The sequence below is a fragment of the Phodopus roborovskii genome, unplaced genomic scaffold (assembly GCF_943737965.1).
Source record: "Phodopus roborovskii unplaced genomic scaffold, PHOROB, whole genome shotgun sequence".
NCBI classification, from domain to species: Eukaryota; Metazoa; Chordata; class Mammalia; order Rodentia; family Cricetidae; genus Phodopus; species Phodopus roborovskii.
The window spans coordinates 15,247,047-15,535,404 of NW_026126433.1; the positions used below are offsets into that span (position 1 = coordinate 15,247,047).

The window sequence follows — 288,358 nt, forward strand, 5'->3', positions numbered from 1 at the left end:
CAATCCTAAGACTGTTGCTATGCAACTAATGGACCTGCAGACACTCCCCTTGCTCTACCCCAATATACTCCCAACTTCACTATTGCATGGGTTCCTCTGCCTGGTCCTTCTTGTTCTACCCACTGTGTCAGATAGATGGGGGACCTGAATTAATACAGTTAATTCATTAATTAATTAAAGACAACTTGCTTTTGCACTGGATAGGGTCTCTTGGTGATTTGGGGGTTCAGAGTTTGGGAATAACGGGGTCACAATATTAGGAAGGTTGAGTCAAAAAGGCAGCCCTGCAAAATTATCAGTACAGCTTTTGATTTACAACTGTAGAATGTAATGAAAGTCCAAGAAGAAACTATATTTTGGGAATTAGTTGATTTTGACACTTAGTGGACCATAATATCCCAGTCTGGTCTTGATTGGTATTCTATCAGGGCATATACTAGGTCTTTAGCAGTGTATCCCATACCTGGTTGACTTAGCTTGATACCAAAACAAAACTAAAAACAAAATAAGGCATCACAGCAAGCACAAAGGGATATTTAAAAATTAAAGAACAGAACCTTATAAACATGGAACAAAACAAAAGTAACCCAAAAACAATTCTAGGAATGTAAAGTTAGTTGAACTTTTAAGACCCCAATCTATGTGAAGACATCAATAGACTAAGGAGAGGAAAACCTAGTATCTGAATGCACAGAGAAAAGCATTTGTAACTCAATATTTATTCACAATGAAATTTTCAACAAACTAGAAAGAGAACAGTGATTTCCAATTAAATAAAAGGCACCTGGAAAAAGTTTATTGAATCAAACATTTTGGAAAAGGAATGAACGTTGATCTCTCCATAGTCAGACAAAAAAATATCAGCTACTCCTACTCAAGACTGCTCTATTTCTTAGAGCAGTAAGGATATAAGTGTGTATGTGTATACATATATAATGCTTGCATTATATATGCAAATAGACCATCTACCATGCAAGATACAAAGCCAGCATAGACATATACACTTAGATATACCATACACCTAATAGGAATAGCTTCTAAACTCTCCCTCCATCCCCTCCTTCTCCCCCCGCCCCGTGTGTGTGTGTGTGTGTGTGTGTGTGTGTCTGTGTGTATATAAAATATTTCAGTTATGACACCTGGAAACTGAAAACTACATTGAAACACACCATTAAAAGAGAATTGAAACCAGAAAGCAGAATTGACTCCACTGTCGGGCCATAGGAACCTTTCAGTGATTTGTGTTCCTCTACAGTGTTTTGGTGGTTGGTACATAAATGGCTCTATTTGCCAAAATAGAGTTGAACGAGTATAGACTGATATTTATGACATACATGCTTAGAAACGACTCTTTACTGATGTCTCGAAGGATGCTGACTGATGGTAGTCTCCAGCGCACATTCACAGACTAAAGTGCTGTTAACACTATGCCAAATTTGCAATTGTACTGATTATGTCTCAGGAGATAACAATACACTATGTTTCTAAGAGTTTTAATCATTAGTTACCCTTCTGGTGACCTTTTGCTTTTATCATTACTTCTCATTAATCCCCCAATCATCTATTTTCCAGGCCCGGAGCTAAGCTCCAGGGATCCAGAGAGAAGTAGATGGTCTTTGCACTAGAGTGAGTTGGTCTCCAGTATTTCTCAGTCTTAAGAATGAGGAACTATGCTACAAACAGCCAAGGCAGAAACACTGAGGCACCTAATTCAGAACTAAGACAAAGAAGTGAACAATGAACAAGAAGATGACTAGCCACAGCCCACTGTTTGATTTTATCTCACAAGAATTTCACTCAGCTACATGCACACACACACACACACACACACACACACACACACACACACAAACGGAGAGAGAGAGCATGCACAAAAAGACATCAAAGTAGGCCAGGGTTTTGTTAGGATGAAGGGGTTACTAGGAGTAATGAGGGAAGAAAGATGAAGGGGCAGATATAATCATAATACATCTTATATCAATGTATAAAATTACCAAAATAGGCTCCCGCTGCTTATTCCTAGCTGGGGTCATGCTGATCTTCCGATTATCTCTGACAGAGCTGTCTACACCGCCTTTTTCGCAACTTTTTGGTCTTCCACATTTTTTTTTTCTTTCTTTCTTTTTATTCTCGCTGCCCCCAAGCTTCCACGCCCACACTGTTCTTGCCTTATGGGCTCTGGCCTCTCCACCACCTGGCTGGTCCTGGGTCACTGCCGGATGCTCCTACCTAGGCCTCCTCGGGCGGGCAGCAGCTTGGGCCTGGGAGCCTGTTTGTGGGCAGCGCCGCTAGGCCCTCCTCTGATCTTTGGCGTGAACACCAGAAGAAGAATACATGTTCACCTTCAGTGAAGAAGAGCATGTTCCCAAACTCAACTTTGGGTCATCCACCATTCACTGCAAACCACCAACAGCATAATAATATCTTTCCTCTCTCAACAACTCTTTATTCACACCAGCAACTTAATGATGTACAATACAATTTTCAAAATGTAGACTTATCTAGAGCTGTGACCTTATAGCCCCTAGCATATGGGACTGTCAGTCCAATAGAGACCTTGACATCCCTATTATTTCAAGGAAGGAAGAGAATAAGCCATGAGAAAAACTTTCCTTTTGATGGTAAACGGCAGCGTTTCCATTCACCCCACCAAGAGCCAACTATAATTAACCAGATAATGCCTTTTATCAGGTGACTGAAGATACTCCTTGCCATCATTGTTTCTCACATACTGTGTACCAGATATAGTAAGATGTGTTCCACCTATTCGAGAAATTCCACTATTGGAACCTAGAGAAATCACACTGCCCGAAGTCCAAAGATCAGTTGAGTCAGCAAATAGCTAGATTTGTTTGAAACTTGTCAGCAGCAGATGAGTGACTTGAAGAACTCTGTAGAGCCCAGCTGCAGAGAGAAAGCCAGCTGTTATTCCCACAAAACAGACCTTTTTTTGGTTGGATTGTCTTTAAATGGATTTGATGCCCGGAGCAGTGATGGTGATTTATGCTTAGTTGTTAAAGAAGAACCAGTCAGTCAGGAGACTGAAGCATGCCATATACTCACCTTAATCTATAAGCACTTCTGTACCTGACTGGCTACATTGAAAGACCTTGGCTGATTCGTGCAGAAGTGCTCATTGTAAAGTTCAGGGAGAAAGTCAGTTGTGTGGAATTTGACTTAAATGTCAACAATACTGTTAGAGTTAGAAACACATTCCTTCTCAGAACTTAGGCATACCTTGAAAATCAAGTTCGTCCATTAGTGCTGGTGATTAAGAAATGGGCAAGTCACCATGAAATAAATTGTACCAGTCATGGTACTTTGAGCAGCTACAGTCTTGTATCGACGGTTTTGCACTAATTACCAACCCTGGCTGAGGATTTCAAGATGTAGGACCAAGTGAGAAGAATGCTGAGCCCACTCTCCAGTAAGATAAGACCACATGAAAATACTTAGATTAATAAAAATGGGTTAATATTTAAGCCAATAAGAAATGTTAGTAACAGGCTAACAGCTTTATATCTAATACAGTGTCTCTGTGTTATTTGGGGCTGGCGTGGTGGTGGGACCAGACGGGTAAGGAAAAACAACTCTTAACAAAATGGTGCCGGAAACATGGCTAATAAGAACTTCCACTTAAAACTTAACAAAAGCTTAAGAAAGGGTTTTAGAAAAAAAGAACAGAGACAAGCAAGGCTTCTTGGTAGGAGAATTACTCTCATTTGGTCTCTGTTTTGCTAGAAACAAGCAGAGATTTGCGTGGCTCCTTTAAGAGAGGTTTCCTGACTCAGCATAAGTGTCAACCCCACCCCTCCTCCCAAAAAAACAGCAAGGCTTTTAAAGAGCTCTGCTAACAACTGAATGGCATGTACATGAGAGCTGACAATGGCAGTGATCAAATCTCCAAGCCAGCAACATGTTGCTGGATGGCATCTTAGACAAAGGCAGTAAGCACAGCTCTCAGTTCTGGTGGTAAAAGTATCTGCTGCCATCGTGGATAGACCGGGGCTAATGCAGCTATGGCTTTCATTTTAGCAATGTTGTTTACCAGATAAAAGGCTCGTGGCCAGAAAAAGATAAAGATTTACCGTAAAGATAGATTCAGATTAAGAAATACCTCTAAAGGTTTACAGTGTGTTTTAAAATATACCTAGGCTTGAAAGAGTTTAAAAAAAAAAAAAACAGGATATAATGGTTCAAAAAAGGATAATAAAAAGAAAGAGAGTAGCTGAGTATGGTGGCACACACCTTTAATTCCAGCACTCATGAGACAGAGGCAAGCAGATCTCTGTGATTTCAAAGTAAACCTGGTACATAAATTTAATTCCAGAACAGATAAAAGTTACACAGAGAAACACTGTCTCAAAAAAATGAAAAAATAGAATTAGAAGAAATAGAATAATTTTAAAAAGCCACACAAAGATAGAAAGCACAAAAAGAGTCTGGATACTCTATGCTGTTCTCTTATCTTTAAATTGTTAGACTGCTGAGAAAATAACAACTGTTAAAAGAAATACTGCTGGATTAAATCAATTTATATGTTTTAAAAATGCTTTGACTTCCAAATTTAAATCTAAGGACAGGTTAGTGGGGAAAAGAATTTCTATTCTTGTTTCCACAGAAAATGAAAAGCTGTGGATTCCTTCCACACTAACATGGTTTGATCAAGCCAGACCCCTTGAAATAGCATACCGGGTGATCCAACTTCAAAACAGTTGGGACAAGGCAGCCTTACAGACTACTGCCAAGATTTCTGCCTCTTCTTAGGATCCCCATGAGAGCGCCCCCTACCAGCAGGAAGAAGTTTGGAAAGAAAGATGCGCAAATTCCCAAATATTGTTTATAAATGTTTGTTTTCATTTAAATGGGATGGGTTATAAATGGTTAACTATCACAATCAATCTCTTTTTAAAGGTAAAAGGGGGATTATGGTATAGATAACTATACTTTGTTTTGGAATGGATTTTCATTTATTGATAAAAATTTAAGGTCAATTTTGTGATATGTATATTTCTCCTCTTGTTTAGGTATTGTGTTTATATAGCTCATTTAAAAATGTAAAGTATATTCTCCATGGAGCCCTCAACTAATGCCTGTTGAAAATACGAGCAAACACCCCTACATAAACACTAAGTCGAACTAGAACCCAGAAGCAGATGGAGAAGACAAGACCATGCAGCAGAAGCACATAGAGACAGCTTACCTGAACAAGGAGGAGCTAACGGCCACTAGACTGATAGCTGGGAAGCCAGCATGGGACTGACTCGGGCTCCCCTGAATATGGGTCTCAGCCAGAAGGACTGAGCTGTCTAAGAGACCTCAGACAGTGGAGCCAGGATGTATCCCTGGTGCACAAAAGGACTTTGCAAACATATCCCCCATGGAGGGATAATTGCCTTAATCTAGAGACAGGAGAGGAGCCCTAGTACCTACTTCACAGGACCTGTCAGATCTACATGACCCAAACTGGATGGCATTCCCCTACCTATGGAATTGGGGTGAGGGGATGGGAGGGGAGGGTGGTTAGAGTGCATGTGAGAGGGCAGAGAGGGTAAAAGGGAGGGAAGGGGTGAGGGAGGGCTGGAGGGGAGGGAGGGAGGGAGAGGGAACTGGGATCGACATGTAAAATAATAAATTAAAAAAAAAATAAAAATGTAAAGTATAGGGGGAACTTCCTGGAGCTGCTCTGAGCACACTAGACCTGCCTATCCATGTGGGACCACCCGTAATTTCAACCTGCCCAGTCTCTGACCACTACCGCCAGTCCTCTACTGGGGTTCCAGGCCCCTCCCAGAGATCCAACTATCTCCACAGGACCACGCTGAGTTCCTGCACGATGGATCCTTGACCCCCATCACAGAGGCCTCAGCTGGAGAATGCCAGGTACCAGCTAGGTCCGCCTATCAGTGCAGAAACATCCTGAGCATCCACCCAGTATTTGTCCCCCATCACTAGGCCTTGGTTAGAGGCCTTGGCTAGAGCTTAAGGAACATCCTGAATCCCAGCCTTCGAGATCTTTGACTCCCATCACCAGTCTTCTGCTGGAGCCTGATCTTTGACCCCCATTGCCAGGCCCCTGCCTGTGGAGAGACCTCCTAGAAAGCTTGGACCACCCAGAGCTACAGACATCGAACTTCTGACCCACCTAAGCCCACTGGGGAAGTACCATAGAGAGAAGGAGAGACCCCACCTACACCTACTGGAAGAAGCTATGGGAAAAAGGCAATACAAGAAAACACCTAACAATGGAAAGACAAGCATAATACCACCAGAATCTAGGGAATCTACACCAACTAGACCGGAACACACCAAAGCAGATGAAGCAGAAGAGAAGGACTTATAAATTATCATCATCAAAATGATAGAGACCCTCAAAGAAGATGGGAGAAAATCACTTACAGAAAGAAAAATCCCTTACAGGAAGAAAAAACAAACGAAAAATTGGAAGAAATTCACAAATTTCTTAAAGAAAGTAAAAAAGCCAAGAAAAAACAATTAAAGAGGTGAAGGAAACGGTTCAAGATTTGAAAATTGAAATAGAGACAATAAACAAAACACAAACTATCAGGAACTACAGACAAAAGCATAACCAACAGAATTCAAGAGATGGAAGAGAGAATATCAAACAAAAAAGATAAACTAGAGGAAATAGATTCATTGACCAAAGAAAATAGTAAATCCACCAAATCCTGAACACAAAACAGCAAGGAAATGTGGGACACCGTGAAAAGGCCAAACCTAAGAATAATAGGCATAGTGGAAGGTGAGGAACCCCCAAACTCAAAGGTACTGAAAACATATTCAAGAAAATCATTGAGGAAAACTTTCCCAATCTGAAGAAGGATATGCCCATAAAAGTACAAGAAGCATACCGAATACCAAATAGACTGGACCAAAGAAAAAAGACCCCCCAACACATTATAATCAAAATACCTATCATACAGAATAAAGAAAGAATATTAGGAACAGTGAAGGAAAAAGGACAGTTAACATATAAAGGCAGACCTATCAAAATTACACCTGACTTCTCCATGGAAACCCTCAAGGACAGAATGTCCTGGATAGATGTTCTACAAACACTAAGAGTCCACATCTAAGCTTCAAAGATAGAAATTACCTCAGGATAAAGGGCTGGGAAAAGAACTTCCAATGAAATGGGCCCAAGAAGCAAGCAGGCATGGCTATCCTAATATCTAACAAGTTAGATTTCAAACCAAAATTAATCAAAGGAGATGAAGATGGTCATTTGGTATTCATCACAGGAGAAATCCATCAACACAAAGTCTCAATTGTGAACACCTATGCCCCAAATACAAAGGCACCCGCATTCATAAAAGAAATGCTAGTAAAACTCAAACCTCACATAAGACCTCACACACTTATAGTGAGAGACTTCAACACACCACTCTCAACAATAGATAGGACCACAAATCAGAAACTCAACCAAGAAACAAAAGAACTGAAGTTATATCTCAACTGGGTTTAACAGACATCTATAGAGCATTCCATCCAAACACAAAAGAATATACATTCTTCTCTGCTCCGCATGGAACTTTCCGTAAATCAACCACATATGAGCTGACATAACAAACCTCAAAAGATACAAAAGAATTGGAATAGTTCCCTGTATCTTATCAGACCACCATGCTTTAAAATTGGAATTCATCAAAAACACAAATCGCAGAAACCATACAAACTCATGGAAACTGAACAATGTGCAATTGCACCATACCTGGGTCAAAGAAGAAATAAGAAAGAAATTAACGACTTCTGAAAATTCAAAAAGAATGAGGACTCAACATACACAAACTTATGGGACACCTTGAAAACAGTGTTACAAGGGAAGTTCATTGCACTAAGTGCCCATATGAAGAAAACAGAGGATAATCATATTAGAGAATTAACAGCACAACTGAAAGCCTTAGAACAAAAAGAAGCAAACTCACCATGGAGGAATAGATGGCAGGAAGTAATCAATTTGAGGGCTGAAATCAACAAAATAGAAATCAGGAAAACAATACAAAAAAATCAATGCAACTAAGAATTGGTTTTTTGAGAAAATCAACAAGATAGACAAACCTTTATCCATATTAACGAAAAAGCAGAGACAGAACATGCAAATTAACAAAATCAGAAACGAAATGGGGAACATAACAACAGACACAGAGGAAATCCAGACAATTTCCAGGTCATACTTTGAAAACCTGTATTCCACAAAAATTGAAAATTCAAAGGAAATGGACAAGTTTCTGGATAACTATACTTACCAAAATTAAATCAAGAACAAACAACTTAAATAGACCTATAACCCGCAATGAAATAGAAGCAGTCATCAAAAGCCTTCCAACCAAAAAAAGTCCAGGGCCAGATGGATTCAGCGCAGAATTCTACCAGACATTCAAGGAAGAACTAATACCACTACTCCTCAAACCGTTTCACAAAATAGAAACAGAAGGTTCATTGCCAAACTCTTTTTATGAGGCCACAATAACTTTGGTACCCAAACCTCACAAAGACACAACTAAGAAAGAAAACTACAGACCAATATCCCTGATAAACATCAATGCAAAAGTACTCAATACTGGCAAACCGAATTCAAGAATACATCAGAGAAATCATCCACCATGACCAAGTAGGCTTCATTCCTGGATTGCAGGGAAGTTTTAACATAGGAAAATCTATCAACATGATCTACCATATAAACAAACTAAAAAAGAAAAACCATATGATTATCTCCCTAGATGTGGAAAAAGCCTTCGACAAAATTCAACACCCTTTAATGATAAAGGTCTTGGAGAGGTCAGGGATAACAGGAACATACCTAAACATAATAAGGGCAATATACAGCAAACCAACTGCCAACATCAAACTGAATGGAGAGAAACTTAAGCCAATTCCTCTAAAATCAGGAAGAAGACAAGGGTGTCCTCTCTCTCCATATCTCTTCAATATCGTACTAGAAGTTCTAGCTCATGCTATAAGACAACAAAAGGAGATCAAGGGGATCCAAATTGGAAAGGAAGAAGTCAAACTGTCTCTATTTGCAGATGATATGATAGTTTACATAAGCGACCCAATAAACTCTACCAGGGAACTCCTACAGCTGATAAACACCTTCAGCAAACTAGCAGGATACAAGATAAACTCAAAAAAAAAATCAGTAGCCCTAGTTTTTTCAGACGACAAAGAGGCAGAGAAAGAAATCAGAGAAACATCACCCTTTACAATAGCCATAAACAACATGAAGTATCGTGTGGTAACGCTTAAAAAACAAGTGAAAGACCCATACAATAAGAATTTTGTGGCTTTAAAGAAAGAAATTAAAGAAGATATCAGAAAATGGAAAGATCTCCCATGCTCTTGGATAGATAGGATGAATATAGTAAAAATAGCAATCTTGCCAAAAGCAATCTACAGATTCAATGCAGTCTCCATTAAAATCCCAGCACGATTCTTCACTGACCTTGAAGGGATAATAATCAACTTTATATGGAAAAACAAAAGACCCAGGGTAGCCAAACAACCATGTAGAGTAAAAGAACTTCAGGAGGCATCACCATTCCTGACTTTAAGCTCTACTACAGAGTATAGTTCTGAAATCAGCCTGGTATTGGCACAAAAATAGACAGGTAGACCAAAGGAAATGAATCGAAAATCCTGATATTAACCCACACACCTATTAAACACCTGTTTTTTAACAAAATCTAAAAGAATACAATAGTGGGAGGACAGCATCTTCAACAAATGGTGCTGGCACAATTGGATGATGGTTTGTAGAAGACTGCAGATAGACCCATGTCTGCCGCCACATACAAAACTCAAGTCCAAATGTATCAAAGACCTCAACAGAAATCCAGCCACACTGAACCTCCTAGAAGAGAAAGTGGGAAGTACCCTTGAACAAATTGGTATAGGAGCCTGCTTCCTAAACAAAATTCCAATAGCACAGACACTGAGATCAACAATTAATTGATGGGAACTCCTCAAACTTAGAAACTTCTATACGGCAAAGGACACAGTGGACAAGACCAAACAGCAGCCCACAGACTGGGAAAAGATTTTCACAGAACCTACATCTGACAATGGGCTGATCTCCAAAATCTACAAAGAACTCAAGAAACTCCCCCTGGGTTGGCGCCTGATCCTGCTGCTCCTGTCTCCAGTCCCCATCGAGAGCACCCTTAGAGCTCTGATACACCCCCACCCATCCCCACCCCCAGCTTACCCCCCCCCTACCCTGTGCCCTACCGTACCCATGGTCCTGCAGCTCTGGTTGAGCACGGGGTACTTCGGAGACTTCTCGGAGCAACTCTGAACAAAGGAGACCTGACTATCCAAGCAGGACCACCCGTAATTCCCACCTGCTTGGTCTCTGACCCTGCCTCCAATCCTCTGCTGGAGTCCCGTGCCCCTCCCAGAGATCCGCCTATCTTTGGAGGTCCACTCTGAGTTTCTGCGGGGAAGATCCTTGACCCCCAAATCCGGGCCTCTGCCAAAGAAAGAGGTCTCAGCAGGAGAGCTCCAGTTTCCAGTGAGGTCCCACTACCCTGCAAAACCTTCTCAAGTTCCAGCTCAGCCCTTGTCCTCTTCCACTAGCTATTGGCCAGAGCTATTGGCCAGAGGACCACTGTGAGTACCTGCTGGCATCTTCTTCTGGAGCCTCATCCTTGACCCCATCCCTGGATCCCTGTCTGCGGAGAAACCTCCTAGAGAGCTTGGACCACACAGAGCTACAGATATTGAATCTCAGACCCACATAAGCCCATCGGGGAAGTACCATAGAGAGAGGGGCAGACCCCACCAACACCTACTAGAAGAAGCTATGGGAAGAAGGCAATACAAGAGGACACCTAACAACAGAAATACAAGCATGACACCATCAGAATCTAGGAAATCTACACAAACTAGAATGGAACGCAACAACAAAGCAGAGGAAGTAGACGGGTACGACTTAAAAATTACCCTCATAAAAATGATAGAGGCCCTCAAAGAAGATGTGAGAAAATCCCTTAAAGAAATGGAGGAAAAAACAAACAAAAAAGTGGAAGAAATGAACAAATTCCTTAAGGAAAGTACAGAAAGCCAAGAAAAAAAACAATTAAGCAGGTAAAGGAAACGGTTCAAGACTTGAAAACTGAAATAGAGAAAATAAAGGCAACACAAACTGAAGGAATGCTGGAAATAGAAAAGCTGGGCAAAATATCGGCAACGACGGACACAAGCATAACCAACAGAATTCAAGAGATAGAAGAGAGAATCTCAGGTGCAGAAGATAAACTAGAAGAAATAGATTCATCGACCAAAGAAAATCATAAATCCAACAAATCGTTAACACAAAACATCCAGGAAATGTGGGACACCATGAAAAGACCAAACCTAAGAATATATTTTGATATATATATATATATATATATATATATATATATATGTATGTATGTATGTATATATATTGCTATTTTAAGGTTAAAACCCTTGTTTTTATTTAGACAGAAAAGAGGAGATGATGGGAGATGCCGTTATGTATATATGTTTCTGATACTGGTTAATAATAAAGCACTGTTGGCCAATAGGAAAGGAAGATAGGAGGGACTAGGAGACAAGGAGGAAAGAGGAAGTAGGAAGGAGGAGTCAAGATGGAGAATCTGGAGAGAATAGAACCGCCAGCAGCCTCTAGCTGGTAAGACCACATGGAAATACACAGAAATGGGTTAATAATTAAGGCAGAGCTAGCCGATAAGAAACAAGTAAACGTGCCAACAGCATTGTATCAAATACAGAGTCTCTGTGCATTATTTGGGGCTGGCGGCATGGAGGCAAGACAAGACCAGGCGGCGGGCAGAAAAACCATACGCGTTACAGGTGTAGCTATCCTAATATCTAACAAGTTAGTTCAAACCAAAATTAGTCAAAAAAGATGAAGATGGTCATTTCATATTCATTGCAGAAGAAATCCATCAACACAAAGTCTCAGTTCTGAACATCTATGCCCCTAATACAAAGTCACCCACATTCGTAAAAGAAACACTACTAAAACTCAAAGCTCATATAAAACCTCACACACTTATAGTGGGAGACTTCAATACAACACTCTCAACACTAGACAGGACCCCAAATCAGAAACTCAACAAAGAAACAAAAGAATTAACAGAAGTTATGTCTCAACTGGGGTTAACAGACATCTATAGAACATTCTATCCAAAGACAAAAGAATATACCTTCTTCTCGGCTCCACATGGAACCTTCTCTAAAATCGACCACATACTAGGTGACATAACAAACCTCAACAGATACAAGAGAATAGGAATAGTCCCCTGTATCTTATCGGACCACCATGCTTTAAAATTGGAATTCAACAACAACACAAATAGCAGAAAACCTGCAAACTCATGGAAACTGAACAATGTGCAATTTCACCACTCCTGGGTCAAAGAAGAAATAAAGAAAGAAATTAAGGACTTTCTAATATTCAATGAGAATGAGGATACAACATACCCGAACTTATGGGACACCTTGAAAGCAGTGCTACAGGGGAAGTTCATTGCACTAAGTGCCCATATGAAGAAAACAGAGGATAGTCACATAAAGAAATAACAGCCCAAATGAAAACCATAGAACAGAGAGAAGCAAATTCACCACGCAGGAGTAGACGCCAGGAAATAATCAACTTGAGGGCTGAAATCAACAAAATAGAAATCAGGAAAACAATACAAAAAAATCAATGCAACAAAGAGTTGGACCCGGCAATCCCCCTCTTAGGCATATACCCAAAGGATTCACATCCATGCAACAAAGACATCTGTTCAACTATGTTCATAGCAGCACTATTTGTAATAGCAAGAACCTGGAAGCAACCTAGATGCCCCTCAATTGAAGAATGGTTAATGAAGATGTGGCACATCTACACAATGGAATACTACTCTGCAGAAAAAAAAAAATAATGGTATCTTGACATTCGCAGGCAAGTGGATGGCACTTGAAGAAACCATCCTGAATGAGGTAACCCAGTCACAAAAAGAGAAACACAGTATGTACTCACTCATATATGGATTTTAGAACTAGATCAAATGATCACCAGCCTATAATTCACACCACCAGAGGAACTAGGATACAAGGTGTATTCTAAGAGATTCATATAAAGTGCCTCACAGAACTGGGAAGGGACAAGTCCCCCAGAGCTCAGGTGAAGTGGGGGGGGGGCAGCGAATGGAGAGAGAAGTAGGAGAAAATGAGGGGGAGGAAAGGAAAACTTTGAGCCTGGTTAGGAATAGAAGATAGGAAAGAGAGAGAGACAGAGACAGATAGAACATAAAAGAGGGAGCCAATATTGGTTTGAAGATAAAACTGAACACAAAGAAAGGTCTAGAGAACTACAAGATTGCTCCCAACTAACAATTTGAGCTTCCGTGGAAAGGCTATCATAAATGCCCTTCCCGGATAGTGAGATCAACAACTAACTTCTCCATGGAGCCCTCAACTAATGCCTGTTGGAAACAGGATCAAACACCCATACATAAACACTGAATCGAACTAGAACCCAGATGCAGATGGAGAGGACAAGACCATGTGGCTGAAACACATACAGACAGCTTACCTGAACAAGGAGGAGCTAAAGGCCACCAGACTGATAGCTGGGAAGCCAGCATGGGACTGACTCAGGCCCCCCTGAATATGGGTCTCAGCCAGAAGGACTGAGCAGTCCAAGAGACCTCAGACAGTGGAGCCAGGATGTATCCCTGATGCACAAAAGGACTTTGCGAACATATCCCCCATGGAGGGATAGCTGCCTTAATCTAGAGACAGGAGAGAAGCCCTAGTCCCTACTTCACATGACCTGTCAGATCTACATGACCCCAACTGGATGGCATTCCCCTACATATGGAATTGGGGTGGGGGGATGGGAAGGGAGGGTGGTTAGAGTGCATGTGAGAGGTCAGAGAGGGTAAAAGGGAGGGAAGGAGGGAGGGAGGGGGGGAGAGAAGGAGGGAAGGAGGGAAGGAGGGAGGAAGAGGGAACTGGGATCGACATGTAAAATAATAAATTAAATTAAAAAAAAAATGCTTTGACTCCAAAATTTAAGTTGAAGGACAAGTCACTGGGGAAAAGGATTTCTATTTTTTTTTTCCCACAGAAAAGGAAAAGATGTGGATTCCTTCCAGACTAATGTGGTTCGATTATGCCAGACCGCCTGAAACAGAGTACCAGGTGATCCTACATTCAAAAGAGCTGGACAAAGCAGCCTTACAGACTATAGCCAGGATTTCTGAATCTTCTTCGAATCCCCCATGACAGTGCCCCTTACCAGCAGGAAGTAGTTTGGAAAGAACAACGCCCAAATTTCCAAATATTGTGTATAAATGTTTGTTTTCATTTAATTGGACTTTGTTATATAAAATAAATTAAAAGAAATAACTAAATAAAACCAGGTTATCTTAAAAAAAAAAAAAAAAGAAAAGAAACTAGTCAACAAAACACCAAATAACCCTATTAAAAATGGGGTACAGAATTGAAGAGAGAATTCTCAATAGAGGAAATCAAAAAGGCTGAAAGACACTTAAGAAAGTGCTCCACATTCTTAGCTATCAGGGAAATGCAAATCAAAACAACTTTGAGATACCATCTTACTCCTGCCAGAATGGCTAAAATTAGAAACATCAATGAAAACTTATGCTGGAGATGATGTGGACAAAGGGGATCACTCCTCCACTGCTGTGAGAGTGCAAACTCATACAGCCATTTTGGGGATCAATATGGTAGTTCCTCTGGAAAATGCGAATTAATTTACAACAAGAACTGACAATCCCCCTCTTAGGCATATACCCAAATTATCCACATCCATGCAACAAAGACATGTGCTCAACTATGTTCATAGCAGCATTATTTGTAATAGCAAGAACCTGGAAGCAACCTAGATGCCCCTCAAGTGAAAAATGGATAAAGAAGATGTAGTACATCCACACAATGGAATACTACTCTGTAGAAATAAATAATAGAATCTTGAAATTCGCAGACAAGTGGATGGAACTTGAAGAAACCATGCTGAATGAGGTAACCCAGTCACAAAAAGAAGAACATGGTATGTACTTGCTCATATATGGATTTAGAGCAAAGGATCTCGAGCCTATAATTCACATCACCAGAGGAAGTAGGATACAAGGTGTATTCTAAGAGATTCATATAAGGTCCCTCACAGAAGGGGGAAGGGACAAGTCCCCCAGAGCACATAGGAAGTGGGGGGGGCAGTGATTGGAGGGGGAACTAGGAGAAAGAGAAGGGGAGAAGAGGAAAGCACATAGGACTGGGAAGATTGAGTCAGGGTAGGAATAGAAGAGAGGAGAGAGAGAGAGAGAACATAAAGGAGTGAGCCATTATTGGTTTGAAGTGAAACTAAAAAATGTCTAGAGACCTACAAAACTGACTCCAACTAACAATCTGAGCAACAGTGTAAAGGCTACCATAAATGCCCTTCCCTGATAATGAGATTAACAGCTAACTTATCCACCATCATGGAGCCCTAATCTAGTACCTATTGGAAACAGAAGCAAACACCTATAACCAAACAATGAGCGGATCTAGAATCCATATACAGAGCGAGAGGACAAGACCAGGTTTCAGAAACACATAGAGATAGTTGACCTGGACATGGAGGAGCTAACAGGCCCCTCAGACTTATAGCTGGGAAACCAGCATGGGACTGACTCAGACCCCCTGAACATGGGTCTCAGCTAGAATGACTGAGCAGTCTAAGGGACGTCAGACAGTGGAACTAGGATGTATTCCTGGTACACAAAAGGACCTTGCAGACACATCCCCCATGGAGGGATACTCCCTTAACTTAGAGACAGGAGAGTAGTCCTAGCCCAAACTTCAAAAGACTTGACAGATTTACATGACCCCCCTGGATGGCATAGCCCTACATGTGGAGTGGGGTGGGGGATGGGAGGGAAGGATGATCAGGGTGCATGTGAGGGAGGGAGAGAGTGTAAGAGAGAGGGAGGGAGAGAGGGAGAGGGAACTGGGATTGACATGTAAAATAAAAAAAGAAAAAAGAAAAAATGTAAAGTATAATTTAGTACATATTATTATTACCTATCATAGTCAAAACTTAGAGTTAAGTTACTTCGGTTTTCAAGATACACAGAGAAATATTTGAGATGGATAGGCATTCTCCAAACCTTTCAAAAACCTACAGAATATGGCATTTAAAATGGTTTAGGGTTTTTCTTGACAGTGAGACATATTTGCTCCTAGCAACAACACCTGCTTCAGAAAGTAGATAGACATTGAAGAAAGGTGATATGGAGTTTGCCTCCAATATGGCAAGACCAGTCATTTGGGAAAGATACTGCTCTTGTCTAGACCTTTTAACTTTATGCTGTATAAAGTAGACATGTAGGACACACAGGAAAATGATTGCTGATACAAGATGGACATTGATACTGGATTCCTGCTTCATGGAAGAGTCTGCCAGACATTCTGCAGGACATAAAGAAAAGTGACTGACAAACTGCCAATACAGATGGACAGTTTAAAATTTCCTGCTTTGCTGAGGAGTATGCCAGACACACTATGGCCTATAGGCTGAAGATGAAATATTACAAAAGAACTTTGAGTGACTATCCAGGCAAGATGTCTCTGTCATTTCTAGATTTTATACATTATCTTTTTGTGGACTTTGAGGGAGTTGAAGACAGATAGTTATGGTTATAGTTTTCCTTAGTTAGGATCAAAGATAAGTTACATATAGGACTTTAGACTCAAAAGATAGGATAGATGATAAAATATTTTCTTTAAATCTTGCTAAATGTTAATGGACTAAACATTGTTGACTATGGTTCTTATTTGATAACTGTTGTGTGATATATTTTGCTATGCTAAGGTTAAAACCAGTCTTTTTAATTTATACAGAAAAGAGGAGATGGTGGGAGATGCTATTCTGTAAATATATTTCTTGTATTGGTTAATGAATAAAGCACTGTTGGCCAATAGGAAAGCAAGGTAGGCAGGAATAGGAGACGAGAGGATGAGATTCAAGATGGAGAATAGAGAGAGCAGAGCTCTGGCCTCTCTTTCTGGTAAGATGAGACCATGTGGCATTGCTTAGATTAATAGAAATTGGTTGATATTTGAGACAGAGGTAGCCAATAAGAGATACTGGTAACAGGCCAACAGCATTGTGTCTAAAAAACAAACAAGCAAACCCTGCCTGAAACCGTCCTTCCATCCCTCTAAAATATTTACCCTGAATTTAGTACTTCTGTATAGCTGCACTTTGTACATCATGCTCCATGTAGTGTTCCTCTTTACCTCTCAAAGAATGAGTCTTGGGGACCTCTTACTGGGCTTTCTGAAATATAATGCTTCAGAATTTGACTGGAACACTCCGATGATTTCAGTGCGTAAAGCCAAAGTTATCCCCAAGGCCTGATGCATTGAATGGAGAAAAAAATATGTCTGTGTTGAAGAACCTTTTGATGGAACTAATACCTCCAGAGCTGTGCATGAAAAGCAGAAATTTGATATGATCAAGGATCAATTTTTAAAGTCATGGCACAAATTGAAAAACAAGAGAGATCTGAACAATGTTCTGCCTTTGAGGGCTGCTACCCTGAAGAGATAGCTGGTCTCTAATTGTTAAACTCTTCCAAGAAATAAAGAACAATAATTACATCATAATGTATTTGTTGTAATCCATCATGGTTTATTTTTAACGTTGTTACTGTATTGCAGTTTAATAAGGATCAGGATAAACAAATAGGCCGAATAGATGTCTATTCAGGGAGAAATAACTTACAACCTGGACAGATGAACACCAGCAAGTTCCACCGGATGCTCTCCTCTATTCTTCCCATCAGCAAGACAGCATTCCCCGCCTCCTCCTCAGACCTAGTTCCACAGGTCACTTCTGCCCCTGGCTCCACCTCCCCAATGGGCATGGTCAGTGCCACAGAAGGAGACAAAGTGAATATCCCACTACAATTCCCCTTTTAGTCTAAAGAAAAGGTTTAGGCTTGATACAAAACTATATACAAAACAGTGAATAACAATTGTGCTCTAAGAAAAGGAAAATTGAGAACAAAATGACCTACATATCTAGTCCTAGGGTAAAGGCATAACAGAGTTTTTACAATAGAGTTGTCCTAAGCTGGAAAACTTAAGTCTACTACCTAATATATCTAATTAGGAAGACAGAATAATAGTTCTGATAGTTTAATCTTCAACCTCACCAAGACTTGAGAAGGAAAATAATGATACTAGGGTAGACAGGAAGTGTGGATGGGCAACTTCCAAAAGGTGCAATGAGGACAGAAACAGCAAGCTACCTGGACAGTCACCCAAGATCTCACAGCAACATTGGTACACCCAGTTTTGGCTAAGGCCAAGAGAACTTGACAGACCACAACAGCACCAAGGAGGTAGAAAGGCTGTCTTACCCTGACTTGGCAAGGTGCAGCAGTCCTCTATATTTGTCTCGTGCAAGCACATAGGAGTACATGTCCAAATCAGTGGTCAAGGTGGGGGCAGTTCTTTGCCCAAGATAGCTAGGTGAGTTAGGTTTTCTAGATATGTAGAGATGTATTTGAGATGAATAGGCATTCTTAAAACCTTTCAAAGACCTACAGAATATGACATTTAAAATGGTTTAGGGTTTTTCTTGACTGTGAGACATAAATGCTCCTGGCAACACCACCTGCACCAGAAAGGAAGATATAAGATGGAAATCGAAGAAACGCGTTATGAAATTTACTTCCAATATGGCAAGACTAGCCATTTGGACAAGATACTGCTCTTGTCTTGACTGTTTGACTTTATGCTGTATAAACTGGACATGCAGGACCCACAGAAAAGTGACTGCTGATTCAAGATGGCCATTGCTACGGAGTTCCTGCTTCATGTAAGAGTCTGCCAGACAGTCTGCAGGACACAAAGTAAAGTGACTGACAAACTGCCAATACAGGAAGACAGTATAAAGTTTCCTGCTTTGCTGAAGAGTCTGCCAGACACACTATGGCCTATAGGCTGAAGATAAAGCATTACAGAAGAACTTCAGGTGACTGACCAGGCAGTGAGTTGTCTCTGTCATTTCTAGAGTTTATATACTATCCTTCTGTTGTCTTTGATGGAGTTGAAGACAGTTATGGTTATAGTTTTCCTTAGTTAGGATTAAAGATAAGTTACATATAGGACTTTAGACTCACAAAGATAGGATAGATGATAGAATAGTTTCTTTTAATCTTGCTAAATGTTAATGGACTAAATATTGTTAATTGTGATTCTTATTTGATAACTATTGTGTGATATATTTTGCTATGTTAAGGTTAAAACCCTTCTTTTTATTTAGACAGAAAAGAGGAAATGATGGGAGATGTCATTCTGTAAATATATTTCTCATACTGGTTAATGAATAAATCACTGTTGGCCAATAGGAAAGCAAGATAAGTGGGACCAGGAGACAAGGAGGATTTGTGGAAGTAGTGGGGAGGAGTCAACATGGATGGAAGACGGAGAGAGCAGAACACCAGCAGCCTCTCTCTCCGGTAAGATCAGACCATGTGGAAGTACTTAGATTAATAGAAATGGGTAAATAATTAAGACAGAGCTAGCCGATAAGAAATTAGTACCTGGTCAACAGCATTATATCAAATATGTGTCTCTATGTGTTATTTGGGGCTGGCGCCACTGTGGGTCCGACTGGCGGGAAAAACCTTACTCCTAACATTACTGTTTATGTTTTAAAAGGACATACATATATAAAGATTGCATATTTTATTATGACATTTTTCTGATAAATTTTTTGATTTAAAAATCTATTTTTGATAATGTTTACATTGGTGATTAGTAGCATTATGGCATGACTTTTCAGCATGAAATATATTTTGAGAAATTATCTGAACTAATAAGGTTTTGATATAAATTGAAGGAATTGTACCACATGCTAATACTGAAGAACCATGTGGAACTTCACAAAGGATGTAAGTAGTGCATATTCACAGTGTAACTGGCAGTAGACACTTCTAGTCAAGGAAAAATTCAAGTCAGTTATTCAGTTACTTGAAGCAAATGAAAATTTTCATTCAGTGACGTCACTATGGAGACAATTGCCTTAAGTCTTCACTTGAGTCCCTCGGCCAGCCTGGCTTTGACATGTGTCTGTATTGGTGTTTCTTTAGCACTTCACACCTTGCTTTGATAGACTCTGGAGGTTGCTTTAGATTTTGTGTTGAAACAATACATTTTACACTGTTGTAACAGGAGCACTAACAGCAGTTAGTGACTTGCTTACTGGACTGTTTGAAAGTCTCTGATTTAGACACTTTGGAAAAATGCATAGTGCCGTATGCACTGTTCCTGATTTTATTTTCCTCATGATAGAAAAAAATAGCAGAAAACTGAAATATTAGATTTAAGATTATATCCTATTTGTAGAATCAGATTTCTGTGGATTATAATTTAAACTGAAATTTTTAGGCAGTAAGCCAATTGTTTTAGATAAGACAATAAAATTATAAATAAAAGTTTAGTGTTTATACAAAAATCATTTTCAGTATTTCTTTTCCACATAAAATAGTAGCTTCAGATACAAGCTATTCTTTTTATTAAGACTGTCTTTAGTTTATATAAATATTTGTAAATTGGTCAATACCTGTAAATTTACATAAAAGTAATCTTGAAGGCAGTTTTAACTTTTTTCAAAATTTGCAAACTTCTTGTAGGCCTGTAGTGGTAAAATTTGTACCATTGAATCATATTTTGCAGACCAATTAAAAAACTAAAACTTTCACTTTCTTTGACTTATAAAAGGTGTGTGTTTTGTTTTTTAAGTTTAAATTTTTGTATAATATCAAATAAAGTTTATATCTGGAAATTGTTGGGGTGTAATTTTTCTGTGAAAGTCATTGGTTTTGTAATGAAATTGGGGCTGTGCCAGTTCAGATTGAATTGGTCTGAATCCAACTCTGTGTTTAAGCCTGCTAACTCCCATATTTCTCTGGCTTTCCATAAGGGTCAGTTTTTTAGATGGCTGATCTGTAGTACTTTTGATGCAGTTAAGTGTTTTACATATGAATTTTTTTCTTGGAAATATTTGGATCTACTCCATGCTGTGCAGCTCTTTCTCATGTATTGAATATGATAGTTTAATGGTGACCCAGATACTATTTGTAAATAGTGGTCATTTAGGGATGGTGCTCTGCTCTGCAGCTTTATGACTAATAAAGTCTCAGAATTAAAAAAGAGGGGGTGTGGGGAGTAGGCAGAACAGGGAATGTAGGGTACTTTTTGTTGTTGTCTATTTGTTTTAAGATTAGTTATATGTATGCATTTGTTACCTGCTCATGGAGTTCAGAAGAGGGAATCAGATCTCCCCAGGCCCTGGGGATGGAGTGCACTGATAGAACCCTTGCCTAGCATGTGCCTGATCCTGACAGGAGGTTGGGAAGAGGAGGGGGAGGAATTGCATGCAAAAGAGGAGGAAAGGCAGAAGCAACTTTAAGAATATAGGGAAAGATACTATCCAGGAAGGACCTGGTTTGCTAAGAATAGCTAAACTCCAAGTTACAACAGGCCATTCCTCAGTCTCTGTCACTCAGCTTCCACCCCAACACAACACACAATCCTCCCCTTAACACCTTAACTCATTGCCCTCTAAAGGAGCCCTCTTTATAGTACCAGGGCTTCTGATTTTCTCGAGAACTCCTACTCTATATACTTAAGTGATGCCTATGACTAGTGCCCTTGCCTCATTAGGCAGGCCACAGACCACTGCTTCATCTCCACCCTCCACCCCCATCTCCCAACCCTGAGACAGAGGAGCCTTCACAGATACCAGCAACAATTCACAAGTGTGGGCCACATCTTGGCCAGGCATATCCTGACTAGAAGTCCTCATTCCCTATATGTAGAACTGTGCCATGTAAAATGTGGCTGCTGAACTCTCCACACCCAGGGGCTCTGCAGGTCTTCATCACTGCTAAGTCAACCACTTCCCCAATTGTGGAGAAAAATAAAAACCTCAAGTGTTGAAAAATAGTGGTATTATATACTCCTGGTGACTCATTGTAGCTAGGCATGTGGCAAGTATCATAAAAAGGACTCAACTACAAGGTATTTGATTGTTTTGGTGTTTCCAGACAGGGCTTCTCAGTACCTATGGAGCCTGTCCTGGAACTCTATGTGTACACCAGGCTGGCCTCAAACTTAGAGATCCGCCTACCTCTGCCTCCCAAGTGCTGGGACAACAGGTGTGCACCACCACCGCCTGGCCAAACTTTGTTTTTGTCATTATTTTTAGGTAAAAGGAAATGTGAATGGGGAGTGGACAGGATTTACAATGGTGATCATTTACCCTAAAACAAAACAAACAAACAAAAATTTCAATGTGACACAATCTTCTGGAGTCTAAACACTAAAACCAATCTACTGAAAGAAAGTCTATGCTGACCTCACACATTGACACGGAAGATGAGCATGAGGCTGTAGTGTGCCCCTGTAGGGATTCTGTAGATTTAACAAGTTTGCACACACATCTGGAGAGCAGAATGTTGCTCATTCTATAACCATCCCACTGAAGTGGGCCTAAGAAGAAATACCACTTCTCACACTGGGACTCTAGATGAAGAAAATGTGACATGAATAGGGTACATAGTATCAAGTTATATATCACACAAATTATATATAACACAAGACTCAGACAGATCACTTGGCAAGGAACCGAATTCACCATTCTGAAAACAACAAGAAATCCACAGGATGGTTGCAAAAGCAGAGTTTAGGAATAAAGCCAGTTTCCAAATGAGCACTAAACTCAGCATATGCAGTGATATTGTGTATCAGCTGCCATTATGAATACAAAACACAACTTAACTCTCAACAAAAGGGGCTAAGACTCCCACTTGTCAGTCTAGCATCTTCCAGAAACAGGGCCAAGGGAAGAAAACAGTTGCACTTCTGGAGTCTTCCTACACACTGAGCACTGTGCTTAAAATATGCTAATCCTTACAACCAGATGCAGTAGTCACTGCTAGGTAACAGAACAAGATGAGCAGAAACTGTATGTTGACCAGTCTGTACAGTTAACCTGGGCTTGCCTTTCATGACAATCCTTTAAAGCAGCTTAGCTAGTGTTTATACGCTGACAAGCTGTGACAAGATTCCTTTAGGGGAATTTCTTCCTTTTCCATGCATTCCTATCAGCAACCATATCACAGCAGTCTCAAGATTTGTCACCATTCTTTAGGCATTTAGGATAGACATGAATAGGGATGTCTGTATTTTGTTTTTAAAATTTTCCTATGTGCATAGTAATAATCATAGCAGATTTATTAGGTTCTTAGTTGTCAGATATTAGGATATAATAGCCAAGTCACTAGTTCCAAAGTAGCCTCCTGAGAGCTGAACTGAGTGGCAAAAGGCACAAAGACAACTGAAATGTCTGAAATGTAAGTTTATTTCTTTTGAAGTCTGGGGGTATGAAGAACATGAGATTGATTGGCACAGGATTCCAAAACCTCCAAGTTATTTCTCTTAGCAGTTAACTGCTCTATTGGGCTCAACTTTATGAGTACTAAGATAGACACTTGATTCCTTTGCCTTTTGTCATTAACAAAACAGGGAGAACTATTTAATAGAGATGCTGCAAAGTGTACTGAGAGCTAGAGGGATACTCAGTGTCTGTGGTGGATTGAGTGAGAATGGCCTCCCATAGGATCACATATTCAAACTTTGGTGCCCAGCTAGTGCAACTGTTTGGGAAGGATTGTGAGGTGTAGCCTCATTGCAAGCTGTCACTGGAGATGGGCTTTGAGATGTCAAAAGTCCACATCATTCCAGTGGGCTCTCCTCCTGTCCTGTGCACATGGATCAGACATAAGCTGTCAGCTACTGTTCCAGTACCATGCCCCACCATGGTCATGGATCACCTTTGACAGTTTAAGCCCCTAGTAAATGCTTTCTTTTGTAAGTTGTCTTCATCGTGGTCTCTTCACAGCAACAGAAAAGTGACCAAGACAGTGTCCCAGGACAGACTCATGCCACTCTACATACAGTTCAAGGACTCAGAGCCTCAGCCTCTTACAGATCATTTCCCTTTACCAGTCGCCTCCAATCAGGCTGCATTCTTTGAATCTACCAGTCGGCTCAGTTTCAGTCAACAGGAATTTTAGGTAGGTAGTTGTAATGTCTTATAGGACATTGTAAACTACCTTCTCCTGAAATCCCACTTCACAAAAACACCATCTGTTTCTTGTTTTTTTTTTTTTTTTTTTTTTTTTTTTTTTTAAACTGGATCATTACTACATTTCCAGTACCAGGAGGAAATGATGAAGAAAGGAAGACCACTTACAAGGAAGGGAAAAATGAGTTCAAAATGCCTTTAAAAGGATCACAGAAAATAATCCCAAATGTCTGCTAAGACAGTACATGAACCAGAAGCCTGGTTTCCAAAAGATGTAGCAAAGGTGTCCAAAATGGAGGTATAGGCCAGTAATTTAGGATATGGAAGTAAAATTACAAAACTGAGCCCAACTTGGACTATGCGGTCAGATTCCATCCCCAAAAGGAAACCCCATGGAACTTGAATTTTAAACACACACGCGCGCACACACACACACCCACACACACACACACACACACGAGCACTGAACAAAATTTAATTGTATTTTTAGCATTATTAAATGACTTTTTAATAAAAGACTGAGTCTTTGGACTGTCATCTTGGCCTCTCTTCTGTATCTGCATGGAGATGAAAACCCTTCCCAGGATTTCCCCTTCCATGAGTTCCTAAATGGTTTCCTTTAAAAATGAAGTACAGTAAATGGCCTTTATGGACTCTCTGAAATGGCTCAAAGCCAAGCTATGCACCAGAACAAACTGATAAATCTGTTTTAACCATGGGTTCTCTTCTCTTTCTGTGTATGTAGCAGTTTGTAGTAAGTCAATGGAATGTCCATGGAGGTGGCTGAACTTCAGTGACAATGTGGCTAGAGAAAGTTAAAGGGGCAAGGTGTGGGCCAGGGAGATGGGTCAGCATGTAAAACCACAGCTAGACTGGAGTATTCTGCACAGTGACAGCAACAATGGAGACACCCCAGTTCAAAACAGAAAACAACAGGTGGAGGAAAATCAACTCCCCAACTTTGACCTCCACATACACCGAGGCACTTGTACTCATATACAAAGTAAACAAACCTATTTAAAAATAGCAGTATGCTGTCCTTTACACACACCAAGTGCTGTTCTCTAAGGATTTCAGACAGACTATAAAGTTAATCTTCAATTATGAAGTTGCTAACTCTAGCACCATTTTATAGAGGAAACAAGTCAAGACAGTCATGAAGGTCAAGCTGAGCAGATAGTCAGACATGCTACATCTACATGCTGCAGAAAGGACACCGAAGTCCCCAAGGGTCTTACATTGGGCCACTTGAAAATGTACCCTGAACCTATTTTGAAGAATGCATCAAATTGCTAACAATGTATATGAATGAGGAACTTGCTACAGCCTAGGACCAGATCTGTTGTTATACTTTGTATTTGACTTTCTTCCTATGAATGAGCTACAATTAAATCCATGCCAATGGCAGATTCAATCACCAGTTAACCCTTGCACAAACAGGCTCACAAAGGCATACATACTGTCATACTATACCATATTAAGTCAGAGGTGAGCCAGGTACTTTATTTTTTTACAAGAATTCTAATGCACATTCCAGGTATTGATGGGAGATGCCCTTCTATATATATGTTTCTCTTATTGGTTGGTGAATAAAACACTGATTGGCCAATAGCCAGGAAGGAAGTATAGGCATGGCTAACCGGATGAGAATTCTGGGGAGAGGAAACCAGGGAGAGACTGCCAAGAGATGTCAAGCTGCCCAAGGAGTAACATGCCTGATTACGGGTAAGCCACAGCCTCATGACAATACATAGGTTAATAGAAATGAGTTAATAATTAAGACAGAGCTAGTCAGTAAGAAGCCTGACCAATCAGCCAAACATTTTATACTTAATGTAAGTCTTTGTGTGTTTGAGGCAAAGCAGCAGTGGGACTAGGCAGGACAGAAGTTTCTATCTACAAGGTATATAATTTTTTAAGTTAAAATTAATCTGTTACTATTCGTATCTGAAGACTTACATTAGTTCAGCACATGGCCAGCACCCATACTTATCACCACACATTGAAATAGTTCAGCCAACCCAGCTAGAAATATCTAATGTACACAGGTAGGTTTTCTTTTATGGGGACAGAGGGGTGGAAATGGAGCCTCATGTAAGCTAGGCTTGTCTCAGACTGGATATGTGACCTTGAACTCTTGACCTTCCTGACTCCACCTCCCCAGTGCTAGAATTACAGGTGTATGGCCTCTTTGCTCACAAACACGTTCATGAAAGCTACTTTTGCTCTGATACCTTTGTGGTCTGTGTCATCTCCACTAATCATGTAATCATTTATTTGTTCTTCCCCACCTGCAAATCTCCTCATGTGACCAAGATTGTAAATAGGTAAGGCAAAAGCCAAGTTTCCAGCAGTGCAAGATGTTTTACTTTCCTGAATTATGTAGACTCCAAAGCTGGAGTCTCCAGGTTTGGCGTTTGCAAAGGTTGGGTTCCCCATCCTTGTTCTGGCCAGCAGACCATTATGGCAGACCATTCCGACATTGTATCATGTTAAACTAAATTGTAATTGTTTTCCAGAGCTAATTGCATCCCACCGGTCCTAGTTCTTAAAATAAGAATTTCCCTTCCCACCTGGATCAGACAAACCCAACAACCAAGAAACATTAGTAATTGTCAGCTGGACTTTACTAAACACTTTGTGTTTAATATATTTAAATTATAAAGAAATTACAAGGAACTCCTAAAAAATTTAATACAAAAATATTACAAGTTAGGACAATTAAGCATTGGTAGATGACATTTAAAGGAGCATGCAGGGAAAGGCATCATAGGATTAACATTTTCACTGTTGACAGAGCCTTGGGACAGCAGAGAAAAGCACCACAAAACCAAGTGTCCATATGGCTTTTCCTCTACTGCAGTTTTCAAATGAATATATAGGGAAAAAAAAAAAAAAACCCGAAACCAAACAAACAAAAAGTACCAAAACAGCTACATTTAACCTAATCAGCTACATTATTATAGTAGGCAAGAGATCTAATTCATGGTAAAGTATAAGAATTAGAAAATTAAAAGTAATTCCCTGCAATAGTGGCTTGATAAATTTCTGTTAACTTCAGGCTCACATGGACTCTAATCCTTGGCAGCCCAATGCTTTCTGGAAAAGTATAAAAACAGAGTGCCATTAACAACCTATGTCATGCAATAGAAGTTAACCCCTTGAAAACTAAAGGCTGTTAGCTTTAGCAACTGCAGTGACAGTATGACAAGGCTATCTCTACCTGTTGCTATCAAGGAAACTGAAGAAGGACATGGAGAAGGCAACTTGACCTAGAAAATGAAGAACATGTCCAATAATTCTATTCTGAAAAAGTCTCTGGTAACTACAAAAGTATTGAGAGTAATGGCAGATAGTTGGGTGCCTTGAGACTTTCTTAATATAGGTTTGTAGTGACATAAGTAATTAGCTAACCACTGCAGTATGCTTGCTTTATGTGGAGGGAGAAGCTCCTGCCCTGAAAGCCTTCAGTCACATACTTCGTGTGTCTTGTGTCACTGCATGCAAAGCTAACAGTGAATCTGACGTCTTAGCTCACGTGAGAAATCCTCTAAATTATCAATTTTTCAAAATCACTCAGGAATCATCATTATTCTTTAGCTGATTACATGCTATTATTTAACAAATATAGAAAATAATCCCTTCATTTTAAAAAATCTTATCCCCTGCAAGAAGTAATAAAATAGCAAAAACTTTAATTTCATCTATGGGCTTCTTTAAAGTATACATCTTGGAAACAATGTTTATGAAAACAGTGATTCCCATGGCAGTTATATTCACTGGAGATAGTAAGAGTGAGGACAGATAGGTTGTAGTAGGGAAGACTCTTGGAGCAAAATCATTTATTCTACACTTAACAGTGGGAGATAAAAGCAATCGAGATGTAAACAGGAAATTGTAAACAAATGCCATCCCTCTCTTCCCATGACTAGACAGTCTATACAAACCACTTAGGTATCAAAGGTTTCATATATGTACACAGCCAACATAATATCAAAATATACTTTATTCTGGACCTCTTTCAGATCTGATTCAAATTACAGTTTTCAAAGCAATACAATGCAAAGGGGAAACTGCAACAACACACATAAAAAAAATGTGCCTGGAAAGGGTCAAAGGGTCATTGGGGACAAATCATCGTGATGTGGAACCAAAATACATAGTAAGTGTCATTGACATGGTCCAGGAGAGACAGACGTCTGTATCAGTCTTCCTTACACAATCATCATGAAAACTGAACAATAAAGTTCCTTAACATGTACAAAAACTGTCATAGGCTGGTTTACACTTTATAACAGCTTTAAGGTAACTGGGAAACTAAAGAAAGGATGCAGACATCATCACCCACTGCTAAGGTATGCTCACAGAATTAGACCCAAAGGATTTGCCAAAATCCAAATGAAAACATTCTATATAGTGACAATGTCAAAGTCGGGAGAGAAAACCATTTCTGAATTTAAGGATGGAGTCTACCTGTCTGTAATGAGATGAAAAAGTACACCAGATACAACATGCAGAATTTTTCCTCTCCAACTTATCCAGAAATTCCAAAGAAAACATGATAAACAGCTTGCTAGGTTTAAAAAAAAAAAAAAAAAAGCCTTCACCCTTCTTCAACACTGTCACAGAGGGCAGAAATAAAGAATGCTATATGCTATGAACACCTCAGAACTGCTAGAGAAGAGATCACATTCTGAATGAGTGGATTAAAAATGTGAGCACTTCCTTTTTTTTCTCCCTTCTACATTCAACTAGAATCATGTATTAAACAACTGGTATTAAATGTGACAGACACTTCAGAGCTATTACTGGAAGGAGTAGTTCATACCTTCCGTCCTTGCTGATTTCAAACAAAAGGAGGGTATCAAAACAAACAAAACCACCCCCAGGGTCTCTGTAGGCTAGCTGCGAGCCCCTAAATGCTGGCTTTTGCTGGTGTGCCACGATGTTGGTCCACGGAGGCAGGATTTTTGCAGCAACTGTGCAAGTACCACTCTTAGCTCGTGGGAATCCAGCTTTTGTGGAAATGTGCAATGCACTTACAAAAACATAAATGGTCTTTTAAAGAGCAAGACAGCACTGTCTGAGATGGTTTTCCTATGCATCTGGTCAAACTGATCATGTCTGCTTGCAGAAGCCTGGTCATCTATGATTCCTTTCACCAGCAGAATGCCCAGTCCTCCATGGGCCTCTGCTCCTCATTCATAGTCTACATTACTCTTTTTAAACAAAATCATTCTACATAAACAGATAGCTCCTTAAAAATAGTACTCTCTCATTAAATCTGATTTGACAGAAATAATCTTAAGGAAAAAAGGAGTGCTTTATAAGTGAAAAGTACAAATCTTTGGCCTGTCTCTTGACATTTTTATGTCAAAAAGCAAAAAACCTTCATGTGATTCAATCTATTACTTTTTGCACCATAATTTGTTGGTTTTTTTTTTTTAAATACCATAAAAGGAGGCACTTTCAGTATCTGTAAAAGGTGTTTAATCCTAAAACATACTCACCTAGAGGATAACTTATGAAAACAGAATTTGCTATACTCTAAGATCTATTATTCCACTTACCACTCCTAAAGACATTTGAAAGTGAATAATATTACCTGATCACAGAAAATGGGAATGGGGCAAAACTACTTCTCCAGGGGTCTCCCACATGGAGAGCAGATCCCTTCATGCCTTTTATGGGTGGCAGCTTGCTCCCTCTATTCTACTTTAATCAAAAAGTATTCATTTAAAGTCTCCTTATTCTCTTTCCTTATGATTAGGTTGCTTACAGTAGAATATAAAACAATGATCTAAATGAACACCATATAAAGACTACTACACTCCATGACTCTTCAGAGTAAGCTCTCAGAGAAAGACAAGAGGGAAAGTAAGAACAAGACAGAATTTCATATGCTGTGAAACATGGTCTCCCGCGATCAACTGACTGCTCTGGTGGACACACCGGGCGGTGTCTGTGGAGCAGCATTGTGGCACGTCAGCAGGCTACAGTGACAGTGAGAACAGCAGCAAAGCACACAGTTCTATGCTCATGAAGAACCAGCCTAAAGATGGACACCTTCAGACAAGCCTGCACAGGAAAACCTGAGGCCTTAGAATAGCAAAGCTCTGCACTCACACTCTGTTAGAAATCACAGCTAGGTGCTAAAGTAAAATAGCCAAAAAATTAGGAAAAGAAACCAACAAACACACCCAACAGGAAGCAAGACAATATCATAAAAACTGTTATTATGGCAGCTGTATTGCAGGTTTGTGACTGTCTTTGAATCAGCTGGGAAGAATGTCAATGACTGTATGCAAATGAATAAAATGTCCATATCAAAATACAAAAGCACTATCAGCAATCACCTCTGACTAGGTTAGATTCAGTGCAACTGACAAATGCATCGCTGAAGGAAATGCAGCTTAGGCATACTGAAAACTTTTGTGTCTATTCCTGGGAGCACATTTATAAATTATTGCACAGATTTTTTATTTTTATATATATTTTTTTTAAACAGCAACAACAGAGGCCAACAGATGTGACCCCCTGGCAGTAAAAGCAGAATCTCAAGTGCCAGACACTCAGCATTGTAGATTTCCTACAGAATACCAGAGCAGTGAGCTCTAAATCTCTCAGTGTGATCCAACCTTAAAAAAACCACCTGGCACAAACCATAAATGACTGCCTCTCTGGATGCAAATTTTAAAAATATTATTACAGTATCATAGTCCCCACTAACAACAATGGGGGAGATATAACAATGCAGAGTAAAATTTAAGTGTATTCATCTTCTTTACCAAAAGCAAATGCCACCCTACCTTAGTGAAGCCAAGACTTCCATCAATCAATGCTGTTTTATAAAGAGCAAAGCAGCAGATACCAAGCATTGCAGCTGCAGAGCTGGGTTTGACAAAGGGTGGGACTTAGGAGTCAAAGGCCGCAAAATAACTACGGACACAAATAGTGTTATAAATCTGCTAAGCACTTTCTTAATAAAAATTTAAAGATATAAATTTGACAACTATTTTCTTCAGAACCAACATGCCTTGGTTCTGTTAATCTCAACTGTCCTGTTTAACCACCTTCACAAACAGCCTCTGGTGAATATTTGTAGGTTTTACTTTTAGCTGATTGGGTACCTATATCTTTAAAAACTTGATATGAACAGAGTAAAAGACATGATGTAGTAGTGATTACTGGAAAGCAGCAGCTTAGATCTACATTGCTTTGACAAAGTGCAGCCTTGACGCCACAGACTAGGGCAGAGTGGCACAGCAGCCACACTTCTCCCTAAATCCTCAGTCATTGCTACTCAAAAACACCTGGAAGCAAGCCTTTAAGAGTTATTTTTAAAACTAAGGTAGCAAGCATTTTGCCATGTGATGGCAGTGTTATATGCTGTAATCTTGTAATCTTGCTTTGTAAAAAGAAAACTAACAGATTTTTTTTTTTTTTTAATACTGGAATCTGGTTACATTACGTATTTAAGCTTCTATACAGAATGATGGACACTTTGAGAAGCTAATCCTTATCCAGAAACATTTTAATCTCTTAAGAAACAAGTAAAAACAGACAAGTGGTTAATTAAAAAAAAAAAAAAAAAAAAAAAAAAGCCCCAAACTACATTGCCCCTTCTCACAATAGTGCACATTTTGACCATAATTTAGCTATGGCTACGAAACATTGGAAAGTTTTTGTTTTTTTAATCTCTCTTCTTTATGTTATTAAGAAAAAAAAAATTGTGCCCTTCTATTCTTAAATTGGCAGAAATATGTCCCCAAGAAGAAACTATTTTAATTAAGCCATTTCACACACACACACAAAGAAAATCAAAACAAAAGATAACGTAATACCCTTTGCTGATGTGTCTTAGAGTGACATGACAGATGTCATGTGGTTTCCTTTAATGTCAACTTCCCCAAAATATGCACCAACTGAATATATGCTCTGGGAGCCATAAAATGTACCAAACATCTACCTTTTCCAAAGAATGCAGTAAAATATTTTTTAAGATTTCTTTGTTTAAAAGATGAGGAAAAGTAAAAGAATATGATTCACTCCCTTATTTCATGCATCCATAATCTAAACCAAAACAAACTTGAAAGCAAGAACAAACTACTGCCGCGAGTTTTTTGATAAGTCCACGTTCTCTGTACATACAAACTGCGCACTACTGAAGGGGGAAAAGAATATAATCCATGGTGTCTGATGATTTAAAGGGGAGAAACAAGGCTGTCATTAATATCCAAAACTGGTACATGTGTGGTTTGCTCTTATAACGCATTGTCCATCTCTTCTGCTTTCCATATCCAGACTTCTAAACGCTACTTAGGGGCACAGCAGGTTAGATCCCAGCACATGGTGAGCAGAATTCACAGGCTGGGATGAGACTGTCATCTTCAGGGTGCAGCTGTGTTCATATACACTGCATGTATATACTTCTCTTACATTTGGCTGTAGTGGACTGGCCATGGTTCAAGTGGGACTATAGCAGTATGTGGGTCAGGGATAGTCTTGTGGCTATGTACACATTCATAGTCGGTCCATGGCTTCCAACTAGTAACGCTATTTCCGAAGGTCTAAGACACAAACCTGGAAGAGATTGCAACAAATACATTTCAAACTTATCTTGTATATAGATCACAATGTAATTTACAATCTGTTTCTAAGCTGAATATTCATAAAATCAAAGCAACAAATCATAGAAAAAGACTTAACTGAGCCACCACAAGCTACAGTAACTAAAGCAATGGTGCTGTAATTTTTTAGGAATTAATCTTTATAGTCAGTAAAAGGGGGTAGGAAGCATACAAAACACTGTTCTCAGATCTTAATAAAAGCCCAACTCACTCAACAGCCCTGGGACTCTGTAGCTTCTCTTGCTTTATAATAGTGGAGGCCACTCTACCATTTTTTAAAAACCTACTAAACAGCACCCCAAAGGTCTCAGTGTCAAATATCTCCATGAAGAAGTCAGTCTCAATTCCACAATTTCAACAATCCCTCCATAAAAAAGGAGATCTAGGGAAGGAGTTTTAAAAATGTTAATCACTGACACATGATACTTCACTACATTTAATTATACAAATGAAGATTTATTTACACTGAAAATCGCTCATTACTTGGTTATGAAGACTCTGGCAAAAATCACCCTGTTTTATTTTAGTCAAAGGCAATGACATATCCAGCACATGTAGCCCAGGGAACAGGGTTGGGATGATGTCAACATCTTTAAAATTTTTATTTTGCAAAGAATATGACGGTATACCCCATATGTGTTCTTCTCTCTAAAAATTCATGAGTGTACTCACTGAACCATCTGATGCACTGGCTCCAACTTTGTCTCCTGCTGCATTCCAGCAAACTTCAAAAATCCCACCTGTTCCCCTGTAACTGTGAACTAAAGCACCTGTCTGAAAATATGAAAAACAGACACAAAGAATCGTTACAGAAGTCAAAACATCAGGATAAGAAAATGATAATGTGGCAGAGTGATGCATGAGACCCCCACCCCCTCAGGGGTCTATAAGCAGCTAATGATTGCTTAGAGAGGAAGAGCCATTGTGTGATCAGAGAAATTTGTTTGAAACTTGACTAATTTCCCTCTTTCCTAAACGTTTTCATAGTTTAAGACTGATGAAAAAGCTGAATGCAGTAGCCATAAATATCTATGGTTACTCAGAAAACAAAGGAGCAGCCACAAAGGCAGAAAGTGACTGAGGCATAAAAGGCAAACCCTGTAGACCTGCTGACCTACAGCAGATGGATGAATGCAAGGTTAAAATAAATAGCCATCCACATGCCCAAACTACCTACCCACCTACCTACATAAAGAACGTCTACCAATCTGTCTCGAAACTGAAGCAAGACAATAATGAATCCAAATATGGTCACAGGCAGAACTGTGATGGTGAGGGTTAGTATGTCACATCATCTCACCTGTATGCTGAAACAAGACCCAGGCCCCACGTGTCATACACTCAGGAAACACTGACCACATACCTTAAATGAGCTACATTTCACTGAAATTATTGTGGATTCTAATCGGAAAATCTTCCAAACATTTAGCAACTAAATGAACAACTAAACAGAAGAACTAAAAAGGACATATACTTTAAAAGACAGCATTCACACACACATGTAAAAATCACAAGGCACTCCAGAGTAATCATAAACATTTACTGAAGAAATAAAAGACAAACAAATGAATACAGCGTACTCTTGGGTAACTAATGCAAAACAACCTATAGACTTATTGGGCACCCCCCCAAAAATCCATAAATACACATCTATTTTGTGAAGTGCTGAAGACCAAAGTGCAAAGAACAGAAAATGTGAAGGATCACAAGGACCAAGACACATGCCATGGAGAGTGGTTAGTTAGGCCTGCAATGTGGATTCAGCTATGCACAAATGTACCAAAGGAACAAAAGATAGCTGGGAACTAGAAATGCATCTCAATGCAGGGTGCCACCTGGCTCCACTAAGGTCCTAGTATAATCCTCTAACTATGAGGCAAGGGGCAAGCAACAAAACAACCAGGTACATGCTTTACAGACATGGTATATGTGGTAACAGCAAGGGGACAATGAATGATGACAAGACAACTGCTTATCCATCTGTAAAGATGACTTTCTTTCTGGACCTCATACCATACAAATCAACACCAGAGGGACCACAAACAAAATCAAGCTTAAACACTGTAGGGGAGAAAAATTCAGAGACCCCAGTGACATTAACAAATATATATTTGTTTATATACAAAGCTATAAGAAGCACCAGTCTGAATACTCTTTTAAAAGAGTGATATGGTAAATTCTCCATGAAGAAGACAGAAAGGAAGACCAGTTCATTCACACCCAGGACAGAAGTGTGCCCAGAACATACAAAGACCACCAACTACCAATAATGAAAAAAAAAAAACAGAGTTGTACTGTCTACTTTAAACATACTATACAACTCAATGTGTAAATAAATATGATTACATTTACCAAATCAAAATAAATATTTAGGGGACTGAGAATTTAGGATATAGGAAATATGGAAGTACAAAGTGCTATGGATTCTCTTGGTAGCAATTGAGAATGGGTAAATCATGAACCCAGAGTTCCCTTTGTGAGCATACAAACATGTACACACACAGATATGCAGAAACTCAACATAAAGTTCATATAAACACCAGAAAAGGTTTGATTCATTTGCATATCAATAACAAAATGAAACAAACCATTATGTTATATCTCCATGAACTTGTATTATAAACCATAAAATGTTAGTGCAAATCACAAGCTTTAAAAAATATGTAGCACATCATAACATTTATTTACAATTTCACCAAACAGTATATATAATTTCTATGGGAATGGCTGACAGCTCTTCATGACTGATGCAGACAGGAGTTAAACATTTTAGCTGTGTCAAAAAAAAAATTTAGTTGAAAATCTTTAAAAACCAGAAGAAAGATATCTACAAGAAACATGGCAAACTATCCTTATAAAGTAATTCTGAAGATGATGCTGTGTTGCTCACTCATGCTAATTCCCACATGCATCACTGTTCAGTAAACCTGAAGATGAACTTAACCATTTTGCTCACATTCATGCCCATTCCCACACATATCATTACTCGGTATTCAGGAGTTGGTCTGGGTGCTCTCTTAGGAACACAAAGTTAAAATGTGGAAATGGTGGTTTTAAACATGTCAGCCTACACACCCTGAAGTGTGTTAAGGAGACACAGTTTCATTCCACTCTGAGATGTCATCCTCTACCTACAAGCTGGACCTATGCTGAGTGTGACCTACAATAGCCACGGTGCTCTGTACAATAAGCAGCTCAGAAAGGATAAAGAAGAAGCCACTAACAATACTGTGGGGCAGGAGGGCAGACCGGCCAAAGTTCCTGAGTGCAGACCTTCCAAAGCCACAGGATTTAGAACTTAATGGAAAACACTCAAATGTGATGGTTTATAGCAAGTAACTCAACTAACTACAATGGAAATCTACTACAGAAAGGGTTGCCAACTGTATGTTAGTATGTCAAACACCAACAAACACTTGAGGAACAGAGAGGGCAGAGTACAGGGCATAAAAGCTTATACACTGAAAAGCTGTAAGTGTGAAAGCAAAAGCAACATGCTGGCTTCTATTCTGGGGGAGTCTCTTTACAGTACCATCCCTGAAAAGGAAGCAGAATGTTAAACCTGGTTTAGTAATGCAATCTTGTCTGTTAACCTCATCAAATGTCAAGTGCCTCATAAGCTTCTCTTCATATCTACTATACTATTCAAGAATAAAATAACAGGACAATACATTTAATTCTAAATTCTGACTTGCACATAAAAATGCAACTCTCAGTGTTAATTTAGCTATCAAGTGCTCCAAAGTACTCTTAGGTTTTTAAAACTAAGCATTAAACTGATGTCACAGGAGAAATAACCAAAATGTAAGTAAATACGTAAATGCTTCTAGCTGTATGAATTACTGGGACATACCTGTGTGTTCCAGATGTGCACACATTTGTCAAAAGAACCACTTGCCAGATACCTCCCATCAGGACTGAAAGCCACACTGTAAACAGGCTCTTGGTGTTTTGTTAAAGTATGAATGCAAATCCCTCGGTCTACGTCCCATAACCTAACTGTAGAATCAAAGGATGCACTGAAAACAGAAGGGAAAATAGTTTTATAAGTAATCAAATATTCTCTTGGCCTTGACACCAGCCTCCCACATCTTGTCAATCCTAAAGGGCTAGCAAATTTCACTGTTAAAAATCCAGGTATTACAGTAACTGGAAGGGAAACAGGAAAAAGCTGAAAGCACCTGGCTCCTGACCAGTCACTGTACTTCCAATAGTCCTAGTTACCGATCCATGGTTTTGAATATCAAACTGACTGTATATTGGGATTCACCTATCTCTTTAAAAAACAAAAAAGCTATGGATTTAAAAAAAATTATTATCCTATGCCCCCAATGATCTGTATGCTTTGGTGAAATAGAGTCTCACTTTAAAACACAAATTGATTACTATGTTAGGCACACAAGCCTAAGTGCTAGATTAAAAACACAAGCAAAGCCTAATTATTGGGTTTTATTCAACAGATTAAAAAAAAAAGAGGGCATTGAATCCTGAAATATTAATGTTAAAAATCCCATGTTTAAAGGTTCCCATTGAAATATATTCCCCTCAAGATATGTTCCATGCTTTCTGTCATATTTTCCCAAAATTTTATTCTTGAGAGATTCAATAGGAAAAGTGAAACAGACACATCACCTTGCTAGCATAAGGTTGGCATTTGGATTATTTGTTCCTGGTCCTGTTGGACTCCATTTAATGGTATAAATTTCTTTATTATGTGCTTGCAAATCATGGACACAGTTATCTTGCTTCATACTCCAAATCTACCAAAAGGGGAAAAAAAAAAGGGGGGGGGATAATTTTTCCATACAACACATTTAAAAGTACCACCTTTCCAGTACAAAATAAGTCAAACATCAAGGAAATGACTTCAAAGAAATTTCAAAGTAGTTGTTAATACATTTTATATTACTCCATAAAAATGTATTAAATTCTTCAAAAACTCCTTTATTGTAAAACTTGAAGGCTGAATTAAAAACTGCAGTTGTTCTCAACAGTTGTAAACTGCACAAATCCTAACACTAGAAATACTTGAATTAAGGTTATAGTAACTCAGAGATAGAGAACTTGTGAGCAGTTGAGCAGGCGTGTCTCTCTCACACACACATACACACACAGGAATTCACAAAAACTGCAATAAACAGCTAAGAGAACAGTACTTTGCAGATTAAATGTATACAATCAGTATATTTCTACATTTTTCTTTGGTCTTTTGAACAGCACTGACAACCTTGACATATCCCTAGCAATCCTCTTTACATTTTCTATATACTTTGGTCATCTTCTTGATCTAAGGATTCTGTTCTTGAGGTTTATCATCACATCACCTGCTATTCATTACACACCACCCATTCATTCTACTTCTGCATTGAAATCCTCCATGACCCAAAATTCTTTGTAGTGTTTAAAAAAAAAAAAAGCTCCAATCCTGAGGTGTCTAATTCCACACTGTTCAGCTTGCAAACTCAATCAATGATACGGAGCTTCTCTGGATATTGACCTTCTTTCATATTCCAAGCTTTAATGCATATGCATGAGTAAAATACCAAAAGACGAAGCAATAAATGCAGTGGCATAGGCCTACACATAGTACTTGGGAGGATGTAAAGGATCTCAAATTCAAGACCAGCATAGACTATACAGTAAGATTCTGACTTAAAAAAAAAATAATAATAATAAGGGTAATATGCAGCTTAGCATACCCAAATCTTCCATATGACCCTTGAGGTGAAGGGAGGAAAAGGAACACTTAGCGTGTACAATAGTGAAAGAAGTGATTTTTCCCTATATGACTATCATATGTGTAAGGGTTGCCACTACAGTCTCTGATAGTGCAAGACTGAGGATAAAATGTTTACAGGAAAGCATGTGTAGCATGAGGAGGTACATTCTATTCCAGAGATTAGCATGAGGGTAGTCTTTTCCTCACAATTACGTTTTCACTACCTGTCATATGAAAGGTATTATGCTTTGCTTTTGGTCACGTCAGATTGTGTTCTTGGAAAGCTAACACCCTGTCTCAACTTGATTGGGTCAAGGAGAATTCAGATATTTGGCTAAGTATTATTTACCCATGTTGGTCAATTAGAAAGAACAGAGCAGACAGCACTCTCTATGTAGATAGCAACCAGTCTTCTATAGCTTCACGACTTATCCGAAATATGGCCCTGGCACTCCAGATTCTCAGGCCTTCAGCTTTAAGTTTGGACCCACATGGCTGCCTACTGGGATCTAAACAAGAACAGCTCCCATAGGCTTATATATTTAAAAACACTTGGTCCCTAGTTGATGGGATTACTTGGGAAGGATTAGGAAGTGGGGCTTTGATGGACAATGTATTATCACTGAGGAAGGGCTTTTTGATTTAAAAAACCCACACCATTCACATTTAGCTCTCTCCCTGTGTCATGGTTGTTGATATAAGCCAGTGTCATGCCTGCCTGCCACATGCTCCTTGCCATAACAGTCAAAGACACATCCTCTGAAACTGTTAAGACCAATAAACTACTTCTATAGATTGCCATTATCATGGTGTCTTGACACAGCAATAGAAAAGTAATTAACACATACACTTTCCTGGCCATCCAGTTTAAAAGACAGCAAAGAATAAAAATCTCACCCTCCATGATTGTGTGTATAGATTTTCATAAGTCTCTTACATAGTAATGTATGCTCCTAATTACCTCCTTACTAGTGAGAACTGTGACAAGTACAGCAGCATAATACACTGGTATGCCTTTTTAGTAGAATTTACTATACTGAAGTATGTATTTCGGGGGGGGGGGGAGAAATAACCATTTAAGCTAGAAAAGTCTTCATTTAGGTTTTAGACATCAAAAGGACACTTTAAAAAGCCTTAAGCCAGATGTGGTATGTAGTACACACTTTTGATCCTAGCATTCAGGAGTTCAAGGCCAGCTTGGTTTAAATAGTTGAGTTCCAAGACAACCAGAGCTACATAAACAGTGAGACCTTGACAAAAAAAGCAAAACAAAACAAAACAAAAAAAAAAAGAAAAAACAAACGAACAGCAACAACAATAACAAAAACCTAAAAATGCCCAGCCACACATGGGATATCACCCTAAAGCATCCACTACTTGAATTACCTTCAAGGTCATGTCATCTGAACACGAGGCGAGGAGATTGCCAGTTGGGTCCCATTTGATAGCGTTTACTTCATTCTAAAAATAGCAGTAAACATTTTTATTTTCACTTTACAGAACAGGAGCTACTTGGTATTTAATATGTACATTCAAAAACTATTCTATAATATTACTAGCTCAAAATAACCATGTTACAGGAGGGGGGAAAAAAACTTACCGTGTGTCCCTGGAATGTTTTGATAGGTCTGTCTTGTCCTAATTTGCAGACATGAATGCACATGTCTGTACTACAAGACGCAAAGGTGTTGTTGCTCTGCCAGTCAACATCCAGTGCTGGGGCTAGAAAAGAACACAGGTTAGGCTTACAATGTGCACATGTGTGTCACATAGAAGCCTTACCTCTGAAGCATGGCTAAGCATTAAGAATGCTAAGCAGTAAACATTTTTTGACACTTTTTTCATTTTTAATGTGCACTGGTGTTTTGTCTGCACATCTGTCTGTTTGTGTGAGGATGTTAGATCCCCTGGAACTGGAGATAAACAATTGTGATTCGTCATGTGGGTGCTTGGAATTAAACCGAGATTCCCTGGAAGATTGGCCAATAATCTAAACCGCAGAGCCATCTCTCAGTCTACTTTACACATTTTAAGATACAAAGAAAAAATTGTATCTTAATGGAGAACACTGTCTTCACACTTCTGACAGCTATGGTGAAGGGGTTTCCATGTGAAATAATAGACTCAGATTGATACAGTTTGTATGGTCTGCCAAACTACTAAAACTACTTTCTGAACCCTGATAGTCACCAACCCCACTTAGAGACAAGATGAAACAGGAAGGTAAAGGATGTTTCCATTTGCATTGCACTGAAATTTCCTAAGCCCATCTTTCACTTCAGTCTCACACTTGGCTAGGTATGACTTCCAGGGGATGCAACCTGCATCAGCCAGTGGCTTTGGTCACCTTGCTCAGCAGCATGTGACTGCTGGCATACTAGGAATCCTATTCTCTTCAGTTTGCCCTCAGGTTCACCCTGACCACAAGGCTAACTCTCACAAGCTGCACTCCAGTGCCCTGAGCATGTCCTCCTCTTCACCGAAGAGCAGAGGGGCCAGGAGGAGATACACTGCTGTTTCTACTCACTCAGCCTGTGTTTCTCAATGGCCCCTGCTGTTACCGGGCAGCAGCTTCTCGGTGGTTCAGATTCCCACTGGACTGGCAGCACTTTCCACCTCCCTGCAGTCTCTTTCTTGCTCTTCTCTTAGAGACCTCACTGCCCCTAATGGTCCCTCTTTCCAACACTGCTCCAAATCATTTCCTTCTCCTGAAGTCTTCTTGGATCCCCAAGTATAGACTGCCTTCCTGCCAACATCCTGATTCAGTAAACATTATAATATTAACATGAAATACATTTTTAAAGATGCTACTTAAATTTATTTCTTTAATTAAAAATAATTGTAAATTAAGAAGTAGAAAAAAAGGTAGGAGGCTGTAATTTTAAATTATTTTTTAAAAATACATAATTATACAAAAAAAAAAAGGTATGAAGGTGACCAAATAACTGAAGTGACTTATGAGAGCCTGAGTGGCCTGCAAACATGAGAGAAGGCTCACAAATAGTAAGCTGCACCAGGATAGACATACCTTGGATTTGGGGACAAAAAGCAAATATAACTGTGAAATTCAGCTAGGAACGCTGAACTGAGAGTTGTGAGGAAAGTGCCTGCAATGTACCTAGCTCTGAAACTCCACAGATCCAGGCAACCCAGGGAAACACTAGGGAATAGGCATTCCTAACGTGAGCCAAGGAAGTGTAAGTATTTTAGGACTACAAACCTAACCCAAAAGAAACCCAGTAAGTAAAAGATCTGTTTATTATTATGGTTACATTTTACACAATAAGAGGAAGCTAAGAAAGGTTAAGTAATTTTCCCAGTATGATACTTTTATAATACAGTTTTTAAAATTTTAGAGTTAAAATAAAAAATCCTCTCTTCTGTTGTGATTTATTTTCAGTAATCCACATATATTCCATGATTATTTTTTTTGAAAATAACAAGCCTATGAAGAAATAGGTACATTTATTTCTTACTAGTATTTTTTTTTTTTTTTAACATTTGTTCTTTAACAACTTACTGGCATTTTTAATTGCCTTACTGAAATGTAATTCCCCAATTTTAAATGTTTCAACAAATGGCACTCAAAGTATCTCATTATTTTTAAAATTTGTGACCAAATATATTGTGGTGGTTTAAATAAGATGACCCCATAGGCTCAAATATATGAATGCTAAGTAACCAGGAAGTGGAACTCTTTGAAAGGATTAGAAGGATTGGGAAGTGTAGCCTTGTTGGAGGAAGTGTGCACCGGGGGTGGGCTTTGAGGTGTCAGAAGCCAATGCCAGAGTCTCTCTCTTGGCCTACAGATCTGGATATAGCTCTAAACTATTTCTTCAGCACCACAATCTGCCTGATACCATTCTCCCGACCATAACAAAAACTAACTAAACCTCTGAACCGCAAGCAAGACCCCAATTCAATGATTTATTTTTTTAAAATGCCTTGTTCAAGGTCTTTGCAGCAATAAAACACTAGGACATACATACAAGATTTAACTAGTCCTAAATGTACAGTTTTGTGGTATTACTTATATTCACTGTTATGCAACTATCTCCCTATTTCTAAAACTTCCTGAATACTATCACTGAACACTAACTCCTCATCTTGACACCTGATGCCAGTTTCAGGTAACCTCTTAGAAAAGGATCTGATTCTGATCCCAGGACTCATATGAGAAACCAGGTGTGGCCTTGCCTGTGTTGGCAACTCTAACACTTCATCGATGGTATAATCAGAAAAATCGATGGGAGTCTGCTGGCCACCAGTATCTCAAAGAAATAAAGTTGGACAGTGTGAGGCGTAAGGAGGCAACAACACCCGGCATCCTCCTCTGGCCTATAAAAGCACACACACCCTCATAGGCATATGTACAAATGCACATGAACACAGACACAATGAAGAGGAGGTGGGGGTGGTTGTGTGTTTTCTAATAGGTTGCAGTTATCTGTCTCTCAAAACTGGATTGCCTAACAGACAGAAAACCAAAACACTAATGTTAATGCTAAACACTAACAAACTGGCCTAAATGTTTATAAGAACAATGAAATGAATAATAATAATTGGTAGTTGACAGATCTCTAGAAAAGCCCCAAATACATAGGAACTAAGCAACATAATTTAAATAGCCCACAGATTAAAAGAAATAAAAATTCAGTCAGAAAGTTATTCGGGGGGAGGGGGGAAAGCACATTTTGAAAAATATAGGACGCATGGAGCAAGTCTTGAATTCTAGCATTCAGAAAGCTAAGGACTAGCCTGTGCTACATGGTGATAGCCTATCTAAAAAGTAACAATCAGGAAACATACTGATTACGGAAGTCATCAACATTAAGAACACCCAGCTAGGTGTGGAAGCACATGCCTGTAAGCTAGGGATGCTGAGTCAGAGATCAGTGCAGTCACCTTAACTGCACAGTGAGTCCCTGATTCTAGAACAAAACAACAGAAAGCAAAGACAAGCCACAGACCAAGAGAAAGTGTTTGCTATACGCTTAACAGGTGACCTGTGAGAAGAAATAGAAATAACAAAGGCAGCAGATGGGGGAATGTGGTGGCTCAGAAGATCAAGTCCCTTTTATCTGAGAAAATATGAAGAGTTTGTATGTCCAGAACCTACAGAGAAAGTCAGACATGGCAGTGTGCACCTGCAATCCTAACACTGGGGAGATGGACACATGAAGGGTCCTGGAGCTTGCTGGCCAGCCAATGATGAAACCTTACCTCAAAAAATAACATGCAGTATGATAGAGGAAAACTACTGACCACCTGCTATTGACCTTGGGCCTCCATATACAACTGTACCCCATACCCCCCCCCACACTTTAGTTTCTTAGAAATACAGGCAAACTAAAACCAAAGTAAGATGTCATCACAAACAATCAAACTGGATAAAATTAAAAAGTATGATCAATTATGAAATGTGAAAGAGGCCAGAGACCTCCAAATAAAATATACCTGTGATTCCATAACATAAACTTATCTTTGGTGACAAAGACTATCAGTGATTACCTGGAAAATGACATCACAGAGGGGCAGGAAGGAAGCCTGATGATAATGGGCATACATATATCTTCATGTGATTATGATTTCATTGGTATATACATATATAATAATTTCAAGGCAAATACATCCAGTCCATTCATTATATGTCAGTTATTTCTCAGCAGAACTTGGCTTAAGTACAAAGTTCTTCTTTGAAAAAATTCAGTTCCTTATCCTCTCTTCATCTCTTGATCCCTCTCAGGTTCCTGTTCCCTTGTGTTTGGTTCCTATCTAAAAGGTCATCATATCCCTTAGCCCAGTATCTCATACACACATGTGGTACATACACACATGGGGAAGGAACAAATGGACAGAGGCTTATTCTATCCCTCAAAATGCTCTGGTCAGAAGTCCAAGAGAATATACTGAGAAACACCTCTAATGGGTGGCATTCATTACACTGTGGCTAAGCACACATGTGCTCCCTGACCTCCAATTTCTCCTAGTACATATTAGGAAACATGAAATAGCCAGAGACCAAAGAATAGTCTACCTGGGGAAGGTCTAGAAGCTAGGGTCAAAAATAAGCAGAACAGGTAAACAGGGGGTGCTGTATAAACATGTACTGGAATGTGGTAAGCTCTGACAGAGTTAAAATGCCTGGTGCTTAACACAGTGTCTGCAAACCACTCTACTCAGATCATACTGAAAAATCATTTTGCTCCTAGTTGGTGTGTTTGGCTATAGCTATACTTCTAGCTCTTTATAAGTAACTGTTCATTACTAAAGACATGAGGATGATAACCACAACCACCTGCTCAGCTTCCAGTAGAGAATCTCAGAGTACAAGTCTCAAAGCAGCAACCATTATCAAGTAATGCTAAAACTACTGCTCTGATTGTCTTCATGCATCTTGTTGCTGTCAATATTACTTAGTTACTGAAATCAAGAAATGAACTGAGAAGCCAGACTTAATGGCACACATCTATAACCCCAATACCCTAGAGGCTGAAGAAGGAAGACTGTTTTGAGTCTGTAGCCAGTCAGGGATATATAACAAGATTTTGTTCCTCCCTGACTTCTCAAATGACAGAGCTAGTCAGTTGAGAACAGGTTCAGTGGCTCCAGGCTGAAGGCATTGACCACACTGAGGTAAATGCCCATACATGGCTGTACATCACAGAGGAAAAAACCCACAAGTGACACTGAGAAAGCCTATCCTTCATTGCACACACATAGGAGAACATAGACACATTAATCTAAAATGCACAAGATGATGACATGTAAACCTGTAACAGGTAAATTCATATATGAAAGAAGGCTCAAAAGGATAAGTGACCTGAGAGCTTATCAAATGGAGAATGTTCATTCAGTCATGGCAGACCATCCAATTCTATAGCACCACCCCAACCATACCACATGGCTGCTTCCTTAACAGTACATTTCACAGAAAACCTGTTGATCCTAAGGAAAAGAACTATCTGAAAGCTGTGGAATACCTCTAGAGAGGAGGACTGGTCCCCAGAATGCTGTTTGACACTTAAGGTCCATGAGGCCAACACTCTAATTAGAGAAACAGAAAAGAGCTTCAGCTTCCATGTGTATTGTCAAGATTTACCTGAATGGAAAGGAAACTGCTGCTTGGCTTCACCAGTGTGTGCGTCCCAAATAATGGTAGTCTGAGATTAAAAGGAAAAGAAAAATTAATTTCTCTGACCTTAAAGAGTATGTGAATGAAAGAATGGAAGCCTGACTGTATTAAGGCAGAAGGAAACTGGACAGTGAACTTCATCTTCAATGTTTTTATTCCTCACAGCAGAAGGGCATCCATACTCAGGTCAGGGGAAAATGATCATGATGCAGTTTAACTTTTTTGTGGTAATTTTTCACCAACTTACTTCCAGTAACAACTATTGTTTGTCAACAAAGTCCTGGCACTGTATTAGACAGTGTAACAAGTTCCACTGAAATAATGTAGTCAATATATGTTTTTACAGTTCTGGAGTTAGAAGGTTGCAGTGAAATCACCTATCCTAAAATACTGAAACACTTCTCCTTTCTTGAAGCTTACATGTACAAAAAAGAAAGAAAATGGTTGTTTCCATTTCTGATACCACTTAAGGCAGGTTCTGAAGCTGCTTCTGAGAAAGACAATACTCTGGCTCTTCTCCTTTCCAGATGCCTTCATCCCTCTGTGAAAACTACTCAACAAACTGTGATTTTAGCCAGTTTATGTCCTCTTCCCCAACACCACCCAACTGATTAATAGCCTATTCTCTGCTAGATCAAAAAAATCTTAAACCTTTGATTATTTATGAAGGTGTGGTAGAAGAGTCCTGAAGGAGGAAGAGCCAGTTCCAAACAGTTTCTATTCACTTCCCAGAGCATGGGGGTACATGGATAGCCCACTGAGATAAACTGGGAAGCACAAAGTGCTTCAAATCCCAGCAAAAATGAAGAGAGGTCATAAAAATAAAGGTATGATGGGTAGATTAATGAAAATAAGAAATTATTTCTATTACTGATGAAAAGTCATACTTGCATGCACTAAAATCTGTCAAAGTGATTATCAGCAAAAAAAAAAAAAAAGATTTCTTTTAAATACAGTGTTACAGAGCTTAGCAAAGTATTCATTTACCTTATCTACTCCAGCACTTAGAATGAAATTTCCTTTCTTATTCCATTTTAATGCAAATATAGGGCCTTTATGCTGTCCCAAGGTACTGGCAAGATTACCTAAAGTTAAAAAAAAAAAAAAAAAAAAACCTTTAAAATTACTAAAATTACTTCAAACTTTCTAACTTAGAGCATCAATAAAGTTAGAAAAAATACATACCATCTTTAGTCCATATTCTGGCGAATCCATCATATGACCCAGTTGCTAGAAGTGTACCTTCACTCTGCCAGAGAAATACATTTTGTTCATTACACAATTAAGGCTACTTAATTATCATGAACATGTTCCAGGCACAAGAGACTCTTTTCTATGTGTGAGTGCCAACAGAGGCCAGCAAAACACCTTTCCCTGATAGAGTCAATGATCTTTGAAAGGCCCACCCCAAATGTGAGCACTGGGCCTAACCACTGTGGAGTAGGACTGACAGCAACCCTCTGCAGAACATTTTCACAGATGCCCATGAATGAGGATGGACGCAGGTTGTAGACTGGAAGTCCTCAAATGCCTTCATTCACAGACCTCTTAAGCAAGAGAGCACTCACATTCCAATCTAGAGAAGTGACATCCTTGTTGCTGGGAACGTCCTGTCCTCCTTCCCGTATGCAATGCCTAAGCACCAGCTGTGTGGGACCACTCGTGCTGTTTTCACTAAGATTCCATATTCTTGCTGTGGAGTCTCCAGACCTTCAAAGTTGAAATATAGATTTAAGTCCTCATGACATTCTCCAGGCCACACATTTAGCATCTGAGTTAGAAGCAGACTACCACACATAAAAATTTCTAATATTTTTCTTATTTTACTCCTAACAAGTAATTCTAAAGTTACTTCACAAAGAAATACTGATTTACTAAGGTAACATGACCATAAGCACGCAACAAGCATCTGGAAAGTGAAATATATATAAAATACATAGCAGTCCATTCAGTAAGGTAGCCTTAAATGACATTGTATAGCTGGGTTTGGTACAGCAGGCCTATTAATCACAGACTCAGGAGGGCCAACAGTTCAAAACTACTCTTACCTAAACAGTAAATACTGTTTAAAACCAAACAAAATACCCAATATCTAGAAGATCCTTTCAAAAACCTACCCTGATGCCAGGAGATCACTAACAGGGTTCCAGGCACAGATGAAAACCTCAGATTCATGGCCCCGTAGCACAACTGCTTTGTTGGGAGGAATTTCAACATCCCCATCTACTTCCATCATATCAGTGTGATTATCTGCATCATGAGAAGAAACAATTTCTGTAAGAGGTAATCACAATCCTAGTACTAGTCCTAAGCGTGTGAATGTTTATGTACACAGACGTGGACATGGAAGGTGGCAAGGGAGAAAAGGAGTGAAAAGGGAGTGAACCTCAGCTAACGTGGCTGAATTACACTGTCTATAACAGTATTATTCTGAGTTTCTGCCAGTAGGGGTTGCTGATATCGTTCATATAACACAAGAGTCATCTTTATTCTTCAATGTCATAGCCTTACTGTATGTTTAACAGAGAATATCACAAATTTTACTTAGAAATCAAATGCAGATTCAGAATTCTAAGAGTAGAAAAAGGGCTCTGAAACACCTGAAAGGAATATACAGTGACTTTAGATTTTTGGAACATTAGGTATAAAATCTGAGCTGTGTGACCTAAGGAAGGGATAGAGGTATTATTTCAGCTCTAAGAATGGGACAGGCCAAGTGTTTTCTGTGAATCTCTAAACATGATTAGCTTACTTGTGATGGTGTGTGCTCCATTCTCCTCCCCATTTGCTGTGTTCTCTCCATTCTTTGCAGACCCTTGCTGGTTAGTGGCTGCAGCAGCAGCTGCAGCGGCGGCTGCATGCTGCTGTGCAAGCTTGTCTCTGTAGGCTTGTTGTCTTGTTTGGACTACATCGGGCATAACAGCATCTATCAGGGACAGAGACTCAATGGGTCGACCATCAAATAAGGTGCCATCCTGAGGTTGAAAAAGCAGGAAAGAAGAAAGAGATGTAGCCTTGAGGGTGACATGCATTCCACTAATGAAGGGCTTCACTCTGAGGAAAACCTAGTAATTTTCTGAATTTGAACAAGAGGGAGAGATGGGAATAAGAATGACCCTGAATGAGGCAGATTCAAATGGCCCTCTACTCTTAACTTAGGTCCTGCTAAACTCTGAACAAAGACAGACGCAATGCAAGAGGCTACTCATAAAAGCTCAGATAATAACATGAAAATATATCAAATTCAGGTAATAAAGGCTGTTAGTAAAAAAAAAAAAAAAACATTAGTCAGTAGAGTAGTAGCTCATACAACAAGGAGGCATCAGTACTCTGAATCCAAGTCTTGGAGGAAAAAAAAAAATGCACCTGTACTGAACTGGGGCAGATCTTTTTCTTACAGGTTTTTCTTAAACATTACAGGGTAACAATCACATCATATATGTGATCTAGATGTGTGCTGTTTGGTATAAGTATACAGCACAGTAAATGGTGATAACTGTGGCAATGAGGGATCCATCCTTGAGGATACCAACAGGAGACTAGACACTTTAAAACAGCTAAAATCCTTCTACTTACTTTTTTAGGGGGAGGGACAGGGAAGGAGTGTATTCACCTATCAAGTAAAAAATAAAGGGAACCCCTCAATATATTCTGAGTCCTAGAAATACATTAAACTTTCTGGCTACAACAAGGTTCTGCAGACTTCTAGGAAAGATCAGGCAGTGTGTGCTTTGAAGATCATAAGATCCTTGTCATGACACTTCATGTTCCCAGAATGCACCCATACAGTCCAAATGTGAATGAGTCTGGCTGTGTTATAAAGCTGGTCTATAGAATCAGGGAGCAAGTAAGATTGCCCCAGGCCTAGCATCATGTTAGCTCCTGAAACAAACCCTCTTCTTACACATGAACCTCACACATGCAGCTCTGAGCATCAAGAGTGGCCATCCATTATAAATAACTGGCTTTCATAATCAGGTAACATGACACTAACAATGGCTTTCCAACTGCTTGCCATGAATTTGTTCCCAGTACTATATAGCCAAACTCTTATATGTTAAAAATTATTTCCCTGTGCTTACTTAAAGCACAAACACATACATATACTGTCCTACCCCCGCCACTCCCACACCCTCTAAAGGAATTATCTAGGGACATTGGCCACTGTATAGAAGCTCACATGCACAGCTAGCACAACCTGACTGGTACATTAGGAATCCAGGAATCCATTAGAACTTTATTCTATCTCAACCCAGTGAAGTTGAGTCAGATATTGAATAAACAACAAATTCAAGAGGAATCAGTGTCTGAAAAGAAACTCATGCGCCTTACCTCATTTATGCTAACTTCTGCCTCTACATACTGTAGGCCTTTCTGGATGATAGAGATCAATGCGGCAGGTGGGACAAGGGCACCATTTATATTGGATTGACTTATATGGCTCTCTATACCAAAGGTAAATGCAGAATGAGAAAATCCTAAAAGTAAAAGAGAAGATGTGAAAATTTACTTTCCTAGTAACTTCACATTAAATTACAAATGGGGGAAGAAAAAAAAAAAAAAAAAAAAAACCCTTAGGACTTTTCACAACCATACACCACCACTTGAAATTGTAAAAGGAAAGCTAAAGTAAAATATGAGTTTAAGCCAATCTCGCTGTAGTGCTAATAATAGTCTGGCATCTACTGGGTTACATGGCTCCAGTTTTTCTTTTCTTTTCTACTTTTTCTCGCTTTTTAATTTAAAAAAAAAATTATTTTTAAGATACCAACCTCCGTTTCCTCTCCTTCCCCTCCCCCTCACCTCCTCCCTTCCCAACCCTCCCCATCTACTCATCAGTGGGGACAAGGCCTTCCTTGGGGAGTCAAAAAACTCTGGCATACCAAATTGAGGCAGGACCAAGCTCCTCCCCCCTGTATCAGGGCTGAGCAAGGCATCTGAACATAGGGAATGGCTCCAGTTTTTCTAACAGTAACACAGCTTTCCTGAAGAAGATGCAGCAAATGTAAACACTGAAAAGCACTGAGAAACAATGGACCTAACCTGCCTCATGAGAGAAACTGAAATCACAATTTATGTGGCAGGTCTTATTTCTATGGTATATTTAAAATTTTAGACACAAACTGTCAAACACCTTCATTGTTTTGTGGCTTTAAAAAAAACTTAGTAAAGTGCAAACTGTAAGATAATACAAATAAAGCAAATGCTAACAGACTTGGGCTAGAGATGCGGTTCAGTGCTTGCCTAGCATGCAAGAAGTCCTAGACTCCAACCCAGCACCAATAAAACTGTGCACAGTGGTGAACACCTGTTCTGAGAGCCTGCAGAGGACAGAGGCAGGGAGAGCAGAGTTCAAGGTTATCTTTAGCTAACCTCGACCGTGTGAGCTATCTCCAAAAGAAATAAAAAGCCAAATTATAACATTTGAACTTTTTATATAAGATTATTTTTATATCCACTAACTGTTTTAAAAAACACTCATTTTGTGATTTAGTAATAACTCATCTAAATAAGCACTTAAGAACTACAAAATGAAAATCCAGTTTCTAGGTCTCCTTTGACATCAATCCCAGCACTCAGGAAGCAGAAGATCATTACATAACAGATTCCAGGATAGCCAGGGACTAGCTATACAGAAAAGCCATCTCATAAATTCAGGTAATATATATATATATATTTTCAAAGCATGAAACTCATATAGCCAGCCTCTGTACATTAACTTCATATTATGATGAAAGTCTAGTTCAGATAACAAAGGGAAGTTCTAGTAATGGACAGAATGGCTGCGCTCTGTGAAATCCCATCACAGTTTACTAAGTTTAAAGGCTGTATACTTCCCAACAGCATGTAGCTGGGAAAGGCTCATGGGTGACCAATGTACACCTGGTTGGTTCTCCTCGAAGCTTTTACTTCTGCTAGCCACTCCTACCTTAAAGGCCCATGGTGGGAGAGGGACACAGACTAGCTTGTGATTAGGCACATTTAAGAGTTTTGTGTTTAATCTGAGGTCACGAAGATGGCTGAAGCAAATGTGGCTCTGAGACAGGGGAGGAAGGCACCATTCTGAAGTTATCCTTCAGGAATCCCAAGTTCCATAATCTGGGTAGGTAGATTCCAGATCACCAGCATTAAAAGGCAAGCCTAAGTCTTGGAAGTACTAGGAGAGAATACTGGAGATGAGGCAATGAAGTTGGAGGTTGGGGGATTTGATTTCTATGTAAATAACATGACAGTCCCCAAATAAGTTCTTCAACAAATCAAAATGGGGTAGGGATTACCATTTAGAAGACTTTGAAACAGAAGACGCCATTATGGAAAACACATTAGATCTTTATTGCATTGTATTATGAATTAAGGCTGAGGACACAGTAAGGACTCAAATTTATTCTGCAACCTACTTCTCTTGAAAAGTCAAAATATGGCAGCAAGATAACACTTGAGAACAGCAGTTATCATTGCTCAGTTGTTCTGTAGGGGCTTCGAAAGAGGAACAGTCACATTATAAAACACCAGGGCACCTCACTAGTCTTACCTCCAGGATTGAGAAGTTGATATGCATGATCATAAATTGAATAAAACCGGTTTTCTCTACATTCTCCTTGACTACAACATTACTCAGAACTACCAGATTCCAGAACCTATCTGTTAGTATTCAAGCATCTGTACTGGCCTGTCCTTGGGGTATTGACAGGATGCATCCTCAAATGCAGCCACTAAGAGCACCACCTAAGCATAGTCACTATGTTCCCTTTTAAAAGGGCCCTACCCACCTCCCATCCTTCTCTTTCTCTATTTCTTCCTCTCCTTCTCTCTGTCTGCTACCCCCTCCCTTCCTGCTGCTCCTATCCACAAAGGCAGGTCTGTCCCTCCCTCTTTCCTTTTTTTACAACCCTTTTTCTCACGAGCCACTTTTTTTTTTTTTTTTAACAACACTATCCAACTTTCTTCCACTTTAAGCTTAATGATGTGCTCATTTAAACAGGAAAGCTGAGCATGGCTAGCACTTGTTTCCCCAGACCTGGAGAGAGGCTCATGGGCATACTAAGTCACTGCAAATGTGCTGAGTGATCTCAAGCAGTAAGGGGACAAACTTGAGCAGCTGATGGCTGGATCTCCTTCCTCTCCATCCCACTATCCACAGGGAACACCCATGTGTACACATCTCTGATCAGACAGACACTCAAATGGAATGGTTTCTCTAGCTCTACTCACACATGGTAGTCAGTGTTGGGCCTCATTTCCCAGCACCATGAGGCCAGTACACTTAACTGCCACTTCCCCTTCAGCCTCTCATATTCAATCATCAAGTCAAACCATTCTACCTGCACATTCTTGAAATGTTCTGCATCTGTCCTCGTCTTCTAGGACCGCACCCTCTGCTTGGACTGTTCTTACCCTAAATCCCTTCCTCCCTCCTCCTTTCAGCTAGCTGACTAATCAACTTAAAATCATCAGCACCACTTCACAACTGCTTTTGGTAACGCCCTTGGCCATCATGATAAAGAATTGTATATAGTATTGCTAGAACTTAATCCTACATTTCTCCCCAGCTCTGACCTCCCAACTATACTGGGCAGCTCCCCTCCCAGTATGCACACTAAATCTGTAAGATGTCAAATGGTAGGCAGCATCTTCATCATGCTCTACTACACACCCCTTGCCTCTGAGCCTGAGAGTCTTTACTACCCTCACCTATTTGTTTCTCCTGTGATCTTACAACTTACACATGTACACAAATACCAAACTGAACAGTCTACTGTTCTACTGACTACTCCATGAGCAAATCAAGGAAAGGGTTTAAATAGAGTAATCCGTTAACTCTGGGAAACTAGTACGTTACCTGTTTAATCATCTGCTACTATACCATAACACATTTTTATATTTAAAAATCTCTCACTCCAGAAAAGCCAGTCTTTATTAAAAGACAACTAAAACTTGAACCAGGTTTATGTTCCCCTTAAATTCCCCTTCATTTGCTGAAAATGCTCTCTCAGGGACAACCTTAGATTCACACAGGGGCAAAGGGAACCACTCCAATCGGCATGGTTTATTAAAAACCAGCAGCCTTTCTCTTCACAAGTAACCCTGAGTATGACATAGGCAACAGTCATAATGCATGTTAGGGTACCTAAAAGTGGAGCAGCAGAGCTCCTCAGGAGGGCTGAGGAAGAAACCAGGAAGTCACAGGGACAACAGTGGCAGGGGACATACATGTTTATGTGAGTGTCTCAGTCACACAGGCAATCACAACAGTGGAAGTGTGTGTGTGTGTGTGTGTGTGTGTGTGTGTGTGTGTGTGTGTGTGTGTGTGTTCACTTGCTAAGAGAGGGAAGAGAAAGAGAAATTTAAAGGTGTTCCTTATGACCATCATTCTGCTTTCCAAAGAACAATGCAAATACATAAAGCCACTATTGATGTATAAATACTTCTTTATATTTCTGCCACACTGTGTCAAAAGTAACAAACACACAGAAAAAAAAAAAATGGTAAGATTAACAATGTCCAAGTACACTGACAACTATCCGAGTAGAGTTTTATCTTTAAAAGTATCATAAATGAGAAATAGAAACTTCCAATTCTATACAAAATAGTCATTCCACTTACAAAATAAGAAAAACTGATTTTATTTTATTACACATTTTATTATGAAGAAACAAATGCTGACTTGCATTCTGTGCTGTGGCTAGTCATCTTCTCATTTAAAAGCAGACAAACAAAACAAAATTTTTAAAAAACAATAATAAAAATAAATAAACGAACGAAGGAACGAAGGAAGGAAGGAAGGAAGGAAAACAGGCTAGACACATCCTGAGCTCTCTTCCTGTCCTGTTCTTCATGGAGAGAGCTGAATTACTGATTGCCAGTTTAACCTGAAGAGTGATGTTTGATTCGGGGAAAGGAAGCTAACCTATCTAATTACTATATATAAGTCACCAGAAACTGCATTATCATTTGATGACTGACATTTTACTAACACTATCGAGGTTAACAGCAAGGGTCAAAGGAGCTAAGTGAAGTCATTCTATACCTATTATAATCACTATGCCTATTATAATCACTAAGTTGAAAACACTAATATAGGGCTGACTTCAGATTACAGTATGTCTGTAATGAGACTGTCTCATGAGAATGAGACCCATATTTAAACAAATTCATTAGTGATACATAGCACCCATTACAGAAAATCTAGATGTATTCTTTATAACATTATTGTTAGTGTGACCTGTATTTTAACTGAGTCCCGTCAACAAAAACTCAGATGAGAAATTTTCTACTCGTATTAAATTAGTTATTACCTGATAGTGGCTTTTGAAGCATTTTGGATTTCAAATTCTTGGATAAGCACTGTATCACAAAGTGGTATGGCCTATATCTAGGAGACTTCATACCTTTTGAAGAAATTATAAAAGAGATGAGGTACAGAAGTAATGTCAGGGAGACTGTGCACCATGAGTCTCTGCTCTAACCCTGTGGGGTTTTCCTCCTAAGACTTTCCAATATTATAATCTAGTGCTTCCACACTGCTTTCAGTAATACTAAGTGCATTTGGATTTTTGAGATTTCTACTTAGTCAATTGTAAAATGTATCTGTTTCATGACTTTTAAGAGCTAAGATCATCATCAACAAAGATGTGTGGATCTCTTAAACATGTGTGATGACAATAAAATCTGTGAAGAGTTCTCCAATCAAACACACAGAAATTTTATTTTGTCCCTTACCCGAGACAGGGTTTCTCTGTGTAGCCTTGGCTGTCCCAGAACTAGCTCTCTAGACAAGGCTGGCCTCGAACTCAGAGATGTACCTGCCTCTGCCTCCTGAGTAGTGTTGGGTTTAAAAGTGTGTGCCACCACCACCCAGCTGAAATTTTATCTTCTTAAAGCAGCTAGAAGAACAAATACCAGAAAGTTCCTAAGAAATTACCTGGGAAAACTTATTTAACACCCTCACCCAACAAAAAAGACTGAATGTATGTAGGTGGTAGGAAAGACCCAACCAGGTTAGCTCTAGTGAACACTGTGACTGGCTTAATTACATGACTCATGGACCACTGGGCAGCTAGTGTACAGGGTTACCAGTTAAGTCAATAGGGCAATCAAATTCACACCCTGGGGCAAACACAAACCAGAAAAGGCACACTGATTCAAATCAACCCTTACTTACATGTAACAAATACTTCACATTTTTTAAGTTATCTCAAAAAGAAGAAGAAATGATTTCTTAAGTGGTGCTTGTTGCATTGGGTTGGCTTCCTAAAAATGCTAAATGGTAAGAATCCCAGCAACTTTCTTATGAACTTAACTGAGACATACAAAGTTACAACACTTAATAGAAACCCAATGATAAGTAATACTTTTGTCTTCATCTTGACATGTCAGGGACAGCCAGTTTGGAAAGGCAAGCCCGACTGAATATTTAAAGCTATCACAATGTCATCCCTTTCAAAAAGCAACCCATCTCTGAAGTTAGTCATCTGGAGGCAAATGTTTTCCAATGTTAATAATAGTATAAAATATTTTAAGACTAAAAATAGCTTCATTTCTTGTAGATATGGAATCAGAGTCTAGTCAACATTAAACACGGTATTCAGGGAACAGATGTTACAAGTTCTTACTGAAAAATGTTACTTCTAAGCCAATTATTTATCAAAACAAATCCAAAACTTCCTAAGGCATTTCTAGCCTGAGAGCCAGAACGAGACATTTTACTATAGTCTAGTCACTTCAGACTAGTTCTCTATATACCTCTGCCATGGCCTCACGTATTTCAAAGTGGACACAGTAAGGAGTAAAAAGGCTTTGTGCATGTGTGTGTGTGTGGGGGGGGGGGGAGCTAAGACTAGATATTTCAAGAGAAAAAGTTATGACTCAAGCAACTTATATTGCTTAAATATTTAACTAACTGCCACAAGCACCCCTGAAATTAATGATGCAGATACAACTGAATCCCATGGTTCCAGAGGTGATCACAATTATGTAACATTAAATGACAGAACCAAAACTGAGCTCTGAACACAAGGTGAGTGTGTCCAGTCTATACCCAGTAGAGTTTGTTGTGGCTGGGATCGTCAGTTACAGTGGTTTGACCTAAACAGCTGCCTTCAACATACCAAGTCTGTCTGTCTGTCTGTCTGTCTGTCTCTCTCTCTCTCTCTCACACACACACACACACACACACACACACCCATCCACCAGCCCTACACAATGATTTCTGTCTATCTGTGCAAAGGCTTCAAAACTCAGCCTGAAAGGCAAATCACTCACTCTCTTTCACACACACACACACACACACACACGCACGCACGCACGCACGCACACGCCCTATACAATGCTTTCTGTCTATTTGTGCAAAGGCTTCAAAACTCAGCCTGACAGGAAACAGTCAGGTTTAAGAGGAGAAAGTCATGGTGTCCCACAACAAACCCTTTTCATGATGGGCAAGGATTGTATAACAATTGTAAACACGTTCATAGGCTACATGGAACAGTTGTAAGGGCTTCTATTTGGTCACTTTATTAGTCATTTTAAACAATTTCTGGAGATCTATTGGATCTAACTTCCAACAAATCCCAAAGCTTCCCAACAGGTTATTCTCTGTTGGATGGTTACTCTAGTCTCTGAGCTCTTTCCCTCCCTGCTCTTTCTGATCAGATTATCTTCTCAGCTGCTCAAAGAGGAACAGTAGTAATTTCTTTGCCCATTCCAGCAACATCTTCACTTGCAGTATTACTTCTATCTTATGATTAGATCTCTTTATCTAGAAAACTTGATCAATAACATCAATATAACTGCAAGCTACATTCAATATCTATATTAATAAGTGTGCCAATAATGAATCAAATTCAGGTCAGAATATAATAAATTTGGATTAATATTTACAAAAATATTCTGAAAAATATTGTGAATCCAGATTTTAGGATTCAAAGTTAAGTAGAAAAATTAACTGTGTACATGCGATATATATTACCGAGGTGATGGCATCTTTAAGTTCTTACTAAACATAAACAAAATCACTTCATAATACCTTGCTTATTAAAAATGACCTGTGAACATTGAAAGACAAACTGATAGTTATATGTATTTGCCTAAAATGATCCCAACATATTTGAAAGAGTCAGAGAGTTAAACCATGCAGCAAACACAGCTTTAAAGAGGCAGTCCAGACATCAAAAAAACAGACAAAGCTCAACAGTTTGGACTGGTACAAATTTCAAACACATAAAAAATTATTTTGAGAATATTAAAAGAATTTGAGGCCTATTACTTTACAGAAGTACTCACCTGACTCTTGCAAGTACCTATATACCAAGAAGTTGACCTCATCACTGCTTATACTCATCTTTATTCCCACTTAAACCATGAGGTCACAACACAGGATATAACCCTAAAAATAAAACAAAGTTAATTATTTTCTCAGTAAAATTACATTAAGACAAAATGTAAACAATGCTATAAAAACATTTGATTTTAATAATGTTAAACAAAGGTTCTTCATTGCCTTGCAGTATTAACATAGTTACTTACATTGGTAATAAAATGATTTACAAAATCAAAACATAGCTAGTGTTATTTTTAAATAGAGTAACATCGTGTCAAAAAAGGAATAGATTCACAAAGGCCTTTAACATTGCATGTAATAATATAAAACTTACTCCCTTTAGACTCCTTAACTAAAAAAAGGGGTGGAGGCAAGATTTAAGGATCAAGAACATGAGTCACTTTTGAAAAAAGGCACAATTTTAAAGCACAGAGCTCAGCCATCTCCTCCAACTCTGTCTGTGATGTCTACACACCTGGTAGACTTGCTCTCTATTTCTTAGAATCCCCAAACAAAGTGTTCAAGTCTTAAGATCTGTGTATGTGTACAAGCTTGAGTCTGGGACACTCTTAGAATTCTTAGAATGCCATGTTTTCTTACTGGATAGGGTGGGATAGGGCAAGAAGCAAACTAGGACATGACTTAAGTATATATAATAATTAATCTATGCTCACAATTTAAGAAGTGGTCAGAAAAGTTTTCGTAAGAGCCAGAGGGTAAATATTTGAGGTTCTGCCAGCCATACAGTCTGTCACAACTACTCAGTGTTACCAGGTGGTGCAAAAACAGCAAATGCAAACAAAAGGACATGGCTGTGCTCCAATAAAACTTTATTTGTGGATACTAAAGTTTACATTTTACAGTAATTATTATGTGTTAAATATTAGTCTTCTCCCCACCCCCTGCCCCAAACACACTTTTTAAAGTTAAAATAAGGGGGGGGGACACCTGTCTTTTATTTTGGTTGTTTTGAGAAAGGTGGTGGGTTGGATTTGACCCACTGTGTACTGATCTGTCTTAAAAACCTATGCTGGCATTTACTCAGAATAAAAGTGCATCAAAACGTGGTTTATGATAACTGCTACACAATGGCTCTTGTGTATGCATGGCTCTTGCCTATCACACTTGGTGGATATGGAAGGGACACCCTGGCAGGCAGGCATGTTCCACAGTAACTGCACTACAACCATCATGCTTCACAGAAGGAAGTCTTCTTGGTTGAGGAGAACTGGGATTTCCATTTACTGGTGGTACTATGGGTAGATTAGACATGCTAACAGAAACAGTACTGCAAAGGCTGTTGTAGCACTCAGGTGAACATGCTGAAGGTGCCAGTAACTTCAGCAGGCCTCATAGACCTGACAAACACAGGTGGCTACACTCCACAACCTTCCTGGTTTGTGGGAGAAAGACACTTAATTCATTGCAACTTGAACACCACTGGGTGCATACAAGTTAGGGCAGTGTGCCTAAGCAGGCAAAGGATGTAAAATATGGTTGACTCACAGGTGCCATCTATAGCACAGAGAGGAGAATCTAGTCCTTTAACTCCAATCTTTTGAGTATAGGTAATTACATTTGTTACAATGGCATACATACTTCTTTCCATTAGTTTGGAATAGTAAGGAAAATGGGGGGAGAGGGCAGGGATGGGTAATTTCCATTTACAGAGCACTTGCTGGACAATAAATAGGTAAAGTACCTGGTTAACTATATGTTGATTTTCCTTTTCAATATTATCTTCCTCATTTCAATATGGCAGGACCATTCCTGTGGACAGGGCTATGTACTCAAATACTCAAACACTAATTTCTGATGACTAGTAGAAGTATAGGACACTGTGTCACCTGGTACTAGGAGGTCCCTCTGCTAATCTCAAACTCAGACCCATGTCACCAATCTATATGAATAGTGGAAGCTATCACAACAGTTGTTCATACACACAATGTTATCTTAACAAATGGCATCACATCCTCAATGGTACCCAGAACATGTCATACACAGACAATGAAAGCCCCACTGAACAAGAGTTCAGAATACACAGGACCTTCTACTAGCACAATCCTGATTGGCGTGAGCTCTTAAACCCGTAAGCAGTCAGCATTCATCCATGGCCATGTTTGCTCACTAGGGCCACATGACATGCTATGCCAAGTTGACTTTATGAATCAAAGATAAACTGTGGCAACCAACAGAGCCTCTTTAACATGGTGGGCTTCCCATACCTTTCAACTCCAAACTCAAAATAGAGTTAGGAACAACAGTCTGTGTACAAGTGCAAAGAAAGTGAGCCACCTGAGATGTGACTGTAATGGAGACAGTGTTTCTCAAGGTATCTAAGTTCAAATAAAGCTATGTGGGTTTTACTTGGTTGGTTTGCTTGTAAGAGACACGGGAGGGATACTTGGGCACAAAGGAGCCACAGAAGACACTGACCATAATGGTCCCTTATCTTTTCATCACCTAGGATCCAGGACAGGTTTCTTTTCACCCCTCAGTCAGTGGGATGTGTGACAGTAGCTCTAGCTAATATAAAATTACTATTGTTTGGATTTGTTGTTGGGGGGGGGGAAGGCTTAGCTATGGTATCCTATTATCAACCTCCTGAACTTGTGACCTTTTTCCTATATCTCAAGTGTCAATGGCACTTGATGGATGAAGGACCACATGTGGTTTAATCAGCAAAGTCTGAAACTCTTATGTAATCACTGTTTTGATACCTGTAAATTTAACATCTGAATTCACAGTGCTCTGTGAATATACCATGCCCTCCAAGAATTACTCAAGAGGAACAGATGAACTCACTCCTTTAGCACCTACTATCTTCTGGCAACTAATGCCTTACTCATCCCCCAATAAAACAGCAGCAAACACTGGGAACAGCACTGGAAGTACTCTACTCTCAATTTCCCATCTCATTGAAAATAATGAAAACCTCTAAGGTTAATGTAATAATACCTTTTTGTGGAAATAAAGTACAGAAAAGACATTTTTTTCACATCTTCTAAAACATATCTTAAAAGACAACTAATTTCTAGTATTTTAAGGCTAAATAACATCCTGTTTATAAAAGTCCATTTTAAACTATAAAGCAAAGAAAGCATGAAAATCTTAATGTGATTAGATAATCTTAGAAACCCCCTGAATGAAATGCATGCTCCAGGTTGTTTGATAACTGATCAAAAATAAATTTAAACCCCAATCTAACAAAATCAACTCAATTCTTTTACTTCCAGTTTTTTTGACACAGAGTCTATGTAGCCCCTGCTAGCCTCTTAACTCACAGAGAGCCACCTGCCTCTGCCTCCCTCCCAAATTCCAGGATTATTTGTTTGTTTTTTGAGACATGTTTCTTTGTAGCTTTGGAGCCTGTTTTGGAAATCTCTCTGTAGACCAAGCTGGCCTTGAACTCACAGAAATCTGACTGCCTCTGCCCGCTGAGTGCTGGGATCAAAGGCATGCACCACCAACATCTCAAATCCCAGGATTAAAGGTGTAATGCACCATGCCTGGCAAAATCCATTAAATTCTTAAAGCACCAATCGATAATAATGCACTTGCATTTTTGTGTGTATCAACACTATGGTTTATGTACATATACTGTAAGGATGGTTAGTGGCAACCTATCTAATATATCAAAACAACTCCTAAATTAGGGAGATAGGTCAGTGGTCAAAAGCACTTGTCCCAGGAGCAGGATCCAGATCCCCAGCGACCACATGCCACATGAAAGCTGGCCATTACAGCCTGAGTTCCCAATTCAGCATCTCAGAAACTGGAAGCAAATTCACAGTCAACAACAGCAAGGGTGGAGGTGAGGACTGGTCTACATGTAAATTGGTGCACTGTGCCTAACATACACAAGTACATACTGGTACCATCTAGGGGGTTCTTCAACTAAGGATAAATGTTATTTAAATTGTATTTTCAAACATAAGACTCATCCTATGAAATTCACACTAAAATGGAAAAATAATCTTTTAAAATAAAAGTCTCATATTTTTTACAAGGCTTATTTAATACTTTAAATATAATCATCCACCTAGCATAACAGAAACAAATGCATGGAATCAGAGGAAAAGCAGAAAGCAATTATGAATGAAAGTCCCCACTCTCTTCTGAAATTCAATTTCTTCAGGTAAGTCTCCAACGAGAACACTTGGCAAGATGTTCACTTACACAAAAGGGTACTTTTTTTTTTCTTTTTGTGTTTATAGTCAATTTTGTGTTGTTCTATAAACAGTATAGTCACCATTGTTTGATGCTAGAGAATACTAGATTGGAATCCCAAATTAGCTACTTCAAAGAGTCTTAGTAATGTATCTAACAGAATTGACAGCCAGAATTTACATGGGTCAGCTTCATCAATTCATATTGACTATACTCCTCTAGAAAAGACCTGTGGTGAACTACCTCATAATTCAGATGTTGTCTGTAACTTCCAAAACATACAAAAAGGAAAAAGTGACTGTTTATAGAAGTATCTAAAAATCCCTTTGAAGTGGACAATATACAAGAACTCATTATGTGTTGAATAACTGAGTCGACTCTAGTTCAAACACACAGATGAAGGCACTGAAAGGTGAGGCATGAAATCTCAGTAGAAAGAGAGCAGGTCCCATGATACATTTTTCTCAGGAAACCAAGTATAGGATTCAAGGTAAATAAAACCACTTTCTCCCTGAAAAAGAACATTGAGACAGTCCAGTATAGTTAGTAAAACCAGGACTAGCATGTGAAAGCTCATGGCATAGAGACCTTAACACAACAACCTAAAATTAAACCAATCCAATCTATTATTGCAGTTTGGTCTGATGAGAAAGTTAAGACTGAATACAGCCCACACTCTTCAAAGACTGGCCAACCAGCAAAACAGGTAAGCACTGTGCTTAATGCAGGCACTGCAGGAAGAGTAAAGAAAACCATGCTTGAACAAACCAAGATTATAATGATGTTTTTGAAACCATTTCCAGAATAAGGAGGTACGCCAGCAAAATTAAGACTACCAAACCATAAATAAGTTGAAAAAAAGTGTTCACACATTGTTGTACTTAAAATTATTCAAAGAGCAAGCGTGAAAATCTGTACCAGGTGGCCCTGGTAGCAAACAGGTAATAGAGAGACTAGTGTCCAGTTCTTCCAAAAAGAAAACTACAATGAAGGAATCAGCATTGACCCTGACAATGTGAGCTCATTCAAGTCAAATGATGAGGGCTTAGCTGAAGTTAGTGTTCAGCAAGAGACAATACACAAACCTTGAAAAGAGGGGAAAAGCAAAAAGGATGACAGCACTTCCTCCAGGACTTTCTGACAGCACTTCCTCCAGGACTTTCTGCTCTAAAAATAGGCAGCTAAAATTAAACAAACAGGAAGGAAGGAAGGGAGGGAGGGAGGAAGGAAGGAAGGTAGGTAGGAAGAAAGGAAGGAAGGAAGGAAGGAAGGAAGGAAGGAAGGAAGGAAGGAAGGAAGGAAAAGAAAAAGGCCCACAGAAGAATCAAGGCAAACACACAAAACAAAATCTACTCCATAACCACCCCAGGCAAGACTACCAGGTTCAGCCCTAGTAGTATGCTGCCAGAGAAGTTACATAATCTCTAACAGGAATGAGCAAACGGCAAGTATCCTGTTGGAAGATGCATCCTCCTCACTCATACCATGTTTGACTGTTTCAGTTGTTCCAGGTACTCACAGCTTCAAGTCAAATACAATAAACACACAGTGTGTGCATGGAAAATGTGACCAACTTTTACAACTCAGTGTGGTACTGGGTCACAAGAGGAGGCCCAAGAATTAGCATCATGTGGGCAAACTTCCTATTATACAATGTTAGTTTTTCTCACTGAGCTGTCATTTGGACATTATCTAGCAATGACACTAGTTGGAATATATGTTATGATTTTCCATTACTATGCATGACAACAAAACCAAATGAAAAGTTTTCCTTAAAGAGTTATACATATTAATATCTTAACACCAGTAGGACTTTTAATATCCCAGGTAACAAAACACCAAGCCCACATAGGCCTTTGCTTCTGGGATTGATTTGGATGTACCCTCACTAATTTACACTTCAAAAAACAGAATGGCTTTTCAATTGGTAGCATCCCACATATAATTCATACAAATGAATGAGGCAAACTCTCACTTCTAAGAAAATATCAATGATTTGTTGGCAAAGAGTAAGCTTACGCTTTTAAATGAAAAGCTTATGATTTTAGAAACAGTTTTATAAGTTTGCTATTGACCCAGTGCCTAATCTTAGTGAGGAAACTGGTAAATCAATTAATGGCTTTAATATTTTGGTAATGTATCACAGGCTTATGAAAGGTTTTCTTAACTTAATCTTTTTCAAATGGCCAGTACAAAATTTACAAAATTATGCATGAATACAGGGTATATTTAAAAAGTTTGAGAAAGGCCCAAGTGTGGAGGTATGTATTATTAATCCAGCACTTGAAAAGAATAGGCAGGTGGATCTCTGTATTTGAGGCCATCCTGATCTATACAGCAAGTTCTAGGCAAGCCAGGCTGCATAGTGAGACCCTGTCTTTGGGGGGGAGGGGAGTTTTGAGAAAGGCTGTTATATTTCAACATTAAAGAAATACAAAAGGGGGCAAAGAGCTCAGTATTCCCTAGAACTTTACCAGAGGACCCAGCCCGGATATGGGAGAACTTTCAGAGGCTCACATGCTCTGGCCTCTTCAGAAACATACCTCCAACACACATTAATTAAAAATAACACCAAATCAAAAATTTACAAGTTTCACTGATATAATTTCAGAGACAATATCACAATAAACCCTTAAAAAAAGAGCTGTTTAGCAATACAAGAAGACTATGAAATTTATCCCAAAAATAAATTCTGGTTTTAATTTGGAAACTTTCCACATCTCATTGCATAGTCAGGGCCCCCACTATGTTTCAACTGCAGCAACACATCTTCATACCCCAATTCAGAACAGATGTGAGTACCCAGCTGTGCATCAAGCCAGAGATTAAGGATTTACAAAAACATAAAACAATGCCAATGTAAATGCTTTTCTTAGAAAACACTTTTATTTTATAAAACACATGATTTGTGTGTGTTACTATGTTATGCATGGAGTTTTATTAAAATGTGAATTATAAACTTTTACATGTTAAGCATCTGAGGCAGTAAATACCAATAGTACATATAACCCACCCACCCACCCCCCCAAAAAAAGAGAGAGAAAAGAAAAGGAAAATAAAAAAAGGAAAAAGAAAAGAAAAAAGCCCTTTTCAGTTAATAAACTGGTTGTAACAGGACTGTGGACTACTCGAGTAAAACTCCATTTCTTCAAAGTCAGTTTTCTGGGGACAAGAGAAACTACCTCACTAGGCCACACGAACTGCTCAGATTATATATAATCTGACCTAAATCTTTAATTTTTTCTCATGTAAGATTATGTATTAGGTAGCTCCCTGAAAATGTACTTAATAGATACTAAACTAAAAACCGTAAATGTCAGTATGCAAAAGATTTAGTTTTTATTAAACATATGCCATGTAACTGAACCATCAGAGAAGTAAAAATAATAAATTTTTCTATGGCCACACCTCTGCATATGGAGTTCTCTACAGACAATTCACATTAATAATTGAGTTATATTGAAAACTGATGTTTTAAGTCATCCTGCATTCCACAAATGCTTTACTGATTTATGTATTATATGCCTGTCATGGTCCTATATTAATACAGAGACTCAGTAATAATAAAAATAAAGAGGGAAGCGAGAGAGATAGCTCAGCAGTTAAGAGGTTTTCTTACTCTTACAGGGGACTGGGATTCAATTCCAAGTATCCACATGGCAACTTACAAACAAACATCCATAATGCCAGTCCCAGGGGATCTGGCACCCTCCTCTGAACTCCATGTACAAGACCAACACACAATGCACATACAAATTTTCATGCAAAGTACTCATACATGTAAAACAAAAAATAAATTTGAGGTCAGTCATGGTGACACACACCTTTAACTCCAGCAATCAAGTGACCAAGGCAGAGTGACCTCTGAGTCTGAGGCCAGCTTGGTCTACATAGTGAGTTCCAGGATAGCCAGGGATATGTAGAGACCCTGGCCCTAAATAAATACATTTTAAAGTGTTTTTTACTAACAGGAAAAACATCTAACAAAAAAACATGAACAAATCACAATATGTTCACAATCATGCCACTGCAAACTATTATTCTATGTGTTAACTAAAAATTAATCAAAAAGGGCATACATTAGAAAAACGCAGCAGCAGAAGTCACAAAGAAGACATAGGCCTTGTAGCCTCATTCTAGACTGTACCCCATCCCACAATGAGCTGAGTGGAGAACCACAGTTTCTCTGCTGCTGAGGTGCCATTACCCACACTCATTAGCTATCTCTCTGCAGCTGCAACTTAAAGCTGATCTCTCTCCAATAGGCTTTTCTTCCCAGAGATCATATACAAGGCTACGAAGGACTGCAGCGCGCATATATATATATATATATATATATATATATATATATATATATATATCAGAATCACATTTACTGTATACCACATCTGACAGTGGCACAGAAATAAAGGGAAAGGTACTGGCTGAACAACAATTTTGAAATTCTTTTCAGCCAATTCTAACAAATTTCATACAGGTGATACAATCTCTGTATGTGCCATTGTATACTCTAAAAGTGTCAGCAAAGAGGTAAAGAAAACAGGCATAAGTGTCTGACAAGGTCAAAAACAGAGTCTACACAAGCACTCTACTAGTGGTAACTATGAAAAGTGGGGATGAATTAGGAAATACTAATTAAAATTCCCTATGTAAAAATTATTACCATCCATAAACCATTGGGAAGCCTCAGCAGAGAAAGGATTGTAAACTGAGCTCGCTTATCTCTATCCAAACTAGTAACCCAACTTCCAGTACTGAGACTGGTCCAGTAAAGAAACTTTCTACCTTAAGAACTTCTCCACTTTAACTCCCCAGAACCTGCTATTCTAAGAACATTGAGTACGCGCGCGCACGCACGCACACGCACACACACACACGCACACACACACACAGAGAGAGAGAGAGAGAGAGAGAGAGAGAGAGAGAGAGAGAGAGAGAGAGAGAGTTTGGTATCTGTAATTTACCCCCTTAAGAACTGATTCAAGAGAAGCAGTCTTTCAATCAAGAAGTATTCAATCGGCTGCAGCTTCTGAATGGCTAGAACCAAGTAAACAGAACTCATCTCATAGTTACAGTGACTACAACTCAAAATTCAAGTACAAAGGTGGGCTGTGTCTGTCAGGAGTCATCACCATCCCCCAGATGCTCCCCTCCACTCAGAGCAGAAAGCTTCCATCTCTGTAATCTCCAAGTCACCAGCATCCACTCTTCTCTATGTGTCTGCCCAAACCTTGGGGTTTTCTCAAAACTCTACCCTGAAGCAACCTTAAAGATTCTGTTCCTAACAAGATGTCATTCATAGTCTTGAAGGAATGACGGAGGGGGCTTGTATAACAGGACTTGTTAGTAACATATTTTAACCTTCAATTTTTCTGCTAATCAATGAGCTTGGTATAATGGGGTTTAGTTCAGATTTCCAACTTGGAAAGCACTAAGCCCAGTAAGTTATGAAGGTATGCTCTCCACCTGAGCAGACAGACTACTGAGCCTTGGTCCTAGTGGTTCCTGTTCAGCAACTAAAACTTTCCACTGTCACTCAACAATATAAATTACCCTGAAGCCTACTACTAATTGAATTAAAAAGACAACCTATGCTCAGGAGTCCATGAAGGAACACACCCCATTTCCAGATTTCTAAATTACTTAGCATTTTTAAATTAAATATTTTCCTTAAAAACAAACAAACAAACAAAAAACACTGTTGTCTGCCACTTTACAAAACCAGCATAATCCCTAACAACAAATTTATTTTATGCTGGCTGATAAGTGTACCACATAAACACACTTACTTACTTGCAACAACAATTAATGAAACAGGAGCCTTGAATGTGAAAGACAGCAAAGAGGCATATATTTTAGGGTTGGGGGAGTAAAAAGAAGTTAAGAAATAATGAGATTACAATCTCAAAAAGTAAACAAAATCATTAAAAATAAAATAAATAAGATGTCTTATCTCTCTAACACACACAGTGACTACCCATTATCAAGTGTGCAGCTGCTGCTGAGCCCACAACAAATGTCAGAGCAGGTCTACAGGAAGAGGGTATCAACAGGCCTTGGGGAGGTAACTATCTGCCTAACTCTATGGTGGTGGAAGTAACACTGGAGTGTGTACTGTCATGTGACATGAAGACAGATAAAAGAAAAGGCTAGTTTTGAAATAAAATTCCATGCCTAATGTGTGGCTACAACTCAGTTTTTTAAATGGTTGATAAATACCAGGTGCTTTAAAATAGATGTACTAGCAAGTACTGGCAAGGACTAGTGATGACTTTAATCCCAGCACCCAGGAGGAAGAGGCCAGGTAGGATGACATAGCAAGACTTGGTCTCTAACAACAACAACAACAATAGAAACAGAACCCAAGTATGTATGTATGTGTATATATATATATATATATATATATATATATATATATGGTGTCAGATATGGTAACATACTAACACTTGGGAAGGCAGAGGCAAGATGATCAGGAATCCAAGGCCAGTCCCTTCTACATCCTGAGCTTGAGGCTAAGCTTGGATAACATGAACCCTATCTCCAAAAGCCTAAAACAAAAACCTGACTTCAACTAACCAAAAATGAGACAGACTGGTTGAATTAACTACAGTAGGCCTCCTTTTCTCCAAGACTCACACTGTATGATTAAAGACACTCAAAGACTGAGAGCCAAAAGATAGGAACAATCTATTAAGAGAACAAAACTACAAACCGGCCAAATAGCTACTACAAACTGGCCACATAGCTACTCTGACAACTGATAAAGTTGGTTTGTCCAAAATTAGCCAGAGAGAAAGAAGCTCACTTGTGCTTAATAAAAGGAACAATTATCAAAATGTAACAACTGTAAACGAACATCCACGAACATTACAGCTCCCAATCTCATAAAAAACAAAAACAAAACCAGTGAACAGAAAAGTTAAGTCCTAATAAGAAAAGTAGGCGGGAGATGTCATGACCCAAATTCATCTTAGATGGGGGAAAACCAAACTGAAAATCAGTAGTTAAACTACAGCTCATAGTGGGCACAACTGCCACCTACAGCATAGTGATCCAACAGAAACAAAACATACATTCAACAGCCAAGAAAAACTCCTAAAACTGACCACATTCTAGGCCACAATCCAAATATTACCAAATGTAAAGAGATCCAAAATAACCTCTTATCCACCAGATCAACATGCAACAAAATTAGAAATCAAATGCTAGAAAGCTGAAGGAACTACAAGAATACATGGAGACTAAACAATATACCCTTAAACCTCAACAATGAAAAAGTTCCTAGAGCCTCATAAGCCAGGATATTTGGAGCACAGCTAAGGCAATTCTAAGAGAAAAGTTTATAGCTCTGAGTGCTTACATAAAGAAAGGATAGGGGAAAGAGGAAAAGGAATACAGACAGACAGACCACAAATAATCTAATAATGCACTCTTACTATCCTGGAAAAATAAGAGTAATAAAACAAGGCAAAAATTAGTGAAGTCGAAACTAAAAATAACAGTGCATACAATCAGTCAGTTAGTTCTTCAAACAATAAGTCAGAAAAACAAACCCTAGCCTAACCGGTTGAAAGAAAAAAGAGAAGACTCAAATTAATAAGATTAGCAGTGAAAGGGGAAGGTTACTACAGACTTCAATTTAATAAGTCAATCATTAAGGGATTCTATAAAATCTATGCTCCAAAAAAAGATCTACCCAGAGTGGACATATTCCTAGGCCACGCATGACCTATCAGACTTAAGATAAAAGCAGCCCGCTATCAGTGCCATTAAAGCAATAATTTAAAATCTTCTAAATAAAGTCCACATTCAGGTGGATTCATTGGTAAATTCTACCAAGCTTTTAATACATTTATACTTGCTTTCTTGTGGACAGAAGGGGTTGTCACATCTTACATATGAAATGCAAACACTTGGAGTAGTTCTCTCCTTCCTACCATGTAGACTCCTCAAACTCATTCTACTACAACAGCATTACATTGATACCCACACTGGATAAGGACACAAAGAAAGCAAGGTAGAGACAATTTCCCTGATGAATACATATGTAAAAACTCTTATAAAATTCTTATGAATCAAATTCAAGAATACATTAAGATCACAAACCATGACCAAATCCTAGAAACAAAAGGTTGGTTAAACACACACAGAACTGTACCTCAGCATGTAAAGAGTTAAGGACAACACCCCTTCCTAATAAAAAACCCAGAAGCAGAGGAACATAAATAACAATGGTTATGTGCAACAAACCTATGGCCAACTATACTATGGGAGAAAAACTGTTTCCTTTAAAATTTGGGATGAGATAAGGAACCCTATTTTCTCTACTCTTATTCACCATGGTACTAGAGAGAAAGACACAGACACAAGCTCATTGAGGTCTTACCTAGGTTATTCTTTTGGGATGACCAATCTTGGTGTGCAGTACCTGGACATGTCATATGCCTGTACAGAGAAGCTGGGCAATTCAGCATGAACCATGGGTGTGGTGGCTACAACAGGGGTTTCTCTGTCACCAGTCAGTAGGCAATGCTGAACAGAACTGGCCTACCTTCATTGATGGGCTGATATGCACCACCACGACCCCCCCCAAAAAAAAAAAACTACTCTTGAAAAGACAACCCAGTATTGGAAAACTATTCTTTCCTTTCTGACTCATCTGTATCTGCCCACCAGAACTTTCTGGATGTATTTGAAAACAAATGGCTTTGATTAAGGGTTCAATTCTACAGGGATCTAATAGAGGCACCCTCATGGTTGTGCCTTGTAGTCTTCTTAAATGAAATTAGATTTTGCACTATGTGGGATGACTGCAGAATGGGTCACAAACTTATCTGTGAAGCAAGAATTGTTCTTCAAATACTTAGAGAAAAAGATGTGTAGTCTTAATATCTTGACATCTGGCAGAGATGCCAATAAGAAGCACAGTGACAGTCTCATCTGATTAAAAGGTATACTCCAAAGTGCCCATTGTACATGTATCTGGCAGAGATGCCAATAAGAAGCACAGTGACAGTCTCATCTGATTAAAAGGTATACTCCAAAGTGCCAATTGTACATATATATATACCTACTTAATAGTTTATTTACTTATGTATATGAGTGGTCTATGTGGCAAGTGTTTGCCCAGTATCCAAGGAAGCCAGAAGAGGTTGTAAGATCCCCCCAGAACTGTTGTGAGTCCCCTTGTGGATACTGGGAACTGAACCCAAGTCCTCTGGAAGAAAAGCAAGGACTTTTAATCACTTAACTATCTCTATAGGTAGGCCCTAACCTACAGTTTAAAAACAAGACAGAAAAGTGCTTTATGTTGTTTGTTTTCTTTTTAAAGCATGTATAGGGAAAAAAGCAAGAGTATAATACCATGAAATGGTATCCACTCTTAACTTTAAAAAAAAAAATCAAAATTTTGAATTAATATACTAGAAGTAAAGCAAATGTAGCCAACCAAATGCCAAGTCAGAGCATAGGGCTCATACAAGGATTGCCTAAATACTTCAACCAAGTGTGAACATCACATCTGTCATTCCAGAACTAAGCCCAGGAAGCTCCTCATCAGTGTCAGGTCAGGCTGGTGACAGGGTGAGGCCAAGACCACCAACATGAATCTCAAAGTGAGACAGCCCCCCCCACACACAATTTCAAAACACATTAAACATAATGATAAAATAGTAGGGTGTAAGGGAGGAGAAAAATAAACACAGTACTCAACTGTTTCTAGATCTGAGGAGCACTGGCCCAGATGTGCATAAGAAAATACCAAGATGAACAGCCAGGAGGGGCAGGGTGGCACAGTGTAACCTCAGCAGTTAAGAAACCGAGAAAAGAAAACTGAATTGAAGGCCAGCCTGGGCTACATAAATACACACATGAGACTGTGACAAAGAACCAAGTTCTATGTTAACTATATTTAATTACATGTCATTTTATTATAGAATTATCTTATTATTCACTATTAAATATTAAAATACTGGTTAAAAATTAATATGGTCCTTAACAATAATTATATAGTTATATTATTAATATGCAAACAGTATACCAATTATTATAGTTAACATTAGATATGATTAATATGACTACTACTGTGCAATATATTGATGAATTTCTTTCCCTTACGATGTGATTATTTTTAAGTATTTTGTAACTTATTACATATATTACATGCATAAGCACAAAAATAATCAAGTTTATGTAAACATCATTAACAGGTGTTTCTTCATCATGAAAATACTGGCAAAGGATTTGTATTTTAAAATACATACACACACACACACACTCACACACCTTCTCTTAACCAGAATCAACCCACATAATCAGCCAAATACTGTGGTCTCAGTTCAGTTTTGTGCTTAAAACAAGCAATTAGGAATTCTTAGAAACACAGTTGACTTGGGGAAGATGGACAGAAGATGATTTTAGGAAAATCTTATCAGATAGCACTATCAAAGTCTACTATAGTCACTTCAAAGACTGCAAACTCAACTGGAAAAAGGCTTTCACCAAGAAAATCTCACATCAATAAGAATAAAACCACAAAGCAAGAAGTATGTTAAATGTTCAAATTCACAAGCTCACAAAAACATTTCAACAAACTCTACCTTCTAGGAACACTGAAAACCAGTAAGAAAAGAAAGAACCTAACTCTGAATCTGTCTTTCAAACCTAGGCCAGTGAGTGCCTGGGAGAGGTTTTCTTTACAGAAACACTGAAGGCTAGAACATTAGTATTTGTGCACACTCATGGAATCTAGACCATGATCATCAATGATTATTCTCAACTTCTAGTTGTTTTTTCAGAGATAAACTAGTAAAGTTTACAGATAATTCTGTTTCCCTAGCGTTACAGATAATGAGAAGTGACAGAAAAATTAGATTAAATCCTTAGGCCTGGCTGTTGATTTGCAGAAAATACAAGGGAAAAATATGAGTAGTTCCTTGAAGAGATACAAGTAACAAAACAGGGAAACTTTACAGACAGATAGAAAGGGATAGTTAAGCTGCACAGCAACTCAGTATCTTGTTCCTGTTCTATGAAAACATACTTGAGAAGTTCAAGAAACTTAAATGGCTACTAAAGATTGTCAATATCTAGTTATCTATTAGATAAATAACATCTGCAACACAGTATGGAAATTCTCAAAAAAGTAAAACTAAAATACCCAAGGCCTGCTCTGAATTCCAAAAAGAATTTATCTCAGATAACTCTACCAAGGGGGAAAAAAAAAAAAAAGAGAGAGAGAAGCAATCCAAATAAATGTCCACAGAGCAAAGCTATAAGCAGAGAAAGTTAATACACTATGTGCATAAAGCCGTAAAAGGAAGGAAGGAAGGAAGGAAGGAAGGAAGGAAGGAAGGAAGGAAGGAAGGAAGGAAGGAAGGGAAAAAGGGTAGAAGGGAGAAAGGGAGGGAGGGGATAGTGCCATCAGCTACAATATGATGGACTTTAAGATACCATATATGGAAACTAAAAGAGGACAATCAGCAAGAGCCAAGTATTGTTAGAATGTTGCATCCAGGAGGGCTCTAAAGTACTCAAACCCAGACAAAAAGGAAATGTAGAAGCTACACTACAGATAGACTGTTATGAACAATCAGCCACTGTTGACACATTAACAATGGTGAAGAAAAAACCTGTTATGTGGTTTCAAATTTAAATATATGCTTATATTTCTTCTCCAACCCAAAGAAATCACCACCAGTTTAAGGTAGAATAATGGTATTGTAATTATATAGTAGTCTTTATCTTCTAATATTGAAATATTTAGGAATAAAACTCTTGTGTTAATGACCACAATAATCAGGGGATGGGGAACAGCAGGGAGCAATTGGTCAGAGGTTAGGCCTGTAACAAAGGCCATGGGTAGGAAAGTGAGCTATGACCTTTCTCTCTAATACGTGCTTGAAACTTTTTTTAAAAAGTCAAAATAATCATATAGCCTGTTGACCAATGAGTCCTGATGATAACTTGATGAGAATTCCAGAAAGAATATAAAACAACTATGCCCATGAAAATACTATAGGTCCTGGTCATGTGAAATGCATTTTAAGAGACTAGACAATTCAAACACAAAAGCAGTAATACAGTCTGCATGGTGACAGACTTCACAGGGAGGAGGGTCTTAGCACAGAACAGCAGCCTACTGCCACAAGTGAAGACCCCAATTCCCAGAATAAGAGATTCAAATAAAACAAGCAGGTCTCCTCCAAGCAAAAGCTTAAGGCCTAGGCAGAGAGCAGAAGAGACAGAAGGACAGGAAGGAAAGGACCAGGTTCTTTCTCTAGTAAAAATCTAGAAGATGAGGTAGCCCAGAAGGTAAGGGCACTTGCCACACTTCAGGAAACCATAGAGAAAGAAAACTGGTTCCTTGGTCACCCTGTGGAGGAAAATGTTTAGAAGTTGTAAATGATAGAAGGATGGTAAATGGCTACGGGGGTAGGGGAGTTCTTCTCTTCAGAAGTGTAGCCACTGCTAAGCTGTCTCTGCTCCAGCAAAAGCCCTACAACTACTCACCAAGATTTACCATGATTAAGCCCATGGTTAATATGGTAGCACACACCTTCAGTCCCAGGACTCGGCAGAGGCAGAGGGGCAGAGGGGCAGAGGCAGGCTGAGCTCTCTGAGTTCTAGGACAGCCAAGGCCAAAGAGTAAGACCCTGTCTTCAAAAAAGAAAAGGAAGAAAAGCACCCCCCATGGCCCTGCTCCAAAAAGGGGTGGGAGTAATTAGGGGAGTGGAAGAGAGTTAAGGGAGGGATATGGAAAGTATGTCAATATGCACTACACACACAAAATAAATTGTCAAAGAATTTTTTATAATTAAAAAAAAAAAAAAAAGAAATCTAAGCTAAATATATGAGGCAAGAGAACCCTTGCTTTTAGCCAGCATGCAAGCATCTTGGGGAATCCCTGTTGTCACTATTTTTAGTCACCCTATTCTGCTATTCTGGTTCTTAATAACTTCTAATCCCTTTTACTTCCAGCTGATACAACTGACAATTCGTATCCAACTCTATAAACCTTGATTTCTATAGATCCATGACTTAATATTGAAACTGAAATTTGATAAAGCAAAAAATTAATGATAATGCTTAGTGATGTGCTATGAAACTGTCTTTATGAAGAAAATTCACACAGAAACCACAGTTGTTCAGCTGAGTTCAGGGAGTGTCCAGTATAAACGGAGTTCAAAATCCTGGGTTCAGTGTCAAAGACCAGGGAAAACATTCACTCCATTATTTACTTATCTCCCAAACACAAAACAGTATTAAAGTAGGAGAATAATCATTCTGAATTCTAGTTTGTGCCATTGCTTAGCCTATAATTTGAATAAGTCTTAGGAGTATAATATAACTCTACTACCAATTTTTCCCAAGTCACCGAATACTGCCAAAAGTCAGAAAGGCCTGGTACATTCAGAAGTGTAGCCATTACATGCAGCTGAGGTTCATAATTCAAAATGAAAGACTTCTAAACCTTTCTAAAGAGGTAAAAATGAGTGAGCACCTAGGTCCTGCCCCAAATATGTGACAGACTTTTGATGACCCCCCACTAGAGGCCTCACCCTCTGTGGGGGAGGGGATGGAGTATTGATGGGGGGGCATGAGAGGACAGGCATTTGTTTGTAAAATAATAAAATTGTTTCTTATTTAAATTTTAAAAATAGGTAAAAAGTCTCTCCCTAAAGTCATCAACAAAATAAAAATGTAAAGTCTTATATATTTAACTGCATGTTAACTAGCAACATCAGGATAAGCAAAGTACCCTAAAACTAAGCAAAATGATGAAAATAAAAGAACTGTTACTAACAATACCAAATTTTTAACAAGGTGTGACCTTGTTGGAAAAGATGCATCACTGGGGGTGGACTCTGAGGTTTCACAAGACCACACCATTCCCAGTACTCTTTCTGCCTTATGATTGTTGTTTCCACACATAAGCTCTTGACCATTCCTCCAGCCCTGTGCCTGCCCGCCTGCCTGCCTGCATGGTTATGGACTCTAACCCTGTGAAATTGTAAGTTCCCACACATGCTTTCTTCTTGTAATTTGTCTTGGTCATGGTATCTAATCACATCAATTAAAAAAAAAAACTACACACACACACACACACACACACACACACACACACACACACACGACAGCCATAAAATTACAGAAAAACGAGAATATTCAAAATAGGGTTTCTTTTGCTAAAAATTCTAAGTCATCTCAGATTGTTGAGAAATTTCTATTTCTCAAAAGTCTCTTTAAAACAAGAATAAACACAGCTATAAATGACTGACATGGGACAGAAAGAAAAGGGAGGCATCTTACCATTGGCAGTGCATTGATGTGAGGATGTACAACTGGGTATCTGACCACCAAACACAAGTCGCTGAGGCTAAGAAAAGGAAAACAGTTTTAGTGTCCCCAAATTCAACTTAAGATTTCCCATACAAAACTTTGCATGTTCAAAGCACTCACTTTGGCATCCATCACAGAGACTCTCCCCAATGTAGCTATGTCACGAACAGCAGCAAATGCTGAGTACCTGAATTACTGAGAGGCTAATGCAGTTAGCATCCAAAGAAGGTCATGCATGACCCTCAATTCAGCTCAATCTTCTCGGGAGAGCACAAAACTGCATTATGGTTCATCAGACTTGACCATTAGCCAAGAAAATCATGTGAACTTGAATTCCATCTATTTTAATTCATGAGAAACATATTTAACTGATTTTCAAATTATTTTAATCACAACATGGCAGGTATTAAACTAATACTTTAGACAAAAAAGGGCTCTACCTCTACTCTTCTCAATGAGTGAATCACAGATCATACCCATGGAACTTCTGTAATATGAAAGTGATGTTTCATATGACACATTTAAGAGATGACACTCAGGATCTAAAACCTGACATTGATCACCAGTGCATAGTAGTTTAACAGCAGCAAGTTGAAGCCACCAGGAGAAAGGTAGCCACAGTGGTATTAGACTGTGTCCTATAACAGAAATTCAAGTTTGAGCACATCAATAATAAAGAACACTAATCAATACCCTGAATAACCATAAAATCCTCAAGTCCCTGTAGGTCTGCTCCTCTGGTTTTACTTCTCACTGAGCACCCACCCTTCCTAGAGACATTACACACCACACACTGAGTTACAGAAGATATGCCCACATACATCACTCCACTGCCCTCCAGTTCTCTAAGCTATATTATGGAAATAAAGCTAGAAATGCTTTCACATGAAACACTGGGTTTAGGTGTGACAAGCTAGGACACACTGGGAAGCATTCCTATACACGAACAACTGAGTCCCAACAAACCTAGATACCCCTAAACTCTGATTACCTTAAGGTTATTCACAACTAACATTGGTAACTTTACTATAGAGTGTAGACTTTTTAAATAAATTATTTATGTATGCAGGTATAAGTTTGTGTGTCTGTTATATATGTGTTAGTGCCTTCAGGGACCAGAAGAGGGCACTGGATTCCCTGGAGCTGAAGTTACATGAAGCTTTCCTTGAGTTGCCAATGTGGGTGGTAGGAACAGAAAGCCTCTTAAAGGCTGAGCTATCTCCCTCACTCAGTTTTTTATTAATCCTGAACTATCTATCAGCAGAGTGCTGCTCTTATCGGGGGGGGGGGGGGGGGGGGAGGGGGGGAACACACACACACACATAGTTTTTGCTTTGCCATACAGTCTTTCTATTTGTTTTTATGAAATTAGCATATTGCTAAATTTCGTGTATTTCAAAATACACAGAAGTAAAAGAGATTAGATAAATTGCATACAATTGGGACCTTTTTATAGGTCTTCTTAATGATCAATGACTTTTTTGTTTTTTGTTATTGTTGTTTGTGTGCTGTTTTGTTTTGTTTTTGTCATCATTAAGAAATATTTTAAGCAAGGCACTGGTGGTACATGCCTAGAATCCCAGCACTTGGGAGGCAGAAGCAAGGTTATCTCTGTAAGTTTGAGGCCAGTTTAGGCTACAGAGTGAGTTCCAGGACAGCCAGAGTTATGTATTATTGATACCCTGTCTCAATAGTATCAAAGGAGTCAGTATCAAAAGGAACGTATCTGTGTCAGGCTTCCTTAAAAATCTTTAAGATATCTATACTGATTATATCATAGGAGGTGTATGTTCATTTTAGTTTCTTGTTCTTATTTCAATATGTGGTTTCTTTTTTTTTTTTTTTTTAAGAATCTTCTTGCAAAGGTTAGCTAAAAAGTAGATACTATCATCCAAAAATTCACCTAAGCAAACAAATGATGTCCAGATGATCACTGAAATTCAGGGAGATTCTGAAAAATATAATGACAAAAAGGGAGAGTAGCATATTCTCCAAGCGACCACCCCTGTGGTGGTCTATTATAAATTATTCTTCCATCAGAGCCAGCTGCAGTACAGACCAGAGCCCTTTTTCAAGTATCAGAAACAAATGTTGTCTTGTCACCTAAGATGAGCATCAATAAGCTAATAACAAGGATTTCTACATACTAACATCTCGCTCTTGTGCACCTAGCCACACACATGAAATACCACACATTACTTGGGGTAAATATTGAACCAGCTCATTCCAGTTAGTTTCCTTCCCTCTAGGGCTCTTTTCCTTTCTTGAAGTAAGTGAGAATTTTCCTCAACACCCCTCCCACCAATTGATGTATGTAGTAGAGGGTCTACTAATTATCTTTCCTCAATATCCTTTTGTTTTTTACTTAACTTTTCCTTATGCTATAGCTCTTTAAGGTAAATACCACTTAAATGGTTAAGTAAATATCTAGTTCTACAACATCAAGCACAGGCTATCTTTACTAAACATTAGGGTGTGAGAGACAGCTGTGTGCAGACAATTCAACCTAAACACAGTAATCTTAGAAACACTCGGAGCGTCACACTACTTTCCAGTTCAGGTGTTTTCTGAGACAAGTCAACACACTTACCTGTGGCCACTCAGATACTATACAGCACATTTAAAAAGCAGATCACAGGAAAGGAAAATTCAACCTTGTAAGACACAGATACAAACCTGCAGGGAAACTATGGCCACTACAAGTGTGCTTTAATCACAGGACAATGAAATTAAACCAAGACAAGTAATTCAAGTTGTAAAGATGCAGCACCCTATATACGTCTGCCTTTTAATTTCTATTTGTTTTCTGGAGGAGAGAAATGGTCTTACTTTGCGGCCCAGATGGCTTCTAATGTGCAATTTTCCAGGTCTATGCACTATGACCTTCTTTACAACTGTGCTTCTAATAAAAACTTCTTTCCCTTGGCCTTCAGATCTCTGCAGTCTGTAATCACCATGACACTACCATTCTAATACTGGGATTCCCTCTGCAAAGGTTCTGCCCTTACACCAAGCCCCATCTTTCCTTTCCTCCAGTATTCAACTCCCATCATACTGGGGGAAGAGGGCACTCTTTCAGCAAACCTCTCCTTCCTCGGCTGTTCTAGCATGTGTTCCCAGCAGTTTAGGGTCCATTTGCTCATCTTGCTGTCCTTCTATAAAACTAAGAACAACACCTGGAAAATATGTAGTTCTTGGGATCAAAGGTTACAGTAGCACAGACCACCAATGAGTGCTCCTGAGTAAGAGAACTGAAGCACTGATCAGACACAACGTGTGAAGAGGAAATGACTGCCTGCTACTCTGATGAAGACAGACTTTTCACACCACTTCCAGGAGGTGGCAGGGATAGACTGACATTCCACTAACAGAAAACTCAAATACACCTCATGAATATTATTACAAAGCTAGCGTTGTGAACAGTTAAATTTAAGCTCATTCAGTCTCTAAACAAAATATTTTTTCCTTTTAAAAAGCTACTATCAACATCTTACCTAAAGTGAAAAAAAGCATTAGTGTTAGCAAAAGCCTTTAGCATAGACATTGGACTAAGCGAACATTGTTCAAGCAATTCCCCCAGCACATAATTAAGCTTTTCTTACATGTTTAAAAGAAAAAAAAAAATCTGTGAATCTGTGACAAACTGTATCTTGATTTGGTTTCTAACAATAAATTCATTGGACTCATCAACATCTCTGAAAAGCAGTAGAAAATCTGGCTTCTCCCCCAGAAAAAGTACAAACACAGCAAACATTTACTTTACCAGGAGCAACATAATCTAAAGTCCAGTTGCCTGTGACAAGTACAAAAAAGGCATCTGTGCACTAAGAGAACAATAAATTTCCATTTTGTATAGAGAATTTTGGAAGTAACATTTATAACTGATGGAAAATTAAAACCTTACCAGAGCTGATTGTATTAAGTAAGATTTTTTTATTACATGGATATAGCCTAGCATATACAGCTGGGACTCAATGTCAAGCCATAAAAGGGGAAGACTTTCTTATAAACACCTGGGAGAGAATGTCCCAGAATTCCAAGTGAATCCTCTAGTGCATGATTAGCAACATAATAAATGTACTAACTCCAAATGGGGTGACTTTTAAAGGTAGCTATGTATGTAAATCAGTTTCAATTGGACTTTCCTCATTTCTTGATTTTACAAGAAAATGTATCCATTACCTTTCTCTGCATGCCAACCCCTGACAACCCTACAGGTGTAGATGTAAGCCTCAGAAACACTGTATACTGTGCCTGAGTTGATAGTCATGCACAATTGCAAATGCCTGTGCTTGGCAGACACCAGAGGATGATAGCTGTCCCCTGCAGGAAGGTCTTGATGAAGCAGCCTGGACCCAGCTGCAGTCAAGGGGCCACCATGAAGCACTAGTGCTTGCTTTTGCATTCCATTGTTTTTCAAGTTGCTTGATACTGGAGCCAAAGAGCTGTGTATTATGACCTTAAATTTTCTTACACTGAGTAATTCTCAAGACCACATATCCATACAAAGATGCCTAACCACCCAATTCTACCTTCAGCTGAGTTAGTCTTGCAGGTACATGAAAAGATGAACTTTTCATTAAACATAAAAATAAACCACTGAGCAAGGATAAAGAAAAGCGATACCAAATATTTTAAAATTTGCCTGCTCAAATTCAACTACAGTAAAGTTCCTAAAAGTGTAGTCTACTGTGAGTCAAATTTGTATTAGCTACCTCCCAGCTTTTGGGAGGTGGGGAGCAGAAGGATCGGGAGTTCAAGGCTGATCTAAGCTACATGAAACTCTGTTAAAACCAAAATCAACCTCAAACTTACTTTAAGCTTAGGTTTTACAAATTTTCGGTTTTAGCCAGGAATGCTAGCACAAACCCACAACCCCAATGTTTAGCTCAAGGACATCCTCAGCTACATAGTGAGTTTGAACTAGTCAGATCATACCTCAAAAAGCAGGAAAAGTTCATTAACTGTCATCAACAGAGAATTTCAACAAACTTTACCTGTTACTCAAAAAATGACATAAAAGTTTCTTTTTTATGTGTGAGTACATCATTATTGTTCCTCTCCTCTCAAATTAAATTAATGACACAGCTTATAATGCCTAAGAAATACCACAGATCTGATACAGTTTCTTGGTGACACAAAGTCAATATGGACTAAGCCTTCAAAACAAACCAATAAACAAACAAACAATAGTTTAGGGAGTACACAGACAGAAAGGGTAAGCTACAAAGACTGTACAAGTATCTAAAAGCTGACAGGAGAAAGGACACCTCTGCTGCTTAAAAAAACTTCAGGGACACTGGCTTGGAAAAGAAGTAGAGGAGCTGACAACTTCCCTTGGTCCTACTACATCACACTCTTCCAAAGTATTGGGTAGCATCAAGACTCTAAACAGCTACAGAAACTACAACAGTGGAACACAGGTGAGCAACTTACAAGAGCACAATCATGGATGCTCTATGACTGATAATTGGTATCAAAATGCCTCCCCAGACTTAAACCTACACCTCCCTGGGTCCTCACCTGTGGTGATATCTTACATGTACAAATAAAGCCTGTGGGGGGGGGGGGAGTCAGAGAATGGAGCTTGCCACTAGCTAACCATAGAGATCTGAAGGTTTGTACAGACAAACAGGAAGTGACATAGTTGGGCAGAAACAGGATATAAGCAGGGAGAAATAGGAAATTGCTCTTGTCTACTGAGACACTAAGGAGGTAAGGTGTGATGTGGCTTGCTCCTCTCTGATCTCTCAGCAGTTCCCTCTATATCTGACTCTGACTTTTTATTATCTAGACCAATTAAGAACTCCATTTACACTCACTAGGAAATGTCTCTAGTGCAGTAGTCCTCAACCTGTGAGTTGCAACTCCCTTGGGAGTTGAATATCATAGTAGCAAAATTAGTTATGAAGTAGCAACAAAATAACTTTATGCTTGGAGTCACCACAACATGAAAATTATTCAAAGGGTTGCAGCATGAGGAAGGTTGAGAACCACTGCTCTGGAGTAAGTCTTGTATATCACTTGAAGTTCAGAGTCTCTCTGACTGACACTGGAGGAATGGTGAACCACTGGCTGTAAGGCTGGGGTGGGGGAGGAGAACGACCCTGTTACTCTAATTATTATCCTGCTGGAAGTGGTGCAGAGGGATGGCTTCTTTCAGGGTTAGACTGCACAGTAAGTGATGCTGAGTACTAGAGAGAACTACACCAAGACTGATATATTCATCTCATTTCAAGACTAATGATGAGAAACCAGAAAATCTCAGTGTTTTTCCAAAAATCAACTACAAAGGAAATATAATGAGGACCTGACAGGGAGACCACAGAAGAGCACAAAACAAGCTACCATGGAGATTTTTTTAACAAGAAGAATAAAGGGAAACATAACATGAACTGTTTTAATCTGCATTTAGAACCACAGAAAACCTGAGCTTCTGTATTGAGTACATTCTTTAGCAGAAGTTAAGAGAAGGTTTCCCTTCCCTTACTCAATGGAGCAGAAAGTGCTCCACAGTGAATGGGGTGGCAAGCACAGGGCTTCCCCATCTGTCTAGGAGGCTCAGAGAGATGCACTTAGCATCATAACGGTGCAGGACATGCAAGAGATAGGAAGAAGTTAGTCAATGGGGCTTTTTAAGGACTGTTTTTAAGGACTGTTCTAAAGATAGGGAACAGAAGAATCTCTGCCTTAACATTAACAGCACTGGCCTCTGATGAGCACCAAGGCCCTGGGAAGTGGCTTCACTCTGCCCTGCATGCAGGCAATCTGGCCTGGAGTTCGTGTTAACACCCTGGGCTCCACACTGAAAACCATACCAGAAAAACAAACGTACACAAAATGGGTTATTTCTGTTTCAAGCACTCTAATTTCTTTCTCGGAAATGTCTGTTGAAACCTATTTCTTACATACCATAAAGCTACAATTCCTAAGAGAGATACTAGGCATTAAAGAAAAAGACCTACCTACCTAGTAGTATATATTATGGAGTATGGTAGACATTATCAATTGCTAACAAGAAACACAAAGCAGAACTGATTTTTGTTAATTGTTCATAGTATGTTTAATTTTAAATTTTATTATTAGTGTGCATATGATATGGGTGTGTTGTGGGCATATGCCCACTTATGCTATGTGGAGGTTAAAATAACAACTTTTAGGAGATGGTTCCCCCTTCCAGTGTGGGCTCCCAGAACTCAACACAGGCTGTCAGAAATCCCATTTACTACCTGAGTCATTTATATAGTTCATAAAGATTTCCAATTTTTTTTGTTTTTGTTTTTGAGACAGGGTTTTCTCTGTATGTAGGGCCCTACATGGACCCCTGAGGCACCTTGAGCTAGCCTGAAGCTGTTGGCCAGAACTCTTTGCCCCAAGGCTTTTGTTGGTACTCCTGCCGTGACAACACACCTTGTGACAACACACCTCCTGACACACACCCCATGACAACCATACCTCGTGACAACACCGGGAGGAGCTAAGCCAAAAAATTCCTGTAATTTTCCTCTGTGCTATAAGTCAGTATTTAAGCCCGTTCTTGCCCCTCAATAAATGGCATTTGGCATTCCAACATTGCTGTTGAACAAATGACCCGATGTCTTGTCTTTATTTCAATCTCTAGGCCTTCGCCCAATTTGTGGAAGAAATGGTTGCTGGGGCACTACAAGTGGAGGTCCCACCGAGACCGGGAAAGAAATGAGGGTGTATTGAAGGATGGGTGCCAGTAACTGTAAGGAAATGTTCTGTGGGCAATTAATGGCCCTATTGAAAAGGCAGGGCACCAGGATTAAAACAAGACAGCTAAAGAATTTATTGCCATAAAGTAAATGAAATGGCATAGATTAATAGGACTTTTGAGGAAGTACAAGATTTAGAACAAGGTAGAAGCAGTAGAAAAGGAAAGACAGGTGTTTCTAGTGATTGAGACAGTGGATCCTCAGATAACAGGGTTAGGGAGCACAGCCCATTAAATTTTAAGGATATAAAACAGCTTAAAGAGTCTGTCACTGCTTATGGGCCTCGTGCTCTTTTACCCAATTTTTGTTTTTCGTAGCATTAATGCACCCCTAGTGATTGTATGCAGCTCTGTAGAGCCATCCTGAGTGGGGGTGACTATTTGCTCTGGAGAGGCGAATTTCAAGAATTTTGCAAGGAAACCTCGCAAAGTAATGCTGCTGCCGGATTTCCTGCTAGGAATTTAGATATGCTCACGAGTGCTACAAGTGGAAGTCAATATGCTACCATTGCAGCTCAAATTCTTTTTGACCCATCGGTCTATGCACAAATTGCTGCTGCTGCTACTAGAGCTTGGAAAGCCCTGCCAAATAAGGCTGCAGGAGATCAACTATCTAAGGTATTACAGGGATCATCTGAGCCCTATTCAGAATTTGCAGACCACCTCCTACAGCTGGCAGGCTGAATTTTTGGTAATGTTGAAAATGCCATGCCCATAGTTAAACAATTGGCATTCGAAAATGCAAACAAGTATTGTAAAGGGGCTTTACATCCCCATAAGGCCAAAAGTCTTAATGACTATATACGTATGTCGGGACATAGATCGTCATAACATTATGGTCCAGGTTATAGCTTCAGTTATTTAAAGAGGTGGGGAAAATGGAGGAGCCAGGCCAAAGACTTGCTTTGGCTGTAGACAACCAGAACATTTCAAAAGGAACTGCTGTGGCTCCAGAATGTAGTACTCAGTTTCTTAAATGGTCAGATGATGAAGGACATACAGGACTTTTTCAGCCTTTTGTGTTAAGACATAACCCTGTTAATCTTTGGGGGAGAGATGTGCTTCAGGCCATGGGAACGGTCCTTACTACTGAACCTGTTAAAAATATTCTGGCTGACCAAGGTTATGTACAAGGAAAAGGACTGGGTAAATTCCTACATGGTGACCCTCAGTCTGTTGCATCTAAAAATTTAATTATCAAAAGAGCCGGAGATCGCTCTGGGCTGGAAAATTTTCCCTAGGGGCTATTGCTATGCAGCCTGTTCCCATTCCTATTATCTGGAAAACTGATAACCCAGTATGGGTGGAGCAATGGCCCTTATCTATTGAGAAATTACAGGCTGCACATCAACTTGTAAAGGAACAATTAGAGGCAGGACATACTGTTCCTTCCACTTCCCCATGGAATACCCCAATCTTTGTTATAAAGAAAAAATCTGGAAAACGGAGACTCCTACAAGATCTCTGAGCTGTTAATGATTGTATGCAAATTATGGGAGCAATACAACCTGGCTTGCCTATCCCTGTGGGTATTCCTCAAGGCTATCATTTATTAGTTATAGACCTAAAAGATTGCTTTTTTAGCATTCCTTTGCATCATCAGGATAGTGGGTGATTTGCATTTAGCATTCCTTCTATTAACTTTAAAGAGCCCTATAAGAGATATCAATGGGTGATGTTGCCTCAAGGAATGGCCAATAGTCCCACTATTTGTCAGCTCGATCTGCGGCTGAAGGCATTGGCGCCCTCGGTCATCTGACTATGGCTCAGTTATGTGGAAGAATGTCACTACTGGAAAATGTTGCAGCCCTGACCCAGTTCTAATATGGTCCCGAGGGTCACTTTGTGTCTTTCCACGAGACACAGAGGATAAACCTGTTTGGGTGCTTGAGAGGCTGATTGGCCATATGCAGAGGGACGGTGATTGTAACAGCCAGAAAGAAGGTCCAATGGGTCTTCAAGAATCTACCCAACCTGATGCCTGTGGGTCTAAGTAGCCATATTTGGCCTATTTTCCTGGCCATTAATTATAGTTTGGATCAAGCAGCTATAAATTTACACTTTGATCCAAAGGACAAGAATTTCACCTTAGTGACAGTCTTAGGCACTGTATTCTGGTTCCATTCTTTTTGTTGTAACTAATGCTACTAATTTTGGAGAAAGTTTCAACTGTTCTCAGCAGGTCTGACGACTGTAACAGCTGTCCTGTCCTACGTACCCCAGGTGTGCAGCAGAGAAGAAAGGAGATTTTGGGATCACGGCTGCCAGTGCCGCCTCCACCACTAAAGCAACAGTTCCTACCATAGCCCTCTCCCAATCTGTAAATACTGCAAGCACAGTGGATCAACTAGCAGGTGATTTGGCTTAAGTCTTAGCTACCCAAAGCACATTTGATTATCTAGTATAAACTGGCATTTTTATATTAAATTTACAAACTTACCTCCTATAGAAACACTTGAATTTTTGTGAGCTCAGATGGCTTCTTGTTCTCTGTCTTTCACACATATCTGTGTTAATTCATCATTTTTCTCCAGAAATCCTGGAGTGATCAGTTTTTAAGTTATACACATGCTTTAGCCATGCAGACCATTAACATCTATGAGACCTGAGTGCCACTTGCCAATGCAGAAGGCCTTTTACAAGGACTTCAACTTGTGGGCAGATCATGGGGGTTTGTAGCCCTTGCACTTGGTGCTACTTTGCCACAGCACTAAACAGGCCCAGGCCAACTTTCTAACAAGACAGATACTGTCTTTGGCTCAAGAGAAAATGCCACTGCCCACGTGTGGCTGACAAACTACTTACCAGTGAAGGGTAAGGCAGAGGGGGCAAATATCCAACCTAAGACAGGAAGGTTACGGGCCTGGGTGACCTCTCCAATGACCGGTAAGGAATTATGCTGACGTCCTCTGCCACCTAAGGCAGGTATTAGTTTATATTAAAAGAAAGGGGGACCTGTAGGGTCCTGCATGTACCCCTGAGGCGCCTTGAGCTAGCCTAAAGCTGTTGGCCAGAACTCTTTGCCACAAGGCTTTTGTTGGTACTCTTCCCGTGACAACACACCTCATGACACACACCCCATGACAACCATACCTCAATTCCTGTAATTTTCCACTGTGCTATAAGTCGGTATTTAAGCCCGTTCTTGCCCCTCAATAAACGGCATTTGGCATTCCAACATTGCTGTTGAACAAATGACCCGCTGTCTTGTCTTTATTTCAATCTCTAGGCCTTCGCCCAATTCGTGGAAGAGATGGTAGCGCGGGGGCTACATCTGTATTGCTTTGGAGCCTATCCGTGAACTAGCTCTGCAGACCAGGCTAGCCTCAAACTCATAGAGATCCACCTGCCTCTGCCTTCTTCCCAAGAGGTGCTACTGTGAATCAGGAAAAGGTAACCGAATGAGACTAAATATATAGTCACATAAACCCTAATACATTTTAGACAGTAAACTTTTTTCATAGCTACAGATGCTTGTAGCATCCATAGACTGACATTTATATCTGTCATCATTACTTTAAAAATATTTCACTGGTAAAATTAAGACAACCAAAGTTCTTTTGAATGTGGAACAGCCCTTCCATGACCCCTGGCCACCTTCGGTGGGGTTCCCCCAAACTGTGTCCCAATATTCATTAGAAGATAATGAAAAAAGGAAAGGAAGACCTGCTTGAGAAGTGTGAAGCTCTGGGATCCCAGGCAGACTAGCTGGACTTCTTTCAATGGTAAATTCTCTGTAATAAGTAAGAATCTCAGTCATTCCTACAACACAACTGGGAGATGGGGGCAGATGTACCCCCCCCAAAAGAGATTCTGGAAATGAGCCACTCTAACAAAATCATCCTTGAGAGAAAGGGTCTCAGCTAGGAACTGTCTAAGAAATATTGTCCCAGGTGGTGTATACATACACACATACACACACACAGGCACGCACGCACACACTCTTACTTTCCACAGGTGTGATGAAGGTCTGTGAACTATCAGGTTTAAAGAACTACTCCACTGACTTGGAATCAACTACCAGAACACACATACTGCAAAAGCCGCAGCTAGCACTGACTGCAGGGAAATGCATAGGCAGGAAAGACTGCCAGAGCAGCCTCAGATGTGAGCTCCAGGGTTACTGTCCTTACACCCATTCCTACAGCCACTGTGAACTTGTGAACTTAGCCTTTAATGGCTGAGCCATCGCTCTAGCCAACCACTGTGAACTTATAACCTCATGGGTTCAATAAAAGATCAGAAACTTACAGGAGGTGTAGATGTTACCATGGTTGACCATGGTTGAGCAACCATAAACTTTTGGCTAGAGAGACTGTTCATTGTTAAGGACATTTGCTCTTACAAAGCACCAGAGTTCAATTCCCAGTACCTACACTGGGCATATGACAATGCTTGTAAATCTAGCTACATAATGATCTGGTGTACATGCGTTACACATGCATGCATGTATATACACATATACATACACATATACATACATACAAACATACACACACATACACACACACACACACACACAAACACCAACACCAACCAAGCTTACAAACACCTTGACTCATCTAGTGAAGATACTTACTCAATTTGATCCCTGAACCCATAATATATGGAAAGACTGAGGACTGTTCTTCCTAGGATGACAAAATGAATACTCTATACTGGAGTTTGTGCCATTTAAATATCAGGCAATTATTACAATATCTGTGCACCAGTTTCCAAACCAAGTTCAATGAGGCTCAAAGAAGTGGGTAGGCAGTGGGAGGTAAGAGCATCCACTCTGACCTACTCATCCCTAGATCTGCCTTATGGATCTCCTCAAATGCTTGGCTTCCTAAAAATCATTGCACATGGGAAGGAGAGATGTGACCTTACTTTCCCAAGCAGAACTGAGTCAGAGAGGATCTTGCACACTCTTCAGCAGAAATCATGGGACTGACTCACTTTCTACAAGTAACATAGTCAGCATTTGCCATTCATCTTTTCCAGCCTTCTGCATACTTCTGAGCTTCTATTTATTTTACATAGCATTTCATTACATAGCATAACTACCTTAACTGTTTAAAAACAAGAACCAAAAACTAACACAGATAGAAATCAGGGAATCCATATCAAAGATTAGTTTAATTTATACGATCTGAATTGCTAAAGAAATTGGGATTTTAGAATAGATAATCCTTTCTTTTCAAGTATACCAATAAGACTTGAAAAAGTGGCTACCTATTGCTTAACATTCCACTTTGCTATAACCCATCCCCGTTTAATGTTTCTACCAATATATTTGAAAGGTGCCTTGATTTAAAACTGCCTTTGTTCTGTTACTATAAAAACTTCCTGCAACTGTTACCATATTGGAACAGGGTAACTCATATTTGTCTCTAGAGTAATGAATCTCTCACCTTCTTAGGGTGAGAACTGTGTTTCTGTGCAGTTAGTTACCCAGCCCAAGATTGAGAAACATATCCAACTTTACCTGTCTGCTAGACCACCAAACAACCTTTGTCAACTCCCTACCAAACATCTCACTTCTGGAGCCCTGATGAAATCCAAAGGCCAAATTATTTGTAAGAGGCATTCCTCCAAAAATATGTAATGGGATATCACTGGTATATGAAAATCAAGTATTTTAAATTTTGAAGCAAAACAGTCGACAGTGGGTTTCTTGATTATGATAATGCTTAAGCACTCATTTAGTTAGAACAATTAAGGTGCCATTATTAATATAATCTCAATTTTGTTCAAACCAAAAGCAAAGTATAGTTCCCCTGATCTTCCTTGCTGATACAAGTTCAGGCACACTGTCAGCACTACTCCTTAAACTGTGTGCTTCCAGAAACAATAGTCAATTTTTAACCAACAGAACCACACTAAGAATCAAAAACTTAAAACTGCCTCTCAACTTGCTTCAAAGTGTCATTACTTGAAGTAAGATATCTTCCCCCCTTTAGTTATTTCCCAAAGCATCTCACACTTACCAGTGTATAAATTTAATTCACCTCTCACTCCAGACTTATACTAACTGTAAATACAGCTTTTCCCTCCCCTGCCCTCTACAGCTATGCAAGCCCCAATCTCCTTGTTACTACTTCTGGGTACTTCTTCGTGTATTCTAGTTGGACATGTTGTATCCCTTGGTGACCCACACTATATCTAAGCTTTCCCCCATTGTAGCTATCATCTCCTCAGGTGTAAAAAGAAAGGGGGGGCAGGGAGAGAGGGAGGGAGGCTGGTTAAAGGTGACAATAACAGTATCTAAATAAAGCTAGAGGTATATTTTGTGCTAAAAGTAAGGATTGATAACTATGCCCATTTAATAAATAACCACCCTTATCTCTGAAATATTGTATCACCTGAACTTCCATTATTATAACAGGCCTCCACATCTTAAAAGCACCATATCGTACAAGTTCATGCTACAAGCACACACATAACCATTATTCTTCAAAGGCATTTCCCATATTTTGCTGTGGTTCTATTAATTAATTCTTACTTCAGGTCAGAGCAGAACTGTTAAGTCAGTGGAGAGCTAAAACAAGTAACACCAACAGCCTCAGGGAAGGCAAGGTCCTGCTGGGCCCCTAGAGCTCTGCAATCTTATTTTTAGAACCAGGCTTTCTAATCAACTGAATTTCACTGCTGTTGGTTGTTTTTTGTTTTTAGGGTTGGGAGAGGGTACTATGCATGAAGGTCAGAGAAAACTTGTAGCAGCTTTGCCCTTCTACCTACCATGTGGTTGTAAGGATCAGTCTGAGCCATTGTGCCACAATCTGTGCAGGCCCCCAAGTAGGCCAGAGTGCTCAATTCCTGGCACTGGAGTAAGTCATTATAAGCTATTCATTCTGAGTGGTAAGAACCGAACCCAAGCATCCTGACCCCCACTGTAAAAGAGGCTTGAAAATCCACTTCCGAAAATCAGACAGCTGAGAGCAAGTGGGTCTTCCTTCAATGTGAACTTCTAGTCCCAAAATCCCAGAAAGACAGGCATTCTTGCTGGACAATATGATGCACCTCAGGAGCTTACACCAAAGCTCATCTCCACTTTCACTGTCAGCCAGAATCCCTGGTGATGACTATGACAGAGAGTCCACATGAAGACTCCAGTTCCTCCCCCTCTGCATCACTGGGTATCTCAACATTTTATATCTTTGTGCTAATACCAGATTGTTCACCTGTAAAGCTTCTAAAATACAATGCTAAACATGTGCCTTTCTTGAGATTCATCTAATCTTTTTTTGTATACTTTTAGTTTTAACTTGTTTGTGTGCACAGGTAGGTATATGAGGGAAGGGTGTGATAAAACAACTTTCAGGAGTCAGTTCTCTCCTTCTCCCCTGGGCACTGGTATGAAAGTCATGTCATCAAGCTTGCATAGGAAGCCCAAGTACTTGCTGAACCATATCATCTGCCCAAGTCCACCATTCTTTGCAAACTAGAGAATCAATTGTTCTCTCACAATGCAGAACAGAAATTCAAAGCTCTGTGCGTGGTGGAGGGTCAAATTGGCTGACAGCTCCACCTGGTCAGTGTAAGTGTACTGCGTACTTTCAGAGGTTCACAGTGAGATCCAAATATCTGAGCAAGTATGCACTAAGACCCAGAAACAGATGTGCTTAATACATGCCAGCCATGTCTTTACCCTAGATTTTGTGTGTGGTGGAACACTGGTTAGTCCATCCTTTCTAGAACCACTAATTGGATGTGGTAAAACACCAACCACACACACTAATGTGAATGTACAGGTTACTAAAAACAAAAGTGGGACTGTGTTCATAAACAGGTAAGTATCCTGAAAAAATATAAATAGCAAGATGGGTCACTACAATGGCCCCAAAATTAAGGAGGTTCACCTGACTCTGGAGTTCCAAACCAGCTTGACAATACACTGAGACATCTTTAAAACAAACAAACAAACAAAAAAAAAAAACAAAAAAAAAAAAACAAACTTAAGCCTTTTTTTTTTAAATGGTCATGGGTACTAAATTAACCAAACAACCTTTAAAACAAAACAAAATAAATCCTTCAGTCTAACATTATTCAACAGTATTCCCATTTCCTGGCTTCCGAACACTAATAAGCAAACAAAACTTCTGTATAGACCCTGGAAAGAGAACACAAAGGATTAGAGCATTTGTTGCTCTTGTGGAAGACCCAAGTTTGATTTGAAGCACCCGCACAGTAGTTCACAACCATTCAAAACTCGAGTTTTAGGGGATCCAATGCCTTCTTCTAGCCTCTGACGTACCAGGTATGCATGCATGTGATAGAACTACAAACATGCAGGCAAACACACACACACACACACACACACACACAAAGTAAAACAAGTTAAAAAAAAAAAAAAAAAAAAAGAGAAAAAAAAAAAAACCTATTTTTAAATTCCTAGCTGAAACAGCAAGACTGAATTCATGGCAGTTTATTCTCATGTTAACAAAAAACAGGTAAACCGAATAGGCTTCTACAATGTCTTTTTCATAGTCACACAGAACTTTTCAATGATGATTTTATTTTAGTCTAGATAGTCACCCAGAGCATTCTGAATACTGCCTATTCCTTCATCGACACCTAACATCAAAATAATTTTAAAACATTAACAGGAACCAACTTTCAGATTGTCACTTAAGGCAGCGCCTTCCATCTGTAAGCACTCACTAGTCCCCAGGCAAACTAAATGTACAACCAAGCTGTGAGTGTGTATATTCACCAGTAACAAAGGTGTTAACTCATCCAGTCTGACTTCAAATTCCTCCAGTAGAGACACTACTCAAATATGAAAGAAAGCTAAAATTCCCACCTAGCAAGCTAATAAACTCCACTTTACACACCACTGGGAAAGAAGCATAGGGCAAAACTGGCTGTTTTTTTCACAAGACAAAGGAAAGACAGAAGAAGTTCAACACCAAGAAGCATGCCAACCAAGAGCCAGTAGGCATCCTGACCCATCAACTTGATGCATGCCTTTGCTATGCAAGATAACAAGCAAACTGAAACCTGATAGCCTAGGACCAATGGCCATCTATATACTTCTTAAGACTGTATGAACTGTGGCTTGCCCCCAATCTCTTACTAGCTCATACATTATTACCAGCCAGAAAATCAGGGCTTGTTTGTAGAAGAGTAAAGTAATGACTGTCCTAACTCGGGCAGTAAGAAAGGAGTTGCATTCCAGCCAATAAATATTTAAGAGCCCAGCTTCTGAGACTTCAAAACTACTTCATTTCTTCAGAGTCTGTGTACAACACTCAACAGCCATTCATTCATTTGGCAAAAGGTCACTGAAATGCTAGAGCAGTGGGTACATGCATATAATCCCAGCTTTTAGCAGGCTGAGCAGGAGGACCAGGAATTCAGAACAGCTTTGAACACGGCAAGACCCAGCCTCAAAAAACGGGAAAAGAAGTGGGAAGAGAAGGGTTCATTACTTGTATAGTCCTGGGTACTGAATTTTTTCCGGATCACCCTGTACCACCAAATTCTGTTCTTTTCCCTAACTACAAAATTTAATAACTCAAATTGATCTAATGAGGTATTTTCTCTACTTTTATCAAAACTATATACCTAGACAAAATTAAAACATTAAAAATAATTTCATTATTTAAAAAGAAAAGCCTTTAAAGAGAATGCTCAAGAACAAATTGGAAGACAGGCTCTGGGTCTCCAAAAGGAATCTTTCTACAATTCATCTTCTCAAGCTATCACATTATGCTGTGAAATACCACAGTGGCTTGTTCACTCACCAAGTAACTAGCTGTTTATTGAGTGAGGACAAGAGGCCATACAAGATTCTGGCTGCTAACAACAGAAGTGAGAAAAACTGGAGGTCTCTTTTAGTGAAAGACAACTGAATGTACACACAACACAGCGCATGTACAGTGTCTCTGGGTGCACTGCCAGCAGGGAGAGCAACTCCAAATACAGCTTGAAAAAATAAGGACAACTCAGTAGCATCCAAATAATGAAGTTGGATTTTTGCTTGTTTAGTTGGTTGCCTGGCTGGTTTACTCTATAAACCTGACTGGCCTTGAACTATGTAGCTCAATGTGACCTTGAACTCATGACAATGCTCCTGTCTTGGCCATCCAAGTGCTGGGATTACAGGTTGTAAATGAACAATCAAGTTTTGAAAGAGAGAAAGAAACCAGCAGTTCCACATGTGAATCGTCCCTCAACAGTAAGACATTTTTAATGAAAAATATTTCCTATAGTCTCAGGCATTATTCCAACATCTGCTCCCCAGCTGTGGTGCTGTCTGGAAAAGCTATGGAGAGGTGAAGCCTTTCCAGAATCTCATCAATGTAGAGCAGGCTTTGGAAGTTTAATGCCTTACCCTGCTTCCAGTTCACTCTGTTTCCAGTATATGGTTGAGATGTGACCTCTCAGCTTTCCTGTGGACTACATTGGCATGTCACCCTGATTTATTTCCTTCAAGGTTGTTTACTAGTGCTGTCACAAGCTTTGGGATTTATTATATCAAATACCACAAATAAGAGAACAAGAATGTAGCTTCTTAAACAGATAGCCCCTTGGGGTGTCCTAAGCCAACAGTCTACAAACTATCTCCCCACAGCACTATATATACAGTCAATATAAAGCAAGACCCATCTCATCAACATTTATGAAATACCTGAGGAACAGGGTTTACTAACCCTAAGTGCCAGGCCAAATAATAAGATCCTGGTGCAAAGCACAGAACAGATAGCCTTAATGTGTTGCTGCTTGTTGTGGAACAGAATATTTTACTATGTATAGATGTGTTACTGTTTTACCTTGGCTGCTTAAAAGGCACACGGGGTACAGGGTTAGAACTAGCTAGAAACAAGGCTAAGCTAAGCTTTGGTGGCTGGTGATCCAAAAAAAGCCTGCTAAAATTACCAATTTCCAATATGCACCACCTCTAACCTGGCTTCCATATCCATTGAATGTTGCCTTCTTCCTTTCAATATTCCTGGTTTGATGACATTTCCCTTTCTATCTACTTTCTGGACTTTGTATACCTCCAAGGTCAATTTTCAAAACTCAGGTAACTCAGTTAAGTGCTACAGACTATGTCCTGCTGGTAGTACTTCTCCTCTTAAATAAATGTTCCAATCTAACAAGCACTATCCAGAGCTGAACAGCAAGGTCCAAAAGCGTACAAAAGGGCTTCATGTTCCACATTCTAACTGTTCTTCTAACTTCTACAATTGTCTCCCTTATTAATCTGACCCTAACTCTCTACATCAAGCTTATCTAAATGAACACACACTTCAAATCACAGGTCACAAGCCAACTTCCCTACCCACACTCTTTTCTAGTGATGCTAGATTTCCTGTTTATTTTCACCAACATCATATAGCAAAGCACCTTTGTACACTGTACTATCTCAAGAGGAGAAATTTAGTCATCTTTTACAAACTCATCTAAGATATTATGTCATCTGACCTACATCAATACAATTATTTATAACAGTTACCTACCCCTAAGAGCTAAGATACTCAATCATGATCCTAACAAATACAAGATTTCAAGACTTCTGGCCCAGAATTCTTTGCATTCTAACTTATGGTTTCAGTCATGGGTTCCCATTTAATTTATGTTAATTAAATCCACTAAGATGAAACCAACTCTAAGTAACAACCAGTCAAATATTCTTCACAAGTAAGAGTCTTCCCAACCACCAAAGTCATAATAATCAAAACAGTTGAGAAGCTGATCAACTACAGACTGTATGCAGAGCTGTAGGTATAGTTCAGTGATACCCAGCACCAGAGAAAGAGAAAGAAGGGGAGAGACAGGGAAAGGGAATGGAGGGATAAAAAGGGGGTATATTTAGTCACAAAAAGAGGAACATGGTATGTACTCGCTCATATATGGATTTTAGACCTAAAGCAAAGGATCACCAGCCTATAGTTCACACTACCAGAGGAACTAGGTTACAAGGTGTATTCTAAGAGATTCATATAAAGTCCCTCACAGAACCGGGAAGGGACAAGTCCCCCAGAGCACATAGGAAGTGGTGGGTGGGGGGGGGGGCAATGAATGGAGAGAGAAGTAGGAGAAAGAGAAGGGGAGGAAAGGAAAGCACGTGCAACTAGGAAGATTGAATCAGGGTAGGAATAGGAGAGAGAGAGAGAGAGAAGAGAGAGAGAGAGAGAGAGAGAGAACACATAAAAGAGGGAGCCATTATTGGTTTGAAGAGAAAACTGAACCTAAAGAAAGGTCTAGAGACCTACAAGACTACCGCCAACTAACAATTTGAGCAACCCTGGAAAGGCTATCATAAATGCCCTTCCCGGATAGTGAGATCAACAACTAACTTATCCACCATCATAGAGCCCTCATCTAGTACCTGTTGGAAACAGAAGCAAACACCCATAGCTAAACACTGAGTCGAACTAGAATCCAGATGCAGAAGGTCGCAGAAACACATAGAGATAGTTGACCTGAACAAGGAGCAGCTAACGGGCCACCAGACTGATAGCTGGGAATCCAGCATGGGACTGACTCAGGCCCCCCTGAATAAGGGTCTCAGCCAGAAGGACTGAGCAGTATAAGGGACCTCAGACAGTAGAACCAGGATGTATCCCTGGTGCACAAAAGGACCTGGCAGACACATCCCCCATGGAGGGATATGTGCCTTAATCTAGAGACAGGAGAGAAGCCCTAGTCCCTACTTCACATGACCTGTCAGATCTACATGACCTCACCTGGATGGCATTGCCCTACATGTGGAATTGAGGTGAAGGGGGTGGGGAAGGAGGGTGGTCATGGTGCATGTAAGGGGGCAGAGAGGGTAAAAGGGAGGGAGGGAGGGGGAACTGGGATCGACATGTAAAATAATAAAATAAATAAAGCGTATCAAAAAAAAAAAAAAGAAGGGGGATATTGAGTAAGAAGGAAAGGAGGGAGGAAGAAAGGGAGGATTTTATATATTTGGTAACTGCTAGTGCTAAGCAATAGATATATGAAAATGTTTTCTCTTACATACTTTCAAATTTTGTATACTAAATATTTCCCGATAAAACCATACCATGAAGAAAATTGCTAAAAGTCAATCTATCTCTTCCTTCTGTTTCAGAGTCATCCTCCAGAATCAGCCCAATTTAAATTCATGCATCTTTCAAGTACTGGCTCCATTTGAAAGTGCACTTACTACCTTTTTAGTCAGATACACACATTAATGAGGGAAAGGGTCTGTCTTATCTGGTGATTAACATAAGCTGCACGGTCCAAAAGATCAAGTAGCACCTTCCATGCACCTGAAAAAAACAAACTTTCACAACAGGTGTGGGAGAACTACATGAAAAGCAAGGCTGATGTAGCTAAATACCTTAGTGTGGATTTGTATTGCTGTGAAGAGACACTCACTATGATCACAGCAATTCATAAAGAAAAATATTTAATTGGGGCTGGTTTACAATTCAGAAGTTTAGTCCATTATTGTCATGTTGGGAAGCAGGGTAGCATGCAGACATGGTGGTGGAGAGGAGTTGAGAGTTCTTCACCCACATTGGCAGGCAGCAGGAAGAATGAGACACTGGACCTGGCTTGAGCATATGAAACCTGAAAGCCCATCCCCAGTGACACACTTCCTCCAACAAGGCTACACCTACTCCAACAAGGTCACTTTCATTCAAACCACCACATCAAGCAACCTTTATATCTAACACGCCTCTTGCTTTACTGAGTGGTTTACAGTGTTTGTATTGAAATTGCAAAATCCATGGAAGCAACAACTAACAAAGAGGCATCAATCACCAGAAACCTGAAATTACAAGTCCCAGAGATCAGGAACTTGAAAGCTCTCATCCCAACCTCAACTCTACAATGTGTAGAAATGGAGGATAATCCCAGTGTTTTAACTAAAGGGAAGTTAAAATCATGGAGTGTTTAGAAATCTAGCATGCTAATAAGAAAACACACTTTCTGCTAATGAAGGTATACTTCAAGGTTTTTACTGTACTGAGATCAGCATACCAAAACAGCCTGGATACCACAGCCAGAGTGGTTCACTGCTATGACCATGCTCAGTAAGGGAATACATTATACCAGATACAGCCAACAGAGGTACAAAAAATTAAAGTATTTCCTTTTGATGGTGTAAGACTGATATAAATACTAAGCCTGTGTCAAGATATCTAGGAATACAGATAAAATTTCACCCCTGGCTGAAATAACAGGGACACTGACACTGCTGAGCTAAGAAGGTTCAAGGTCAGCAAAGCAGCACTCAAACCCCCAGCATATGATGAGAGTTACTGGCCTAGTGTCAAGTTTGGTCTTGTACTCACTCATCTTAACTCTGATGTACTTGAACAAGATCTCTTATCTAAAATACTGATTAGCAACCAGTGTGGCCACAATGAAGTCATGGGTGGAAATTCAACTTCTCTGGAGTATCTTTTCAGGTATGGAAAAAACAGCTATTTGATCAATGGCTTATGGCAGAAAGGGCTTACAAGGAAGTGGCAAGAGGCAAGTCATTCTTTTGTTTATTTTTGTTTTTCAAGTTAGAGTTTCTCTGTATAACAGTCCTAGCTGTCCTGGAACTCACTCTGTAGACCAACTGGCCTTAAACTCACAGAGATCCACCTGCCTCTGCCTCCCAAGCCCTGGGATTTAAGGCATGTAACACCACCATCTCGCTACAAGCCATTCTTTTAAACAGTGGTCACAGCTGCTAACTCAAGAACAGATCACAGGTGTGCAGAAAGGCTTAATTAGTCAACTGTTAAGTCTTCCCAATCTTATCCACTGAGGTCAAGCAATTGGCACCAACAACTAAACCTTCCAAAGTCAATGGCATTTTAAAATGAAAACAGAGCTTACTGCCCTGGGGTACTCTTTAACACAAATTCAATTAACAATATAGCTAAAACATTATAAGCAAGAGTAAAGCCACAGAACAATAGCATATGCATTACCCTACACTGTGTGGCTTATTTTGCAAATGGTGATGGGGGGGGGGGGACCGGGGGATTGACGTTCTGACTAACTCCAAGTAGGATCCAGAAGGAAAAAAATCAAAAGAGCACAATTTATAAATGGATCTTTGTGGTGGTCTGAATGAAAATGCCCCCCTTAGGCTCACAGGGACTGGCACTATTGGGAGAAGTAGCCTTGCTGGAGGAAGTATGTCACTGGGGATGGGTTTTCAGGTTTCAGATGCTCAAGCCAGGTCCAGTATCTCATCCTCTCTTCCTGCTGGCTTCCAATCCAGATGCAGAACTCTTAGGCTCCTTCTCCAGCACCATCTTTGCCTGCATGCCACACTCTTCCCACCATGACAATAATGAACTAAACTTCTGAACTGTATGTAAGCCAGCCCCAATTAAATGTTTTACTTTATATAAGAATTGCCATGATCACGGTGTCTCTTCACAATATTAATCCTAAAGCATTCTTTTCTTAAAAGGGGAAAATCATTATTAATACATTTTAATAACTTAAATGTACCTCAAAGAGCTTATCACCAAAAAAAAAAAAAAAAAAAACAGTATTTTACTTTTTTTTATACCCCTGAACTGAAGCTAGGTCCTTCTACATGCTGGGCAGAAGATTACCACTGTGATACCATTCTGTCCACCCTTCACTTTCACTTTGAGACAGGGTCTCAGTATCCCAGGATGGATGTGGGTACCTCTGTGTTGGACAGGCTGAACTTGAACTTGTGATTCTCCTACAACAGCCTCCCAAGTTGCATGGATTATGGATTACAGGCTGTACCACTAGATATGACTTTTTTTTTTTTAAAACTTTTTAATCACAAGTATACATTACACAAATATATAAATTCAAGTCTTTAAAAGTGCACACATTGTCCACTTGTGCATACCAACAAAAAAGAGGGAATAGTTATGAAAACTGTTCCTATCCCAAGAGATTTAAGGCTTTGCTCAAAATAAGAATCTAGAAAAACCTATGACAAGGGAACAATACATAAAACACAACACAGACTTTAACCAACACATGAAAGACTACTCCACAAAGCTTTCCCTACTTAAAAGGGTTAGGGATACGGCTCAACAGTAGACTGCTTGCCAAACTTGTGGAAAGTCTTGGGTTCAATCATCAGCAAAAATAGCCACAAACAAAAAACAAAGGAGGGAATGACTATTCAAAAACTACCACTTTGAATTAATGTGTTTGAACACATGTGTGGGTGAGTGAGTGGATGTGTGGGTGAGGGATGGAAGGAGGGTAGGAGGGAGGGACGGAGAGACGGAGAGACGGAGAGACAGAGAGACAGAGAGAGAGACAGAGAGAGAGAGAGAGAGATCCCAAACATTTTGAGAAATACAGTACTCTGAAATTCAAGTCTTACAGCTAATCAGATTCTCAACTACTATGCCTGATAGATGAGCATTTACACTCAGTCCACTCAACCAGCATCATCAAAAGAACAACAGGGCTGAGAAGATAGATGGCTCAGGTTGGACAGTGCTTGCCATGCAAGCATCATCAAGACCTGTATTCATCTGAATCCCATAGAAACCTGGCAAAAAGTAGGATATGATGCTGCATGCCTACAGTTCCAGGAATTGCAAGGTAGAAGGTAGATGTCAGGGGCAGCTGGCCAGCAGTACCTGGGAAACAAGATTACTTTGATCAGGGAAAGGTGTGGGCTCTAACACCAACCTCCAGGATGCCATGTAACAAAGCTAAACAAAATACTGTGTCCTACCACAGTTCAGTCACTTGAGACAAAACCTCTCACTTTCCCTGATCTCATTTTACAAGGAGGCACACCTTAGGAAAGGATGAGCCTTGAGGGGAAAATGCTCAACAAATGTTGGTGTCACCTAGAAGGGAAACAGAAACCCTAATACACACCCTAGAGAATAAGCCAGCAATGTAGGGCTGGGCCACTGGACTAATACACAACCCTTTCTGTGCTTACCAAAAGTTACTTGAGTCTGCCTTACTAGACAGCTACAATCAGCTGTCTATCTCTTCTCTGGGATTACCCAATAGCTTCTAATTGGAGGTTCAGGAACTACATAAAGCAAGCTTGCCTCTCCTGAAACTCCTGGGAAGCCTATCTTTTTCTCAGTTTTACTCCTGAGATGAGTGCTTCAGTTCTGAAGTATGCATTAACAACTATAAAAACCTACTTTCTCCAAGAGAGAGAAAAAAAAAAAAAAAATCAGAAACCCAATGGATTCCAGCCTGTTTCCTTTTCAATGATTGCCCACACAATAGGTGGTTAGTAAGCTTCCCTCAGTATTTACTGCTGACCCTCTTCATTTGGACAATGAGATGGTAGGAAACCTTAAGATCCATTTAAGTGTTGTTATATTGTTTAAGTCATTAGATAATTTGTGAAAATGTTGAACTAAAGGCAGTGAGGAAGTGTTAGCTGGTACCTATACTCCCAGTCTCAGGAATCTGAAGTACAAAGATGCACTTCAAAACAGCCTGAGCTAGAAAGCAAGATCTGGTCTCAAATGACCAGAGAGCCTGTGATAAAGGTGACTGAAAGACAACCCTGTGGAATAACCCAACTTCATATGTATAAACAATCATCACAACCTGAGCTGGAGGCAAAAAATTCAAAATAGAGGTGACAAGAGATCTTTATGAACTTCAACAGTGTTTTTTAAATACGGTTAAACACAACAACAACAAAAGGAAAGATGGCATCCTGAGTTTTCAACCTTCTAATTCAAAGGACACAAGAAGGCAACTCTATCTCAAAAATAAATAAAATAAATTCTAGGTGTGAAAGAAAGTATAGATAATGTGGAAAGGAGAAGTGCTGTCATTTTGCATGATAATTAAAATAGCTCCTTAAAGTAACTCAACTCTTAGTCTTCCAAATTTCAAATTTCAAGCTAGTGATGCAGCTCAGCAGTTGCTCACCTTTAAGCCTGATGACCAAACTCTGACCTTGGAGCCCTGACTTCCTTGAGTTGACCCTTACTGGTGGGATGCTGTAACATTTATGTGAACATTTACATATAGTACATGCACACACAGTATACACAATACAGTACGTGTACACACACACACACGTAGTTTGAAAAAAAATTTTTTCAAAATTACTCTTCAAAGTATTAAGATTTTATACTTACATAATCGGTTCAAAAAGTATAGAGTGTGGAGCAGTTACATTATACTGGCCTGATAAAACTGGTAACAGAAAACATATTTGAATAGAATATCAGAGCTGAAAATGCCTGTTCCTCTACAGAGTGGACCTGCTGAAGCACAGCTGGGTCCTACCTACACCATTTCTAACAAGTTACCAGGAGCTCTGAATGCTGCCAGGACCACCCTCAGAGCTATTAAACTTCTTCATGTCAGAGTATCCTTTGGAGAATGTAACATGTAATATTAAGGACAAAGTAATCACTTGTCAGACCTCACTTATCAAACAGGTGTTCAGCTATAGAATTAAGATTCAATGGAAGCAGACCAGTGGCTATGTAGATTAACAACCAAAAAGCAGCATGCTAAACCAAAGGTTGAGACTACTGCAACTTCAAAACCCAGATGTCCTTCCTTTGCACCCTTGTGCACAACCAACCCCAGGACCAAAAAGTACCCATTATGAGAATGGGGGTTGACCAACCTGAGGACATTTATAGTGAATCATCATTAAACACTGAGCATGCACATGAGTGCATGTTGTGGTAAATAAAACATGAGCAGGCCTAAAATAGCAAAGCTGTGTGTACACCTTGAAAGAAATTACCATTCCTACTAGAACCTATGATGTTGGCTTATTGCCCTTGATGCAGGTAAAACTATCACCTCAGAAACATTCTGGACACAAGAGCCCACCATGAAAAGTGAAGTGAGTACACGGTGTTTAGGGACAGCAACATTGCCGCATTACACTGGAAACAATTTATCCAATTGAACTGACCCACCAGCTTATGTGGACTTCTGAATGCTACCTGAAATAAAGGATGGCAAGCGATACCCCAGTGCTCAGATAAAGTCCACATTCACCCCAAATATGTTTATACAAGACCAACAAAACTTAAGTAAGCTTGAAGTATGCAGCTGAGAACCCAGAGAAGCCCTGTCTTCTAGCCTCTGAACAGTAGAGGAAGTAACAGTGGAGCAGCCATGAAGAGAAGCTCTCAAGTTCTAATTCAGAAGGAGAAGGCTCACAGAAAACCCTCCTGGAAAAGGGAGCAAGGAACACTGTAACTCAACATCCTGCAGATTTGTGAATGTCTGACCTGGGTTTTAGGAGAAATTAGTAAAAACTCTGACAGGCTTCCACCAGCCAGGAATATATAGTTTAAGAATGTTTAAGAATCTCCAAAAACTTCCGGCTGCAATACAGAATTTAGAATGGCTTGGCCACAGCATGAAGCTGTGTTGATATAATATGGCCAGCAGTGCTGGGACCATATTGATATAAATGGTCTGCACTGACACCTGAGGTCATGTTGATGTCCATGGTCCTGGCTGTCTCTGAGGGCCTTGTTTGGATCTTACTGTAGCCAGGGACCATGTTCATGGTCTGTGTTGTTGCCAGAAACCATGTAGAAGCCCAGGAATGTAAAAAGCAAAGATGCTAACTACCTTTGCAGTGTTATCGATGATTGCAGACACAGAGTTGGCAATGAGAGACATGAAAGGTTTCTGTGACAACCCTATTCCTACCCCTCCCCCCAAAAAAGGTAGCCACCTAAACAGGGAGCCATGCAGAAAACTCTTAAGAAGTGTAAGAATGCTCAAGTGTAGCTCTCTAAAACTGATGGCTCTAGCAGGAATATAGGAGGGGAAAGATTCAGCTCTATTTACAGGGCAGACCACTGAGTTTGACCATGCTTTCAGTGATGGATTTTGGGATTATCACAAGGGGAGGTGGACATGGAAGGAATGAGGGGGGGGGGACCACCTTCACTTTAGTTAGGTTAATATGGATATAGGCAGTGACCACACTATGACTTAAGCAGGTATGCCTAATAAAGGGGGAAAAAAGGAATGGCTTGGCCAACAATGCCTACATTTTATAGAAGTTCCTGAAAACTAAATGCTACCAATAAGGACTCAGCTTAACCTGAGTAACTTCTGCTGTGGTGGGAGTCTTAACACTCCACAACCAGCAGTGGGTACACTGCTTTCATGTTCACTTGTTCAGGACAGTGAAGCCCCAGGTGGCCTTCCATGGGAAACCTTTTACGTGGTGACTGCTGGTAATACTGCTTTGACACTGGGCTTAGGCATATAACCACTGGAGACACAGCTGTCTCACTCAAGTTAAGGTACTGGCTGCAGCTCAACCAGCCAATGGGAACTGAAATTATTCATAATCTGATCAAAGGGAGTTCTTCCAAGGACAAATCTAGGGCCCTTCTAGGCACAAATGACCACATGCATGGCTACTTAATGAAACTTTGAAAGATGACAGCTAGACACTGTAGAACTGGAAATAGACAATGACTTAGCACCCCAACATGCCAGCAAATGAGGATGTTATGAGTCACTGAAGAACTTCTGAAGTTCTCACAAGGGGCTACAGAAGACAGAATTCAGTGTATACCTCCAGGGACCACTGTATGGATCTCCCAGTCACCATCTGGTGACTAGACTCACATACAACTCATCCTATGGACACACATCTGTATCTCCACCTGAACAAGAAGTTTGAAAAGGGCTGCCCCACCAGCCAAGTATCAGAACCTCTGGTGATAGCAACCAGGGACTACTCAGCTTGGCTCTGATAGATCGGAGCACAAGAGATCCAGTCTCACCAAGACAGCAAAGTTGTTATGGATTTGCTCCTTAAATACAAATCACCAGTCTCTCAACTGTGCACTGAGCATTCACATTGGGCTCAGCTACACTTTAGAATTCTCTACTCAGTTCATTCCTGAGTCAAGACCAAATACTCATCAACCAGAGAAAGAAAGGAAGAATGCTAGTTCCTACTACTACCTGCTTCATCTATAGTAAGAAGAGGTTTCTGTTTTATTTATTTAAGAAACAAGTTAACTGCTTCAGTATATAAGAACCAAGTGGAAGATGAAACCTAATGGGCTGTCCACTAACATGAGAAATTGCTGCTTTATTCACAGTAATGTCATGAACCCCAGGAAGGTATTAGCAGCAAGACTGCATCTTTTCCAGTATTTTAATGTTAGCAGAAGGCTCATCTTTGGTTTTTAAGTAAACGTCTCTAATAAGAAAGATGTCATTCCTTTGTAATAAGAGAGAATTTCTTTAAAAAAAAAAAAACAAAAAAAAAACAAAAAGTTTATACTATAAAGAGTTTTCCCAATGCCATCTACTTCAACTGGCATGTTACTACTAATATTCCCAAGAGATGCCTTGGGCCCATCTTTCATGATTCCCACAGCTAGAAATACCCTCCTACTCCTTTGAGCTTCACTAAACTTCTTACCTCTAAGCAATCTGTTTCATATCCTCAAGGCCAGACTGAGTTAGTTTATTTTCAGGCCAGCCAGGCTACAGCCCAGGCTCAAAACACAAACCTTTCTGCTGTGCTGTGTCTCAACATACTGCTGCCAGAGTACTACAGAGGTTCAGTCTGTGTGCCCCAGACCCCACAAATTCCCTTCAGAACCAGAGTCATCCTTCCATGGTATAGCCAATATCAGAGAAAGCACAAAAGATTTAAGAGCCCTGAATGTTTAAGTCTTATCTCATTTGCAGTACCGTGTACTATAATCACTCTGTGACATTGTAGGTACCTTTAATACCTTATCCTCCTGTCTGCCCATTGTAGATTGTGAAAGGACATTAAGTAAACAGCCTATTTATTATTTACAGTTTTAAAACATTTTTATTATTGTATATTTTTCGTGTGTGTGTGTGTGTGTGTGTGTGTGTGTGTGTGTGTGTGTGTGTGTAGTTAATGACACAGTGTGAGCATGGAGATCAGAGGGCAACTTATGGGAATCAGTTCTCTCCTTTCACTATGTAGGTTCCAAGGATCGAACTCAGGTCATCAGGCTTGCCAGAAGGCACCTTCACCTACTCAGCCATCTCAACAACCCTTATTATCTATTCATGCTCCAATTCCAAAAATGAAGAAATAGATGTGTAAAACTCAGCTGAAACTGACTCCATAAAATCAATTGGAGGAGCTTGGAAAGTATGGTTTAGTGATATCTCAGATGGTAATATGACCAAGATTAAAATCAAGCCAATTGTCCTAAATTAATGGCAATTGTTCACGACATCTATAAGGTATCAAAACACTGAAAATTGTTACAAATATACAAACAAAGATTATGAAATGAATACTGATTTAATATTACTTAAAATAGATGATTGTAAATTAGTCTTTAATTCAATCAAGTACTTTGAAAAGCCATGTGCCCATGATGTAGATTCACTATCGTCTCAAACTTAGGCAGAGTACACACTTTCTGCAATCGACTCCACATACTTTCTCCTTTTCACTCCTAGTGCTTTCTGTACCTTTGAGCCATCACTCTGTGTGTGCGTGAATGCGTGCATGTGTGGTGCCAGCCTGGTTATTTAAGATGACAATTTCCAGACTAACCAAAGTTGCATGGTGAAGCCCTATCTTTTTATTTGTTTGTTTGTTTGTTTTTCCCTTTTAAAAGGAGGGGAAAGTGGGTGATTAAATGAAGGAAATCATTACAACTTGTACCTTTTTATATATAAACAGAGAGCCATAAGAGGGTGTAGCAAATAAAGCATTTTCAAAACATAAGAATGGTAAAAGGTTAAACATAAATGGTATTTAATCTTCCTGGTAAGAGAAAGCAAACAGAGTTTTCACTAAGGGAATGGGTATATAGCTCAGTTGGCAGTAGTTACCTGGTGTGCAATGCATTGAGTTTAATCTTAAGGACGATATAAACAAAGCAGGCCTATAATCCCAACACTCAGACTGTGGAGGCAGGAGAACCAAAAATTCACTGTCTTCCTTGGCTGTATAAAGAATTCCAGACAAGCCCAAGCCAAAGACCTCATCTTAAAAGGGGAAGGTGGGGGGGGGGGGGAAGAAACAGATTTCATTAAGAACTTTTGATATAATTTATATCATTCTTGGGTGCAGAACTGAGCAAAATAAGTCACAGGTCAAGCCTTCAAGCTTCAGGGTCATTGCAAGTAAGAAACAGAACAAGGATGTAAGCCAGAGGCCGGAGATGGGACTGGATTATCAATTGTGTGAAAACCATCTTCTTTTGTGTATGATCCAAGCTTCACCTTCAGTTTGATAAATATCAGGGTTACAAGTACACTCAACTTGCAAATCTGGCACTAGGGAAATATCCATATCTATAAAGATGACCCAAACTAACAATCTAAGTAATAGTGGAGAGGCTACCTTAAATGCCCTTCCCAGATAATGAGATTGATGACTATCTTATATGCCATCCTAGAGCCTTCATCTAGTAGCTGATGGAAGCAGAAACAGACACCCACAACTAAACACTAAGCTGAACTCTTGGAATCCAGTTGCAGAGAGGGAGGAGTGATGAGCAAAGGGGTCAAGACTAGGCTGAAGAAATCCACTGCTGACCTGAACAATCTGACAGCTGGGAAACCAGCACAGGACAGACCCAGATTCCCTGAATATGGTGTTAGTTGGGAGGACTGGGCAGTCTAGTCTATATGGCCTCTGGTAGTGGATCTGTATTTATCCCTAGTATAAGAATAGATTTTGGGAGTCCATTCCACATAGAGGGATACTCCCTCAGCCTAGACACATGGGGAAGGGTCTGGGCCCTGCTGCAAATGATATGACAGACTTTGAAGACTCCCCATAGAAGCCCTCACCCTCTCTGGAGAGCAGAAAGGGGATGGGATGTGGGTTCCTGGTGGGGAACAGGGAAAGAGGGGAGGGTAACTGAACTTGGATTGATATGTTAAACATGCTTGTTTCAAATTTAAATTAAAAAAAAAAAAAGTACACTGTACTTACATGTGGAGTGCCAATCACAGAACCTCCAACTCAAAAGCACACACACACACACACACACACACACATATATATATTTCACTGAATGTATCCTCCTAAACGTGCTCACACTCATCAAAATAATTTGTTCCCAATGACAAGCATGGCAATATTATCAAAATGAAGGAAATAACTTGCATAATAATATGTACCTGGCAATATAACATAGCTAGTCAAAAAATAAATAAAAATACATTTTCAGTTATACTAATAAGCTTGATTCTAACAAACTGTTAACCTAAAGGGGGGGGGAAGGTTGATGGGGAAAACTGTGCATAATAAAGTATTTTTTTAAGACTACAAGTCATGAAAGACATAAAGCTAATTGTCTTCTAGTCTGAACCCTGTCACACACTATTTTTGTTTCTGTTGTGCACAAGTGTGTAAAAACATCTGTGATAGCAAATGTATAAAATCCAGTGTGAAATTCCACAGTTTCAAGGTGGCTGTTCTAACTGTATAGAAACTCACTGAGACATATAGACTGTCTGGGTAATCTCTTGCTGTGTTTTTGTTTGCTTGCTTGCTTGCTTATTTTTCTTCCCCCCATAAGTTCCTTACAATTAAGCTTAAACTTGGGGGGGGGTGATGAGTTGAATAGCATTTGTACACTCCTGTATGTGATACCATCAACCTGCAAGGACTCTCAAGAACTACGAGCACTGCTGGCTGCAGGAAGAAAACCCAAGTCCCTGGGAACCAGTATGAAAGCCCCCTTTGCTTCAGATACTATTTTGCATTTTTAATTTGAATCATAGAAAAATACTCAAATGTTCTACACAGCTAAGCTTAACCCTAGTGACCTACAAGAGATGCAAGAACAGACACACTGAGAAATGGTCAAAGCCTCAGCTCATCAGAAGGGTGTCTAGAAGCCATCTGAATTAAAGGCTACAGAGAACATGTTGCTCAGAAGAACACTTCAGTCCATGAGGGTCCCCCATGCAAGAAATCTTAAGACCACTTGATGTGAGTACCATAAATAGATGGCAGAGCTTAAAGCATGAGTATAAAACGAAACAAACAACAGACATGCACCGCCTTTGTTACTCCAGAATCACCAAGTACATGGGGGGGGGGGGGGGGGGAACCGACTATTTCCACGGGTGCTCAAAACTAGAGTAGCTAACTGACATCATTCCTTCTAAAGGGTACAAAAGTGCAAGAACAACTTGCAACAGTCAAAGCTGCCTTTGCCAGTAATTACTAACCATGGCCTTAAGCACAGTGCTTCCCCAACACAGTACTTCACATGCACAATAACGCTCAGTCTCAAACTGCATTCATACAAAAGAGGGACATGATTATCAGTCCTGGTGTCTGGGAGGGTGCAAGGCACAAACGCAGGCAGGCAAAGCTCTCCTGTGTGGTGGGAAAGGAGCACTCAAAGAGTAGTTGCTATTTTTAAATGGTACCCAACCTGATGATAAATAAACAATTTATTTGGTGGTATTTTTCTTTTTGTTTTTTGATGGAAATTGATGAGCTCTAACTAACTATGCAATATAGGTTGTGTTCAACCTTGCATTTAGCCCCCTTGGTGTTAGAATTACAGAAAGGCACAAAACATTCTTTTTGTGGCAGCCACTTTGGAGAATATCTTGTATGTATAACTCTTCAGCAACACACATAAGTGAAACTACATTTGTCTAAATACAAAAACTCTGAAGGAAGAAACAAAGACAAAGCTACCATGAGGATACAGATTCTCCCTCCCCCAATAATGAGCCACTCTTCACTACTGTACCTGCTGCTGCATGGAGTGTCAGGCACTGAGTGAGGTACCATAACTACCACCCTAAAAAAGGATACTTTCAGTTCTTCTGAATAGCTGTGATCAAATTTTAAGATATCTGAATTCCTGGAATGTTCCAATATAGGCAAGATTCCTTGTCTACTAGCATGCATAGTCTAGTAGAATAGGAAATTACTTAAACAACATATGCATAAAAGTATTCAAGGAGTTAACTTCCACAAGGACAGCACTGATAATCCAAAAGCAGTAGAGCCTCCAATTGCAGGCCAGTGCTATTTACTATGAACAGACTAGATTTTGATGAGACACACACACACACACAGGACAGGTGTTGTCTGCCACTGGACTTGGATACATAGCTGCATGGGTAGCACAGCATAAAAGGCACCAATGGCCTCCACTGTAAAGCTGAAGGTACCTGTGAACACAGCAATGATTCAAGCCAGAAACAGGTGGTTGCTCAGAGGGAGGCAGCCAGAGCTAAGGTGTGCCATGCTTCAAGCCAATTATAAAGCATCCTTTCCCAGCAATCCTCCTCTGTGGAAGGGCTGTGTCCCTCCACAGTCAATGTCCTATGAAATAAATAACATAACCTCACAGTTTAAAATACATGAATCCAAACTTTCTGTGTCTACATTCTTCTGCCTGCTTCCACTCATACACAGGTTAAAGACACAAACCCTAACTCTAGTTTCACACAGCTCCCAAAGCTCTTTTCACCTTCCACATCCACATTCCATGTGAGCTCAGCAAACATGGGATGAGACAGCTCTCTGGAGAGCAAATTTTAAACAGTAATTCAGTACTCAAGATCTGTGGTTTCCAGACCTCTGATTTTACTTTGAAGGAACTATATATAGCTTCTACTGCAGTCTTGGAATTAGATCATACTGTCCCTCACTCTGCTGGCAAAAACATAAAACAGACTGTCAAGGTAAATAACTGAAGGACTCAGCCAGCCACTGACCTACAATCTCGTCTCTCTTCCTTAGGTTTTCTTTAACTAAATGAACTACTGTGTTCTTCCTCTTTTTCTTCAATTAACTAGACTCTGTTGCTTGCCAATAAAAAAAAAAAAAAAAGAAGAATCTAAAACACAGTGTGATGGAGGCCAGTGGAAGTCATAGCACAGCAGGAAGCACAGAGCATGCTGACAACAGCATGGCCTACTGGGAGCTGAGAACAAAGTTGCAATGGCAAACTGGTAGGCATGAAGGCCCAACACTTCTGCTGCTGAGAACACAGAGCCTTCAGACCCTAAGAAGACTATGTTCTAGAGTACATGATAATTAGCCATGAAGCCACAATGGGCATCAGCTATGGCTGCACCCATCTCCCATTTTTCCTTAAGTACCCATGAACCTGTGAACTAGAGGTAACGGGAGAGTTATATTTCTAATACAAGAACACCCTTCCCATACTGCACAATGTTTATAATTCTATAGGGCCAAAAAAAAAAAAAAAAAAAAAAAAAACCCACATTTCCCAAAAGAAAAGACTCATGCTTAAATGGCACTGTCTACTAGCTGGGTTATAACTAAATGAACAACAATAACAGACAAGTTCTGATTATTAAATACATCATTACAAATGCATCTCAGCACTTTATATGTATTTCTGTATTCCCGGAAATTTAGCTGTGTTGTGTGAGTGTATAAACATATTATTTTTAATTTATGTATACAAAAAGCGACAAGGAAATGACTTAAGACCATTAATCTAAAACCTAACATTCTCTAGCGTCCAGCTTGTTGCCCATTTCTCCAGTGAGGTCAATCCCTAAACTCAATCCCTAAATGGTGCAGGGCATAGCATAGAAAGCAGGCCACATGTTTAACACACAGCAACAATAGAAGGGCAGAACTCAAATTTCAAGTGATCTATCAGAAATGATTAGAATCAGTCACAAGCAATGTTGCAGATACAAATGTGTATCAGTCACTTTTCTATAGATCGATTAACAAACTTGCCAAAAGAAATCAAGACAAATATCCTATCTGTGACAGTTTAAAAATAAACAAAATACTGAGGCATAAACCTAACCAAGATGGTGGAAGACCTCTGCAATAAAAATTTTAAGACCTGAAGAATGAAACTGAAGAGTAGAGTACTGACAGGCCTTCCATGCTCAGAGACTGGCATTGTGAAAAGATACAGTATCGAAATAGGGATTCCAGATCCAATGACTATCCTATCAAAATTGTAATAAGTTTTCACAGAACTAAATAAAAACGTATATGAAAACACATAATACTCCAAAGAACCAAAGCAATCAAAACACAATTAATGCTACTGGAAAGCCAGGAATGATGGTACACTGGCAATCCCAACACTTGAATAGGTGAGGCAGGAGCATCACCATTAGTTTGAGAGCAGCCTGGGCTACATAGTAACATCAGACCAACCTGGTTAAAAGTAAGACCACCCCAGTCAAAACAATCAACCTGGGGCCAGAGAGATAGTCCACCAGATAAGAACACTAGCTGTTCTTCAAGAGAAACCCTATCTCAAAGAAAAAAAGAGAGCAAAAAAAAGAGAGCGAATGTGAAGAACAGGGTGGGGTAGGAAATCACTGCCAACTATACATTAGACAGAGCCTAATGTCTCAGTAAATAAACAAAACAAAACAAATGCCCCAACTAATACTGAATAGACATTGTCAGAACAGCGGGACTCAGCAGTCAGAGCCCTTGCTGTTTTTCCTGAGGACCTGTGTGCAGTACAGCTGTCTATGACTACAGTCCCAGGGGACCCATTGTCCTCCTCTGGTCTTCAGGGGCAGGGGCACTGCACACACACAGTTCAGACATACACACAGGCAAAGCCCATAAACATAACAAAAACAATATAACATATACACTTTTTAAAAAAATACAGTGACTAAATATTTGAAAATAAAATGTTCAACAACATTAGCCATTTTGGAAGTAATACAATAGTGCTCTGAGATTTCAATGATCCATGGGCAGAATGGCTAACACTAAGAGAACAATAACAAAAACATGCTGACATGTGGGGGAGAGTAACCCATCCTGTGCAGGCAGAAAAAATAAGCAACTATAGCCACTATGGAAATCAAGTGTTCAGGTTTCTCAAAATAATAAAAAACTGAACTGTCACCTGACCCAGAGATAACCTTTCTGAGCATATATTGGAAAAGTAGACTTAGAATACAGATATTTACACAGTAGACTTACCTATCACAGAGCTGTTCCCAAGACATGGAACCAGCCTAGATGTCTCATAAACTGATAAACACATGAAGAAAATGTGGTTTATTCAGCCTCATAGAAAACCGAAATCATGACATTTACAGGAAAACAGATGGATTCTGCAATAGTGTTCAACATAATCACTCAGACTCAGAAGTCAACTACTACACCACATTTTCTCCCATATGCAGATTCCAGATTTTAGTCCTTTTACACATATATTGGGGGGAGTGCTGGAAAGGGGTCCATCAAAGACAGGAGATCTTGAGGAGGAGGAAGGTATATGAATGAAAGCTCCAGATGAAGAAAAAGGCCAACTGAAAGGAAGGAAAAAGACCAAAGTATGTATGAGAAACACAATGAAACCTGCTGCTTTGCATGCTAACTTCAAACCCCAAGTTATAAGCCAAAAACATGGCTCAGCAGCAAAAGCTGCCAAGGCTGAAGCCCTAGGAGAACCAACTCCAAAGTTGTTGCCTGACCCCTACACATTGGCCCTGATGCGTACACATATAATTAAAAAGTCTAAATAAAATGTAATAAAAATTTAAACTAAATAAAAATAAAGGTGTCTTAGGGTTAGCACTGCTGTGATGAAACACCATGAGCAAAAGCAACTCTTAGAGGAAAGGGTTGTCTGGCTTACACTACACATCACTGTTCATCTTTGAAGGAAATCAAGGCAGGAACTCAAACAGACAGGAAACTGGAGGCAAGAGCTGATGCAGAGGCCATGGAGGGTGCTGCTCACTAACTGCTCCTAATGGCTTGCTCAGCCTGCTTCCTCATAGAACCCAGAAGTGGCACCACCCACAATGGACTGGGTCCTCCCCCATCAATCACTAATTAAGAAAATGTCCTACATGCCTCTCTGCAGCCCAATATTAAAGACACATTTTTTTTTTTAGTTGAAGTTCCCACCACTCTGACAAAGTGTGTCATAAAACTAGCCTTCAAGGTAAAATTACTTTCTTTTAGATCGCAAAAGCAAGATAATTAATAACCAGTAGGCCTGCAATGTAAGAAATGTAAGATAAAATACAATACCGGATGAATCCATTTGTCCATGCAATATAAAGAAGCATGAAAGAAATGGTAGCTGTAAGTAACACACTGTGGTTGGGTAATCCCTCGTAAGTATTGCTTCAAGGTGGGTGGTATATCCAAGACCTGTGCCATAGAGCCTAACTTAATAATGCAAAGCAGTAAAGGAGGTAGAATTTTTCTATTAATACAAAGCAGAGATTGAAACTAGTTACATAAGAAGACTACTCTATGTACATCGTACATAAACCAGACCTCATATATAGCCAAAATACTGAAACAAAGTCAAGAGGAAAACACACAGACCATGCCATCTCCAGTCAAGAGAAAGCTGAAATGACAGCAGAAATATCAGATAGGGCAGACTGCCATAGCACAGAATATTTGCAAGGTAAAACAAAAGTAACAATAACAAAACAGTAAACATTCATAAACCTAGTCACATTACTTCAAAATAAATAAAGCAAAACCAAGTTTCATAAAGAGAACCTGTGCTCTCAATAGCTGAACACCTACAAAACTGCCATCTGCTGCCACCCTTCTGTCCTGGTCTTCAAGAACTTCCTTTCAGTACTACCTTCACTCGTTGAACTGTACGATACAGGCTTCTCTAGATCTGCACAATATGAGCCATTCTGCCCTCTGCCATTTACAGAGAGCTGCTATGCTTGTAGGCATTTCCCTCACCCAGTGAAACACACACACACACACACACACACACACACACACACACACACACACACCACATACAAATACACACAACACACATCACACACATACCACATCCCCCACACACACACACACACAAAACACACACATAAATTAGTTCTCCTTTCTCAAAGATCCTGGAGACTTAAGCAAGGGCCCCACTCATGCTAGGCAAATACTCTTTAAGCTACACACCCAACTTCTTTATTTTCTACACAACAACAGACTCTGTAGGCAACATTCTCAGGAGTTTCCTCCTCTGACATCCCTGCTCACTATAATTCCATCTAGCCCTAAGTGAGGGAGTACTGCTTCCGCCACCTTTCTGTTTTCCAGCCAGCTTTCTTAAAAGTTTCTGGAGCTCATACCCATCTCCACTCTCATGCTGACACTGGCTAAGAGCTGCTCTGTAACGATGTCATTCACCAAAAAGTCAATCTTTTACAACATCAGAAGCAGTGTGTTGTCCAGTCCTGGGCCTCTTGTGTGGAAAATGGCAAGGCCAAGATTTCCTGTAATCTAGAATTACAACAACATTCTTTCAAAATAATTCAGAGAAACATGAGTGAATACCATAAGCACTAGTTAATTAAAGCAAATGTGTAAGGACTGGGGGTGCAGCTCAGTGGGCAGACTACTACCTGGCATGCCCAAAGACCTGGCTCCATCTCCAGTGCCACATAACCCAAGGAAGATGGTACACAGCTATAATCTCAGCACTCAGAGGTAGGTCACTTTTAACCATGAATTTAAGACAAGCCTGGACTAGATATCTTGTCTTATACACACCACCACTACGGGATAGTGCATGCTACAAACGGTCAGAGCAGTTCTCACCATGCAGAGCACACACAACAGAGATCAAGACCCCATTCAGGTCGAGGAGCTATCACCCTCATGATACAATTCTAAATCCAAATTATGCCTGTTTCTGTAGGTACTAACTGTAGAAGGCAGCTCAGAAGCAGAAGGCAGTGACAGACCTGAAGATGGATCATGTGAGTAGGGAAAGGCTACAAAGCTACAGACAACCCTGGCTGTAGAGTTACAAAACAGTACATAGCTACTGACAATCCTAAAAACATACAAACCTGGGAACCAGCCTATCTTCCTGGTCTAACATTCCTGCTGTGATAACACTCTGACCCAAAGCAGCTTAGGTAAGGAAAGGGTATATTGGGATTACATTTCTGGGTCACATTACATCACTGAGGGAGGTCAGTGTTGGCTCACTCACACATTCATGCTTAGCTTTCTTATACAGCCCAAAGAGAACACACCTAGGGTGAGTTAGGTTATTACAATAAGGCTAACTAGGACACCTCCTGACAAGTAGTACTATACAAGCAAGAATTCTTCTATAAACAAGTAACACAAGTCAATAATAGGTACATCCATTCTATGATTACATCAATCTAACTATTAATACCTCTAAAGGACATCTTCCCACGGCCAAACTCAAACTATAGAAAAGACAATGTTCTCTGACATCACTAGAATTTGAGATATTCGGTGCTGGTGGTGTAGCTCCGTTAGTGAAGTTATACCCATAGCACACACAAGGCCTGGTAGGTGGAGACAGGAGAATCAGAACATCATGGTATCTTTGGCTACATAGGAAGGTAGAAGCAAGCATGATCTATGAGACCCTGTCTTTAAAAACAAGCAAATATATCAATAGGGCATTGCCTCATACTTGTATTATAAATTCATGTCAAGGCCACTTGCACCCTGGGGAACAGTGAATTTCCAGATCACACTGAGCCAAAGAATGAGGCAAAGCACCAAAGGAGAGTGATTCTACTAGATGTTTTAGATATCCTGCTCTCAAATTCAAATCAAAATTGCATTCATCTATAGTTTTTCAGACAGATTTTTTCATTATGTAACCCAAGCTGTCCTTGAAGCAATCTTCCTGCCTCAGCAAAGAAAACAGCTCACTTCCCAACCAGAATGAACAAACAAGTTTCTTGAAATACAGAAATGGTAAATATTCACTTTAGTAAAATTGTAGTGCATTTTATAAAAAGGCATCAATGTAAAATAAAAGCACATCTAACATTCCATTACAATGACTACATAGCTTTTAAAAAATGTTAAGAAAACATAAGTAGTTTAATATATGATGGCAAGAGTGGTCACAGTAACTGCTTGCTAACACCAGGACAAAAATTCCCATTACATTTCCAGCAGCATCATCTCCATTCTCTACTCTCTCACAAAGCATAGACAGCATCCCTTGTCAATAGTAGAGGCATATGAAGGGTGACCCCAACAGATACCCACCACCATAGCTAAGCATGAGAGATGCTAGCTCCAGAAAGTCAAGTACATGTTCCACTAGAAATACGGAGCTTCTACAGGCACACATACACAGCAAGGCAGAGTCTGCTCAGGTTTGGGAAACAAACTAGTTGGGCCCCCATGTTTGAAGACACTAATCATGTACCTGCTAGTTCCAGAAGCGTCAATATATTTACCTATTTAAAAGTTGTGAAATCTTTACCACTAGATCGAGTTCATAAATATGTACTGTCTCACCCTCACAGATTAAATGTAATGTAAAGCATGGCTAAAGAGGAAGATTTGCATGTGACACTGGATACAATACTTAATATGAGGAAAGGGAAAGAAAAGGAAGGGCAGATGAAATGAGAGTGTTGCTTCTCAAGGACCTCTAGGCCAGAGAACAACTAGAAAGTGTCTTTGCTGCTTCAGGCTCCACCCCCTAAGCATTATGCACAGACTTCAGGGAGGACAGTCACTGGGTCCCTCACGCTTTCCCCTTCTCCTTCCAACTTCAGGTCATGTCCCAGCACTCAGGGTTTCAGGGATGCATTTCCATAAATTTTTCTTTTTCGTCAACCTCTCATAAAAACATGTCTAAAGTCCTAATACATTTTCTAGAATACTGAGCACTAAGCAAATAGATAGATACAAGATTGAAGATATATAAACAGCAACATTACTGTTTGCTTTCCCACAGCTTCCTCACATTTCCATGTATACCATGAGTCATTAGGATTAACTCCATTTTTCTTTTGATTTTTAGGACAGTGGCTGTCATCACTGTATGAAAACCCGACTTTCTCCTTTGCCCTACTGCATGCTAAGATTACAGACACATACCAACACGCCAGCTGGATAATTCCATTTTGCAATTAATAAAATACAAGTAAAATATTCTTAACAAGTAGCCAAGTAAAACCCAACAAAGAAAAATCTGTTAAAAAAAAAAAAAAAAAAAAAAAAAAAAGTAACAGCAGAGTTATCCCCCAGTGCAGCAAAGATATTTAGGAGGCAGTAAACAGTAATGGAGTTTACAGGTAATTTTGCCTCCTCTATATGACATTTAAAAAGCATTATTGACAAGATACTCTGATTTCTTTAAGCTTAGGACAGTAAAACTATAAGGAGATTAATCTGGGGGAGAATGTCTTATTTTGACTTCCCAGCACATTCATTAACTGTAGGATACCATCTGAAGATATTTATCTTATAATCACTGTTGGGTGACCAGTAACAGAATGTGCAGACAATAGTCAGAACTTGACCAGAACCAACAACGGCCCTTTAAAAGTCTCAGACACCAGAGATTTAAGACACTCAGGGACAACAGAATCTGAAACACTTGCCAAGATTCCTAAGCCTAGAATGGAAAAATAGGTGAGTTTTTCAAATGCAAAGCTATCTTAAGGGCCTTGCACCAATGGGATTTCTCTCCAAATTCATTTAAGAAGCTTCCCAACTAGCATGCTCTGCGGCACAAGGCAAAGTAAACAAACACACTGGTAGTTCTAAATGGATACTTCAATCACTCATGCTTTCTCTCTCACATATGTACAAGAGTAGCATACAATAGAAAATGCTAAATTAAGCCTGGCACGGTGACACATACTTGTGACCCCAGTAGTTGGCAGCTAGTTGAGGTTAGTCTGAGCTACTTGGAGATACCCAACCTTAAGAATAATAAAACAGCAAAAAAGATACCAAAGAAAAGCAGAAAATGCTAAGTTTGAAGGTATAAAGACCATATGTAAATATGAAAATGGTGTTTAAGCCCTATAAACAACTTTCTTGTTTTATGAAACTGTATAAAATGATCAAACTATCTGACACAGTACTAGATCCACTACGATCATCTCAAACTAGGGGACTGTCAAATGGATGCTGCACAATCAGAAGAGACAAAACAGAATACTAACAGCAATCAAAGTTTTCATTTAAGCTGCTGCGATTTTTGACAAACGGGTTTTAAAAGGCTCCCATATCACAATGAGCTATCTTAATTTCTTTAATCCATTTATAAAATAACTTTAAAGTATTGCAAGCCCCATCCTCAATTAAGAATTGTACACTATGGCCAATGAGACAGCCCAGTAAGTAAGGGCACTTGCTGCCAAGCCTGGTGACTCAAGTTGCATCCATGATGAAAAGATCTCAGACCTCCAGGTCTGTGGCATCCACATCCTGAAATATATAATCCCTTAAATATTTTTAAAGAATCAAAAACACAGCTTTTAAAATCATTTAAAGAAGCATGTACCAACAATAAGCAAATGAAGTAACTTGACATCATTGTCATGAAAGGAATTCAAAGTCAATACACACACACACACACACACACACACAGAGAGAGAGAGAGAGAGAGAGAGAGAGAGAGAGAGAGAGAGAGAGAGAGCTGAAAATAGTAAGTATGAGCCAAAGCATGAAGAGCTAAAGAGTTCCAATACTGACAGCTGCTGTGCAGGTTGGTAGTTATACCTTGAGGGCTCCTTGGCAGCTATGCACTCAAGTTTAACAGACAATGTCTATAGTCCATCAGTTCCATGTCTACTCTGTAACATCCAGTAGTTTCACTCATTAACAACTGAAAGCAGAAATCCAAAATATCATTTCTACCAAAGATAACACCAAAGAGTGTCTGACAGCATGCATACAAGCAGGTACCATGAATCCAAGTACAACCTTTGCATGATCATGGTCAGAGAAGTGCTAGGGACACCCAGCTCATGAAAGCAATACCAAGACCAGGCCATCTGGTCACACACAGAGTTCACTCAATCCCTGGAACACTGTTTTCTCTATGAAGTTACATAACTGACGATTTTCTGTACCATCCTTAAGATGAGACAAGTTGATCCTTGGTTAAGTGATACAGAAACATGTCTGTGCTGGCTAACCTATAGCCCAACAATTGTTCAAGGCATTTGTCATTAAGAGGGACCAATTGCTTAAGTGTTCCAAGGGGGTAGTCACCCCAACCAAGATGCCTCTATCATGGAAAAATATCCACTGTCCCCATGTGAAGAGACTTCATGGGAATAAAATGGCTAATACCAACCAGCTCAGTCCATGCAAGTTAGCAGGCTGTTATGGCTCTGTACTATGAGCCCCCCTTTCCATTCCAGTCCATCTTGTGCCCTGTGCCCAAGCTCTTGACAATGACAAGCACTGATGGTAAACAGCACCACAGAATACACCACCAGTTTGGACAATGTTGCCAAGGGCAGTCTAATGCTATCTCCAATATCTCCCTGGAAGACATAGATGGTGCTGCTCACCAAGTCTCCCTTTAAGAACCCATCAATCATCTTATAAAATCCACAGGAGACAGACATGGTAGTGAATTCTTGTAATGCAAACATACATCCAGGAGGTAGAGGCAGACTGACCTTAAATTTGTGTCAGCCTGGGCCACATGAGATGCTGTCTTAAAAATAATAATCAACAACAAATCATCTCTGGGCAGAGGACCCAAGCTCCAATTAGGTCTTTTGTACAAGACAAAGCAAAACATGGCTTAGGGAGGATGACATGCCTTGTATGAGGTAGCTACCTCCATGAAGCTCTTAACGCCCAGACTAATTGGATGTGATCCACAGTGGTGATGTTAAAGACTATAAGGGGGAAAAAAAGACAGATGAAAAGAAGAAAAACAACATATGGAAAGAGGTGGGGAGAGAGGGCACTGCCTGAAGCAGTATGGTGACACAGCAAAGCCCCAGGCACCTGGCAAACTTAAGGAGGACTGCTTTTGAACAGCCTGGGCAACATTAAAATAATAAGCCAAAGAGTTGCACACGTAACCTGTAGAGAGCACAAGTCTAGCGTGGTTAGTGTGGTGAGAGGAAAGAAGCCCTGCTAAGGCAGCAATGAAGTCTTCATCCATTGATCACAATACTGGTAAAGAATACATTTTTTAAAAAAAATCATGCATGGGAACATGATGGGGGCGGGGGGGGGGGCTGGTTGACCAGACTCACTACACAGTACATGTTACTCTAGAACTAAATGTGATTCTCGTACCTCAGCCTCAAGGAAGGGCTGCTGTTACAGGCATGGGCCCCTATGTTTGGTTGGTCATACTCACTTATGTAACAGCAAGTAGAAAAGAACCACTTTAGGTGCAAAAAGGGAAAACTGACTAGGCATGTGGCCTTAGGGCACAAGGGTAAAGAAAACAAACTAGAACAAGTCACAGATAAGGTCCAGTCCGATAAAGCTGTCAAAACCAATCAAAACTATACAACTAGTGTGTTCACTTTAGTAAAATGATCTTCAACTACAAAGTTTACTGAGTCACATGCACATATGTATGACCAGCCCATACCATTGCAGAGGACAGCACCATGCTCTTGGGCTTCCCAGCCTGAGAGAGCCAGTAGCCAAAAAGAAAAAAAAGAAAAGAAAAAAGCTTTAATATTAACTAGTTGAATTGCCCAGTCTTGAATATTTTGTTATAACAGAAAATAGACTAAAACACCTCCCAAACAAATGAAATATGTATACATAAATCCAAAGTACACTTAAGATGTACATAAGCAAAGCACACAAAAGTCAAAGAACCAAGTATACAGAAACAACCAATACTGTCAAGATATCATCACTTCCCAAATAGAAAAAAAAAAAGATTTCAATCCCAGTCAAAATCCTGACAAGTTAGTTTGTAGGTTTTGTAGGTATTAGAAAACTGAGTCCAAAATTGTTATGTGAGTTTACACAGAACAAATCCAGAATAGCCAGCTCAATACTGAGGGAGGGAAAGATGACGCTGGACCTCCAGAGAAGCTGTTTAGAGACCATGAGACAAATGAGGTGAAAAGGACAGAGCTCCCAGAACAGGCAGGAGTGAGACCGCCATGCTGCAGAGATTCTTTCCAACTAACACTGCAGGAGTAACTGCAGTAATAACAAACCCTAGGCGCTGGAGATGTGGCTCGGTGCTTAAGAGCACTGGCTGCTTTTCCAGCAGAGCTGGGTTCAATTCTCAGCACCCACATGGCAGCACACAACCATCTATAACACCAGTATCAAGTGATGGGACTTCCTCTCCTGGCCTCTGAGGGTACCATGCAAACACGTGGTGCACTAACACAGATGCAGACAAAACATGCATACATATTAAGTAAACAAATAATAGTAGAATCCAAAGACCCCACGTTCATCACACCAATGAAGCAGATCCTAAATGTGGAAGTTAGATAAAAGATAAAGAACCCAAGACAGCTCAGGGTCACAGGAGTAACAAGACACATAAAGGACACAACTGACAAACTGGACTTCGTCTAAATTTACATATTTTCTTTTGTAAAAGACATTATTTGCAGAATGAGAAGAGGCTAGAAAGCATAGAGAAACGTTTGCATAACATATCTGATAAAAAGATTGTTAACAAACAACTATACAAAAACCGTTTTTATAGTAGCTGTGGTTCCAAAAATACGGCCTTACCATATATCAAAAACTACTAAGACGGATCAGTAAGAAAACAGCTACCTCAGTCATCAAGGTGCTTGTGGCACCAAGTGTGAGGGCTTAATTTTGAACTCCCAATACCCAATGTAAAAGCTAGGTACAGTACACATATTGTAACCTCCATGCTGGAAAGAACCTACTGACCAGCCAAACTAGTTTAATCAATAGCTCCAGGTTAGTGAGACACCCTGCCTCAAAAAATGAGAAATGCACTTGACTTCTGGCCACTACACTAGCATGCATGCACAAGACAAACGTAAAAGATACATAAATGGAAATTAGTATACAAAGTATTTCATATCATGTATTAACCAGGAAAATAAAAATTAAAATGTGACACTGCCATATACCTACTGGAACAGCCAAAATGAAGACACAGACACCACCATGCACTGGGAGGGTTCTATGAGGCAGGATACTCTGTTGCTGCTAGAATACAAGAGATACTTTGAAAGACTGCTTGGTTGTTGCTTATAAAATGGAACAGCCTTAACATACATTCCAACAATTTTGCTACTTGGTGTTTGGTGTCTATTCAAAATCACAGGCAAAAAAAAAAAAAAAAAAAAAAAAAAAAGACCCTTACATCTGCACAAAGACCTACAGGTGTATGCTTCTAGCAGCTTTATTCCTAAATACCCAAACTCAGAGCTAGCCAAGATATCTAATAGGTCAACAGATGAAGACAACAGACAGACAACAGGCTGCTCTTCACTACAAGGAAGCCATGAAGAAATAAGAGAAGAAATAAGGGAAATCTGAATGCATGTTACTACGTTACTCTAAGATTGTGGAAAGGCCACATACTGTATGAATCATCACAGCTGTATGTATAGCCTGAGAAAGGCCAAGCAATGCAGACTCAACAAAGATCATAGATGGCCAGGATATGGTCGATGGGGACAGGGTGGGGTACTTTGCATAATGATGTATGCAGAATGAGCAGCAGCTTGACATGGGAGCCTGGGTGATACTGGCCTATCTGAACTACAAAGATCTGGCTCTGGTAAAGAATTCAGACACTGGATACAAAGTCCAGACAGGGACACACCTCTGTTCCTTCAAAAAACACACCCAAACAAACCAAGTCTTACAAAAAAAAAAAAAACTTGTTACAGAGCAAAACCTCTTAATTAATGCTCTCAAGTTTCATGAAGAAATTAACAACTTCCAGTGCTTTTCCAATCTGAGATGAAATAAAAATACGTAAATATGATGGCAGCCAGTCAGGTTATAAACTAAATGTCTCTAACAGGTAAATAAGCTAATCTGTCTTTCTGTGCCTTTTCCAAGTCTCATACATAGCACAGTGAGTAATTCTCCTGCCTGAGCTATGGTATCCCCCATCCCATCCATGAGTTCTTTTTTTTTTTTTTTTTAATTTTTAAATTAGATACATCCAAATTATCAACCAAACAGTTACAGCATTTTTGTTATGTTTTCTTATTTGTTTTTGGAGGTTTTTTCTTTTTTTTTTTTTTTTTTTTTTTTTTTTTTTTGCAGTTATAGTGGTATTTAGTTAATAGGACATTTCTTACACAGCAGGTGCAGAGACAATTGAAGACCTAAAACCTAACCCATATGTAACTAGTTTGCTCTATGCACCAGCAAAAAAATAGCCTTAATTTCCATGACAATCATAGCCCAATTCTGTGTCATACCAGGCTACTGGCTATGAACAATACCACCAGGACATGGTTATTTAAAGACACACTGAGTAGTGTGTTGACTACACCAAAATAAGACCCATACTGACTTAAAAACAAATTTTGCCACTTTACATTTCAATGTTTTCTCTTTTAGAGGCATGAATTGTACAAGGGGTATTAAATAACTTTATAGCCAAGGGGGAAAAACTGTGCTAGAGCCTACTTCATTTTTATCTCCTTTGGTTTTTCTCAATGAGACATAGAGCACGTGAATCCCTTTATATAAAATTATATTTACCTGCTCACATGGCTCATAAAACTCTAAGAAATATGTTTCAAATAAAAATTAAGATGAAAGAAATTGAATCACTTTCTAAATGTTCCAAAATATAGCTTACTGAATGATCAATTCCCGTCTCCTGGCATCCCTGCACACAGACATCCACCATGCCCTTCCATCTACAAAAATGTATGTTTAACACAGTATCAACATGCTTAAGATATTTTATTATATAAAATTCCAACTACCTGAATTTACCTATTAAATATAAAACTTCTATTACTTGATTTAAAATTATTTTAGGTATTCATGCAATAGTAATCTTTAGATAAGGAGAGATGAGCGAGAAGAGCAATGTGGCATCCAGCAATGTGGCTGGCTTGGCCTCACCAGACAATCACCCTCTCTGACAAGCAAGCCATTCAAAGCAAGCAATACGCTTTCCTATTCCATTTCCAATCTACAGAATTATTTGAGGACTCATCAATTACTAAAATTTGACTACATGTTTATATACACATTATATGTATCCTATCAAAATGAAAACTCCATTTCAGTTAGTTAGGAGTTACTACATTTTATTAGTTTCTTGGATAAAACGGTCTATTAATACTAAATAGAGCTAGGCTTTTGTGGTGCATGCCTTTAATCCCAGTACTCAAGAGGCAGAGGCAGGTGAGTTTTGAGGCTAGCCTGGTCTACATAGTGAGTTTCAGGACAGCCAGGGCTGTTATACAGAGAAACTCTGTATCAAAAAAAAAAAAAAAAAAAAAAAAAACCAAAATACTAAATAGAGATTTCACCACTTCATATGCTCACAACAGTAAAAACCAAGACTCTGAATATTAGCCTCTTTAAAGATTTTAAATCTGGAATGTATACCTTACATAACTTTTAGAAGAAAATTTATGACTTTGTAGCCACACATACAAAAAAAAATCCAAATCTCTTATAATTACTTGTACTTTTAAAAAATATAACTTACTTATGTTCAGAATCCCAATCATGTTGCAGTTACTATAAAAGGCCCTGGAGAAGAGATATTAAGGAGTAAACTAGAGGCTACAAAGATGGTGCAGAAGATAATGTTCCCCACAAATGAGAAGAACAGAACCCTCAAAAAATGTCAGTGTTCAGAAGGCAGTGGTAGGGGACTCCAGAGCCAGCTAGCTAACCAGAATAGTTCATCAGTGAGAGATCCTACCTCAATGAATAGCACAGAACATGACTGAAGGCATTCAATGTCTACCTTGGACCACCACACGAATACACACATAGGCAAGTGAATGCGTGTGTATGTGTACCCCATTCACAGGAAACAAAAAAATTAAATTCTTTTAAAAAAGAAAAGTTTAAAGCCAAGAAAAATGAGTTTCACAAGTTGTCAGTTTTGGCTTAAAATTATTCTATATTAGCTTCATTTAATTTTGCTTCCTGGGTTAGAATAAATGTCTTTATCATTCCAATAAAAAAAGACTCAGAAAATTCTGGAGAAAGGGCTGAACTAGTGGCTGTGGAATAGTAAACACAAGATGAGCCTGGAGGGAGAGAGGAGGGAGGAGGGAAGAGGGAGGGAGGGAGAGAGGGAGGAAGGGAGGGGAAAACCACAGGTAATGTGTTCTTAAAAATATAGAAGCCACCAGTGACAGCAAGGTGATACATGCCTTTAATCCTAGCAATTTGGGAGAAAAGGTAAGAGAATCTGTCAGTTTAAGGTCAGCCTGGTTTACAAGGTAAGCTCCAGGACAGCCAAAAAAAAAACAAAACAAAACACCAGGAGTCATAAGAACAGGTCTACAGGCTTAAAGGGGCTCTAACACTGGAACAACCCTGGGAAATAATCACAGCAAAAAATCTATAACCAAAAAGACAAAGTAATCTACATACACAGGACCACACAGGCATGGCTCAATGGGTGACATACTAAAACATACATAAATAAACAAAAGCAATCTCATAGAGGGAAAAAAAAAATCCCACCATTGCATGAAGGAACAGGGACAAAACACCACAAACACTGCCCAGGTAAGACCTGCTGATGAATGGAGAGAAAAGGCATCTGTATCTCCCTAAAACATTTATGGTGTTTTTTAAGCTGGAAGCTGATTGGAGACTTAACGAAAGCAGAACACTGTTGCTCCCACAAGCTGAGCCCCCATATTAGAACACAAACAAAAATTACAACACCTGGACATGGGACCAGACTCAAGTGATCAATTTTAGCATCATCTCAAGACACCCACATGAACCTCACACCCTTGATGAGACAAAATGAGATAGGCACATTTAAAAGCTCCCCCAAGAACCCATAGCCTCAACCCAACAAAGAAAATGTGACAAACAAATGCTTTTCAAAACAATGAAAACTAAAAAGAAAAAATCCCAAGACAGGAGGAGTCTAAAGAGACAGAAAATATAGCATGGGATCGTGGAGCATCAGTAGGTAAACAGGAAAGGCAAGTAACAATTAAGAAAGGGGGATTAAATGTGCAAGGGAAAGTCATCCTACCATTACAATTATTCTTACTCCAAATCTAAAACTCTCACAAAATAAAATAAATACCAAACGTGCATAATTATCAAGTATGAAGATAATTTGAAGAAAAAAAAATCTTTAGGAAAGGACTACAGCTGTAGCTAAGCTCGGAGGCAGGTATGTCTCATGGACATGCTCTGAAAGAAAAAATACTTATAAACTGGGTGCGGTAGCAAGCCTGTACCCCCAGAACTTGGAGGTGAAGGTAGCAATACCAACCTCAGCTACATATCAAGTTCAAGGCCATCAGGAAACACCAACTTAAAAAAAAAAAAAAAAAAAAAAACTTTTAAAGTGACTAAGCTAGAATTCAGTAACAACAAGTAAGCTAGAATCAGTTCCTAGCTCAATCTAGCTCTCTAAGGCTGATTTCAAATTAGTGCTGGGTTTAAGGGCCCTTAATCAAGACATATGAATGCAAGGGGTCTTCCTTGTCCAGCACCCAGTCCTAACCTTCCTACTTAGTCTCTGTCCAATTACTCAATGGGACCAGTGTTGCTTTTCCTGCTCCCCAAAAATGGAAACATAGTGCAAGCCAGAAAGCACAGCCATCAATGAGCTCTTTCTCCATAGCTTCCTGAATTTCCATTGCATATTCCAACTATTTAACCCACATCCTCTCTTGACATCTTACCTGTTAACCCCACCCCCACTAGCTTCTTCCTTACAAGTACCTTTCCCACATTCTTGTCTTGTTTTATTTTGTGACCTACTGAGTTTAATGACTGGCCTGAGTGCAGAAGTATATACGATGGAGGCTAGCAGGTTCCCAATGCTTTCAGTAGATACAAGAACACAGGTTACAATACAGCCAGAATATGTGTCCTTCTCCACACCTACCACATACTGTACCAACTCAACTTCCTTAATCTGCAGAATCAGTGTCCCTTCCCTAGCTGAAACAAGGCTGTTTTGCTTAGAACACTCCTTCCCAGTTCCCTCTCACAGAAAATGCCCTCTGGCAGAGAAGAAGCTCACCTGCCTCCTGAGCCTTCTCCTATCCCCTTACAACTGTGTAACACATAAACTTGCCCAAAAAAAGACCAAGGTGCTCTTTTCCTCCCCTTTCCCATTCACACATACTCACATTTGTCTACTACAAAATACTTTTAACACATGGAGACTATCAATTAATTAGAAGGGCCATCCAGTATGAAAAAGATTACACATACCTACAATAAAGTGATTTTGCTTAAAAATTACAAATGCAGGATTTTCTCAAATTATTTAATATATATATTTAATACAATGTTCAAAAATGTGTACACAAAGCAAGGTGAAACCTTAATGCTTAAACACTGGTTTGATTTTCAAAACTATCCTACCAACATGCTTTAGAGGAAAAAAAATCATTCTTAACAGCGAGTTTGTTTGGTTAGTATTCCTTTTACTAGTCTCTATAGTTTAAGAGGATATGAAATTAACTAACACAAGTTTCTCTTCAGCTGGCTAGGAGTTTTTCTTTGAGGCTAATTCTAAACAAGGTGTCTGAAAAATGTCTCAGTACCATCTTCCATATAATCTCATCAACATGTTTAGTCATGTATGTAATAAAAGGGCTGAGAATACTGAGATGAGAGATGTTAAAGATGAAGCAAATGGAATTCAAGAGAAGCAGCCAGACACAGCGGCTGATCACTCTGACAATCTCCAGCAGTAAGGTGAAGGTGGCAAGTGGGTCACCCCAACTTTGAGGTTAGCCTGGTCAACAGACTGAAGTATAGGCCACCATGGGATAATACAGAGTAAAACCCCAACTGAAAAACACAGAAGAACAGCAGGGAGGTAGTGGCACCACTCTGGGAGCAGAAGCAGGTGGAGCTCTGAGTTCAAGGCCAGCCTGGTTTACAGAGTGAGTTCCAGGACAGCCAGGCTACATGGGGAAACCCTGTCTTGAACAAACAAGAACAATAAAAAGAAAAGAACCAAGTTGGGTTCCCAGCACCCACGCCAGGTGGCATAACTCCTGTTCCAGAAGAAGCTCCAAGGCCTCTGGCTTCCATGAATACCTGTACACACAAACAGGCAAACCCACACACAGAAATACACACATATCATATTGTAACATAAGTAGAATAAATCTTAAAGATTTACTTCCTCAGCTGTTACAATGTCTCCAATATTTGTATTAAAGAACTCCCTGCCTTTACCCTAAGCACCTTCCCTCCCACAAGTCCCTACTGTAAAGCTCATTCTGAGGACAGTCCTTGTCAGCACTTCCTATACAGACTAGAGAAAGTGCAGCTCCTATCAAGAGAACCTTTGGTTTTCATTTTAAAAACAGTTCATTTGAAAAAGCTGGGTGGCAGAAGTGAAAAGACACATGTCACTTCCTAGTGAATGACAATCTTAAGTGACATCAAGAATGAACTAAAGGCCCAGTCTTCCTGCTATAAATGGCTACTTACTACTTCAGTTCCCAATTGAATGGACACAACCAATTCTGATACAACTGCAGAGTCCCTTCCCCATCCACACTACTCATATGCTGTCATACTTCCAGTAGGTGAAGGGCCAGACTACTAGGAAGAACTAAAGACAGCAAAGCTGCCATGAGCAAGGCATTCCTGATGTGCACACAGGCCTGGTTTGATTGTTCAGATAGCCCAGCTGCCCTGTTGCTCTTCCCACAGGAGAGTAATTCTGTAAGAGCTCTGTATTCCACATGCCAATGAGGCTCCTTTTTGAAGCAAACAAACAGCTTGCTTTGGGATTCCTCAACACAGTTCATCTGAGTTCTGACTCACCACCAATTTTAGGAAGTATATCAGAGTTAAACACCACCACATCACAGGTAAATGTAGCTAAAAGTAAACTACAAAATATCCTCAACTCATTTCAATATAACTGGTGGTATTTAGCACACCTCCTATTTCTGAGAAAAATGAAATGTAACTTATTAAAGTCTAATAATATCTTAGCACAAATATTTTAACATCAGTTTATCAAACATTCCTACTAACTAAACACTTGCAGGTCCTGTTCCAAGGTACTGGGGAGAGTCACAAGGAAGACAGAACCCATCCCTATTGTCATCAAGTTTAAATTATGCAGAAAGAGGATGAGGGGAATCAACATACATTTGTCAAGGCAAAATGGAAGCATAAATGAGGGACCTAGAGAGGGGCACATGGAGTAGGTGTTACTTCAGTTACATGCCAATCTCAGGACAGAGCCTGAGATGAAGAAGGCAGCTAAGGAGCTGCTAGGGCTGGCCAGGCAGGAGCAGAGGGGAAGGCACTGAGAAATAAGGTTTGTGCAGGTAGGGGAAGGCAGTACTCAGTACTGAATAATAACCACTTTGGGTTTCATTTATTAACATTGTTTTTCTTTTGAGCCATAGTTTCATGTGACCCAGGCTGATCTGAACTTGCTTTGTAGCCACAACTAGCCATGAACTCCTTGGCTCCCTTCTGGTAACAGATTTGAAGCTTCCACCTCCAAAGTGTCAGGATTATAGGTATGGACAACCTTTCTGTTTATTGGTTGCCTTTGGTGGACTAAACTTCACTATGTAGCCCTGGCTATCCAGTACTCACTATGTAAATCTTCCTCCTGACTCTGCCTTGTTAAGATTACAGATGTGACCTTTGAGGAAACATAGGAAAGGTGACTGACTGCACAACGCCATGGTGCCTGTCAATAGCACACAGTGTTTTCTGCTATATATTATAAAAACAACACAAGGGGGCTGGAGAGATGGCTCAGTGGTTAAGAGCACGGACTGCTTTTCCAGAGGTCCTGAGTTCAATTCCCAGCACCCACATGGTGGCTCAAAAACAACAAAAACTGGTGGATAACGTCAATTTATTCAAAGTCCAATGCTGAAGACAACAGATTTATACGGAAAAAACAGAACATTCAAAACTCATACAACTTTATAGCAAAACATTACCAAAATTAACAAACCAAATTAAAACACTAATAAAAATTTTAGTGGCTAATTTCTCATGAGAAAAATATGCAAGTTCGGGTAGAAAAACAAAAACCTAAAAGAATTAAAGAATATCTGCAGCAAAACAAGACGAGCAAACTGCAACATCAGGGTCATTGATGCAGTAAGAAAAGAGAACCTGGAGCCCTTGGGGTAATCCCAGCAGCAGAAGGCAGAGGCTGGGGCAGGAGCATAACTGCAAGTATGAGGCTAGCCAGTATTATAGTGTGGGGCTTGCTATCAAAAAAGAAAATGGGGGGGGGGGAAAGACCCTGAAAATAGGGCCAAACTCCCCCAAAAGGAAAAACTCAGTAACCTCCTGAGTTGCTATGGTTCATGAGCTCTGCTGTTGCTGCTCAGACAAGAGTAGGTGAGGGAAGGATGCAGAGTGGTTCCACACCCTGAACCATTCTTTTGAGCTTGTCTTTGATAGTCCATTCTACTTATACCCATGAGAAATATGAGGTATTTTGCAAATAAAGGAAAGAAGTTGATGAATTAAGTGTTTCCAAACTTTTCTTTATTCCAAACTCAACAGCTTTCTTCGCACTATCCTCAAAGTCATTAAGTTATACCATATTTTTGTTATTTGTGTATACACATGATGTCACAAATGCATGTGGGCACAAGAGTGCCACAGTGCACATGTCCAGATCAGAGAACAAGACGGTGGAGTCATTTTCTCTCAGTGAACTCAAGCTATGGATCTTGGTGGTAAACACCCTTACCCACTGAGCCCCCTAAGTGGCTCACATCATGTCTGTCCAAAGACAATAGTAAACTATTGTCTCAGAATGGAAGGAGCCATTTTTCAACTTGTAGAAATCATTTCTATGCTCTGTATCAGAGCAAAGGTTAACAACCTACCAGTGTATCCATCCACCGGATGTTGGAGTCATCTGGCAAGGACACACAAGAAACTGCATGAAACAGGGATATCTCTGCACAGGAGCTGACCCAAATGCAGAGAAAGAAACAGACTGACAAGGAGTGAACTCAAAAGCACATCCATAAACAAGCAGAGTCTAGTTACAAGGGCTCACACTGCTTACTTGTAGGGACAGGAGACTACCTGCAGGACCAACTCCCTCCTGACTGCCACACCAAGAAACAGAAGAGCAAGTGTTTCTCATTGCACAGACTTCTCATTGCAATACCATTTCAAACATTAATGAAGTGTTATTTATGGCAATCACTTTAGTTCATTTGTAAACTAGAAGCCCTGTCTTCTCAAATGCACAACCAATTAGGCTGAAATGATCAAGAAGCTAGCTCCCTTCTGATAACAGATTTGAAGATTCCAGATCCTGAAGATTCAATTAACTACAACTTCTTACCCCACCCCACCCCACTCTATATAACTCCAGTATTCAAGGTTTTGGATTATCTAGGAAGTGTGCATCAGTAGCTAAGGATGTGGCCAGCTCATCACCATGGGAGCTCCTTCTGTTTCTCCCAACTCTGACCCTCTCTTTTCTCCTCTAACCATCTGGCTGCGCTTATAATTATGAAATGAAGATGCAACACTGCCAACAGTCAACATTCAACAGCAGACACAGGAAGAAATAACAGCTCCTTCCTTGACACAGTAAGTGACTAGAGAGCCAGCAGGAGACATAATTACTTGTATAATGCACAGCCCTACAAGCACACAGGCCACCAGAGTGTCTATGGTGGAACGAGAGCTCTCATAAAACCAGACACAAAAAGCAAAGCTATAGCAGCATTATGTAAGGACTCAAACGGAAGAAAGGACTAAGAGAACCAGATTACAAAGAACGGGGAGCCAGGAACCAGTTGAGAAGACCAGATAATGACTCGATCAGCTGTAAACTGTAACTGATAATCTTTTGTAACTGATAGTCTTTGTTTCTTTTACCCTGGATTTGGGAATAGTCCCTGCTCTGACAGTATATCTTAAGTTGCTCCCAAGCAAAAAAGAAAAGACAGGTGGCCCAACCTGCAAAGCAGGACACACAAGCAGACTAATGATCTTATACTTTGAACACCATGCATCCAAGCAGCAAGGACTCATTCAGCTAGACCAATCTTTTATCTAGGTCTATATGACCTTCAAAGAGACAAGGTTCTTCAGGGACCAGGAAACCCTCAAGGGACTTGGAAGGCCTCCCCAATTCAGTATGAGCAGAGTCTGCAGTGTGCCTGTACTTCATCAGAGTTGAAAAATGGGTAAAACAAGTGTCCTTGGGAAGGGATCACCTAGCTAAGAGTAAACAACTACATCAAGGTATCTGTTCTAGAAACAAGTGACTCCCAAGATAGGACTTTCAGAGAAAGCCAAGCATGGTGGCTCACCTATGATGCCAGTACTCAGGAGGCTGAGGTAGGGAGATCAGGAGCTCAGGGCTAGCCTGGGCTACATAAGTCAAGGACATGACACAATAAATGTGACCATGATTTGTCCATGACCGATCATGCAGAATGTCAACTTTCTTCCTATTCTCAATACTGATTCTAAACTCATAAAAAATTGTATTTCTATATTACTTTAAATCCACAGTTCCAACGTTCAATGTATTTAATAATTGTCAAATATTACAATCAATTTATAGTTTTATAAAGAATGGTCACAAGTCAGGAAGAAATGAGCTGGTATGACTGGAAAGCTTTCTCCCTGCAGGCTTACTTACATAGTCCTGACAGTTGTTTTAAAGGCTAATGGGGAAGAGAAGTCACCAACCGTCTTACCCAGTTGTGAACTCTGTGAGCTGTAGTAATAACTAGCCTGGTTAAGATGGGCCCACGAGGCCAATAGTGACCCATTATGTTTCAGGGGTAGCCAACAGCTTTTTTTTTTCTTTTCTTTTCTTTTTTATTAGATTCAAGGCCAATTCCACAGGAAGAAACTTTTGCCTAGCCCTCTAAGTTTGGCCAAGAATCCATGACTTCAGAGTTCTAAATCCCAGGGGTGATATTACTACCATTATGGTGCTAAATGGCCGTAATAACAAATCACCTCTAGACATACCTGCACCCACATATTAGTGTGCCTCTCAGTCCTCATCAGACAAGCTTCTTTGTGCAGTGGATGGCAGTTAATGCACAAGGGGTCAAAACTCAGACAGACTCTGTGGAGTAATCAGCCACACATGAGTTCCCAAGGTTCAGGGAACATCAAGGAAGAGTGGGTAGGGAAAGACTTTTAGACCCAGAGGTTCCTGAGGACTGAGTTAAACAGTGTCTTCTAAACATGACAGGACCAATGCCCTCATAAAGTCTCAGCAACTGTTGTTGCTTAATACCAGTATAATTATCAATGCCAGTCAACATTCCAGTATAGAAGGGAGAGGGGCTCATTAGGCCCCACCCATACCTAAGTTGATAATGACAATTGATGGCTTCTGGGAGGGAGAGAAAAAGAAAAGTTTTATTTAAGGGTAAGTCAATCATGTTCCAATGGATTACCCCATAACAATGTGTATATGGGCAGCAGAAATTGGACTGGGTAGTTTTTAAAAATTAATTTAAAAAGAGAGAGAATATGAATCTGGGGCAGGGGGGGGGGTAAAGGGTTAGATTCAGAAGATTAGGTGGAAAAATTGGAGGGGGGGTTGCAAGCAAAATATAATGTAAAATACTATGATGAAATAAAGTAGATTTCAAAGATGGGAAAAATGTTCTTTTTTTCTGGGGAAGTGGGCAATAAATGTCCTGTGTACACAGGCAAGCACATGCCTGAGGGGAAGAGGCCAACACTGGGTATCTTCCCTGGCAGCTCGCTATCATTTTAAAAGACAGAGTAGAGTGTTCGCACTAAACAAGGACAGTATGGAGAAGGCCAGGCAGACGTGACCAGCTTCCGCCTCAATACCTAGCTTTTTATGTATGCTTGAGAGATCCAAACTCAGATCACTCATGCTTGCATAGCAAACATTTTCTTGACTGCACCATCTCCCTAGTCAGTTTAAAGAATGTTAAGTAAGACATTAAGATACTATACACCTGTAGTCCCAACAGCTGAAGAGCCTAAAATAAAGGCTACTGGGTTCCAGCCCAGCTACAGAGCAAGACCCGCAGCAACATTTTATTTAAAACGATAAAATAAAAATAAAGAAATGTTCTTAACTGGGAACAAAAAAACAGACTTGATGACCACACCCACAATCCAATACCTGGGAAGACTGTCTTGAATTCAAGACCAACCTAGACTACAGAGTTATCTCAAGCAACATTTTTTTTAAGGAGACAAACAAAGGCTGGCAAGATAGCTCAGTAGATAAAGGTGCTTGCCATACCTAAGTCCATCCCTGGAAATCATGAAAAAACTGAAGAAACCAACTCCACAAAGTTGTCCTCTCACCTCAAAATGCACTCAGTGGAGCTGGCTCTCTCTCTCTAATACACACACATACACACATACACACATACACACATACACACACACACACACACACACAAAGATAGAGAGACAGACAGAGAAGAAGGCTTTTAAAGAAACAAGAGAAGTACAGAAAACGATTACAGCACCAGTTACCAGTGATGTGCATACTCAAGTTACTTCTGCACATATGCATAGACCATGTTGTTTTATCCAGGTTTCAATGATTATCAGTCACACTAGTTTTCACAAAATTAACATATACCCTGGAAATGAATGGAGAAAGCTGTGCAGCTCCTAAGGTAGCAATCTTCTTCTTAAAACATCTGTGTTACTAAACTCAATTATTTGGGGCATCACACCCTATATTCTCAGCACTTGGGAAAGAATACCAAGTGTTCAAGGTAAATCTCCACCGCATAACAATGTATAAGCCAACATGAGCCACATGAGAACCCACCTCAATAAATAAATAGTCAAGTAATCAACAAAATAGCCTACATATTTCAAACACAGAAAAACTCTACACAGCCCAATCTTACTCTAAAGTGAGCCATAAACAAAAATGAACAGTCACTGAATGTTACAGCTTCTGCTGATCCTCAAAGGCCAGCAGGCTGGAAGGATGGTTTACAGACCAGAGTTCAACGGTCAGTGCCCACATTAGGTGGCTACAACCACATGTGACTACAGCTCCAAGGTCCCAACACCATTCCCTGACTTCAGAGGACACTGTGCTCAGCACACAAACACAAAATTTTTCAAAAAAAAAGATTTTTAATTTCTAAAGGCCAGGAGGCAGCCACTAGCAGTAACTGAGTAACTCTTCTTTGTCCACACACTAACAACTTTACATACATTCTTATTTCAGTCCTCACAACCAAAAGAATTCTACTTTCAGTTGTGAAAACCAGCTGTAATCATCACATGATCACACAAAAACATCCACAGATAAGTAGGAGTGACAGGGATCAAGCCAGCACTGCCTGGAACCAGATCTTCACAGAGAAAAAATCTGCTGCCAGTTCAGACAGACCCTAGCCATCTCCAGTTGCTACCAGAGAGGGCACTGCCACAGGAAGACTGACAGCTCATCAGTATAGCAGACTTTAGCAAGAAAACAGGGCATGCAATGGCTCCAGCTAAAGCTGAAAATGAGGTACACAAATAACTAGAAGGCAAGTCCCTGAATTAGTAACCTAAATTACCAATGGATAAATACAAGTGACACAATTTTAAGTTATACCAATTGCAACCAAAATCAGAATAGGAATCTAATGTTTCCATATTGTCAATACAATTCCCATGTCACAGTATGATCCACCCAGAATCCACACAATAACTTAATTCCTACCAAACCAGAGGTTATCTTAACACCGAAGTTAACTATCAGCCTAGAAAACCTGCTTTCACCTGATCCCCAACCCTGATAAAGGAGTGCCTTTGAAATAAATTACTTAGGTCTTTCTGAACAACTAGAACTTTTTATTTCTAATTATCGACTTTAAACAGGACTCAAAAATCATAGATTCATCAATGACCTGATGACCTAGGTACAATAAATACCAACATACAGTGTAATGACACAGGCCTCTAATCTCCACATCTATGAAGCAAAGACAAATGGATTTCTGTGAGTTCAAGGCCAGCCTGGTCAACAAAACAAATTTCAGGTTAGCCAGAGCTGTATATAAGGCTGTTTCCAAAACAAGAAAACAAAACAAAACTCAACAAAAAAATTCTAACACATTTCATCATACAACACTCTAATTCTGTCAGTGAGTCTGAGGAATAAATATGAAGTGTGGTTAGAAATAAATGGCCCCAGCACTTTCAGAACAGCGGAAAAAAGAGAGAAAATAGTAGTAGTTCTGTCACCTTAAAGGGTCGCTTGTTTTGAGGTAAGGACTCATCATACACCCCAGGAATGCCCTGAACTGATAATCCTCCTGTTTACGCCTCCTGAATGTTCAAATTGTAGGCATGAGGTACATGTATGGGTCTTCCCTCTTCTGACTATCCAAATTAAAAGATTAAAATTTCCTCTTTTTTTTTTTCTTCTTTTTATTTTTATTTTTGGGACAAAGTCTCACTGGCTTTGTAGATCAGGCTGACTTTGAACTTAAAGATCCACATGCCTCTGCCTCCCTCACTGGAATTAAAGGTATGCCATTACACTCAGCTCAACCTAAAAGATCAACCTAAGAGCCAACCTAAGAGCTGGAAGGATGGCTCAAGCCTCAAGATCTGAATTTGATCCCCAAGATCCACATGGTTGTCCTCTGACCTCCACACTGTGTATCATACATAGCATGTGCTCCACCCCCAGTAACTAAATTTACAGAGGCTAAATGCTTTCCCCACTGTAATCACAGGTTTTGTTTGGGGTTGTTTTGTTTGTTTTGTTGGGGGGGGGGTGTAATCATCTGTTGAGTTCAATCCCCAGCACTGTGAAAAAATAAATAAATAAATTTTAAAAAGGCTGGCAAGATACCTCATGGGCAAACAGGCATTTGCCACCAGGCCTGAGACCTGAATGCAACAGGCAGAAGCACCAGGGTGGAAGGAGAAAACCAACTCCCAGACATCAATCTCCCCAGGCACGCAGTAGCTGTGGGAGCACACACACCATACATGTCAAAAATAGTTAACAGTTCTAATTAAAAACCAAAATAAATGTGTTGGTTTAGCACTGGAGCCATGTTAAAATGTTGCCACAGTTCAAGCAAACACTGAGTAACAACAAAAGCACAAAAACTCTGTAAACCTCTCAATGATTATCTCTTCACAACACTCTACCTTTTAGAACACTGAGGAAAAAGAAAAAAACCACTAATACCTTTGACCCCAGAACAAAAAAAGAAAATCCAAATGCTAGTCTAGCAATCATGAGGCCCTGGGGTCCATCCCAGCATTGCATAAACAGAGCATTTGGTATCCTCTTGTAATCCTACCACTTAGAAGGTGGAGACCAACTTAGAAGTTCTAGATCACCCTCAGCTAGACATCCAGATAGAGGCTACCCTGGAACTACACAGAAAACACACACACACACACACACACACACACACACACACACACGGGGGGGGGGGAGGACCAAAGAACAAAATACTGAAGATTAACAGCTAAATCCTAAAAAGTAAAACCATCCATCACACTATATACTAACTAAAAGTTATTTACTTAAAACTTAAAGAGCCAAGCATGGTGTCACATCCTATAATCCATTATTTTGGAGACAGGCAGAAGGATCAGAGTTCAAAGTCAGCCTGGGTCACATGAAACCATGGGCATAGTTGGAGGAGGTCAAGTTTGAACACTCAGAATACAATTTCACATAATTACTAGAGCCAGACCTGGTGGACACACATGCAATCCAAGTAGTTGGAAGGACAAGACTGGAAGGTTGGGAGGTCAAAATCAAATAGCACTATGCAGTAATACCCTGTCTCTAAACCACAGGAAGAAAATACTCTATTAAGATGCTGAAATGATCTCAGACGTGATTACCAAGTTCTCTCCTAGGAAACTCAGGGAGGAGGAGGCTATACACAAGAGGCAGAATCAACAGCTCAACTGGCTGGTGCCCATTCATCACCCATCCTTCCTCCTCTGCCCCTTAAGCATGGTCTTTGCAGTTTCTTCCTTGACCTGAGCACTCCCGGCTCCAGGGCATGCCCTGTGTTCATTTGGAGCTACAGTCTCATTTTGTTCAACTCAAAATCATGCTGGAAAGCACACACTTTTAAACTCTAAATTAAACATTTTGAAAGGACATAACATCAAATTACTTGCCTTAAGAGTCAATTACCCTGGTGCATTGGAATGAATACAGCACCATCTTGCCATAAAAACCTTTGGATGGGAGATGGCTAAAACAATGTTCTTCTGGTAGATTAAACCCACTTACACTGAATACACAGACCTATGCTGAATGTTAATATGTTAAAAGTGATGGCTCAAATCAAGCTCCAGTGTTCATCAGAGTGTTATAACCAAAGCAAGGACAAAAATCACAATTGTATTTAGATGTATTACTGAGGAAAGCCAGCCTGAGTTAAAAGACCCAGAGAAAGGTATCAGGTCCAGTGGGGTGTGGGAGTGGCACTCAGGTAGAACTGCTACAAGTTCCTGGCCATTCTAGGATACATTCACAGTGAGAGCCTTTCCAAAAACACAAACAAAGCAAGGAGGTGGTCACACACAAGCAACTGGATCTCTTTGAGTTTGAGGACAGCCTTGTCTACAAAGCAGCCAAGGATACACAGAGGAACCTTGTCTCGAAAATCAAAAAACAGGGGAACTAGAAAAGAAATGAACATAAGGGACATCTAGAAAGTAGTCCTTTACACCTTAAGGAACCGACAACTGGAATAGCACACCTTGAACAGCAACACTGAAGAGTGGGAAAAGCATTAGATTAAGACCAGCCTCAGCTACACTCAGTTCAAAGGTAGCCTGGGCTACATGAGAGCCTGTCTCAACATATACCAATTCTGAAATCTAAACCATCATACCTGGCAAACACACAGGTTGAACATCTCTAATCAGAAAGCCCACAATCTGAAATACTCCAAAAAAAAATCCAAGAATTCCTAACCAGACCCAAACTCCACGCCATTTTTAGATAAGTTTCATGAAGTAATGGCAAAAGCAGGCAACACTAAATATGAAATCATTTTAGATTATGTTACAGGTGCACATGAAACAAAAATGACCTTCAGATTCAGACTTGAATCCCAAAGATCCCACGATGTGCATGCTAAAATCAGAAGGAAAAAAATCCAAAACACTTCATTGTGTCCCAGGCATTTTGGACAAGAAGCACTCAGTGTGTACACCTGGATGTAGTGGAGACGGTAACACACTTCCTAACTGGAGTCACTTTTTCCTTAATACTGCAGCTAGTGTTCCAGTTAAAGGACAAACTACCCACTTTCACTAATCACTAAGAATGGCCAATTTTTTTCTCCTCACCCACTCCAGCAGCATTAAAACTGCAGCAATACCCAGTGTCTGTAATACTCTTACAAGTCAGAAAGACTGGCCCATCAATACAAGTTTAACGTGCCTTGCACAAACAACCCATTCTTACATGACTCTCCCCTCAGAGGCACAACAGGACCTTTCCCCCACAAACAAAGCAAGAGAGAGGGAAGGGGACTGTCACATGCTTTAAATGCAATGAAATCAGAGAAGAACACGTCTCGAAATGTGGGGATTAAACTAGACAAAAAACAAAAAAGATAACACCCAAAGAGAGGGAAGGGCATGAGGAAAACCAAAGCAGTAACAAACACAGCAGCTGGAGGAGCTGAGAAGCCAGCTAGAGTCCAAATGGAAGAGAGGACATGGAAAGTGGGACAGGTAGAAAAGAGTCCCGAACACCAGGCTGAAGCCCATGAACTGTGTCCAGTTGGCAAGAGGCCATCACTTTGGGTTTTCCAGGGGGACCTAAGTGATGAAAACCAGTAGAAATGGTTACATTAGATAAGAGAAGAAATCTGTTCAGAAAACAAAAACATTAATGTAAAGACCAAACCTACAACACTCCCACATTCCTGAACTTCCTGTAGCCTAGATGCCTGAAGACACTGACCTTACACACACTGTGCCCAAGTCACTATTCCTGCCCCCTCACTACCTGAGCCTCGGCTCCTCAATTAAATCGAGGGTGTCAGCTGCTCAAATTGTCACAAGAACTTGTCAAAGCACCAGTCTAGTCCTGACAGACACATGAAAAACAGCACTAGTGCTGCGTAGGAAGTTGTAAAAAGAAAACAATTATGGGACTGAGACCTGACCAAGTTTCCTAAGGAAAGCTTCTTCCCAGTTGAAAACAAGGAGTGTAGACTCAAAAATGGTCAAGACTTGAGGGTAGAAAACATACCCACCTGTAAGAAAAACCACAAGTTCTACTGGACTCAAAAACTACAAAACTTAACAATGATTCCAGTGGAGACAACCACCAATGTAAGGGAATCCCACCTCTATCTATAACTACACCAAACAAGGGAATGAGACAGGCCCAGGAAGTACTGACAATGCAGTCTAATTCTTCATGAGCAAGCCTCAATCACAACTTTGAGAATAAATATTGCTAAGTTTATTTCAAGAATATTGCCCAGAAACTCAGGAAATAGACCTGCTGAGGGCTTTATGTGATATTATGCAAAATGAAAATGTAACACAAAGAAGAAACCACCTCACAATCAAAGGCATGTCTTGACACTCAGGCAATGCTTGGCAAGTCAAACACTGTCCTGAGCACTACACATATACCAACTCCATTGTCTCAACTATGATACAACAGGGAAACATATGTGACAGTACTAATACTACCTCAAGGTCATGGGTCTTTAAGGGACAGACAACCAATTGCTCAGACAGCTGCACTACAATACATCTAGGGCCTTTCTTTCACAAGTTTTTAGAAATGCACACTTCAAAAGACAGCTGGTCACACTCTTCCTTGCTTTCCATTCTTAATTTTCTCTTTCTGCACCAGTATTTGGAGAGGCTACCTTTAACATTAGGAAAAAAAGCCACTAACAAGACACTACATCTAAGCAGACAGTTCAATGGCAGGACTCCTGGACTTTCATCCACCATGCCATCACCTGACAGAGGTACCTGAGAGCTACAGTCCCAATCAGAAACACAAAGTCTGTCATCAGGAAATCGGAAAAGCCATGTCTGGCAAAGCAGCAAGGAATGTGTCATATGTGGTCAACTAGAAAGACAATGGAGGAAGGGCCAGGAGGACCTGAGTGCAGCCCCTCTTCAGGGCCTAATCAGAATCTCTCCATCAGAGAAAGGCAACACTACAGACTGACCACAGGGGATCACACTAAATGACAGGCTGCACCTCACACCTCCTGCAGGTGGCTCAGACTCCCTGGTAAAAGGGCAATTATTTGTACTCTTTACAACTATGACACCAAAGACAGTTGGGTAATGAAACCTCCTGAGCATCAGCTCTCCAGTTTCTGTTGGTGGCAGTTCCATGGGCCTTGCTACACAGCCAGCCACAGAGGAAGGAAGGACCAAGGACAAAATGTAAGTGTCTGCTGCTCACTGCCTTCCTCTTCCCATTTCAGGGATGTATACTCTAAATGTTATTTCTGAAAATGAATCAAATCTACATGTACCAGAAAAACAGTCCTAACCAGTGCCAAGGTTTCTTTCATCTTTCCCCTGAGTTCCGATGCATTTCTCTCTGTTTGTTTTTATATAGGTAACAAACCTAACAAATTGTTGCAACTTCATCTAAATGTGTTCAATCTCCACAGTAAGGCTCCATCATAAGAACAATTATGTGGGGAACTTATTTGTACACAGCCTATGACCACACTGTAGTTAGACTTTATCACAAGTGACCTAGCACATCTACTCAACAGGCTGAAGCTCCAAAGGTCCACTCGGCACACCCTTCCTATCAGAAAACTCCATGCTCATAAAGCAGGAGCTACCCTTTCTGCTCACCCAATTCCCAGGAAGCACTTCTTTCTTATTGTCTTGACACACAGGTATTATGATAATCAATCTTGCAAAACTCTTAACTAGATAGACTCCAAGTATCAAAGGGTTACTTACTTGGGCATATATACAAAGGTAAAGTGTTCAATGATTGTTCAACAAAAGTCAACACAAAATATAATCTCAAGGCTGGGCCATAGCTCAGTGGCAGAGCACTTTCTTTAGGCTCAATCCCAATATTGCCCCCAAAACACATCCAAATTAAGAAACTACTCCATCTCCTATGCTAACAACATGTATAGGTTACAAGTGTGCTTCAAACAACAGACGGTGAAGGTGCAAGAACTCTGAAGTCAGTAAGGAGTTAATTAAGTGGCTTAACTATTTATACATACTGTTTTCTTTCCCCACAAGCTAGTGTTGCTCCTAAATACTAGAGATCTGACTCTATTGATTAAACTACAGGAAAGAGGGAAAGTGAAAGAGTGTTTAATGTTTATGATTACAGACTCATGCCTTGCAGGACACAAAACAAAGACAGAAATATACTAAAGCAGCAGAGAAGCCTCAACTTAAAAGCTGCATACAGGGCCTGCCTGCCTAACTCCTTCCAGGCACGTTTTTTTGTACTGCCACCCCTCCCCCATAGGTAAATGCCAACTGTTTCTAGAACTCTCAGTGATAATTTGGGAAGCTTGCCATTAACTCCCACGATTCAATCCAATTGATACACAATGTTTTTGTGCAGACAAAGATGCCCTACTTCACCAGACTATAAACTTATTAAAGTGTTGAGAACATACAGTCCCAGCAAGTCGGGATTACTGAAGTACTCCAATAAGCATGGCTCTTATTTAACAAAAACTGAGCATGAATCACACTGGGAAACCCCAAACTCACACAGTACCTTCAACGGGCCATCGAGATACTTATTGCAAGTCATTTTAACTAAGTTAAATCAGATGCTAGGACCAAGTGATTTGGGGAGAGGAGGAAAGACTTTACATTGATGGGGCACCATTTAGTCTCAAGATTCAAACTAAAAATAACACATCATTTCATCCACCATAATTTTATTAACATGTTTAGACCAGCTTAAGGTCTATATGGGAAACAAAAAAGCCAACAGTAAACTTCCCTAACTAACTGTAAATGACACAGGTAGGAAAAACCTTCACCCTGGGTCCTGTGAAGTTCAAGGTTTTAAGAAATCTCCAGCCTGAGGAAAAGTCATGTTTAGCTACGTTCCAACACTTCTGTGTGATCACCAAATTATTTTCGGTGTTTGGTAACCCAACAAAGAGAGTTTCTTAAAAGCCACCCAACCCAAATGTTATACGGAACAGACCATTTTCATAACCTAAATTTAATCCAAACTGAGAACTTCCAAAATTACCGAACACTCTAAAACATGCATGGCTCGCCTCGAGCTGCCTTTCAACATGGAATAATTACACTTAAATGAAAGTCTGCCCTGTTCCAAAAAAAAAAAAAAAAGACATCGGTTGCAAAGAGGAAGTCACCCAGCAAACACTCACAACCTGGCCTCTACACTGTCAGAAGATAATGTGACTTGTGTGCCACCCCGAAACTTACCAGGAAGCTGGCAATAAGTTTGCCAACTGTATACACTTCTGACCCAACTTTACTGAGACTGAGGCCAGGGCCTCCTTCTGGGGAGGACACAAGGTGCTCACACGCGCGTCCCGAGTGAGCGAGACCGGGCCGCGCCCCTCCCCCGCCCGCGCCCCAACAGCCGCCCGCAGTCCCCGCCGCCGCCCGGGGTCTCCGCGCGGCGCGGCCCAGAGGGGAACGCGACCGGGTGACTGCAGCCAGCGCGCCCCAGCGCGGACGGGCGCCCATCCCAAGCCCAGCCCGCTCCCCGGCTAAGCGAGCTTCCAGCGGTTGCGGCCCCGCATCCACCCGGCGCCCCCAAGCCCGCTCGCCAAGGCGAGCGCCTCCCGCAGCCCGGCCACCCCGACCGGGGAGGGGGGGCAGCACGTGAGCGCGGCCGCCCCTCCCCCGCGCCCAGGCCAAGTTCGCAGCGCCCGCCGCCCCGGGCCCGCGCTCACCTGCTTGGCGACGCTTTCCCCTCCCGGACGCGCGGCGCTCCCCTCCTGGCCGCCGTGGGCACCCCGAGGCGCCCTGGGGTGCTGGCGCTGACAGCCGGGCGGCGGGTCCGGCGGGGGAGGGGCGCGGGGGCAGGGCACAGCACCGAAGCAGGAGGGGAGCTGTTACTAAGGGAGAGAGCCAAGCGCGCGAGCGGCCAACGGCTCCGGCTCGGCACCGGGGAGCGCGGGGACCAGCCAGGCACAAATGAGCTCCGGGCCCGCGGCGGCGGCCGCCCAGCAAAACAAACCCGAGCGGCCTGCGCCCGGCGCGCGGGGAGGGAGGAGGGAGCGAAGAGGGGGAGGGGACGGAGAGGGGGGAGGGGAAAGGGCGTCGGGAGGGGGAGGGGAGGAAGTGAGGAGGACCCCGGAGGGGGAGGGGAGCCTGGGAGGAGGGGAACCTGGAGGAGGAAGGGAGGGGGAGGGAGGGGGAGGGGAGCCTGGAGAAGGGGTGGAGAAAAGAGAACGTGGAGGGGGAAGGGAGCCTGGAGGAGTAGGCGAGGGGGAAGGGAGCCCGAGCCTGGGAGGGGGGAGGGGAACCTCGAGAAGGAGGGAGGTTAGGGGAGGAGCGCTGGGGGGAAGGGACGCGCCGGCGGGGCGGGGCGGGGCCCCAACGGAGGCAGCGAAGCGGTGGGGGTGGCGGCCGGCTTGCGGCTCCTCTCTCCGCTTCCTCACTTGCTCTGCTTTCCCTCCGCCCACCCTCCCTCGCTCGCCGGCAGCGCCGGGGGTTGGGCTCCCGGAGCGCATTTGTTCCAGAGCTCGCAGCCCGGGCTGTCCCGCGGATTGGATGGCGCTCGCGTCCCTTCGCCCCGGGCAGCTCTGAGAGCCACGACCTCCCGATTCCTGGAGGCAGGGGGCCGGTGAGGGAACGCGGCACAGGCTCTGGATGAACATCGCGTGGAGAGCTTCGCACACTCCGTTGCGTGTAAACACACGCCTGCTCGGAAGTGTACCTGGAAAGGTGCTTCATCTGCAGGGAGCGAGTTGCAGGATGGGATCCCAGCACCGCGCATGGGGGAGGCGCTCACTCGGAGAGAGGGGTTTGGTGCTAATGCAAAGCTGTAATTGAAGTATGTGTGCCCAAATGTGCGACTTGTCGTCTTCTGGATCTGTTGTGAAGGTTTGGTCGATCAGTTCACATTGCGCAAAAATAAAACCATAGCCTAAGTATGCACCGGGCTCTGGTATCCACGGGAGTTTACCTCCTACTTTCTGCATGCGTGTGGCACGTGTAGGCGGTTTGTGAAGTATGCTTCGGCTGCCCAATAATGTCACAATGATTGGTAGAGTGCTTGTGTTTCGTTTTTTAAGGAAAAATTTTTAAATACGGCTTTGCCCTTCCTGAACTTTTCAGAATCCTGGAGCGTAACAAACAGCCTTCCTTTTAATTCTAAAATATGACTTGAAACTCTGCTTTGTAGTTACTATATGTTTAAAAATAATATTTTGCAACCTTCTTAGGTGAGAGGTTCTGGTTTCAAGTCACCTAAATATTTGGGTGGGTGGGTGGGTGTGTGCGCGGATACATGTTCTTGTCAAGCACTGGTCTTCCTTTAGTCTCAAACAAATTTTCAAACAAAGTATCGTTTGAAGTAACTTTGACGGCTGTAAACTCAGTCCTTTCAGTGACTAGATTTTTTTTTTTTTTCAGTCAAGGTCAGTGTCCTTCCCCTCGTGGCCCGCCTTCGTGTGGGCAGAAGTCTGTTTTGAGGGTGGTCGTGCTGAAAGAGAGCAGAAAAGCCGCAGAAAGAAGCCTGTGGGGTTGGAAATACCCTAGCTACCTGAAAGTTCAAAGCCTGAGTATCCTTGGAGCTATCTTCACATGTGAAAGAGGGAATGTTAGATTAAACAATGTCACCTGATGGGAACTTAGATAACGATTTCCAAAACACTGCTGGGTGTTCAGAGGAAGCTAGTTTTACCCTCCAGTGGCCTGCCAAAGGTGAAGTCTGGCTCAATCCTTCCACTGCCCAGAGAATTTATTATCTTCCCATTTGGCATATTTGTTTAAGACCTGTCCAGTGGCATGCATGTCTGCTCAACATAAACCTCATTTTAGGAAATAAAGTGTATCTCACTACAACCAAGGGTCTTTTTTCTGAACCACTCAGTGAGCCTCTAAACTACTTCAAGGGTTGGGTAGATGAGAGGGGATTCCCGCCCTTGACTTCCACAACCTCTACAAGAAAAGGACACCACGCTTTCAGTGGATAAAGATGTACACCCCAGTCTTTACAGTAGGTTCCAAGCTGGTGATTCCTAACCCTCTGTTGAGACATCTCTTCCAAAGACAGCCCTGGTTCCCTCCAGTTCTTAGACCCTGTACCAAGTTGCTTCCTGCCATGGTTCTGTGTGCACTGAGCATTGAGAGTGAAGAGAACCTGTGAATTTGTTTAGGACAGACACTGCTTTATTTAACTGCCATGACAGAAATCAAAATTGGAGGCCTGTACCTTAAACTTGCTCCAGTGAGTGCTCTTCAACCTTTATTGTTGGTGGTGTTGGTTAGGAGTTGGGGTTTTGTTTTTATGGTTTGGTTTTTGTTGTTGTTTCTATTTCTGAGGAGGATTTTCCTGTGCCTCAGCCTAGCCTCAAAGGTTTTCCAATCCTCCTGCCTACCCTCCTATGAGCCAAGAGGTTATCTTACCATTATTAAATATTACCTGGTCCTTTGAGATTGCTCATCAGGCTGATACTCCACCTGATGACCTAAGTTCAGGTTAGTTCCTATGCTGCAGTGGCAGGATAGGAGGTAGGAAGCTTCTCTGATGGCTGACCTGAAGGTCTGCTCAGCAAAAATGAGCCCCTGGAGGGTGCACTCCAGCACTTGGGAAGCAGAGGTGGGGTTTGAGGCCAACCTGGTCTATATGGTAAGCTACAAGCCAGCCAAGGCTGCATAATGATACCCTGACCCAAAACTAAGGAAAAAGGAAAAAACTGAAGGTTGTACTCTGACCTCATGCTCTCACATGGCGCATGTACCTGGGCGCGTGCACACACACACACACACACACACACACACACAGTCAATAGAGTCCTAGCATTACTTTAGATGCTCCATTTTAGCCTACCTGCTAAAGGGAGTTATCTTGGCTGCTCTGGGCTTTTTGGTTTTGGTAGTGGTGGTTTTTCTTTTTTCTTTTTTTTTTTTTAAATTGTTGTTTCTTTGTTTTGTTTGGTTTGGTTTTTCGAGATGGGGTTTCTCTGTGTAGCTTAGGAGCCTCTCCTGGCACTCACTCTGTAGACCAGGCTAGCCCCAAACTCCATCCACTCCCAAGTGCTGGGATTAAAGATGTGCACCACCACAGCCATGACTGGCTGCTCTGGTTTCTAAAGGGAGTCAGGTGAGCCTGGACTCTGGCTGCTCTGGTTTCTAGATACAGGAACCCATCTGAAACCCAAATGTGGCTTCAGCATTTTTTTAATTTTTTAAAAACTCTCTCTGTGTATCAGAACTTTTCTTTGGGAGATGAAACACTCATCTACTCACCCCAGGTAGGAAACCCACAACAGCCCAAAGTACAGATACCACCAAAGTCCAACTTGGTGAACCAGTAAGTTTTATTGGGGTCACTTACAGAAGCAGAAAAGACATCAGCATGACCAAAGCCCACCCTTTTGTGAGGGTGACCTGGAGCACACTGCACAGCCAGAAGACAACCAGGTGGAGAGTGTCCTCTCCAGGTACCTCAGTTGGTGTAAACCTCTTCCAGTTAGCTCTCCTGGCTTCTATCTTTGAGGCAGCTGGTCTAGGAGTCTGTTTTGCAGCCTTTTTCCTCTCAGAGTCTTCTTTCACATCTCTGAAAAAGATTCTCAGCTTTTCTTGTTTACACTAGCACGGAAAGAGCACAGTGAATCTGGTCAGTTTAAGGGAATTCTTGAAACTGCTATTTTGTTGTTGACCTCACTGCTTAAGGAACTTGCATTGGGGATGTAATGTTTTAATCTCAAGCAGACTGTACACAGCTCTGTGTGTGTGTGTGTGTGTGTGTGTGTGTGTGTGTGTGTGTGTGTTTTCTGGGGCTGGAAGTACAGTCAGTTCTAAGCCATCTAATAGAACCAAACTTGGGTCCTCTGGAAGAGCAGCAAGAACTCTTACCCTGAGCTATTTCTCTAGCATCAACATCTTAAAGACTAAGGTAAATGAGTGGCAGTACGAAAGTAGAATGAGCCTCACCTTTTAGCCATTCCAACATTGCCAACACACAAAATGAAAGATTGCACTGAAATTCAAGCAATAATTAGACCTGGGCAAATGGTAAGAATTGTTACTAATTTCCAGTGTTCTGAGTATAAATGTTATGTTTCTAGAAAAGACAAATTATTGTTACTAAGAAGTTAGACAGGAAAAGGACACATTAAGAAAGATCTCTTGCCAGTTGGTGGTGCACACCTTTAATTCTAGTACTCAGGAGGCAGAGGCAGGAGTAGCTCTGTGAGTTCAGCGTCAGCCAAGGGCTACACAGAGAAACCCTGTCTTGAAGAAGAAAAAAAAAAAAAAAAAGGAAAGAAAGATCTCTTAGTAATCTAGTTGGTAAAATGATTGATTACCAACTCCCAGGGAGCATATCCAGCACTATATAACCTGAACCTGCCTGGTCCTACACTCTTGGAATCCAAGAACTAGGGAGGCTAATACAGGGGGATCATCTGCTATGTAAGGAATTCTAGAACAGTGTGGGCCATTCCCAAAAAAAAAAAAAAAAAAAAAAAAAAATGAATGAATGAATAAGTAAGTTTTAGTTGGGCATGGTAGCATATGTCTTCAACCCCAGCACTTGGGAGGCAGACCCAGGTGAATCTGAGTTCAAAGCCAACCTGGTCTACATAGTAAGTTTCAGGACAGCCAGAGCTGTATAGAGAAACCCTGTCTCAAGAAAAGAAGTTGTAGGTCTTGAGACATTGTGCATCAGGTAAAGGCAATTATTACCAAGCATGAAGAAGAGTCACTAATTCACACACACACACACCTCTGACTAAACAAATCCTGACTTGTCTTACTTCAAATAATACTTCATTCAAGGAGCATTATATAACAAGATTTTAAACCACTATGATGGTTTAAAATGTTTACATTATATAGCCCACATAATTAAGTATTTAAAACAAATGTAACAATATGAAGTAGAAGTTGGTACCACAAGTATTAGCCAGTGCTCTAAGTCATGTCTTTCATTCTCAGCACTCAGTAGCTCCTGTTTTCTGAGATTCCAGACATCCTTCCAGTGCACTGTGATGCATTACTGTTTCCTTCTGACCTGTGCCGTTAGTTCTGTGATCTTGGGCTCCCAGGCTATACTGTCAGGTCTGATGAGGAGCTTTGCCACAGAGTCTAGATCTTAGCACATCTGTTCATGGTGTTTTCAGTGTGACCTTCATCAGCATGACCTTTCCACAGTGATCCTTGACTTGTGATCAGATTCTATAATCAGGCTACGTGACAAGAACCCTGATACCGCCTCTCTTTTGTTCTCCTGTACAATCAAGACAGCCATCCAACCCTTCCAGGGAAAGAACATCCCCCTTTCTTTCTTTTCCATGTTAAAGCCCTTAAAATAGCTATGTGTCAGTCAGCCATTCCTGTCTTTGCCTGACCCAGAGGCAGCCCTCTTATCCTTTTAGGGTAAAATAAATCTCCTTGGTGCTGAGAATATGGTATTGTGTGCTAACTCCAAGGACCCTTCAATAGGTTTGGTGAGCTTTACTTGAGAGCTTTCATTTCAATAAAAATAATAAGATTATATTGAAAGAGATACTTAAAAAAAAAAAAAAACTAGCACCCAGGGAGACTGAGGCAGATGATTTTGCACAATTTCAAAATCAGCTTGGGTTACATAGGAAGTTACATAGGCCAGCCGTGGCTACTTAGCCAAGATCCTGTATCAATAAAGAAAAGCCCTCTTTAATCCTAGCACTTGGGAGGCAGAGGCAGCAGATCTCTAAGGCCAGCCTGGTCTACAGATGGAGTTCCAGGTCAGCCAGGGCTACACAGGGAAATCCTGTCTTGAAGAAAAAAGAAAAGAAAAAGAAGGAGGAGAAGAAGAAAGAAAAGGAGGCAGGAAAGATGGCTGAACCGTTATTAGGTGACTCCAGGGGCCTCAGTGCTTTGTCTGGTCTCTACAGGAAGACACACATATATAATTTTTAAAATAATAAAACCCCTTGAAAGGAAAAAAAAATCACACCTACTTATAAACGATTCCTATCTTTCAGGATATGGAAAAAGCAGGTTATAGCCTATGGCTTAGTCAGAACAGAAAGCCAGCCACATATACAGCACATTGTCTCTCACCAACCACCTACTTTTATGGACAGCCTTGTACTTCTCTGGCAGCATGAAAAGCCTCATATTGTGTTGACAGTTTTGCTATTATTCAAAAAACATTTATTTATTCTTAGTGTAAGAAGGCTTTCAGAAGCCGCTTACAGTTAACTGAACAGCACTTATACTTTATGGTGTTTACATTTCAGTCTTGTACTAAGTAGGGGTTAAAATATGAAGAAACTTTCAAAAATATAGCCAAGTTGTGTAACTGAAGCCTTGTAGGCTCAGTTTGGAGAGTGCTTACCTGGCATGCATGAAGCCAGGATTTGATCTTCCATATAACATAAAGAAGGTAAAGGAGGATCAGATGTCCAATACAAGTCTAACTGAACATAATATTTATGGTCATCCTGGGCTATGTGAGACTTTCTAAAAATAAATAAGAATAAACTAACCTGCATTGTGGTTTAACTTTTGTCACAAAGATAATATAAAATGGCTTGGGGAGGTTTGTCCTCTTTTGCTGCTGATATTCAAGCAGAACATTTGAATAAACTATGAGAGAGACCTAGCTTGCAAGCATGAAGCCCTGCATTTGATCCTCAACCCCCCACATAAATGCTGGGCCTGGGCCAAAAAGATGACTCATTAGGTAGAGGTGGTTTCTGTGCAAGACTGATGAGTTTAGTCTCCAGAATCCATTAAAAGGCAGCTACATAAAGATGTCCTCCCACTTCCCCATTCATGTGCACATGTACTCCCACACTTACCACACACACATTGCATAGCCATACATACACTCATGCACTCACACAAACATGTACAAACTTACACACACACACACACACAAGAGCCAGATTGCTCCACTCTGTAGTACACCACCTCCAGCAAAGCTCTCAGATGGCTTTTCCAGCTCTTGCTGTCCTAGGCAAGTCCAGCTGGTGGCTGGACTCCTCACTGCCATTCCATAGGCCAGGGACTGATCAGATAACCACACTCAAAAGTGAAGTCAAAACGAAGCTTAAGCAAACTAAGGTGGGGATTGAGGATCGTGCATTGTGTTAGATAGAGAAGGCTGCTGAGTAATATTGACACGTGAACAGAATATTAATGGCACAGAGAAAGGAGCATTCCAGACAGAGAGGACATTGAGTACATAGAAACAAGCCCAACTGCTACATCCTGGGAACAACATCAAATGTCACATGGCAGGTATGAAGCAAAGGGTGAAAGACATGAAAAGCCACAGGAAGGCCTTGAGCAAAGACAATGCTTGACCTACCTCTAAAAGAAAAGGGTTCTGGTTCCTACACAGGACCACCTGGGAGAGGGTGCTGCTGGCTAAGGACTCTTGAAAAGATCCCAGAGAAGATGGTGTCATGGTGTCAGGAAATTAGATAGTGTACACACTAGGTCTTACTCTGTTCCCAGGATGACCTTGAGCTTTCATGCTCTTTCTATCTTAGCCCCCAAGTACTAGAAGTATAGATGTAATTCCCTATGCCTGGTTAAACTATGTTCTTGTCAAGATAAAAAATAATAATATTAATAAATGGAAGTTTTTGTTGTGTTATTGAAAAGGAGAATCCAAAGACAATTACTGGGTTTAGACCAAGAATGCAGAAGAATGAAGTTGCTGTTTGCAAAGGTGGGGAAGAGGGGGGGAGCAATTGGGGGGAAAAAGGAGTGTTTTTATAGTTTGATGAGTATGAGATATCCCCAGGAAAATGTTTGACAGGCAGACAGTTTTGCACATCTGGTGTTCAAGGGAGTTGGGAAGTGAAGACATGAATTTTTAACTCATTAAGTTTGACAATCTGGATTTAGTCTCAAGAAGCACATAGTAAAACAAGAGAACTGACTCCCAAAAATTGTTCTCTGACCTCTACTCATGTGCTGTACACACACATTCATGAGCATATGATTATGTAATTAAATGATGGTATAAACATAGTGAACTAAGCAGCCAGTGTAAACAAAGTACTGGGTTATCTGACAGCTCCAAGTGTCCTGTGCTCCAGGTGCTTTTATGTTTTGTTTTGCTGTGTTCTGTATTTTCTTCAGACAGGGTCTCATGTAGCCCATGTTGGCCTTACACTCAGTATATAGCTGAGGATGACCTTTTACTGCTGCTGCTTTCAGCACCTCCAGAGTGCTGAGATTATGGGCATACACCACCAAGCTTGACTTAAATGATTTATTTACTTGTTTATTTATTCATTTTGAGACAGAGTCAGGCAAGCCTTGAACTCACAAAAATAAATAAACATGCCTCTGCTCCAAAAGTGCTGGAATTAAAAGTGTATGCCACCATGCCCAGTTAAATGTTTTTGTTGTTGTTGTTGTTGTTGTTATGTGCTAGGGCTTTAAGTTGGCCCATCCCAACATCTTCCCCATCTAGGAACTTCTGGAACATATGAAGGGGCCTGAGTATAGCTGCAGAATCCCTCATGACTCAGAGCAACAGCAGGTTATCTGACAGTCTCTGTAAGGGTCCAGTATTGACTCTCTAGTCCAGAAACCAGAGACCTGGAACTAGCCTAATGACTCATTGCAATGAATATTCACAAATAAAGCTATTTGAGCTGGGCCAATTAGGCATGATACTGCCTGACATACCGGAACTTACAACACCACTATGATTAGAGAATGAATGTGTGATGGAGATGTGGGTAAGATGAGGTGGAACAGTACATGCACGGAAACTCTGGTTGATAGAGGTCATTGCCTGAGGGATGTTGTTGTTGTTTTTCTTTCTTTTCTAATTTTTATTTTTTGTTAACTTTTTTGTGGTGGAGACTACAAGAGTGGAGGGTGGATATGGAAGGACTGGGAGTGGGATTGGGATACCTGATGTGAAATACCAAAAAATTCAATAAAATATTGTGGTATTAAAAAGAGAGAGAGAGTCTGCTAAACATATGTAATCACTGGTCAACATACAATGACTTTGTACATGTTTGTTATTCTGGCTCTTAGAGTTAGGTGCAAGCACTTTTCAAGACATTTTGTTTACTCTTTCTAATTTTCTCAACAACCAGAAAAGGTAATGTCTTCCTTAGACAGGATGGTATAAAGGCCAAACACATTCCTCACAGCTCTGGGGGCTAGGAGGCCTGATATCAAAATATCAATATGGTTGGGTTCTGGCAGCCTTTCTCCCTGTTCCCTCACAGCAGAGAAAGGAAGGAAGGTCTCTGTGTCTCCTCTTAGGGCACTAGGCCCACAGTTGGTAAACAGTGTTTTCTTAATCTAAATCATGGCATAATGAAATCAAACAGTGGATCTCAGGTCATGAGGCAGGCAAGCGGAGAACATGAACTTGAGATTTCTGAAGACACATTTCATTTCTATAGAGGGTTCAGACTAGAAAGGGCTAGGAATTGTTAAAAATTCCTTTGATTTTGTGGGCTATGGATGTGGCTCAGGTAAAGTGACTGCCTAGCATTCAGGAAACCCTGGGCTCTGCAGTGCAGAGGCACACATATACATTCCCAGAATAAAAGGGATGGAAATGAGGCAGGAGGATCAGAGTTCAAGGGAAATTAGGGGCCAACATGGGCCTCAAAAATAATAATAATAATAATAATAATAATAATAATAATAATAATAATAGTTTGGTGAAGAGAGGAAAGAAAATACAAAGTGAGCAGAGCTGCCTAATGGAAAGGACCACATCATAATAGAATTTGTGTCACGTGTTCCCTACATGAGCATCTAAAAAATATTCAATGGATACAGATAGGGTATAATCAGTCAGGTGTGTGTCCTGTGTTTGGGGTCTTCATAGTGTTAGAGTGTGTACTTGTTAGGAAAAGAAAGTGAGTGAGTGACCTATCCTCTTCCTGTCTCCTCCACGTCTCCTGCCACCACAAGAGAACTTGTTAGATTTGGCAGCAATCGCCCTTAGCTTATGAGCCATCTTGGACAACCTGTTAGTTATTTTAAAATGTTAAATTATCTTGAATTTTAAAAGGTTAGCAAAACACAGTCTTGTAGTCCTAGCTCACAGGAAGACCAGGAGTTCAAGACATTCTTGGCTACCTAGTGAATTGCAGGTCACGCTACCCTACTTGAGAGACTATCCCTAAAACAAAACCAAACAGAAAAAGAAACAAAGAAAAAAAAATCCTACAAGGTTAAAATACTAAATATAAATATAAACAAATACTTTCAAATAAATAAAAATAATAGTACTGTGGTGGTCTGAATAGGAATGGCCCCATAGAATCATGTGTTTGAATGCTTGACCCATAGGGAGTGGCACTATTTAGAAGATGTGTCCTTGTTAAAGCAAGTGTGTCACTCTGGGGGCAGGCTTTGAGGTCTCCTATGCTCAAGCTATGCCCAATGTGGCACAGAGTCTCCTGCTACCTGCAGATCAAGATGTAGAACTCTCAGCTACCTCTCCAGCACCATGTCTGCCTGCATGCCACCATGTTTTCCACCATGACAATAACAGAGTAAACCTCTGAACTGTAAGCCAGCTCCAGTTAAATGTTTTCCTTTATAAGAGTTACTGTGGTCATGATGTCTTCAGAGCAATAGAAATCCAAACGAAGACAAGTACTATGGTTTTCATTTGTATATTGCTTTCTTCAGCTTTGTGTTGTCCTGAGTCCAAACTAAAGTTAATTTTAAATAAGCAATTATTTTTTGCTCAAGAGATAACTTAGTGTTTGAGAGCACTTGCCTGTCTTCCAAAGGACTACAATTTAGTTCCCAGCACACACATCAAGCAGTTCACAATATTATAAAACTTCAGCTCCAAGGGATCGAATGCCCTCTGTGACCTCCCTAGGTACCTCACACTCATACAGATAAATAAGTTCTTCCATCTCAAGTAAGCTGAGACACAACCTTGGTTTACATTGTTATTTGAATTATATAAGTGGGTAGCACTCTGGGTCACCATACCAAGTCCAGGGGCCTCATGAATTCTTTCTTGAACCCACAGGGGATCATTTCTAGAGCATGCTTCACCACTACCCTGGGCAATGAAAACCAGGATTTGTACTGCTTGGAGGTGGGCCATCCCTAGTTCTGGTCCCATGAGGAAAGCCCAGAGAAGAGCAGCATGGAGGGGAGGAAGCATTGACTGGGAAATGTAGCTTTTGGTGGCTTTGCCTTTGAGCAGAAAGGCAAACTGTATTTGCTGAGTTAATGATCAGTAGCTGAGGATGAAGTCAGTTCCTTTCTGTAGGGAATAAAGACGGGTCAGTGAGTGCAAGCAAAAGCTCTGAGCTGGGCTCGGCAAACTTTTACTGCCAGACAGAACTGTTCCTTGTTGTACTTTTCCTCTCTCTATCATTTAACAGAATAGAAACTACTCATAGCAGGAAGGCTTCATCTCTAGGTTACATTTTGCTGATTTCTGGTGTAAAGATATCTGTAAACACACACACACACCACATAGCATATACACACACATGCACACATATCACACACATACATGCACACATACACACCATACATACATCACACATACACACACACATACACACTACACATGCACACATACACACTACACATGCACACATACACACCACAAACATACATCACACACACACACACACACACACACACACACACACACACACACTTTTGTCTGAAAGAGGGCCTTCCTAGCAGAGAAAGGGGCTCAGATAAGGAAAGGGCTTAGAAATCTGACTGGCGATGCCTCAGTGTTCTTTTTCACTGAGCTCTGTTCTACTGACGTGCAGCACTAACTTTTTTTTCTTTGTATTTATTCTTGGTGTCTTTCACATCATGCATCCCATTCAGCTGTCCTTCATTAACTCATGTTTAGCAAGCAGAAGGTTTGACACTTTTATGCCATGCACAGCTACACATATGAGCAATTGTGGAAGAATTCTGTTCCATGCCACACTTTATTGGGGAACTGGTATCTGCAACAATCCTGCAGAGACTTGAACCTCAGCAGGGTTGAGCTCTAGGGAAAGTAGCTTTGAATTCTTCCATTCTCAGAACTCCCAAATGGAATATGCCCAATATGTCCACATCTTTGAGAAGCTTGCCCTAGCAAGAAGGAAGTAGTCACCCTAACTCAGCTGCATATCATTTGAAGAGTTCAGCTTTATAGCAAGAAGCCAAGTGATAAAGACTAAATATTTTTATTTTTAAGTAAGACAGTTGTTTGTCTAGTCACCTGGCCAATACTCTCTCTTCCTCAATGCCTTGAATGTGAACTGCTAGCAATGAAATCTATTTATTATTATTATTATTATTGTTATTATTATTATTATTATTATATATTTTTATTTGTTTTTGAGACAGTATATGCTGGGATTACAAGCATGTATCACCAAAACCAGTTTTGTGAAATGCTGGAGATTGAACCCAAGACCAAGTCCTCTGAACTGCACTCCTAACCTCAGGAAAATGTATTAGCAAACAACACAAAAGCATAATTTTGAGGTCTGGGGAGCAGGAAGATGAGAGATAATTTACTTTTACTTTTTAAAAAAAATCCCCAAAGTATGTTATTTATTAACAATGATAGAATTTAGAATTATAACATACAATGGTAAAAACAAACCCATTTCTCAGTGTTTTCAAATTCCTGACAAAATCCCAGAGAACTCCATACCTTACCATAGAAATATTGTTCCTCCATTTTATTGTGTTCTGTTCACTATAACAAGGAAGTGGACCTAACCTAGTTGTTAGGATGGATATATAATCATGGATATTGTGATAGTTTGAATGAGAATGGTCCCCATAGGCTCATATGTATGTTTGGTCCCAGTTGATGGACTGTTTAGGAAGGATTAGGAGGTATGGCCTTGTTGGAGGAAGCATTTCGTGTCACTGGTATGGGCTTTGGGGTTTCAAAAGTCTTGCTCTCACTACCTGAGGATCAGCATGTAAGTTTTTAGCTACTGCTCAAGCACCTGTTTTGCCTTTATGCTGGTTTGCTTGCCTGCTAGCAAACTCCCAACCATGATTATCATCTGAAACTATAAGCCAATCCCCTTTAAGTAGCCTTTGTCACAGTATGTTTTCAAAGCAATAAATAGTATAGTAACTAAGACAGATAAAAATGGAGTATCATTTAGCTTTACAAAATGAAATCACAAATTTACAGAAAAATGGATAGACTTAAAACGTATAATATTAAAGCTATTCTGGTTAGTTTTTGTCAACTTGACACAAGTCAGGGTCATCTGGGAAGAGGGAATTCAGTTAATAAAATAATAAAATGCCTCCATTATATTGTGCTGTAGTGAAGTCTATGGGACATTTCCTTGAATAGTGATTGGTGTGGGAGGGCCTGTAGCACCTGTGCTACAATCTGTTTTACTAATCAGATGAAGGCCTAGAGATTTAAATAAAAGACAAGACAGTGGGTCATTTGTGCAACTGGAATGCGGAATGCCATTTATTGAGGGGAAGAAGCGGGTGCATACAGACAGACTCACAGCACAGTGGAAAACAATCAAGAGTCAAGTGTGCAAGTTCTTGGGCTTAGTTCCTCCCCAGCAGATGTGTGTTAGCAAATCAGGCAGAACACCAGTAACAACTCTGAGGCAAGACATTCCACCAACAGCTCAGGCTTGCTCAAGGTGTCTAAGGGGTCCATGCAGGGTCCAGCAGGTGGTTAATGAACTAGACTGCCATCATCATAGGCTTACAGTAAAGACAAACTAAGTTAATTCCTGTTTATGATTAAATCTCTGTTTCTCAAGAATTGGGCTATGCCTACCAGTAACATTAATTACAAATTGTTCTATACTGCTTTTTCCAGGAAGCCATTTTGCAATTCTACCTTTGTTTCAAAATGTTATTAGGGCTTACCTTGCAATCATGTCTTTGTTTCAGGAGGTTGTTAGGGCTGATTTATATATGATATTCTGCTCTTGTAACCCCACCTGTTTTATCCACCAAATCCCCCATTTAGAAACCCCCTAACCCCCTACTCCTGAGCTATAAAAACCTTTTCCTCCTCACATCCAATGTTGACTTCTAAAACCCTACCTTAGATGGATGCACCCTATATGCAGGGAAAAAGAAAGAAAAAAAATGCTTGCTTTCTTTCTTTAATTAATCTCTTGCTTTAACTAATTTGGCCTTGATGATTTGGGTCAGTCATCTTTCTCCTCGAATCTTTGGGATTGACAGGGTGATGTCTTTCCTGGGTAGGTAGACCTGCCTTATATAAAAAAGCAAACTGAACAAACAAAGTGGAGCAAGCCAGAGAGCAACATTCCTCTATGACTTCAGCATCAGTTCCTGCCTCCAGGTTCCTGCTTCGAGTTTCTGCCCTGATTTTCCTGAATGATGAGTAAGCTGAAATAAAACTGTTCTGCCTCAAGTTTTGTTTTGTTTTGTTTGCCATGGCATTTTATAACAGAAAAAAACAAAAAGCAAACAAACAAAAACCCAAAAAATAAAACATAATAACTTAAAATACAAGGTCATCCAGTCTCAGATACTCTCCCTCACATGCAGATCCTTGCCCATGATGTGTATATTTACATCAGTAAACAAATGTATGTGAGTATAGTATAGCATTTAGAAAGAACAAGAAAGACTAATAAAAGAGATACTGTGTATACTGAGTTCACATGAATAGAGTACTTTGTGTACCATCTTTGTGCTTTCAAGGTATAACACATACTGGGATCTAGATTTTACATTCTCTTTTATTGACTATTCCTGTAGGTTATAGTGCATTGTTAGAATTGCTGTACTTAATGTATTTTATTCTCTAAAGAAGAACATTTGTGATTCAGATTATAGAAAATGGAGACTGTTAAAATTTTGGAAACTGAAAATACCAGGAAATAGGGATTATTGCCCTTGAATCTCAAAAAAAAAAAAAAAGAGTTTACTTTGAACAAACAAAACACGTTTTTACATCAGAATTGTTAGGAAGCCATAATTTCCAAATAGTTATAAGAACTTTGCTGTATGTGTGTCTGTGACTCTGTTCTTTCTTTATCCCCTCATTGCACCAGACAGGTTTCCGGGACCAACCCACGCAGGGCACAATAGTCTCTCACAGCTGCCTGTATGTCATGCTTCAGGAGATTCAACACACTCTTCTGGCCTCCACAGGCATTCAATTACATGTACACATACACAGTCACACACATAAAACAAATAATAAAATAGTTCTCTTTTTGAAGCCATGAATGTAGAAGGGGAGTGGCTTGGCAGAGGACCGGGATCAGCAGTGACAATATTTGGGGTTAAAATGATATTTACTTTTAGATGTTCAAATCAAAGCCAAGTTCCTTTGACCTAAAACCTCAAGACTGTGGCTTAAAAAATACTGGGCTGGGGATGTGATTCAGCTGGTAGAATTCTTGTCTAGCACTCAGGAAGCCCTGGATTCAATCTCTCTCTGCATAAACCTAGTGTGGTAGCACACTACTGTAACTCCAATGCTCACGAAGTAGAAACAGGAGGGTAAAATCCAGGGTCACCCTTTGCCACACAGAAACTGTTTCAAAAGAGAAAAAGGATATGAAAAGAGAAAAGGAAGGAAGAAGGGAAGGAGGGAGGTAGGGAGGGAGAAAGGGAAAAAGAAAAGAAAGAAAGAAGGAAGGAAGGAAGCAAAGAAAGCAAATACTGGTAGCTGGAATGTAATCCCAATCTAGGTGTACGCATATTCTTGTGAGAGAAAAATATAGTTTAGGGATTTTTTTATTAAAAAATATCGTGTGTGTGTGTGTGTGTACGTGTGTGTGTGTGTGTGTGTGTGTGTGTGTGTGTGTGTGTGTGTGTGTACTCATAGAAGCTGAACAGAGTACCAACTCTCTTGGAGCTGGAGTTCCAGATAGTTGTGAGCCCCATCACATGAGAGCTAGTTGGAACACGGTCCAGGAATAGAGTCATGAGAATTCTGAGTGCTTGTGAGAATACTCCAAAGAAACAAAACAAGAGTCTTATGATTTAATTTCTTGAAAACATGGAATTATTCTTGGAATGTGTTTTTGTGCTCCTTCCAGGTGTAGCAGATAGGATTGGGTTTACCTCATCTTATTCATTATTGCTTGTTGCTGTTAATTAAATCTTTAAACTATCCTTTATGTGTCTCGATGGAAAAATATGTTTTTATAATGTGTGGCTTGTCCTTATGATTGTATACAGCCTGCACTCATGTGAACCTTACTCGTGACCTTTCTTAACCTAACAGTATATATTATCTGATGCTCTGAATAAAGGTGGCTATTGCATGAGACTTTCGTCTGCTTCATTTATGGGTTTCATTCTTCCAAGTCTCTGGAGCAGAGACTATTGCGGTTTAATAAGGACCAGGATAAACAAATAGGACAAATAGATGTTTATTCAGGGAAAAATAACTTACAACCTGGAGAGATGAACACTAGCAAGTTCCACCAGATGCTCTCCTCTCCGTATCCCACCAGCAAGAGAGATTAATAGTTGTGATAGTTCAATCTTCAACCTCATCAAGACCTGATAAGGAAAATAATACTAGGATAGACAGGAAGTGCAGATGGGCAACTTCCAAAAGGTGCAGCGAGGACAGAAACAGCAAGCTACCTAGACAGTCACCCAAGGTCTCACAGCAATGTTGGTACACCCAGTTTTGACTAAGGCCAAGAGAACTTGACAGACCACTACAACAACAGAGAGGTAAAAAGGCTGTTTTACCCTGACTTGGCAAGGTTCAGCAGTCTTCTATATTTGTCTCCTGCAAGCACATAGGACTGCATGTCCAAATCAGTGGTCAAGGTGGGGGCAATGCTTTGCCCAATAGGCCATTAGCTGAGGCGAGATTGAACTCCAGCAGGAGCAACAATAGTGTCCAACATATTTTCGTGAAAGTCTATGGTGCTGTCAGGAGCAACAGTGTCTCATGACAATGGAGAACTAATATTAAAACATTTAAATGCCATGTTCTGCATGTCTATGAAGTGATTGAAGATTAAGCATCTATGTCTGACTAATCTCATAGGTAAAGGAAACATGGGTGAAGATAATCTGTAATACTCAGGAACTTAGCTAAAAAACTGATTAAAACTTCCTTGAGTAAAGCAGGGACAAATACATAAACAATATAACTATGTACATATACATACATATAAATCCCTAAAATAGATGTAGACATGTCTAGACAAGAGGTAGAACTATAAAGGGCAGCATGATAAATCCCAGATTGTATCAATATACAAAATGTCTTGAATACAAGCAAAAGTATACATAGAGAGGGGCTGGGGCTGCAGTGGGTACAGACCAGCAGAAAAACCTACTCATAACAAGTGACAGTGCTGTAAAGTCAACTCAGGTCCTCCAGAAGAGCAGCACATTTTTTATATGTTTGCTATTTTTTTATTTATTTCCCCTCCCTCCTTTTCTCACAGTCCCTCCCCCCAACCCCACCCATTCTCTTTCCACCCCTCCCCCAATCCATTCTCCCTCCATTTCTGTTTAGGAAAGGGCAAGTATCCAATAGTAATCAACAAAACATGGCATATCAAGTTTCCCTTGTATTAAGCACTTTCCTTTGTATTAAGGCTGGACAAGGCAGCCCAGTATGAGGAGCAGGGGCCCAACAGGCAGTAAAAGAGTCAGAGACAACCCCTGTTCCTTCTGTTAGGAGTCCTATAAAAGGACCAAGCTACACATCTGTAGCATATATGCAGAGTGCCTAGGTCAGTCCCATGAAGGCTCCCTGGTTGTTGGTTCAATCTCTGTGAGCCCCTATGAGCCCAGTTTAGTTGATTATGTGGGTTTTCTTGTGGGGTCCTTGATCCCTCTGGCTGTTAGAATCCTTCTCCTCCCCCACTTTTGTAGGATTCTCCAAGCTCCACCTAATGTTTGGCTGTGGGATGAAGTAAGTGGAAGTAAGTGTTCTTAAACACTGAATCATCTCTCCAGCCCCTGGGATTTGTCTCTTATGTGGAGAGAGAGTGTCTTTGTTGATTCAGTATTCATAAAATAAACCATTTACAGACAAGTTGAGGAAAATAACTCTATAGAAAATGATAGGCAAGAGCTGATGGGAAATGAGGAGATGAAAAAGTGGGCAGAGCTTTTGTTCTAGGCTGAAAGGTGGACAGTGTTTAGAAGGCTTTCCATCGCTACTCATGACTCACACCTTTCCACTCACTCTCCATCTGAAAGTGTTTAGTTCTACAAGGGCTTCTATTGTCAGCTAGGGTTATTCAAGCCATGTTTTCTCTCTGCTCTTCAGTCAAATGCCTTCTTTGGTTGTGAGGACCATGGGCAAGAGAACTATGCACAGTAGGCCTAGATTCTCTTAAGTGACTCATTGAGTGTTACCACTGAAGTGCCAATCCTCTCTGCTAGCCTTGTACAACCCATTCTCTCCTACTCTTGACATTCTGAAAGCGAACTTGCAGCTAGATGTAGACCATGTTTTCTCCTACAAACAACTGGAGCTCAACAGCATTTGAGACATTCTTGTTTGTTCCCTGAACACATCCTCATCTCTCTTCCAGCACTGAGCCTGTCTAGCAAAGCTTGGTGTTAGGACCCTGCTGAGAGGCCAAGCAGCTGTGTCTTCTCATTACAACATCTGCTGGCCTTGGTTGCAGCCAGGCCATGTTCCCAGGTGTGTGGAAGTCCTAACCAGAGAACTGAATTGCCTTCAGGGTGGGCTTCTTCTGAAAACCTATTTCCTGGAGGCTTAGGGTTGGTTTGTGCCCTAACATCGCTATCTCAGCTGCCATATGTTCTCACACCTCTTCCTCAGTCAGCCCCATTCTTCTTGCAGCTTTGCTTTCTCTCTCCCTGTCCTTAGCTTTCCCTGAATTTTCCGTTCCTCTGTTTATTGCTAGTTCTGATTTTCAGCTTTAATCCAGGCCTTTTACTTATATCTATTAAAATCTTTGGAACTTCCGGTAGCTGATGGAAGCAGATGTAGAGACCCACAGCTAAGCACTGGGCTGAGCTCCCGGAGTCCAGTTGAAGAGAGGGAGGAGTGATAATATGGGTAAAGGGGTCAGGACCACAGAAACATCTGACCTGATCTAATGGAAGCTCACTGACTCTGGGCTGACAGCTGGGGGTCCTGCATAGAACCAAACTAGACCCCTTGAATGTGGGTGACAGTTGTGCAGCTTGGAAAGTTTGTGGGACCACTGGGAGTAGGACCAGGATCTATCCCTAGTGCATGAAATGGCTTTTTGGAGCTCATTCCCTGTGGAATGATACCTTGCTCAGGTTATATACAGAGGGGAAGGCCTTGATCCTGCTTCAGCACACTATATGACAAACTTTGTTGACTCCCCATGGGAGGCCTCACTCTCTCTGTGGAGTAGATGGGGGGAAGGAGAAAACAGGAGGAGGAAACAGAGGGGGAACTGTTAAAAAAGATTGTTTTTTTTTTTTTTTTTTTTTTTTTTTTAATCTATTGAACTAAGCACACAACTTTAATCCCTGTACTTGGTAGATAGAAGCAGGTGGATCTCTGTGAATTTGAGAATAACTTGGTCTACATTATGAGTTATGGGACAGCCAGAGCTATACAGTTAGATGTTTCAAAAACAACAATGGAAAGGCTCAGGAACTAAGGTTTTCTTCCTTTACCTCTGATCACTCCAGCTCCCCACCCCCACCCCAAGCATTCTTACACATATCCATACTCAGGCATGTGCACACCACATTACAGAGGAAGCAACATACATCATATATTGTCTAAAGTGTGCATATTCCTTTTGATGGGTAGTAATGCTGAAGTCACAAAATAATAATTAAAACAATCATGGAAGTTTTTAGCTGCCCCCTTCCTGCTTTTTAGACCTCCCAGGTGTCTGAAATGCTGTCTTACCAATTGCAGACATACTGTGTACCATTGCTGAGCACTGCGCTGTACATCTATAGCTTTCTGATCCTTGCTTATCCCCAGCCACACTAGCATGAGCCAATTCTATCAACACAACACAAAACTACTTCCTCCCAGCAGGAAAGAAACTTATTACTATCTCTTTTCCTATCCCTGGGGTCCCAGTTAATTCTTTCTCATGACTTTGGACTTGGTTATTCAAGTGGCTGGGTCTAATCCAGAGAATCCTTTGTATATAAATACTACCTTCTTAGGAAAAAGCTTCTAGCAGACACTAAGGCTGATTAGACAAAGAAATGAATTATGGAAGGAGGCTTGGATTCACACTCCCTGGAGGTCTGAAAAAGAAAGATTTGCCTCTAACTTGTCTAGTGATTATGTGGGATACTCCTGATAGCCAAGGGGACAAACTGGCTCATCATCCACAACTAAAGTTTATGAACCTCCTGGGCATTCATAGAAGTGTGCAGGATGCCTTAGACATAAAGAAATCTTTTCAAAAACACAGCCCCTGACATGAGTATGAGGGAGGGTGAAATGATGTTACTTTATTGTAATCTCAAAGGATGATAAAACAAAACAAAACAAACAAAACAAAACAAAACAAAAACCAAAAACCAACCAAACCAAAAAAAAAAAAAAAAAAAAAAAAAAACATGGTCCCCTACTCTTGCAGGACATATGAACAATGTTCTATTATAAATTTTCTTTGCTTGGAAGCTATGCAATACAATTTTACTGCTCCTTTCTTTGAGGCAATATATATATATATATATTTGAATTTGTTATGGAGAAAAGGATGACTTTGAACTTTTAAGCCTCCTCTCTCCCAAATGTCAGGAGATTACAGGTCTGTGCCACTAAAGCTAGTTTTTGCAGTGCTGAGAGTAGATTCCAGGCCTTCAAACCTGGAAGCCAAGGAAGCTCTCTACCAACTGAGCTGCCTCCCCAGTCCAACAGTGATCACATTTTTTAGCTTATATTTCACAGGAGTTTGTGAATGATTTATAAGCTGCATGGACTCCAGAAGAATTAAGTGGGACAGAAAGTCTAAGTGGCCTCAGTTCCACCATACAGACAACAAGAAGCTACTAGGTTTGGTGTCAAATGATTCTTCACTTTATAATACCTGTGAATTCTGGGTTAGGGTGTAATTAGGGCCAGGAGGCAAAAGACTGCTAGAAGGTGGGAAGAGAGCAAATGATCAGACATTTTCTTTATCAGAGCCATAGCATAACATTAACCAGGAGTCTGTCCAAGGTGGTCTTTTTACTGGACAAATAAAGTTCTATTCTTGGAGAACTGTCTGCTCCCTGTAGACTGGTCTGCTGGCTGGGAAATGTATGTGTCTGCAGGCATAGCTAGATCCTGGGCATATTTTTTTCCTGTACAGACTTTATAGCCAGCATTTTGTCACACACATGTGCACTGTCCAGAGTGAGCACCATGATGATGCACACTCATATGACTGAGAAAGAAGATGCATGAGAGTTTCAGGCCAGTCAGAGAAAACTAAATAGAAAGACCCCATCTCAAAACCAAACAAAACTCCAAAAAGTCCTATTATCTCAGCATGTGGAGAATAGAGATGGGAGGAGGTCAGTGTCATCTTTACATAGCAGTTCAAGGCCACCCTGGTGACTTGAGACCATGTTCTAAAAAAGAAAAAAAAGGGGGTGATAGGGTGATAGTGGTGGCTGGCAGGATGGTTCAGTGAGTAGAGCCACCTGCCATTAAGCCTAGTGACTTGAATTTGATTTCTAGGGTGGAATTTGAGAGCTAATTCTGGAAAATTGCCCTCTGACCCCCTCAGATGTGCATGCATGCACACATATACACATGCACACATACATACACACAAGTGCATAACAGACATACACAATAAAATAAAAATGATTTTTAAAAGAAAGGGAAGCATAGCCACTGACAATGTTTGCCTCAACTTTAGAAGAGCTAATGATATGCATATGAACAGTCACTTCCCATCCCTGTGAAAGGATACCATGACCAAGGCAAGCCAAGGCATTTGATTTGGGGGCTTGCTTACAGTTTTGGAAGGTGAGTCCATGATAATCATGGTGGAAAGCAGGAAGGCATGGCGCTAGAGCAGTAGCTAAGAGTTTTAGTTCCTGATCCTCAGGCAGCAAGCAGATACTGGGACTGGCATGGGCTTTTGAAACCTCAAGACCTATCCCCAGTGACACACCTCCTCTAACAAGGCCACATCTACTTCAACAAGGCCAGATCCCCTAACCCAAATAGTTCTACTCCCTAGTGACTAAACTTTTAAATATGTGAGCCTACGGAGGCTATTCTCATTAAAAACCACAACAGCCATTATAATATGATGGGAGATGTCATTCTGTATATATGTTTCTTATATTGGTTAATGAATAAAGCACTGTTGGCCAATAGGAAAGGAAGATAGGAGGGACTAGGAGACAAGGAGGAAAGAGGAAGGAGTATGGAGGAGTCAGCATGGAGAGAAGGGAGAGAACAAAACCACCGGCCCCAGCTCTCCGGTAAGACCACATGGAAATACATAGAAATGGGTTAATAACTAAGACAGAGCTAGCTGAAAAGAAACTAGTATCTGGCCAACAGCATTATATCAGTGTTGGCGTGGTGGCGGAACCAGGCCAGAGGTGGGAGGAAAAACCATACTCTTTAAAATAATATATTCTTTGTGTTGAGTTTATTGGATTTTTCTCTTTCCAGGAAATAGTATGGATAGTTGTGTGTGTGTGTGTGTGTGTGTGTGTGTGTGTGTGTGTGTGTGTGTAGTGCTTTTTGTCTGAAACTAACTACTATAGTTGTTTGGTACTATTAACACTAAAGTCAGTGACCTTCTTCTAGAGGGTAATAACTAGGCCATTCCCATCTGGTAAGTTCATTGGCTTGGTCTAGTTTTTGCCCCTGAATGGGACATTTGAGACAGGGTTTTTTTGTTTGGTTTGGTTTTTGGGTTTTTTTTTTTTTTTTTTTTTTTTTTTTTTGGTACAGCCCTGGCTGTCCTGGAACTTACTCTACAGACCAAGATGACCTCAAACTCAGAGATCTATTCTGCCTTTGGGCCTCACTTTGTCACCATTTTTTTTCTCCAGTCTTTAACTCTCTTCAGCCAGTTATTTACCTTACCTTCTCTATGCATATTTAATTCTTCTATTCTAGTTCAACAGGGCTATTTGTATTGATTGGGCAATACACAAGGGAAAGGAATATTGCCTGTAGATCTCTGCATTCTTCTTCAAGTGGTATCTTCCCTGTCTCACAGCTGGAAACCTTGGAGCATCTTTTCTCATACTCTTTTGCCAGAAGAGTTTTAGATTCACCTCAGCTCTTCCAAGAAAATGGATTGATAAGAGATGTGGAAGGTGTAGTGGTCTGAATGAGAACCATACCATAGGCCAATACATTTGAATGCTTGGTCCTCAGTTAGTAGAATCATTTGGGAAGGATTAGGAGGTATGGCCTTTGTAGAAGAGATGTGTCACTTGGGGCAGACTTTGTGGCTTCAAAAGCTAGCACTGTCATTCCCAGGAAGCTACTTTTCCTCTGCATCCTGCCTGTGAATCAGTTGTGAGCTCTCAGCCACTACATCAGCACCATGCCCACCCCCTGCTGCCATACTCCCCACCATGATGGTCATGGACTCACCCTTGGGAACTGTAAGCCCCCAATAAACTTTCTTCTGTAAGTTGTCTTGGTCATAGTGTCTCTTTAAGTACAATAAATGTATTTAAGACAGAAGTAACTAAGCAACAAAAGTAACTAAGCTGCCATCTTGGCTTCTTCTTGTCGGTGGTTATGGGCATCCCTCAAGTAGACAGGATTTCCATTGGCTTCTACAATCTGAGAGGATTTTTGTAAGAATGTGCTAGGTACCTTCCCATTTACCATGAAGAGACAGGACAAACAGGCCATATAAGAAATAATCTGTTAGGTATATATTTGGCTTAACTTTTTCTGTCATCACCACCACTAGCAACAACAACAACACTACCACCATGCAGGTAATGGAGCCAAGGACCTCATGCATCCCAAGCAAGCATGCTATCACTGAACTATATCCCCAGGCCTCATCCTACATTACTTAATGGAAATGGAAAGAACACATCACAAGAATTTGGAAGAAGCCAACTTGTTTTAAAACACCAAAGAGGTAATAGTCCAGAAGGATACAGCTCTATTGTCAACCTCACATTTAGGAGGCAGAGGCTAGAGGGTCTCTGCAAGTTTATGGACAACTTGGGCTACATAGTAAGTCTCAGAACAACCAGAGCTATGACACTTTGTTAAAGGAGGAGGAAGAGGAGAATTAAACAAACAAATTGAACTGGTAGCCATGAGGAGAAAACCCATTCAGTAAGTCCCTCCTGTCTCTGAAAGCTGAGGCTCCCAGCACACAGACCCTCCCTTGGGAATACCTTGCTCTAGTGTCACTTGACTATGGTGCTCTATTTGCATCTTCTGTACCTCAGTTCTTCAATTATTTATAGTTGGTTCTAAAAGAGGAAGAGTAACAAATAGCATTGCTTGACTTCGTTTGTGAATAGTCCTGGCTGGAGAGACAAACAGAAAGATGGATCTCCTTGTCTACATTATCAATGTCACAATACAGAAAATATTTTAACCAATAAATTCTCCCTATTCTAGTCTCTAAGTTGTTCAAAATTATGCTACATTTTTAAATATTACAATTACACAGGCATACTACTTTTGAGAGAGGATCTTCTGTATCACAGGCAGACTTCAAAACTCCTAGATAGTTAAAAATGACTTTGAACTTCAGTTGTTCTAGTCTTTATCTCCTATATTCTCAGATTATAAGCATAGTCACTTTCAGGTTTAATTTTTAATGATAAAAGGAATCTGACTTAAAACATTTTTACATGGCCTGTGACATATAATGTCTAGTGCATGAAATGGCATTCTTAGTCATAAAATACATGAACCTCATATAATGACCTGTTGACCTTCTGCATGAAAAACACATGTATACATATACATCCTCAAAGCATGTGGATAGACACACATTAAATTGAGCACATTGTACAAACAATGTGCTAGAGTTGTAAATCCTGAACTTTATATTTACCAGTTGTACAACATCTCAGACAAGTCAATAACAGAATACATAACATGCTCTTTCCATCCCAACCACTACTCACAGAAGAAATAGGCACCTTTGACTTACTAGAACTCTAGACATCATGGGAAAGGTAGTAATCTACTCCATATGCACACAGCTTTATTGCTGGACCTGAGTATTTATTTTTCTGTAAATATAAATTGCTTCCTCTGTGTACCACAATAGCTAAATTATTGATAAACTCAATAAGGAAAAGAGGTCTTGGTGGAAGTATAGATCTAATATTGGGTCAGCTATAAAGGCTCACTCCTTTCTGCCCCATTCTTTTATTATTATAACCTCTTCCACCACAATCCCTGAAATGACTGATCAAAGCTCAAAATCAGTGGCTTTCAATCTTCCTAACACTATGGCCCTTTAATAGAGTTCTTCATGTTGTGGTGACCCCGAACCATAAAATAGTTTTTATTGCTACTTCATAACTGTAATTTTTCTACTGTTAAGAATTGTAATGTAAATATTTTTGGAGATAGAGGTTTACCAAGGGGGTCACAACCCACAGTTTGAGAACTGCTCCCCTAAAGGAAAGAGAAACTGACATTTGTTACAAAACTGTTATTTTTAGGAGGGTTCTTCACATAAGCATAGATCATCAATAAATATGCAATTAATTAAAATATACACACATCATAATTTTAGATTTATAGATCACATACACAAAAGACTTCATCAAAATGTGTACCAAGAACATGTGTCATAATTTGAATGTAATTGCTGCCCATAGGGAGTGACACTATTAGGTGTGGCTTTGAAGTGGGTATGGCCTTGTTGGAGGAAGTGTGTCACCATGGAGGTTTCCTATGCTCAGAACACCACCCAGTATCTCAGTCAACTTCATGTTGCCTGCATGATATAGGACTCATAACTCATCCTATAACACCGTCCCTACCTGCAGGCCATCATGCTCCCTCCTATGATGATAATGGACTGAATCTCTGAAACTGTAAGCAAGCCTCCTCAATGAAATATTTTCCTTATAAGAGTCACCATGATCATTGTGTCTCTTCACAGCAATACAAACCCTAACTAAGACAACATAGTTGACAATTTTCTCACCATCTTTAATTTTATTTGGGCTCAATTTTAGGACAACTGGAAAAGGTTGCCCCTTAAAGTTGTGAATGTCCAGATCTGTGAATGTGTTGTATTTCTCTTATTGGTTACAAACGAAGTAAGTGTCCAACTATGGAAATCATAATACAGACTTAATCATAATACATCCTATAATCTCATAATCAAGAGAAACATACTGTGTGTGTGTGTGGGGGGGGTGTGGGTGTGATTCTGGTGCACACTTGTTGTTGCTCACATGTAGAAGTCAGAACCTTCAAGAGATAAATTTCTCCTCCCACAGTAAGATCTGGGGATTGAACTCACCTGAGTTCCATGCACTTCTATTTGTTAAGCCATCTCACAGACCAATCACTATATATTTTTTTTTCATGCAAAGTAGTTTTATATTCATTTCAATACAGTATATTCTGATTATGGTTTCCCTTCTCCCAACTCCTCCCAGATGTTCCACATCTTCCCACACACCTAAATCCACACTCTTCCTTTTGTCTCCTCATTAGAAAACAACAACAACAACAACAAGTACCTGAAGTAAATAAATAAAATAAAACAAAAACAAAACAAAAAAAACAGGAGAGGACAAAACAAACAAAGAGAGAAAGAGAAAGAGAGAGAGAGAGAGAGAGAGAGAGAGAGAGAGAGAAAGAGAGAGAGAGAAAGCCAGGGCTAAAGTCATGTTTAAGTTTAAATTGCTGTGCTTTGGAGATCTGTAAAACAGAAATGCCTCTAACTTGTAATTCCTGCTTTCCTACCCAAGGACAAATAACTTCCTGGAATGCTGGGGGCTGTTCATGCAAGATAACAAGCTATGTGTTTTCATGGTTGTTTACAAGGTTGTTGTCTAAACTTCTCAGGATATACTTGATCACATGTAGGCAAAAGGTATGTAGACAGGAAGTATGTCAGGATATATACCTGCCACTTATTTGACCAAGGGTGGGAAATATGTAGCCTTATGGCTTTTGCATTTATAAGCATCAGACTAGTGTACTTTGGGGCCATTCTCTTGATTTTGGATATGGACCTAGCCAGAGTCCGTTACCTTTGCCAGTATGTAATAAAGCTTTCTTCAAATTTGGCTTAAAAGTTGTAGTAGTCTTATTCTTGCCTGGTAGGATTAACATTTTCTGGAGTCCCCAGAGAGATCAGACTAAAGTTGGACTTTCATTCAGGGCTGAAGGAAGGCCCATCTCAGGAATTATATACCTTCAGATGTTCCAAGATTCCAAAGCTGAGTTTTCAGTTTCACAAAATGTCAGAGTGAACTACCAAACTATGAAAAGCAGCAAGAACCTACAGAGACCTCTCTTGCTAAGTCACATCTGGTTATTCTCTGTGAGGTCATAATCTGGGACATGGAGGGCTTTAACACGATTTAAATACTCTTCCATCCAGGACAAAATAGAGACACTGCCTGCCCACCGAGTTCTGGTTGTTTGTTTTGTCTGAAAGTTTTATTTGTTCTGTGCGTATTGATGGTCTGTTTTCTGGTGTGTCTGGGAGTTTTGCTTAAAAAATGGTAGCCAAGACAGATATGAGTCCGACTCAGTTGAATGTATGAATGATGATGGCCACTGCATATTTTGATCCTGACTGGTCTCCTTTGAATGTGTGGGGTTTCTGTTTTCTGTGTTTATTGGTTTAGTTTTGCTATCTCTGCTGATGACAGACACCAAATATTGCTGCTTGCTATGTCTGTTTTAATGGCCAAGGCTCAGAATTTATCTCTGGGCTTTCTGAATTCAGTTCAGCTAAGATTCCAATGTCTTTGGATAATATTACAGTTGTTGTATGATGTTCTACTTTAATGAAAAGCTGGCTTTGAAATTGGACTATGGTTTATCCATCTCTAGACCCAAGCATGCTTATTTAAAAGTTCCCTTTATGTCCTGTGTCAGGTAAGTCAATTGACTCTATGACAAGGAGAAGAGAACAAAAGGAATAGATGCACACACAAAAATAGATAAGATATAAACCTTATCTCAAGATTTGTAACAGTATTATGTGAACTTTCTGTACCTCAAGGTTTGTAACTTTATTGTGTTTTGTTAAAATTTGTAAAACCTGTAACAAAAAAGTTAACTTAAAACTCATAACACAGGGAGTTGATATTAAAAATCCATACACAGATAATCTTAAAGGAACCATGTGGTGTGACACTATAAACAACATGTGGCTTAGCTAACCAACTTAGCTACAGCCCCCCACTGGGATGGAGGCAGCCACATGGCTGGCAGCCTCATTGCTAGGGTTGGAGAGAACGTATGTCATATGACTTCACTGCTATTTTTTAAGAAGATACATTTATTTATTATGTACACAGTGTTCTACCTGCATGTATGTAACCTGCATGGTAGAAAAGGGCACCAGATCTCACTATAGATGGTTATGAGCCACCATGTGGTTGCTGTCAATTGAAATAAGGATCTTTGGAAGGACAGCCAATTCTCTTAACCCCTGAGCCATCTCTCTAGCCCCTCACTGCCATCTTTATTAAAGAAAAACATGTGGTATAAACCAACCAAGGAGACAACAACTGATCTCCACGATATTTTGGATTAGGATGGAATTTTGTATGCTATTTCTTATGTGCTGGGTGATAGTGGCAAACACGTTTAATCCCAGCAATTGAGAGGCAGAGACAGGTGGAGCTCTGTGAGTTTTAGGCCAGTCTGGTCTACAAAATGAGTTCCAGGACAGACAGGACTGTTAAACAGAGAAACCCTGTCATGAAAAACCAAAACCAAACCAAACCAAACCAAAAACCCCAAGGAACAAGGATGATGAAAAATAGCATTTAAAAACAATATTTGTTTAATAACGTACTGAAGCTGAACTTCCACATGTTCATACACAAGAATGTACCTCATGTGGGCAGCCAAGCTTTGTAAAGTAAGAGTCACTCAGGTTTTAAAGACATAAAGGGACCATGGAGAGCAGCCTAGACTTAGTATTGTGTGGCAGGGCTGGAGTTCCTAAAGAGAGGAACATAGGAGAGGGATCCAGGCAGTTTTGGAGATGCTGGTACCATGCAATGGCCACCAGAAGAAAAAAACCTGAAATGGAGCAGGTTGGGGTCTAGAAGACATTTTAAGTTTAGAAAATGTTTCATATTTTGATATTTTATATTATAATAAGTTTATAAAATATTTTATGATCACTGAACACTCAAGCTTTAGTTATTTTGATAAACTGAGTCATACAAGAAACTGTGATATTCTGTAATGGTGTACTATAAAAGGATGAGGAAAGTAAAATTGCCACTCCCCATGGACTATATTTATGATTTAAGTTTTATTTTGATACTAAAAGAGCTTCAGTTCAGAAACTGTTTTTGTTTTATTTTAATGCTCAAACTTAACAGACATAAAGCTGCAAACCCTAAACTTATAAAAAAGCTACTAACTTATTGTAAACTGTTCAAGGTACTTAAAACATGCAAGTTAATGGTCAGTTACCTCATAGTGAGTCAAATTCTTTAATGTTCTTAGAACAATGATTATAGTCATGCTAAATTCAAATGTAATTCATTTACAGTGAATCCCTTTATTTAGTCTATTGTAGGTGTTTTCAAGCTAGTAACTTAAGCTAGTAACTAAAAACAACGTTTGTTTAAAAATCAGGTATACTTAATAGATTATGCTCCTCAAACTGCTCAGAGATCTGCTGAATATGGCATTTTAAATGTTTAATGGAAAAAGCTTCCTGTGATAGACAGAAATGCCAGCCCCTACAGGTAACCCTAAGGTTTCCAAATAAGACAGATGTGGCATAGACCTGGTTTGTGGTAAAGCTAACCACTGGGCAAAATGTCTCATGGTTCACCTATCACCAGGTCCCTACCCAAATTGTCGACAAGCGTGACATTGGAGAGATGATTGCTCCACTTTTTCTAGACCAGGCCAGCACCCAAGTTTCTCCACAAGAGGAAACTATCTCAAATCATCTGGGCCTGACAGCCATAGACTGATGCTCTCCTGGGACCTCTGCCCCCCACCCCCAACCTCGAAGGAAGCCACAGATACCACAGGAGCCTAGGGCAAACACCTAGGTGATGGGTGAGTCTCTGTCACTTTAATCAATACGTAGGTCATTCAGACTATACTTCCTGTTATAATTTATCCTCAGATCTCTAATGGGATTGCCAGCTAGGCTAACTGTAACTTTGGTGGTACCAGGCAATCAGCTTCTTCCCTAAGGAGGAAGCTACTTTGTCAATTCAATTCATATGTAAAATCAGGCCTTGTTTTTTTTTACTAGGTTTTCTGCTGAAAAAGGCAGACAGGTTTGCCTTATTAACAGGCAATATCTTTTATACTAAAAGATAAACAGGTTTTAGATGTAACTTTTTAAGAACTTGCTTTGCAATGAATCCTCTCAGTAGTCAACCATTTGTGTCTCATGGTAAATGATTGGAATATAGTGTTCTGAGGTATGTAAAAATCTAAGATGTGAAAGTTTAAGTAATTTCTGATTGTCTAAGAAAGTGTTTTAAGTTGTGTAAATGAAAGTTATAAAGCTATAAGGAAGTGATTTAAGTAATAAATATGTTTCAGATTTCTTTCCTACCTATGCTATAATATTAAGATTTCAAATATTCATAGTTTTAACATTAATCAATGGAATTCTGACAAGCTGGGAAATCACTGATTACTATTGTCAGTCTCAAGCTCAAGATTTCAAATTTCCTTTGGTTGTCTTTAGAGTATAAACACATCTCTGTCCAACATTTATATATCCAGCCTTCTGGACAGAGAGAATAATGTTCATGTTTTTTTTTTTTTTTTTTTTTTTTTTTTTTTTTACCCAAAGACACAGCTTTGCTCTGACTCCAGGCATGAGTCTACCCCAGCTCTTTTTACAAACACTTGTTAGCTGCTTTTTCTACAATATGGATTTCAGTACAGAATCCAAACAGTAGTAAAACTAATATAGTTAAACTTATCTCTTTTTGTGAACTAAAAAATTCATATATGCTTCAAGGAGTTAAGCCTGGATTCACATCAATTCAGGTCAAATGGACTCCAAATACATACAGCTTAAGTTTTGCTATCTGCTTATTCCCAAGGGTGTGATCTTTTTTCTGGTCTGGGGACTCCTCACCTCCCTCAACTACCAGGACTATGAACCAGAAAGCTCCAAAGGTAAGATTTCCCAAATGTTAACTTCTGCCACTAGATTATATCTATTTTAGCAGATTTCCACTTGGATGACAGATACCATTTGGGAATTAGCTGAGGACTACAAACTGTTCCAAATGTCTCTGAACTCTGGACTTGTTGAAAGATGATGTGAACCAGCCTAGCTTATGTGATTGCTCCCTGTCTTTTCAGCTGGGTCAGCTAACCATGTGCTTTTGGTGAATGTCCCATTTCCTGAATCACTTCCAGGCTTTTGATTAGCATTCCAGCCTTCTTGGGCCCTTACAAAGGCATCCTAATTTCAGCAGGAAGTAGTTACAGAAGAGAGTATATCACCCTTTATCCTCTACAAAAGGCTAGAATGTAAGGTCAAAAGGAAACTCCTTGGCATAGGAGACAAAATGGCTACCTATAATGCCTATCAAAATACCAGGAAAGGTAGCTATTAAAAACAATAGACAAAGATCTATCCATATTTAATTCTACAACATGATAGGGCACTTGACCAGATGTATGTAAAACAAGAAGTCTATTGTATGGCTTTAAGAGCCATAATTACAGATAATTTGACTGTACTCAAAAAACACTGTAGAACAAAGGGGATGCCAGATGAAATTAAATGATTACTTTCCATTCTCATAGTAACGCTAATGTCAGCCATCACAGGGCCTTTGGTCTTTCTGTTTCTGCTGATTACTATTTGCCCTGGCATCATTAATTCCTTAACTGTATACATTCATTTCCATGGGATACCATTAAGATGATGGGTATTAGATCCTGGTATAAACAGATACCCACCACAGAGTCAAGGATTTGATTCAGAATACTACTTCAGGGGGGGATGTGATGGTTAAAGAAATGTTTTAAGTTTAAACTAATGTGCTCAACAGATCTATAAAACAGCCAGGCATACGGCATATACCTTTAATTACCAACACTTGGGAGGCAGATCTCTGTGAGTTCCAGGGCAGCCAGGGCTATGACATAGAGAAACCCTGTCTAAAAAAGCAGAGAGAGAGAGAGAGAGAGAGAGAGAGAGAGAGAGAGAGAGAGATCTTTGTTTTGAGAAACAAAAGGACTATAAATATGATAGGATTAAAAGGGTAGTTATTAAATCTACTCTGAAAGGAAAAAAGGGAGGATAATGATATGATAAGATAAAAGGGTAGATTATTAATCCACTCTTAAAAAGCAACTACTAGTTTTAAATATTTTACATTGTATTAAAATTTTATAGTATACAAATGTTATGCATTGATACAAATTTTAGATTAATTTTGTTAAAACATACTTTACATATGATTCTAAAACTGTTTGAAGTATTGTACCTATAAAGCTCATTTAATAATGTAATGCAAATTGTTAGTCCTTGAAAGTTATTATCAACTATGTATGATAATAAGGAAATGTAGTTTAGTAATTAGTCAACTGTTACAATTGAAATAATAGTCACATTAGGGATGTTTAAAAGGTCAAACAAATATATTTTAGAAAGACAAGTCATCTTCAAATAATTCAGAGATCTACAGAATACAGCATTTAACATGTTTTAATAACATATGTTCTTTTTTATGACAATGAGACATGTCTGCGCCTGGGATCACCAATCTCCATTGAAGAAGATGATAGGCATTGAAGAAACTCCCCATGGCATTTACCACTGGGCAAGAAAGTGCCCTTTCCTCAACTGCTGACAGTATGCTGTCCAAATTGAACAAACAGGGCACCTAAAAGAGTGACTGCAAACCTTGCCAAGAAAAGGCAGGACAGCCTTTCAGAATCCTGTTTTACCGAAAAGTCTGTCAGATATGCTAGGCCTATAGGCTAAAGATGGATGCCCCTACATTGAAGAGCAACCTGGGGTGACTATCCAGGCAGCCAGCTGTTTCTGTCATTTCTCATATTTTTTGGAAGTCATTTGCTTGTACTTCCTGATTACTTTGTTAATATTATTTCCTTCTTGGGTCTCTGAGAGAGTTGAAGATTAGATAGTATAGTTATAGTTTTCCTTGTTTACCAGACTCAGAAAAGAATCTCATTAAAGATGTGTTAAGCGTAAAAGGTTTGAAAGACATTAAAAGATAATTTGATAATGCAAATTAGAATAGAAAGTAATTAGGTTCAAAACTTTGAACTCATCAAGGTAGAATAGATAATGGAGTATTTTCTTTGAATTTGTCAAATGCAATGAGCTAAACTTTGTTGATGTACTTATTGCCTGTGTATACTGTATATAGTTATTAAACATGTTTTATATAGTTTTTCTTTTTATATTAGTTATAACCCTTTTTATTTTTAGACAAAAAGGTGATATGTGGTTAAATCTTGCTTGTACAAATAACGCTTGTCTGAAGATCAGAAGATGGAGCTTGCCACTAGCTAAACATGTAGGTCAGGAGATCTGTACAGAGAGACAGGAAGTGAGCTGGTGAAGCAGAAACAGGAAGTGAGATGGCTGGGCAGAGAGAATATAAGCAGGAAGAAACAGAGACTCCTTCTCTTTTCCACTGGGAAGCTAATGAGGTAAAGGTGGCTTTGGCCTGCTCCTTCCTCTCTGATTTCTCAGCATTTCTTCTATATCTGACTCTGAGTTTTTATTATTTAGACTAATTATGGACTCCATTTACAGATCTATAAAACCAAAATGCTTCTAACCTGTAAGCCCCACTTGCCCAAGGACAAATAACTTCCTGGAATGCTAGGGACTGTTCATGTAAGATAATAAGACATGTGTTTTCACGTCTATAAACAAGATTTGTTGCCCTAACTGCACAGGATGTACTTGAACACACTGAGGCAGGAAGTATGTCAGGATGTATGCTTGCCCCAGATGAAGGTGGGAAATATGTAGCCATATGGGCACTGGAGTAATGTAACTTGCTGCCATTTTCTAGGAATCTCAGGTATAGACTTGGCCAAGGTCCATTGCCCTTGCTGGTATTTAATGAGGCTTGCTTCAAATTTGTCTCAAAAACTGTGGTAGTGGTCTTATTCTGCACAGTGGAATTAACATACAAAAAAAACAAAAACAAAAACAAAACAAACAACAACAACAACAAAAAAAACACAGAAACACAGATGGACTTACAAATACACACATTCACCACCCACAGAAATCCCATAAATACACAAAATATGAAAACATAGTATAGAAGCAAGAGACCTGTAAGGTAAAACAAATTGTCCAAATATAGTATTTTGAAATGAAAATCCTCCAAAAATACTATTGATTTTATGTTGCTATTCACTATTATTATTATTATTATTATTATTATTATTATTATTATTATTATTATTATTAAGACAGGGTCTCTCTCCAGCCTGGAACTAATCTAGTACGCTAGGCATACTGGCCAGGAAACCTGAGTGATCCACCTGACTCTACCTCCCCACACTGGGATTGCAAGAGCAAATGAACAAGCCTGGCTTTTTTTTATGTGTATTCTGGGGACGGTACTGAACTGAGTCATGTCCTTATGTTTATAGGGCAACCATTTACTAACAGGTCTCTCTGTTCATATTTTGATGTGACTAATTCACACACACACACACACACAAACACACACACGCACGGACACACGCACGCACGCACACACTGAGTCAGGTCCTTGTGTCTATAGGGCAACCATTTACTAACAGGACTCACTGTCCATATTTTGATGTGAAAAATTCACACACACACACACACACACACACGCATGCACGCACGCATGCGCATGCACAGGGACCAGTAAAAGATATGGAGGAGAACACAACTATGCCCTTTGTACAAAATATCCATGTAAAACATTCAAGAATTCAAAAATATATTTTTTACTTCTTATTTACATTGCCTGTTGCCCACTTCATTAAACTGATGATTTGATTTTCTTTTTGTGTTTTAATTTTAGGAGAGGATCTTGCTGTGTAACCTTAGCTGGACTGGAACCCAGTTTGTGTCTTGGAACTTGATGCCTTGTCTTCAACATGCTAGGATTACAGGCATATACCACCATGTCCACAAACTCATTGATTCTTTTAAAATTACATTTTATTCTTTCTCAAACCTGGTTGAGATTTTTTTCTGATCTTCAAGCAAGTACCATGCAAGGAATGACAAGCAGGCAGTCCAGGTTGCAATCAGCATCCAGTCTCTTGCAGTTCTGAAGTCTATGATTTTTTTTGTCAGATATTCTCCTAGGTGCTAGAAAAACACACACACAGCTGACAGGTCCAACTCTCTATCTTTATGGGAAACACAATAATATAAAATATTTATGGAAATGAGGCTCTTCCTGTGAGAATGAAACAGAAGAAACCGATCCACAGGTATATAGCCAGCCGAAGAAAAATAATTTAGCACACAGAGCTAGTGCACACCTGTTTTCAGAGTATCTGATCAATGGGGCACTAGAGGAGGCTCAGGAAGCATATGCAGTAGTTTTCATTTTTTTTTAAAAAGGAAAAGAAAATATTTCTAACTCACTTTGGTTCTTGATATCTATATCTTCTTTTTCTTTAAATGCATATTGATTCACAGTCAAGATTTAGAGTCTGTTTTGTTTTTAAAGTAAATAGTAAGGGACCTTGGACACATGTATGCTCAAAGGACAAAAGAGAACAGGAAACATCGAAACCTAAAATCATTATTTTAAGCCAGTGATAATCAACCTTCATATTGTTGTGACCCTTTAATACAGTTCTTCATGTTGTGGTGACTCCCCCAACTTTAAAATTATTTTGTTGCTGTTATTAAGCATAATGTCAATATCTGTGTTTTCTCATGGTCTCAGATGACCTCTGTGAAAAGGTTGTTCAACTCCCAAAGGGGTCATGACCCATAGGTTGACAACTGCTGTATTAAAGAAAGTCTCCTTATCAGTTTATCAAGATGTGTAAGAGCCAGACAGGGTGCCACATGCCTGGGTTGGAGAGTGTCCTTTCCAGGTGTTTCAGAGGGTCTTAACCTCTTCCAGGTAGCTAGGCTAAGTCTTCTTTGCAGCTTGGTTCTGCTTACTGTCAAGGAGGGGCCTAGTGAATAGAGTCAGTTTCAGGAACTTCCTGAAGCTATATGAGTTGTTTGCCTTCCTGTTTAAAGAGTTCCCCTGCCATCCTAAGACCCAGTCTGCCCTCACAGAGACACCCAGAGGTTCAGTTCCTCCATTACTCTAGATCATGTCAAGTTGACAATCAATAGTCACCATCACACCTGGAACTGGAAAATAGGGGAGAAATCTGAAGATTTAGGCAAAGAATCATTCCCTAGCAATCTGGTATTTCAGGAGGTGTTTTGCATGTTGAGAGAGGCGTGGAGAGAAAAGATGACACCAAGGAAAGGAAAGAATATTTGTACAGCTTTTCCCTGGGGAGGAGGTAGCACTTTGGAAGGAGATATGAAGGAAGACAGATGGAGTTGGCATTCAGAGAGCCAGGGAGAGTGACATGAGAACATGGCAGTGGGGTAGGCAGAGCCTCCCAACAAAGGTTTCACAAGCCACACAAAGAATGTGGGTGTTTGTCACAAGAGCAAAATAATGTAATAGAGGATTCAAAGGAGAGGGTCAGACACAGTCACATATTCATTTTAGTAAGATCTTTGAGGCAGACCAATGCAAAAACACAGTCAGGACATTTCCGCAAAGGTTCCTGTGTTTTCATTTATTCAGGTAGTTTTTTGACACTGACTTGAATTTTGCCATTTCAGCATGTCTGTCCCATCTCTCCTACAGGCAGGAACTTGTTTAGATTCCAAATATAACCCATAAGAAGCATTTACCCTGAGCTCTCCTTTGCCTGCTATAATGTAAGATCAAAGACATGAAGTCTTATAGATAGCATCCAGATAACTGGATAATAAAAAATTGTAAGGTTATATAAAAAGATCATTAAATATAATAAATATTTATAGGACCCACAAGAGAAAGGGAAAGAATATGAGGAACCATAAGTGAAAACAAAGACTTCTCTGAAGTACTTCCTGTGGGGGAGGGGAAGTAGTTTCTGGACTTTAGCAATCAAATCTCTCTTTTTCTTTTCTTTATTTTGTGTTTTCTGTTTACCCCTGGCTGTATTGGAACTCTGTAGATCATGTTAGGTCTTGAACTCAGAGATCTACCTGTCTCTGCCTCCCAAGCGCTGAGATAAAGGTATCACTACCTGGTAGCAATATATTCTCTCAATCCATCTCTCTGTCTCTGTCTTTCAAATATTTAAGCAATAGTTCAAGAATTGGAAGTGTAGCTCAACGGTAGAACACTTATCTAGCATATGCAAGGCCTGGGGTTCAAATCTCAGCACCACAAAACTTTCAATTTTGGCTTTGCTGTTAAAGGGAACCTTTTTGGCCTTTACTTACATGTTGCTGCTACCACTGGCTGGTAACCTTCATTAACCTGGCCAGCACCTCAGATATAGACAGCAACAGTACAGGGACACTAAGGGCAATTGCACAACTGTCTTACTTTGCATTGCTCCTAGGCTGGTTTTTATTAGATAGTAAGCTATATTTAAGTGTTCTCATTTTACCCACAATCCAGTGGATGTCTTGGGGTTTTTATTGCTATGAAAAGACATCATGATAATGGCAACTCTTATAAGGAAAACATTTAATAGAGAGGGCTTGCTTAGTTTCAGAGGTTCTGTCCATTATTGTCATGGCCGGAAGCATGGCAGCATGCAGGTAGATGTGTTGCTGGAGGAATAGCTGAGAGTCCTACATCTTGCAGGCAACAGGAAGTTGACTGACAGTCACACTGAGGGAAGCTTGAGCAAGAGACCTCAAAGCTCACTCCCACAGTGACACACTTCCTCCAACAAGGTCACACCTCCTAGTAGTGCTGTTCCCTTTGGGGGCCATTTTCTTTCAAATCACCACAGTGGGTGAGAATGTCAACTGTCTCTGGTTTGTTTTCCACACTTGCAGAAGTGTCTTTGTTTCCCTTTGTTGGGATGCAAACTTACACAATCAGGGCTAGCTTTGCTTTTGTTTTGTTAACTTATAAATGTGGTCCAGGTTGACCTAAAACTTACTATATACTCAAAGATGACCTTCTGTTCCTCCTGCCTCCACCTTGACTGATTTAGTGGTGCTGCAGAGCTAACCCAGGGCTTTGGGTATGCCAAGCAAGGAGTCTACAAGCACATCCCCGGAGCTTGCATAATGCCATTTGGACTTTCAGTATCAAAACTGTGAGGTAAATAAAATAAGCCTATTTTTTAAACGAAGGTATCCTGCCTCAAGTATTTTCCTCTGTTTTCTTCTTTTTTGAGACATGGGCTCATATAGCCGAAGTTGGCTTTCTATTCAATATGTAGCTGAGTTCTGATCCTCCTGCCTATACCTCCTAAGTGCTGAGATTCCAAGTGTGTACCACCAAATCTGATCCCCCAACCTATTTTTAGTCTATCTGCTTGATGTATTGAACATATTCATAAAATAGTTTTTATGAAAAGAATGCCAAACTGCCAAACGTCTTGTTTTCTATTTAATACCATTATTTTACATTTTATTATATCATTCTCTTGAGACAGACTCTCATGTGGCTGGCCTAGAACTCAGATGAGGATGAAGAAAGGTGACCCTAGTTCTCATGCTCCCACATCCTGACTATGGGGATTGTATACTTCCCCATGCCGGGCTCATTCAATGCTTCTGATCAAGCCTGGGGCTCTGTGTATGCTAGGAAAACTCTCTACCCACTGATATTCCCAACCTCTGTATCACTTTTAGTTTAGTTCCTTCTTTTCTGTCTCCTTGTGAATTGAGGAGTTGGTTTTGAGGTTTTCAGTTTTTCATTTACTCAGTTTTGGCTTTTATCTTTCTTGGCTTCTTTTACAAAATTTGCTGCTCTAAATCTCCTACACATCTTTTTTTTTTGGAGACAGGGTTTCTCTGAGTAACAGCTCCTGGTGTCCTGGAATTTGCCCTATAGACCAGAATGACCTCGAACTCACAGACATCTGCCTGCCTCTGCCTCTGCCTCCCAAGTGAACATGGCTGAATTGTTTGCAGAGTCTCGTCTCCTTTTCTGGCTGTGGTGGACTGTAAAAAAGGACTTGGAGTAAGAGTTTGAAGGCAGAAGCAAACCCTGGTAGTGGCACAAGCCTGCTCTCCTGGAGCTCAGAAGGCAGAGGCAAGAAGAGCCAGAGTTCAATGTCACCCTTATATACATGGCAAGTTCCAGGACAGCAAGCCTGCATGAAATTCTGTCTCCCTCATTCCCGGAAATGATTAAGAAAGCATCAGACTCATTGCTTCTGTTTTATTTCATGAAGTTGTGTGTAGACAGCAGCAGTGGTGTAGTAGCTTGTGTGTGCTGTCCTTATCCTTTGGCTGCTTTTGGGATCTGGGCACAGCCAAGCATGCCCACATCTACTCCCACTCCCCATCTGGCTTTAGCTGCTCTGACTTACTTCCTTATGGATTTAACTCTCTAACAGGGGTGACAGCTTTTCTTATGGAATACTGTTCTTTAATTTTGGAGGCACAAAGAGATGAAGCAATGTCTGGTTCATCCAGATTAAACTGCCCAGTTGCTGTTACAGCATGGTCCCTTTTGTTATTTTTTTTTCTCCAGCTGCTTTTCACATAAATTATACATTCCATGGTAAGACCTCAAAACAGAAACCTTACAGGGATTATTAGTTCTCTGCCTATATTATCAAATTATTTCCCTGTACTAAATCCTAGAGTTAGAAATCTATGCCTGTTTTTTACTGCTGCTAATCAAATTAGGTCAAAATTTAGTGCCTACAAACAGTTACAGATATTTAAACTGGGAGTGGTGGTTCAAGCCTCTAATCCCGGCATTTAGGAGGTAGAGGTTAGAAGATAGGACATTCAAGGTCAGCTTGCTCAACATAAAAAGTTTGAGATTACCTTGTGCTACATGAGACCATGGTATCTACATTACCACTGCCACCACCAATAACAACAAAAAGAAAGTAAAATGGATATTGAAAAAATAATGGGTCAGAAATAACCAGTTGCCCCACTTAGTATTTGCCCTGGGGCTTACCTTGAGATTGCTGTCTCGATGTCATCTGTTGTCTCTGGAGGAAAGACTGTGGAGGCAATTCACTCACACCTGGGAGGACGGGAGGGACCTGTCACTGGGAGAGGTTGAACTCTTCCCCACAGGGCTCCATTTGCACAGTTGGCTGAATACCTTCATAATGTAGGGACAACTTTCCCTGAGAGCACCCACATGTAGTACACATATATACTCACAGGCAAAACACTCATAAACACACAATTTAAAATAAATAAAAGTCAATTATCAGGTTAGTTCTATCCTCCCACTATGTGGGTGCTGTGTATGGAATTTAGGCTTACCTGTAAGTGCATTTTCCTAATGAAGTATTTTGCCAGTTCCATTCTTTATTTTTTATAATTAATCAAATATTTCAGAATCATTTGTCAATTCTGGGAGGCCAAGAACCCACTGCTATTTGATGGGAATTTCATGGAATCCATAGACCTATTTAGAGGGGATATTGGTGTAATGAGAGAAACAAATACATTATATCTCATTATATCTTAATTTTTTTCGGGATTTTTTTACTTTCAGAAGTATTTCATAGTTTTTGCTGTTTAGCTCCTAATCGTTTGAGAATTTCTAGTGTAAATTTTCTACCTTGAATATTTCCCACTTTGAGTCTGGGAGTGTGTGGTACTTTACATCTTCTCCTTCTATGTCCCTCACGTTTCCTTCAGGTCCTTGGCAGTACTTAGAATAGCTGCCAGGTAGCAGGCACTTTCTCATTTATTGTCTTTTATAATACCTCTTTTTATATGCAATATCATTTCTTGCTTCTTGCATGTTTGGACATGCACATATGGTAGCTACCATAACTTGGGGGTGGGGGAGACACTGGAGGAGTGCAGCAAGCTTGAGGCCAACCTGGTCTGTGCTGGAAGTTCAGGCCCGTCAAGGCTATGTAGTAAGACTGTCATAGATGAACATATAGTTTTATATTGTATATTGTGATTATGTTTCTATATAAGTTTCTGAAATCTCTCATTTTCCTTTAATTTTGTTTCCTTTAAACATGTTGTGGTTCTTTTGTGAGTGGCTATAAACTTAACTGTATATTAATGAGCCTGCTTTTTTTTTTGAAGCTTGCACCTGTAGTTTGCTTTTATAATTTTTGAGACATGTAGCTCAGGTTGACCTCAAATTTACTATGTAGCCAAGGATGACCTTCAACTCCTGACCCTCCTTCCTATACCTCCAAATGCTGGGACTAAGCATGGGCCCATACCAGGCCATTTTGCTCTTATACTTTTTAAATGTGACATCTAAATTAGCTTTATTTACTGGATATACTACTCAATGCTATAATTGCAGTACATGGAAGCCTGAGGCAGGAGGATTGCCTTCAGTAAAAGGCTAGCCTAGTCTGCATAGCATATTGAATTACAGGACAGCCTGGGCTACAAAGTAAAACTTTGTCTCAAACAAAATAAAATAATAATATGTTAAAATAAATAGGCTCATTTTAATGGCTAATTTTTATTTTTAGTTTGTTAATTTACTGTATTTCACTTTTTATCAGTTTTCTTCAGGACTTCTAGCATTTGGGATCTAATTCTTTAAATTTGTTTTTAATAACGTGTGTGTGTGTGTGTGTGTGTGTATGTGTGTGTGTGTGAGTGCAAGTGCCCACAGAGACCAGAGGCATTGGATTCCCTAGAGCTGGAGTTACAGATGGTTGTGAGTATTGGGAATTGAACATAGGTCCTGTGCAAGAACAGCATGATGGGAGAGGTCATTCTGTAAATATGTTTCTCTTATTGGTTAATGAATAAAGCCCTGTTGGCCAATAGGAAAGCAAGATAGGCAGGACTAGGAGAGAAGGAGGATTTGGGAAGAGGTAGGAGGAGATTAAAAATGTAGGACGAAGAGAGCAGAAGTTCTGGCCCTCTCTCCTATAAGACCACGTGGAAATACTTAGATTAATAGAAATGGGTTAATATTTAAATCAGAGCTAGCCAATAAGAAATATTACTAACAGGCCAACATCTTTATATCTAATACAGCGTCTCTCCGTGTTAGTTGGGACTGGTGCGGCTGTGGGACCAGGTCGGCAGGAAAACCTACTCGTAACAGCAGCAAGCATTTGTTAACAGCTAAGCCATCTTTCTAGCCCCATGAAAAGAAGCTTTTTTGCATGTGGTGTGTGTGTGCTTGTGTGCTCATGTGTAGGTGTGTGTGTGTAGAGGTCAGAGGCTGCCATTGGGTATCTTCCTTGATGACTTGCCACTTTATGTATCATGGCTGCATCTCTGGTTGGGCCAGAGCTCACCTGTTCAGCTGATCCTAGCCAGTTTGTCTAGGGATTTCCTGTTTGTACTGCCAAATGCCAGGATTTCCCTGTGGGTTGTGGTGATTGGAACTCAGCTGAGGTGTCTTCTCAGTCTTCACTGTGAGGCTTTTAGCACAGCTGACCCCTATCTACTTGATGCAACTCTCTGTATCCATCTGTGACAGTAAAAGGTGGTTCTGCATCTGTAAATGTCTAGTGGCATTCAGCAGTCACCTTCCTTTCTTCTCTGTTTTTGCTTCCATTGTTCTTTATCTTGTGGTCCCTGCTTTCCTGCAGTCTTTTCTTCAAAGGAGTTCCTTCTCTGCAGGACTTCATAGTAAGCTGCGGTTCCCAGGGGACTAAGGCAGATTTCTGAGCCGCCCCCCCCCCATCTGTGGTGTTTGCTCGCTTCCTTTTAGTCATCTAGGTCTTCCCATAGTTCACTGCCTGCCATTGATCATACTCTGCTGAGGTTTACCTCTCCAGAAAGATCTCTGGAAAGTTCCTGTGGCAGCAGGCCACTTGACATAGGGTAGCTTGTTTCTCTTTTCTGGGAGATTGCAATCTTCCTGCATGTTTCTGAAGCAGGTCTTTCATTATCTGGCCCTTATGGGGTTATTTTTGATGTTAAATTTCCCACATGATCTGAAGTGGAAGCTGTCCTTGTCCCATTTGGCTCCCAGGTATCGAAGGGAAACAGATTCATCTGAACCCCTGGGCAGGCAATGCAGCAGGTATTTAACCAACAGCCACCATTCAGTTCCAACACCAAGGAAAATCAACTGTATTGAATACTTGAAAGACATCCTTGTCAAGTGCAATGTTGCCTTTCCCTGATAAAGTCAAGCATAGTTATTATTTCTTCATTTAGTATTATTGTTTTAAACAGGTGGCTTGAGGCATCATAGAGAGGGTTGTGTTGGGTGGGAGACAAAGCTTCCAGGGGATAAACAAAACACTTTGAATGGAAGAGCAACTGCTGCACACAGGGAGCTGACAGGACCAAAGAGAGGGAGACTAGGCAGCCTGCAAGCACACTGGGGTGTCTCCCACTGAGGGTCTTTCAAGAGCTTCTTGCACTCTCACACTCCTTCATTGCCTTTAGCTGTTCCAGAGACTTGGATGATGCTTTTAACTTTCTCCAGATGTGTGCTCACTCATGACCCTCTCTCCCTCCCCCAGAGCATTCCTGAATGCTTGCATTCCTGGATGCTTACTGTGCAAGAGGTAAATGGAAGAGCAATTGCCCATGGCTGTTTTTCCAGGTGAGCTGGCCCTCTACCAGTGCTAGGCTTCCGGGAGCTCACCCCAGAGCATTAGTGCACAACATACTACCCCTTAGATGCAAAAGGCATGCACGTAGTCCCAATGACTTCTTTGATGGGAATTCCCTACTTTAAACCTACATGTTCACCTGTGTTCTAGGCTAAGTGGGTACTGGCTATTTCCTTCAGTTTTCTACCACTCTACTTCCTAAATTTATAGTCAGGTTATATATATATATATATATATATATATATATATGTGTGTGTGTGTGTGTGTGTGTGTGTGTGTGTGTGTGTGTGTGTTGTGTGTTGTGTGTGTTTGTGTGTGTGTATCTCACAATTCATCCCAATTTCCTTTAAATATAGGTGAGAAAATGAATTAGCAAGTAAAAGTGTTAGCAGTGTAAGTCTGATCTGACAGTGGAATTCAAGTCCCAGAGCCCAAGTTAAATAGCAAAAACAGAATTCTGGGTATGTGACCTGCATCTGGAATTCCAGCACTCTACTCAGGGGTAAGAGGTAGGTAAGAGCCCAGTGTTCTCTCTGGTGGCACTGTCTTCCTTTCATGGCAGTGAGCTGAAATTCAGTATTGCTTCCTGGTCTTCTGCATGCTTGTCTACCCTAGAGAAGACACTCCACTCTTAGCTACTATGGAGTCATGTTTGGGTCTCAGCTCCAGCATCACTTCTGCAAACCATCTCTCTAGTGTCCTGAAGCCCCAGAGCACATAGCACTTTCTTCAAGAATTGTGGCTGTATTTCCTGTCATTATAATCAATTGATGTATTTCTTTTCTGAGAGTACTAAGTTCATCTCTGCACTCCAAGATCAAGTATGTTTTGCTCATTGTTTCTTAGCTAAACAGAGTACCTGATAAAAGTAATATTGCTCAAAAACAGACATTAGAAAGACAAAAATAGATTTGAGTTGGATTCTTCTTGTACTATATGAAAAATGCTTACATTTATAGCCTAGAACACAAGTGTTTGTACACACACAGCTATATGTCTCTCTCTTTGAATATTTATACAAGTGACACCACTTTTAATAGATGCCAAATTATTAATTTCTCTACACATATATTTTCCTGGCAATATTTCATTCAACACACTTCAACTTATCTGTATTTCAATAAGTCACTATTTACAAAAATGTTATAATGAGATATTGTGTTTTCATTTCTCAGCCTCATTAACAACTTAGAACATCAGGGTGAGTAATATTCTTTAGGTAAGAAACATATGGCTACATTGAGAGAACCAATATTGATATAACAGATTCTATGAATCTAATTTAATATATATTTGCTTATATGTATGCAGAATAGAATATGTTAGCCTATGTTGTAGATACAATTGTAGTGTACAGGGTCCATTTAGGTTATTAAATATACATACATGTGATGGGAGATGTCATTCTGAAAATATGTTTCTCATACTGGTTAATGAATAAAGCACTGTTGGCCAATAGGAAAGCTAGATAGGTGGGATTAGGACACGAGGAGGAAAGAGGAAGGGATAAGGAGGAGTGAAGATGGAGAGTTTGGAGAGAGCAGGACACTAGCCAGCTCTCGGTAAGATAACCACGTGGAAATATTTAGATTAACAGAAATGGGTTAATAATTAAGACATAGCTAGCTGATAAGAAACAAGTAATGGACCAACAGCATTACATCAAATATAGAGTCTCTGTGTGTTAATTGGGGCTGGCACAGTGGCGGGACCAGACTGGTGGCTGGGAGGAAAAACTTTACTCATTACATACATGCGTACATAGACACACACATACATACATACACACACATATCTCTCTATATTTAGCTTTTACAAAAGCTTACAAAAGCAATTATTAACAGAAAATAATTTGAGAAGTTCTTTTCATAGATGGTGACCACATTTCCCTTCCTTCAAATGCTGTCAGAGAGGTTGAGGATGACATCCTCAAACTGCCTAATCTTTATCCCTGACACAGCAAGAGCTCTGAGGGCCGACTGAGCTCTAAGTCCAGGGGTCATGGTTCTATTTTCTTCTGTTGTCCAGAGTTGATATACAGAGTAGTGATGCCCAGCTCCTTGAATCTCCGGGCTACATCCTGAGCAGCTAACATGACTGCATAAGAGCTCAACTCTGTCAACCTTTACCTTCATGCTAGTAGTCACTTGGAAGATGGTTTTCTTGCCAGAAAGATTGGTAACAAGGATAAAGATGTGGCAGACTTGAAGTCCAAGGACTTATGTTCTTTTCCTTCCCCTTTTGAGGTTCCACTTCTCTAGACTCCTCCACCAGAAAGAGTACATATAGCTTTTTTTGAGACAGGGTTTCATATATCTGAAGCTGACTTTGTACTCCTGATCTCTCTGCCTCCACTTTCCAAGCGTTGGGAATTACAAACCAGGCTTAGATTATTATATAATTTTATAGTCCTAAAATTCCATAGTCTTAGGCTAGGGTTCTTAAATAAAAACAGTTAAGTCCACTCTGACTTAAGTAGTAAAGGTGCTAAGTACTCATAGCAGCACTGAATGACCACTTCTCCAACTGAGCAGAGAGCCCTGGCTTACTCTTGAAGTTTCAACAGCAACCTTTTCACTTGAAAGAGTATTTGTTGTGGAATATTTGTCTATGCAAGTATTTGTTGTCTTTGTTGAACTATGTAAAGATGTATTGCATTTGTTTATGTTGCAGAATATTTGTTTAAGTATGTAAAGATGTGTTCTTTTATCTTGCCTGCTAAGGCACCTGATTGTTTAATAAGAAGCTGAATGGTCAGTAGTAGTGAGGGGAGATGTATAGGCAGGACTTTTGGGCAGAGAGAGTAACACGGAGGAGGACTTTAGGCTCAAGGAAGAAATAAAAGAGATGCCAGAGGCCTCTACAGGAAAGTAGAGCATACAGAATGAAAGACAAAAAGCCCTGAGGTAAAATGCATATAAATAGAAATGGGTTAAATTAAGTTAAAAGAGCTAGAGGGACCAGCCTAAGCTAAGGCTAAGCATCCATAATTAACAATAAATCTCTGTGACTTTGGTGCCCCAAAGAAAGATCCAGCTACAGGTATTTTAGTTCAAATGATAAACAGCTGTCCTTACAAGCATCCCTTTCCTAAACTTAATAGGTAATAGAAACATCTGCTAGAACAATGGCTCACCTGGCCCCTTCCCAAGAACCATTTTTTCTAAAAGGCAGAAGGAGCATGAACTTGTGCTCTTCTTAGTGCTGGGGAAGAGATCTAGGAAGCACCCCTGGGCTCCCTGGCTGTTCAGCCAGCTGAATCTAAGCAGTGAGACCTTGCCTTATAACGGGCAAGACTGCAAAATGGCTCAGTGGGTAAAGGTGATTGCCACCAGGCCTGAGGACCTGAGTTTGATCCCAGGGACCCACACTGTACAGGTTGCTTTTGTGTCAATTTGACACATGCTAGAGTAATTTCTCAATCGATAAAACATCCAGACTAGATTGGCATAAGAGTAAACCTGTGTTAGATTTTCTTGATTGATGATTGATGGAGATGGCCCAGCTCACTGTGGGTGGTTCCACCCTGGGCTAGTGGTTCTGAGTTCTATAAGAAAGCAGGTTGAACAATCCCCCAGGAGGCAAGCCAGTAAGTAGCTCTCTTCCATGGTCTCTGTATTTCAGTCCCACCTTTGGCTTCCTGCTCCAGTGAGTTTCTGCCCTGACTTCCGGCAGTAACAGAGTGTGTCTTGACAGTTGTAAGCTGAAATACATCCTTTCCTTTCCAAGCCGTTGGGTCATCATGTCTTATAGCAATAGGAACTTCAACTAAGACACACATGGTGGAAAGAGAAAACCAAATCCCACAAAAGATTTCAGTAGTCACTCACATTCTGTGGCATGTATGCGTTCACTCCACCCAAATAAACAATAAAGAATAAATGTCAAATTAAAAAAATGTGATGACACATGAGTAATGACTCCAAAGATTGTCTTCTGGCTTCTACATGGGCTTGTACACACAGGTACTTACACCTTCACATATGTGCCCCTGTACACCTCCCCTCAATAGGAATAAAACCCACTTTCCTAATGAGGTGACTTACCATCTCACTAAGCAAGCAGATTCAAAACTTACTCCAGGTCTAATATATGTAGCCCTGATTATGTTCCCTTGATTCTGCCTTCATATTTTGGAAGATACAGATTAAATAATAAATATAAACCATAGTGACACAATAAAGCAAGAGTAAACAATCAGCTGTGTTTTTGAAAACAGTGTAGAATTGTTCACAGTTTTCTTCATTGATTAACCATTAAATGTTGCTTTTGTTTTTAGGCAGGTGCTGATTCAGTTCACTGGAGGTCTTCAGTGGGGAGTAACACACGCTTCCATTTCTCGGGTGCTGGTTCTATACTAGATATGCTTGAGTTGGGGAGCTAGTTTCTTACTCATGTTTAGGATGATGGGAGATGTCATTCTGTATATGTTTCTCATACTGGTTAATGAATAAAGCACTGTTGGCCAATAGAAAAGGAAGATAGGAGGGACTAAGAGACAAGGAGGAAAGAGGAAGCAGTAGGAAGGAGAGTTAAGATGGAGAGTCTGGAGAAAACATAACCGCCATTCCTCCGCTCTCGGTAAGACCATGTGGAAATACATAGAAATGGGTTAATACTTAAGACAGAGCTAGCCAATAAGAAACTAGTAACTGGCCAACAGAATTATATCATATACAGAGTCTCTGTGTGTTAATTGGGGCTGGCACAGCGGCGGGACCAGACCAGGCGGTGGGCGGAGAAACCATACTCCTTACAACATGGCAGTCAGGCTGGAGAGGGAGGTTTAGGGACATCGAGGAAAACACACACAGAAGGAACCAATGACAGAGGAAGACTACAGAATCTTCCAGTTGATGGATTCATTACCAAAATGGGCATATGAGAAAACAAACAACCCCCCAAGCTCGCACTCTCTAATGCTGGAGAAGGTAGCTCTATGGATGAGCAACAAAATGCTAGGATTTGGTGGCTTTTGAGCCTCAGACCTATTCCCAGATCTCTGCCTACTTCCATATTTTGTCTGTCTCATAGAAATAAGTATTTCTATCACTACCCATTTCTATCACTACCCTTGTTCAGTTCTGGGATGTAAGAACCTGGAAAATTTGGCGGGTGCTCTCTCAACCCTGATCCACATTTATAACAGCAATACCTGGAAGTACTCTATAGAAACACGAGTCTTAAAGCAATATCTCCTATTTCTACCTTGTGCTCAGAGGTTATGAAGTAGCTTTTTCTTGACATGCTGGTGGCTGCATCACTGCCTGGAGCACAAGTAGGCAAATTCTCGTCAATGATCTATATAGGAGACATTGAGAAGCATGACTTTCTGGCTGTACTTCTTGGCTTTCAACTCAATGGCTTTGAATTCATGGTGATCTTCCTGCCTCAGCCTCCTTATGCCTGGCTTCTTTTTATATTGTGGTTTGGAAGAAAAATAAAAACATAAAACACACGCATTAGTTGCTGCTTTGTGGCATGCACTATATCTTCCAGGAAAGCAGCCTAACTTTGAAAATAGCCACCAATAGGAATCAAACCAAAGGAGTCATTTCAGTTACAAACTCAGCTGCTTCTGCTTAGATATCTTGTCACTTATTGATTTAGTGATCTTTCCTGCCACTGTCACCAAATACCTGACAAGAAGGGAACTAAGTGGGGAGGGACTTATTTTGGTCCACAGTTTGAGGGGATATGGCCCATGTGCTGACTCCATCGTGTGCAGTTGCTTGCTCATGTTTCTGCATACCAGAAAACAGAATGATGCAGTGTGCAACCAAGGCTGGGCTACAATCTATGAGTCCTCTCTCAGCAGTCCTACACCTGTCAATGAGGCCCCCAAACAGTCCACAACCTCTCAGAAGAGGGCTGCCAACTGTGGACCAGCTGTTCAAACATGTAAGCCTGTGGGAGACATTTCACATTCAATGCATACCAGCATCCTAAAGACATCTGTCTAGTACCCTAATCATTTTGGTATAAAATAAGATCTTGGGGGCAGAAATAGTGATTTGTGAGTTACAATAGCATTGGTTAAGCTCACAGATGGGACAGAGAGAAGCCTGCTAAATCAAGTGAACAAAACCAATGTTAAAATGTATAGTTACAGAGAAAACAGACTCTAGCTCTCCGTAGGTGCAGTAGCCTGGTGTAATTAGCCTGCTGCAAGGAGACTGGCTAGTCCTTTAGGAAGATGATGTCTCACAGCAGGGTTAATGTTTGTCTCTTGATGCCTCAGATAGAGGTCTCAGTGTAGAGAGGGAAAGGCCTGGTTGATAGACCCATGCATAAACCCTTTCAGAAGTGATGTACAAGTAGTTCTCTTGAGAACAGTCAGCAGTTCCTGGGGTGAGTGTGATTTAAAAACAAGAGGATGGATGGGTAGCAACTCTAGCTACACAGGGCTGATCATCCATCCATCTAGTCAAGCCATTTTTTTTTTTACTTGTGAATGCATGTATATGTGTGTGTATGCATGTGTGCATGTGGTGTGAGCACATGTGCTATACTAGGTAGATATCAGACAACAATTTGTGGAGTTGGCGTCTACTTCTTCCTTTATATAGTATACTAGCTAGTTTTATGTCAATTTGATACAATAGATTGGTAACTATGGGTTAATAATTAAGACCAAGGTAGACAATAAGAAGCCCTAATCACCAGAGAAAATTTCATAACTGCATGTTTATTTGGGGCTGAAGTGGCAGTGGGACTTGCTGGGCCAGAAAACTCATGTTACACTAGATCCAAGGGTTTATATTTGATTATTCCTACCACAACAACCTTTAGTCTCAAGGTCTATTGCAGGGATTTTGACAGTTGAGTTTGTCTAGACAAGTCTGAGAAGTGGGGCAGTATTAACTTTAGGTCTACTATTTGACCACCTCGTTTGCTGCCTGACCCCCTTGGCTCCCATTCTATCCAGTGAACCATAACAAGATTTGGGGCTCCCAAGGGCAAACTGTTGCTCAGAGCTGAAACCCCCAACAGAATTTTCTTTTCCCATAAAGCAGTGCATTACTTTCAAAGTAGTTTCTGATGTTGTTGACCATTCAGAGGATAGATTTACCTACCACTTGCCTGCTGTCCCTGTGGGGATCTTTCTCAAGGGTCCTTCATCCATGTTTTAGAGTTTGATGAATATTTTTTCTTCAGAACTAGAAGCATTTTTTTTTATTGTTGCTTCTGGTAATCATGTACTTGGTCATGATGTTTTATATGTATATATAATTCTTTTTTTCCCCCTTTTTGGTATGGGTCTCATTTTACTGTCCATGCTGACCTATAACTTACTACACTGCCTAACCTGGTCTAAAAGGTGTGGCAATTTTCTGTCTCCAACCTCCAGAATTCTATTACAGGTATGAATCAGCATGCCTGCCTCCCTATTTCTTCATTTATTTTAAGAACCATTTTTTAAAAAAAGTGTTTTCATTGTATCCTAGTTTCTTCTGGTGATGTAAATTATAGGCTGGTGATCCTTTGTTCCATGTCTAAAATCCATATATGAGTGAGTACATACCATGTTCCTCTTTTTGTGACTGGATTACCTCACTCAGGATGGTTTCTTCAAGTTCCATCTATTTGCCTGTGAATTTCAAGATTCCATTGTTGTTTTTTTGTTTGTTTTTGTTTTTCTTTTTTTTTCTGCTGAGTAGTATTCCATTGTATAAATATGCCACATCTTCTTTATCCATTCTTGAGGGTCATCTAGGTTGCTTCCAGATTCTTGCTCATAATGCTGCTATGAATATAGTTGAACAGATGTCTTCATTGCATGGATGTGGATCATTTGGGTATATGCCTAAGAATGGGATTGCCAGGTCCTGTGGTAGACTGATTCCTATTTTCCCGAGGAACCAGCATACTGATCTCCAAAATGGCTGAAGGAGGAACCTAAGATATTCATACAAGGTCCCTCACAGAAGGGGAAAGCAACAAGATCTCCTGAGCATATTGGGAGTGGGGGGGGGCAGTGAGTGGAGAGAGAGTTAGGAAAAAGAGAAGGGGAGGAGAGGAGAACATGTGGGAATGTGGGACTAGGAAGATTGAAGACTGAGTCGGGGGATGAATAGACAAGAAAGGGCAAAAAAGAAAAAAAAAAAAAAGATTCCATAATAGAGAGAGCCATTATAGGTTTGAAGAGAAAACTGACTCTAGAGAAATGTCCAGAGACTACAAGGATGACCCCAACTAACAATCTGAGCAACAGAGAAAAGGCTACCTTAAATGCCCTTTCCAGATAATGAGATTGATATCTAACTTATATGCCATCATAGAGCCCTCATCTAGTAGTTAGCTGATGGAAACAGAAGCAGACACAGCTAAACACTGAGCCGGAATCCAGTTGCAGAGAGGGAGGAGTGATAAGGAAATAAGGTCAAGACTAGGCTACAGAAACTCACAGAGACAGCTGACCTGAACAAGGGGGAGCTCATGGATCCCAAGACTGATAGCTTGGAAACCAGCATTGGACAGACTCAAACACCCTGAACATGGGTCTCAGTTAGAAAGCCTGGGCAGCCTAAGGGACCTCTGATAGTGGAACCAGGATGTATCCCTGGTGCACAAAGGGACTTTGGGAGCACGTTCCCCATGGAGGGATATTCCCTTAGCCTAGAGACAGGGAATAAGGCCTAGACCCCACTCCAAATGACTTGACAGATTTTGATGATCCCTCCTGGAAGGCATCACCCTTCCTTTGGAGTGGGGGGGAGATTGGATGGGAGGGGTGTTGGGGGCATGAGAGGGAGATAGAAGGAAATGGGATTGATAAATAAAATAAAAAATAATAAATATTAAAAAATTTTAAAAAGTGTTCTCAGTACATTTAGTCATTTATTGTTTATAAAGGGCTCTATAAGGCCTGAACAAGGCAAACAAGGTGCCTTTTGCCCTTCTCCCCATTCCCTTTGCATTGGATTGCATTCCTAAAGCTAGCCACCAAGGTCCATTTCCTTATGTGGCCACTTCCTCCTCCTGAGGCTGACTACCAAGGTCCAGCTATGAAAATATTCAAGTTCAGTAAACAAAAGCCCCTGTTCCCGTTCCCGTTCTTCCTCATCGTCTATCTTTTGTCTTTGTCTCTTTTTTTTTTATGCATATAGAGTATTTTTTATTTAATTTTATATAACAAAGTCCAATTAAATGAAAACAAACATTTATACACAATATTTGGGAATTTGGGCGTCGTTCTTTCCAAACTACTTCCTGCTGGTAAGGGGCGCTGTCATGGAGGATTCTAAGAAGATTCAGATATCCTAGCTGTAGTCTGTAGGGCTGTTTTGTCCAGCTGTTTGGAATGTAGGATCAGCTTGTGCTCTGTTTCAGGCGGTCTGGTGTGATCAAACCACATTAGTCTGGAAGGAATCCACATCTTTTCATTTTCTGTGGAAACAAAAATAGAAATACTTTTCCCCAGTAACTTGTTCTTCAACTTAAATTTTGGAGTCAAAGCGTTTTTTTTTTTTTTTTTTTTTTTTTTTTATTATTTTACATGTCGATCCCAGTTCCCTCTCCCTCCCTCCCTCCCTCCCCCCAAGCCCTCCCTCCCTCCTTCCCTCCCTTTTGCCCTCTCTACCCTCTCCCATGCACTCTAAACACCCTCCCCTCCCAACCCCCCACCACAATACAATATGTAGGGGAATGCCATCCAGTTGGGGTCATGTAGATCTGACAGGTCCTGTGAAGTAGGGACTAGGGCTTCTCTCCTATCTCTAGAATAAGGCAGTTATCCCTCCATGGGGGATATGTTTGCAAAGTCCTTTTGTGCACCAGGGATACATCCTGGCTCCACTGTCTGAGGTCTCTTAGGCTGCTCAGACCGTCTGGCTGAGACCCATATTCAGGGGGGTCCGAGTCAGACCCCTGTTGGCTTCCCAGCTATCACTCTAGTGGCCCTTAGCTCCTCCTTGTTCAGGTAAGCTGTCTCTATGTACTTCTACCGCATGGTCTTGTCCTCTCCATCTGCTTCTGGGTTCTAGTTTGACTCAGTGTTTATGTATGGGTGTTTGCTCCTGTTTTCAACAGGCATTAGTTGAGGACTCCATGGAGAAGTTAGTTGTTGATCTCACTCTCCGGGAAGGGCATTTATGATAGCCTTTCCACGGAAGCTGAGATTGTTAGTTGGGAGCAGTCTTGTAGTTCCCACGACCTTTCTTTGTGTTCAACTTTATCTTCAAACCAATATTGGCTCCCTCTTTTATGTTCTCTCTCTCTGTCTCTGTCTCTCTCTCTCTTTCCTATTTTCCATTCCTAACCAGGCTCAATCCTCCTGGTCGCACATGCCTTCTTCTCCTCTCCTCCTTCTCATTTTCTCCCACTTCTCTCTCCATTAGCTGTCCTCCCCCCACTATACCTGAGGTCTGGGGGACTTGTCCCTTCCCAGTTCTGTGAGGGACTTTATATGAATCTCTTAGAATACAACTTGTATCCTGGTTCCTCTGGTGATGTGAATTATAGGCTGGTGATCATTTGATCTAGGTCTAAAATCCATATATGAGTGAGTACATACTGTGTTCCTCTTTTTGTGACTGGGTTACCTCATTCAGGATGGTTTCTTCAAGTGCCATCCACTTGCCTGCGAATTTCAAGATACCATTATTTTTTTCTGCAGAGTAGTATTCCATTGTGTAGATGTGCCACATCTTCATTAACCATTCTTCCATTGAAGGGCATCTAGGTTGCTTCCAGGTTCTTGCTATTACAAATAGTGCTACTATGAACATAGTTGAACAGATGTCTTTGTTGCATTGATGTGAATCCTTTGGGTATATGCCTAAGAGGGGGATTGCCGGGTCCTGTGGTAAACTAATTCCCATTTTCCTGAGGAACCGCCATACTGATCTCCAAAGTGGCTGTATGAGTTTGCACTCCCACCAGCAGTGGAGGAGTGTTCCACTTTCTCCACATCCTCTCCAACATAAGTCATCACTGGTGTTTCTAATTTTAGCCATTCTGGCAGGGGTAAGATGGTATCTCAAAGTTGTTTTGATTTGCATTTCCCTGATAGCTAAGGATGGGGAGCATTTTCTTAAGTGTCTTTCAGCCTTTTTGATTTCCTCCATTGAGAATTCTTTCTTCAGTTCTGTACCCCATTTTTTAATAGGGTTATTTGGTGTTTTGTTGACTAGTTTCTTGAGTTCTTTGTATATTTTGGAGATCAGCCCTTTGTCGGATATAGGATTAGTGAAAATCTTTTCCCAGTCAGTGGGCTGCCGTTTGGTTTGTCAACTGTGTCCTTTGCCTTACAGAAGCTTCTAAGTTTGAAGAGGTCCCATTTATTAATTGTTTCTTTCAGTGTCTGTGCCCCTGGAGTTATGTTCAAGAAGCGGTCTCCTATACCAATTTGTTCAAGGGTACCTCCTACTTTCTCTTCTAAGAGGTTCAATGTGGCTGGATTGATGTTGAGGTCTTTGATCCATTTGGACTTGAGTTTTGTGCATGGCGACAGACATGGGTCTATCTGCAGTCTTCTACACACCCTCATCCAATTGTGCCAGCACCATTTGTTGAAGATGCTGTCTTTGCCCCATTGTATAATTTTAGCTGTTTTGTCGAAAATCAGGTGTTCATAGGTGCGTGGATTAATATCAGGATTTTCAATTCGATTCCATTGGTCTACCTGTCTATTTTTATGCCAATACCAGGCTGTTTTCAGAACTATAGCTCTGTAGTAGAGCTTAAAGTCAGGAATGGTGATGCCTCCTGATGTTCTTTTATTGTATAGGGTTGTTTTGGCTATCCTGGGTCTTTTGTTTTTCCATATAAAGTTGATTATTATCCTTTCAAGGTCGGTGAAGAATTGTGGTGGGGTTTTAATGGGGATTACATTGAATCTGTAGATTGCTTTTGGTAAGATTGCCATTTTTACTATGTTTATCCTACCTATCCAAGAGCATGGGAGGTCTTTCCATTTTCTGGTATCTTCTTTAATTTCTTTCTTTAGAGTCACAAAGTTCTTATTATATAGATCTTTTACTTGTTTGGTAAGCGTTACACCAAGATACTTTATGTTGCTTGTGGCTATTGTAAAGGGTGATGTTTCTCTGATTTCTTTCTCTGCCTCTTTGTCGTCTGAAAAAAATAGGGCTACTGATTTTTTTGAGTTTATCTTGTATCCTGCTAGTTTGCTGAAGGTGTTTATCAGCTGTAGGAGTTCCCTGGTAGAGTTTATTGGGTCGCTTATATAAACTATCATATCATCTGCAAATAGAGACAGTTTGACTTCTTCCTTTCCAATTTGGATGCCCTTGATCTCCTTTTGTTGTCTTATAGCACTAGCTAGAACTTCTAGTACGATATTGAAGAGATATGGAGAGAGAGGACAGCCTTGTCTTGTTCCTGATTTTAGAGGAATTGGCTTAAGTTTCTCTCCATTCAGTTTGATGTTGGCAGTTGGTTTGCTGTATATTGCTCTTATTATGTTTAGGTATGTTCCTGTTATCCCTGACCTCTCTAATACCTTTATCATGAAAGGGTGTTGAATTTTATCGAAGGCTTTTTCTGCATCTAGGGAGATAATCATATGGTTTTTCTTTTTCCGTTTGTTTATATGGTGGATCACGTTGATAGATTTTCGTATGTTAAACCATCCCTGCAATCCAGGTATGAAGCCTACTTGATCATGGTGGATGATTTCTCTGATGTATTTTTGAATTCGGTTTGCCAGTATTTTATTGAGTATTTTTGCATCGATGTTCATCAGGGATATTGGTCTGTAGTTTTCTTTCTTAGTTGTGTCTTTGTGAGGTTTGGGTACCAAAGTTATTGTGGCCTCATAAAAAGAGATTGGCAATAAACCTTCTGTTTCTATCTTGTGGAACAGTTTGAGGAGTAGTGGTATTAGTTCTTCCTTGAATGTCTGGTCGAATTCTGCACTGAATCCATCTGGCCCTGGACTTTTTTTCGTTGGAAGACTTTCGATGACTGCTTCTATTTCATTTCGGGTTATAGGTCTATTTAAGTTGTTTGTCTGTTCTTGATTTAATTTTGGTAAGTGATAGTTATCCAGAAACTTGTCCATTTCCTTTGAATTTTCAATTTTTGTGGAATACAGATTTTCGAAGTATGACCTGAAAATTGTCTGGATTTCCTCTGTGTCTGTTGTTATGTTCCCCATTTCGTTTCTGATTTTGTTAATTTGCATGTTCTGTCTCTGCTTTTTCGTTAATTTGGATAAGGGTTTATCAATCTTGTTGATTTTCTCAAAAAACCAACTCTTTGTTGCATTGATTTTTTGTATTGTTTTCCTGGTTTCTATTTTGTTGATTTCAGCCCTCAAGTTGATTATTTCCTGGCGTCTGCTCCTGCGGGGTGAATTCGCTTCTCTCTGTTCTAAGGTTTTCAGTTGCGCTGTTAATTCATTTATGTGACTATCCTCTGTTTTCTTCATATGGGCACTTAGTGCAATGAACTTCCCTCGTAGCACTGCTTTCAAGGTGTCCCATATGTTCGGATATGTTGTATCCTCATTCTCGTTGAATATTAGAAAGTCTTTAATTTCTTTCTTTATTTCTTCTTTGACCCAGGAGTGGTGCAATTGCACATTGTTAAGTTTCCATGAGTTTGCAGGTTTTCTGCTATTTGTATTGTTGTTGAATTCCAATTTTAAAGCATGGTGGTCCGATAAGATACAGGGGACTATTTCTATTCTCTTGTATCTGTTGAGGTTTGTTATGTCTCCTAGTATGTGGTCGATTTTAGAGAAGGTTCCATGTGGAGCAGAGAAGAAGGTATATTCTTTTGTCTTTGGATGGAATGTTCTATAGATGTCTGTTAGCCCCAGTTGAGACATAACTTCTGTTAATTCTTTTGTTTCTTTGTTGAGTTTCTGATTTGTGGTCCTGTCTAGTGTTGAGAGTGGTGTATTGAAGTCTACCACTATAAGTGTGTGAGGTTTTATATGAGCTTTGAGTTTTAGTAGTGTTTCTTTTACGAATGTGGGTGGCTTTGTATTAGGGGCATAGATGTTCAGAATTGAGACTTTGTGTTGATGGATTTCTCCTGAGATGAATATGAAATGACCGTCTTCATCTCTTTTGACTAGTTTTGGTTTGAAGTCTAGCTTGTTAGATATTAGGATAGCTACGCCTGCTTGCTTCTTATTTCCATTTGATTGGAAAATCTTTTCCCAACCCTTTACCCTGAGGTAATGTCTATCTTTGGAGCTAAGATGTGTTTCTTGTATGCAGCAGAAGGATGGATTCTGTCTTCGTATCCATTCTGTTAATCTGTGTCTTTTTATAGGTGAGTTAAGACCATTAATGTTGAGGGTGAGTAAGGACCATTGATTGTTGATGGTTGTTTGATTTAGGTTTGTTGTTGGCAGTGGTATTGTGAATATATTTGTTCTGCTTCACCCTAGGTTTCTGGTGTAGTTGGATTATCTGTTGCCTACATTTTTGTGGGCGTAGTTACCTTCCTTGGGTTGGAATTTTCCTTCCAATACTTTCTGTAGGGCTGGATTTGTAGATACATATTGGGAAAATCTGGTTTTGTCATTGAATATCTTGTTCTCTCCATCTATATTGACTGAGAGTTTTGCTGGATATAGTAGCCTAGGCTGGCATCCGTGTTCTCTTAATACTTTTAGAACATCTATCCAGGACCTTCTGGCCTTGAGGGTTTCCATGGAGAAGTCAGGTGTAATTTTGATAGGTCTGCCTTTATATGTTACTTGTCCTTTTTCCTTCGCTGCTCTTAATATTCTTTCTTTATTCTGTATGCTAGGTGTTTTGATTATTATATGTCGAGGGGTCTTTTTTCTTTGGTCCAGCCTATTTGGGGTTCGGTATGCTTCTTGTACTTTCATGGGCATGTCCTTCTTCAGATTTGGAAAGTTTTCCTCGATGATTTTGTTGAATATGTTTTCAGCACCTTTGAGCTGGGCTTCCTCACCTTCCTCTATGCCTATTATTCTTAGGTTTGGCCTTTTCATGGTGTCCCACATTTCCTGGATATTGTGTGTTAAGGATTTGTTGGATTTATGGTTTTCTTTGGTCGATGAATCTATTTCTTCTAGTTTATCTTCTGCGCCTGAGATTCTCTCTTCCATCTCTTGAATTCTATTGGTTATGCTTGTGTCCGTGGTTTCCGATTTTTTGCTCAGCTTTTCAATTTCCAGCTTTCCTTCCATTTGTGTTGCCTTTATTTTCTCAATTTCGGTTTTCAAATCTTGAACCGTTTCCTTCACCTGGTTAATTGTTTTTTCTTGGCTTTCTGTACTTTCCTTAAGGAATTTGTTCATTTCTTCCACTTTTTTGTTTGTTTTTTCCTCTATTTCTTTAAGGGATTTTCTCATATCTTCTTTGAGGGCCTCTATCATTTTTATGATGGTGATTTTTAAGTCGTACCCTTCCCCTTCCTCTGCTTTGTTGTTGTGTTCCATTCTAGTTGGTGTAGATTCCCTAGATTTTGTTGGGGTCATGTTGGTTTTTCTGTTGTTAGGTGTTCTTTTTTATTCCCTTCTCCCCTTATTTTCTCCTTTTGTTGTTGTTGGTGGTCCCTCCCCCTCTCTTTTTTCCCCCCCCGATGTGGTTTTGTGGGGCAAAAAATTTATATTTTTTTTTTTTTGTTTTCTCCACTTTTTTTGGTTGTTTTTTTTCTGGCCAATAGCCAGCAGAAGAGGACGAGGGCTGGACTGGAACTTGAGAAGGTTTTGCAGGGTAGTGGGATCTCACTGGAAACTGGCGCTCTCCAGCTGAGACCTCGTTCTTTGGCAGGGGCCCGGATTTGTGGGTCAAGGATCTTGCCTGCAGGAACTCCAAGTGGACCCGCAGAGATAGGCGGATCTCTGGGAGGGGCCTGGGACTCCAGCAGAGGACTGGAGGCGGGGTCAGGGACCAAGCCGGTGGAAATTACAGGTGGTCCCACGTGGATAGTCAGGTCTCCTTTGTTTGGAGTTGCTCCGAGAGGTCTCCGAAGTAGGGTGGACTGTTGGCTCCACCCTCTGTCCCAGTGCTCAACCAGAGCGGCAGGACCGTAGGTGGGGTAGGGCACAGGGTGGGGGGGTAGGCTGGAGGTTGGGATGGGTGGGGGTATATCAGAGCTCCAAGGGTGCTCTCAAAGGGGACCGGAGACAGGAGCAGCAGGATCAGGGGCCAATCCAGGGAGTTCAGGCGGGGGAGGGGGGAAAAGAGGTTGAAGGGGACAGGCAGCCCCAATTGGGCCCAGACTCACCTCTGGCCAATAGCTGGCAGAAGAGGACGAGGGCTGGGCTGGAACTTGAGAAGGTTTTGCAGGGTAGTGGGATCTCACTGGAAACTGGAGGTCTCCAGCTGAGACCTCGTTCTTTGGCCTTGTCTTTGTCTCTTATTCCCTGCCCTTTGTCAGTCTGGACAAATAAATCCCTTTTGTGCTGAGAACTCGGTCTTGTGCCAACTGTGATTCTTTCAGTGTATTCGTGTGTGTGTGTGTGTGTGTGTGTGTGTGTGTGTGTGTGTGTGTCTGAGTGCAAATACATGTAGACTTGCTGACCACGCATCAAGGGAGTGAAGGACAGAAGACAGCTTGAGGGAGTCAGCTCTTTTTCTCCACCATGTAAGTCCTGGAACTTGAACTCAGGTCATCAGTTTCATTAGCAAGCACTTTTACCTACTGATCCATGTCACTAGACAGTTTTGTTTTTATTATTATTATTTTTGTTGATGTGTGTGTTTGTCAGCTTTTCATTACTGTGCCCAAATACCTGAGGAAATCAGCAAGAAGGAAATACTTTATTTCATGGTTTCATATCGTCAGTCTGTGGTCAATTGTCTCCATTACCCTGAAGTCTGAGAAGAGAGAAACCAGAACACCTCACTGGGATTCTGCTTCCTTGTCATCACCCCCTGATAGCCACTACCTTACAATAGATTGATGGAATAAGACACATAGGAGGTCAAAATGCTCATGAGCCAGTAAACACCAAACCCCCACCTTTGAATTCCACTGATTATGAACCATCCTCTAACACATGAGCCTTTGGAGAAAGGTCAGATCCAAACCATATCGTATGAGTTACATATGACAGATTCTAGTCAGGATGATAAGACATAATGTTACAGGCTAAAGAACTTAGCTTTCCTTTAAAGAACATGGAAAGAGGCCATTGCCAGTATAGCCTCATCAGACAAATCAATAAGGGCTGTTTGGGTTTGGGAAAGCCAGAGGGTTTTGGGAGTTTGAGCATATGAGTGTTATCTAATCACCAACTAGGAGATACTTAGAGAAATTAGGAGATGCTGAAATTCAGGGATATTGTAACTCAACAACCCATGAGATAAGAAGGTGTCATAATGTAATTCTGCGTAGCCCTGTGGCCACAGAACACAAGGCATTCTTTTTACAGGACTTGTGGTTTTCTAAGCCAACCCTGTCTGGATTAGTCAGGGTTCTGTTTTTCTGAGAATATGAGAAAAGATTTCAAAGGAATTGGCATAGGGACTGCCAGTCAGAATCTGTATGCAACTCTCCCTCATATGTACAATAAAACCCTTCTCAACCATTCCTGAGAGCAGTCATTTCCTCATTCTTATTCACTCATCTGGACTCAGAATCACCTAGGTCCTAGAGATTGTTTAGGAACACATCTGGGTGTGTCTACCAGGGAATTTCCCGAGAGAGGAAGATCCACCCTGAGTATAGGCAGCCCCATTCCATGGAGAGCCAGATGGAATGAAGAAGAGGAGAAAGCAGGCTGAGCTGATACTGCTGCTTCTCAGCCTGCCCCTCAGGAACTGTTCTGTCTCACCTTCCCTCTTCCCTGACACTCAGGAACTGTTCTCCTCTGCACTCCCTCCTCCTTGCCAAGATAGACTGAACTTTCTGAAACCATGGACCCAAAGAAATCTTTCTTCTCATAAGCTGTTTATTCCAGGCATTCTGCTGCAGCAACAATGAAAGTAACTAACAGAGGTCTTGTCATAGGGACGTGTAGAATATCTAGTTTCAAGATGGTGGTGACCATGTGGTGCTAACAATGATATTCCTGGATAATTTATAAGAATATGAGCATTTCTCCCCTCTGAAGACTTAACAACTAAATGTAGCCATTACAATAGCCTTTTCACACCAGTATGAGAATTGAACCCACAGCCTTGAGTTGGCTGAATCATATCACTAAACCTGTTACCTAATTTTCAGATAGGTCTGATGGGAGATGTCATTCTGTATATGTTTCTCATACTGGTTAATGAATAAAGCACTGTTGGCCAATAGGAAAGCAAGACAGGCGGGACTAGGGGACAAGGAGGAAAGAGGAAGGAGTAATGAGGAGTCAAGATGGATAGTCTGGAGGAAGCAGAACCACCAGCCGCCTCTTGCTGGTAAGACCACGTGGAAATACATAGAAATGGGTTAATAATTAAGACAGAGCTAGCCGATAAGAAACTATTACCTGGCCAACAGCATTGTATCAAATACAGAGTCTCAGTGTGTTATTTGAGGCTGGTGTGGCGGCGGGACAAGACTGGCGGTGGGCAGAAAAACCTTACTCCTTACATAGGTCAGTTGTGTTCAGGCCATAGACTTTTTGCTTACTTGTTTGCTTTTGAGACAGATTGTCACTATATAGCCCTGGCTGTCCTAGAACTTGTTATGTAGACAAAGCTAGTCTTAACTCAAAGAGATCCACCTGCATCTGTCCCCCAAATGCTGGGATTAAAGGTGTGTGCCAGTATGCCTGGACAGGCCAAAGACTATTGACTCTGTTTCCAAATGACAGAATTTTCTAGAATCTTGTAGGAAGCATTCTAAAATGCTTCCCAAGTTTCTGTCCAGTGATGTGTAAGTCCAAAAACTGAGAATATTAACAATGATGGACTCAATGGCCTGGATTTTTGATGCTCTATGATTAGGATATGAAGTGGCTATCCTTGAGTGAATCACAAAGGTTATCCTAGGTAGATCATACTGAATTAAATCACCTATTTGCTTAGTTAGCTGTCTTTGGTTGTTTGTTTTGGTTGAGTCAGAGTCTCTGTAAGTAGAAGCTTATTAGGAACCTAGTATAGCCAAGGATGACCTTGAACTCCTGATCTATATGCCCAAGCCTTCTGAGTACTAAAATTACAGGTATGCTTTGTTTTTATTTTTTGACTTCTTGAGATATAAGTCTTTCTATGTAGCACAGACTGGCTTCAGGCAGGTCTTCTAGTCTCAGCCTCTTGAATCCTGGGGTTTCTGGTATGTATCCCACTTCTAGTCATTTTTTCTCTCTCTCTGAGTGTGCATGCATATGTGCATTGCATATGTGTATGGTGCAAGCATAGGTTTGTAATGGGTGTGTGCCTGTGGGTATGTATGCAGAAGCCACAGCAAGAAGTTGGATGTCTTTCTATTGTTTTCTACAGGAAATATTTTCTGGCTGGTTCTATAAATCTACCTGTCAGGGCCCTTCCAATGACAGGGTAACAGAGCAAGCACTCTTACCACTGAGCCATCCCTCAGCTCCTAGATGAGCTCTCTAGAAGGTGAAGCATCCATGAATGCTCTTAGACCAGAAGATAAGCACACAGCTGAAAGAAAAGCAGTACCCCAGTCCTGTTACTAGGAACTGAATTTGACTGACATCCAGAGAAAGCTGTGAAGAAAGCCTGACCCTGAAAGAATTTGACTCACCTGATGCCCTGACCAGCCTTGGGAGGACTTGATCACATGACCCAGTGTGCTCCCCAGCATGACCTTCCACGAACTGATACTTGGGCATTTATTATTTCAGCCACTGAAGTTGTGCTAATTTCTTATACACAATAGAAAATGATTTCGGACCTGATTGGAGTCCACCAAGGAGATACTTAGTAGTAGCATAAAGGGAGGAGGGGGCGATAGATTAAGGAGAGGAGGACATCAGGGGCTAGTCACCCAGCCATCCACAGACTAAGAGGGAAAATAAGATATACAGAAGAAAGGAAAGGAAGAAGTTTGGAGGGCGAAAGGTAGTTGGGATAATTTAAGTTTAGAAAAACTGGCAAGAAACAAGCCAAGCTAAGGCACTCATAATTAAGAATACCAGTCCATGTGTGATATATTTGGAAGTTGAGTGACAGGCTCCCAAAGAACAAAGAGTAAAAGAGTAAAACCAGTAACTGCATTCCTGTTTTTTGTTGGTTTGTTTGTTTGTTTGGTTGGTTGGTTGGTTTTTTTTTTTTTTGTTTTGGTGTGGGGATAAGAGAAGAATTAATTCAGTAATTGTCCACGAGCCTACCAGATGCTTTTCTTTAGGTTAGGGATTTGTATGCTCTAACCAGTGAATGAAAGAAATAATCAAAGCCTAGAGTTTAGAATCAGTAGAAGGCTGGCCTGTAGTTCCTAATAACTGCTACAGAGTTTGAACACAATTGATACATTTTCAATAGTAGCTGTTAATCCAATACTTGTAACATTTTTTGTGTTAATGGAAATTGAACTCAGGGCCTTGAGATGCTAGGCAAATGCTTTCCTCACTACTCCTTTTACTTTGTAACATTTGAGGCAGGCTCTTACTTGTCCAGACTGGTCTTTCAGGCCTTGAATTTGTAATCCTTTTGCCTCAGCTCCCTGAGTAGCTGAGATTACAGGCTTGTGCCACCAGACCTGGCAAAAGATCTCATTCTTATTGATATTTTTCATATTTCTTCTTTTGTTTTGGCTTTTCCTCTTTTTCATGCTTTTAAAAAATGTAAATTATGTACAGTTGTGTATTCCTTAATGACATTTTTTATTGTGTTTATCCCCATTACCTTCTCTTGTTCCCATCCCACTCATGATTAACTAAAGCCCTTACACTTCCCAACTAAACCCCTTCTACTTTCATATCTTCTTTCCTTTGTGTACTTTTTAATAAATTCAATTAGGGTTGCTTACAGGGGTATAGACATCATATCAGTGGCTTTGCCAGTGAAGAGAATGTCTTTCTCCCCTATCAGCCATTAACTGCTTCAAGATCTTCAGGAAGGAGCAGGCTTTCATGAGTTTTTCCCATAGGATATTAATTGGCCCAACCATGTGAAGATTTTATACAGGTAATCCCAACCACTGTGAGCTCACGAGGGCCATGACCAAGTTATTGCCAGAGGACAGTGTCCCACAATGTTTCATTCCTTTCTCAAGCTCTTGCTTTTTTAAAAAATTATTCCTTTTCATGTGCATTGCATACATGCATGTCTGTGTGAGGGTGTTGGATTCCCTGGAGATAAAGATATAGACAGTTGTAAGCTGCCATGTGGGCATTGGGAATTGAACCCAAGTCCTCTGGAGAACAGATAGTGCCCTTAACCACTAAGCTATCTCTCCAGCTCCCATTCTTACATTCTTTCTGACCTCTCTTATGCAAATTTCTGAGCTGTGAAAGGATTTCTATAAATGTTCTGTGCATGGCTAACATTCAATAGTCACTTGTTCTTATCACTTTGACTAATTATGAATGTCTTTGTTAACTATAGTCTATTGTAAAATGAAGCTTCTTGAACCAAGGCTGACAGCAACAGTAATCTATAGGCATAAACTTAACTATTTAGAAGATAACATAATGGACATATTGCATCCACTTTGCAAAACAGCAGCTATAGTTTTCCTACAAGGGACTGCCCCCCACCTACAACCATTGGCCACGTTCACAGCACTAGACATTAATTCTCCAACAGAAATGACACCAGAGCTCCACCAGTGAACAGGTAGATAATCCTCCTGTCTCAGCCACCCTAGTGTGCTAGGATTGCAGGAAAACACTATGACAGCTGGCTTTATACTTTCTTCAAAATCTTCCATTTAGAGGCTCCTCTAGCTTCTATTAAAAAATCCCATGTTCTTGAGGGTCCACAGTCCTGAGTACACATTTTCATGTAAGAACTAATGACAGAACAGAATGCTTTATGGACTTGACAATATCTAAAGGGAAAATCAGAGATGCATGCTTTTTTATGTGCAAATTAATTTTACTGAAGTAAGTGGAGAATGGTTCTTTTGTCCTTTAAGATAACTGAATCATGTTTTTGAATGATTGATCTGATTCACCAACAGATCGTTTGATTTCATATGCTGTTTGAAAACACCTAGTGGCTGGATGACAGAATGTTTAACCATGCCTTGTAGGCCTATCTCAATTTTGAAGCTTCAATATGTTGAAAACCTTTCTATCCTCCGCTGCTGTTTATCTTATCATGTAGAAATTAGAAATTTTATTTTGGTGTAAGAGGAATCAGAAAAAGAGACATATGGGGGGGGGGAAATCATGTTATTCTCTTTACATGGAGCTGGATTGAGAGCTCCATTCTCTGTGTTCCCTCAGTGGAGCTTTGTCTACTGCTCATAGTTCAGAGCCCACACTAACTGAACACTTCTGAAGTTACTTCTCTTATGAAGGATAGGAGAGAAAGGGAGTAAAGCCTGTTAGCTGTGTTGTTCCCCTCTTTTTAAGCGGGTTTCCCAGAAGGTTCACATAGAAACATCATCTGCATCTGATAGGTCAGAGCTTATGACTATTTCTATCTGCCAGGGAGCTTTCTCAAAAGTCCAGCAATATATTTGTTTTCATTATTTATTTTATTTATTATTCTTGTGTGGGGATGGAGCAAATGCATCAGTGTATGTGTGGACATTAGAGGGTAGAGCTGTAGAGCTGATGCTCTACTCCTACCTCTACGTGGGTTGCCATGATGGAATCCTTGTTAGGCTCATGTGGTAAGTGCCCTCACCCATCAGGCCATCTCAGTGATCCTGTTAACCACTTTGCCAAATGGATAGAAAATGAGAATAGAAGAAATTATAAATCTTTACTTCACATAGCAAAGGAAAAACTATTGTTTAAAGAAGACCTATGTGGACTCTCCAAGTTTGCACTGGAGAGGAAGAGGGTTTTAAAATGTCAGTACTGGAGAGCATTGTGACAACAGAATGCAGTAGATTGTTTCAACACTGAGTAGTTATATAAATAAAAAGTAAAATAGGGAATTTATAAACAAAAATGGGATTCTATATGTAAATTCTGTATCTAAATTCTAATAAAAGCACTCTCTCTTTCTCTCCACCCCTCCTCCCAATGCTTCAAAGTCTGGTGAATCTTTTGTGAAATCAATAACTATCAGTTCACAAAAGCATGGAGTTTGGAAAGGGATTTAAATTCTGATTTTTCTTAAAATGGAGAGAAATATAGAACTATAGTTCTCAACAACAATTATGCAACAATAAAAAACCCAATGTTGGTGGGGGAATCCTGGGAAGTGAACATGAACAGGTGAAAAGTATGATGAAGACCTTCAACTCTTTTCCTAGTCAGTAAACTTAGCTTCAGCTAGCTGGGCACAGGCCAATTTCAGCACAAATCCAGCTTAGTGGGATACCTTTTCTACTGAATAAGTGAGTTAAAATAGTTTCAGGTGAAAATGTGAGTTCTCACACTTTCTCAACAGCTGTCACTCAGTATGCTAACAACAGCAACAAAAACAACAAAAACCAGGTGTCACTTTTCATTATATTGAAATTAATTTATTTACTTACAAACATGTAGAATGTATTTGTACTGTTTTTTCCTCTTGTCTGTAAGATGGAAAAAATACTTGTATCTACCTCATGGAGATGTAATAAGAGTAAGAGTTAATGTAAGCAACATTCATATGTAGAAATGCTGTAAGAGTTTATTGCTGACATCTAAGCAGATGAGCAAACAAGATTAACACCCTTGTTCTCTGGATGGAATTAGGATGAGGTTATCTAACGGTAATTTCCCCTACTGGCCAGGATGGGAAAACCAGGGTTTGAAATAGAGTTCTGCCTCTTGCTGTCTTTGCTGGGTTGGCAATAAAAACATTTTCCCGGCCCTCCCCTGTGGACCTCAGCAGGACAAGGAAAAGCTACATTTAGAGATAGCAATTAGGCTTGGTGTGGGACTCTCTGTTTCCTCTTCTCACTTCTAAAATCCCTCTGTCCTTTTTGGTCAACAGTTTTTTGCTTTAAACTTCAAGACTAAAAATGCCCTGACAAATTTATCACGAAGAAAGTTACCCTTACTTCCCAAAGTGCTCCAGGACCAAGCTGATGCAGCCATGAATTTGGCAGATCTGGGAGTTACATTCTTCTTAGCAGAGGGATAATGACTAGTTGTTCTAAAGAGGGGCCTACCACAGGATTGGAGAGAAAAATGCAAGATCTCAATATGTTAAAGAATAACATAAGAACAGAGACATCTGAACCTCAGCTCTGCTTCTCAGGGGTTGAGTCTCCTGCATGGGGCTAGATATTCACAATGGCAGAGTTGCCTATCAATGAGGATGATGGTGGAGCTGGGCATCCATGAGGACAGTGGCTGAGTATCTATGATGGCAGAGTTGGGTATCCATAATGGCGGAGGTAGGTATCTATAGGGACGGTGGAGCTGGGTATCCATGAGGATGGAGGAGCTATTACTGTATTTGACAGTGACTTACAAAAGGTTCTGTAACAAGCAGTAGCCCAAGTACATTGTCTTAACAAAAATCCATGCTGCTTTCTTTCTTTGCATAAGTGTGCCAGCTTTTGTTTCATATATTTCACTGTCAGCAAAAAGGAAGTGTACCGTATGCATGCTCCATGTTTTTGAATGAAATACTGAGAAAAAGGCTCATGTCTCTTTCTCACATTCCATGGGCTGGAATTTAGTTGACTGTACAGTTTCTTCCTGGTGTCACAGTGGCAACAACTGGGATCTTCAGCTTGATAGTTATGTGGCTAGTTGAAGTTATATTCCTATGAAGGAGAAGCAATGTTGAAAAGGTAACTTGCAAGGTGCCTTACCTACTCTGCTCACTTTGTGGTATTTGGAAAAGAACAAAGACTCTAACTCAGTAGAAAAAACACAAGGCCCATTGTAATCTTAATTTTATGGTGTTGCCAACATGATAAGTGAGCAAAACACAGAATTGGTAGCTGTGGGTGAGAAGGCACATAGCAAACAGGGCAGGATAAAGTGATTGTCACTGTTTTACATCACTGTAGACATGCATGCTCTTCTTTTGAGGTTTTGAATGTTCTCAACTCAAGATTGAGGAAAAACACCTTTCTTAGGATTGTGTATACATCTGTATATATATGTTATTTGAAAGTTACCAGGGGAGTTGAGATGTGGCTTGGTGAAGTACTTGTCTAGCACGTGTAAAGCCCCAGGCTTGATCCCTGGAACAGTATAAAATGAGCAAAGTGGCACATGTCTATAATTCTAGCACTCCAGAAAGGGGAGGCAGAAGGATCAGAAATTCATCCTTGGTTACATAATGAGTTTGAGGCCAGCCTGGATTGATGAAATTCTGTCTCAAAAATAAGTAATGAAATACTGAAGTATGTAAATAAATAAATATTTGAAAACAACACAGAAACCCAAGACAGCAACAGCAAGCCAGTAGCTCTGTCAACTTGTTTCTTCATCGTCATTTTATATTCTGCAACCCATATGAAAGTTTGTCTCTGTTGGGTTATCTCTGAGAACACAGAGCTAGGTAGGGCCGTCACTCATCCTGGCCTTGTCTTTGAGCACAGTCCATCTGCATTAGCTTTGCCCATTGGGCATCTTCCATGTTCGATAAACTACTCATCTCCTTCTCTCATAATCTGAAAAGCATGGCATCAGATGATTTCAAAGTCTATAGCTCTAGGACATCAGGTGTGTCCACAACAGCCTTAGCCTAGAAAGGAACCCACAGGACACATTCACACCGTGAGTTTCTATCACTGACTGACTACTGCTGGGATAGCCCTCCTTGTTTTCCTTGTCATGGGCTGACATTTAGGTCAAGAAGAAATGATTGTGGAATCTGTGAATACAGCAAAGAGAAGCAGAAGTAAAAAAGTCAACCCTGAAGATTATTCATTAGCTTTTTTATTTTTTATATCAGGTAGCCATAGTCAAGTAATCCCTGCCTAGGGATTACTTGTATATATTATGTACACAGGCTGACTATATATACAAAATCAAGGTAGCCACCTGAAAAGAGCATGCTGAGTTGAGTGATGCCGCTTGCCCTATGTTTGGACATTATACACAGCAACATTTCAGGAACAAGCATCTGTATACAAATGAGCAGAACCTTTGTCTTCCTCCTCATTGATCAGCTTGTGCATGTGGCAAGCCTTGGGTTCAAGTCCAGATCTGTGCTGTGTATACTTTGGACACAGCAGCTATCTTAACTCACACAGGGATAATGATATCTCTTCTGCAGCACTGTGGGAAGGTTAGATTAGATAACTGTGGTGAAAGCATTCTGTATCTAGCACAAAGTCCTCAAAATGTAAAAGTGCATTTATCATAATGAATAATGACATTGTGTTCAAGCAAACAGCACCAGAATGAATGCATTATTGCATTCCCAAGCTATAAAAATACACTTGTATATAATCAGACAATACTTGTTTATTAGCACATCCATTTATTCACTCATTGACTACATACTTCCTGTCTGTAGAGCATTAGTCCCTGGGGGTTAGAGGAAGTACATGAAGAGAGGTAGGCTAGAATAAAATAGAAAAGAGGGTGCTGGCAGGATGTAAAGGTGCTTACTGCCAAGCCTGGTGACCTGAGTTTGATTCCTGGAACCCTCATGGTACGGGAAAACAGACTTCCATAAATCCTATGCGCACATGCGCATACACACACACACACACACACACACACAGAGCAAGAGAGAGAGTAGAATGGGAGCTTGTGGATCAAATTTGAGTTGAGTGAGTACTCTAATCCTAGGACTCAGTTTCTTGGTGGACAAATATAGAATAGAAAAACTCTCCCTTCCTCAGTGGAGAGACTCATGGTCATAAGGGTGCAAATGGGTTTAAATCTGATGCTGCTTTTCTACTTGGGAAATGCAAACTGATTAGATGCACATCCCCCACCCCCCACCCCAGGTTCACCTTCTAGAATGCTCATGGGTTTGTTCTCAGTTTGGTTTGACAGCACTAAAGCATCTTTTGTTAAGGCTCCAGGTCTCCCAGATGCTCTGAATAAGTTCTATAACACCTCAGACTGAACCCATTTAGCTATTCAAAGTCAGATGAATAGACTTCTAAAGACTATAGGCACCCAGGCTTGTATAGTGATTGTCTCCAGAGCCTGTCCACCACAGCACTGGAGGGAGAATGACCTTCCTTCCTTTTTTCCTCCCTCCCCCTCCCTCCTTCCTTCTTTCCTTCTTTCCTTCTTTCTTTCTCTCTTTCCTTCCTCCCTCCCTTTCCCTTCTTTCCTTCATTTCTTCCTTCTCGCTTCCTCCCTCCCTCCTTCCCTTCCTTTGCTTCTTTCTTGACAGAGTCTTATATAGCTCAGGCTAGTCTTCAACTTCTGATTCTCCTGCCTCTGTCTCCCTAGAGTTAAGATTACAGTCATACTCCATCGTGTCCAGGTTGCTCACTGCTGGGGCAGGGGGTAGAACACAGAATGTTGTGTAAACTAGGAAGGCATTCCACTAACTGAGCTACATCCCCAGCCCCTTTCCCAGATAACAAGATAAAATAGAACTGTTGTGTTACCCTTTTCTTTTGAAATCATAGTAGAAACAGAAACTGACTTAACATGACTATGTGTGCGAGTGTGTTGAGATGATACACAAAATGCTTTCTTAGCAACCAAATGAGGGCATGGGTCTGTTTGCTAGTCTATTCCAAACTTGCTTTTAATGAACACAAAGTAAAATCTAGTGTTAGCTTAGATGACTAAGTAGATACTAGAATTTTTCCTTGTAAGTCAAGTCTTATTCTTTGAGCTTTCTCACTTGTCTCAGAAAACAGTGACAAAGAACAGAAGCTTTTTCTCTTATTGAGTGTCCCTATTCCAGCCTTTTCCTCCTCTGGGAGGCTCTTAGGTCAGAGGAGACAGGGTTGCATGGATTTGGCGATCCAGGGAGATGGAGCTGGGATAAAGTTCAGGGTCCCTGCTTGTAGAAACTTGTGCCAGGGGCCTTTCCTCTGATGCTCAGTAAGTCACTGCTTGACCTGCTCTGGGTTTCTTTGTGTCTGACATTGATTTGTTTCAAGAACTCTTGCTGGACAAGCTTGCTGGACAAGACTTTCAGACGTATGTGGCATTCAAGTGTATACCTTACAGTCTGGTACAGATAGATCTCTCTTAGGACAGTTATTTCCCTCTCTCTGGTTTTCCAGGAGGTAACAATGCTCCCTTCTTGACAAGATTTGGCCAAGGTCTAGGGCCTGTGCCCTTGTGGCTCCTGGCTTTGTAACCTGCACTTGTTTATTTACATAGCCGATAACTCTTTTTCTCATAGATAGTATAACTCTTTTTCTCATAGATAGTTTTTTTCCCTTCTTTAGTTTTTTGAGACAGGATCTCTTGTAGTCCAGATTGACCTGGACCTTGCTGCTATTTAACCAAGAATGACCTTGAACTTCTGATTATTTTGCCCTCACCTCCCAGAGTGATGGAGTTATAAGTGTGCAGGACCACAGTCAGGACTGGGTATCCAGCCCAAGCCTTCATGAGTGCTAGGCAGACATTCCATTAGCTGAGCTACAAACCACTTTAAAAAAAAATACTGTATTTTAAAAAGATAACTAGAGTCACAGATGTACAGTCACTTAAAGAGTTTTAAAAAACTTCTGAATCATTTTAGGGCATGTGTTTCTCACAAGTGAACACTACAGTAAATTATCGATTTCACACTAAATCTCATAATTTCAAGATTGAGGTTTTCCTGAAAACACCTCTAACATAACAGTGATAACCAGCAGCTGGTTAAGTCTCAAAGTTTAAAAAGTAGTTTTCCAGGCAGATGTGGGAATCAGGAGTTAAGGGCTATCCTTAGCTACATAGCAAATTTTAGGTCAGCCTAGGCTATGTAAGATCTTGTCTCAAAAAAATCCAACAACAACAACAAAATAAATAAATAAATAAATAACAAAAAAAAAATCCAACAACAAAAAAAGTACATTTTTGTTTTTGTTTTTTTTTTTTTTTTCCAAGACAGGTTTCTTTGAGCAGCCCTGGCTATCCTGGAACTCATTCTGTAGACAAGGATGGCCTCAAATTCAGAGAGCCTCCTGTACCACTATTGCCAGACTAAAAGGTTCTATCTAGTAAGTTACTAATTTGTTCTTCACAGTGCTGTTGTGTCATAGGTAGTGACACAGGGGACAAAAGATGTGGTTGCAGACTCTAAGGGGCACACTAGAAGGATCCAGGTTTTGAAGTCACAGGGCTTGCTCAACTTGATTTTCTCTGGAAATCACAGTAACGGCCAAGACTTGGAGGTCATGACTCACGGGAGACTGAGGATGGTGACAAGGTCACTTGGCTGTCCAAGTGATCCTTGAGCTCTTAGTTCATCTAGGATCTCCATGGGATCTGCCCTTCTAAGAGCAGGTACTTGAACAAGACTAGAGACTTCAGGCAAGGTCTCCGCTCAGGTATGCCAAAGGCCTGCCTGACTGCTTTCTAGAGGTGAAATCTGATGATTGCCCCAGTAACCATTCTGAACTGTTGTATTTGGAATTGGAAGTTGGCCTATAAATAGCACCTTAGTTCAGATGTTGCAAAAATGAACTTAAAATATTTTTAGGGAGAGAATCCACTGAGCAGAACCAACCAGAAGATGTGAAAAGTGTGCAAGTTCTTCAGCTTTTCACTCTTCATCATCTGGACTAGTAAGGGATTAAAGCTGCAGAGGCTGAGGCTGCACAGAAAGTAGAATCCAAGATTTCAGAGTGCTGCCACTGTGCTGGTAAGGCTGCTTATGTTAGAGGTGAAAGGGAAAATCTCTTGGAGATCTTGGCATATGTCCCTGCAGTTGGACAACAGCTAATGGAGAAGGGCAGAGCTCAACCTTGAACACTCAGACATTAGCTGCCCACACGCACTGCAGGACTGTACTCCAGGAAGTGGCTATGAGGGTTACCTTGGTGCAGAGTGGCACGCTTGTGGCCCAGTATATTGTAGTAGAGGAAGGAGCTCATTCTGTTGGATTTTGCTTCTGACTAGTTAGGACAATAGAAAAGCTTCTGGAGAAAAAGGCTGGAGGTGAACATTCACAGAGGTCTTCTTCATCACCAGTTTGAACACATTAATTTACAAATTTCCATCCCTAGGATGGCAGATGGAAGGCTACAGAAATGAGAGGTCTCGAAGGAACTCATGGTAGCCCTCATGAGAGAAAGGGTGGATTTTGTAAATGAATCAGCCAAAACAGTGTCATTGATATCTGCCAGTAAGAATTTTCCTCTCTTTTGTCTCCTTCTTTCCGGAGGTGTCTTCATTAATTGAGCAGGGGAAAGAGGCAGAATTGGGAAGTAAAGAACTAGAATAGTCTTGTGAGATAGCCCAGCAGGTGAGGTACTCACAAGGATCCAAGCAGTCCAAACCTATAATCCCAAGATAAGGGTGGAATGGGGCAGAGATGAGTGGATCCTTGGAGCTCATTTGCCAGTTGTCTAGCCAAAATGTCAGGCTACAGGTTCAGTGAGAGACTGCCTCAAAACAAACAAACAAACAAACAAACAAAAACCCCCCAGAAACAACAAAAAACAAAACCCAACAATGTGAACAGTCAAAGGAAGAAGACAAACTGTGTGGCCTCTGCCTGCTTGTATACACGCAGTTGCACATGCTCATGACAGGGGTGGGGGTGAGGGTTACTCTAGAAACTAGATAGGGTTGCTCGTGACTGTAGCACCAGCATTCCAGAAACCAAGGCAGGAGGATTGCCATGAACTGCAGGCCATCCTGGGTTAGACAGTGAGTACCATCTAAGTCAGGGCTACCTAGCAAGATCCAGTCAGCCCAAAACCTTTTCTCTTTGTGGTCCCCCTGGAAGCCCTCCTGTCTGACATGATGGAAAGAGTTCTGAGGTTTCTTAATCTCAGATTTATCAGATTAACACTGAGGCAGAGCTGCCAGGAGGGACACAGCCAGCACAGAGCTTTTCTTTCTCTTTAGACCCAACTGGGAGCAGGCAAGGATGTCTCTAAATCCAAAGGGGAACCACAGTCTCAAAGAACAAGGCACAGCATGAAGGAAGTGGTTTTAGGGTGTGTTTCATGGGTCCTATGTCTATCCATAATTTTTCTTTTTCCAAATGAGTTGGTTTGAAGAAGTGTTCCTTAACTGCAAAAGCCATCACATTTCTGTGGTGTTAACAATCTCTTCAGACATTATCAATGCCAGTTATTAGAATGAGAAAACAAACCAATGAGTTTCACCTCCCCACCCCCCAACTGTGTCTGTAGTTACTTAGATCTTCAGGCAATGGAATTTAAAGAAATGAAACTCCTTCCTCTTTCACAAATCTATGACAAACTTTGACCCAGCCACCCCCATCTGATAAAGCTCACATTTAGATTATGAAAAGAGGAAATAAAGGCAGCCTGTGGAGAAGGTGGCAAAAGAGAGGTTAAGGAACAGAAAATGAAAGAGGAAGTGGGGGATAGGTTACTGTGGGCACAGAGCAGCCTTCATAATCAGCAGGGAAGAATTTAAAGAGATGGCCTGTGCATCTGCATCTCTTAAAGACAGGAGGATCAGCTCCCTAGCTCTGTGACTTACTGCTCAGCACTGCACCAGGCTCACCTGTAGCTCATGTGACTTGGGTGGGGTATCTTCTTATAGTATGTGTGTTTGTAAGCCAAAAATTGATGGTGGGCATTTTCCTCATTTTTCACTCTATTTTTGTGATAGTGTCTTTCACTAAATCTGGGTTCACCAACTAGCGAGACTAACTTAACCCAGCAGTGGGGTTACAGTTGCATGCCACTGAGCACGGTAGGTGGTGGGATTCAAACTCAGGTTCCCATGCCTGTGCAGCAAGTGTTACCCACCAAGCTACCTCTCCATTCCTAAAACAGGCTTTTTGTTTTGTGTGTGTGTGTGTGTGTGTGTGTGTGTGTGTGTGTGTATGTATGCATGTATGTTCTGAGACAGGCTCTCTCAATACATTGCCTTGGCAACCTCCCCCCCACAAAAACAAAAACAAAAAAAAAAAAAAAAAAAAAAAAAAAAAAAACCCCCAAAAAACAAAACAAGGGACCTTGTAGTTTGAGTGTGGTTTCTGTTTCTGACCCTGCCTCTGCTTCCTCAGTGCTCAGGTTACAGGGCTATGCTACCTTATCTGTTTTGTGAGGGGTTAGAGATGGAACACAGGGCTTCATGATTGTTCTGTAAATATATAACACTTGCTTGGTTTACATTAACCCTAGAATTACACTTAGATGATAGAAGTAAAGGAAATTTAAATGCATACACTATTAGGAGATATGGCTTTATTGGGTAAGTATGGTCTTATTGGAGGAAGTGTGTCTCATTCTCTTCCTGCTGCCTGCCAATTGCTTGCACGCTGCCATGTTTCCCTCTATGATGATAATGGACTAAACCTCTGAACTGTAAGCTACCCCCAATTAAACATTTTCCTCTATAAAAGTTTCCAAAGTCATCATCTTTTCACAGCAATAGAATACTAAGACACATACCAAAGTCTTTTGACTGGGCCTATGAAGTGACTCTAATTTCTCATATCCTACCAGCAGACAAGATCAACTCCAGTTAGAAATCTACTAGTGGGTCAGTTAATCAAATTAAGAAACTGTCTTAAATTGAGGATGATGGCTCATACCTGCCTGTAATTCTAGCATTAGAAAACTGAGGGAGGAGGATTGTTGTGATATCTAAGGTAGGAGCAAGACTCTATTTCAAAAAACAAAAACCCAAACAAACCAACAAACCAAAATAAATAGGAAGCTCCCAATAGAGACTTAATCATGGCCAAAATTTCTCTAAGTGCATTTCATGGGCTAGAGGGTTCATCAAATGCCTGACATGCTAAGGACATGTGGCGTATCACAAAGTACAAAGATGTTCAAGGCTCTGAGAATTCCCCCTATGAAACAAGGACTATTTGTCTTAGTGTTAACCAGGTAAACCTGACCCTTTAAAAAAGCTACATGTGTTTTTTTTTTCATTTTGTGTATACAAGGAGGTCATAAGGCAACTTTGTAGAATCATTTCTTCCTCTCACCTTTATATGGGCTCCAGGATTGAACTCAGGTTGCTAGATTTTTGTGATAAGTACTTTTACTTACTCAAATATCTCTCTCTTCTTCAATGGGCTCTTTTTACATGCAACTTTTCTTTAGCATTTCTGCCTCAGAGTTGTGTGTGTGGGATATACCAAGGCATCCTTTGTTGGATGATGTTATTGATCTGATGTTACTAGTCTTTCATTACCCAGAGCTCCATTTCCCCATAGTAAACAAACCAGAGTGAAATCAAGCAAAGTTACATAAACATATCAAAGTATAGGGGATATTACTGCTAAAGATTCCTTAATTTTCACCATCAAGCTGTTTTCATATGCATATCCATCCACCAAGTGAGTTTCCTTAAATAAATACCTGCAGCAACACCAGTAGCCAATCAGAACTTTTCAGTAATGTGACTTTGTCAGTTGCCAGACTGAGCTGATCTGATGCAAGTCTCAAAGCAAAGAAATATGATGGCACAATTAATTTGTTAATGAACACATGAGGTATATCCAATTGCCTCTAGAAGTTTAAGATGTCTTGCTGACTCTAAACTCCTGTGAGTACAGGCTTATATTTGGATAAAGCATATAAATAGTTCATTAAAAGCTATCATTCTGTTTCTGCTCCATTGTCTTTTCTTTATTAATATACAGTTATGAGTTTGACTGTGACATTTTCATACTTTTATACAACTTGTACATTATTTTGTACTCAATGGCCCATGAACCTAAGTATTAATTTCATATTATATATTGTGAAAAGTTTGAAAAAACAAAGCAAAGCAAAACAAAACAAAAAAACCATCAGGCTGGAAATGTAGCTTAGTTGGTCTAGTGCTTGTCTAGTATGCATGCTGATCTGGCTTCAGTCCTAGCCTTGTAGAAAGTAGTGTCTTATGCCTGTAATTCCAATATTTATAAGGCAAAGGCAAGAAGATCGGGAGTTCAAGATTATCCTCAGCTGCATAACAAGCTTGAGGCTAGATTGAGCTTTATGAGACTCAGTCTTTGAATATTATTTTTTTTTACATAAGAAAATGATAAAGCATGACAAATCTGGTAGTCTTTAAGGAGACATTTTTATTCCCAGTTAAAGATGTCAGGAGAATCATATCTATGAATCCACTTTACAAATGACAGAGAAGTCCTATGTTAATGATATCGTTTAATTTTATGCACACAATCTGAGCATTGAAGAGTGTCACATTATATAATCTCCAAGATTTGCCTCCCTCCTCTTCCCTTCTTTTCTCAGGTGTTAGAAGCCTCAGGTGTTAGACGTTTGGAAGTCAGACAGTCCAAACACGAGTACTTTGCTTTGTTTCATGAACTTGCTTGAAGCACTGATGAGTGAGATCCAGAAAGAGCAGAGATGTCACTGGGTCTTGAATGCTGACAGCAGAGAAATAGGAGGGAGCATCCCTAGCATTCTTCTCCACCTCTTCCTCTTCCTCCTGTGTTGGCTAAGTCCCTTGCTGGCTTGATCTAAGTAGTGGAAGACATGCTTAGCAGAAATACTTGAGTATACATGGAAGTGTAGTATCATTTGAAAGCATATTTCAGCTCAGTCTTTCTGGCTGTTAACCATCAAGCAGAGTATGGTCTAGTTTAATTCAGTCCAGAGATGGTCTGTGGCTGTCTCCACAGGAGCCATGGGGCTAGGCTCTCACAGTGGACGAGCAGGTTGCTCCTATAGTGAAGGTGGGGGCCGGGAGAGTAAGGAGAGAGGGAATACATTGGAGAGATGCTAGGCAGATACTTCTGCTGATGTGGATTTCACATACTGCTGCAGGATCTATGTGGTCTATTGTGTCAGTCTATCAGAAGATCTGCCAATGCCCTCTTTGTACCCACCCATCTTTTTACAAGGATCATTATTAATGGGAACCCTATGAGTCTTTGTCTTTAAGGTGGCCAAATTTTCCCCAGCTAGACCTACAAAACAAAAGCCCTGGTATGTTCAGGCCTGAGGTACAGACACATAGTAGACATGTCCTCTTCACCTCCCATGTTAAATGAGACTAGTGAGGGAACAACTATGAAGAAATAACTCATGACCAGAGAAAGGCATCAGCCAAGATTGTTCCCTTATATAACAATGGGTAGCAATATAAAGGCTTAGGGTTTGGGTTAGAATATCCAACTGCCTACGCTGTTACCTCCGTAGGTATCTTGTCTGCACATGTCACAATCACTCTCCCTGGAGGAAAGGGGAGTGGAGAAAATGTGGGGAAGAAAAGGCACAGTTCTAGGAATTAAAATGAGTCATTGCTTTCCAGGCAAGTGTATAGGGCAGAACAGGCCTCCGGGATAGCATACTATGTTTGTTAGGGGCCTGGTGACTTGTGTTGTTTGTATTTTTTCTTTCTTGTTACTTCCCATACTATTATTCAAGGGCATATTTCAACCTTATTAAGGGAACTTTCCCTGCACCCATCTCTTCAAACCCTCTGCTTTCGCAGTAAGAGCCCAACATTCGTGTCTGGTTTTGGTAATGAGTCTAGACTAACAACAAGATGGGTACGGGAAAGAAAAAAGTCCCTCCCCCACCTTTGTGGTTAATGGTGTTAGGAGAGTGGCAGGTGTTTAGAAACCATCCTGAGTCATTCTGGATCTCGACTTGGCAGGGCTATGGTGTTAAATTTTCAACCAACCATTATTTTAGATGTTTCTGTTAAAGCATCTTTGGGTGAGATTAACATAGAAACCAGTGGATTGTATATACAATGAGATTGCTTTCCACGAAGTTATGTGTCTCCCGTCTAGTTAGATGAAGGTAACACTGAAGACTGATGCTGACCTAACAGGATGCTGACCAAGCCTCCATAACTGAATGCAATAGTTCCTTAATTCCAATACACTTCTCCAATCCCCATCTGTAGGAGTCTGTGTTGCCTAATCTGGAAGCTCTTTCTACACTCAACCATAATGTAGAGATTGCTTCATCAAGAGTTCTGAAATAATGGAAACAATTGCTGTGTAGAGTTGTATGCTCACACACACACACACACACACACACAAAAAAAAAACCCAACAAATATCAAATGCCTTAATATCGGTGACTATTATTCAGTCTCTTATCCCATTTAAAACAGGACCTCAGGTCAACCTTTGAAGGCAACCTCAGGTTGCCTTTGAAGTTTCTATGCATCTTAGGATGACCTTGAGCTTCATATCTTCTTGTTCCTGCCTCCCAAGTCCTGTAACGGCTGGTGTGTGCCACCACACCACCTTTATGTCATGTTGGGGATTGATCCTGGATCTTTGTGTTATTGGACAACCATTTTACCAACTGTGATACTCCTATGACCTCACTATCAGCTTTTGACACAGAATTTTTGGCAGGGTACCTTATAGCTTGGTACAGAGTGTGTCAGCATGCTGTACCAGGATCTTTTCAAAATGACAGAAGATAATAAACCCAGCTGAGGAGAAACAGTCATCCTGGAACCCACAGATCTACTTTTTGCCTGGAAGATCAATTCCTAGGCAAAGACTATTTGCCCCTGTGCTAACTTACTGCCAGGCCCAATCCCCAGAGAACACCCTGTGCTTCTGTTGACTCTGAGGATGGACTCCGCCAAAGTAAGAGACTGAGCTCGGCTCTATTGCAGAACCCAGTGTTTTCTCAATTGCTGATCTTCACAAAGCTGGTGTTCACTCTTTTGTAGCAGGTAAGCCTAAGGCATCCTATTTAAGAAAATATTCCTCTTTGAATAATTGGGTGTGTCCTATAAACCCCTCCCTGGGGGGAGGATGAGGAGTGTGCCTAGCTCTGAGATCTGGCCAGATAGCGTGTGCAGTCTGGCAAGGGTAGTCACTCTACCTTCAAGGACCCAAGTTCAGCAGAGATTGAGTGGGCTTCCCTTCTGGTCATTTATTTGCCAGGGAAAGCTGGACTGTATCTCACTAACCTGGTTCAGGAAATCAAACAACCTTATTGTGCTTTACTCTAAGTGTAAAGGCTACAGATATGTTTTAAGTTTTAATTACAGCACTTAAGGGATCTATAAAACAAAAATGCCTCTAACCTGTAAGCCCCACTTGTTCAAAAAACTTCCTGAAATGCTGGAACCTGTTGTTCACGTAAGATATGAGCCATGTGCCATGTGTTTTCATTTTTATGAACAAGGTTGGTTGCCTCAACTTTACAGGATGTACTTGATCATACATAAGCAGGAGGTGCATTAGAGTATATGCTTGCTCCGAGTTGGATAAAGATGGGAAGTATGTAGCCTTATGGATTTTGTCTTTATAAGCACTAGACAAACATAATTTGTGGACATTCCCTGGGAAACCTGGGTATGGACCTGGTCAGTGTCCATCATCCTGGCAGTATTTACTAAAGCTTGCTTCAAATTTGGCTCAAAAATTGTGGTAGTAGTCTTATTCTTGCCCAGTGGGATCAACAGAAGGGCTCATAAAAGTTATTTCGGATCCCAGCCTGAAAGCTGACACCCTGAGGATAATGAGCAGAGATCTCTTTTCTGTTTGAGCCTGGAAGGTGTCTAGCTGTGCATAGGACAAAATGAGGCTGAGATTTTCTCACATTTGTGGATTCTCTGGAGAGGCCTGAGCCTTCCTCAGACTCAACAACTTAGATGGTAGGTGTTATAGCTCATTGGGCAGAGTGCTCACTTAGCATTCATGAGGTTTTGGTGGGGGGAGGAGGGTAGTCTGCACCATGTAAGCAAGGAGTGCTAGTACATTCCTAGGTAAAGGCAGGCAAATCAAGTGTTCATTGTTCTCAGTGATGTAGTTGGAGGTCAATTTGGGCTAGGTGAGACCTCATCTCTCTAAAAACCAAACCAAACAACAACAACAACAAAAACAACTTAGATGTGATAAAAGTGGGAAAAGCAGACTTTGAAGAGATTTGTAGAACATTCTTCAATTTGATTTCGTTCCTTTCCAAGTAATGAAATTATGTTGGTAGCATAAGGTGGTTGGATTTAGTGCTGGACTTTAATCTTTGCGGGAAAGTGACTCACAGTGGGCAGTGGCACCAGGTTCAGCTCACGGTCAGCCAATCACCAAGGTGAACAACCAACATTCTCCAGCATAGTTTCTTAGCTTGTTTGTTCAGTAGGTGATGAGTATTAAGTGGAATTTTCTTCTTGTGATGGACTTATCAGGATATGATCACATTGTTATTGAGTGGCATCTGTAATTGTTTTGAAAATACTATTAGTTATGTATTCCTGAAGACTTAATCTGTAATATACATATGTATATCTTGTTTAAATCTTAATATGTGTTACATTCAAGGATCTTATCCTTGAGAATCAGCAAAAAGCACTGAAGTCTCTCTCTTCTGTGTGTGTGTGTGTTACATTTATGTGAATGGGTGGATATATGCATTGGTACACTTGTAGAGGCCAGAGCAGGATGTACCATGTCTTTCTCTATTGTTTTGAGTTACTTTGAGAAATGTAAATCACTGAACCAGAAGTTTACCATTTAGATGATGTAGACTGGCCAATCAACTCTCAGAATCTACCTGCCTCTGTCTCCGAAGTTTAGTTTTCGGGGATTTGAACTCGGGTTTTCATGTTTGTACAGTAAGAACTACATGTTTGTACAGTAATGAGCTACTTCCTCAGCCCCTGAGAGTCATTATTTAAACTTAAGAGTATGTGCTGACAATCTGCCTTCTGGAAGGCAGTGTGTGGGTCATTTCCCCTGGTTTACTGTGAAGGTAAAACACAGCCACTACAGTTCCACTATGGAAAGTGGAAGTGGGTGAGGGTCCACTTTTCTTCCTTAGAAAGATTCTGCAACTCTGTGTGGAAATTGAGAGTTTGGGGAATGAGAATGACTGAATTTTGAGTCATCTTTGGTAAGTACTGTGTCAGAATTTAAATGACATGAAGCTAGCTGGGAAAGAACTTGCTATTTTTAGAAACTGAAATGTATTTTAACCAAACAAGAAAAGAACATGTGTTACATCCCCTGCTGCTGCAATCTTTCAGATGAACTTCTAGTGTGTTCTAAGATGGAAACTGGTGAAACTCACTATTCTGTGCTTTTGCATTAGATCTAGTTTCTTGGTGGTCTTTGGGGATCTGGACTCAGGGCACAACATGATGACTAAAAGAGTTAATAAAGGAATAATAAAACTGTTAGTTCCATTAAGAAAACTCTGTAGCTGTTTTATGTTACTTCATATTTATTTATTTAGTGTATATATATGGGTTCCTGCTGCCTGCAAAGTCTGAGAAGAGGTCAAAGGCCATCTTACATAAGTAGTCTTCTTCCATCATTTATACCTCAGTTGTATAGATGGGTTCTAGGTACCAGTAAGCACTGGTATCTGATGAACCATCTTGCCAGCCTGCTCTGATATTTTTAAAAGTAACTCAAATTCTTTAGTCAAGCAAAAATGCAAAAATAAATTTGATTTATTATTTACTTAGAATGGCATCATCAGAAATTGCTGAATTTAAAGCTGAACAGACTTGTATCTTTCCAGGTAGGCATTTAAGTATAATAAGTTTATAAAAAAATGGCATCATACAAATGATACAAATGTCATGTCACACTGATAGAGTACCTGCCTAGCATGCACGAAAGCCCTAGGTTTGTTCTCCAGTACCACATACACCGCACATGGTGGTGCACACCAATAATCCTAGCACTCTGAAGGTGGAAGCAGGAAGACCAAAAGTTCAAGGTCATTTTTAGCTACATAAGACTTCATGAGAGTTTATCTCAAATGGGTAAAAATAACAACATAACAACAACAATAACAAAACCATTGAGTTTAAAGAAGAAAATCAAATGAAATGCAACTAAAGCAATAGAATGTCAAAAGCTCTTCTTGTCTCTTGACTCAGGGGTATGCTAACTACACTGACTTGATCATTAGCTACTCTCTGTGTATGTCAAAATACCTCACCACCCCAATAAATATATACAAATACACACAAAAAGCTAAAACAATTTCCCGACCAGAAATACTTTCTATAGTAGCCCTCCAGTGTTGTATAAGAGGCTGTGACAAACATTTTATAGGTATTTCCTTTAATTTTAGATGGTATAGTGTGAGGGCACTGGTATCTCCCCTCCCCGCTCTCATTTGCCCTGAGTTCTTGCACAAGCTTCACCTTGCTGTGACAAAAGTCTGGAATCTTACTTTTGGAGGCTGCATTCTGTGGTCAGATTGCTGCACTGCCTTAGGCTTTGTGGCAGTCACCTTAGGAGCCAGAAGTGAAAGCAGAAAGAGGGAGGGGCTAGAGTTCCACAATCCTTTGTCAGGGATGCCTGCATGACCCCATGTCCACGAAGGCCCCACCTTTGAAGGTTCTACCCCTTCCCAGTAGAACCAAGGAGAGGATCCAGCCTTCGCAAATAGAACTTTGGGAGCCATTTAAGATAAAAACTATAGAACTCCTCCCCTGCCTTCTTTCTTTTCATTTAGATCATATTTCAAGCATTCCAGACTTGTCTCAAGCTCTCCATGCAATTGAGAACTTCTTATTCTCCTGTCTTTGCTTCCCAATGCTGGGATCGCAGGTGAGTACTACCATTCCTGATTCAGGAAATGCTGGAGGTAGATTTAAGTTTTTTTTAAAAAAATTTATTATTTTACATGTCGATTCCAGTTTCCTATCCCTCTCTCCCTCCCTCTTACCCTCTCTGCCCCCTCACACTCACCCTGACCATCCTCCCCTCCCATCCCCCTGCCCCAATTCCACATGTAGGGCAATGCCATTCAGGTGTGATCATGTAGATATGTCAAGTCATTTGAAGTAGGGACTAGGACTTCTCTCCTGTATCTGGGGTTAAGGCAGTATCCCTCCATGGGGGATGTGTCCGCAAGGTTCTTTTGTGCACCAGGGATACATCCTGGTTCCACTGTCTGAGGTCCCTTAGACTGCTCAGTCCTTCTGGCTGAGACACTTATTCAGGGGGGCCTGAGTCAGTCCCATGCTGGATTCCCAGCTATCAGTCTGGGCGCCCATTAGCTCCTCCTTGATCAGGTCAGCTGTCTCTATGTGTTTCTGCGACCTGGTCTTTCGACTCAGTATTTAGGTATAGGTGTTTGCTTCTGTTTCCAACAGGTACTAGATGAGAGCTCCATAAGTTAGTTGTTGATCTCACTATCTGGGAAGGGCATTTATGGTAGCCTTTCCAGGGTTGCTCAAATTGTTAGTTGGCTGTAGTCTTGTAGGTCTCTAGACCTTTCTTTAGGTTCAGTTTTCTCTTCAAACCAATAATTGCTCCTCTTTTATGCTCTCTCTCTCTCTCTCTCTCTCTCTCTCTCTCTGTCTTCTGTCTTCTATTCCTTCCAGACTCAATCTTCCTAGTCAAACATGTTTTCCTCTCCTCCCCCTCTCTTTCTCTTACTTCTCTCTCCATTCACTGCCCCCCTTCCCCACTTCCCCTGTGATCTGGGGGACTTGTCCCTTCCCCCTTCTGTGACAGACTTTATATGAATCTCTTAGAATACACCTTGTATCCTAGTTCCTCTGGTGGTGTGAATTATAGGCTGGTGATCCTTTACTTCAGGTCTAAAATCCATATATGAACAATTACATACCATGTTCTTCTTTTTGTGACTGGGATACCTCATTCAGAATGGTTTCTTCAAGTGCCATCCACTTGCCTGCGAATTTCAAGATTCCATTATTTTTTCTGCAGGGTAGTATTCCCTTGTGTAGATGTGCCACATCTTCATTATCCATTCTTCAATTGAGGGGCATCTAGGTTGCTTCCAGGTTTTTGCTATTACAAATAATGCCGCTATGAACATAGTTGAGCACATGTCTTTGTTGCATGGATGTGGATCATTTGGGTGTATGCCTAAGAGGGGTATTGCCAGTTCCTATGGTAAACTAATTCCCATTTTCCTGAGGAACAGCCATACTGATCTTCAAAATGGCTGTTGGGAAATGCAAATCAAAACAACTTTGAGATACCATCTTACTCCTGCCAGAAAAGCTAAAATTAGAAACACCAATGAACAACTCATGCTGGAGAGAATGTGGAGAAAGGGGAACACTCCTCCACTGCTGGTGGGAGTGCAAACTAGTAGATTTAACTTTTGACCTCGCACATTCCACGAATTAGGAGAGCATTGGACAGCTGAGCTACGGAGTTATCCTTCCGACATTGTACATATTTATAGTGCTTATTTCCTGTAATTGCAATTTTTACCATATTAGTGTGACTTCCTTGCATTCACATGCTTCCTGCCTGCCTTTGCACACAACTTCTTTCATCCTAACTCTGTTTTCTCTCTTGTTTGCTTAGGTTCCACTGTCCTATTTTTCCCAGAAGATCATATTGCCACTATTTTCTAGTTCCTTTAATTTGAAAATTTGGCTCTTGTCATATTAGAATGATGTCCTGACTAAACACTTTCGAGCCACCATTTATTTTCATTAAAATTTTGTGAATGTTTCTTCAGAGTTCAATCATTGTATGTTAGTTGCTATGGAGACCTATGTGGTCAGGTTGATAGTGTTTTACATTTCTAAAAACATTTTAGATGTATGAATCAGAAGTCTCCAAAGAAATGGAACCAATAGTCTGTGTGTGTGTGTGTGTGTGAGAGAGAGAGAGAGAGAGAGAGAGAGGATGAGAGAGAGAGAGAGATGTGCCTGTGTGAGTGTGTATACTTGTCATAAAGAATATGTGTGTAGGGTGGCAAGTATTGACTCCTACAAGTCATTTGACCTCTGCATAGATGCAACATAAATGCATAAAAAGCTTTTAAGGTTTAAAAATATGAATGGGCACATACATGCTTCAGGATTGGAGTTTCTTTCCTTGTACTACAAATGACCTCAGGTTGTCAGGCTCTCAAGTGTTGGTACAATCTGAGCTGTCTTGTTGGCCTTGTTTTGTCAAGTGGCTTGTGTAGCTCTGGATTTGGGAGTTTCCAATCTGCACATGGTAAGGGGCAGACCCTGAGGAGCCAAGACGTTTTGGTACCACCTGGGTCTGAAAGACCCAGAGCCAGAAACTGACAGTGGTGTTTAGCTGCAAGGCAACCAGACTTGCGAACTGTCTTAGTCACTGTTTTATAGCACTGGGCACTGAACCCAAAACCTTGTGTAGTTAGGCAAGTATTCTACCAAATGAACTACATCCTCACTTGCTTCAGTCACTTTTGCTTGGTTGTGGCAAAAATTTCTGACGGAAGCAAGCTAAGAGAGGAAAGTTTTTTTTTTTTTCTTTCCTTCATTTCTTTTTTTGATTTATTTGTTATGTATACAGTGTTCTGCCTGCATGTATGCCTGCAGGCCAGAAGAGGGCACCAGATCTCATTACAGATGGTTGTGAACCACCATGTGGGTGTTGGGAATTGAACTCAGGACCTCTAGAAGACCAGTCAGTATTCTTAACCTCTGAGTCATCTCTTCAGCCCTGGAAAGTTTATTCTTGCTCATGATTTCGAAGGGATAAGTTCAGCACGTCAAGCAGGTGTTGGCAGCAGTAGGAGGATGGCGGAGCTTCTCCCACTGTGGTGGATCAGGAAGCAGAGATCAAGGCTGGAATAGCAGCTGCACTCTAAACTTCAAGGGTAACCTACTTCTGCCAGTCAGGTCTCTTCTCCTGAAAGTTCTACAGCTTCCCTAGCATCATCATTAGCTGGAGAGGAAGCAAGCCAAAACCGTGATAAGACTCCCTGAGAACAGATGCTCAGTCTGTCTCTGAGCGCTCGAGGGCCCATGAAGACCCTTGGACTCAGAGCTCTTTCCTCCCTCCCTTCCTGGTCTCACCCGCTATCCCCCACCCCCAAACCCGTGCACTCGCACACACACACCCCATTTCCCCTTCCTTCACACAGGGTCTCATGTAACCTCTGTTATATAGGCAGAGAGGACTTTCAACTTTCGACTACTCCTGGTTGTTGCGCAGTTGGTCATAGACAGCACCACACTGGGTTTATGGAGACGCAATCCAGGGCTTTATGAATGCACTAGGCAATCACTCTATCAACTCAGCCACATCTCCAGTCCAGTGCTAAATTAACACTTCGTCTTTTAAATTTTCACCCTTAGGGCTGATGAGATGACCCAAAGACCTGATTCAGACTCCGGAATCTACAAGGTAGAATGCATGTGCCTCCATACTTGTTTTTAAAAATGCAGTTTTCTGTAGTGTCTGCTTTTCCTTGCCTCCTCAGCTCAGTGACTGGTTCTGTGCTGATGGAGACTGACTCAAATCCACCTTCCTCTCTCATATCGTCCCAAGTTCACACTCTCGATGATTTATGTTCTGTATCCAGCAAGCTCAAATGAATTCCTTCCTGGCTTCAGGTTGATTTTTTTCCCCCTAGGTCTCTTCCTTCCTCCCTTCTTTCATCTTTCCATCCCTCCCTTCTTCCCTCTTTCTCTCTCTCCCCTTCCTCCCCCCTTCACTCCCTTCATTATTCTTTCTTCTCTAAAACCTCTACCCTCTCCTCTCTCTCCGTACTCCCTCTTCTTCCCTTTTCCTCCTCTCTCCTTTTCAGTCCTTCTTCCTCCTTCTCTTTTTCCCTCTTCTCAGAGTGCACATCAAGTCCTCTTAACTCCATGTAATTTCTCAGCAAGCTGAACCCTCAGAAATCTTTATTTCCTGAAGCATCTATGGCTTTGGGGTTTTGAGCTTACTGTTAAAGCTGAATGGAGCCAGCTGGCTTTTGTTAGAATCCCCTTTCTTTCCTAATGGTCAACTTTTTAAATAGGATGTTAGCATCCACTTGCTCCTTATACTATGTGTTTGGGGAATCAATGCCTAAGGGCATTCTTAAATCTATATTCTGTTCAACTGTTATGTGCTTGAGGAAATTCTTCATCTACTTTCATGTTTTCAGAAGTTGTGAGCCAGAAATTGGAGTGGCAAGAGAGGAAACTAAACAAATGTACTTATAGTGAGATATTCACTTTGTCTGCTTCTGTGGCATTGACCGTGCCCATTGGGGGGGGGGTGGAACCAGGGGTGGAAGTGACCTATGAAACTAGGTCTGAGGAGGAGCCCAGTTGTAAGTTATTTCTCCCTGAATAAACACCTATTCAGCTTATTTGTATATCCTGATCCTTATTAAACCGCGATATGTACTCATATAAGTCCAGTGACTTTTTTTTCCAGCTAAGTGCCATCTCCTTGCATTACAGGCAGACTGTTTTATAAGAGAAAGAAGCCTGGGCTCCAGGGGGTACCATAACTTCTAGGCCTAGGGTTCACTATCCACCACTACAGCTGGGAAAGCCATGAGCTCCCAAAGCTGTGGAATGGCATAAAAGCATAAAAGCATTCTGCCAAGAGTATCTCCTCCAGTTGCCCAATGCTCAAGTGAGATCAAAGAAAAGGTTTGAGATGGGTGAGGTGGTGCTAGCCTGTAATGTCAGTGGTAGGAGGCTGAGGCAGGAAGATGGCAAATTCACAGGCCAGCCTTTGTTTTCATGATGCAAAATACTATGAACTAATTGGGGGACTCTGTACATAACACAGTGACAAGGTGAGAGAGTGCCCACTGTGGCAGGTGTTCTTAGGTCATTTCTGCTGGGACTTTCAGGTTTAAACATTTAGATAGCCTAGGAGAGGTAAGAAAATTTCTGCAGCCCTGTGCCATACAACTGGTACACTACCTCAGCAGCTTTCACACTGAGGGGTGGCTAACACAGCCGTGGTTTAATATTTTTATCATTCTTTCTGAGTTTCAAGAGATCAGTATTGTTGCTTTTACCTTGATAAAGGTTCTTTTCAAAGTATAGGCATAAAAACTATGTTCTTGAAAGAGAGGTGTGAAAGCCTGACCAGGTGCTGAGAGACAGACTTGTTTATTGTATAGTTTGGCCTAGAACATTCAGATAAGATGGTTTCATTACAGCTTTGTTCTGAAAAGTAAAATTTTATTTCTTCATTCTACAGCCATTACTAAATTTTTACATTTCCTTTTAAAATGTGCATATTTTAAAGCAGTCATTACACGAGGCTGCATTTCATAGTTTCATAGATGCTGGAAGGTAAACTAAGTTCATTGGCATCTGTTTTTGTAACCTTCATTACTTAAGCTTCTAAAGTATTCTTGGCCTAACTAGAACCAATGTTTAGTTAAAGAGTTTTAAGAGAACCATAATATATTGTTATTTTCTTTCCCCTCTCCTCCCTCCCTCTTTTGTTCCATCCCTCCCTTTCCTCTTCCCTTCTTTCCATTCTCCCTTCCTTTTCATGTTTTTCCTCATCTCCTATAAGCCTAGGGTGGGCTTGAACTCCTTATATAGCCAAGCTGGCTGATTCTCCTCTGTCTACCTCTCAAGTACTATGATTATGTTGTGTGTGCCACTATGCCTAGCTTATACAATGCTGGACATCAAATCCAGCCCATCATCTGAACTACATCCTTAGTCCCAGTGTTTATAATCTGTGTGTGTGTGTGTGATGTATGTGCATATGTGTTTGTGTCAAGTACCTGTGCATGGGGGGAATTGTAGGACCCTGCATGGACCCCCGAGGCACCTTGAGCAACCCTGAAGCTGTTGACTGGAACCCCTTGCCCCAAGGCTGTTGTTGGTACTCTTCCCATTTTGATAACACACCCCTCGTGACAAAACACACCTCATAGGGAGGAGCTAAGCCTAAAATTCCTCTAATTTTCCACTGTGCTGTAAGTCAGTATTTAAGCCCATTCCATCCCCTCAATAAAGGGCATTTGGCATTCAGCGTTCCAACATTGCCATTGAACGAATGACCTGCTATCTTGTCTTTATTTCAATCTCTAGTCCTTCACTGGATTCGTGGAACACATCATAAGTGCGGGCACTACAGAGAAGATCCTGGTTCTTGCTTTATCAGTCTCTCCTTTGTTCCCCTGAAATGGTCTCCCATTGAAATTAGCAAGCTCTAGCCAGCCTCTTGTTTCTGTCTCCCACATCACTGGGCTTGCAGGTGCTTGGGACCATTTGCAGCTATTTATTGAAGTGGATTCTGGAATACAGATGCAGATCCTCAGGCTTATATAGCAAGGATTCTTACCCACTGAATCACTTCTCCAGCCTTGTGTTTATAACTTTAACTTTAGTTCAGTGAGTTGTTAATTCTTTTATAATCACTTAGTTTACTTCAATCACAAGTCTAGGACATGATGCTTTCTAGGGAACTATGGATCTCAATCATCACGTTTGTAAATATCAGCTTGAGGTGGAGTATTGCCATGGAGTCTGAGACTATGTATACCCTCAGAGAACAGAAGACCAAATGTGGGAAGGCTGGTCTCTGCTATGTCCCAAATTGCACCTGTGTTAATACGTGATCCTTTCAGCTCACTGTGAAACAGTATGCACATTTTTAAGCTACTCCTGGGAACAATCCTCTGAAATTCATAGCCAAGTGCTGCAATAAATATTGACTGTGTTTTTAGAATTCATGTTATTTAGGAATAAATTCATCTTACTGTTCAGAAATGTGTCTGGCAGAGCTCTTTTCCTTTAATCCTTATCCAAAAAATCATTTTAAATCAGAGGCATAGATTAGAAGGTAGGCACCCATATAAAATTTACTACATTTCCTCCACTATTAGGATAAAAAGGAAACTAGGGGAAAGAAACCTGTTTAGAAGAGTTATAGTGAACCTTCAGTTGGCTTGGCTGGATGTGTGGGTGCCGTGCTTTTATTCTTGCTCACTGGGAAAGGGTTTTATTTCAGGCTGAACATCACTCTCTGGGTTGTCTTCTGTGGTGATATATTATTTATGATTTATTAAAACTTGCCTGAGGATTCAGAAAGCAGTTTCAGCCTCAAGCTATAGAGATCAGACAGTGGTGATAAACACCTTAACCACAACAACCAGAAGCTAGGAGATGCTGGTACACACCTTTAATCCTAGGATTCAGGATTAATAGGTAGACGGATCTCTAAGGAGAGGTTACAGTCTGAGGTTTGGTGGAGCCAGGATCACCTTTCAGTCTGAGGTAAAGTGAGAACTAGTGACCAGCTGCTTTGCTTGACCAGCTTGAAGCTTAAACCCTAATATCAGTCTCTGGGTCTTTTATTTATTTGTGCTATAACTGGTGCCCAACATTAAAGTACCAATTAACAAAAAAGCCTCTTTCAGGCCTCTTTAAGCCCAAGTCTGAGCTGCAGGAGGGACTCTATCTGAATCCCTGCCTGAACAACTAGGCTTCCTATTGTTTTCTCCTCAAATCTTTGAGGAAATGTGGGATTTTTCAGTTGTATCTTTTTTAAACAGTCTTTAGTTGTCACCAAAACTCAGGAGGCTTTCAGGCTTTTCCTAGAACCCCTCTCCTCTGGCTGAAACTCTCAGCTCACAGCCACAAGCTAGTTCTCAGAATTAGACATGCTACACCTCACAGTTCACTGACATTGTTAGCACATTTGATAAGTAAATTGGAAATTCTTAAAAGAAAGGGATTAGTTTAAAAAGAGAGTTTTTTCCTTCAAACTAAAAAATGGAAAACACTATTAAAATGTGTATGATTACATAATAGATGTTTTAAAAGTGGAAAAAGTAAATGAAGGGATAATCAACTTAAATGTAATTGAGATAGAGTTAATTGTTATTTTGATAACCTTTGTTCTTGGTTTGATAATTCTTGGTTTGTCTCTTTAAAAAGTTGGTTGATATGAATGCTAAGATGTAGGCCTCAGAAAAACTTACTAAAGCAGATCATAGAGATATTGAACCCCAGACTTAGGAATTACATGGACAACCAAATTCAGCATTGCATTTTAAGGTTAAAAATGAACACTTTAAGGTCTTAAGAGAACCACCACTAATTTATCTAGTAACTTTACAGGAAGTGCCAAATGAAAGAGATTCTATTAAAGTTACTTGGCAGCCTGTGACAATGTTTAGATTTAGGGAAATTCAAGGAAGCTATAGTCTCATATAGCACTCATTCACCATTTATGAAGCAGACGACAAACATGTGGTCAGTTTGTTACCTCTGTAGACTGGGTAGATTTGATTAAAGCTGTCCTAGAGCCTGGACTACAATTACGATGGACTTCCTGGTTCAGAGAAAAGAATAAGAATATTGAACAAAAGGCTAAAGCTAGAGGTAGATATATATCCCAAGATCAAATTCTTGGAGGAGGAGATTATGCTACTTTAGAAAGACAATGTCAGTATGATGATCATCTTATGAGTTTAATCTGTGTAGCAGCTTTGAATGTTTGGGATAGAATTGGAGAATTAGGAAAGAAAATTAAGTCGTTTACAAAAGTTATACAGGGCCCAAAGGAAGCTTTCATGGACTTCTTACAAAGACTGCCATCAGCAGTAAATAAAACGATATCAGACACAGAAACTAGAAAAATAATAATTGAAACAATGCTTTTGAAAATGCTAATGTCCAATGAGAAAGGATAGTTTGGCTTTTAAAAGCAAAATGAGAATCTTTGGAGGATTGGATTCAATATATAATGAATATGGAAACTTATTGCTATGAAGATGATACAGGGATAGAAGAGGTGATTTCAAGAGGTTTAAAGGAAAATCAAAATGTAAAATGTTTTAATTGGGGCAGACAAGGTCACCTGAAAAGGGGTTGTAAACAGGGTGTTCCTAGAAACAATTTCTTTTTTATAAATACAATCCAAAAAGAATGCCTCTCCCATCTGGATTATGCAAAAGGTGTGGCAAAGGCTGGAATTGGATAAGAGAATGTAGACATTTGATAGGTAGTACTTTGCCTTCAGGAAAATACCTTGAGGCAAAACCCTTATGCCCAAACTGGTTCATTCATTTCCTGCCATTGTGGATGAACCTCCTTACCAGAATGATTAAATAAGCTAATGCCTATTGAAAGAAAACATGTTACTAGATGATAGAAGAACTTTAGATGCTAAAACAAAAACTTCAGGAGAAGCCATAGATCAAATATGATAAGGATTAGATTAGGAACCTCCCCAAAGTTAGGGTTGGGGGGAGGGTTTTGTTTTCTCTTTTCAGGAAAATAAAAATAACCATCTTGAAGAATTTAGACCTTTGGACAAATAGGTATCAAAGAAGAGAGAATGGCACTGAAAAAATATTACCAAGAAAAGAAATAATCTGACCTAATGAGATCTCTGAAGTCTCTAAAAATAAGATTGTATCCAAGCTGGGTGGAAATCACACACATCTATAATACCACAACTTGGCAAACAGAGGCCAGGAACGCAAAAGGAGCCAGTGTATATTAAGCAAGACCAACTAAACATACATTTTTAGCCTTTACCTATGGGGAAAACAAAGCAAAGCAAAACAAAACAAACAAATGAAAAACCAAAAAAGAAAACAGATTCATGGTTAGGTTTACTGAGATATACATATTGTTTTCCCATGTCCCTCCCAACTTCTCCACAGGACCTTGTATAGCCTACAGCCACCCAACATTTACATGGGATCTAAACTCTGATCTTTTTTCTTGTCAAGAAAAGGCTTTAAAAACTGAGCCATAGTCTCAATCAGACAACACCGTTTTTAACTCATTGTTTTCTTACTACTGAGTTTACAAGTTTCTCTGACCTATGAACATGAACATTTCTTCTTCATTCAGCATTCTTTCCTTTCTCCCAGCATGCGCTGTAGTTCCCACATGAAGGTACCATACATCTTTTCCTAGATTTGTGCTTCTTTATCTGTCAAGTAATATTTCCAAGATTATTTCAGCTTCTGATTTGTTGTTAGAGACACCATTGGATTTTGCATATTGATTTTTATGTCCTTCAATCTTCTCAAACTCATTTACAATTGTTTGTACCTTTTGTGCAACATCCATTCTATTTTCTACATAGATATCTTAATAAACACAGGTACTGATCTACTGACCTTATGTGTTAGATGCCTTTGTTTTCTGTCTGGCTTTGCGTAAGTTTCTCACATGCTTGGGGAGTAAGTTCTCAGCTAAATGACAAGACTGCCCTCTGAAAATCCTTTAGAATCACAGCTCTTTGCTTGCTGCTCATTTGCCCTAGATGCCCCAACTCTTATTAAAAAATTGTTCTTTGTGTGGAATGGGTAGAGAGAGAGTGAGTGTATACATGCCACATTGAGCATGTGGAGGTCAAAACACAGCTCATGGGAGTCTGTTCTCTTTCCACCAAGTGTGTTACAAGAACAAATTTGGGTCATCAGCCTTGGTAGAAGTGTATGTACCACCTGAGCAGTTTGTCCAGCCCAGTAGTTGAATATTTTTTTCAAGAAGGGTAGGTTCAGTTATTATTTTATCTTGTCTAGAGTTAGAAGTCTGTTCAGAGTATTTAATATATTATTTTTGAGAGTAACTGGTAATATGATAGACCACATAAATCTGAAGGATTTCTCACAGGCTTCTGGGGACTCAATGCTTAATTAAGCATGGACCATGAGAGGAGAAATGACACCCCTGTGACCCATGGATACAGAAAGGCACAGTCACATAGGTGTTCTCAGGGCAGAGTGAGGCTGGGAAGTTATTCTTCCCTTTGTGCTTGGCTTCCAGGTCCTGCAGGTCTACAAGAGGCTTTACTGTCCTTGTTGCCGTTACAATGTAAGTATCTGACAAGAAGAAACTTGAGAAATAAAGGCTACTCTTGACTTACAGTGTGAGGATACAGCCCATTTTGGTGGAGAGGTGTGGAGGCAGAAGCACGTGCAGCTGGCCACATGGTGTCCACAATCGGGACTCAGAGAACAGTGAATGTTGGTGCTCAGCTCCTTCCTCTTGTTACCCCTTTATTAAGTCCCTAAGGGCCCTAGCCTATTAAATGGAGCTGCCTGTATTCAGGATGGGTTTTCCTTCCTCAGGATATAACCTCATATGCGTATCCTGAAGTGTGTCTCCTAGGCCATTCTAGATCCAGTCAAGTTAACACTGGAAATTGTTCTGGTTAGCTTTTATTGCCTTCTTAACACAGCTTACAGTCATGACAGGAAACCCTCAACTGGGGATCTATCTAGGTCAGGTGGTCTGTGGACATAATCTGTCTGGATTGTCTTCACTGATATAGGAGAGTTTAGCTTGCTGAGGGCAGGAAGATTTTCTAGTCCTGCATTGTATGAGAAAGTTAATTAAGTGTGAGCCTGAAGGGGAGTGAGCCAGAGAGCACAGAGAACAGGCAACAAGCAACATTCCCTCATGGTTTCTGCTTTCTAGTCCTTGCTTGATGTCCTGTTCCAGCTTTCCTCAAGGATGAGTGGTAACTGGTAAGAGTAAGTTAAGTAAACACTTTCCTCCCCTGAGTTACTTTTGTCTAGAGTATTTTATCACAGCAACAGAAGGAAACTAGAGCAAAGATAAGCCATAATACTGAGAAGTAGGTAGAAACAGATCTATGTGGGAAGGGGGGGGTGGCTTCTGGAAAAATACTCCTAGAAAGGACTACACAAGACAGAAATGACTGTTTACCTCAATTTTAAAGAACACCACACATGAGTAACTCCATATGGGACAATCTGTCCAAAAAGAGTATCTTTTAGACTCATTTGTGTGTTTGTGTGCATTCATGTAATTTCAAGGCCAGAGGACAGCCTCAAATGTTTGTCGTCAGGAACACCATCCACTGTCTTCGCAATAAAGCCTCTCACTGGCCTGAAACTTATTAATTCAGCTGGACTGAACTAAGCCATGAAACTCCTCCTGTTTCCACCTTCTCAGTTGGGGGATCACAAACAATCACCACTAAGCCTGGCATTTTTACAGGTGTTCTGTGGATTCAACTCAGTTCCTTATGTTGCAAGGGCAGCACTTTCCTGGTGGGACCACCTTTCCAAGCACTCAGAGAATCTATGATGTCACTACTGGGACTCCTTACTACAGAGTCACTCTCTGTGTCCATTTATTTCCTCTAATAAAATTCAGATTGACATAAAACAAAATTCCAAAGGCTTTAATCCTAAAGACTACTGCCTTATAATATCCACAATATCTACACTGTAGTCTTGTACCATTAAATCTGTCTTAGAATTCATTTGCAGTAAAAATAAAAGGGGGTAATAGTTTGTTCCTTTTCTACTTTCTAAAATTACATTTCCACTCCAATTATAATGTATATCAACCATTTTATGAGAACACTGAAAAAAGTGGCAGTTTGTGAAATTCTTTGATACCTCATATAGCTCTTGAACTCAGTGGAATTAAATGAATAAATGATACTTTTATTAAAATGAGTCTTCTGGTATTAGTCAAAGCTTGGCTCAAGTTGAAACTCAAAGTACAATAAATTCATACTTTCAGTATTATGTATTTCTCCAGTCAGTGGTTTGGAACTTGTGTCAAGAAGATGAGAAAACATAGGAAATAACCTACTCATTTAAAATAACGTTCAACAATTTATGCAGAGATTATATCTATTTCATTTAGACTTTGTGAGAGCTCAGATAAGTACATTTGTATTATTAAAAGACAAATGCAGGGGCTAAGATATGGCTCAGTTGGAAGAGCACTTGCGTAGCATGCAGGGGCCACTGCAATCCCAGCGCTAGAGAGGTGGAGGAAGGAAGGTCAGAAGTTCAAGGTCATCCTTGTAGTGAGTTTTAGGCCAGCCTGAACTATATGAAGAGATCATCTCACATCAAAAACAAGCAAAAAAGAAAAAAAAAAAAAAACAAGAAGGAGTTAAAGACAGAGGAACATGATATCTTATGGCAGATGGGATACACCAACACAGCTAGCTAGCTGGCTCACGTAGTCTACTCTGATCACGTTTTTTGTTTTTTTTCAGAGAAGTAGAAAACTGAAATCAGAAGGAAGGCATAGACGCAATGCTAGATCATATCCCTTACTATGAAGTACAATTGACTTTTATCAGGCCAATCTTTCCCTGAAGTCACAGTGCGTGTCTGCTAAGGGCTTTTGATTATTGAATGAAGATGAGAGCTTGAAGCTTGCAGCTTTAATTCAACAGTATCTTAGCTTTAAAGATTAATTGTGAAACTAACTTTTCTTAGAGAATGTCCTTTGTCAATAAGCTGATTACCTGTCATGTAGTTTAGTAGTTAGACTGAAATAAACCAGATCCTTCTGAAGGGAGAGGCTCCATTCATATCTTTTGTCTGTTCTTTGTATTGTTTCATTTTTCTTTTTTCACTCTTCCAGTAGATCCCAGAGAGTGGACTCTTGAAATTTCATCCAGATGCTAACTCTGGGGTGTCATGGGTTAAAACTTTCTAACCAGGCATAAAATGTATATGCTATCCACAGTGTATCAAATGGGAGATCACAATCTGCTTCATGCTGCCATCTCTTCAGACTGGACCGTGTGAGAGAAGTGACACAGCCCTTAGCAACGATGGGAAGGAAGTTATCTTCAGTAGTTCTGTTACACAGGGGTAGAAAAAAAGAGCTTAGGTAAGTAACTTGCAGAGTATAGGATCATCATTTAAAAGTTTGGCTTTGGGCCTGAGGAACAATAGGAAAATATGAAATAATTAATAGAACATGAATCTATGTGGTGAGTAATATAACATGAATACAAGAAAATTTTAAAAAGCTATGTGGATGTAAGTGCTGGATCTTTATTAAAAACCATAGCATGGATAGGAGAGATGGTTCAGGCAGTGTGTGGTATACATGCCTTGGGAAGGTGGCTCAGTGTGTAGTGTGGTTGTTTTATTAGCATGAAGACCTAAGTTGATTCCTGACACCCATGTGAAACCTGGGTATGGTGGTATGCTCATGTAATCCCAGTTCGGTAGAGGTGGGACAGGAGGACTCTTCAGTCCCATCTCAGCCTCTCTAACCTGGTGGGCTCCAGTTTTGGTGAGACTGCCTCAAATAAAAGGTGGCAATTGCTAGAGGAAGACACTAGACTGTGACCACTGGCTCCTCATGTGGGTATGCTTGTGCAAGTGTGTGTGTGTGTGTGTGCATATGCAAAGGTCACAAGAGCACATTATGTAAGTTTTTTTGCTCATGATAAAATATTGCTATACATTTTAAGGATTACAGGAGAAGTAGATGAATTAACAAGTGGAAAAGGTACCAAGTAACTACTAGTCTTTTTAGTTCTCAAAATAGAACGGTAAAACACTTGTGCTGAGACCTGTTCTCATTTTATAGACAAGGAAAGCAGAGCTGTGAGAAGTGCATATAAGGACCAGCCTCAATTCTCTCTCAGTCAGTGATAACTTCACTGCCAAACCTGGTTTATAGTTTTGGTATTGTCAGGGAATGTATATGTCTGCAGAATTCAAATATTCCTTTATATTCTCTTGCTTTTTTTTTTATGTGTTAATATTTCCCTTCAAATTTCAACCCCCAGGCTGTGCTTAGGAAGGTAGAAGAAGCATACAGAAGAAAGAATCATAGAGATTGGGAAGGAACAATGGTCTCCAGCTTGTCTTTCAAGTCATGCAGACCAAGCCTGCTTTGCTTACAACCCCAGGGAACTGGGAAGTGAGTGGCTGCAGTGTTCTTGGAGAGGCTGGACCTCAGACTCTGGGGCATTCTGCTCTAGCAAAGATCTGTGCCAGGGTTTGCAGGAATAAGCAGATCTATCTGACCTCCTAGCTCAAATGGCGGCTTGTGTGGAGGAACTGTACTGAAGACAAGAAGATGCAGTCTAAAAGCACATGGTCTGTGTAAGTCCCCAGAGGGTGATTGTACAATAAATACTGTGAGGTCCAAAGACTAAGGACTTATATTCAAGTATATTTTGCCTTTGGGATGAAATGAAATATTGTGACATTTCTTATAAATCCTTGTTTATAGAGTAAAAGTCACATCTCCAAAGCTGTGATGTTGGGAGTGTGAATTCAAGGTCTTCCTTCACGTCACCAGACGTGCACAGAGAAGAATGGCCTTTTGTGCCCTTCATATTACTATCAACTCAACATGGTTTTAGGTTATCATTGGGACCTGCCAGCTGCTGAATAGCTTAGCTGTTCAGGAGAGTGTTAATGAGCCCAAGGTCAGGGTTCTCATTTCCATACAGTCAAATACACTTAGAGAGAGAGGTCTTGAGCTCCAGGCCCACAGAGAGAGACTCTAACCCACATAAACTCAGTCAGTGAGGTAAGGTGAGAGGCTGGGAATGAGTCAGCACATGGCCTGACTGCTGGGCAAAATCTCAAGAGAGGTCATGCCTGATATTCTGGGTATGGAGTGCTTACAGAGAAAACACATGCCAGGCACAGCAGTCAACTGACAGGTCGGAAGTACTTCAAACCAGTAACTGCCAGACAGTCTACTAGGTAAAGCCCTCTGTCACTCACTGGTCAAGTGCCACATCTATAGTGAAGATTCCACATACTTTACTCATATTATGGTATCACTTATTAAAACAATGCAGAGGTTTATTTGGCTTGTTTTGAAGTGCTCAGAATTAGAACTAGGGGCTGAACATGCTGAGCAAGTGCTCTGCCACTGAGCTAATCATTCAGTCCCTCCCCCCCCAATAATACAAATTTTAAGAAGCATGTTCAAAAACCTGAAAAATTAGGGCTGGAGAAATGGCTATGGGTTTAAAAAGCCAGTGTTGTGTTGCTGAGAACCTGAGTTCACCCCAGTGAACCCCAGTGTTGGGCAGGGCTGGGGATAGGGTGGAGAGGCTACCCTGGAGTTCACTAGTTATCCAGATTAGTCAAATGGTAAGCTATGGCTCAATGAGAGACCCTGCCTCAAAATATGAGGTGGGGAGCAGTAGACGACAACACCCAATGCCTATCTTTAGCTTACACGCAAACACACACACATACATACCACAAGAACACATACACACACACACACATACACCACACACAAACACACACAAATATATGCATACACATACATACCACACACATATACACATATATACACATACACACCATATCACACACATATACATATATACACACACTACATCACATACATACACACATACACACATACAACACCACATCTCACAACACAGACCCACATACACATACACACACATCACACACACATACACATATATACCACCCATACACACACACACCATGTCACACACACACACATACCACATGACACACATACACATACATACACACCACATGACACACACATATACACCATGTCACACACACATACACACCACATGACACACATACACATACATACACACCACATGACACACACATACACACATATACACACCATGTCACACACACATACACACCACAAGGCACACACACATACACATCACATCACACACACACACACACCACATGACACACACGCCACACATACACACACACACACACACAGACACCATACACACACACACACAAATACACACATACTCATACATATACACATACACACACCACACACACATCATACACACATACACACACATACTCATACATACACATGCACACATACATACACTCATAGACATACATACATGCACAGATACACACGTACTCATGCATACACACATATACACATATGCACACACACATACTCATACATACACACATACACCACACACACACACACACACACACACACACACACACGAGTAAAGGGGTGTGCAGGGGATCTGAATCAAATGAACTGGTCTGGGAGAAGGATAGAGGCTGTATTATAGAACCATGAAAACAGCACTTGTCTTCTCACCCGGTCACATTGCTCTAAGGACAGTTTCTAGGCTGAACTGGGATACTGTCGTTTCCTCCTGCACTTCCTGGCCTGGACACACAGAGGTCATGTTCTGGAATATTGTATCTCCAGCAAGCACAGCATGTGCCTAGCTATCACAGGGAGTGACTCACTCTGCCTAGATTTGTCAAAGGAAATTTCATGGGAACAGGTTTATTCAGGATGAGTCTTTGACAAAGGCCTGGCTGATGGTAATTACTTCAAGCTGGAAGCACTTTGGTCTGTGGAGTGTTTGGAGTACTAATAATTTTTTTTTGAAATCTTCCCATTCCATATTACAATTTTGTATATCACAATTTTGAATTCCGTGCAGCAATTTCATTTTTAATTAACTTTTAAAAGCCCTTGCTTCATGCATATCTACATAGCAAAATGGTCCAGAGGCAAGACGTTTCCCTCAAAAGATTATGTTCTTGACATTTCTTCAAACAATTATTTCATCAAATGTGTGAATTATGAAAGAGACTATGGCAAAAATAAAAGTTACATAACGTTTCAACTAATGCTTTTTATCTTGAATAGTACAAATAAAGGAGATTATTATTGTTATGATTTTTAGTCATTCCAGGTAGAATAACCCATTTTTCAAATAATAAAGAAATTAAGTGGTTTCTTCTCATGACTGATAATCAGAACCAATTTCATATCTTGTGGGAGGATATGCACTCTTTCTCTTTGAGAGAATACAATAACAGAAGTAGACTCTCCTTATTGCACATTTATTGTGAAAGTAGAAATTTTAGATGAGGCTTTGGGAATAGTACCTTGGTGTTGCTGTTCTACCCAGACACAGCAGATTGCACAGGTAACTGCTTTGATTGGCTATTGGAGGTCATATTTTGCAAGGTGTGACACAGTGATTCCAGTCATTAGGAATTCTCTGGTGCAAATCACAGCAACTTTGAAGAAGAGGCCAGTTCTTCTCAGCAAAGCACTGCACAAAGGAGCAGAGGGGAAAACCATGGCTTCTTTTTTATTTTGGAGCACATGGGCCCTACAGTTGGCCTCCTTTTCTCTTCTTTAGCAGATTCCAACAAAAAGGAAATCTTGTCCTCTTTGTAGCTGTGATTCGGAAGGCTAATATTTATGAACTAGAATAAAACTTCCCATCCATGCCATTAACAAGATCACAAACATTGTAAAAAGTGCCAGTAAGTTTCCCAAAGCAATGCTAAGTTGATTTGATCACTCAAAGAACATAATCATGGAATCTGCACTCAACTTTCAATTGCTGTATGTCTCAATGGAGAGAAATCACGGATCATCTAGCACATGTGACACCCAGAGCATTTCACTCTGTGAACTGTGTACTCATGTTTTGTAGATGTACCTGTTACAAAATAATTTACTTCTGATCATAGGATACATTGTACAGGTTTCTGTGTGTGTGTGTGTGTGTGTGTGTGTGTGTGTGTGTGTGTGTCTGAGTGCATAAAGAAGTGTGTTTGTGTGTATGTGTAAAGTATATGTGATATGTGAAAGCACGGTGAGCACAGGGAAGACAGAGGAGGACAGAAGGATTCTGCTCTCACTTTCCACTTCATTGCTTTGAGACACTTTCTCTCACGGAAACCAGCTAAGCTGCTTGCCAGAAAGCCTCAGGAAGACCTGCCTCTGCTTCTCACATATTGGTGTTACAGGTATGTGTGGCCAAGCTGGGCTTCTCCCATAGGGCCTGGAGATTCAACTTAGGTCCTCATCCTTGCACAGTGTGCAGGCTTACCTGCTGAGCCATCTTCCCAGAATATGAGGTTTAAATGAAAACATGTGAATATTTGCTTTTATAATCATGTCTTTTAAAAATGAAAACTACAATTAACTAAACTTCTTTTTATAGATGCTGATTATAAGAAGGGTAAAATATATAAAACTATATGCTAGTGAGAAGTGGTTCAAACATGTTTTCTTCCTTGTCTACAATCTGCAAAATGAGGTCAATATGAGGATGCATTGAGAGAGTTCATCTCAACCAACCACATGTCCAGGCCATTGGATAGATAGTAATCTGGACAGCTTTGTAACAAATAACCTCTTAGGACAGGCTAATGACAATTTTGGAGGGTGGGAGGGGAGGGGCGTCGAGGCAGGGTTCCCTCTGTGTAGCCCTGGCCATTTTGGCATTGCTCTGGAGACCAGGCTGTCCTTGAACCACAGACATCTACCTGCCTCTGCCTCCTGAGTTCTGGGATTAAAGGTGTGTGCCACCACTGCCAAACAACAATATTATTTATAAGCATACACACACACACACACACACACACACACACAGAGCCACAAAGAGAGAATTCAGTGACCTCATCTTTTATGTCTTATCTTCTCAGTTAGGCCTTAGCTTCTTTTCCCATATCCGGCTAAGATGTTCCCTTTATCTGGGTAGGGTCCCCTCTCATTTTCCACCTGTGGTGTGTCCTATGCTAACTGTGTTTTCTCTGGGAGGTTGTAAGTTCACTACAGGTTGAGACTGTGGTCATCTTGTTTTTCACCTCATTTTCAGATTCTAACAGGTTTGTGATTATCCTTCACTAGATAATAGATAGATGACAGAACATTATTACCACCAAACAGAATGAAGGAGACCATGTTCCTAGCCTATGACAGAGTCCTGCTCTCCTGCATTGCTCTGTCACCCTCCCATATTTAGCATTCCTGGCTAGTGGGTTTCCCTGTTTGTTAACAGAACCAAAGTAGGTGATTTTTGGTGTCAAAATACTGGGCTGTCACAGACCACACACATGTGGCATTTAGGAAAAGTAATTTTGAAGAAGTGATATTTTGATTTGGCCTAAAATAATAAACCCTTAAACTTTCGGTGTCAATACAAACCAATGAGTATATTTACCAGCCACACTCAGAGACAGCTGAGCACAGTGGGGCCTTTCCTGGGCCTCCAGACACTGACACAGATGCACGCTGGAGGGCAGGTCAGGCCAGTTTTCTCCACCTTCGGAACAGTGATATCCTACTACCCCATGGCCCATCCCAAAAGGTGAGGCAGAACTGATGAACCTGCCCACAGTTGGCCCTGAGCTAACTCAGAATGCTCTCCCACGAACCCTCAAAAAGATCCATCTCATTTCAGTCAGTTTTGCTTTCAAAGTTTTTCTTTGAAAAGCCACAAACATGTTCCCTTGTATTGGATCTAGCTTTGCTTAGACCTCTTTTTGTTTTTAATTTTTGACTGTTAAAATATTTAATGCATTTAAAAATAAAATACAATTACACTAAAATATCTTGAAGAACTTTGGTCTCCACTGTAGGAAACTATAGATAGTGTCCCTGTAGGGTTCTTCTGCTATTCTCCTGCAGATGAGAGAATCAGACCCCATTAGCCATGCCAGCATGATGTTCAAGGATGCACTGGCTCTCCAGAAATGACCTGGCTTTTGAGTGTGGCTGATGAATGGTCCTGGTATGCACCATCTCTCATTCACCAACAGGTCAGTTCCAGTCACATCCTTTCTCCAATAATCCATGCTGCTTCAGGCTAACCCCTGTGTGATAAAACTGTGGCAATTCTAATAATAGCCATCACAAATCCTGCCTGCCAGACCTTTATTCTAACCTCTAAGCTACTAGTAGCAAGGACAAATGTTTTCAGGAAAATAAGAAGACACTGCATTGGTCACACTGTGACACAACTATTTCTCTTGTCAGAACTTCCCATCAAAGAGCTGGGAGTCAAGGGGTAAATTCTACCCTCTGCTCACTGCACACCTAGTTTCAACTCTGCTGTTTATTTTGAGACAACCTAAGCCACAAAAAAGAATGCAAGGCAAAAGGGAGAGAGAAACAATGTAATCACAGTTACACCTTTCTTAATGAGAGCAGTTTGTCTTTTGTGTTTCAGAGTAAGCATCAGGAGTTGTCCTGTGGAAAGCTGCCTGAGTAAATAAAGTTTGTAATTAAGTGACAGAATTTGAGAAGACATACTCTTCTGAGAAACCTGGTTCCTGGCTACTCAGGTGGGCTCACAGGGCCTGACCCTTTCCCTGGAGTCTCTCAAATGCATTAGCAAAGTGGCAGTCGTTTTATACCCTGTTGTTTTGAGTTTGAGGCAGAGAATCCTGGGGTAGTCTGTGTAAACAATATGCATATCCACATCTGAGGAATTGTTATTCCTGGACACAGATCTATTTATTGTTCTTGATTGCGTGCACACATAATTCAAATTCTCCAGTAACTCAGTCCCTCATTTCCAGCTGTGTGGTATGTAGCATGGAAACAGAATCTATCTAGTGCTCAGGCACTCAATTAACTGTTATCTCCCCGGGTAGCTGTGATGCTGAAATTTGTTATTTGATGTGTTTTAAACATCCCAGCACTTCTGTGTCTTGTCATGGACACCAACCTAACAGGAACTATCTAGAGGGATGGGCTTTGCTTTAACAAATGAGATCTGTAAACAGGACTCAGGAAACTGTGGTTTTTAACTTTCTCTATTTTGAAATGCTGTTTGCTTTGTTGTGTGAATGGTGTGTGAGTTAACTCTGCGTTGAGATTTCTTAGCTAATACTGTGATACACTCTTGTTTAGTATGGCTTTTGAATTTTCATCAACAAATAAAAGTAAGGAGACATAACTTTGTGCTGTGGGGGTGGGGTGACACTTCTTTCAGCTCTAACTTTGGAGTGTTTAGTCTTCTGTAATTAAATGTATGGCAACAAATTCACTAATGAAAAGATGAAGGGAGAGGCAAGACAGCAGTTTGTCATGGGAGGACTCTGCCATGGACTTCTTTATGTCAGAGATACTATAGCTCTGTTTAAGCAATATCAAAATGCAGATCCTGTGTTTAGGGGGATGTTTCTGTCAGTAGAGAGCTTGCAAGGCAAAGGGAGGACCTGTTTCATTCCCAGAACCCATCTAAAAGCAAGCACTGGAGAGATAAAATAGGATGATGTCAACAAAGGAACACATGCAAAGCAAGGTGGCAAGGCAACTTCTTTTTGTACCTAGGGGTACCAGAACCCAGACAAGGCTAGCAAACACACATGGCCAAGATGACCTCTGACTTATATTTCTAATGCAGGTAATGACTATCTTATTCCATTGGTACACGTTCAAAATCACACAATATGACTTATTTGGCTCATTGCCACAAAAGGGAAGGGGGTAGCTTAAAAAATCAGGCCTTTGCCTGGAAAAAAAAAAGTGTCTCACATTAAGACTCATAAGCTGCATCAGAGAGTTTGAAACCTACTGAAAGACTCTGTTTCAAAACATAACATGGAGAGTGACTGAGGAAACACACATGTGAACATTGCAAACACATGCAACATACAACAACAAAAACAAAAAGTAAAAGGCACAGATGTAAGCCTGTTGATGGTTTAGACCTAGCCTTTCCCTAGTCGGTTATGTGAGATTCTAAGTCACCATTCCAGACTCTTGCTTCACTGGAGTAGTTACTAGTCAAATTTTCCTCAGTCCTTGCCCAGAGGCTACCAAATAATGTACTTGCCTTTCCCATGGTCTGCAGTGAAAATGAAATGAGAAGAGAAAGAAGACAATATGAGGTGTGAAGTGGAACATGGCAGTTGGGAAATTCCCATGCCTTTACCCTAAAAAGAAAAACCAAACCAAACAAAAATACCAAAATGAGCTTGTAAAGGAAGTCCAAAAAGAATTTAACGGCATTCACTGTGACTTAAGAAAAATAAGGCTAGCATTTCTTCATCTCCATGAAGCTTCTTTTGTAAAGTATGAAGACTAGGGAGAAGTCTACTTTCTGTCAGTCAGCACATTAGAGTCCAGTCACAGATATCTGTGTCCTTACTGCCTCAGAGCCCAGTTGCCAGGCTCTTGTTATTGTTGCTGTTGTTTTGTCTCTGGTATCTGTGCATTTGTTACACAAAGTATGATCTGCCCACTTAATGTAAAAACAAAACAAACAAAACAAAGTCTTTTCTTCCAGAATAACAAAATTACACAACAAAATTGAAGTCTTTTCTATTTTTCCTTTTTCCAAGCAGATTTAATTTGGAAGCAGGAACTAAGAAGCATTAGACCATGGTGGTCTGGCTACATCTTGCCTCAGATAATGGCTTATGTAGCCAATGAAAATCAGGATGGGAGAAGCAGAGGGACACTGGAGGCTAAAGGGAACATCTCTGTTGCCTCAGGGTTTCACAATATACACAGGAAACATTTGAGCATAGCTCTCTGATTAGCCAATCTCCTGTTTCACCATAAAATGCATTTTTTTAGCAGTGGTTTATGAAACTATAAGCAAAGCCTCCATGTTACAGGCTCAGTGTCTCTCTGGCAGCCATTGGAAGGTCATGCTAACTTAGGTAATCAGGACTCCAGCAGGGCTGACAAAGGCTTCTCAGCACCTCACTGGTATTGCTCACAGTCCACTCCTGACTCCAGCCTGCTGGGGAAAAACCACTGTGGTGTTCATACAATGTATCAGATTCCTGAAAGCAAGATACAGATTAATTGTCCAAGTGTCCCAGCCAAATTCCAGCTAATATTAACACATCCCAGCTATACAAATTTCCACCTTTATACACTGAAGATGACCTGCTCTTCAGAGTGACCATCAGCTTCTTGTGAGTGACCACAGACACTCCTGTGCACCTTCAGTGTTAGCCTGGCTCATATAGGTCACTTTATAGCTCTTTTCTCTAGACACAATTCTTTATTCCAAAAAAAAAAAAAAAAAAAAAAAAAAAAAAAAATGGTTGAAGAAGGCCTGAGGCTATAGCTCAGATGGTAGAGTTCTTGCTTTTCTAGTATTCAGAATGCTCCAGGTTTGATCTCCCGTACTGCATAAATCTAGTGTGGTTCTCATTCCTATAATCCTAGGACTTAGAAGGTACAGACAGGAAGCTCAGAACCTCATATTTATTGGCTACATTCAGATTTTAATGCTAGCCTGGGCTACAAGATAGACTTGTAACAAACAAACAATCCACCAACCAAAAGTCTTGGGGAAGTTTCCAATAGTTTTCATGTGTATGGAACCTTTATTGCAAGTTTATCATATGGGAAAAGATTAATCCTGTGGTCCAGTGCCTTTATGTTATATGTAAAGATTCAAGGGGCCCAGAGAGGTCTGGGTCACTGAAGTCACCCAGCTGAATGGCCTCAGTACATTTCCAATGTGAGTACATGGCTCATTTCTGAACTATTCCCATGAGTTCTATTGTTCATGGCTCCTCTGTAAGAAAAGAACCTAAGAGGGCATTTTAATTATATCTGTGACATTCAGCATTCTCACCTCTAAGACGCTGTGACAAAGTCACCGGGAATATCATGGACCTGAGAGGGGCAGCTGCTCACACAGTTTCCTGGGCAGTGGGCACTGAGACAGCTAGGAAGCATCTATCACATTTATCTTTTTGAGTATCCCCTGTAACTGAAGTGGGACTCAGTTTATATCTCCAAATTCCCATATTATCACATTACCAGCTGGCCCTCCAGGCACATGAAGTTAGTATGTTTCCTCATCTTAAATCACTTTAGGGAGGGTCTTATAGTTCTCTCCCTAAAATGCAAAAACTATAAAAAAAAATTAATAGAAACAGTCAGTGTAAAAGAAACATTGCTTATGATAGGAAAATAATGAAAACAAATAACATTTGTACATGAACATAATTTTTAATCCACATGTTAATAAGTACTGTAAAGGCTCTATGTCTGGAACACTGTGGCTCTGAGACTCCCAGTGGCATAAGTCACATGGGAAATAGGACACATTTTAAGAATCCAGAATGTAGAATAGTTTCAAAAGAGAAAATTCACCAGAAGAGAAGCTTGGTTCTTAAGCTAAGACCCAAGACAAAGTTCTCCTCTAATGCTGTTAGTATTAATTGTCAACTTGACGGGATCTAGAAACACCCAGAAGTCAAACCTCTGTGCACATCTGTGAAGGGTTTCTAGGTTAGGCTGTGTGAGATGGAAAGACCCAACCCACTGTATGTGGGCGATACCATCCCAGAGGTGGGAGTTCCTGCCTGAATGAACACTGACATCCATATATCCTGCTTGTACCACCATGTTTTCCCTGCCACAAAGGAATGAGTCCTTAGACTGTGTAGAATAAATCTCCCTCCCCATCAGTAAGCTGCTTTTGCTGGTATTTGATCACAGTAGACATCGAAATGGAGCGATGGATTCATAGAGCTTTGCCTCGTTAAGTGTCTGAGCACAATCCAAACCCACACAAATAGAAACCAGAGCAAGTGTTACTAGGGCAGGTGAGCACAGAAGAGCAATGAATTCTGATGCAAGCTGCACTGTCTAAAAATAACCAGAGAATGATAGCTTGGGGGAGATCTTCAGACCTTAAACCATTCTAAAAAATAATTGTTGGACATCAGAGAAATAAGAAAATCAGTTAAAAGCCCTGAGCCTAAGTCTGCTATTAATTCCCAGGTTTTAGGCAGTCTGCTTCATTTGAGGTCACAGATAGATGACAGCTATGTACCCGGCCTGTCAAACACCAAACTCCCTCTTCTGAGCTCAGGATCCCAGGTATCTGTGACATGGGTGCCCTTAGAACCTGGGGCTCCACAGGGTTTTTAGGGTAGTGAACGAGTGATCTACAGTTACCCATGACACAAATGATGAAAAAATCTTGACTTCCTTGAGGTCTGGAACTAGCTGGAGCAGCTTGCATTGTGTTAAGCAACATGATCTGACTGTTCAAACTGTCAGGTTCATCACACAAAAGTCCCCATTGACTTCATAAGCATATCCCCCCTATACTGAAAAAGACCCCTGCTGCTTCCAGCAGGTGCAGTGTGGCAATCACACTGCTTGGGTTGCCTCCTTAACTTTGCCAGTCATGTGCCCTGGGCAGGCTTTCTTGCCTCTCTGAGCCTCCATCTATAAAATGGGAATAAAAGTAGCATCTGTTCCTAAAGTTGGAAGAAGCTACTTTACACAGAGTAGCCAGCTTAGGACTTACCATGTCACTCAACACATGTCAACTGTTAGGTTACAATTAGAAAGCCTTTAAACAATCACCATGCTGAGGACTAGACTTCTGTTCCTATGCATGCTAGTAAAGTGCTCTGTGGAGACTGATATTCCAAATGTATTCTCCTATTTTTTTAATCTTTGTGGGGGAAAGCCAAAGGCAGGATGACTGTGTTTAGCTCAGAGAAGTAGGCCCTGCCTCTTCACTCCCACACCCATTTTTTCCTCTCAACAACCAGGACACTGAGACCTATTCATACCTTGGGAAACTTTGAATGACTTGCATTTGATCTTTCTGAAGAAAGGATGAAATAAGAGTATCAACTAGAATAATTCTCAGTAACATATTCAGGGCTCCCAAGACTCTGATGGCTTTCACTTTGCTTTCTTCCCACTCAAAAAGCCAGCAAGGACCTAACCAGAATGGTTTCATTTTTAATGTTGGGAGAATCTCACAACATTCCCCAGTAAGTTGTATTTATGGAAAGGTCATTTTACAAAAACCGGCACTCTTTAAAAAATGGAAACAGGATATAACTTGGTTCCTGAGTGACAAACTATGCTCACAGTAAATATTTTATGAAGAGTTGGTGTTTTTTTTTTCCTTGCACCTGACTGTAGTTAGAAAAACAGTGGAAGTATTGGCTAACAATAGTGCCACAATGTGAACATACCAGCATTTCTCAAAAATTTGCTGTGTTATTTGTGTCAGAACAGATTTTATCCCATCCATTTCTTCTCTTGCTATCACAGGATATGATGAAGAATTTTTTTTTTCATATCTCATCTGCAGTCACAGAGACTGAAAATAGATAATCAACACACACAAGAGCCTCAGAGTTCCTACACAGACCAGCTTCCCTGGCTCTGAGGAACACACTGGGACTCTGTCCAGGGCTACTCCAGCTCAAGTTGGCTGTTAAAGAGCTCTACAATGTTCTTTATCTGTCTGTGGTTCAGTTTCTGTATGTGTAAACTGTATTTCTTGTTTTTCATGTTTCCCTTCATAGTTCATTTTCTGAACCTCACCATGAATCCAGCCTAATTTTTGACAATATCTTTTTTCAGAAGTCAAGACAGAGAAGTCAAGAAGAGAAAACTCTTGTGGCCTTTCACAATCTGAATCAAGAAAATCTATACAGGGATACCTGGCAGTGTCTTTGGATTTATCATTTTCAATCCTATCAAATGGTCTCATAATGATGAATTGCACAGGGCTTGATATTGGTTGTTTTATTTTTCCCCCATTCTCTTGTCTGTCTGACCGCCTGCCCATCCATCCACCCATCCATCCACCCACCCATCCATCAATCTATTACCTTTCCTCTATCTAATCTAATCTATCTATCTATCTATCTATCTATCTATCTATCTATCTATCTATCTATCTATCTATCTATCCATCCATCTCCTTCCACCCATCTATCTGTTCATCCATGTATCATTCATGTATCTATGCATTTATTCATCCATTCATTCATCATCCACCTACCCATCCATCCATTGATCCATCTATTTTCACACTGAAATCCCAAGCACTAGCAGAAACTTTCCTGATGTCTATGGGGAACTGACCCAGTGCCTATAATTCTAGGGCCTGACTTTGAACTTCTCACTAGTTCATTGAGTCTCTTGAGAATATTACTCTTTTGGTGTGGGGCTAATGAGCCAGCTCTATGGGTAAAAGCATTTGCCTCAAAAGCCGGATGGCCTGAGTACATTCTCAGAGACCCATGGTGGAAGGAGAATCTCTTGAAAGGTGTCTTCTGACTTCCACACATGCACTATGTCATGGGTACAACCTCTCTCATATAGACATCCTCCTTACACATATGCATGCATCATACACATACATACATACAATCATTAAAAAAAAACCAATCTGTTGTCTGAGAGGTTGAACTGATTGATGCAAGAATATTTACCCTTTGTCACAGGCTGCCTTTCATACATCTATTCTGTGAGTGTGATGAGGCAACAGAGAATGGGTTCAGTGAACTGCTGGTGTCTTTAAAATTGCAAGATGCTGACACATAAAAGAACATAAATTTTAGAAAGAATGGGTAATTTTATAAAGTTGCATTAAAATATTTTATTAATGTATTTTATCGTATTTCCCTCTCTTCCCCCCAACTCCTCCCAGGTCCTCCATATCCACCTCTGTACCTACCCAACTTCATGTTCTCTCTCTCTCTTTCTCTCTCTCTCTCCCTCTCTGTCTCTCTCTGTGTGTGCCTCTTCTCTGTCTCTCTCTCTCTAACCCATCAAGTAAGCTATGTTTTTCTTATAAAAAAAAATGAGACTCTACCCAGGAAAGTGGGAGGGTGGAGTAGTTTCCTGTTTGAGGCCTGGTTGAACAGTGAAATGTGTGTGCTATTTCATAATGGCAGGAGGCCTAGAACATCCTGGCCTTAGGGTGTAGGAAACCCCAAGATTCATATGAGCTCTGTCAGAAGCCCAGAAGAGTGTTGTTCCCAGCCAGTGTAAATCCCGAAGCAGTATTCACTGAGAATTTTCAGTAAAGTTAGCCATTGGTCTAAAGCATTGGCATTCCCCCAGTTAGTATGGTGTGAACAGGATATGCTTGGTGCCATGAGCCCCCTTCAGTGTGATGTAAGAAGAAGGATCATCAAGGGAACGACAAGGGTGCAATTCAAATTCTGTTCTTGTACTCTAGGTTTCTGAGCTGCAGCTGTCCTGATGTCCTGCCTGCTATCTGTGGTGACTGTTTTTGTCGAGGTCGTGGTCAGCTCTTCAGTCTGGTGCTCTGCCCGGTGACTGAGTCTTTCCTATTGGCCTGCTGATCATACTTGGAAATTATGAGTCATTGAAATATAGCCATGAACACTGGGGGTGGGGAGATTAGTAGAGAAAGTGTGGCCAGGACTTCCTGTTCTAACTCAGGGTCATTATCTCGGGGCAAGCTGGGGACTTCTATAGTGGTAGGACACACACACTCAGCTGGCATTTACAACTCTCACAGAACTGAATTAGGGAAGGTATAGGGAACCCCAATACAAAAAGAAACAATTCAATGTTTTGTAGACCTCAGTCCTAGTTAAAATAACCCATGGTTTGTAACATTAAGATTTAACAGGAATTAGAAGACTTCCATCCAGAGGGTGCCGGTAATTAACACCAACCACACTTTTCTTATAATTCATGCACTATGGCTGATTCATTCCCCACCTAGTCTTCTAAGAATGACCACAGCATAGTCAGCTATCAGATTACTTTGCAAAGTGTTTAAATGAGCACTACCCTTATAGCTATGCTAGTGCTGGCAAAAAGGTGCTAAGTGCTTGGTGTTCAGAAATCAGCCTAATTGTGTGCTGACATAAAGAGTTCTGCCTTAGAACATTTCTTTATAAGGGATAATTGTGAAGTCAAGGAGGATTTGTAACTGACATTAAGGACATTACAGGTGGAACATTCATTGATGATTTGTACTTCAAAAGTGGAGTGTGTGTGTGTGTGTGTGTGTGTGTGTGTGTGTGTGTGTGTGTGCGCGTGCGCGTGCTCGCCTGTGTATTGTGAAAGCCAGACTTGGTATCTTGAGCCAGGTGTGGTGGCACACACCTTTAATTCTAGCACTGAAGAGGCAGAGGCAGGTAGATCTTTGAGTTTGAGTCTAGCCTGGTCTGGACTCAACAGTGAGCTCCCAGAGAACCAGGGCTACAGAGAGAGACCCTGGTTGTCTTCTATAATCACTCTCCACTGCCAAGCCTTTTGTGCAGCTTCCAGGACAGAACTGACTTGGGTGGTAAGCAGATGAAGAAAAGATAAGCAGACAGACACAAACAGATGCTTGGGTAGACTTGGCTCTCTGATGAGAAATATCAGCATGTTGTGATAAAGTAGAATAGAGAGTGGGGCTATTTCACATAGCTGAATAAAAAGACAGGTTTAGCTAATCTTGGCAGGAACCATGTCTGGAGGTGAATAACCTGTAGGTCATAAATATCTGGGGTAAGAAGGTCATGGTGGACATTTTCTGCACACACTGTCAACATCCACACATGGACAAGAACAATACTTCTAGGCTGTCTGGCTAGCAAATCCCAGGGTCCTGCCGGTCTCTGCCTTCCCAGTGTTAAAGTTACAAATCACACTGTTTGGCTGGATTTAACACAGTTTCTAGGGATCTGAACTCAGGTTTGCATGCTTGCTAGGAACTTTACCAACTGCACCATCTTCCCAGCTCCAGCGGTTTATTTTATAACTGTGGGTAGATGTGTATCCTCTGAAATCCCCTAAGCCAGCCACTTCCCTGTACTCATCTGTTCTAAATGGCCCCATTGCAGACATAACCTTGTGTGGGATTTGAGTCACAGTGCACACTCTATTACCAATGCTGAGCACAAGATGTTTGATAAATAAGGATGAGATTTGTTATTAGATTCATGGATTCTACTCTCAAAACCCGAGGAAACAATGGAAAAGAAGAGGTTTCCAGTCCACAGTGTTTAAATAAATCACAATTATGTTTGCCTGTTTATTTATGGTAGACAATTCTGGGATTGAGCAATTTCTCTAGCTTCCATTCCTTCATGTGACTTTCGTTCAACCATCTGAAAGAGTGCAGAGGGCCTCTGTTGTCCTGCTGTATGTCTCTGGGCTTCTGTACTGGTTTTCTTGGCTTCAGAACACCTGTGCTGTTCTTCCCTTGGAGCAAGAGGAATTCTTCAAATCAGCTTAAGGGCTAGCCTTGCAGTACCTTGAAGATTCCAGTTTCCTCTAAAGCCTCTACCTCCCATTTTCTTTGAAAGTCTGTGCAATCACAGGCTTAATAGCCCTCACAGCCTTCATCAAACAGCATTACGAAGGTGAATTACCTGAGACCAGGAATCTCAAGATAATTATGGGATCTGTAACAATCCCTGACACAGATAACCATTGATAAAATTTTTCCAAATAGTTTGTGAATTCTGACAAGCCAAATTTCTGTGATGCTACTACATTATTCCTCAACTCAATCATAAACATTTTTCCTACACACACACACACATACACACACACACACACGAATAACCCTTAATGGTGAGCAAACAGTTTTATAAGTGACTTTATTTACACCCAATTTGGCTAAGAATTTCTGAAAATTTTTCTTCATTGTGCAGGTCATGGTAAAGACTAGAGAACAAGGTGGCCTTGAGGGACGACAGGGTTGTCTGGAATACAAATGGGTACTTTTGGCCTGGAAGAAGGATCCTAGCGTTTGCTTGCACCTGACACAAACAATTTAAAAAGAGAAAGGATTTATTTTGGCTAGCCACTCTTAGAGGTTTTTGTCTGTAGTTCTCTGGTTGCATTTGGTTTACAGTGTTTGACAAAGCAAGCATGCTGTGGAAGAAGACTGTATACCTTGTGGCAGTCAGGGGAGAAAAAGAGTTAGAAAGGACACAGAGAGAGGTGAGGGAGGGGGTAGAGGGAAAGAGAAAGAGAGAACAGAGTGAACACATTATCTGGATAAGACATGATCCTGGAACACACATACCCAGTGACCTTCTGCCTTCACCAGGTTTTACTTCCTAATAGCACATCAGTGTCATCATCTACTTTCCTTGTAAACCCCAACTGCCTGCAGGGCCAGAGAGCTTTTTCTTAGACTGTCTGGAAGATAGGGAGGCATTGTTCAGATAAACTCTCACTAGACATTAATGTGGAAGTGAGATATGCAGGCTTAGGTGGCCATGGCACAGTTTTGGAGCACAAGGTGAGCTGTGTCTTCTGCAATGGGCTGGCATCTCTGTTACAGCAATTCCACACTTGGACAGGCAGGGAGAAGGGCAGGCAGACTCACCTTGGAGCAGGTCGTGTGATTTCAGGGTCAGGTCACCACTATGGTCTAGAACAGTGTTCTCCAAATTCATGCAATGAAATACGACATTACAAACATTACAACAGAAATAGAATAGCACAAAACCAAACAGAAAAAAAAAAGTAGCTGAGGGTACTGTACCTATGAAGATTTAATGTTGTTTCGCCAACATTAAACCTTCATAGGTACAGCATTGGCGGGTCCATTCCAAGTAACAATATGACATGTATTCCTAGCTGTGGGTTTCAGTCACAGAGTGAAAATGTCTGGCCTTCAACCTTAATTCCAACACTCTCAGTAAATTTAATCTTTCCTGTTTCGACTCCAAAGAGGTGGGATTTTGCTGTTTGTTTCTAACATATTTTGGTGCTTAGTAGGCTACATAAAGGTCTATACATTTCCATTTTCTAAGCTTGTTGGGATAAGGGTATGGCGGCTCACTTGGCAAAGTACTTGCCTGGACCACACAAAGTCCTGAATTCAATCCTTAGTAACATCACAAGAACTGGGCATTGTGGAACTTATCTGTAATCCCATTATTTAAGAAATAGAGTCAGGAGGATCAGGAGGCCAAGGCCGTCCTTTGCTACATACTAAGTTCAAGGCTAGCCTAGACTATGTGTTTGTCACTGTGTGTATGTGGAGAAGGATCTGGAAGTTTATGGGTCAGTTAGCCAGCTCAACAGAGACATCAAGAGATGTCCTATCTCAAGAAGGTGGGAGGTGATGACCAACTTTTGAAAGTTGTCCTCTGATATCCACACAAACTTTTTGGCACATGCACACTCACCCCTCCAGACCCCCTCCACACATGAAGAATAGTCCTGGGGTTATTATGCAGTTGGGAGAGAGTGAGAGAGAGAAAAAAAGATGGGGGGAGGTTAAAACAGAGTTATGGAGAGGGAGAGGGGTGAAATATACAAGCGGAGGTTTGAGGGGTGGCGAAGGATTTTTGTCTCAAATGCACTGTGTCCTGGAAACTGTCCAAGAAAGTGTGTTGATGGGAGATGTCATTCTGTAAATATGTTTCTCTTATTGGTTAATGAATAAAGCCCTGTTGGCCAATAGGAAAGCAAGATAGGTGGGACTAGGAGAAAAGGAGAATTCCAGAGGAGGGAGGAGATTCAAAATGTAGGACCAAGAGAACAGAGGTCCCTATCCTCTCTCCAGTAAGATAAGACCATGTGGAAATACTTAGATTGATAGAAATGGGTTAATATTTAAGACAGAGCTAGCCAATAAGAAATGCTAGTAACAGGCTAACAGCTTTATATCTAATACAACGTCTCTGTGTGTTATTTGGGGCTGGTGCGTCTATGGGACCAGGCCAGTGGGAAAACATGCTCATAACAGTTTTTTATGCTCTTTGCTCACAAATAATGGATAACTATTGAAGATGATGGTTATGCTAATTTGCTTGACTCTAGTCATCATTGCATTATGCAAATGTCAAGGCATGATGTCATACACCTTAAATATAAAGGTGGTTCAAACAACACTTGAAGTTAGTCAATTCCCAAAGTGGATAGTGAACGACAGGCAAGCCTTTCCCTTCAGTCTCCTAAGTCCCTCCTTAACCTTGGTGTGGGAGATTTCCTCTTCCCACTAAAGTTTCATTTGACTATATCTATTGCTGTTTTATGTTGCTGTTCATAATGGAATGCCACCCTCTGCCCCATCATCTCCTTTAGGTCCTCAAACTGACCCTCTTCACATACAGATCTCATTTAGAATTTACAATGACTCCAATAAAATGAGTAGTTGTTGACACTCTGTTTCATGCTATTTTGCAGCTCCCTCCACATCCACATAGGACACTACACACAGCAGATGCAGCCACTCGTTGGCTGGGGACATATTCATAAACTCATGTAAAATTCAGCCACTAGGAATGCTGAGAAAGCAGCAGGACTGTGTTCTCTTCCTCTAATCTCCCCCTTCAGAAATTATAATTTCTTAAGTGAAATTTAAGGGAGCCTCAGGCTGAATCTGCTTATTTCTGTCAAGAGTTAATTATGTGTGTAGTCTAAAGGGACTTCCCTGTGTGGCTTATTAGGGGAGGGACAAGGGGGCATTAGAGACATAGCTGCATAATGGAAAGGCATTCTGTGCTAACTTTAAAGACCCGTGACTCTTTCATCTGCTTTGGGGACAGGAATTTTCTCTCACATATTTTAGTGATGCTTATTGAAAAGGAGAAACATTTAAATTTCCAGGAAAAATCTTTGTAGACTGGGAAAAAAAGGAAATTCATAATATTACCAGGACTACAATTCTTAGGCAGTATAGGTCTTGACATTGTCTCACTCTTCATGTGGCTGACATGAATCAAAGACTAAGTGAGTGTTTTATCCCAGCAACCTTGCAAATATTGACTAATTTGTAGAATGTCTTTTATTGGCATACACTAATTATATATAATAATGGATGTTGCTATGTGGTGGTGGCATATGCCTTTGATTCCAGCACTTGGGAGGCAGAAGCAGGCAGATCTATGTGAGTTTGAGGCCAGCCTCTTCTACAGAGAGAATGCCAGGACAGGCTCCAAAGTACACAGAGAAACCCTGTCTCGAAAAACAAGGAACAAACAAACCGAAAAAGGGTTTTACTATGACGTTTTCATACATGTACACAATATATTTTGGTTATATCCACACGTCATTCCTGTTACCCTCTGTTTTTAAAGGTTGTTTTTATTACATTTACTTATTTGTGTTTGTGTTTGTGTGTGTGTGTGTGTGTGTGTGTGTGTGTGTGTGTGTGTATAGAGGGAGAGCATGTGCCACAGCATACATGCCAAATTCAAAGATCAACTTTTAGGAGGAATCAGTTCTCCACCTCTACCATGTGAGTCCTGGGGACTGAACTCAGGTTGTTGTGACTGATGTCAAGTGCTTTTACTTGCTGGGCAATTTCTTCAGCCTCCTGCTACCCTCTCTTGCTGCTCTCTCCTACTACAACTTAGTCTCTTCCTCAATAGCTCCCCTTCTGTTTTCATGTCTTTTTTCTTTCTTTATGACTATATGAATCTCATTATGATTGTTTACAGGTACCTGAACTCCTTAGCAGTGGCCAGCACTGCTATGTGGTGGTGGCATATGCCTTTATTCCAGCACTTGGGAGGCAGAAGCAGGCAGATCTATGTGAGTTTGAGGCCAGCCTCTTCTACAGTAAAGTTCCCTCCTTGCTCCACAAGGAGCTACATAACCCATCTACTTCCAGATATGGACATGCCCAATTTTGTACTGGTGATCACAACTGCTGTGAGTCCCAGATGTAAGAGTCTATGATGCCCTGAAGTCAGCATTCCACACCACCTCCACACCTCTTCCATTCTCTTTGCTCCATCTTCTCTGGTGTTCTCTGAGTCTTGGATGGAGTGATATAGATATCCCATGCACGTTGAACACTTATTCTCAGTGAGTTTCTGTAGTTACTGCTAACCATTACAAAAATAAGCTTCTCTGACCATAGCTGACAACAGCACTATTTTATGAGCATAAACCTAGTTATTTAGAAGGTGATTTGATGGTCACATTGTGTCAGTTTGGCAGAGCAACAGAGGTAGCTTCCCCACTAGATCCTATGACTTCCCTAGTCATGGGCTTTTGACAAGCTTTGTGGTGTAAGATGTGAACTCTCAAATCGAATCAGAAAGAGCTTGGTTACTCTAATAGACTTGCCACAACTGCATGAGTGGGTTCATTTTTCCTGGCTGCATGGTTCCATATGTACTCCACAGCTGAGTACTATGCTGATGACAAGTCTCCTCCAGCAGCTTATGTACTCTTCTGGCACCATGAAAACTATCCAGCAGAGACGAAGCTTCTAGCTTAGTTTTTGGTTTATTTCTCTATGTCCTCTGACTACAGGGTGTACTGTTTTCAGCAATAGGTTCTTATTAGTTCTAATGGCCAAGAAAATGATGAACTTTTTAAAAAAGACCTTTCACGTGTGGAAGGCTATAAAAGAAGGATGGCTAGTAAAAAAGATATTGTCTATATTGTAGAGTCACATAAAAGACAACTTTTTCTAACTTCAGGATTCATTCAGGCTTTCCTGTCCTTGTTAGTTAACAATGAGTCTGGCATATCCCTGAAGCTTGTTTTCTATCTAGACTAAGAAAACCACTGGGCTCAGGAATGGCTCATTTGGTACAGGAATTACCTCGAAAGTGCAAAGACCTAAATTTGATCCTCATAATTGATATAAAATCCCTGGTGAAGAGGTACACCCTTGTAGTTCCAGCACTGAAGAGATGGGTAGGAGAATCCCTGAGACTCAGTGGTCATCCAGTCTAGACCATCTGGTGAGCTCAAGACCATTGAGAATTTCTATCTCAAAGGAAGTGGATAGCATCCTAAAGATAGCAGTTGAGGTTATCGTTCAGTATCCATGTGCACAGGTGTACACATACATGCTTACAGAGACATTTAGCAGAAAAATAAAAAATTTAGATGTGGTGGTGCATGGCTACAATGACAGCATTCAGGAGGGGAAGCAAGAAGATCAAAAATTTAAAGCCATCCTCAGCTACATAGTGAGTTCAAGGCAAGCCTGGGTAACATGATATACCATTTGAAAACAAAACCCAACACAGATTCAAACAAATCAAATCTAAACCAAACAATAGCAACAAATCCTACCCTTTGTTTTCTAGTCACACCTCCATGTTAAATACTTTGTATTTGGGTGTGTGAGCATGTGTGGCCATGCAGAGGCCAGTGGGCCCCAGGTATGCTCCTCAGGATTGATCTGCCTTTTATTTTGAGATGGAATCTTATTGGCCCAGGGCTCACCTGAGTAAGGTAGGCTAGCTGGGTAGGGTAGGCCCAGGGATCCATGGGACTCTTCCTTCCCATTGTCTGGCTTAAAAGCACATATGACCATGCCTTGCTTTCTCTCTGCATTCTTGGGTTAGAATCATGTCTTCAGGCTCACATAGCAAGCTCTTACCGACTAAGCTGTTTCTGTAGCCCCATGCCTCTTTCTGTAATTTACATTGTCTCAGCTTCGTCATGTGCATCCTTCAGCACTGGCACCAGATAATTTTGGGCTGTTTCCCAAAAATCAAATCAAACAATGAGATTTTCCAACATTAAAACTCTTCCGGAGAAGCAAGAGATACAGGCCCTGAAGGCAATTCAAAGAGAGGAGCCATGGTAACATTTTGAGTGATGCATGAGTGTATTGTTGCCTGGGGTAGCTATTTTATTTGGTACAATACTCATTTTTATTCAGAAAAGTTTGTGTATTTTTAAAATCCACTTTCTTAATGTGGCATTCCTATGTCATATTAAGTCACTTTGAATTGACTTTTGAAATGGTCTTAGTGGATGAAGTCTTCTGGTGACTTTTTTGGGAGGGGGCAGGGGAGACTTACATCCTGTCAAACTGAAAAAGATATAATGGAAAAAACACTCTTTAGAAATGCTGGGTGCTGGGAATGTTAGAACTAACAAACAAATTCCCATACTGGCACAGGTGCGCGCGCGCACACACACACACACACACACACACACACACACACACACACACACACACACACAGAGAGAGAGAGAGAGAGAGAGAGAGAGAGAGAGAGAGAGAGAGAGAGAGAGAGAGATTCTGTTCCCTGTCTATAGTGGTGATCTGTTAGCAGAACACTGATGAACTTACTGAACTCAGTTTGGCAAATATTAGATTATCAGACACTCAAAAGTGTCATTTTCCTTGGGGAACAAAACATACATTAGTAGAAAAAGCTTCTTTGGGATGGAAACATTCCAAATTCCAGTCCTGTTAATCAGCATGTAACTAAGACCTTTAGACTTTCTGTGGGCCCATTTTCATGTCAAAGTTGTAAAACTATGGTTTTCTGTCTCAACTTGGCCTACGAACACTCAGATATTTGGCCGGACATGATTAAGGCTGTTTGGGAGAAGACATTGTTGACAAAATTAACATTAAATGGATGGGCTGTTTTCTTTCAGTGCTGTTATGGAACATGAGGTCTCACACATATTAGGGAGGCAAAGAGATCTAAACACCAACCCTAAATATGTGGGTTCTGATTCAAACAACATTATTCCCCATGAACTGGGCAAGTCTTGCCTTATCAGTAGAAAGTCTTGAATTCTCCAAGAACAGGAATTTACTAGCAGACAATATCTGCTCTTGGGTTGCAGTCTCACTTTTTGGTACTACCTACCAGCACAATGTGGGCCCTTGTAACTACATTGGCAATTTTCTTTCACACTTTTATGTATTTATTTGCTTATTTATTTATTACTTATTGTCTTTTTGTAAGTTGGCATACATGTGGCACCTTTGTGGAGATAAGATGAGTATTTATTTTGTGGAGTTGGTTCTCTTTTCCTATCATATAGGTTCTGGAGACTGAACTCAGGTTATCAGGCTTGGCAGTATCATTTTTACATATTGATCTATCTTCATAATGTTGGCAATTTCTTAATATAATTGTCTCCATCTGTCTTAGGGTTCCTATTGCTTTGAAGAGACTCCATGAACACAGAAATTCTTGTAAAGGAAAACATTTAATAGGGGTAGTTCAATTACAGTTCAGAGGTTCAGTCCATTATCATCATAGTGGGGAGCAAATATGGTGCTGGCCACATCTTGAGAAGAAAAGAGGAAGTGGTCTGAGACACTGGGCAGTACCTTGAGCACAGGAAACCTCAAAGGACATACTTCCTCCAACAAGGCCACACCTTCTAATAGTGTTCCCTATGAGTGTATGCAGGACAACTACATTCAAACTACCACACCATCCATATACATTCTGTTTCTATGGGAAACCTTGAGGAACATTTACTACCGAGGCTTCTGTCCCCAGAAAAGGTACAGGGTGGAAGGAACACAGCTTGTCACAACCTTGGGTCATTACTTTCAGCTCCTCTTGGCAACACTTTCCTCCCCTTCCTTCTCTTTCTTTGATAAATTTCATTTTCCCATACAGAAAATGAAGAGGTTGGAGGAGGCAGAGGGTAACTTCCAAAGCCACATCTAACTATGAAGGTCTCTGTTTGTATAGAAAGAGCCATACTTGAGCTGGGACATTCAAACACTTATCAGATTGGGTTACTGCCAAGGGAGAGAAGCATGTGAGATATATAAAGATGTTTATGTGGAAACAAACCTTTTCTGGGGTATGCAAAGGTTTAGGGGCATCAATGGGAAACTCCTGGCCACCCAATAAACATCCTTTCAAGCCTGAGTGGTTGGGGGAAAGTATGGTTTGTTCTCCGACTCTGTCAAAAGTTACTGGGGAAAGTCCCTGCTGTCCCTGTGCTTTCATGTGTGTATCTGTGTATCTGTGAGTGACAAATGGTGAAGAGGCAGTCATTTTATGGACTCACAAGAACCCAGAGGACTGGGGTCAACATTGCTATTCATCTCCCATCTCTGGAAGGTTAAGATCCAGTGTGGCTTTTGTTAGGAAGACCAGTAGGGCCCTATTTCTAGAATCCTATTTCTCAGGCAGAGGCAGGAAGATTGACTTTAGGGCCAACCGGGGCTACCTAGTGCTAAGAAGAACCAGGGTTCCCGGTTGTATTTTAACTGCTTTTAAGCAGTTCACTGGAAAAATTGCCTGGTGTTATTTCAGGGTCTGTATTGTTTCCATTCTTAACCAGTGAAGAGGCCAGATGCTTCAGTTGACCAGCAAGAGTACTTTGTATCTTTGAGCCCTTGTGTGAAATAATTGGGCAAGCTTTTGTAAGCTTGATGGGGCTGTGCAAGGGAAGTACTTGTCAAGGTTATAGCACACACTCAAGTGACTCAGCTCAAGAAAGTCTGCATGAGAGTTTTCTATTTTCTTTCTGGAATGGAATACACTGCATGCCCATGTCATAATAGACAACTGACCAAGTCAATGGGCACAACTGAAATTAAGGGACTGGAATTGAGTTTCCCAATCAATAGACCACTGCCTGTGGCCCATCAGCTGGGTTCTGGCCACAGGGACAGAGCCTTCCTCTATCCCTGTATGTGTCAGAGCCATTTTAGATGCATTCACTTTCCTGGCAGTCCATTGCCTAAAGGGTTTGGAGATGGATCAGCAGGTTAGAGCACTTGTTATTCAAGAGGACCTTGGTTTAGATCCACAGCATTAACATAAAAGCCTGGCCTCCCATGCCTATAACCCCAGCACTGTGAGGTAGGGGCAGAGACAGGAGGATGGATGGGACTTTCCAGCTGCCAGCCTAGCCCCAGGCTTAGTGAGAAACCTGTCTCAAGGGGAGGAGAGAGAGAGAGAACTGAATATCTGTTATCTTTGGCCTCTACTAGTGCATGGATATATATACCACATACATACATCAGAGAGAGAGAGGGAGACAGGGAGAGAGAGAAAAAGGGTAGAGTAGATAGATGGCTTTGCTTCTATTTCCAGTAGAAAAAAATTCATAGCATACAAGGCTTTAGAAAAGAGTGCTTCTCTTATTCTCAAGTACCATCTCAGCCATGATGACTGCCCAGCCTTCCATGATAAAACTCTGAGTTTCTGCTTATAAACTTTCACGGTGAAAACAGTTGTTTACTCTGGCCTCCACATGCATACCTCTGCATGCACATACCTGGATTTAAAGCACAACACACAATCATTACTAAATTTCAAGCATGGATCCTGGGGCAGGGAAGATACTGGTGAATGTACCCTACATTTTATAGGGACAAAATGAACAACATTATTTAGCACATTAGAAATTACTGTTAACTATGGAAAAAATCAGGGAAGTAGAAAGCCTCAGAGAGCCTGGGGATGGGATCCTGGATTGCATTTCCTGTAGCTAGGCCTCTTTGAGAAGATAAAGGAATATGTCCACTTGGCAACATTATTATGACAACAGATTTCAGGTACAGGGGCAAGCCAGGCTGATGTCATAGAAAACAGCTTTCCAAGCAGAGGTAGTGGCCACCTCAAAGGCAAGAAGTTCACAAGTACACTGAGGAAGGCTAAAAGTAGAAGCAACTGGGAGAGTGGACAGCGGGGCCAGATCAGGTAGGGTCCTAAAGCCACTATCAGGATTCCAGTGTGGATTAACTGAGTTGGAAAGTAGCTAGAAGGCTTTGTTCAAGAGGGAGACATGTCTTGGCTTATATTTTCTAAGGACCACTGTGACGGCTAAGTTGTGAACAGACTGAGGTGTGAAAGTGGGGAGATCGCTTGGGAAGTCACTACTTATCTTCAGGAGAGACTATGATTCAGTTCAGGTGGCAGTAATGTGGGTGTATGAGACAGCAAGATTAAGCTTCAGGACTTCAGTGTGGTATTTCAATGTGCAACAGACAGAAGATGGGGCCAGCAAAGCAGCCACAAGAAAAAATTAGGTATTTTCATGCCTGTTTGTAATTCTATCACTTGGCAGATGGAGGCAGGTGGCTCAGGAGTCATTCAGGACTATGTAAAAGTTTGAGGCTAGCCTGGGTTACATAAGACAGAGTTCCAACCAACCAACCCACCAACCAACCAATCAACCAACCAACCGATCAACCGATCAACCAACCAAAATATTGTCAAAACAGTGACAGGAACAGTATAGACAGGAAATGAGGGTCTCAAACAGCAGAGGCCTTAATATGGAAGAGGCAGGACAAGGAAAGAAGAGAGAGGGTCTCTCATTGGTTGGGGTGGTTGAGTTGGGAGGAAGGCAGAGAGAAAACACATGGGCAGCAGAGCATGCCTGGAAGGCTTACCAGGCCTAAGCCTTGAGAGTGAGTTGTACTCTGTATGTCAGTTTCTACTGGGGTCACACTCTGTGCACTGTGGGAAGGGGATGGTGGCTATGGAATTGGTGACAAATATATGACATATGACTTGATATTTTCTTGAGTTACCCTGCTGAGGAAATGAAAAAAAAAGAAGAAGAAGAAGAAGAAGAAGAGAAGAAGAACAATTGACAATTGCTTTCATATGGGGGCTGGGGGCTGGGGTGGTAGCTCAGAAGGCACAATATTTGCTTAGCATGTGTGGGGCTCTGGGGTTGATTCCCAGCACTGCGCAGGCCAGGCTCATGCCTCAGGAGGTAGAGGCAGCAAGATCAGAAATTCAAAGTCATACTCAGGAACATAGTGAGTTTTGAGGCCAGCCAGGACTATAACAAGTTGCTTCTTTGGCATGGGCAGTCAGCTACATGAAGCACCACTATCTAGAAAGAAATCATCTGGTAATTGACAGTGTAAGGAGATGGAGAGGAAGTGGAGGTTGGGAACAGAGAATTGGTTTGAAGATAAAAGAGTTCAACAAATTTTGAGGCAAAAAATGTTTTGAGAAATTGGAAGCCCAAAGTGGTGGTGATGATATCACTTGAGAGGCTGCAAAACCAACCTGAGCTACATAATAAGCCCCTGTTTACCAAACCAACTACCAAATCAACTAACCAACCAACCAAATCAATAAATAAAGCCAACCCCCTAGATCAAGTACTTGTAGTAGATGTTAGTTGTTGGAGACTGTGGTAGCCTTAGCCCTAAGGCCTCTAGAGCCCTTGGGGCTTGTCCAACAATGAGTCTCTTTGTTTGGAGGGTATGATGGAGAATGGCCCCCAAAGGCTCATATATTTGAATGCTTCGTCATCAGGAATTGGGATAGTTTGAAAGGATTAGAAGAATTAGGAGGTATGGTCTTATGGAAATAGGTGTGGCCTTGTTGGAGGAAGTGTGTCACTGGCAGTGGCTTTTGTGGTTTCCAAAGCTCATGCCAGGCCCTTTGTGTGTGTGTGTGTGTGTGTGTGTGTGTAAGTCTGAGCTTATGTAACCTGAAGAACTCAGTTCTCTCCTTCTACCACATATGTCCCAGGGATGGAACTAAGAACATCAGGGTTAGCAGCAGATACCTGTACATGATTACCCATCTGTGCCAGCCCTGTTATTTTGTTTTGTTTCATTTTGAGTCAGGGCTCCACATTGTAGCCTTGGCTGTCCTCTGATAAGTTGCTGGAGGCTTGACTTCCTTATGAATTCTCCTTTATTTCCTAGGCTCAATGGGGACACCTTATGAAATTGGACAATGGTAGATAGTACTGACTGTTCCTGATTGAGGATAGCACTGGAGTGGAAAAACTGCTTTTGATGGGTTCAGACACAATGCTGGATGCCAAAGAGGTGAGTTTCGGAGCCTGTTCCAGCAAGCAGAAATGTGTAACAGCTTCCACTCTGCCTGATGCCTGCAGACTGCCTGCTTCTCCGTGCTACAAGGGAGTCCATGATAAGGCTGGGTGGAAACCTGACTCACGGGCACAGTTACAGGCTTTTGTCTGTGATTCTGACTTGGAAGTGACTCATGTGCTAGGAAAATAAAACCTCTTGGGAGCCAATGTGAGGGAATGAAAGGTGGTTCTGCCTGGACTGAGTTTCTCCTAAGATAAGTGGACCTGCTCTCCCACAAACTCTGGAACCTTGTGCTGCTTCAGCCTTCCTCTTACCACAGCATGGGAATTATGAAGCCTGACGAGTCACTCATTTTCTCGGAGACTTATGAAATGCAATTTAGAGGGAGATATAATCTCTCTTTTTCTACTCACTCCAATAAACCCTAATTACTGCTAGGGCAGGGCAGGGCAGATGGGCTTCTAGAAGCCTGAAGCAATATGTCACATTCTTCTTTTCCATTAACCAAGTCTCAGGCTCCAACAGCTATCAAGCTATTTCCCTGCCATTCAAACTGGGCCCCTGCAATCTGCAGTGGATTTACTGAGCATTTGTTGGTGGGGGCAGAGGCTGTAGCACATACACACTGGGAACATAGCTCAAAACAGTGGGGCTCAAATGAGGTCATTCTGAATTTTTCTGACATCTTGGGCAACTTGGATTAAGAAATGCAGTTTGGCTTTGGGGGCTGGAGGTGGAAGTAACACTAAGCTAAACAATAAAGAGAATTTGGTACCAAAAAAAAAAAAAAAAACCAGAAACAAAAACAAACAAAAAGCTCCCAAACAAACTAGGCCCTAGGCTGTCACAAGGAATATGGGAATATGGGACAGGCAGGGCTATACCAGGGACACAATGTAACCTACACCCTCAGAGTCCCTACTGACTGACTCCTCTTTGTTTTTGTTTTTGCCTTTTGTTTTTTTCATCCTCTGTCCATCTCCATCTTCATACTGTTTGGTACCTCCTGTACTAGGCCAGGAAATGAGGTTACACAGAACTTTGTAATTTCTTTCATTTTATCCCAGGAAAGAAATTGTCTTTTACATTTTCAGTTTCACGTTCCCCAAGAAGGCTTCTGATTGGATTAAAATGTGTCGTCATTAGGTTCCTGCACCAATCCTCTGGGGCAAGGTAGGAGAGTTGGGTGAGTTGGGCCCAGCCAGGTCCCCACCTCCTGGACTAAGTGGTTCTTCCGGGTACCTTGTGGGTGCGGAGAGATCAGAAGTGCCTGCAGCTTCAAGTGGGACTTAGGAAACCGAGGGTCTGTAAGCTGTTTTCAGAACAATCAACCCGGGCATTGACCTGATAAGTGCAATGTTCCCAAGGAAGACTTGCCCATTGGGGGGAAAAGCATTTTGGAAAATCTAGATGCTGTGTTAACTCCTCAGCTGCTGAGAGGACAGCGAGTGCCCACCCCCATTACACACAGGTCCAGATTCAAAAGACTGAGTAGTTCCTGTGTCTTCTTAGAGCTACACTTTCTTCTGTGCAAAGGCCAGGCCCTCCCTGCCCAGAGCTAAGCCTTGGGCTTCTGGTGGCATTTGCATAGGACAGGGACTGGGAAAGAGACTATGGGCTCCTCCTCTCCTGGTGCCACTATTCAAGCTGGGTAGGGGAGTGCTAAAAGAAGGTCAGGGCTCTACAAGGAGATGCCCGCTGAGGGAGCGGGGAGGAGGAGGGGCACAGGCTCCGCCCTAGTTGGTAACACAAGTTTAGGTTCTAGGTCTTTTAATACAAATCGTGTTAAGGGTAACCAAGCGGTTTGTGCGCACCTAGCCTTGAAGATGACCGAGTGCCCGGTGGTCAATGTGCAGGATGAGAATAGGAGCTTACACTGTGCACCCGTAAGGAAACAAGCAAACCATGGCCCACAAAACGTCAGGAGCGCGCTGAGGTGCAGTTTCCTCGAGGCTCTCTGCAGAGGAAAATCCACCGGGGAAAGGGATCCTGGGCTTCGCAGCCCAGGAGGACCGAACCCGGTGTGTACGGGATGGGAGGGTGGGTCAGGATGGGTGGACAAGTCTTTCCCAACCCCCATCTCGCTTGGTGACTGCTGCTGGCTTTGTAACCTGCTCTGCCACGTCGCAGGGGCTTGGAGGTGGGCGGTGGCACCAGTTATATAAGCCAGAGGAATTTTTGGCTAAACATCAGCCCCCCCCCCCGCCCAGGCCCCCTCTAGACTCAGTGAAGGCGACCCTGAGGCGGCTGAGATCCAGCCTGGCCAGGCAGCGCCGCGGCTCCCCTCCCCCGCTGGCCTGCGAGCCCATTTTCGCTCGGCCGGTCCCCGCGCCGCCGGATGGATGGCGCCCCACCCCCCCCAGCTCCTCTGCTCAGTCATTCAGACTTGGAAAGTCAATAACACGCTGACATCATCAGGGGTTTGTGTATTATTACACGGCTACTTTCCAGAATACCTGGCATTATCTAAGAGAGGAGCACTCGATTGCAACAGAAAGGCCCGGAACAGAGCCTGCAGCCCTGGCGAGGCGCGGCTGCTATGGCCAGGCCCTTTTCTCCACCGCGAGTACCTTCAGGCCACCAATTAGGAACAGATGGTGGCTTCTGCTCTAAAAGAAGATGCACTTTAAATATCTATACATATTCATTTTGGCTTGGGGGTGTACTCCTAAGTCACCCTCAAGTCACCTCCATTTCTTCCAAATACACTCATGCCCTGACTTTTGCTCCTTAAAGAGCATTTTCACAAAGGCAAAAAAGAAAGGCATTTGTTCTAAGTAGAAGCCAAAGCATGCCTCTTTTAAGGCTTGGGGTGTTACATAATCACCATCCTTGGTGATTAGGAGCTGGCGATTTTGGTGCCTGAATTTCTCTTTAAGCTTCCTGCCGGGCAAATACACAGAAAAACATGGCCCAGATTTATGGAGCAAAATTGCTTTCCAAGCAAATTGCCTTCGTATTCTGTTTCGGTTCCGGAGGAGGGGAAGTAGATGAATTTGGAATTAATTAAGATACCTTTATCTTACTGCTGTGGGGGTTTCTTTAGCTAGAATGAGTTTTAAAAAATAATTTTATGCAGTTTAGCAGTTTTCTTCCCCTCTCCCTTGATGTAAATGGCACATGAAGTAGCTTTGATATTAATTGTGTGGATTGTTGCCATTTTGCTCTAAGGACACATTCACATGTTAAAGACAGTACACCCAATAACTCCCACACCATGGTTCCTGTTCCTGTTTGACCAAACGGGCCATTTATTTACAGACACGGGACAAATTTTCTTTAAATTCTATTCAGTCTTCTTAATTGGAAAAAAATGGCAACCAGTATCCAATTTGGAGAATGACCGAGAAGGGCTGCTCCTCCTTGGCCTCATCTTACCTCCCCTTTCCTCCCCTCCCCTCCCCCTCCCTGCTCCGCCAGGAAGCGGCCTGATTTAAAAGTTCTGAAGAGCTCCCCTGGAGGAAGCAAGAGCAGACAGCCTCTCAAGAAGTAACGTGTTCTTTCCCAGCAGTCAGTCATTTCAGTAGGTTAGGGAAACTTCCCAGGAGATGGTGTGACAGAGACAGCTTTGAAGTTGACACTTCTTGATTCCAGCCACAGCTGGGGTGCATGCGGCTCAGAGCCTGAGCTAGAACCTCCAAGACTGCGTCCTGGCTGCCCAAGCCTTGTCTAAAGTGGTGAGAAGTGCAAAAAGAAGGAAATTATAGGGCCAGAAAGGAAAGAACCCTTCCTTTGGAGTCTGGTTGAAACCTCTAGCCAACTGAAAAGCAAGACCTTTTTTTTTTTTCCAGTTACAATTTGCTGTGAAGGTTGCTGTCTTACAAACATTCCTGGGTGTGTGCGTGCAGATCCAAGTGTGTGACCGTTACAGGACAACCTCAAGTGTTGTTCCTTGGGTGACTTCCTTCAAAATAAATTTCTAAAAACTGTTCTTTGAAATAGTCATATATATGTATATGTGTATACATGCATATGTCTGTATGTACACATACAAACATACATGCATATACACACACATATATGCATATATGTATATATATGACTATTCCAAAGACAATGAAGTAGGCTTTTTGAGGAGCCCATATACACGTCTATATGTATGTACATATGCACACACATACACACACACACACACAAAACTATTCCAAAGATGATGAAGTAGGTTTGTTGAGGAGCCCATATCAGTAAGCAACCTCTTGTTGTCCCTTATTCCCCTGGCCCTCAAGTTCCTGTCTCTTCTGTTGTGAAAGAATTTCTAACTCCACTTCATACTGGCTCATCTTGAAACTTTGTTTCAGCTTCAAAGCCAAGAATCTAGTTTTACCTGAGTCTGGGTCCCTAAGAGAGTAAGTTACCAGACTCAACTGTAGCTGCTGCCAGTGAGCAGGGTGCCCACACTCATCTTCACCCAGCTTTGTACTATTTCTTTTGCGTTTTCCTCCAGCTTAATGAAGAGCAATTCTAACTTGTGCCAAGCCTCTCTGGTTTTTAAGGTGAAGAGTCTCTTAAACCTTTCTCAGGTGTGCCCAAACTTATATCATTGCAATGGGCTGTTGTCATCTACATTGTCTATGCTCGTGAACACACAACCACATTACAAATAAGTAGACCAATCAATCCATCAAAGTAAGTTCGTGATTTTGTGTTGAGCTGTGTTCTCTAATCCTTGGATATATGTGGCCCTTTGAGGTGGGTTGGACACCTCTAATAACATGGCTGCTCACTAGCTCAGCTGATCCCCTGCCTTTGCTCCGGCCACTCCTGGCCAATATGGCTAATAAAAGACTTATTGCTAAACAAGGATATCTCCATCCATCTGGTTCTGGGAGCTGATCTTCTGGACCTTGCAATCACCTTCTCACCCTAGACTTCTGCCTATGAAGAAGCCTAGGGCAGAACCTAAAGGAGGAGGCCATACCTCCTACTACTCTGCTTGCAGCATCCACGATCAGGGGTGACTGTGGTGTTTCTCTATTTTTTCTGGAAAACAGAGGTTGCCCTCTGAGCCTTTGCTGCCAAATATTTGCCAGCTGGTTAGAACTGGGTGTACTTTGAGTCACAGGAGTCTTCTCTTTTAGATGGGCCAGGTACAGAGTCCTCTAATCTTGGCTTTGAAAGAAAGATACACCCTTATCTTTAAGGAAGGCCAGGCAAACTTGAGATAGTGTCTCAGTGTGCTGCTGGTCTCAAACCAAGCACTCCCAACAGCACTGTCTCCCTGTTAGATGAGACCCCCCCCCATGTGCATCACCACCCCCAGCTCTCCTAGTGAGTCAGAGATACCATAATATTCACAGTTATTGCCCCTCTATTCATAATAGTCAGGAAATTGAACCAGCTCAGGTGTTGGTCAACTGATTTAAATAAAAGGGTGCGCTAAGCCAGGCTCGAAAAGACAAACACTGCATGTTGTCTCTCATGCAGATCCTAGCTTTTAATATTTATATCTGTGTATTTATGTGAGAGTAAATGTGGAGAGAGATCAGGGAAGGAGAAAGGGGTCCATAAGTTGGACAAAAAAAGCAGTTTCAAGGGAGAGGCATAGGGAGGACAGAGGACACATATGAGGTCAAAGTAGAAGGGGACTACAGGGATACAAATCGGGGTGAGGGCAGGGAGAAATGGGAGAAGGGGAACCAATTCAAACTAAGTCTGAAAGTGCCATAAGGAAATTTGTTATTTTGTATGCTAATTAGTACATGAATTAACAAGTGTATACACTGTCTGTGGGCAAGATTTTCAATCCATTGTTCAGTGATATTTTTAGATAAAAATTAGAGAAATAAATTAGAAAAACAGAACTAGGATGTTTTAGTACTTAAAAGTAAACCCAGAAGGCAGGAGGCTGAAGCAAGAGGACATTGAGTTGTAGGCCTTATGTAGTAAGTCCCTGTCTACAAATAAATAAACAGATATTAGAAAACAGGTGGAGTGGGCTTTTAGTAGATTTCAAAAATTGGATTCAGACATTTTCTGTGTCAAGCTGTTACTATTTCAAAATCCTTTTGGTTGCTATGCACATCTAGCCACAGAATGTAACAAATGGTATTTGAACCCTGGTTTTTGAACCCAGGCTCTTAACTTTGAATAGAAGTGGTACAGACAAGGCAAACTAGGGGTGGAGCAAGGAGGTGACTTTAACCCTTGCTGGTGATCAATTTTGGTTTGCTTTACAAAACAATAATAGCAACAACAGAAATCTAGACTGGAAATAAAAATCTGGAGTTTTCACTTCTTGGTAAACAAAAACACCTCCATCTTTTTCTGTAATAGAAAAAGCTTCAGGGGACACAAACCACAATGATCACTGTGTTCAGCAGAAAAGAGATGCTCCTTTTGCAGCCAGTGCCAGGCTCTGAGGCCTCTGGTGCAACCTTTTCCTCTCCAACAGGCTCATTCTCTTGTGTCCCTGATGAGGCAAGTTGTTGAATCTGTGCATTCCTTCTATGAGAGTCCCTGGAGATGAGCCTGCTTGGCATTTTTCTAATCTTTCCACTGTAAAAGACCATTCTGTAAAGGCCCAAGGAGCCTTTCCATGTCAGCATAATTCTAGGGCAACAGGCTGCCTGTGACTTTCAGGGTGCCCTGAATATTCCTTTGATAACTTTATAAAAGTTAACATCTCTTGCTGCATGTAATAGGAACGAATTTTGAAATGCATTTCTTGGGTTGGATGTAGCTTAGTTGGTAGAGTGCTTGCCTAATTGTGTACAAAGTCCTGGATTTGATCTCCAGGACCTCTTAAAACTGGATGGAGAGGGAAGTATCATGCCTATGATCCCTAGTGATAAGGAGATGGAGGCGAAAGGAACAGAACTTAAGGTGGTCTTTAACTATGTAGTGATGTGACTCTCCAAAAAGAAAAAGATGATAACATTCATCACCACTCCCACCCCTGAGGCAGGGTTTCTCTGTGAACACCTGGCTGTCATAACTCATAGTCTGGAGACCAGGCTGGCCTCGAACTCCCAAGTTCTGTGATTAAAGATGTGGGCCACCATTCCAGGCCTTCATTTACTTTCTTATGAAAACAATAATAGCTTCCAACTGTCTGATGTGTACATCCCCTAGAACAGCAGTTCCCACCTGTGGGTTGTGTCCCCTTTGACAAAGTTCTATAGCTGAAAATATTTACATTATAATTCATAACAGTAACAAGATTACAGTGGTGAAGTAGTAAGGAAAATAATTTTATGGTGGGGGGGTCATGAGGAACTGTATTAAAGGGTTGTAGATTTAGGAAGGTTGAGAACAAGTGCTCCAGGAGACTGACATGTATCCTTAACTCTTTGTAGAATGGAAGCTATGTTGCTGAGGTGTAGTTTAGTGATAGAGCATACACTTATCATACAGATTTGATTGCTAGTAAAAGGAAGGGACAGTTACTTCTTACCATACCAAGTAGAAGGTGTCTCAAAGGATATAATAGCCAGTGTATTATGAAAGTTGAAATTTTAGAATAAAATTATTATGTCATTAAAAAAGTATTTAATAGGATTGAAAAAGGGTAGCACTCTACTATCTATTCCTATTCAATTAAAATCACAGGAAAAAAATGCTTCTCTAACCCTGGTAAATTTTACATCACTATTCTCTATGAATTTATGTAGGCATGTTTATAAATCACAGAAAATAGGTAAAGAATTTAATGTAAAAACCATGTATGATTTAAAAGCTATATATGTTTCTAAGTTTTATTATAATTGACAATGCATATACCGACATCTATGTACATGCATGCACATATGTGGGTACATGAGTGCACCCAAGGATGTGTTTTCTATTGTGTGAGAGCCCATGACATGATGTGCCTGAGGAAGTCAGAGAGAGCTGGTTCTCATCCACATGTGGGTTCCAGGGATTGAACTGAGCCCATCAGACTTGGGGGTAGGCATGTGCTTTTACCCACTGAGCCATCTTGTTGGACAGCTCTTCACTGAACCAAAGCTTGGTAGAGAGCTCCTTTCCTGCCTCTCCAGTCCTGGCATTACAGATGTGTGCCACTGTGACCAGCTCTTATATGGGCTCTGGAGCTCTGAAGTCAGATCCTTGTGCTTGTATGGCAGCTAAATTTTTTGCTTTTAAAAAATCAGCTGTGGTTACCGCCTACTTCACTCCCGTTTATGGAGAGTAGAGAGTAAGAAATACCTGATCAGCAAATATATTTACTTCAAGTCTTCTGTGTTCTTTGTTTTCTTGACACCTATGATTTAATTTGGTCTTTGCTGGTGCTTTGTCATTGCTTACAGTTGGGCCACTAGAATGGGTGTTAGGGTTTGATTTCTTCAGTATAGTAGAGGACAAGAGATAGAGAGATCTCCTTGACACACAACACTCATAGGGGTTGAGAAAACTGATTATGTGCCCCTTAGAAAGTCTTCATGTGTATACAGGGTATATGTGCTTCCAAATTTGAAGATGACTGCCCTGAAATGAAGACCAGTTCCTTGCAGCAGAAGGGAAATAATTCCATATTGTGGAACGCTACCCTCTGGGTAGAATCGCTATGATGGTCTTAATCAGAGCAGCTTCCATCACCACAAAACCTCTCCCAAGATCAAACTGTTGACCTTCCCTCATTGAGAAGGAGAGGATGGACCACCCTTCCTCCGACACATCCCTTCCAGACAGATGTAATCCTGCCCTCTTTACTCCACAAGATCTTGGGAGGTGGTAGAGTACACAATGTATAGAAAGTTAATGAGGGTAAGTAGGACTCCATCCATGCAACTATGGGAAAGTTGTTATGTTTGTTTGGGGTGAGACGTTTTGGTGATATGATAGTTTGGATGGCCCTCACCTCCTGTAGGTAAACCCTCACCATGTTTTGGTAAATAATCCTCCGTGTGTATGTGACACATATATGTGAGATATTTGCATGTGTGTGTAAGATATTATCAGGTATCATCATCTGTCACTCCCTGCTTATTCTTTTGAGTAAGGGCTTCTCTCCAAACCTCTGTCCTTTCCCACAGCTCTAGAGTTAGAAGCACATGTATGTCCCACCATTGCATGGGTGTTGGGATATAATTCAGATCTTTACAGTAATATACACTAAGCCATCTTGATGGGGGATGTCCTGCATACATGTTTCACTTATTTGTTGGTGAATAAAACACTGATTGGCCAGTAGCCAGGCAGGAAGTATACGTGGGGATACCCAAAGAAGAGATTTCTGGGGAGAGGAGGAAGAAGAGGCTACCAGGGAGACACCATGGAGCTATAGGGAAGATAGGACTCACAGGCATTTTCTGGTAAGAAAAGACCATGTAGAAATACATATATTAGTAGTTATGGGTTAATAATTAAGAGAGAGCTAGCTAGTAAGAAGCCTGAGCCATTGGCCAAACAGTTTATAAATAATGTCTCAGTGTATTTATATGGGGCTGAAGGGCAGCAGACCCAGGCACAACAGAAATTTCTGTCCCCATCTTCCTATCTCTTTCCCCATACTTTTAAAAGCAGTTTTTAAACATTTTATGTATTATTTATCATGTGAGTGGGTGTGTGTATGCTGAGGTGCTTATTTGGAGGTCAAGGGGAAGTTTGGCCACTGGTTCTCAACCTTCCTGATGATTTAACACATTAATACAGTTCCTTATGTTATGGTGATCCCCAACCAAAAATTATTTCATTGCTACTTCAAAACTATAATTTTGATACTGTTATGAATTGTAGTGTAAATATCTGATATGAAGGATATCTGATTTGGGATCCCCCAAACCACTGCTTTTGGGAACCAGTTCACTCTTTTTAACATGTGTGTCTTGGAGATAAAATTCAGATTGTCAGGCTTAGGTAGATGTCTGTTTTGATAACCCAGTGTATGTGAAGCATTTTACATGAATTATTTCTGTAAATCTCCAAAATTACCATATATAGTAGATATTTATTGTGCTTGCATATTCATGTCTCCCTCTCCCAATTCATGTGGTCAATCCTGATGAACCTTATACACAATATTATGGAAAGGTGGGGTCTTCTGGAGATGAGTAAATGTCATGAGGTCACCATGCTGTGGGGTTAGTGCTTTTGTAAAAGAAACACAGAGAGTCTTGACATTTTAAATGACCTTACTTTTTGGAGGTATGGCATGCAACATGGCGCATGTGTGGTGAGCAGAGAACACCTCTATGTAGTCAGTTCCTTCCTTCCAGCTTTACATGGGGTTCCCTCAGGTATCAGGCTTGCAAGGCAAGCTCCATCACCTGCTCAAATATCTCACTGCTCCCCCACATCCCACCATGGGAACATTTTAACCTTTTGTGTTTTGTGAGAACTTGTAGAAAGTTACCTACCACCCATGAAGGGTGGACTCCTTGATCTTGAACTTTCCAGAACTCTGAACAATGCATTTCTATTATTTACAAATCACCTAATTCAAGGCTTATTTTGTTTGGTTTCTATTTTACTAAGGCGGGATTACCATTCCACTGTTCAAGCAAAGAGAGCCTCAGAAGGCAAGAGAGCTGAATGCTGATCGCATCTTCCACCTGTGTAGGACGATTGACCATTGCAACACTCATGACTCTGTCTTGGTTTCTTTGGGTACAAAAGGGACTGTAAGTTGGGCATAGACATGCTTTGTAAAACATTTCAAAAGCAATTATATGCAAAAGCTTTTTTTCCCTATGTAACTTTAAGGCCTCAGACAGGGACCATGAACTTTTGGTTCATAAGATAAACCCATCTGGATTTGCTAGTTGCACTTTAGCAAAGGGTTGAAGACTAATAGTTGTTCAAGCTATTTATTTTGATATTTTTTAATCCATTTAGATTTGTTTTATGTCTTCCAAAGCATTTATGGAGATTTTATTTTAACATGATTGACTTTCAACATTACAGGACCTATAGGATGAGAGTAATGAATCTGATGGAGTAGGTCAGTGAAATGGTAGAAAATAAAGAATACAAAACTCTTACAGTATTGGGAAGGGCTGACTGGCAACACTCACCTATACACATCTCAGCATCAGAAAGGCTGTGTCAGGAGGATCACAGTTCAAAGACAGCCTTTGCTACATAAAATAAAGAAAGATACTTAGATACTCTGCTTACTTCCACAGCAAAGTATAGGTGTGAGGTAATGTTATTCAATAAGATGGTAGGGAATGTGGAAGAAAAGATGAGCTTCAGTGGATGTCCCATGGGGCTTCTGGGACAGGCACAAGTGGTGGACCTTGATCCTAAAGTAGACCCAAGTTCTGAAACCTGAAGGAAAAATTGGAGCCAAGCCCTGAGACTTGAGTTTATTGAGGGACCTACATATAAAGCCAGACTTGACTGCATGGGTCTCTAACTCTAGCTTTGGGACCAGAGATAGTAGGTTTAGAGAGCTCACTGTGGAGATTCTGGTTCAATGAGAGACCCTGTCTCAAAATAGCAAGGCACACATTGACAGAAGACACGTGATGTTTGGCTCTGGGTTCTGTGTGCATCCACATGGACTTATACATCACACTGTAAGTTTGCTATAGGCTGAGAACTAACTGTTGCTCTAGTGGTTTCCTGAAAGTGTGGGTAGGCCTGAATCTGACTGGGATGGTGTGTGCTGCTCTATATCTGCCTGGCAGCATTTCCTCATAGCACCAGAGCTTTATGTCTCTCCCACCTTGTGACATTGTACTTATGTATTTGGGACCATTATTTGTCAAAATAAGAATTACTTGAAAACAAGTACTGTTGATCTACTAACTACAAGTGAACCTAAGTAGGTAACATATACAGGGTAGACATGCTGGACAAAGGGTTGATTTACATCCCAGGTTGGGGTGGCAGGAGATGGGAGGGTGTTAGATCTCACCATATTATTTAGAATGATTGTCAATTTAAAACATATGAACTAGTTATTTCTGGAATTTTTCTATTTAATGATTGTAGATCACAGACAGTGGGAAGAAAGCAAAACCCTGGTTAAAGAAGGATTATTATCTGGGTCTGGAAAAGATTAGTGCAAGGGTGGGGGATAGAAAGAAGCCTAAGGCGAACAGATGGGAAGTGAATTCATCTCAGGGTCAGACAAACACAGAGCTTGAGATAAAAAAACACAATCCAGGGCTGGAGCTCAGCTGGTAGAATTCTTGCCCAGCATGAACCAGATCCTAGGTTTGATCCCTATCACTATATGAACTGATCATAGTGGTGCACCCCTGTAATACCAGCACTTGGGAATACTTGTGGTAAAGGCAGGAGAATTAGGAGTTTAAGGTCATGCTAACTACATAGCAGGTCTTCTGAGGTCAGCCTGAACTACAGGAGTCTGTCAAAAGCAAGCATCAACAAAAAAGGCAGCATTTGCTCACTTTTCCCAGGGTTAAATTTTCTGAGATAAGTTCTTTTTAACTACATCTCTTTTCTGGCCTTTACCTTAAATTTGCTAGTAATACTATCCCTTTAAATATGATGACTCAATTAATCCTAGCATTCCTGAGTCAGAGGCAGGTGCATCTCTGAGTTCCAGGCCAGCCTGGTCTACAAAGTGAGTTCCAGGACAGCTAGGAATACACAGAGAAACCTTATCTTGAGAAACAAAACAAAATAAAGCAAAATAGAATCCAACGAACCAACCAACCAACCAAACAAACAAACAAAAAAAACAATTAATCAAATCAAAGTAGAAGCTATTATTGCTTTATAATGGCAGATGAATATATTATTTTTCTGCTGCCTTCTCTCAAGGTTTGGTCGCAATGCCTGGTGCTTTTAGTTCTAGTGTTGAGTAACTCAGACCAGTGTAAATTGGAAATCCTGCCCTAACTGAACCCTGCCCTCACTTACTCCATGAAGAACATCTCTCGTGGGCTGGTTTTGATCTTCGCTGGCATACCCATGATTCATATAGTCTTGCCTTTTCAGGGCCCCACTACCATCTTACCACCACCCCTCACCCCTCATCCCCACCCCACTTCTCAACCCCACCCTAAACCCTCACCTACCCCTCACCTATTGAAGTACTTTCCATTCTTCAAAGCCCACATCAACTCCTTCTTCATTCATAAACCTCAGCTGGTCAGGTGCCTCTAGGAATCTCTTCCAAGCTCCTTGATTCTGCAACACACAATTTAGCACTTAATTGTAAAGCTTTTTGTTTATTCTCAAGCCTACTCCTTCTCCTTTTTCCTGGATCTGATCATGGTATGTCTTGCAAGGCTAGGTTTTAGCAAATGTTTATTGAGCTGAATCAGTCTTCTCTGTAATTGTCTGGGATTTGCTTTCCTGCCTCACTAGATTATAAACTTCACATGGTCTTTTATTTTCTCAGAATGTACAACACAGTAGGAATTCAATACTAAATACCTACTGGTTAATTCTACTTTTACTCTGTACACATTACCTGGTAAAATTTCTCCTGCACTTACAAGTATATAGAAGAGGATGAGTGGAAATAAGATGTTTAAATCAACTCCAGGTTTTATCACATTTGTGTTCCAATGCCTGTTTTTGTGAACAGGATCCCTATACTCCCAAGGATATTGGCAGATGTGGCTTCTGCTATTCTCTTACTAGGAAGTTTTGTGTGCAGAAAAGATTACTCAGCTTTCAAAAATAAATAGCCAATTAATAAATATACAAATGTAATTTTTCTTTTGTTTTTTGTTTTTTTTGAGATAGGTTTCTCTGTGTAGCTTTGTAGATCAGGCTACCCTTGAATTTAGAGAAATCCATCTGCCTCTGCTTCCTGATTGCTGGAATTAAAGGTGTGCATCACTACTGTCTGGCTCCAAATGTAGTTTTTAAAAAAGCAAATTCTGTTTACAAATTTTGCTTTCATTTATAAAACCAGCAAATGTAACATTTTAAAGGAGATATTCTTGGTCCTTTTCTTTTTTCCAAAAATAACTGTATTTGAACCTTAAAAGTTTTATTCTCTTTCTTCCTTTCTTTTTCTTTTTCTTTTCTTTTTTCTTTTTTTTTTTTTTTGACATAGACTCTTAACTCCGGTCTTGGCTCACCTGGAACTCACTATGTAAGTCAAGGGTGATCTAGAATTTGTATCAATCTGCTTGCTTCAACCTCCCAACTGCTAGAATTACATGTGTGTACAAGCACACCTAGTTTAAAATTTCATTTATGATCTTTTAAGAAAAGATTTGTGTTATGGTTAATGTGTGTCTTTCTGTGTGTAGGTGTGTTCACATGCATTTTGGTGCTTTAGGAGCCAGAAGAAGGTATACAGGCTCCTGGACTTGGAGTCTCAAGCAGTTGTAAGCCACTCAACATAGATGCTGACAACTGAACTCAGATTCTCTGGAAGAGTAATGAATGTTCTTAACTGCTGAGCCATCTCTTCAGCTCCTTGCCATTTTAAAATTTAAAACAGGCTGGCTTCAAATTTTCCATGTTGCCAAAGGTAATCTTGAATTTTTATCCTGAAAACTGTCTTCACAGTGTTGGAATTACTGACTTGTGCCATTGTGTTGACAGGGTGCTGGGGATAAATGTTGGTCTTGCAGACTAGACTCTACCAACTGAGCTACATCCCCAGCCCTCATTTATGATTTAAATACTATTGACTTTCCTTTTATAGACAATAATGTGGTAGGGAATATCTTTTGGTGTATATGTTTCTCTTATTGGTTGATGAATAAAATATTGATTGGCCAGTAGCCAGGCAGGAAGTATAGGTGGGGCTACCAGAGAAGGAAAACTTTGGGAAGAAGCCACCAGGGAGATGCTATGTAGCTTATGAAGGAGTAACATGCTGGAGCATTCTCCAGTAAGCCAAAGTCACAAAACATAGATTAATAAAAATGGGTAAATAATTAAGAGTTAGCTAGCCAATAAGAAACCTGACAGTCAATAAGAAGTCAAACAGTTTATAATTAATGTAAGTCTCTCTGTGTGTTTATTTGGGGCTAAATGGCAGGAAAGAAACCCTGTCTACAATAATGTTTTATTTTGGCTAGAAAAATCTTTCCTGGGTACTTACATACCTGTTTTAAATCCAACAAACCATATTTATAGACAAGAGAAATCTGAGATTTCTTAAATCTTTCAAGAGCTTTCTTAAATCTTCCAAAGTTATAGATCAAAGATCACAACTCTGAGTCATTCAATTATATATTTTCAATTGCAGTTAATAAGCTGCACTGTCAGCTGGGTGGTGGTGGTACACAGCTTTAATTCCAGCACTTGGGAGACAGAGTCAGGTAGACCTCTGTGAGTTTGAGACCAGCCTGGTCTACAAGAGCTAGTTCTAGTACAGCCACAGAGGAACCCTGTGTTGAAAAACAAACAAACAAACAAACAAAACAACAAAACAAAACAAAACAAAAACCAAAAAATAGCTGCACAGTGACAAGAGGAAGCCAGCTTCAGGTATGAATACTCTAAGTGCCATGATTGCACATATCTCTTAAAGAAAAATATCACAGATTTCATGTTTTTTTTATTATGATGTATTAGTTTTAATAATGGGTTTCATTATTACATTTTCATTCATATATACAATGTTTTTGTTCATATTCACCCTATTATCCTCATTTGTCCCCCTTCCTCCCCATGTCTTGCTCTCACTATGCTCATTTAAATCTTCCTCCCAGTTTGGTATTTTAATTTTAAAAATATTTCAGGAATTAAAAGATGATGTGGTGGTGTCAATGAGATTCTCCTACAATCCTAAATATTTGGTTTCTAGTTGGTATCACTGGAGAGGCTTAGGATGTATAGCCTAGTTGAAAGAATTATGCAACTGAAGATGAATTTGAGACCTTAGAGTCTCTTGCAATTTCAACTTTGCTCTCTCTGTTTTACGATCATGGGTCAAGATGTGAGCCTTCAGCTTCTGGCTCCTGCTTCCATACTTTCAGTACCCTATCATGAACTCTAACTCTCTGTAACCATAAGTTGACTTGGTCATGATATTTTATCATAGAAAAGTAACTAATCAATACTAATGCTCATATATTTTGTGTGCGGGAGGGGAAAGTTACTCTGACAGATTTGGGGGCTGACTTCTGTGTTGGTCAATTTGTGCTTTTGTCACAGATCACTGTAAATTGGAGGTTTCAAGAAAAATCTAGTTTGCCTGGTGGTGGTATATCCCTTTAATCCTAGCACTTGGGAGGCAGAGGCAGGTGGATCTCAGTGAGTTCAATGCCAGTCTGGTTTAC

The 288,358-nt window shown here is 40.6% G+C and overlaps 1 protein-coding gene and 1 pseudogene across 2 annotated transcripts; one reads left to right on the top strand and one right to left on the bottom strand.

Annotated features, from left to right (window-relative positions):
- Positions 1–2,359: 2,359 nt before the first annotated feature.
- LOC127223207 (poly(A) RNA polymerase GLD2-like) lies at positions 2,360–17,677 on the top strand (annotated as a pseudogene).
- A 10,480-nt stretch (positions 17,678–28,157) lies between these two features.
- Positions 28,158–145,177, bottom strand: Tbl1xr1 (TBL1X/Y related 1). Of its 2 annotated transcripts, none has more exons than XM_051185917.1 (16): positions 144,878–145,177; positions 76,450–76,516; positions 57,933–58,035; positions 49,986–50,131; positions 48,406–48,628; positions 47,771–47,903; positions 47,222–47,363; positions 46,839–46,902; positions 46,641–46,738; positions 45,621–45,681; positions 40,119–40,240; positions 39,905–39,979; positions 37,432–37,559; positions 36,653–36,818; positions 33,472–33,573; positions 28,158–32,752 (listed from the first exon to the last, which is right to left on the bottom strand). In XM_051185917.1, exons 3-16 carry the CDS (start codon positions 57,988–57,990, stop codon positions 32,726–32,728), a joined length of 1,545 nt encoding a protein of 514 aa, XP_051041874.1. In that variant the 5' UTR covers positions 57,991–58,035; positions 76,450–76,516; positions 144,878–145,177; the 3' UTR covers positions 28,158–32,725. The 2 variants fall into 2 exon arrangements, with proteins under 2 accessions (XP_051041874.1, XP_051041875.1); XM_051185918.1 differs by lacking the exon at positions 144,878–145,177 and adding an exon at positions 144,402–144,504.
- Positions 145,178–288,358: the final 143,181 nt, after the last annotated feature.

Coding starts and splice junctions, on each gene's coding strand:
- Tbl1xr1 (XM_051185917.1), bottom strand. CDS start 57,990: ATGAGTATAAGCAGTGATGAGGTCAACTTCTTGGTATATAGGTACTTG. Junction 39,980..40,118: donor AAACATTCCAGGGACACACG/GTAAGTTTTTTT, acceptor TGCTATTTTTAG/AATGAAGTAAACGCTATCAA. Junction 36,819..37,431: donor GCCAACCTTATGCTAGCAAG/GTGATGTGTCTG, acceptor TTCTGTTTTCAG/TGCATCCTTTGATTCTACAG.